Raw genomic sequence first — 288,358 nt, 5'->3', positions numbered from 1 at the left:
AATCTGCGCTAAAGCGTGCATTGACCATAAACCACATCTCCCACAATGCATTTCGATTATGTTACCGCGAAATGACGGAGTCCCGCCAGGAGAGTGCAGCATAATCCACAGCTGTATTTACTACAGTGACTACAGGTTGAGTCTGTAGAATTGCATAGACTGTAAATAAAAAAGTAGAAGTGCATACAAATGACCCCAAAATGTCCAGGAAGAGAAAAGTTGACTCAGAAGGCAGTTTCATGAGGCAGTTTCAAGACAGATTCGGAAGGGGAGTTCATGTTTGTGCTTCAAGGTGAAAAACCGGTGTGTCTTTTGTGTCACGAGGCATTGTGGTTGTCAAAGAGTACAATCTACATCGGCATTTTGTCTTACGGTTACAACCAGTGTTCATTTTGTTGACAAAATTATGGCAATAAATGTTCGTAAACGACTCATTTTTTTCATGATGAAAACGAAATTATGACAAGCTAAAGTGCTTCACTGATAATAAAACTAAGACAAACGTACGTTTAGTTTATGTTGACGAGACGATGACGAGACAAAACGTTAGTGACGAACCGCCGGACATTTCAAATCTATGTTTTCCCCCCGCTGTGCGTTTTTAAAGATAAAAGTGATGCGTTCCTGTGACAGGCTGAGTTATTATTTGAGGGACACAGCTTGGTCACTACCTGCAGCAGGTGTGCTTTATGAACCAGCTCTCCCCACCTCCATGCATCTGTCTCATCTTCATTGATGATTTTTACCCCCGATGTGTGTTAGTGACAAAGACACAACCGGGGGACGTCTGTTTACTATTTGAGGTTTGACGTTGTTGCCGCTATTACCATAAAAAGCTCCGCGTCTAGAGCTTGATTTATTCCAGTTTGGTGAAACATCACACACATTTAGTAAGTTATGATAAACTCCTAGTTGAAAGATGCAGATGCATTACAGAGTGCTGTGAACCGACTGTCCAGTGCCTCTGTGGCTGCATGGTGCATTCAAGGACCGTTGTAAATGTGCAATACAGTCTTTTTGGCCTTTTTCTGTGAATCAAGAGAATCAAAATACAGTCACAGTGGTCACATCAAGAATGTTTTCTTTTTCTTTTTTTTTTGTAGGGACAGGCTGAATTATTAAAGTTATGATATTACACAAGCAAAAAGTGTTAAAGGACTGAAATGTTTTGAGTTCCGCCGACTAAAACTAGACTAAAACTATAAAGGGCTGAAATGACTAAAACAGGCATTTTCATCTAAAGACTAAGACTAAGACTAAATCTAAAATAGCTGCCAAAATTAACACTGGTTACAACTGGCACTTTGAGGGCAACCATAATGCTGATGTGGCCCTCGGTGAAATGAGTTTGACACCCCTGCATTAGAGGGAGAGCAAAATAAAAGATTAAATAAAAGATAACAAAAAAGATGAGTTGTTTCTTTTATTGCATAATATAGAGACATTAAACAGAGTCAACCTCACTGTCATTTATCTAGCCTGTTATTTGATATGAAACTGTGGAATCAAAAAGTTCCTGAGTCTAAAGGGGAGAGGAAAGCTCAGAGAAGAACAATGTTCTACTGTGTTGAATTATTTCCATCCTCCTGTTGTTTCTTTATTTTAGATATTTCAAGCATCTTTCATGTTATTGTGTCATTTGCACTGTCATTAGCGGGCGAGTCACTTCCTGTGTATGTCTAAGTGAAATTTTTATTTGCGCAGTGTAAACAATGTTACCTATAACATTTTTGCAGCCCTGATACAGTTCCTCACTTCCAGAAATAAATGTTAGATGATTGAATAGATGTGAGGAAGTCTAGTTCTGATGCGTTCATAATTATCTTGTTTGCTCCGTACAGCAACTTAGACATATCCGCTACGAATAACTGCATGAAAAACTAACCAGATGTAAGGTGTTGGCCTTGTCTGTGGTCCTTCAGTTTTGCATATCATTTAGAAATGTAGCTCTGTGCCATTTGCCCTCATTATAAGCAAACTATGCATTCAAAGTTTAATATCACAACTGACAGTGCTTTTGGTGTCTTCAATTCTAAACTGAGCTTTTCAGTGCCACAGCCTGTGAATTACTTCAGGGATCAGCGTAGTGTACAGGAAATATGCTTCAAAGTTCAAGAGTTTAGCAAGTAAACTGAGGAACTGAGAACTGAGGAGGCTAACAGCCAAAAGATCCCTTAGGAAAAGAAACTTAGGAAAGAGCTTATGAAAGCCAATCATTTGAAGATGAAGAGAAAGAAATCAATTTATCTGGTTGGTACTCAGAACATCCAAGCTCATTTTCATCTGTGTTTATCTGTTTGTTTTCTCAAAACAAAAATAGAAACAGATGAGGAAGCTAAACTTGTTCATTTTCTATATGACACTACCATCTTTGTAGCAGCTTCCTCTAAAAAGAGGTCTTTGAGCAGAGCTGTCCAAGGTCCTGAATCTGCTGGGCTAAGGGGGTATTATGTATGCAGCTTTACAAACAGTTTCAGATGTTTCTAAGACAATTTAGGATCGTATTGACTTTCTTTTTTTTTTCTTCTTTTTTTTTAAAAAGGGCTCTCGAATGATTGTTTATATACATCTATTGTTATGCATTAAATAATGTTTATCAAGCAGATAATTATTCACAGTTCTACATATTTATAATGTAAAAACCAACTTGACTATAAACATGAGATGAAATTTTTGGTTTGATTCAGTATTAATTCCTTAAGATTTATTTGTAAAACGTGTTAAACACTTCATAGAAGTAATTGCAACAATTATGCCACCATAGTATTAAACAATTACTCCCAGAAAAATTTTTTTTCAGGTCAAGTCTCCTGGGAATTGGGCAAGCGGAAACCCCGGTCCAAAAATATGAATCCAATGCGAAAGTCCTAGAAACTGCAGTTTCCAGAAATCACATACACACCAATTCAAAAAAGCCAATCTTAACAGCAGAAATAAACATGTTTACAGCCTGGTACAAAAGACGAGTGTAGTCTGGATAGCTCATTTCTCGATTGGCGTACACTGCACGGGTGGTGAATTTTTTTCTAACGCGGTAATTTCAAAGATATTGAGATTACGAGTCTCCCAATAAGAGGCACAGCTGACTTGACTACAACAGAGAATGCCTGCTAAGTGCCCTCACGTCTGCTTTGGAAAGTATGTCACCATTCCAAGAGCAATGGCTGGGATTAAATCCCACACGGCTCTGCTGATTGATGGTTGTGATCGCACAGAGGCAAATTAATAGGTGTCTATAAGGTGTCACACAAGAACCCAGAGAACTAGAGCAGTTAGTCAATGTAAGATATCCCATTGTGCCTTGGGGCAGAATGCTAAATGTTGTCCTAAATGCCATCAAGTGTAGCAGGAATCATTTTATCTGGCATTGTGTAACTGAAAATGATTTCAGTGTCAGTTGAATCAAAATGTGGTATTCTCCCCAGATATCTCTGCCCACAGAGGCCTTACATGACAATGCCTTGGCTTGCCCACATAGATTGGTATCTGCTAAAGTGACATCTGTTGAGTCTTGGTGCGACACCCCGTAGGAGAGGAATGAGAAGCTAAAAAAAAAAAAAAAAAAATCCTGCACATCGTCCAACTTGCATAGGTATTTAATAGCAAACGGGATTTTTGTGTGTCCAGATGCCTTCCAGGTGCAGTTCATCCTTTCAGCTGTTTCAGTATTAGGTGGGTTATCATATTTTTTATTTTTGACATATAAGCAGCAACTCTTTAAATCAAATTCTTCCAACATTTGATAGAATCACTGGATGCTTGCTTACTATTAAGTCACGATGTTACCTGGACAGCAGTTACACAAGGTTGTTTGTAGCATGTTTTTCTGTTATGCAGTGTAACAGCAGGTTTCTAGCAAGGTGAGCTGTAATTGTAACTAAGAAAAAAAAACTACCCTAGCAAAATGATTAAAGGACTATTTATAATTCACTTCCTCTAGTCCCCTGACCACTCAAAGAGCTTTAACATTATGCATCACATTAACACATTTACACCACATTCACAAACTTATGGTGGAGGCTGCTATAATGCAAATCAGTATTGACTAATCACATTCACACATCTATAACTGAGCTACAGGGGCCAGTTATGGGTTAAATGTGTTATACCAAGGAAAAATTCAACACCAGCGAGATCGGGATGATTATAGGAGACCGACTCGACCACTGAGCCAATATTTTACACAGCTATTAAAGAAATAATTTATTTAAATAATTTTGATTCTTGTGGTAAGAAAATAGTCCCTTATAGTTCAGGCGGTAGCGAGCTGTAATAAACCACCTCATGAGTCCCCTACAGCTTCATTAACTTCTGTGTAATTCAGTATTCTGCATCACTATTCTTTCTTTCTCTAATGCTATTGTGTTGCGTCTTGTTTTTGATGAATAAAGAGCATAACTCCTGACTATACTCAACATGATCCCTTCCATTATCAACACATCTGAGCGTACTCTCCCCTCTTTTAAACAAAAGTTGATTATTGCAGTGCTTGCACTCACCACAACAATCAAGGGGGAAAAAAAGTGTGTGTGTCCAGGTGTGTGGCTTTTTTGGATGGGCGTTGTATGAGGTTACGCAACTTCTGGAGCCAGCCTCTAGTGGACACCCAATGAACTGCAGTTTATAACACTTCTGCAGTGGCTTCAATTCTTGCGGCTGGAGATTGCCGCTTGTGTGTTCTTCGACCATGTGCTGTTCACATTCAGTGACATCTTTGTCACATAACCTTTACTTCAGCACTGGGAAGATGGTTATCTGACTATCTAAGCAATGGTGACTTTAACAGAACGGTGGAAGATGTGCTCTTGAAAAGACAGTGAAAACATCACAAGTACAATAGCTGTAATGTTTAGAACCAAATTTACATGCAGCATCTTGTTCATTGCTGTCAATCAAAACCCACACAATGAAATAGCATTTACACAGAACAACAATAACAGACAGTCCTTGCCAAGGTGTGAGAGCAATGCATTATAGCAAGAACACAGTGGAGGGACTTGAGCTTCCTAAGCAGCAGACTATTTATCATTCATCCAGTGTGGCATCTTTCCTGTGGAGCCTGCGTAAAGCCACTTTATGTTGTTTGGTTTGTGTTTGAAGTCCCCATTTTTGAGAATGGTTCATTAAAAGTAGTTTGATGGAGGGATTTCTCACCACGTTTGGTGTAAAGGTATTAGCCTAAGTTGTCTGGCAGCTCACTGGTATGATTAAGGTAGGATGATGAAGGTATTTGCAAACAGAAAGAGGTGGTACTATGCTTGTTTTCAAGCTTATGTTTTCCTCCCAAGAGCCTTTTAGTTCTTTTTCATAAGCAATATTCTTTAATTTATCTCAGGCTCTTTGAAAAATCTCATTTCAGCCTCCGTCTGATACGCTTCATTCCAGCTGCGTCTTTTTAAGCCCCCTTGAGTACTCCAGAGCCCGGCACTGTGGAAGCCTCCTCCAACTGTTGCCATGCTACAAAGCTGTGTTTCTTTATCTAAAATGACAAAATATGAAATATGGTCGTATGTTTTGGACCCTGAAGCTGACCTAGAAAGTTTGGAAAGGAACAAATAATCCCCAGCAAACAAAGAACACATTGGGATGTTTCTGTTTGGTAAGGGTTACAGTTATATGCTCTGTTTGGGAGATTTGCTGATAGCTGAAGTCATTAATTTGAGCAAATCTCATGTAGCTGCTGCTGTCATGTGACTTTTTGATCAAGCCGTTCGAAAAGCAGCTTTCTGTCTCACCTGGGATTACTCCACCTAAGTTTACCTCACAACTCAAACTGTGACTTTGTTTAATTTTGACATCCAGCTATTTAACTTAAGTATAAAACCAAAGCCCTCTTTTTATATGTTTCAAATATAAGATGCTGCTTGATTGGAAAAATGACAAAGTCTAATCTGACAGGGAGTCACAGAATTAACCAGATTAAAAGTCAGTCTACAATGATGTGCGGGACATTCAAAAGTTGTACTATGTTACTTATCAAAACATTTCATACTTATGCATGGTCTGCAAATGTATGTGGTGTGTGTTTGAGTGTGTGTGTGTGTGTGTGTGGAGGCCCCCTCTCACACCACAGAGCTTTCAATAAAAAGAGGGTACACACCACTTTTCATAATTACAGCACTTTGACATCACAGCTGCAATTCAAATACAATGTCCAAGGAAACAAAGTATTCATCTCGAATTGTGTGACACTGGACTTTTCATCTCTATCTATAGGACAAGATGCTCAAAACTTGATGTTAAATGGTATCCCCTATGATAGGCTAAGGGAAATGGGGGGGGGGGGGGGGGGGGGGGGGGGGGGGGGGGGGGCTGCAGTCTTGAACCTGTTGCAGGAGAGCCTGGGTTTGAGTGAGCTTCTCTCTTTAAATGTTTTTAAAAGCAGACTGAAGGCTTTTGAGGAAGATGATTAAGTTTATAAAAGCTTCGACTGATGACTTTTGTTCTTAAACCCATGATATGTTGTAATGTTTTAGAATTGTGTGTTGTAGCTGACTCCCTTTTTCTGTCTACTTAACCATGCTCCAGACAATTTCTTGGACTCAGACACTACATCTCTGTTGACAATTCTTTTGTTTCTGGCTAAAAAATGTATTTGCTGCAGTGGTGTACTCCCCAGGCTCGTACAGTTGACATGTGGCTATCACAGATCTCTGCTCTTATTCCTCGTGAGAAGTTGACTCATGACCTTAATCAACAACCAGACAAGTTCTGGAGGATCTGGGAACCACTGCACTCCTTGCTGAAGACATAACTTATCATCTGTGCCTGGAAGATGAGGACTGTTTGCCCCTTTCATTTATTTCTTGTATGTGCTCTTTGTTTACATGTCTCCTGTCATCTTTTCATTTACTTATTTTTCTTGTGTATATACGATACGATTCGATGTACTTTATTGTCCCTGTAGGGAAATTTGTCTTTGACATCAGTGCTGCACGTTACCTGCTCCGACAAAAATCTCCACAATGACACAAGAACACATAAATAAAAAAGAAAGGTACAATAACTAATACACATTCATACAACACACAGCATACTCTTAAAGAAGAGCACCATGACACTGTCCCAACCATAACAGCGCAGCTCTCTCTGTAAGTTTGGGGTGGGACTTTTTATGTTTTCTATGTGTTTTGTTTTATTTTGCTCTAATGTTTGTGTTTATACAATTGAAAAATCAATAATAAAGAGTATTAAAAAAAAAAAAAAAACTGTGTGTTGTTAGTAATTTTCTGGAATGTGCTGCTGCTGATTTTGGCCAGGACACACTTGAAAAAGAGATTTTTAATCTCAATATGGTTTTCCTGGCTAAATACAATAAAATTAAAATAAATAGAACAAATAACTTCCAGAGCAGCATTAATACAGAACGATAACTCAAATCAATGTGCTACATCCTCCAGCCTGTTTACAAGAGAGCGATGTCTGAACTTTTTATTAAACACACTTTTAACAGGCGTCAGCATTTTAAACCGGATTTAAATTTTTACTTTAAAAAATAATTTTTTATGTATCAAACTTTAGTTGTCATGATCTTTTTGAGAAAGTTCAAGCGAACAGTCATTTTACAGGTGTGTGAACGCATCGTTATTCAGCGCACTGGGAGAGACAGGTTATAGGTTACAGACCACAAAGCCAAAAACACATTCAGCAGTCAGTGAGACACAAAGACGCTTTTTACCCAAGTTTTCTTCCTCCCTTTACATTAATGTAACAGTGAGCAAGGACGTACCTCAGGTGTCGACGGACTTTAACTTCCCAGTGTCAGGCGTCGACTGATGATAATAAAAGAAATTAAAAAAAAGACAGGTGCTCCGCGTCGTTCGAGGATGTCACAATACTCGACCGGTGTACACAAGACCAACAAGATGTTGGTTTAAGTCATTCTGTATAGTTACAGATAATCCCGAATCTACTGAGACAGAGGCGATCCGCTCCTGAAGAGATCTCACTCAGACTGACTGAGCGTCGTGGGGGAGACCGGGCACAGACGTTCCATTCAGTGTTGCAGCTTTATGTACTCTGACATTTAAAAGAGATGATGAAAGGGCGTGTCTAAAGAGAAAAGGTGTTTTTAAACCATTAACAGGGCTCAGGGACACAGGATAGCCAAACTCTAAAGCAGGGGTGTCAAACATGCGCCCGTGGGCCAACATTGGCCCGCCAGAGGTTCCAAACCGGCCCGCGGAACGACTTTGTAGAGAGAAAAAATTACAGTGAATACATTAACTGCAATTTTTCAATAAAAGTAACTACTGTTTCAAATTTGTCCTCTGGTGGTTGCATAAAGTCAGTGCTGACGGAGCGCACCTGAACGATGCTTGTTTTTCTGGACTTTTTTTCTCAAGTGAGAAAATAGATTACTTGCTGTTTGCATAATCCGGTTGAGATTCATAAAGACTTTTTAGAGCACTATAAGATGATCCACTAACTACTAACACTAGCACTACACCCCTGCATACAACACTGTTCCTGCTGGAGCTGAGGGGTCTAATAATCAACTTTACCTTCTTCATCATTTAATCTATCTGTTCTTTTGCAGTAAACATTACACTCTGTGCCAGGTGATTAGTACACCTGTGTGTTTGGTGTGTTCGCAGCAGGTTTCAGTGATAATGATCATATTTGGCTCTACTATGAGACTCATCATGGAGAAAAACAACAGCTGTTTTTGTAGAAAGATAGTTCATTAAATATGAACACTTTCAGAATGTACATGTACTTTTTTGTGCTAAAACAAAGGGAAACATTAGAGTTGTCGTTATTATAGGTTATTATGTTATGATTTTACTGGTCAGGCCCACTTCAGATCAACTTGGGCTGTGTGTGGCCCCTGAACTGAACTGAGTTTGACGCCCCTGCTCTAAAGGGATGGATGGACAATACAATGGACGTGCAATATGGAAAAGACTACTGCACTTGTTAATCACAGGTCAGAGCAATTCACTGCTAACTTGAGGAAATGGGTTAATTTTGTAACTCTCCATAGACTAGATATCATTTTCAATGCTTATTATTTTTATTGTATATCTTAAGTAAAGAAAAGATTACTCCCTTGTTACATAATTATGGGGCGCCGTTTGTAAAGTTGTGCACACCGAAAATAACAGTAACATTTCTCCACATTTCAAGATTCAAAGGTTTTTATTGTCAATTTTCACTGTATATACGAGACATACAGGAAAAACGAGATGCTGTTTCTCTCTTCCAGCTTTTAAATATCTAAAATTTAAATATAGAATACAATAAAATAAAAAGTACTTAAAGTAGTTAAAGTATTTAACTCCAAAACTTCATAAAAATGTAGAGTGATTTTTTAAAAGTCACTTTTTTATCACATTTAGAGAAATATTTGTGATCTTCACATTTAATTTTGTTGTGGAAAATATATTAAGTTAAAATAATTGATAAATCCAAATGCTAAATCCAAATCTAATGTTAAATATAAATCTAAATGTTAAATATAAATCTAAATGCTAAAAATAAATCTAAATGTTAATATAAATCTAAATGCTAAATCTAAATCTAAATGTTAAATGTTAAATCTAAATGTTGCTCTGCCTAAATATTTAGCTGATATGCAGATTCACACTGCCGCACAGCGGAAATACCAAAATAAAAGCTTCATAGAGCGATACAGACTTAGCAATAGCAACTTAGCTTGTTCGTACCATAGACTGTGTCAGTTCTGTCTCTGAGCGTTGAGAAATCCCTTTATAGCCTCCAAAACTGCATATGCAGCATTTTTATGGTGGGCAGTCCGGCTAGTAACCCGTAGGAGTCATACTGACAGACTATGATTGGGATATCTGTATCGCTTTATGAAGCTTTTATTTTGGTACTTCCGCTGGGTGACAGTGTGAATTTTTATTGGGCGCTGTTAGTACCAAAATAAAAGCTTCATAAAGCGATACAGACATCCCAACCATGGTCTGTCAGTATGACATGAATTATAGCTGGACTGCCTGCTGTAAAAATGCTGGTTAGGCCGTTCTGGAGGCCACAAAGGGATTTCACAACGCTCAGAGACAGAACTGACCCAGTCTATGGTACGGACAAGCTAAGTTGCTATTGCTTTTATGGACAGGATGATTAGTCAAGTGGAGCCAGGTGTGCCTCGTCTGCTGCTGAGTGGAGAAGCCTACCACACCCCCTGCCACTCACTTACCTGGAGGAGAAGGAAAACAGAAACGGGAAGGGGAGAAGAAGAACAAAAGCAAAAACCCTTACAACAAAACTAAACTGTCTACACTAAAGTGTAAGTCTAGTCAAATACACCACTGAATGGTAACTTTATTTCATATAGCACATACTCTTGAGTAGATTTCATGGTACACGTTATCCATTCACACCAGATTCTTACGGCCAAATTCCACAAGATCTGGCCGGCCCTTCTCCGATCCGTCACGGCACCAGATCTGATAGGTTTCTATTCTAGTCAATGTGTTAACTTCCACTGGATCGGCTACGTTGCTTTCCAGCTGCCCCCATATCTGGCATGCTGGTGCACTCCGGATTAGATACGCAAGACTTCTATTTTTCAATCTGCACAGAGCAGATCGAGTGGGACAGAAAGTCAGGCATCCAAAGAAAATGAAAACATCCGATTAATTTACAGAATAAAATACTGTGAGCCTGATCTACTAAGATCCCAAATAACAAGCGCTAATCTGTGTGTGTAAACTATAATTTTGCACGTGCTATAAGTGGGCGTGTTGCGGGTGTCTACTAGGATTGCGTGCACAATTGATAACCTGTGCAAAAGTGGTGTGGACTGCCCTATATTTTATTTTATTTTTAAGTTATATATTTGGCATTTTTGCTTTTATTTTATAGGACAGCTGTAGAGAGAGGAAATGTGGGGAGTAGAGAGCGGGGGAAGACATGCAAAGAAATGAATCGACCGGATGGGAATTGTCCCAGCGACCCCTGTGACGAGGACTATAGCCTATGTATGTTGGGCGCTTAGACCGCTAGGCCGCCTTAAGAGAGGAGTCAGAGAATTGTTGATTCAGTGATGACCACGGAAAAAACTTTTTGATCACATGACTCCAGTTGTCCAGCGGTCCTGCTCCGTTGCTGCGTTCCGAAAACGCAACCCGTGAGTGCTGACGATGAGAGAGCAGGGAGGGGACTGCAGCAGAATCTGGTGGAAATCCTGTGTTACACTGATGGCAGAGGCTGCTTGTAAACCGTTATCACTATTTACTCATCGTTTCCAAACTAAGGAGTGATCTAGGGGATCAGGTGTGGACAGCAGAACTGGGATCTAACTCCAAACATTCGAACTGAAGAGAATCACCGTCTCTACCACTGACCCACATTTGCTGCGCAGTTGTTTGAAGTGTTCTCCATTATGACCTCAAGCTGAAACTATTGAAGTGACCTATCAAAGCCGCTAGTACCATTGAGCTTTAACTAAAGGAAAATCCAGCAAGCCAATTATTAACATGAAATGATGAGGAAGGAACTACTGAATAATAATAATAATAATAATACATTTTATTTATACAGCGCTTTTCTGAAAACTCAAAGACGCTGCACAAAGGAAAAAACATCATATAAAACAACAGAATAATAAAAACATGAATAAAATACATTTAAAAGCAATCATACGTTAAAAGCAATTCTAAACAGGTGGGTTTTGGTGAGTGATTTAAAGGTGGACAGGTTGGGGCAGTTTCGAATGTTAAGTGGTAAGGCGTTCCAGAGGGTGGGGGCGGCGACAGAGAAAGCTCTGTCCCCCAGGTTCGGTGCTTGGTGTCAGGTGGTAGGGAGAGGAGGTGGGCGTTGGAGGATCGGAGGTTACGGGAGGGGGTGTGGTGATGGAGCAGGTCGGTGAGGTAAGAGGGGGCCTGGTTATGGAGGGCTTTGTGGGTGAGAAGGAGGATTTTGAAATGTATGCGCTGTTCGATAGGGAACCACTGGAGGTTTTGGAGGACAGGGGTGATATGGTCACGGGAGCGGGTGTGGGTGAGCAGGCGGGCGGCAGAGTTCTGGATGTATTGTAGTTTGTTGAGTTGTTTTGAAGGAAGGCCCATAGAAGATGCTGATACAGTAGTCGAGTCTGGAAGTGATAAAGGCGTGGATCAGGGTTTCAGCGGTGGAAAAGGAGAGAGATGGATGGAGACGGGCGATATTTTTAAGGTGGAAGAAGGCGGTTTTGGTGATGTGCTTGATGTGCTGTTCCAGAGTGAGATGGGAGTCCAAAATGAATGGCATTAATCGTCACGGCCAAGTTATTCAAAGCCTTCGAAGGTACATGAAGGAGCTGCATGTGTTAAAAGAGCTGTCAATCATACCTTCACTCCCAGTTTTGTGGCATCAAATAACTAATTAAGACTAAACTCATTGGGAAAATGTAAACTTGGACTATTTATAACAACAGAAACCATGTGAGAGAAAACATGATGTACTGTGTAATATGAGGTTAAAGTTTGACCAATGTCCAATCTGTTTACATGGAAAATGTAGGTTTATGACCAAAACTGCAGCCTGTCACAAGGATAAGAGGATCCGTCAGGGTCTAGAGAGTTTCAGCAGATACTGGGAGTGGCTCACATTACCAGATGCCTTTAAACACGTTTCATAGAAAAGTACTGTATCTGTTAGCAAGGTAAAGTGCCATCTTGCTTTGGATAAAAGAACTGTACCTTTAAGAAAGTTTTTTATTCAAACAAATTAGATTCTGAATAAGTTAGATACAATGATGTAGTAGTAGAGAGGATGGCTTAAGGCTGAACATTATCACTAACCCCTGACTCACTGTTTGTTTTTTTTGTCATGAAGCCACCTCTAAGTTTCCCTTTAAGGCTGCCTGGCAGAGAAAAAGGTAGAGTGCATTCTGCTGTTGCTCCTTACTCGGTCTGCCAGAGAGAAACCCACAGACTGAGAGAACATCTCATTTACTGCACCTGCAATAAAGAGGAAGATGTATGTGTGAGTTTGGGTTTTTCTGAGACTTTTGAATATAATGCCATCATGAATTTGCAAGAAACCAGTGTTCCAACCTTTGTTTAATTTAGCATAGAGATTCTGAATCTAATGTCTGTATAATCGTAGCAGAGGATATAGATCCATTTTTTGATATGTTTGCTGTTTGGGGCCAACATTTTGAAGGATTTTAAACTTCTTTGTGTGGATTTATAAAAGGAAGTATCACTGCAGAGAACAGAGCAGGAAAATAGGGGTTGTTTTCTTAAGAGCTTAAGAGCATGAATGTATAAAAGGTACATACCTTTTATACATTCATGTTTCAGCCATCTTCTTTGGAGTGGTCTGCTGGGGAAGCAGCATCTCTGCTGCTGACAGGAAGAAGCTGAACAGACTGGTGAAGAAGGCCACCTCTGTCCTGGGTTGCCCGCTGGACCCTGTGGAGGTGGTGGCTGACAGGAGGATGATAGCAAAGCTATCTTCTCTGATGGACAACACGTCACATCCCCTCCAGGAGACCATAACAACACTAAGTAGCTCGTTCAGTGACAGACTTCTTCACCCACGGTGTCTCACGGAGGTCTTTTCTTCCTGCAGTGGTCAGACTCTATAACCAATAATATATATATATATATATATATATATATATATATATATATATATATATATATATATATATATTTATTTATTTATTGTAAGATATGCTTATTTTTACTTCTTTAATTTTAATTGCTAATAACTTTTTAATAATTTATATTTTATAGGCTCTTGTTTGCTTTATATTTTTTGCACTGTCTACTTTGCTACTGTGACACACTTGAATTTCCTGATTGTGGGACGAGGTAAAGGACTATTTTATCTTATCTCTTACTTTTAAGGCTTTTCAAGACCCAGATGATAAAGGTTTTGTTCTTTTATTTTTTTATCCCCCTAGCACTTCACTTTGAGGTGAATGCTTGGCATAAGCCACTTAGATTGCTTTAAATTTATAAAGATGGATAATTCTCCGTCTCTGATCCTTTTATCCGGATTACCAAGAATTCTTCCTTATTGTTTCGTGAGGGCCCTTAGTTTTTAACAATTCTTAGAGAAAGTTTGAACTTTTGTGCCTAAAGACAGGGACAGGCTTAAGAAGGTTTAGTTTGGGATTCTGAGGCAGACAAAAAGCCTTGTTAATGGCTCTCCTGAGTCCGCTCTCATCATAAACTATCTGTAAGAGGAGTGAGACCTTTCAGTGCACTGGGATCTGAATTTTATCTTATGAGAGATGAGAGATAAAAAAAAAGTAAACACTCTACTCGACCTTATTCAAGCTCCTTGAACAATCGTACAACTTTCGATACATGTTGCTGTTTATCATACAGACATGATTACATGAAGAATAGAGAGGAGGAGATGAAATACACGGCCGATGTGCGGCCGATGTCCAGGATCCCGGAAGTGTTGTAAATGCAGGAAAGACAAAGCCGCCGAGTAGACCAATCACAGAGCTTGCGGTCCGCGTCAGCTCTACGGGGAGTTACATTTTGGAGGAGGTGCACGTCAGCTACGTGCGTAGGCCACTGCGTAGGTACGGGAGCTACGCGGACCCCCGGCATAGGGTACGCCGTTGATTCAACGCAGAAGTATAAATCAGCCTTTACTGTACTCTGGCCAGCGTAAATGAAGTCCCCTACAAAGAAGACAAGTTCAAACATGACAAGGTAAAACAATGCTGATGTTGGCTATCACCATAAAGCTTACTGTAAACGGAGGGTGCAGTGTCTTCACTAGACATCCATCCCAGCATCAGATATAAATGCTGTGAGTAGTTCAAAAGGCACTCCACAACAAAGGATTGTAAAAACATCATAAAACATGAAGTAGACAGTGTGGATTAGAAGGTGTTGAGACAGAAATCATTCAAAGTGATGTCTTAAAGGTAAGACATTTTACAAGAGAAAATAAGGGATAGGCTTATCAAGGAACTGTGGGAACTCTGTTCATTGAAAATAGTACAAAGACAACATAAAACATGTCAAAACTGAAACATGTAGTTGTTCTATGACACATTTATGCTTAATTTAGATTTGATGCAGTTAACACTTACACGCTAAGAAGCTGTGAAAGGGGCAACAAAACACTGACAAAACTGTAGGTTAATCAGAAAAAACATTTCTCAACAATTTAATTAAAAGTTTCAGAGACTGTGGAGAAAAAAAAAGCAAAGGCTGAAAACCAGTACTTGAAGGCCATTATCTTCTTGCCCTCAAACAGCAGTGCATTAAAGATATACTGTACATAAGAAACACTCTCTGTATATGAGGGAAACAACTGTGTGGTATATAAAACATTATTCATTTGGAATCAATTAGACATAAAATGCATTGTGCTGCCTGTCACAGGGAGCAGGCATCGACAGGACCTCTGCGCAGGGAACAGGCGCTGGGATTAGTCGGCGTGGGAGCCAATCGAGGATCAGGCACAGATGCTGGCGGCAGGCATTGCTTTGTCAGGCTGGGTAGCTAGGTCACTGGGGAGCTAGGCAGCTGAGAAAGAATCATTTACCAAAATGTCCTGCATATATCTGATTTTCTTTTTTAAATCGAATCCCTAAATCGGGTCTCCTGGGTCCATGTTGGTTGGTTCCTTCTGTTACGGTTTGGAGAAACGAGGAGGAGGAACCAAGTGCAGATTAAAATAAAATGTTTTAATAAACATATATAAAAAAATAACATACTTAATCAAAGTCCACAGAATCCACAAAATAAAACACAAGGCTGTCATGGGGAGCAGGAGAAGGCAAAGTCACAGGGAACACGACACAACATAACATAATACAAAACAAGGAAAACACAAAGGAAACGAAAGCAACTCAGCTATAGTAACAATAAAGTGTTCTGTATTCAGCCGTGTACTTAAACCATCATTATGTATAAAATATCTGGGCTGCCTTCATCTTTTTACCTTTTTACTCTCTGAACTCGTACTCAGAGAGAGAGAGACAGAGATGAGAGAGAGAGAGGAGAGAGAGAGAGAGGAGAGAGAGAGAGAGAGAGAGAGAGAGAGAGAGAGAGAGAGGGAGATCAGGAATGTACGGTGCTGAAATGACATCATTCAGAGTACGACAGCGTATTTGGGCCATTGTAAAAAAAAAATTCATTCTTCAAATCATTTTTTATATTATAAAATAGCACATTTGTGAGATTATAAAGTACCAAGTGTGAGTAAGTAAGAATAGTACCAGAGAGAGAGAGCTGCAAGCGTTGTCAGGAGCAGTGAAAACCTGCTAACCTACCCTGATGCATACTTGTAGGTGTGGTACTGTTTCAGCAGGCTGAGGATAGTTTACCTATTCAGTCTGCTTAAATCACACCTCAGCAAAACTGCATGACGGAGCCAAGCTCTAGGCACTCTGCAGTCTGTCCGTCCCACACTGCAGTTATTTGCCCATGGGACATTTCTCCAAAGGTTGGGTGATAAATGGTACATGGACTGTGTTTATAAAGTGCTTTCTCTGGTCTTCTGAACACTCAAAGCTCATTTACATTACATTGCATCCACTCATTCACACCACATTCAGACACTTATGGCAGAGGCTGCTTTATAAAGAGCACATTAGTATTATCTAAACCCATTCACATACCGATGGACACCGGGGATACTTCAGGGTTAAGCCTCTTGCCCAAGGACAATTTGCAATGTGGAGAGCGGGACCTGGGATCCTTCAATTGAGAGAAGACTGACTCACACCACTGAGGCACAGCCCCTCATGATGATGCTGAAAGTCTTACAAGGCAAGTGCTAGGAGATACAGAGGGTAAACCTTGTACTCAAAGAAAGCATTTTTGTCACCTTCTCTGGCCACGAGAACACAGGTGAGCAGGGGGGCTCTGTATGCAGTTGTATTATTACCTTAAACCTGTATCAACCAGTCATAGTTATGCCACATAATCCTAAATGAATGCTCTGCCAAGCAAAATGTGTCATAACATTAATTTCACTCTCCATACCCACTGAGGATTTTCAGTAGAGCAGTGTGATTTATAACACCGAGCGCAAAATGACGAGGCTCTGTACATTACTTGGAGATCTTTGGAGCATCCACACAGTGGACTGCACAAGGCTCAAGAATGTTATTTCTACCAAAGGGCTTTCAGTTTTAAGATGTATTGGCTTAAATAAAATCCAATGAGAGGAAAGTGTGGGTGTCATCTTGAAAGTCATATCAGGCACTCCACTTAAGTACATGAGGAGGGGAATTTGGGTATTCATGGTTGTGGAAACCAGCAGATAAATGATGTCTCCCTGCACACACACACGTTTCCTCTGCAGCTTCTCCTTGTTGCTGCTCAGCATTATATAACATTGTAGACTTCTCACTACTCTAGAAGATCATTTCATATTTCATTTGACTTGTTGTTTCATATGCGGTTAGCTTCTAAGATAGCTTCTGTTCAGATGCAACGATGACAAATGAATATCTATATAAGTCGAGGGTTACTAAGTCAGTGGGGTTAACAGTCAAGCCCTTACTTCAGGGCTTCCTACAGTGCAAAAAGTGACTAGTGCATAGAGCTGGGCGATACTGAAAAAGATGTTATCATAATAACATTTTTCATACCAGTCAATATCGATAATTATCACGTTAATATTAAATTATTATTTCATTTAAATTTAAAGGCAGCTTTTTGGTCTTCAGTGAAAGTTGAACCGTTCTTTTGCTTGTGTCTGGATTTAGTTCTCTAATAAACTTCTTGAATCCCTCATTTTTCACGGTGCTAACAGGAAGAAGGTCTTTTGTGTAAGATGATATTTTTGTGAAGTTTAAGTTTGTAGATTCTTTTTTTTAATGTTGGGTGGCAACTAGTGTTTAGGGTACATTAGCGCCCCCTCTCTTTCCAGTGGTTGGGGGGGGGGGGGGTAATTACAGGTTTGAATATATACATTTTTTATAGATCATTTGTTATGGAATTTTCATAGTCTTATATATATGTATGTAAGATAGTTTATCTGTTGTATTCTTTCAGTCTAAGTGCCAGGGGCAGAGTAACTTTATTCCTATGTCAGGGGTGATAGGTAAGTGTAGTAATCAAGGTCTCTCTCCCTGCTCCTCTCTTTATCTGTGTGTTGTGACCAACTTACTGTCTCCAGAACTAGAGCACAGGTCTTCTTCCCAATGTTTGTGTTCCTACTGTCCAAATATGGTTATCTAACTTTAGTGTCGTCTTTGGGGGAATAAATAAATGTCTTTTTGCTTTAGCTTGCTTTGCAGTATTGCCATGCTAACACAAAATGACCCAAAAGTGCAACATTCTGGATTTATTTTCATCTGAATCAGAACAAAGGGAATGAGCCATGAAAACAGCCCTAGACTCAATTGAAAACACCAAACCTCTCAGCAGGCTGTTATCAGCAATCATTTCCCCTCCAGTTGATGTCTGTTTGCTCCTTTGTCTTTTGGTGTCACCCTGATTGGAAAAATAATCAATGCTCCACACTGACATACAGAGGTGGCCTCACTAGACCTAATCACCCTGCTGTCGGGATGCAGACTGTGTAAAAAAGACCCTTTTTCGGAGGACAACTAAATCTACGTGTGCTCTGTTGACTTTAAGACATCTTTTCCTTTACCTTGTGGGTAAGGTTAGAGATGTCAGGGCTAGCATAATTTGCTCTTCCACTCCATATTCCGATTTTCCAACTCGTCCAACAACCATGAGCTCCTTCACCCATTATTTCCCTGCAAGACCTCGCTGACTTGGTGGATAGCATGAGCACTTCATCAAGCCCATTAGATATTGTTCCAACTTCCCTGCTTAAAAATGTACTTGGCCCTGTTGGTCCATGCTTGGTCGCTGTTGCAATAGCTCCCTGAGTTCCGGTTGTGTCCCAGCCTACTTTAAACAAGCTGTTGTTCAGCCTTTACTGAAAAAAAAAACCTTGATCCTTCTCTACCCAACAATAACAGGCCCATATCCAAGTTGCCTTTTGTTTATAAATTTTTGAGAAAGTTGTTGCCAAACAGCTCACTGCTGTCTTGACTTCACACAACATTTAAATAAATTTCAATCTGGTTTCCGCCAGAAGCATTCTACCGAAACGGCTCTTCTGAGAGTGTCCAATGATATTATGATGTTCTCTGATGTTGGTGAATGCTCCGTTTTAGTGCTGCTGGATCTCAGTGCGGCCTTTGATCCGCCTGATCACTGTAACCTGACTGAGAGGCTGAGGCAGTGGGTGGGTGTCTCTGGGAGCACCTTGGATTGGTTCTCCTCCTATATCTCTCACAGGAGTTTTTCAGTGTCACTTCCTCCATACATGTCTGAAACTGCTGCCCTCTCCTGTGGTGTCCCTCAGGGTTCTGTATTGGGCCCTATATTATTTGCCTTGTATTTGCTGCCCTTGAGTCACATTATCAGTAAATTCAAAGGTATTTCTTATCACTGTTACGCTGATGATATCCAGCTGTATGTGTCATTTAGACCTGATGACACAGACTAACTGATTGTTTTGCTTGATTGTCTGACTGCTATCAAGGACTGGATGGCTATTTAGATTCATATTTAACATTTATATTTATATTTAACATTTATATTTATATTTAGCATTTATATTTAACATTTATATTTAGCATTTAGATTTAGATTTAGCATTTGGATTTAACAATGATTTAACTTAAAATATTTTTCACAACAAAATTAAATTTGAAGAAGATCACAAATATTCCTCTAAATGTGATTAAAAAAGTGACTTTTAAAAATCCACTCTACATTTTTATGACATTTTGGAGCTAAATGTGGAGAAACGCTGCTGTTATTTCCTGTGTGCCCAACTTTACAAACAGTGCATGTATTACAGCAGCATAGCTCTATAATAGAAGAGTCTGGATGTCAAACTGGCCTCCCTGCACTCTTGAATTTTTTGGCAGCCCTACATTTATTGCAAGATTTTATCATAGTTTTTTTTTGTAATAACTAAGAAAAGTCAACAAGTTAAACTCCCAAAAATTGAAGAAGCAGTTTTTCTTTGGCAGAGCATCATTATATGTGTTATGATGTAAAACAGATCTTGTACCCTGATTATATTATTTGATCTATTTTGCTTTCTACAATGTGCTAAAGACTCTATTGGGCTTTTGGGGATACAGCTCGGACCTTAGTAGGGGTGTCTAAGGGGTTTGCCCCAGGATTTTACTTTTAATAAAAAGCTCTATTTTTCTGCTATTTGATGCACTCATTTACGTCATTGGAAATGTTTGCCTCTAATTAACTCTACAACAACTTTCATTTAACATGTAAAGCTTTAAGTTGGGATTTTTTTCATCAGCCACCATTGTTTTATTCTAATATTAGTGTCATATTTTTGTAGCATTATCATGAATCTTACTTTTTCTGGTCATTTTTTTTATTCAAAGACATTCAAAATAAACATTATGAGATTCAGTGCATGCAGTGGAGTACTGCACCGTTTACCTAACTGCCTCTGCCTCTACTTCATCTCCTTCTTCATCATGCTCTGCTCTCTTTGTTCTTTTTTTATCACATGCTGTTGTCTGTCTGCATACAGGAATGCAGTGAGATCAGGCCACATTGGCTCGCTAATTAAACAATTGAACCATAAGACCAAAAGTCAAAAGTCATCCTTTCATGTTCCTACTAAAGGTAACCTCTCACTCTCCTCTTTATTACTCCTGTACTTAATCACTCTTCATGTTGCCTCCAGTTGTAAGCCTTGTCGGGCGCTTTGTAAAGAGTGAGTGGGAGAACAGCTGAGAGAGAGGGAGCCCTAAGCGAGGCAGAGCAAAGACACCATACTGGCAGCATGCCTGTATTTCAATCAGGAGAGAGGTTAAGGAAGTAAAGATAACATTTATTTTACAGAGATTGAGTGATATTGAATTATTGTCAGACTCATCAAACTCTTCATGGAGACAGGGTGATCTAAGTATGTCTGCCCTGAGTGGCAGCAAAGCCTGCCCCCACATGGAGTTCAGACGCTGGTGGTGACACTAGAAGATGTCTGAGGCTGATGAAATACAGATGCTGATCGAAACTATAAAGACCAGGCTGCGATCTGGGGATGGTTGAAGATGTCGTCTACGGCTGATGAAGCTGTGAAATCTGGGCATTGATGGGGAGGTGGAGGGATGCTGGCATCAAATGAATGAACTAACTGAAGGAAGAGAGCGGCATATTTAAAATGGGCAGCAGCAAAATGAATGGATGATGGTCTGTAGCAGTGCTATTGGATATATATGACCTGGTGATAAGGAAAGCCGATGACTACAGGAAAAGAAGTGAGCAGGTTGCCTATGGTTGCATGGCCTATTTGGTGCATCATGAAACAAAAAATACAACAAAGGAGACCCCGAGCTGTCGAGCAGATGAAATCCTTCATCAGGCAAGAATGAGACTTCCTCAGTTTCCAAACATTTACAAAGTGTTGTAAAACAAGAGGTGATGCAGCACAATGGTGAAAATGTCTCTATCCAAACTGTTCTGACATGGGTTTCAAGAGTTTAACTTAAGATTGTCACAGTTTAGAGAAATGAGGAGGAGGACCCAAGATGCAGACTTAAAATAAAAGGTTTTAATAAAAAGAAGACATAAACAAACTTAGTTAAATCAAAGGCCACGAGAAACAAGAATGTCCATCAAATCCGTGTCTGTGAAGGTTCTCAGTCATCCGGGTCATGGTAATCCAAAGCTTGATCCATGAGGCAACTGGACTGGTAGAAATTCTTGAAGACGATTCGCCTCTCCCCCGAAAGGCTTCAACAGTTCTGAACAGACTGGGGAAGAGCTAGAAAATATAAGCCTCTAACAGTCGTAGGTGTGTCCAGGTAGTCACTCAGGGTCCTAAGTAGGGTTGTTAGTCTAGTTAAGGCTAAGGCTAAGGTGATTCTTGAGCCTGGTGGGACAGCTCAGGGTATTTTAACCCTTTTCTGTCCATTGTGTATCTGTGGTGGAAGAAGGAGGAGGGAGGCAGAAACTCAAGAGGTTAGTCTAGTTCCTGTCAGTTGTTCTCCTATCACCTGACAGTCGTTCAGTACCTCCTGGTAGTCGTTAGCCTAGTTCCTGACAGGCGTTAGGGTCTAACGACCCCCAGCTGACCCATCACCCTAACGACTGTCAGGAATGTCCATCAAAGAAAACACACTGGCTTCCAGTTGCAGCTCGCATCAGATACAAAACTCTAATCATGACTTACAAAGCAGTAACTAAAACCGCTCCACTTTACCTGGAACCCCTCATCCAGGTCTACTGCCCTTCTCGCCCGCTACGCTCAGCCTCTTAAAAGTGCCTAATGCTTCCAGCACACAAGGCTTCAAAATCAGTAGCTCGACTCTTCTCTTCTGTTGCCCCTAAATGGTGGAATGAATTGGCCAACTCCATTCGATCTGCAGAGTCCCTCTCTACTTTCAAAAGACAGCTAAAGACCCAGCTCTTTAAGAAGCACTATGCACTTAGCTAGACTATTCTCCACTGTTGTCCCCAGTGACAGACCATTTCTTCCAGCTACAATTGGCTCGCACTTTCCTGCTCTACTCTGGGAATCTGTGTTCAGCTCTTGAGTGACCCAGCACTTGGTACTTTGGTCATTATTGTGGTGATGTTAATTGTTGATGATGATAATGGAAGGTCTTAAATGGTTTGGTTGCCTCATTGTAGATGTTCCTTATTTAAAAAAAAAAAAATCCTTATTTACTTTTGTGCATTGCCTTTACACTGCTGGGCAGTACCTGCACCCAAATTGACTTGAAGCACTTTGTTACTCGTACTGATCTTGTTTCCTCTTGTCTAAATCTTTGCTTGTGTTGTTCTTGTTCCCGTATGTACGTCGCTCTAAATGACATTGTAACATTGTAACATTGTAACAAGGGTACCAGAGGGAGCAGGAGAAGCTAACATCACAGGAAACACAACATAACATAATTAACTGATACATAGGGAAGAAACACAGAGACTAAACACTGACAGGGCCAATCAGACACAGGTGAGACAATGAGGAACAGGTGGGACAATGAGGCACAGGTGGGACAATGAGGCACAGGTGGAACCACTAATCAGACAATCATTGCACGCATTGGTCCATCTCCTTTGGAATCATCTACCAGTCAGGGTCCAGAGGCAGACACCCTCTCTACTTTTAAGAGTAGGCTTAGAACTTCCCTTTTTGATAAAGCTTATCGTTAAGGCTGGTTCAGGTTTGGACCAGCTCTTAGTTATGCTGCTATAGGCTTTGACTGCTGGGGGAACTGACACACTTGGATCCTATCTCTCTCCTCTGTCTGCCTGTCTCTTACTTGAACTCTCCCTGTCCCATTGAAGTTACTTACCATAGGCCTTTCTGGTGTCCCTGAGCTCTCTTGTCTCACAGGTTGATCCTATTCATTAACATTTTACACATCATCCCAATGTTCATGATAATGGGTTTGTAGTTACGTGTAAAATATAGGAAGTACCAACCTTCTTCAAAAAATAACTGATCAAGCTGAATGAAAACCTTTAACTGACCAACACAGACAAACAGCAACCCTGTCCCTTCTGTAATATCTGCTCTCTTTTGTCCGGCTGTGCAGTGGGCAGATCATCATCTAGTTAAGTCAGGTCATCCATCTTCTCAAAGATATTAACTTTGATAAAGCAGAGGTTATTTAAACATGTGCAGAAAGCAATGATATCAGGGGTAAAGTAGGAGTTAACCTCAAGACCTTTGAATAGTGCTGCTCTTCAGCAGCTTTTCAACACTTCATAAGCTAATTCAACAACTGAACAAGCCCTGAAATGATACAGGGTACCTTTGCTGGACCTGGCCTTGCTGAGGGTGCTTGTAGGACATAATGATGCTAATTGGTGTTTCCATGCAAGGATAACCACTGTATAAAACGAGGTGAGGCTCATTCGAAGGTAGAGGGCCTGGTGGAATACAAGACCCTTAAACTATTTACCAAGTCTTGATATCCTGAAAACACATCAAAAAATATGCCTGGCCTGCATTTGTATGACAAGAATATGCCTGTAGTTGATGAAATGGTGCAGTAAGGGTTCCCTGAAACTTTCACAGGAATGTGGTTTTTATCTATGGAACCAGCACAATGTGAAAATGCAGGACTCTGTGCAAGCCTAGGCGGTCATTCAACAATGGCTGGCAGTTCTGTATGGTTGGGAGTGAGATTGCAAATGGCGATTTGACCTTTGTGTCACTGCTGACTTGGCCTGTCCTTTTTGTAATCCCAAGTGTAGAACCCACCGCTGAGAGCCACGGTCTGTGCGTCAAGATAGAAAGAGAAGAACAGAACACCAACTTTATGCAGATCTCTCAGAGAGAGGGGTGGTGGCATTCAGTTACATGATCCTCTGTTCATCTAAAAAATAAATCAGTAGATATATATTTTAATAATATTACCTTACAGACAATAAGAGAACACATTAAGTCATACACTCTAGCTGAGTGCAAAAGGCTCATTTAACTTCTGCCTGTTGATTCACGATTAGAGCTGCAGTAAATGTCGGTGCCTTCCGCATGGTCTCCTTCACCAATAACCAGGACATAATGATAACTGCTGACACTCCTGAAAAAATGTGGAAGAGAAACTATGGTTACGATCAGGTCCGTTCTCTGCTCCTCCCCCATCTCATGCAGCTGAAGAGAGAAGGGAAGAAAAACAACTCACTGTTGCATTTATCTCCACCTTGATAAAAGGTACTTCAGATTTCCCTCCATGATGAAGGATAAGGCGACCACATACATTTGTTTTATTGCATCAAGGCTTTTTGTCTTTGTCAGGAACCTCCATTTCAAAAAAATAAAACTTTTTTTTTCACTAAATCTCTCTCTCTCTCTAAATGCTCTGGTTGAAATTATAGCCTTTGTGTTGTTAGGGTCAGTTTTGACCCAGTTTTAAAAATAAGATTAAAAAGCAATAATTAGAGCCAAAACTGAAATCCTAAGTGCACTGTCAGTTAACACACTGACATCCAGCTCCTTTCCCAATCATGTGAGCTTTAGGGGATTCTCATTTTGCATTGTTTTCCAGTATACCTGCACAAAAACAAAACAAACAAGACGGGCATCTCCAGACATGTGACGTCAATTCACTCATTTGAGTGGTCATTTTGGGGAGCTTGCCTATGTTCCCACAGTCCTATGTTCCCACATTTAGGCATCTATAAGCTCTGCTTCAGCTGAAACCCTTTTTGATCAGCCTATTTTATTTTTTCTTGTAATGATTGAGATTGTGAGGATTTCTGCTGCTGCTGCTGAACAAAACATCTTGTGGTAGGATGGGCTTCAATTGAAGGGAAATATTTATTTTATTGTTGCTATGTGATGTGGAGAAAAATCCTTTCTTTTTTACCTTTCCTCTCCACACTACCATCAGGAGTGGGGCCTCTGCTGGATGCTTGATCTGTACATTGAAAATTCCTTCACATCAGTACTGGCTAAAGATGTATATGTATAAGATGTATGACGGTTTATGAACAAGTGGGACTAAGTAGGCGTTCATGTGACATGGATTCAAGGGGGGCCCTGCTGAATACCACTTTAAAAACACACAATTACCATCACATTGTCAGTTTACACATGGCAGCTATAAGCAATTGCATACAAGCTATAATAAATTAAAACTCATGATAATGGGGATAATTAAAATCATTGCGTCATGTGAGCTGGCTCGTTGCTGTTTATCATACAGACATGATTACATGAAGAATAGAGAAGAGGAGAGGAAATACACGGTTGATGTGTGGCCGATGTGCAGGATCCCTGAAGTGCTGCAAATGCGGGAAAGACAATGCCGCCGAGCGGACCAATCACAGGGCTTGCGGCCCGCGTCGATTCCTACATGTAGTTACATTTTGGAGGAGGTGCACGTCAGCTATGTGCGTAGGCCTCTGCGTAGGCACGGGAGCTACACAGACCCCCGTTGATTCGACGCAGAAGTATAAATCAGCCATTAGAAGTACCCAAATGGGGGGGGGGGGCATGGCTATGGCACGAACTAGACACGCGTACTTTCTGAGAGCTCCTGGCGATTTTCGAACAAATCCCTGTATATTATCCTTTTAAAAGCATTTGTACCAACTGTAATAGTTGCACATACTGTGCAGTGTACATGGCACCAGTCATGCCGCTCAAAAGATCGAAGAACACAACTAAATCGTGCTTGCTCCCGGTCGAAGAGGACGTCGAGACGGGTGCTAACAGTGATACTAGCATATATGCTAGCTCGTCAGGTAATAGCCCTGTCCAAAATGAGGGCACGTCTAATACCGATGACGTTCCAAGTTTGGATGTGATGCAAAAACTGGACTTGATGAGAAATCCGAGCAATCCGAGATGTTAAGAGAGACGTGCATGATTTTTCGGGTCGCATGGATGAGGCTGAAGAGCCATTAGTAATGTGGAGGACACCGTCAACTCAGTGAAAGGCAAGACCGATACGCTTGTTAAGCAGGTTGCTCTCCTTACAAACAAGCTTGATGAGCTCAAAAAACACTCACGCAGATCTAACCTCAGACTCGTTTATTTGCCTGAAAAGGTAGAGAAAGATAACGCAGCAGCTTTCCTCGAGAAGTGGCTACCTGAAGTGCTGGGTCCCGGAATTTTTCCCTCTCCACCAATCATTGAGAGAACGCACAGGCTCACCGACCGCGCACAATCCAGCCAGTCCTCTGCACCGAGAGTCATCATAATGAAGTTTCTAAACTACCAGGATCAGGTTTGTGTATTAAGTGCCGCCAGGACCAAAGGCAAGGCACTGTACGAGGATCAAGAAGTCAAGTTTTTTCCTGACCTATCTGCGAAGCTGCATAGACAGAGGAGACGTTACGTCGGCGTGAAACAGCAGCTGAGATCCCTGAATATTCACTATGGACTGGTTTATCCTGCGAAGCTGCGTCTGACGGTGGATGGTCGGGTACGGGAGTTTGCATCCCCAGCAGACGCTGAGGGAATGATCATGAACACTTGGCTACTCACAAGTTTAACATCTCGGTGACGGTCATCGTTATCGCTGGGACTAGTAGAATTCCTTAAACGCGACACGGTAACGTTTTTCCTCTGTTTATATTTTGTTGTTCTACATGGATCTGTTTGACAGGTAAAATGTTATGATGGTGTTCTAATGATAGGAGGCATCCGTTCTTTGTTTCTAACAAGATTATTAAAGGATGATGTCTCCTCCCTAATATTCTTAATGGTGCTGCATACTGTCATATTCCTTTTTTTTTTTTGATAGCTTTTGTAAAAATAAGAATTATTTATTCTTATTATTTTTTATTATTTATTATGTTATGGTTCTAATTAGTTTTTCTCCTGAGCAGTTAACAAAACATGATGGTTCTAATAGGTAAAACGTTATCATGAAAGGCTGCTGGATTGTGTGATATCATATGTTATTTTTTGGTCTTAAAATGCTTTTTCTTCAAGGTTTGTTTTTCACTGGGAGTCTGTGTTTGGTGGCTAGGTTTAGTTTTAACTGCTCCCTTGCTTGCTTTGGATCAGTAAGTGCTATTGCTACGCCCTTACAGAGGGGGGTAGAGGGAAGACAGGAAATGAAGGCCAAGGCCTTCGGGCAAACTTTCCAGGGGTTTATTTGTTGGCAGGATATTTTTTGTCTTTGTGTATTTCCTTATGTCTCATATTGTAAACATTTCCGATGGCGCTCTGATAAAATAGCTCTCACACATAGATATCTGATCTTCCTACAGTGTGCGCTTGATTGTCCACTTCACAGTCTTGTTTATTACCAGCATTATAACTATGGTTAAGAAAATTAAACTGACCTCCTGGAATGTACGAGGTCTGGTCAAAACGATTAAAATGAAACAGGTTCTCACTAGGCTTAAGCAACTTGACTCTTCAATAGTTTTCATCCAGGAGAGCCATTTAATTAGAGAGGATTTACTGAAAGTACGTACAATATGGCCTGGTCAAGTGCTGGCATCGTGTTTCTACGGTGGCCCTGAAGTGCAAATCACAATAGCAAATCAGAAAACACAACGGCAAATCAAAAAACACTACAGCAAATCAGAAAACACAACGGCAAATCAGAAAACACAACGGCAAATCAGAAAACACAACGGCAAATCAAAAAACACTATGGCAAATCAAAAAACACTACAGCATTAACCAAAAAACACTACAGCAAATCAGAAAACGCTACGGCATTAACCAAACCGGAAGAAGTAGGTTCCCTCAGGGGACGTGACTCGTTTGCTGACAGTAGTTGGCGGTATACTCCCCCATTAAACACGAAGAAGAAGAAGGACAACACTGCCAGACAAAGAGAAGCAAGGGAGCACGCCGCATTGTATTGCCAAAATTGTGGCAAAGAGTTTGATGAAAAACCAAACTTCTGAAGCGAGTGTGGTAAATGGCTGAAAGAAGACGGTGACAATTTAAAACATATTTGGGAGATCATTTTTGTGATTAACCTGCCCTAAACGTGTGTGGGTTTTTTACATCGGCCTACCAGTACTAAACACGTATTTCTACTAAATTATGTCTTTACTACAGGTATTTGAACCACACCACAAAAGCAGTCCTGTACACAAAGGGCCTGATCTACTAAGATCCCAAATAACGAGCACTAATTTGCGTGTGCAAATAATAATTTTGCACGTGCTATTTCTGGGCGTGTTGCGGGTGATCTACTAAGACTGCGTGCGCAAATGATAACGAGTGCAAAAGTGGTGTGGACCGCCCTATTTTACGAGGATTTTGCATGTGCTATCGGCTGTCACCATGGAGAGTTTGAGAGAACAGAGTGGCCTTAAGCGATAAATGAAGTTTGATGACATGGAGTTGGAGGTTTTAGTGGAGGAGGGAAATAAACACATCGGTGAACTCCAGCAGAGACATCTCAGCAGTAGAAACGCGATTTGGGAGGCCATCTGTGAAAAGGTGAATGATGTGAGAAAAAACAGAAGATCTGCCGATGAAATAAACGCATCTACTCTACTCCAAAACGCAATCAGTGTTTTGATGGAGTTTGGAGAGCGATTTGATGAGGCTATGTCTGCCACTCTTGCTCTAGAAAAGTTAGGCGTCACTTGGATGAAGACAGTCGCCTCACTGTCCCAGGGAGCAACTTTCGGGTGAACGTTTTCAATGCCTGATATCATCATCCAGCAGCTTTCCCAAAGATTCACCAGCTTAAATGGAACTGGGAACATGTTTGAGTCAATTCACCCCAACACACTGCTGCAAGCACGAGATGAGGAGTTACGCAGAGCTTAAGGCTCGTCCAGACAGTGGTGAGTAGGCCGAGTACTTCATATTGATTTTTTGTTTGTATGTGAACATGTGGGCCGCTGTGTTGTCAATGTTTTAGTCAATCAAACCAAGAGAACAAAATAATAATAATAAAACAACACAAATTCAAAGCAGTTTAGCACCACGGATAGCGACCACATCATTCTGACACCCACTTTAACTTTTTCAACTAATGAGAGCACAGTAGGTCACTGTATCAACAGCTATAAAGTTTAGTCAAATTGGCACAGCAGCCCACATGTTCACATACAAACAAAAAATCAATATGAAGTACTCCGCCTACTCACCACTGTCTGGACGAGCCTTAAGCTCCACGGACTTGTCCACGATGCACTGTATGTCCATTTTCTTTGATCTGTCATTCTCAATAAATAACATGACATGTCCACTCAGTCTATTCTGTCCCATCGTGCTCATCAAGGGGTTTTTAGTTAGTTTTAACTTGGAGAATGAGCGCTCACTGAGCTGCGCCAGGCAGCTCTGTGTAACTCCTCATCTCGTGCTTGCAGCATTGTGTTGGGGTGAATTGACTCAAACATGTTCCCAGTTCCATTTAAGCTGGTGAATCTTTGGGACAGTTGCTGGATGATGATATCAGGCATTGAAAATGTTCACACGAAAGTTGCTCCCTGGGACAGTGAGGCGACTGTCTTCATCCAAGTGACGCCTAACTTTTCTAGAGCAAGAGTGGCAGACTAAGCCTCATCAAATCGCTCTCTAAACTCCATCAAAACACTGATTGCGTTTTGGAGTAGAGTAGATGCGTTTATTTTATCTGCAGATCTTCTGTTTTTTCTCACATCGTTCACCTTTTCACAGATGGCCTCCCAAATCGCGTTTCTACTGCTGAGATGTCTCTGCTGGAGTTCACCGATGTGTTTATTTCCCTCCTCCACTAAAACCTCCAACTCCATGTCATCAAACTTCATTTATCGCTTAAGGCCACTCTGTTCTCTCAAACTCTCCATGGTGACAGCCGATAGCACATGCAAAATCCTCGTAAAATAGGGCGCAATCTTAGTAGATCACCCGCAACACGCCCAGAAATAGCACGTGCAAAATTATTATTTGCACACGCAAATTAGCGCTCATTACTTCTTACCATTAAAAGTAAACAGGGAAAGGTGAATGTGAAGGTATGTCCACTGACGTCATCTCTTTGCATTTAGAAGCTAATCTTAAATATCTCGCCTCCTAAAAGGGATAGTTGAATATTTGGGCAAATTTGCTTATTGAATTAACCCCTATAGTCATAAGCAGGTACCTTCCCTTTAATTATCAGTGCCTGTTCTTGAGAGCTGTGAGGCAGAGATGTGCGCTGCTTTGTGGACACAACTTGTCCCTGTACCGTCCACCCCCATTGTGTTCAGAGAGCAGCGCGCATCTCTGCCTTACGGATCTTAAAACAACAGGCACTGGGAATAGCTACTCCTATGACTATAGGGATTATTGCAATAGGAAAATTTGCCAAAAATGTTGAACTATCCCTTTACAGTATTCCATTGAGGTAGTTACATAATTATGTTGTCATTTTATTGAATATTTAGTCAATTTCTACATTTCTTAATTTTCAGACTATAAACTTGGATGAGGGGCATACTTATCTAGGTCCCTCTGGATGTCTTGACGTCAAGAGCTCCTGTTACAGGTGTGTTTTGTCTTATGTGTAATTATATATAGAGTGGTGCACAAATGATCAAATATGCAACATTTTTTAAAGGGTAAGCACATTTGTCTCCTGACAAAGATGAGATGTTGTTGAGTTTAAGCTGGAACAGCGGGTCAACCATTTGATTGGGCAAATTTGTGTTAATCTACTTAGCGTTTATGCATTTATGTGGGTTTATTTTCATATTGTGTGTACATAATGTCTTCATTTTGCAGAAACTACACCAACCTCTTTGCACCTATCGTCATTGACGACGATGATGAGGATGAAGTTCCCATTCCTGAGGAAACAAATGACATGCCCTCAGAAGAATCCGAGTGAGTCATATAGACATAAGTAGAAAATTATCCAGCTCTCTATTCTGTCCATAATCAAATTATACAAAAGTAAGAAGTCACTAAGATTAACACCAATCTGACTTTCTCTGCCTGTAACTGCTTGGATCAGGTCCAGTTGTTGAGATGTGTGTTTGAAGAGAGTCCATTCGAATTAAGTTAATAAGAATAAAAAGTTGCTCATTGTTTTAGAGACTGACTCATCATTGTATCTCGTGTCAATGAAGTGTCAGGATGTAGTTTATGAATACGGAATGAAAGATTTTTGTTTAGTAATGTAGCTACTATGCTTTTAGTAGATTTTTAAAGTCTGAAGTAAGTTTCTCACTTTTCTCTAGACCCACAATGGTGCAGGCACCTGAAATAATTGCAAATTTGGCACTTGCAATTGACCGCAAGAAAGTCAGCAGGTTCAATATTTCGAGATCTGATGTATGGGATGGAGCTGTGAGAGGATTCCGATGCATCTCATACTCCGATAACAGCGACATCTTCGTTAAGTTTACTGACGATGCAGGGTCCTTTGAAGAAGGGTTGGACACAGGTGGGCCGAGGCGAGAATTCCTCACACTTCTCATTAATCACCTGAGAAATCTTCGATGGACCTCCAGAAAGACGATATCTTGTGTACAATCGCACAGGTGGGTTTTTTTGTCGTCATTTTAAAATCTGAAGTTTTAAATCATTTTGATATTTATTTATTTTACACTGATGTAGATGGTAATTATCCATAATAATTCTGTACTTTCTGTAACAGCTGTTAGGGAAGATGAGTACTTTCGTGCAGGCAAGATGATTGCTGTGTCTATCGTACACAGGGAACCAGCACCACATTTTCTCTCAAAGGACCTTGTCAACCACATAATAGGGAAGAAAAGTTTCAACGCCACTGTGGAAGATGTAACAGATGAGGAGATAGGGAAAGCTCTATGTCAGGTAGAAATTATCTTGACTAAAGGGATAAATTTACTAAGAGGACACCTGGAAATTATTTCTGTAATTGAGAGTAAGACTACACTCGAGATGATAAGTTTTATTTTTTTAAAGGGACAGATTTCCTCTTATTTCAACAAGAATTAAAAGTCATTTTATCTTTTTTTTTTTTTCAACGATTTGTATTAATGAAGGAGAAGAGTAGTCAAGCATGGATGTTTTTGGGTTGGCCTTACAATAAATGTCTTGTAAATAGGTCCAGGAAGCAGAAACGGAGGAGTCTTTGCAAAATCTAATTTTGCAAAACCGCACAATGTTCCAAACAGATGGATGCCTCCGACATGTCAAAGCTTGTGAGAAGCACACACTCGTGGAGGAGTACCTCAGATGGTACATTGTAGACCGCAACCACATTGCCATTCAACGGTAATATTATTTGAAACTCTTTTTTTGCCAACAATCATCATAAAATGTAATATTTTGGTTCAGTCAGTATTGCCAATGGCATATCACCACAGCCACTGACACATTGTGAGATAGTGGAATCAGGTACTGTATTTCTGAAATAGCAGGATTGAGGGGCATCCTTACAATAAATCATTCAGTATAGTCTGACACTGAGTAAACTTTGTTAAAGAGAAATATTTAACTTTTGCATTTGCATGTCCACTGGATTCAATTGAAAGTTCTGTCTTTTGTACCTTTTGACATGGCGAAACATATCTGAGCTCCACTGGTTTATTTCTATTCATTATCCACAATTACCCAGAGTAACCAGCTGGTACTACTGACAATAATCAGCTGTTTGAAACCATAAGGGTTCAGTAATTAGCAGCTCAGGTTATGCTCCATTTCACCCTCAAATACCATCCAGCTTGTACTTCTAATTTTCCTTGGTGAACTTAGTTCTCAAAGAAATGATTGTGCTTTATTTAGCACACTTCTGTTTCTTGCAATTTGAGAGCAAGATTTTTAGGGGAGAAGTCCAAATCATGATGATCTCTCCTTTTTTGACATCACTGTCCATTTCTGTGCACTATGAAATGTTTTCTGTATGCTCCTATATAAATGACTTTTTGATCAACTTTATCTGTAGACATGACATTATACAATCAGAATTTATTTCAGAAAACATTACATTAAAAATCTGGTCTGTAAGTATATTTGCAAACATTGTTGCTATATGTTTGGTAGTATTTTTTTTCTGTCAGACCTGATAAACCACACGTATGTCTTACACAAAAATTGTCCTTGATAGATTCAAAGATGGACTGGCAAGTCTGCAGTTTTTGACTGCACTGCAGCAGCATTCTGGTGTGCTGGTTCCTGTCCTATACCATTCTTCCAAGGCCCTGACTGCAGCAGAAATGGAAAGCATGTTCAGTTCAGACCTCAGCCCAAGAGGAAGCAACAGGCAGCAGAAGGAGGTCAAAATAATTGGATTTTGGGCTGATTTTCTTCTCGATTGTGAAGGTTTGTCAAGGCTGTTTTGTTAGATATATATAAATTGTGTAGTGCAGTTACATTTGTAAATCTTAGTTTCTGTAATGAATATAAGAGTAATTATTCACTTTATGTTTTTAGATAATGCAGAGTTAAACAATGCACTAAAATGTTGACTTTTTCTTTTTAGAAAAAGTGACGGCTGTGTCTCTTGAGGATGTGCTGATGTTTGCCACTGGTCTAGCAGCAGTTCCAACAGCAGGAATGACACCCCCTCCAAAGCATTGAGTTTTTATCTGATTCACCTTTTCCAATGACAAGCACATGTACAAACAAAGTGAAGCTACCGCTCTTAGAGTCTTTAAGACAAACATGGAGTTTGGGATCCAGAATGCTCTAGGATTTGGATGTTTTTAGATGTGAAAGGGACTTTTATGCATAAAAGTGATTCTGCTCACCTGTGTGAGGGCTTGAATCCATTTGAATCTGTGCAGTTAGCTACTTATATTTTTTTTTTTGCCTTTTTTTTTCTCAACAACTTCCTGGTCAGAATAATGCCGAAGTACAAGTTCATGTTTGCTCGTTTGCATCAGTTACTGTGTCTTGTTAAAAGGAAATTTGGGACTTGTTATGTATCAAAGTGATTGTTTACCCGTGTGTCTATACATTGTTTGAATCTGTGCAGTGAGCTACTTGCAGGTCTTACCCATGAATATTTCAGAGCTGTGTCCTGATTTCCGTTTATTATTGGACCGTTTCCTGTTTTCACAGCTGAATATTTATTTTAAAATGCAACTTCAAATCAAAACAAATGTCTTTTGCTATTAATTGATGTTTACATAAACATTGAATCAGAAAATGAATAAACTTCAATTTGAATACGTCTCCCCTTCAGCCCCAGAGTTCACGTTGCCAAACCTGAATACTCAAAAGAACCACATTTGAGACTTTTGGGATCATAACCTTTTATTTATCCATTACAGAAATTTGTAAATGTGATCTAACATTTATGAATGGTAAGTGTTTTTAATATGTCAGGCATGTATAGTCCACCAATCATTAATTGAAGCATTAAGATGCATTAAAGCAAACACTGAATCAGGAAAATATTGCCTTAAGTCCATGTTAATGTGGGATACAATAGAATAGAATTACTGTAGTGATCCCAAACTGGGAAATTGTGGTGTTACAGCAGCAATTGTCATAGCAAGTAAAAACAAGAAGGATACATAAGAAGGGTAGGAACAGGGATTTACAATAGTCTGTGTCTATAGCTCAGCTATTTCCTTCAGAGCAATGTAAAGTTCTGAGGCTGTCTTCCAGTCTTGTGGATGTTGTTGTCCGTTTCGGTCCACAGCCTGTTGTAGGTATTCCTCAATGTCTGGATCACCGCATAAATCAATCACTTGCCTTGCCTCAGAAAACACATCCAGTTCCCTGTGTTCAACAGTGAATCCGCAGTCCCTTGAACCAAATCTGCAAAATTAGATGATATAAAACGACAAGGTTTGAAATTGTCATTGTTAGATTCCTTTGCTTGTTAATATACAGGAATTTATAAACAATAGTAGAGACAGATAGCTTCTAAATTCAAGAATTGATTATACCAACATTTACAATTGTTTGAATATATTCCAGTTTAGGCTATACCATAACACCTTGCATTTTTTGTGATGTATATGATCATTACTACCTGTAAGGCAAGGGATACAGTTCATTCGGAATCCCTCCTGGACACGATGCAAGTCTGCTTGGTCGGAAATCCGGTGCTTGTTCCACAGGTCCATACATTCATCCAGGTCTTGCTGCAGAACATTGCTGAAGCTAAATCTCAGTAAGCACTGGTGTTCATGGCTGCCGTTGAAGAGTCCAGAGTCTCTCAGGTCTCCAAACAAGTCCATCCAAAACTTAGACCTGGGGATACATTAGATGCAAAGTGGCTTATTTCACACGAGAGGAAAAAATTAATAACCACAAGTCACGTTTAGAATGGACTGGTGGAAACATCTTAACAAAAGCATCACAGAGAAATCAGAATGTAAACCATATGATTATCACAATAGTAATCAATATCACAATAGTAATCAACTGCTGATGTGACTCATTAACTTTGGGAAAGAATGATTCTTATGGATTCTTATGTTCATTATTATCACTTAGTGTTGGAGTGGTCTGCTTTAGAATTAAACAGTTGAAGAACACTAATAAAAATCAAAATGACAAACAAGGAAGGGAATTTTAATAATTAGCATTTCTCAGTTTAAAAGAGACCGAGGTGTGCACTATAGCACAGCTTCCACAGTACTTTTTCCCTGTGGATGAGCCGTAGCTGTGGCTAGACGAGCCTGCATAGTGGTGCATATGCACATGGCGGAGGGTGCTTTGTATTGCTGCCATAGTCCCATTTTCTGTCCCGAGGTCAGTTCTTAGTCTCATTGGAACCACACCAACACTCTTGGCACAGTTAATATAATTGTGAGCGATGACAGATGGATTATTGTTTGTTGGTCCACAAACAAGCCACATTATCTTTTCTTGAAAATCCATCTATACATCCTGAGAGGGCAAGTCCAAATGGTTTGAGTTTGTCATATCCATCCACATGCCATATGTAGTTTGGACCCATGGAGTGATACGTGCGTCTTGTAAACCTTCTGCGTGTTCTCAAAGCCGTTCCTCATGGATTCAGTTGTTTCAACAGCCTCATTACTACATCACGTTTAACCCGAAGCCTGTGTTTTTGTTGGAGAACTTGCCACATTGTCCGATAACCGAAGAGTTGCCCTGGTCCTCCCAGCTCAATCAGGATTGCACGCTTCACCTCGGGGAGATGGGAATAGTTGAGTCTTCTGTGTAACCCTGCTTCTTTTAAACACGTCTTCAGCGTACGCAGACTCATGTTTATGTTGTGGAATGTCGAAAGCATATCCAGTATCACGTCGTATCCATGTCCTGCATCAAAGTATTCTTTAATAGCAGCATGTACGTTGTCACTGGAGGCACTCATGTTTGGAAAACATATTAACAATGTTCTTCCGGGTCAAAGGTTAGACCAGTCCAATCAGCGACGAGTCATGGGGTCATGGGGTCATGTCCCCCGAAGTTACTTACTTCTTCCGGTTTGGTTAATGCCGTTGTGTTTTGTGATTTGCCGTTGTGTTTTGTGATTTGCCGTTGTGTTTTCATATTTGCCGTTGTGTTTTGTGATTTGCCGTAGTGTTTTCATATTTGCCGTTGTGTTTTCTGATTTGCCGTAGTGTTTTGCACTTCAGGGCTACCGTATCACCGTATGTTTCTCATCCCACTCGAGAGGAGTTATGATGTTGATCCACAAGTCTGTGCCATTTCAGGTGAATAATATAATTTCGGATACATCGGGTAGATATTTGGTGGTAGAGGGAACTCTTCTGAAGGAAAGCATTATCCTGGTCAATGTGTATGACAATGATGACAACCCCTTATTTTTTGAAAATGTATTTTTACTGATAGCCTCCCTTCCAGGCAAAGTAATAATGGCAGGCGATTTTAACTGCCCATTAGACCCACTACTAGATGGGTCATCAGGGATAGACAACTCTCATCCTCATAGTGGGAAGAAAATTCTACAGTTCATTAAGGACCTTAACCTTTGTGACCCATGGAGGACTCATCATAACCCGTCAAAAAAGGAATTCTCTTGTTATTCATCTTCATTTAAGTCCTATTCTAGGATTGATTATTTCTTGGTTTCTGTAGCTTTGCTTCCTAATGTTGCCAGTTGTTTTTATTATAGCATCGTTTTGTCAGATCACTCCCCTATCTCATTACTATACAGCGATGCACTTTTAGTTGAAGGTTCTCTTAAATGGAGACTCCATCCAAAATAGCTGCGAGATTTGGACTTCATAAAATTTGTAGGTGAGCATATTGATATTTACTTTTTGTTGAACACTGATCAAACATCTGCTTCTACTGGATGGGAGGCTTTTAAAGCATATATTAGAGGCCAGATAATCAGTTTCACTAGTTCCAATTCTAACAAATTTAAACTGAAAATGAATGAATGGATGCTAGAATTAGAAGATTGGAAAGAGAGGCTAGTGGTGTTTATTCAGCACAAACAAATCAAGAACTTTTTGCACTTAAAGCTGAATATGAGGGATTGTCAACTATGAAAGCTGAAAACAGTTTAATAAGGCTTAATGACCAAGGTGAAGAACCTGGTAAATTATTATCCTGGCAAATTAAGAAAATTAACTCAGAAAAAGCCATTAATGCAATTAAAAATGTACAGGGTATAGTCACAACTGATCCACTGGAAATTAACCATGTTTTTTCTGCTTATTACAAAGCCCTTTATCAATCAGAATACCCCAAGACTCATGAAAATCATACAAAGTTTCTTGATAGGCTAGTCATTCCCTGTATCCACAATGAAGCCATACCGGAGTTGGAAAAGGAACTGGATTTAGGAGACATTTCTAATGCTGTAGTTAGCATGAAAGGGAGCAAAGCAGCAGGCCCTGATGGGCTCCCAATATATATTTACAAGCTTTTTATAGACAAATTAATGGGCCCTTTGTTGGATATGTATGTGGAATCCTTCAATCAAGGCTCTCTACCCCCTTCATTACAAAAAGCCTTGATAACACTGATTTTGAAATTGGATAAGCCTCCGACAGAGTGTGGATCCTATAGGCTGATCTCATTGTAAAATAACGATGCTAAGATTATTGTAAAAGCTCTGGCTGTGAGGCTTGAGAAAGTTCTGCCCTCTATAATTCATGCTGACCAGAATGGCTTTGTTAAAAATCGACATGGGTTTCATAATATTAGGTGCGTACTTAATCTGGTACATGCTTGTGAGGATTTCCCCAATACTGCCTTCTTATCTCTTAATGCTGAGAAGGCATTCGACCGTGTTGAATGGCCCTATCTTCTGGAAGTACTTAAATGATTTGGGTTTGGGGATAATTTTCGCAGGTGGGTTCAAATTTTGTTTGTTGACTCATTTGCTGAAGTCAATACGAATATGTTGATTTCACAACCATTCAAGCTTTTTCGTGGTTCTAGGCAAGGATCACCAATTTCCCTTTTGTTATTTTTAATCGCAATGGAACCTTTGGCAATAGCCATAAGATCAAACCCTTTAATTAGTGGTATCAGGACAGGAGACCTGGAGCATCGTATTGCACTATATGCGGATGATAACATATTGTTTCTTACTGATCTTGGAAAATCTATACCATCCCTTTTAGATCTAATTAGTCAATTCAGCTCCTTTTCAGGTTTTAAGGTGAATGAAACCAAATCAGCTATCATGTTTTTAAATGAATAAGAGAGAAATAATCCAATAATTCAGCATCCATTTCTAATGCTAATGCAGGTTTTAGATATCTAGGTATTATGATAAAGCCTAACATAAGCAATATCAGCTCTTTTAACTATGATCCTCTTCTTACAAAGGTGACAGAAGATGTGGCAAGGTGGGCAACACTACCTGTATCTTTAATTGGGAGAATTAATATAATTAAGATGAATATACTGCCCAAATTTCTGTATCTCTTTCAATCTATACCCTTGTCTCCACCTCTTACTTTTTTCTCCAAACTCAGAAAGCTGCTTGCAAACTTTATTTGGAACAACAGGAATCCTAGACTTATGTTACATCCACACCAAACGCGATTTTGTCGCGTTGCGAAAGCAACTTCCATGGAAAGACAATGTGTAGACACAAATTTGTGCGGGGCGACGCGTTTCAAGCGTCAGTGACTAGATTGATGCGAATTTCGTGTGTATCGTGTCTTTGCGCAAGTTCAAAATATTCAACTACAGCGACAAATGCGCGTGATGCTGTGGCGCGTTGGCCAACCAGCATCGGGAGAAGACGCTGACGAGGATTACGCTGGAAAGAGGGACTGGACTTCTTTCGACAGTCTGCTTGTCAACTCGGTTTGTTGACGTGCAGGACTCTAGCCATGGAGTAGATGAACTTTATGAAAGTCATTAAAATGCTGGAATATCTGGTAAGTTCTGCTGATTTTTGTGTGCTACTTATTTCTAGAGATCGATTTTACTAGTGTGAGTTAGCTAATGTAACCGCAGTTTGCACAATTGTCTCTAGTTAACGGTGTATTCATCGGCTTACTATCAGTCATTTACTGTTTGTTTTACCAGGGGAATAACGACGAATAAAAGGGAAAAGTCTCCGGGACACGTACATGAGGGAGAGAGGGAGATCGAGCCAGAGAAAGAGTCTGCAGCTGGTTGGATAAATAACGTGACTCCCGTCTCTTCCTCATCCCTCCGTAAACAGAGAGAGGCGAGCAGTGAAGCCAGGAGAGCGGAAGGCCGCCGATGACAGATCAGGACCAGGGGAAGAACGGACCCCAGGGGACAGAGCAGGACGAGCGGAGGACCAGAGAACAGATACAGAAAGCATTTGGAACCTCACAGTCTATCACAGGTGAGTTTACAGGTGAGGAGTCAAACTTAAAAGCTGCAAACTCGAGTAGAAAGTATTTGTTTTTATGAATGGATAGCTCATTGTTTTTCACATTTCTTCACGACAGTACCAAGCCTAAACTACTTTCTATGACTGCATGATAAATTAACTTGAATTAAAGGAACAGTCAAATAAGAACATGTTCACATCTTCATGCTTACATTCTTTAAAGAGCCATTGCATTAATGTGCTCCCTGAGATAAATCAGTATTTCTGGTAAAGTCTGGGATGACTTTGTATATAAGAGCAGGCTGAAGTCCATGTTAAAGGGAAAAACAAATGCTGGATGATATCATGGCTGTATGATGAAGTACTGGGGGTAACATGTAATATTTTTGATTGCTGTAAACAGCTGGAATTAGCTGGAATCAGCTCACACCAGTTTTTGAATGTCCAGGAATGACATTTAGCTTCTAATGATGCTGCAGAACAAGAGCCTGTGTGTTTATCATAATGATGAGTTGTGTATTTATTTCTTTTTATGTTGAGTAATTTTAATATTTTAACTAAACTAATTCTACTACTTTTGACGTTGTGTAAAAAAGTGGTTTCACACCATGTTCCTTTTTTTCAGGGTGACAGATGACAAGGAAACCCACCAGAGAGGTGATGCTGCCTCTGCAAGCTTTGAGGCCTCATCTGCTAGCCACCTAGCTTTTTGTCAGACACCCTGGTCCTCCCATGCAAAGGCTGCTACTTAATGTGGAAACATTTGAACAAGGTAACTGGGGCAACAGTCTTTGTAGAGACTGAGTCAGGTTTCCCATCATCTATTTTATATCTTTCCCCCAAACACAGACACATCTCATATCCTCATCATTCCAATTGTGTTGGTCAACAGTTCAAAGGTGTCTTTGTTTTTTATAAAGTCTGCAAAATAAAGGCACTGAATGTTGTTCAAAATAACTTGCATATTGTTTTTTTGACAGCAAGGTTTGGCTTGGTGTTTATACTTGCAGTCACATAATATGTACTGCATAATATATTAAGTGAACTATACAACAGTCAGATGTTGAGACTACAATGCTGTGATTAAGTGATTGCTACAATAAAACAGACATGGCATTATTGTTGTCAAAATTAAGACACGTATGTAGAATTAAGTGTTAAAAAATAACAGTTCTAGATGGTATCATACTTCTTTATTTGCCATCAGTTTAACGTGAGATACTTCATACTTTCTGAAATGGATGTCATTTCTGTCTTTATGATTCTTGTTATTTTAACAGAAATCACATCATTTTAATGTCAAACAGCAATATTCCAGGAGCTGTTCCTCATAGTATGGATAGGTGGTTCTTAAAAGAGCCTCTTTAAATATGTTTGTGCACTACATCATCTCCTGCCTTGGGACACATCATCCAATGGAGGAGGAGGAGGAGGAGGATGCTAAGGTCTTCCAGCATGGATGGCTTTCTTTGCTGAAGTGTTGGCTGCAGGTTGTCCCAGGCCAGGCAGAGGCTCCACCTCACCTCACTGCTTGCCACAGTGAAGACCTCAATACATGAGCTGTTAACCAGACTCCCGTATGAATCACCTGTGGTACCTGCAGCACAGGAAACATTCAACCTGAGTGACTGATGGAGAAGACAGTTTTTATTGTACCCAGTATCTGTTGGGTTGGTAGTGAGTTGGTAGTATAATATTACATCTACACAGTAGTGGATTATAAACTTAAAAAAATTACACTGTTTGGATTTAATTATGCATAACTTTTACTTTCGTTTATTCGTCATCCTAAATTTGAGTATTGATAAGGCTGCTACAATATAAACAGACCCAATGGATCTGAAATTAATTTACTGTATAAAAAAGAACATGTAAACAAAGGGACGTTTATAATCATGTGGGCAGAAATAAAAAGCGTTAGTTCAGGATAACATACCTACACAGTGAGATATTTTTCAGCATCATTATGACAGAAACCATGTGTGTTTTAGGGTCCCTGTTGTAAATTACGGTTTGACTCCCGGAGCAACCCGGTGTGACTCACCTGAGATAGGTAGACAGGCACGCCGCAGTCGGGATGGTCCCGAGCTCGTCAAGCTGGAACAACGTTAGCCTCAAGAAGCTCTGGAAGCGTCTCAACCTCCTCCAGTGTTTTGTTGCTGTAGTGGGATTTATTTTGTCTGATGGTCTGTTTGTACTGTTTCAGGTGTTCAGAGTATTCATGTAATAGTGTTGGGTCATGTTGGTTTCTGTGTTTCTGGTTTGATAGCTGTCTTAAGTGTTTTCTCATTTCTTTACATTCCTTATCAAACCATTGTTTTTCTGTTTTTCAAAGGGTTTTTGATTACAGTGCTGATGGTGGGGTTTGCTACCTCCGGAGGAAGGCAGTGACGGTTGTGACAGCAAACATGACAGCGTTTGGATCTGCGGTGTCTTTGAGACTTCCACAATAGATTAAACAGCAGCTAACGAGTTGCTTCAGTCATCCTGATGACAGCACTACAAGGCACAAACAAACGCTGCTGGTATCTAGGAGACAGACCCCTCCTCCCGCTTTTGTTGCTTCCGTGTTCAGAGGAGCGAATATTCGCTTCACAAAAGGACAGATGCGAAGACATTCGCGCGACTTTGCGACGCAAATTTTTTTCTCGCGTTTGGTGTGAACATACCATTAGACTGTCGCTTTTATATTTGCCATATGACAGGGGAGGGTTACAATGTTCTGGTTTTCCAAAGACACTGCTCTGTCCTGGATGCAGATCGAATTGTTATCTTTTAAGGGTTTAACGCTGAATAGCTTGCAATACTCAGCGCCTTTGAAGACATTAAGAAAAAATGTAGTTAATCCATTTGTGAAGAATACTATTGTTGTTTGGCATGAAGTACAGAAACATCTGGGTGATTGTCCAGTACTGTCATGTTTTACACCAATATGGGGTAATGAACAATTTGCCCCTGCAAGAAATGACATGGGCTTAAAAATATGGTCAAGAAAGGGCTTAAGTATGTTGCAAGATCTTTATAATGATAACAAGCTAATTTAATTTGAAGAGCTCAGAGTAAAATATGACTTGTCACAGAAACACTTTTTTAAGTATTTACAACTTAGAAGTTTTATTTTGGCAATTTTAAATAATTCTACGCAGCAACCTCCTTTAACTCCTATTTATTTATTTATTTTTACAGTTTCTGTATGTGCTTTATATGTGTAATTTTCTGCCAATATGGGGGGGTGGGGGGTTGTTATGTGTCTTCTGTAAATTTTGATACATTCTGTAGAAACCCTTAAAAAATATGAAAATCAATAAAACATATGTTTATAATAAGTAGAGCTGAAGATATTTGTCCAAACCCGAACCCGACCCGACCCGGGTTCGGTCCTAATTTCAATCATTTTAAACGGGCTCGGCTTGCGCAGTAAACGAGCGGTCAGGTGATGCGTTAGATTAGCGCGAGAAGGATGCATAGATGGATTCTGAGGAGGTGAATCGCGGTCTAGCCTCTGGCCTTTACGCATTGGTTCCACCCAATAACAAGTTAAAGTCTGAGGTGTGGAAAAGTTTTGAACATGTGCATAATGGGGCTGATGAGCCAGTGGGTTATGTTAGATGCACAAAATGCGGAGTTCTGTTAAAGTATGACAGCAAAACAACAGGGAATTCGTCCCTGAAGATTTCTCTAATCTAAATTTTACGTCACTTCTCGTTTTATGTTGTTAATGCCAAATACCTCTCTGAGTTTGGAATTTATTCTGGTTTTATTTGTTCAGAAAGATTCATTTAAAAGACCAGCCTTAGATGAATAAATCATGTTCAAAAAATGTATAAACGACTCATTCTTGACAAAATGCAAAAGAGTGTGTGCATGCGCATATTTTAATAATGTCGGGGCAGTCGGGCTGTAAACGGGTTTGGGCTTTTAAAAAATCTAGGTCATTCGGGTTTCGAATGGGTTCGGGCGGAATTCTGTCGGGCTCGGGTCGGGTCTAACTTTTAAGGCCCGACTACAGCTCTAATAAGAAGTACCTAAATGAATAAAGTTTATTTAGTAATTCTGAAATGTGTGATCAGTCTTACATGACAGGGATAACGTTTTAATGATACGCGCAACTAACTTCGAGCAATTGTTTGGCCTGCATGGTGGAGCGTCTCCCCCTGCTGCGCTTCCTGGTGAAGCATCGGTGACAGAGGGGGAGCGCTCGTTTCCGCACCTATTTATAGCCTTCTCCTACAGCACCGCACTAACCAGCCTTACACAAGCACAGGTAAAAGCACAAGGGAGGAAAAGAGACAGTTTACATTCATTACACATGAGCAGGGATTCAAGTGGTGGTCATTATAGCAGAGATATTTCTTCCTTTTACTTCTGTTGTTTGGTTGAATAGAGGTGTACATACATGGAAGCTGCAGATGGAGGATTTTGCAGTTGAGGGTGCATTGCCTGTTTCCCACAGAGAAAATACCTTGGCAGCCAGCCAATGTTTAATTAGCAAACCGTTTTAGCATTTCTCTCATCTAAGATCACAATCCTCTTTAATTAACTGACTGTTGATCCTTCTCACTCTTCACACCTTGTGTAGGTAAGAAAAAAAAAATGAGAGAGAGAGTCTTAAGACTTAAAGTCTTAAAGGAATTGATATTTTGATTTTGTTGGAAACGTGGTGTCGATCCAATACAGTGACTCAGTGTCCCCCAGGCTACGATGAAGTCATAGTGCCTTCAGTTAAGATGAAAGCAGTACACCATGGTAGAGACTCAGGAGGAATAATAATTTGGCTCAAAGTTAATATTACCAAACACATCACAATCAATAAACAAAGCAAAAACCACATTTGACTAAAAATGAATAAACACATAGACATTTGCGAGGTAGATTTATATCTATGTGCAATATACGCCCCTCGTCACCATACCATGAAGAGTTCCTCAGCTCCCTACACACAGAGATATGCCACCTTCAAGCCCAAGGGAAAATACTCCTGTGTGGGGACTTTAATGCACAAACAGGTACTGATTCTGACTGTATAGACCACACAGGAGATAAATATATATTCAAAGAGTCCCCTTTGACCCCCACACCTACAGCAATGAGGAACAACCCTGACAAAACCATGAACAAAAATGGGAAAGAGTTAATGAACCTCTGCAGGGCCTCCGGCCTGTATATGTTAAATGGTAGGATCAGAGACAGATTGGGACATTTTACTTATAGTTCAGCTCTTGGGACAAGTGTTGTTGACTATGCCATCTCAGACATGGATCCCTCTTCATTCAGTGCTTTCACTGTTCAAACAAAAACCCCCCTTTCAGATCACAGCCAGATTAATATATACCTGAAAAAACACACAAGATATAGTATTAAGGAACAACCCAGTAAGCTGTACAATCTGAACCAATCATACAGATGGGCTCCAAATAGTGCTGAACAATTTGCATAAGCTTTGAATTCAATTGAAATAAGACATGCAATAAACACATTAAACTGTTCACACTACCACAGTAACGCTGAAGGTGTCAACAAAGCCACGGAAGTAATTAATGATATCTTCCAAAAAGCTGCATTAGATGCATAGCTTGAAAAAAGTAAGAAACCCCACCATCAGCACTGTAATCAAAAACCCTCTGAAAAACAATGGTTTGATAAGGAATGTAAAGAAATGAGAAAACACTTAAGACAGCTATCAAAACAGAAACACAGAAACCAACATGACCCAACACTATTACATGAATACTCTGAACACCTGAAACAGTACAAACAGACCATCAGACAAAATAAATCCCACTACAGCAACAAAACACTGGAGGAGGTTGAAAATGCAGTAAACCAGGGTCAGTTCTGGAACATTTTGAACAGTTTAGAGACCACAAAGCCTCAACAATTAGCAATACAAGATGGAGATATCTGGGGAAAACATTTTCACGACCTCTAAAAAAGTATCCCACCTGAAGATCTAAACATTAATCAAACTGAAATTAAAACAAAATTTGACAACCTTTAATCAGCCATCAAGAATAACCAAAACCCATTAGATTACCCAATTACACAGAAAGAGTTAACAGACAAACTGAAAACTCTTCAGTCCAAAAAGGCTTATGGCACAGATTGCATCAAGAATGAGATGCTGAAGAACAGTACTCCTGAATTTCAAACTGCAATTATTAAACTGTTCAACATGGTACTGACTGCGGCCTGCTTTCCTGTTGTCTGGAACCAGGGGCTGATCACCCTGATCTATAAAGATGGTAACAAAATAGACCCCAATGACTACAGAGGGATCTGTGTCAAATGCAACCTGGGAAAAATATTTTGTAGTATCCTAAACTCCAGGATACAAGCTTTTGTTGAAGAAAAAAATTTCCTCAGTAAATGTCAAATTGGCTTTCTTCCAAATCACCGAACATCTGATCATATATACACCTTACACACTTTAATTAATAAACATGTTCACCGAAAAAAGGGGGGGGAAATATTTGCTTGCTTCATCGACTTTAAAAAAGCCTTCCATTCCATTTGGCATGAAGGACTTTTCTTCTAAATCCTTCTAAGTGGAATAGGTGTTATGGTTTATGATCTCATTAAATACACTGTATGTACGAGCACAACCAGTGTGCCGTGAAAATCAACAATCAAAGAAAAGAATATTTCACTCAAGGGCGCGGTGTGAAGCAAGGATGCTGTTTAAGTCCAACATTATTCAATCTGTATATAAATTAACTTGCAGAACAGCTGGATGGTTCAGCAGCTCCGGGCCTCACACTCTTAGACACATAGGTTAGATACCTGCTTTATGCAGATGACCTTATTCTGTTGTCTCCAACCAGAGATGGTCTCCAACATAACCTGACCATCCTGGAACAATACTGCCAGAACTGGGCATTGGAGGTCAATTTTAAGAAGACACAAATAATGATCTTTCAAAAAAAGCCCAGATGTCTTGAAAATAAATATATTTTTACTCTGAATAAAACTCAAATTAAACACACAAAGAATTATACTTACCTTGGTCTGAACATATCTGCATCAGGAAATTTTAACATGGCAATAAATGCACTTAAAGAAAAAGCACAGTGGGCAATCTATGCATTAAAAACCAAATTATTCAAGATTAACATTCCAATTAGAATCTGGACAAAAATATTTGTCCAGATTTTTTGCCCCACTGTATATACCCTTGGTTTTCAGTTTCAGTGCTCTCTGTCTCACCTTCAGATATAGTGAGAGCTTCTCTCCGTGTGTTTGTGTACCTTCAATGTCTGTGTCTACATTAACCCCAATATTACCCCTTTAGTGTTTCCATAAGACTGTAGTTGGTTAATGTTGGGCCTATTTTCACCCGAGCCTTTTCTGTTCACCCTTAAAGACTCTTGGGCCGTTTTTTAGTTTCCAGTAAAGGAGTTTGTGTGATGGTGCTCTGCTGCATGGGGTTAGTTCCGTTAAGGAGCCTGGTTGTGTTGGGCTCCATATTATTTTTGTATTTCCCCCTCTCCCTTGTCATCTTTGCCATATGTTCTGGGTGCGTACACCCAGGAGTCAGCCTTGGGTAGGCCAAGAGCTTGCTGGAGGGATGATATATTCCATCAGCATCTGGCCTGGGAACTGATCCCAGGTAAGCAGATAAGGTTGGATGGATATCAGGCTTAGGGGGGAGTGGGATGCTTAAGGCTTTCTCAAAGGAATAACACTGGAGGAAGAGTTTGAAGTGAATTTGTTGGGGGAGTTCTTCCTGCTTCCACTTGGTCATTAAAAAAAGGATGAGTTCTAACTTTGAAATGGTTCTGATCTGAAGGAAGCTATATTTAGCTGAGGCCGGCCACTCATTGTATCTGTGATCGTATTATTTCAGTCAACTCATGACCACAAGCAGTGGTGGACAAAGTACACAGCTTCATTACTTAAGTCAAAGTATAGATACTTCAGGTCAAATATTACTCCAATACAAGTGAAATTTGTTCCGTCAAATTATTACTTGAGTTAAAGTACTGAAGTTCTTTCTTTTAAAAATACTTAAGTATTCAAAGGACTTCTTAAAAAATCTCCAAACGTTGTATTTTCACAATACATAAATGCAGTTAAAACTACATAGGAGTACATTCGGTTATAGTATGAGTGTAGAGTGCAGACACTTTTCTGCTTGCTCTCTGAGCTCTCTTTGAGCTCTCATCGAGTTTCCACGGGAGTTTGTCTGACATCAGGAGGATCCAGCGAGCCCCAGGATCTTAAATGATGCACTATGGTCTCCCAAATCTCGGAAAATGCTCAACCGAGTCTTCACGCAAGAACTGTTGGAAATTCTTACAAGAAATTGCTGTCCTCAAGACAAGGATTTTTACTCTTGAAGCTGAAAAAAGGCTTCATGAAACACTTCCAATAACAGCCAGGGGTGAGATAGGTAAGTCTGGAGCTAACCAGAACACAAAAAACACCACTCATCAGGGCAAAGTTAACCATAGTGCAACTGCTGAGAACCTAAACCTGGATGATACAGTGTCTTTTCCGAAACTTTCTAAAGAACAGACTGATTCCACCTGGCATACACTTGGTGCCAAGCCAAAATGTCCGACAACAAGAAAAATGATGTGGACCTCTCCCAACTGTTGACAGAAGGATAAACAAATTCAGCCGCCTGCTTTCACTGAATACATGTATTTGATATGACGTTGGACAATAGAAGTAACTTCAATGACTCAAGTGTAGACCACAACCACTGTAGCAGGTCATCAGAGATAAATATAATTACAGGAAAGTATCCACATTCCCACTAATGTCCAACTTTACCATGGTAAAATATTTGATGACATCTCTCAAAGGCCTTTCTGAGCACACAGATAGTGAGTCCTTATCAATAGTTTGCCTATGAAAATCTGAAATCTGTAGTGACTGTCCATGATCAGCAACATGAAGTGTGTGTGACATGCTGCTTTCACTGTTACCTCCAAAGGATTCAGGGTCTTGGTGGGTGGTGGCAGCAAAATGAATTAATCCCCATCAGCAGAGGAAAAAAAAGGCTCTTATAATGTCTCATTAAAGGCCAAGTAGCCTACTTCAAGGATTGAGTAATTGACATCTGCTTACCCTGTAGAAATTTGGTCCGTTGAGAGCTGCCACTTCCACCGGGGTCTGATGACATGCCCCCGTCCATCAAGAGAGGGCCTGCGTTGTTGCTGAGGGCCAGCTCCTCAGCAGGAGTACAGTTCTGTGTGGGAGGACCCCCTCCTGTCTTTCTCATCCCATTCTTTTTCCAGCTGGCTGCAGGCAAAGCTGTCATTGTATCCCCTGATTTAAATCCAAAGACTGAGAGATTGGTCAGTGTAACCTTCTCACTGCTTTGAGTGGTGTTTTTGTATTTGTTCTTTACTTGTTTCCAAAGACGTTTTACACCTCCTGGGTTGTATCTTTAGTAACGGGTTAAAAATGCCATATAAGACAAAACATTGCATGTGTTGAACATATTTAATTGTAAGTCATTTGAATGTTCAAATTATGGAGTGGTGATTGTATAAACATTAACATACACATTAACACAGTCTGCAACTTTCCGCCAACACTCCTTCCTGCATTTTGTGGCTGGGTTGATTTTTGCTTGGATCACCTGTTTAAATTCCTACTCCTATTTTTTCAATATATTGTCTGCTCATCACCTGTAACGTCAGTCGCTCTACTCCCATTGAGTATTTCCATGTGATTGCTCACCAACTGCACACCTCTTTCCTTTATGTGAACATGTTTGTGGCTTGATGAGCCAAACCTGGATTGAGCTTCTGAGTTGATAACCATTGTGTGACCATTTAGCAGCATTGCCTTTGCTAGGCTAACATCAGACTTCCACCAGATCTGCATCCGGTCTGTCACTGCGCTCCTTTGGCGTCAACACCTACCAGTTGCATTTTCAGAACACAGCATTGAGCAGGACCGCCGGACAGCTGAAGTCTTGATCAAGGATTTCCCATGGTAGTTATTGCAATACTGAATATCTGACTCCTCTCCTCATCCATGTTGTCTTTATGGTCGTCTGAAAACCTCTGAACTGTTGACTCCAGGCCTGGCTCTGCTCATCATGACGGTTTATTGTTGTAGTTAAGTGAAATACAATCTGGTGATAACAGAGTGTTTTATTTTGATATTAAGCTGATGTTTTAATTTGTTTTGGTGCCCGACTTCCTGCCCAGCTCCATCTGCTCTGTTGAGATTGATGGGTCGTGCTCCAGCAACCTGCAAAAATAGAAGTAGAATAGAAGTTCCTACAGAAAAGAGCAATCAGAATAGTTCACAATGCTGATTTCTGTGAATACACAAATTCATTGTTCCTCAAATCAAAAATATTGAAATTATTTGACCGTTTAGATTTTAAAACTGCACAAATTGTGTACAAGGCAAGGAAAAATCTCCTTCCAGGAAATATTCAAATATTATTCTTTGAAAGAGAGGAGGGGTTATAGCTTAAGAGGGAAGTTAAGATTCAAGATGGTGAGTGTTCGGAAGATAAGAAGTTTTTGTATTTCAGTCTGTGGTGTAAAACTATGGAACAGACTCAATTTGGAGCTAGAGCAATGTCTGAACATAATTCAGTTCAAGAAGAGGTACAAAGAAATGATTTTCATGAGATACAAGGAGAAAGACAAGTGTTGAGAATCACAAGGGGTTTACTTTTGTTTGTCTGCGTAATTTTGAAGATACTATATGGAGATTTGACTTGTGGGAATGCCCTCATATAATGGCAGAAAATAGTGAATGAAGGGGTAGGATTAGATAAGTTTGAATTTCTTCCTACTCCTTTTCATACATGTAAAAGGAAAATGTTGTAGTGCTTGCTAATATTGATTTTGTTTCTTTTGTATAACTGTTTCTTTTTTTGTATGTTTATATAACTATTTCTTCTTTTCTACTTGTATGCTTTTTTTTGTATTTTTACATGTTCGAAATAAAGACATCAAATCAAACATTATTTTGTTCTATGGTACCTTATGTGTCATGGGTTGATGCAAAAAGAATTGGCAAAGTAAATTGCTCAACTGAGCCTGCAAAATGGATAGATGCTTGGAGTGTTCTCATCCTATAGCTGTAGCCAGCGGCACCAAAAGACTGCCCTGTCAGTAAGAGGGGACTGGATCGTATCCCGTTTTGATGTTGGGACTTTGCAGCTTCTCAGGCAGCGAGGTGCGCCGAGCCGCCGTGTGGAGCAACAGGCTGGAAACAGATGAGGAGCAGGCAAATCTCTTGGAGAAGGCTGAGGTAGTTACCAGGGCAGAAACGAGGAAGGAAGGTCTGGTACAGGCAGGGTCGAAACCGGGAGTTCAATCCGAGGAAGAGTGCTAGAGAGTCTTGCATAGCAGAGAACAATCTGGAACTGAGTGAGCTGAGATCGGGGCTTAAATAATGGCAGCAGGTAATGAGAAACAGGTGATTTGTGTTGGCCTAATGAGGAGAGTGTGGTTCAGGTAAAAGAAGGGAAACTGAAGGGGAGTGGAAATGTACTGGGCTGAGAGGCTGAGCAGGTAGCTTCACAGTAGCTCTCTGAAACTGGAAACATTAGACCTCCTTGTAGAGCTCATGCCAGAAAAGGCAGATGCTGTACGTTGGAATATTTTCTTTTTGGAGCTCTCACCTCTCCTTGTCATCAGCTGAGGTGACTCATCATTTGAATTGCACCAGCTGGGTATTTTGCTGGATAATTACCAGTGGCAGCAGGTCATTGATACACCAGCTGAGGCACTGAACTGTGATTATGTGTTTGGCAACATTGACTGTGTAATTTATAACAGATTATCATTAACACAATTCAAACCACCTCTATTCACAAAGTTACTATCTCAGCGTTGTGTAAGTGGGTATTGTGTGGCAATCAATAACGCAAGCCAAAAGCCTAAATAAGCATGAAATCAACATTGATCCCCATATATGTTATCTTGTTTAATGTATATTAAACAAGGATTAAAATCAACAACAGTACTTCAATAATTGTTATATGTATATGGGTTAACATCAACAGTAGAGGCCTCATGTTCTGTAGATGTTCATTGGTGAATAAAGCTAATAAATGATGTCACCATGAAAGTAGGCTTTTTTAATGATTCCATTTTTTCTCCTCTGTCCTTGCATCTCTTCTCACAACTCCTGTCAATTTCTCACTGTGATTCAATTTCTCACTGTGAGGTGTTAAGATACAAGCAAGAGATTAAGGTGAGAGAAACTTCTGCCCAAGTGTTGTCTAACTTTTCATGTTCTTGTTTTTGATAAAAGATGTATTAGTAGTTCATGGCAAATTTATGAATTGCCCCATGAAATAACCAGTGTTATAGTTTTCAATGCCATTCAAAGAACGGAAAGAAAATTCACACACGTAACAGAGTAATGTGCTACATTAAAATTTAGCCTTCATTTTATGCCAACCTCTTTTAAACACGATAAAAATAATTTGAGAATGGTGAAATTCTTTTTTGTATGGTTATTTTGAGACTTTACTTATTCACGTTGGAGCTACTGAAAACACTGTTTTATCAGCAAGAAGATATAACTGGAGAACCTCCTGACTGTTTTATCCTGTCTCATGTTTTCAGTTATATTGGTATGACTCAGTAAAGAAAACAGGTTTTCAACAGAAGTCCGTTTGTCTCTCCTGAGACATGTTACGGACTTCCCTAAGTAGGGGCATGAGTGAAACTAACAAAGCCCTAACATAAACAGTGATATTAAACAAGAGCGAAGGACTGTACTGGAAACTGAAAAGGGTCAGCTTACCTGGGCGAGCCCAAGCTTCGTCTATGAGTTCAATAGTTATTTTTGTTTTGTTGGGATAATTTGAAAAGTGCTGTTGGTTCTCCAAGGATTTGTGGACGTCTCTATGGATGTGTCTCGTGGTAATCTGCCGGCGTCCTCTTTGCATCCCAGTTTGCGGCTCATCACCTCAATCAGGTGACGCCATACAAACAGGACCAAGCACCTTTCATGGGTGGTACCTCAGGAACAGTGTTGGACAAACCAGTGACAACCAAAACCAACCCCAATTTCACACATGAGAACCATTCAAAGTAAAATAAAGAAAAGCAAATAAGAGGAGGCTTAAGGTGTTTCTTTGGTCCTAACACATGACACAGTTAAACATCCGCAAAAGTAGACAGAGCTTTCTCTATTTTCATTCTGGCCTTTGCAAAAATAACAGTTGATCTGTTTCTGATGCAATGCAAGAGTTTCAACTGGAGCATAAAGTCAAGTTTAACTCTTCTTTGATCATAAAAATTAAACTTATGTAATAGTGCACTGCATGACTGGTGCAAAGAGCATCATCCAGTGAGAACTTCCTGTCACATTTGTGTCTTAGCTACAGCCATAAGTATGTAGTCTTAAGTGGTACAGCCAGTGTGAACTTTATATTCATGGACACAAGTTCAGAGGCAGATACTGTCAGCGTACTTGTTTAATTGAAGGCATGTGAATAGTGTAGCACAGATTTTAACCTCACATTATTAGTTAAATAGAAGAAGTATTTAATTGCACATTGTTCAGAAAATGGCGTGATTCAAATGTAGAGGATAATGGGTAAGAGTAACTCAATTTATTCACCATACCTAAAAATAGAATTGAAACAAAAAATTAAAAATGCAAAGAGCAATATTTACATCAATTACATCCACATAAAAGTTATGACAACAAAACAGTGCATAATAAATGTCAAATTCTGTCAGTGGCATGCAACACAGTGGCAAAGCAATGATAATTTACATGAACCAAAGACGCATAAACATCAGAATAAAACCTGAAATTATGAATACACAACAAACTTTAAGAGCTGTGTTTGTTCATGGTGGACTCCACATCAAACGGCTGTGCAGTTTAGCTGCTCGAATCAGGAACACTTTATAATATTTGCAAGTCTACAACCTTCAGTTTTCAATAATGGACATGTCTCTGTATCTCTCTGGTTTTCGAAGACTTTTTGCACCAAAGAGATGAAACAGAAAACATGAAGGGAAATTTGTAGTAAGAAAGTATATTCTATAGGGACAGATAAACACTTGAAAACACTTTTGCCTGATCTACTAAGATCTCAAATAACGAGTGCTAAATTGTGTGTGCAAATTAAAACATTGCACACACAATTTCTGGGCGTGTTGCGGGTGATCTACTATGATTGCGTGCGCAATTGATAACAGGTGCAAAAGTACTGCGGACCGCCCTATTTAAATGAGGATTTTGCGTGGGCTGTCACTATGGAGAGTTCGGGAGAGCAGACTGGCCGTAAGCAGAAAATGAAGTTTGAAGCCATGCAGTTGGAGGTTCTAGTGGAGGAGGCAAATAAACACATTGGTGAACTCCAGCAGAGAGATCTGAGCGTTGGCAGAAGAAACGCGATTTGGGAGGCCGTTTGTGAAAAGGTGAATGCTGTGAGCAAAATTAAAAGATCTGCCGATGAAATAAAAAGAAGATGGCAGGATATCCGCCAAAGAACAAAGGAAAAAATTTATCCCATAATAAAACCTCTGCAAACAAAACAGGTGGGGGACTGGCAGAAGTGATACCTCTCTCTGCAATTGAGCTGCAGATTGAGGTCACATTCTGCGATGAGCAGATTGTTGGAATCGAGGGATATGATTCCCTTGACACAAATATTGTAAACCAAGGTAGGCCCATGATGACACAGACACGCATTTATTATAGTGGACACATTTAATTAATTCAAAATGAATGTGCTTAGTGTGTTTCATTACATATAGAATGGAACAAATGTGATATCATGTTTTGAATTGTGTGTTTGTGAGTTGTCCGTCATGACCGTAAAAATAACGTTATCCTTTTTCTTAAATGGAGAATCTTCATCAGATATCAGACAAACCCAGGTTCAGGTTTGATAAATCACATTGCGGGTGCTAAATGATTACATTTGCATCTCCTCCTCCCAGTATTTTGTGCGTTCTGATGATCTACATGTATTCTGCATATTCATGAAGGCAAACATGCTAAATGGTTTGCGAGTGCTATTTTGCTCATTTCAAAGACGCAAACCTTGGTGCTCCTAGTTAGTGCACGCAAAGCTGACGTACTATCAAGTTTGCACGTGTTTTAATACACGCAAACCTTGAGTAGAACGGGCCCTTACTCCCTTATAAAGCACCACTAGAAAGCTTTGAACAACAAGCCCCAAAGACCTGTCCAGGGTATGCTTTTCTTTGGCATCCTGAATCTTTATGTTCGTAATTTCACAGGTTTGATCTTGGATCTTATTCGGCAACCTGTGGAGAGAAAGTTGGCAATCTTGGCTTACTTACTGGAAAACAAAGGGAAAAGTCTAATGAATATCAGAAAGGCAATGGTTTTTAAAATAAGTTGATGAACAAATCAAAAACCATATGACTTGCAATAGGGAAGATTGGCTTCCTTTCAGAATTTCACAACATGTTCTAATTTGTTTGAATGGTCCATCTTTGATGGTGAGAAACTAGCCATATTCTGTGAAAGAAAAGCAAAAATGTCACTTAAACCTCTTCGCTGTTACAATAACTATAAAAGGCCACATGAAATTAGAAGTGAGATTGAAAAAGGCCTTCAGTGTTGTGCTGTGTTATATGTAATACATATATTGAAAAAAACTCACCAAGACAATCAGTCCTTTAAAATAAAGTGCTGCTTATTTTTATTTCTTTCACTATAAGGGTACATGCAGGCATCTGTGGCTATGCCTTTGTGTGGACCTGGATATAGATTTCTATGTATGCAGGCTGATGGGTGATACGATACGATACAATGTACTTTATTGTACATCGTATCGTGTGAGTGCGGGTATGTGTATGGGTCCGTGAAAGTATGTACAATTATACCTTTTCATTTCAACATTAGGTACACTGTTGTGTTTGTATATAATTTGAATACTCATATGTAGGTGTGTATGTATATGTATGTAAGTATACAGCTCTCTTAATGTCTTCATTATGAAAGAATAGGACTGAGATGGGGGGGGGGGTTCAATTTTTTCTGACTGTGAATTTGTAATACACCACTCTCTTTTTCTGAAAATAAAAAAGTTGAAACATAAAATAAAGTGCTGCAGTAGCTAATCTTTTGTGCTATGTTCCCACCGTGGTTGACCTAGCTGTCTCTTTGCAGAATAGGATACACTGTAGGAAAGTGTTAGTGTTTAAGGGGTTTTGGTGGGTGTGGTCAGTCACTGGCTCAAAAGAAGTAACGTATCAGGTGAAAAAAAAAAAAAAAAAAAAAAGGTTGTGACGCTGCATGTAATGTGATTTGAAGTGTTTTAAATAATTGTAAAGCTCTTGTTAAAAAGGTAGAGCTGAAACAAGGCTTGTGAGGGGCACTCAGTTAGGTCACTCTCTGACTTTGATGAGGTAATAATCTCAGTGCTGGGTCAGGTGTGTGTGCCTGATCATCCCAAATCTGGTGCAGGTGTGTAAAGTTTATTATATACTCTGGGCTCCAGTTCCCTGCACTGACTCATTACTGTCTGAGGTTTTACTGTGTGAGGTTGCTCTTGTGTTCTTAACATAGTGGGTGTCTGCATAATCATCATGTTCATCTACAGTCTCCCCGCAATTCCAGTTGCGAAGAACCCCTTTCTTTGCAATTGTGTTCCACTTTCACCTGAATAATCAGTTTAGAATTGCTTTGAGCAGTCTCTTTTTTGAGATTTTTGTGCTTTTACCATGGATAAGTAGTCTATACAAAATTGCTTTTATTAATGCACTGTAATCTACGGGGCCCCTGAAGTCCCCCCTAAAAAACATTATTTGATAACTTGTGCGCACAAGTTAACTAACTCATGGGCACGAGACAATTAACTTGTGCGCACAAGTTAACTAACTCATGGGCACGAGACAATTAACTTGTGCGCACAAGATGATTATATTGCTAAAATATGTCTATTTTATCTATGATATTAGGCATATGACTATTTTCTCATGGTGAATCTGAAATAAACAGATACGCCCATACAACTCAGGAGTAATCCTGTTATGTTGATTTTATGATTATGCTTTTATGTTTAGTATATAGTGCTTGAATCTCACATCAAACACTTTTTAATCTCAGCTCATCACGTACCCCCTGTTTATAAAATGACTTCTGTTTGTCATCTTAGGGACTGTTTTAAGGTCCGTCTTTTCGCCGTTATATACAAGTTGCTTTTTGAGCTGTGTAGATAAAAACAAACAACAAAATCAACTCAGTCAGGACAGGACAGGATGGTTTGAGACATTTTATTTAACCTTTATTTAACCAGGTAAAAGACCCATTGAGATCGAAACCTCTTTCGCAAAGGTGACCTGGCCAAGAGAGGCAGCAACATACGTCATAGTAAACAAAACAGACAGATAACGACAACAAACATTAAAATATAAAATACAAGCAATTTGATAAAATAAAGTGAAGAAGTTATTTTACAGTTACAATTTAAGAACACAGGCACTGCTCGAAGGATTTCCGTTGTCGTTTTCTTAAGATAGAGCGGAAAGCTTCCAATGAAACAAATGCTGACAGTTTCAGTTCAGATTGGAGGGCATTCCAAGCAGAGGGGGCAGAGAAACTGAATGCTTTTTTTCCCGTTTCAGTTCGAACACGAGGAGTAGAAAGATGCAAAATGTCATTTGATCGTAGGGCATAACGGCTTCCAGTTCTCTGAAGAAAAGTGCATAAATAAGTAGGAGCCAAGCCAAGAAGAGCCTTATAAACCAGAGTCATCCAGTGTGTATATCTCCTTACATTTAAGGAAGGCATGCCAGCTTTAGCGTACAATTCGCAGTGGTGGGTGAGGCGGCTACAACCAGTGATAAACCTCAGAGCACAGTGGTAGACCGGAACCAAGGTCTGTAGGCAGCTGGATGAAGCACACATATACACAACATCGCCATAATCAAGTACAGGCAAGAAAGTAGCTGACATCAGGAGCTTCCGAGCTCTAAGGGAGAAACATGACTTGTTTCTGTAATAGAAACCGAGCTTCACCCTTAATTTAGAGATCAGGTTTTTGACATGCACTTTGAATGAAAGGTCTCCATCAATAATTAGTCCCAGGTACTTGTAACTGGTGACCAGCTCTAAAGTTTTACCCTGGACAGTTCTAATTGAGGGGATACCCTCCGAAGGAACAGATGCATTTGAAAAAAGCATTAGTTTGGATTTATCCGCATTTAAAACCATTTTCAATGTTTCCAGTCGATTTTGCACTGCATCAAAGGCGGATTGCAAGAATTTAAAAGCCTGTGCAATCGAGTGTGAACAGCAGTAAATTACAGTCATCTGCATAAAGATGGTATGAGGCATTTGGCAAGTTTGCACATTAAAGACCTCCCTGCAGACAAATTTGAAATCTTTTGTAAATATCTAGGTGTTTTTGTGGGGGTTTTTTTTTTTTACTTTGTGGGTGCTTTGTTTTTTGTTTTTTTTGTCTGTAATGTTGCAAAGACTTAAAACAGTGTGAGGCAAATAACTGGTAATTACAAGCCAGCCTCCCACGGTAGACTTTATTTTGACAGTATTTTCCAGAAACCTTTATAACTAATCAAAGCAAATTAATTGGAGTTAATTTCTACTTTTAAGACCATAATAATAATAATAATAATGGTAATAATACATTTTATTTATAAAGCCTTTTTCTAAAAAATTCAAAGACCCTGAATGTAATTAATTGTACAATCTCAAGTAACAAAACAAAAACATTGTTAAATAACATTTAACTTTAACTTTAATTAAAATACTTAATTTATTCTTTTTTTTAAATTATTATTTATGTTTAATTTTGTATTAAATAACAATTCACAGTCCTCCAATGCCATGCCATTTTACCATTGTTAATACATTTTTCCAAATGGATAACTTCATATTTCTCTTTACACTTACATCACTGTGCATGATACTCACCATTCACTTTCAAAACACCAGGTATGGTGTTTCAAGCCATTTCTTTCCTTACACTGTCCTTGTAAAAAAAGGATGTTTCGGATTGTAAATCATTCTGTGGTTTTCCATCTCAATGATGAGCTTTTCCTCATCCATGTTGTTGTTGGCCCCTGATAACCCCTGATAACCCCCCTGATAACCCCCTTGATAACCCCTGACCTTTTGACTCCGGGCCTGGATCCAACCATTATGACGTTTTGTTGATAAAGTCGAGTAAAATTGCGATCCGATGTCGACACGGACTGTTTTATTCTGAAATTCTACTGGACTGTTTTAATGTTGTTTTGGTGCCTGACATCCTGTCCCGCTCCATCTGCTCTGTGGTGAATTGATGCGTCGTGCTCCAGCATCCGGCAAAAATATAAGTCTTGCGTATCCGAGCCAGAGGGCTCTGACCTGCCGGATCAGAGACGCAGCCGGAACACAGCAGAGCAGATCCAGTGGGGGTTAACGCGTTGACTAGAATAGAAACCTATCAGATCCGGTTTCGTGATGGATCAGAGATGGACTGGACACGGATCTGGTGGAATTTGGCCTTAGGCAGTCACTGGTGAAGAGGGGATATGGCCTGGCTATTAAATTGGTTGCCCCCAGGCTAAATCCAGCCTGCAGGCAACCTCTAAGTGACCCCAACCCCTCCTGCATATATGAAAAAATAATAGAACAGCACAGTGTGCACCAAGGTAGGTTTCAAGTGACTCATTTCACTTAATTCATATCTTTGTCAAGAGTTGCACATGCACTGAAGTAGTCGTATTGAAAACATTCTGACCATGCTGGGTAGCCTAGCTTACAATATTGTTGTCCACACTAAATAAAACAAATAGCTATAAATAGACAGCTAAAACTGGCAGTATAACCCTGCCTGCACAGCAAAGTGTTTATTTATTTACTGCCAACTACAAACACAAAACCAACATGAAATATTTGCAACCATTGCGTTGCTGTAATCAAAGAATGTTATGTTTGGAGGCATCACTTTGTACTCTTGTGATCCCTCAGGAAAGCTAGTCCAGGGTTTTTCAAAGTTTATCAATAGCTTGAAAATACGGACGTATAACCCAAGGCTCTCATTTATAAAAGTTTCGTGCACGCAAAACATGGCCTGAAATTGGCATACACCACTTTACACACAAGTTATCTAAAACAACACACTGGACAGGAAAAGGTGTTAATTTGTGAGCAAACCCTGACTCATGGGTACCTACATTTATGAGGCTGGGTAAGATTTCAATAATAGATTATACATACCAATTTTATGCATTTAAATGAGCATGACAAAGCATTTCTGAGACCATAAAAGGTTTAATCAGTTTGTCTCACCTTCACAATTCTCCAAAGCGCAGAAGAGAAAACAGGATTGCATCCTACCTTTATGCTCTGTGTAAAAATCCAAAGTAAATAGCAAAAAGCATCAAATAATTTAAAAGCACATTGGCAGTCATTTTATCAATATCTTCTAGTTCTGTATAATATTAACAAGTGCAATCATTCTAATGAAGATCAATGTGCAGCACAAAGAGACATGGCGACAGCTGCTTCACAGTCTTCCTTCCTCACTTTATCACTCTCAAGTATTGATTGTGTTATTGTGTGCAGGGCTCTCAAGTCTCAACCTATGGTCTCAACCTATGGTCTCAACTCAACCTGTTCACACGCTCACACGCCACACTTCGTATTTCTCACGCACAATAATTAATAGGACAACAGCCTATTCACCGATTCATGTTTTTTTTCTCTTGTTTTCGTTGTGTTTCACACAGATTCAAGGGGACAAGCGCAGAACTTGCGTGCAATCTGCAAATATCGCATGACGTAAAGATTTGTCCACGCTGCCTTCACGTGAGTGGCTCTACCCTCAGTAATAACGGACTCAGGAAGAGCAGGCTCAGAGTACGGTACACCTTGTTCTTCTATCTGTTCAGGTTAAATTTCTTGTATTACTGCCACCTACTGGACTTTGGTGTGAAGTGGCGGATTGGAAGCCCCAGCCTTTGTAGCTACTCTATTATTTCAAGTAGGCCTTACTTAAAGGAACAGTAAAACAGCTTTCTTCATTATGTTATTAAAGGTTACTTAAAAAAATGTAGTAAGAAGCGCATATTTTGATAACTGAGTAATGGTAACTCATATATTTTTGTCAAGATAGCTATTAGGTTTTACAGTGTAGCAAAGAGGTTGGCACTATGATTGAGCAGTCACTAAACAGACACCACCATAACTTTACATTTTTAATAACGCACAGTGGCAAAATAACAGTGAATGTGCACTTTGGCTAACGTTATCTAGCATAAATATTGTGATCAATAATTATGATAGACATTTCAAAGGCGTCAAATAAGGCTCTTTAACGAAAGACTCACCTTGCATGCTAAAGTTACGTTTTACCTCATAAGTATTTAACAAAGGTTAAATGTGAGTTGCTAGTTCGTGTTAAGGCTACCGATAACTCTAAACTTGTAGCACTGGGAATGGTGATTTGTACTAACGTGATTTAATCATCTGTAATTGTTGCAATTATAATATTTGTATTTTTGTACGACAAATACAGAATTTGTTAAAGTTTTATATTTAGGTTGTATTTGTGTGTATAATGCACATGTATTATAACTAGTTTACTTTGAAGTAAGTGCTTTTATTTTTAAATGAAATGTGGGTGAAGGGCTTCTGACGTGCATGCTTCACAACACGGGAGCACGGAGCATGAACAAGCTTGAATACCGTTACCTTCTGTATATAGCATGCAGCCAACGTGTTTTCACAGTGTATTTGCAAACAAAGCTGCAAATAAATCAGTAAAAAGAAAGCCACTTGTGTCTGTTGTGCTTGGAGGGAATTACATTATCAATCACATTTCTCACACCATAAGTGTGTGAAGATGGCTTTTGAATTTGTGAAGAGGACCATTTTTATTTTACAAGGAATGCACTCACTTCCTCAATTCCGACACTATGGGCCCGATCTACAAAAGGTTTGCGTGTATAAAAACAGGTGCAAACTTGATAGCGCACGCAAAGCTGACGTACTAACCGCGAGCACTGAGGAGTGCGTCTTTCAAATGAGCAAAATAGCACTCGCAAATCATTTAGCGTGTTTGCCTTCATGAATATGCAGAATACATGTAGATCATCAGGACGCGCAAAATACTGTGAGGAGGAGATGCAAATGTAATCATGTAGCACACGCAATGTGATTTATCAAACCCTGAAGCAGATAGCAAGCGCTGTTTTTGCGACTATATTTAGCACGTTTGAAAGGCAGGTGCAAACTGGCACAGCATTACGCACACATGGCTGCGGTCACTGTTAAGCTCATCATAACATCGCTTTACAACATGCCCGCAAAAGCTGGGCTTACAAGCATTACTACAGTTTTTAGTCAATCAAACCAAGAAAACAAAATAATAATAATAAAACTACACAAATTCAAAGCAGTTCAGCACCACGGATAGCGACCGCATCATTCTGACACCCACTTTTACTTTTTCATATAATGAGAGCACAGTAGGTCACTGTATCAACAGATATACAGTTAAGTCAAATTGGCACAGCGGCCCACATGTTCACATGCAAACACAAAATCAATATGAAGTACTCGGCCTACTCACCACTGTTTGGACGAGCCTTAAGCTCCGCGGACTTGTCCACGATGCGCTGTACGTCCATTTTCTTTGATCTGTCATTCTCAATAGATAACATGACATGTCCACTCAGTCTATTCTGTCGCATCGTGCTCATCAAGGGGTTTTTAGTTAGTCTTAACTTGGAGAATGAGCGCTCACTGAGCTGCGCCAGGCAGCTCTGCGTAACTCCTCATCTCGTGCTTGCAGCAGTGTGTTGGGGTGAATTGACTCAAACATGTTCCCAGTTCCATTTAAGCTGGTGAATCTTTGGGACAGTTGCTGGATGATGATATCAGGCATTAAAAACGTTCACCCGAAAGTTGCTCTCTGCGTCAGTGAGGCGACTGTCTTCATCTAAGTGACGCCTAACTTTTCTAGAGCAAGAGTGGCAGACTAAGGCTCATCAAATCATTTTCTAAACTCCATCAAAACACTGATTGCGTTTTGGAGTAGAGTAGATGCGTTTATTTCATCGGCAGATCTTCTGTTTTTTCTCACAGCATTCACCTTTTCACAGATGGCCTCCAAAATCGCGTTTCTAACGCTGAGATGTCTCTGCTGGAGTTCACCGATGTGTTTATTTCCCTCCTCCACAAAGATCTCCAACTCCATGGCTTCAAACTTCATTTATCACTTAAGGCCACTCTGCTCTCTCAAACTCTCCATGGTGACAGCCGATAGCACACGCAAAATCCTAGTAAAATAGGGCGGTCCACACCACTTTTGCACTCGTTATCATTTGCGCACGCAGTCTTAGTAGATCACCCGCAACACGCCCAGAAATAGCACGTGCAAAATTATTATTTGCACATGCAAATTAGCGCTCGTTATTTTGGATCTTAGTAGATCAGGCCCTTTGGGCGCTGTCATTAATGTCCTTGTATCATATAAACCTTATGAGATAAAATGTAACTTCAATATGCAAGGAGTCTTTCGTTATAGAGCCTTATTTGATGCCCTTGAAATGTCTATCAGAATTGGCCAAAGTGTGCATTCACTGTTATTTTTCCACTGTACACTATTGAAAATGTAAAGTTACTGTGGTGTCTAGCTGTTTATTAAAAATGTAGCTTTTGGAATAAACATGTTCATATAAACCTGCCCCAGGTTGTTGAGCCATTCATAGTTTTCAGTCATTTGACCACCGCAGCAGCCTGGAGGGCAAAGTATTAACATGAAGGCTTTCATTCATTCAGACTATAAAACCGTCTCTCCCTCCCAAAAGTTCACCATCAAGCCTCAACACTAAATATGAACCTTCTCCTTAATTTAACCAAGAACACTTTATCACCACACTTTCAGGATAAAAGTGTCTGGCTGTGTACAGACGCTATTACTAAGCTGGTTTGCTAGCGGTGTCAACAAGTTATAACTGCAGAGTTGTTTACACCAGTCCATGCACAATGACCGTGTCAGGGGTACTACCGTGACTGAACATGCAATAAATAACTCTGTGTTTACTTCAATTTACCTTTAATGAAATGTTCAAAGCTCAGACAGGTGGACTTTTATTGTTTTGTTCCCTCATCAGGGACAGCAGAGTGTCTAATAGAATTAATCCACATCTCCTCCTCTCAGGGTTTTATTTCTCAGATGGGATGCTTACATGGATTTTTCAGTGTTTTTGAAGTGGGGTTGCATGAGTTTTGTGTCACTAGTAATTGTACTAGCCATAACGGAGAAACAGCATCAAGCTAGGCTACAGTTTCTGCTGTCAGTCCTGCAGACCGGGTCAGTCCTACCAGGTAATTCAGCTCATTTTGAAAGACTCTGATCAGAGCACTCATCTCGGTTTGGGTGTACGATCCACTTGGGATTCATTGGCACTTCACTTTGACATCGGAGAGCCTGTTTGTTTTGCATTATTTGTGGACACAACGCAGACGTGCTCCTCCTTCTTCACTGATCAGCTGTTCAGGTCTGAAGCTTCAAAGTCACAAAAATACAACCAAACTTAATAATGAGGGATTCTGACAGTGCCGATGTCATGCCGTTTACTCTGGACACCTTTATGAGCCAGAGTTTACAGAGGAAAATGTGATTCAATGCACCGGAGGAAAAAGTACAGGTGTGTAAACTGTGAGCTAATGTTTACAGTTTACACACCTGTACCACCAGGTAACGTGAAATGAACCGAGAAAACTTCATGCTTTCACAAGCAAGACTTAGCAACAGTCCCTCTAGACCTTTGGGAATTAAGATTTACCAGCAGATCACAAACTAGTGTGGCTAGTATCTATCGGTAACATAAAACTCATACAATCCCACTTCAAAAACAATGAAATATCCCTGTAAGATGCAGAACCAGGGCTTGTCTCCTCATCATATGCTGTATCTCACAAAAGTAAGTACACCCCTCGCATTTCTTCTAAAGATGGTGCACAAGAAAGCCTGCAAATGGTTTACTAAAGACAAGCAGAATAAGAACATGGATTACTGGAACCATGTCTTGTGGTCTGATGAGACCAAGATAAACTTATTTGGTTCAGATGGTGTCAAGCGTGTCTGGTGGCAACCAGGTGAGGATTACCAAAGACAAGTGTGTCTTGTCTACAGTCAAGCATGGTGATGGGAGTGTCATGGTCTGGGGCTGCATGATTGCTGCCAGCACTGGGAGCTAGAGTTCATTGGGGGAACCATGAATGCCTACTGTGACACACTGAAGCTGATCATGATCCCCTCCCTTCTTTCTTCCTTTGAGGAGAAGAAAATATTTCTTTGACCTCTGATCTTGACTTACACATGTTGTGCTCTTGAGCTGGTTTCTATAGAGTAAATACACTGTAACCCTTTCAGTAATTCTGTATAGAACTGTAAAACTCAGACACACAAAATGTACTGCCACTGTTTATTATTGACTTTCGCCCTGCCTTAGTTCATAGTGCCCTTTTACTATTCAGTTCAAGATCTAAGGACTGGCTTACTTAAGGTCCCTGATGGTTAAATACATGAACTTTAAATGACTTGAAAGACTCTTCTTTTGCCACACTGCCGCTGACCCAATGATGACGGCTGATAGCACTTCCATGACAACAGCATCCTCATCACCCGTTTCAGGGGTCAAATTAACATTAAACAAAACATTTTCATCCACAGTAAAGTCTACACATTAGCATTTTTCACAGATGCATGAAATAACAGAAGCACCTGTGTAAGATCCTCTTTTCCATAACATTTCTGTTAGCATTTGCTGCTCACTTAACTAGTCCTATAACATTTTCATACCTTGTTATGGTTTGTATTTGCTATGTGTCTGACTTTAACTTGGTCTGCATCTCTTTGCTCACTCAGACTCCGTTGCTTGGTTTAAAAGTTGGACAATTCATTACATTAAAGGCAGAGATATGTCTAATAATTTCAGTCCTGATAGCCATGTAACTGGCAACAGAGTGAGTTTGGCTCAGGGGTGCAGCTCGCTCGGCTGGAAGTGAAGCTTCGACCAAAGCGTCTGCCCCCTGGTGGCTGGCTGCAGTATAGGTCAAAAACTCTGTCTCCCCCATTCATTTGAATGGGGCTGCAGTCAAACTTAAAACAATAAATACACGTGGTACGAATGTTTCTCACATCCGTATGCTGTAGTGATATGTAGTTATTATTTGACTGTTTTGTGTTCGAGGCCTTTTTTTCTGAAAAGTTTATTTTTCGTTATTTAATAGAGGTTAAAAAACAGGGTTTTACTTCCTGGTTTGCTTTGATTGACAGCTGCTTTAGAGGGAAACTCCATAGGATCTTGTGATGCTATGCTGTAGTGCGGAGCTCGTTACCATGGCAACACATAAATTACAGTGGCAACCACAGAAATTCTCTACAGCGCATACTCTGGCTGCATAATGGCTGCTCTTTGGAGCAGGGTTTTTTGGCTTCAAAACCGTACAACGGGAAAAGGCGGAGCACGCTGTCCATTTTATATAGTCTATGGTTGTCCCCTCAGAATTTTGACAGATGCATAGAATGACTTTAGCACCTGGTTAAGCTCCTCTGTCCCATAATTTAAGTTTGTCGGCATCTTCTTTTTCTCCAACCAGTCTTTCACTACAGCCTAAGCCCATATCGTGCTACGTCTGGTGCTACTTCCATGTGTCTCCGCTTCAATCCTGTCAACGTCCGCTTCATCAAGCTACCTGTGTCTTTTAACTTCCCTCGCTGTCTCTGCGTGTTTTCCTCTCTTCCTCTTTACTTTTGTGGTGAAGCAGAAGTGAAATGTGCCGGAACTCTTTTCCGTGTATTGATTTGACATGACGTGTGATCAGTTTGCCTCTGGTGTTGCTCATGTTACTGAAAGTTAATCACCGTCATCAATTTGTTTTGACCAATCAAAATCAAAATCAATCATCTTACACAACCGGAAGATCAGTCAGAAAGCCAGGTAATAAAGTGCAATAATGTAAGATTCTTTCTCAGTCATGGTACACAGTGAACTCTTGGTGAAATAGAGGAACTGAGGTTTTCACCAGCTTTGACAAGACAACTGAAAAATCTCCTCAACTTGTTTCTTTGTTGCTGAATAATCCATATTGTTTGTTCTAAAGACAGCTGAAGTAATAAGCAACATTGGATTTGTATGAGAACATTGCTAGGACTAAGAAAGAAGGATGTTTCTCATTATCTTTTTTTTATATGTAGTCTCCGGGCTTCATTCTATATTCCTGCACATGGATTGTCTGAACAAAGAGAGGCATAGAGAGATATATGCAGACAGACTGACAAACAGACAGGGAAACAAATCTGCTCCAACACAAACAACATAACAAGGGGACAACAATGACCCAGGAGATGAGTGAGGGGGAGTCTGATGGTGGGTAATTATCTGACATCAGTGATGTGGACTAGAGTGTAGAAGAGAAAAGTTCAGACTCTGAACCTGAACTCATAAGGCACAAACTAAAGAACAAGTTTCTGCCAGCTGACTCATCTATTGCCACTTGAACCCAAGGGAGGCATTGTAATTAAATCATTTCATTATATTTCCAAGTATTGACAACACTAAAGTTAGCTTTGTGCTGGCTAACTTTAGCGCAGCTGTTTGACCAGCTGTGAATAAGCAACATTTAGAGGAATATTTGTGATATTCTTCACATTTAATTGTGTTGTGAAAAATATATATATATATATTAAAATCATTGTTAAATCCAAATGCTAAATATAAATTTAAGTGTTAAATATAAATCTAAATATTAAATATGGGTAACATGGATTGATGGGTAAACTGGGTAAGTTATGTCTCTGAGCATTGCGAAATTTCTTACTGGCCTCCAAAACTGCCTTTAAACATTTACTGTGTGCTGTCCGGCTAGAAACCCGTAGGAGTCAGTACTGACCGACTATCGTTAGGATATCTGTATCCCTTATGAAGCTCTTATTTTGTTAACGGCGCCCAATACAAATTCACACTGCCGCCTAGCGGAAGTACTAAAATAAAAGCATCATAAAGTGATATAGATATCCCAATCATAGTCTGTCAGACTCCTACGGGTTATAGCCGAACTGTCCACCGAAAAAATGCTGGATAGGAGTTTTGAAGGCCACAAAAGAGATTTCACAATGCTCAGAGACAGAACTGATCCAGTCTATGGTACGGACAAGCTAAATTGCTATTGCTAAGTCTGTATCGCTCTATGAAGCTTTTATTTTGGTATTTCCGCTTGGCCACACTGTGAATTTGCATATCAGCGAAATATTTAGCATCGTGGAGCAACATTTATATTTATGTTTAACATATTATGCTTCTAACATTCTAACATTTACTAAAACACAAATCATACTCGTTTTACTCTTAGATAGATTTAGATACAATTTTTGTTATACTGGTTAAAATGATCTTTATGTCCCGATGGAAATCAATACATAATGTGTTCTTAAAAAAGAACGAAAAAAGCTGCTATCTACAGCTGGAGTAAACCTGGGAAAACACCAACCAATCCCTGCCTTTAGGGTCCAATTTATTAAACCAATCAAATCCCGTCCTGCCATTCTGCCCACCTCCTGCGGGTACATTTCCCCGGCATGCACTCCCCGTCTCCTGCCTCTGCTTCCCCTGACTCTATTTACTGCCCCTCTCGCTCGACCTCGGGACTGTCCTTTCTGACCCGATGAGGTGCTTTGCTCAGGACTGTAGTCCGGATCAGAGTCTAGAAAGCTCTCACCCCGGGGGCTCTGACAAGCAGAAGAATTAATGACATTTAGTAAGTCCTCCAGAAATTTACTTTGTAGCGTCCGTCCGGTTGCTGTAGGGATGACGAGCCGATTCGTGAACACGTTGAGCTTTAATAATCGGTCACTGTCGGCTGTGACCACGCCAACCAACAAAACAACAATCAATGTTTGAATAAATGAAGAACTTCTCCTCTTGTCTCTCTTCTCTCCTGCTCACACTCTACACCTCATTCTACTGATGCCTTCACTAACCATCAACACTGTAGGAATTAAGAACATCTACACTGAACAGTAGGGCTGTTACAGTATTATATGTGTTATAACTTTTCTCCTGATATCGTGTCACCAGTACAACTGGATAATGCTAGCATGACAGTTGTGAGTATAAACAGCAGCCATGTTTGTTTGTGTTTTTAACTTTCACTATGATAATGTTTTGGTGAGGACCGGTTTTGAATCAGTCACGATCATATGGTCGTGGGGGCATCGTTTAGAAAGAGCTCTGAGGGGGGGGGGGGTTAGACGGAGTCCTGAGGCAATGTTACATTCGAACTCATGCTAGTTTTCTGTGACTACCAACCCTAGGTTTAAAACAAAAGGTTTTCAGTCTACTAGATTGAGACTGAGTAGTGACGAAGACCAAGGAAGGGCAAGACCGAGACAAGACCAAGACCAAGACCATATATCAATGAAAAATCATCATGAAAGTTATCAAAATAAAAGACGTCTGTTTATTTTATTTAGGTTTGCTTTAAACACAATTGACAGCAACAAGCAAGGTTTGTTTTTTGTCTTTGTTGCCCTTCTTTTGACGCGCTGTGAGAGCATTCTGACTCCTTAAGTTTCGTTTTGGCCGTTGTTAGTTTAACTTTCACTTTAAATTAGAGTTAAAACTGTGTTTTAAGACCCTTCTCAAGTACTACAACACTAGTCTTGGCACAGGATCGCTCATCATATCAGGGGACAGTGCATTTGCAGTAAGGGGTCCGACACTCGGGAACCTTCTGCCCGAGGAGATCATGTCTGCTGAGTCAGTGAGCTCTTTTAAATCTCTTCTTAAAACGTACTTTTATCGCAGAGCCTTCCCGGATTTTATCTGAATTTTATTTGACTTTATTTTATTTTAACCATCTTAAGAAATATATTTTGAAGGAATTTTATTCCTTTAGAGTTCTTTTAAGGGAATTGTATGTCTTTTCAAATATGTTTTATTTCTTTATCTTGACTTATGTGTTTTTATGATCTGCCTGTTTTATTTGGCTGCCCATGTAAAGCACTTTGTAACCTGGTTTTGAAAGGTGCTCTACAAATAAATTATTATTATTATTATTATTATTATTATTATTATATGGGACTTGTAGCAGTAACTTGCTGTGATGGAGCCCAGATGAGTAGCTTACAGGCCCTCAGTCCTGTGTAGAACATGCCACGCTACATTTGCACCCCCTCCACCATACATCTGACTTCTGATCAGATCCTCCAGAGACTCTTCACTCCTGGGGAAAGGGCATTTGATATGCAGCAGCTCCTCTGAACTTAGAATTCCACCAGGACTTGTTGATATCCAGGCTCGCTTGCATGTACGACTCTGCCTCTACAGCTGAATGCAAACCCACAATCCAAGTGTTGAGTGTGTAAATGAACATGCTTTTCAGAAGTTGGACATTTCTATATCAAAATCCTTTTTTAAAATAATTCTTAGAAAAAATATTCCAAGAACTTGAGATACTAGATTTCTGATGGGTGATCATCAAGATTTAAACAAAGAAAGGCTACAAAAATATTTTAATTTAAATGTCAAAAATAAAAAATACATGTTTTGTTCTTTGCTTTTTAGAGAGAAAATACATAAATAAAAAAAGAACATTTTATTTTCTCTTTTTTGACTTCACCAACAGTCTACAATGCATTGACTCTGACGATATTATACATCAGGTTCCAAAGATCAGGGCAGAGGGTGGTTGTAAGGTTTTGGCCTATCTGATCCTGGATATGGACATGATTTGATCTCTTCTCACTACATGATAAAATGAACCAAGTTGCTGCGGCTGACAGCTGGTACCCATGGAAACTATCTTCGTTCAGATCAGGTAGTCTTTACAAGGACCAATATGAAAAAACAAGTACTGAGAGTTCAGATGATTGTCATGCTTTACAGTACAAGTAATTAACCACAGTTCATGCAAGGTTCAAAGTAAACTCTTTTATTATAACAGTTGATATCATTTCATGCTTTCAGCGTAACGTGTGAATGGATCGAACAGATTCCATTACAATAATTTCTGCCTGAAGACATAATAAAAAACACTGCTGCTAATAGATATTGATTCTCTTCAATATCCCTATGGGTGAATATACCAATAAACTAAGAGTGCTTTCATCATTTGGAGAAGTTTTTAAAATGGGCCATTTCCCTTCATGGCAGGATCATTTGGACATGTGTGTTCACAGCAATTGCACTCAGATGTGGAACAGCATAAGCAAGTCAAGACTGCCTACAGAGGTGATCTTAACTCACTTCCAATCAAACCCTGGAGCGGTTCATTTGCTGTGACAACGCAATCAGATGGAACAAATAGCTGCTTGACTCATCACCCTCCACAGTCATGGTGAAGTGGTTGGCACGAAAATAGAAATTAGGCCAACGTTATTGTCTCCATCCAATACAACATCAGGACAAGACTCGACAACACTGACTGGTTCAACAACTAGTTTAGTTCAGAGAGTTCCATTCAGCTAACCAGGGGGATTTGTCCTTTTCCACACTTGGACTTCAGCTTTAGCTGAGCAGGTCACAAACCTTTACACACTGCTGTCAGTTTTGCAGCCTTCACTCAACACTGCTCAGCAGGGCAGTTTCAGCCTCTCTCGTTCATGCACTGATGTACAGCTTTGTAACCTTCTGTGCTTATGTGAGTTATGTCTAGGGTTGCCACCCATCCTGACACCCAGGCAGCATGAAAATGTTCTTTTTGGCGTTTTGGAAATTGCAATCCTTAATTTGCTTTGTGGTTTGGCCTTCTCTGTAAACAAACAATTGATTGAAGGAAGTACATATTTTTGGATAACAATCTGTGTTTTTTGTGCAAATGATGTGAGCAATAGTCTCATCACATTGTTTATCTCATTGGCAGACTGCTGTGATTCAAAGTCACAGGATAATTGGTGAGATTTTTTCCTCTCAATAATGCACTGTAGAAAGAGCTCTGAACAGCCTCAGGAGAAGAGTGGTATAGATGGTTAAGGCTTTACTAAGGGGACTTGAGACTCATCTGGTTGTTAAGGACCTGGATAGTTTGGAAAGGCAACAAGTACGGCCAGGAGTCAGTACAGGAAGAGATGTGTAATGATAAGAATTTGATATGACTGGTGATGGTTCAATGAATGAAGATTTGGCCTTATCTCTGATACATTGGGCTGTCAACTGTGGCATCTCTTTTATTGCTTTGTCTGCCCTGCTGGTGATACTTACAGTGCACTCTGGTACCTGCCAGAGCTTTCATCAATGCAACAAAGACTCACACTGGGTACTCTGGCTGAAGTAAATGCACTGAAACTGGCTTGTATGTGAGAAACCGAAGGACCTTTCCTGAAAATAATGCCCCCCCCCCCCCCCAAGGACAGACCTCCTTTCAAACGAATGGCAGATGAAGACCATCACACTGGAAAAAAAAACCTCTGATGGAGACACCAATTGATATGGTTGGGGCTTTCCCTTGTGACTACATGCACCTTGTGTGTCTTATTTCAGGGCCACTACACGTTCCTCTCTCTTCCAGACAGAGTCGACAGATGTCACATTTATTGATTGGATTGAAGGCCATTGCTCCTTTTTATTCTGCACAAAAGCCAAAAACACCAGATGAAAGACTGAAGTGGACAGGCACTGAGCTGTGGCAGGTCTTATTATATACTGGCCCTGTGGTACTTTACAATTTCCTGGCTTCACCAGTATACAGTAATTTCATGCTTTTGAAACATTAGTCACTTGCATGTTACATGGATTAGAGTATATCTGGGATGTGCATATATCATTAACACAACAGAGGGTGACAACTGTATGAACGTACAAAACAGTATTGCTATTGTTGTGAATATCATACTTTATAGAGGAAAAATACACCTGACCTACAAGGAATAAAGACACAAAGGCCCATTCTTTGACTAGCTAATGAATTCATGTGACTTGGGAATTTTTATAGTGAGTGTTCACTGATGACTTGAACACCACAGTGTTAGGTGAACGGTGGTAAGTTTATTGTTGTACCGTTATTACATTACACATTATAAGTTCATGATGACATCGAAGACTGAATACGAGAGAGGTTGTGAAAGACAAATCTGGAAATAGAGCTGTTAAGTATCATATATCACATTTGTTTGCTTTCTTTTCACAGTATATACCCAAATGCGTGTGATTTCTTTGAGAGTCTATATGATTACAAGATCAGGTGAGGACAGGTGATCAGATAGGGCAAATAAGTAGGTATATGCAATATCTCAACCTGACATATTGGTCTTGGAACATGATGAACAGGAGGCTGCCAAAGGGCTGTCAGGAAGCTGCCTACTTCCAACAAAGTGATTCCTATGCTATCAGGTATATTTTGATTCCCAAAGGTCCTGAAGTACTGCTATCATGAAAGCAAATAGTTTTCTGTGGGCATTAGCTCGCAGTTTACACACCTGCACCACCAGGTAACTTGGGATTTCTCCTCATGAAGGCTCATATAGTTGTCCACGTGTGTCCGCAATAATCGGCATATCATCAGCGTTGTCAGGATCACTCATTATTTAGTTTTTTTGTATTTTTGCCTGCAGACCTGAACAGCTTATTAGTGTGCATGCATGTTGCGTCAACAAATAGTGCACAAACAAATGAGCTTTCTGATGGCAAAGAGATGAAAAAATTCTTAGTAGAGTGAACACCTAAACCAAATGAGCGCATGGGTTGGAGTCTCTCAAAATTAGCTAATTTACGAGGCAGACTCGGCCCTGTTTGCAGAAAACTATAGTCTAGCTAGCAAGCTGTCCGGTAAATAAGAATGGCTTATGAGAGGAAAATGTAATGTAATAAATAAATGTAGGATATCTATATATTTCATATCAGCATCAAAATAAATTCTTAACTGTGTGAAGTGTTTTTATTTTTGCCCATTATGTTAATCTTTCCCCGCCAAAGATGGGATATGGTGTAGTTTTGGACAAGATACTTCCCCACCATTGACGAGATAATCCGTCAATCCCTATTTTCACTATGATAGGTGGTGCTGTGACATATCATGGACTAGTATAACATTGTCAGGTCCATAAACAAGCAAGGGGTGTTCCCCTGGTGACACAGGTGCAGGTGACGATGAGAGAGCTATTGCTGACGCGCGAAAATGCGATTCCAAATGATGCATCTTCCAACTGTGTTTTGAGTCTTGCTTTGTATCCCTCGAAGCTTTTTTAAGAAATATACTGCATCAGATTTCCCTGAATTATACTGACGTCACGGAAGAGGATGTTTTCGACGGCGCAAGTAGCCTACTACAAATTTTGATGGACTCTGATTCAAAAATTGACCCTGATCAGGAATCTGAACTTGAAAGAGGGAAAGATGTGAGTTAAAGATCTCCAACCCCACCTGCCAGCGGTTCAAGAGGTAAGATGTCATATATTTGAACACAGTTTATTTGGTACAAACGAAAACAGAAGGAAAAGTTAGCAGCGATAGAATTTTGACACCCAGGTGAGAATATAGGCTACAGCAGATCTATATGTATTATTTGTACGGCACAGCTGCGTGCAAGTCCGACACACACACGGACTCCCTGCAGTGAAGCTGTCGACAGAAATACGCTTTTTTTCCTCCTATTTTTTATACGATGCAAAGACCTGGAATTAATTCTGTAGGCTAACTATTGATCACTATAAGCAAATTATGAAAACAGCGTTGAGAGTTGAAAAATAGGAACTCCAGACATATGGTGTGACGTACGGACCAGCAGAGATTAATTAATCTGGAATATATGGGACACATTGATTATATCTCTGTGCGAGATAAAGTTGTCTGAATCTGAATCTGTATATCTGTGTGCTCAGGCTGCTTGCCCTCAGGTTCTTACAGGCTCTGATGTATTTTGCTCCTTTCAGATCCCCTGAACTCCCTTTCTATTGGTGTCCCACAAGGGAGTCTATTTGGTCCTATGCTTTTCGATATTTAGGATAATAACATTGCCCTTGCAGCAGGTGACTCTCATGTCTATCTATATGCAGAGGACACCATAATTTACACATCTCGTTCCTCCCTGACTACAGCACTGTCCTCATTACAGGCCGGTTTCAATAGCGTCCAACATGTTTTCAAAACCATACATTTAGTTTTAAACTCTAATAAAACTAAATGCATGGTTTTGAACAGAAACCCACCATTGGCTAACAGTTCCCTCAGAATCTCCTCCCTGGATGGTTCAGAGATTGAGTTTGTTGACAGCTACACATCTTGGAATCTGGCTTGACAGCAAACTTTCTTTTGAAACATACATAAACACACTGCTCACTAAGGTCAAATCTCATATTGGTTTTCTCTATCGTAACAAATCCTCTTTCACACACACACTGCTAAACAGCTTCTGGTTAAGATGACAGTACTCCCAAAACTTGACTACAGTCTCAAAACACCCTTTCTAAAAGCGCTCTGTTTTTGGTGTGTGTCTCTTTAAATCCAAATGAGCTTGTTTTCTCCTCCGCGAGGTGTGCCAACTTGAAAAGAGTGTAAAGAGTGTCATGTTACCACAGCAACTCGTGAGCGTGTGTCAAAACATAGCTGCAGGAGACAGCACAGCCTGGCCTTATGTTTGAACAGGAGTCAGATGTAAATGCAGAATTCACACACGTTAGTCCAGCATATAGAGATATCACCTGCCAAATGTCTGGTGAAAAGATACCAAATTCAAATAATCACATTGGTCTACACTTCTTCATATCAATATTTGTTCATAACCGTGATGTGGATCTTTTTTGCTTTCACCCAAAAGCCTCATGTCACATTTGATTGGCAGCGGCAGAGAGAAACAGTGAAACCTAACTCCTCATCAAGACATCAGGGAAACGCTTCTCCACTGATTTTAAAAGAATAAGCGGATACATAGTCTAACTTCAACTTAAATCTGAGGAAGACGGTAAATAAGGAGACTCCCATACAGTAGGGAGGAGCATCAACGATCAACCAGACTGTAACCGGTGTTTTGAATCCACGTTGCACCGCATCGATCAGTATTACAGTCTTCACAGGTTTATCTGGATGAAATCCAGAGAAATCTACACCATACTGAGTGACAGAAGGACTCTGCTGCTTGCGCTGACTTACATATACACTTCTAAAATATGCCCAATAATCTATCAGCACATATGATTGCATGAAAGAGTTGTAATATGATCTACTGACATGTATTTTCTGCAATGAAGTCAAGGATTTGCACTCTGTTGCATTCTGTCTGTAAGGAAATGTCTACTACCCCTTAGTCTCCAGTAATGTTCTCAAGTTCGGCCTTAACGTATGTTATATAAGTATATACAAACAACTATCCAAATGAGCAAATATCCAAATAAAGGCAGGCTTAAACAGCCAAAATGCAAATACTGGGTGTGTACAGGGCATAATGTTTCCCTTATCAACTACAATCAGCACATATATCTGGTGTTGTGTTCTTTGCTCTAAAACGTACCTCAATGTTAATTCTACAAAACATTCACCTTGATATAAAATCATATCTCCATCAAGACAATAACGATCAAAATATATTCAATATTAAGAAATTGCATCCTGTAAAACTGGCAGCTGTGTTGTAACTGGTAATACCCCCTGGTAGGGTTTCCCTAAGCAAATTTGTCCAAGAGAAGGGTCAGACCAAACCCACCCCCCTGTAAAATTGGTATTTGTAGTGGAGCACCCAGAATTAGGAGACTGAGGCAACTCCCTGGAGCCAGATCTGAGGGGGATGCTCACTGGCTAGGTTGCCTGGATTTAATAAATGGGGCCTGGTGATGCCTTGAAATCCCCCCAAGGGTGAGCTAGAAAGCATTGCTGGGAAGTGGGATGTTTGGGGCAACTTGCTTAGCCTGCTGCCACCACAACCTGGCTCCAGTTAAGTGGAAGAAATGGATGGATGGATGGAGAAAGGAGCACCCCTAAAGTCCCATGCACAAGTGATCATATAATCAAGACAAGAAATCACAAAATCAAGCTACATTTGTCCCAGTTAAGGGTGGTTATCATCATGAGTTGTGATATACTGGAAACACTAATCCACAGGAAAACGTATGAAAAGCCTGTATTTCCATATGAAAATGAGGTATAAAGGAAAAGGTCACCTTTTGATTTTCTTATCTTACAGTTTTTTTTGACTGCATAAACACGATTTTGAAAACAGGGCCCATTTTGTCAAAACACTACACACAATTCACACAACCACACACACAAGTAGCATAGCACCTCAGATCCTATGTAAAATGAAACACTCTTGTAAAAACTATACACTAATTTATCAAAACCATATTTTGTTACCATATGAAACACACATTTCATATGACTTAATTCTGTTTGGACCAGTTACACACTGCTGTTCCTAACCTAAAACACTTTTAGTAATTCTACTTCTCAGTGATAAGAGTAGTGTAAGTGAAGTACACAGAGAAAGGGCAAATATACAATAAATTCATCAAACACTACACAAGACCAACGCTGCAGACTGATGAAATATAATTTATTTCTCTCTATATACCCAAAGCAGTCAACATGTCAACATGGAGAATCACAACCAAACATGTCACCGTTTTCATGCTACTACAGTAGTGTGCATAACACTCAGCTCAGCAAATATTAGACGAACATGAAATACTGTATCCAGTTGAAGACAGGTGATCTCCCCTGCTGCATTGTTGTAGAGCTTAAACCTGATTGGTGTGTCTAAAATTAAGCAATCATGTGTTTGCACACCTGATGGCTGTGTTTAACCTATTGGCTCATAGGTGTGGTATTTTGACAGTCAGTACTTTGGGATTGTAAGGAAGTGACATCATGATATAGTACTGTGTCTAATGCATAAAAGTGTGTTTAGTGTTTTGTAAATCACTGTGTGTATTGTTGTGCAAGAAGCGTGAGGCTGACATTGTGCTTATAGTGGTGACAATCTGGGCCGATGTTTTGTTTTTGGGTGTGAGGTTTTGATAATTGTGTAACACTTTTGATTTTAGTGTTTATGCAGTCGAAAAAAAATGTAATAAGACTGTGAAATGTCCGGCACTGTCTTTAAAATTCACCACGTATTTGAATGTCTGTAGTGGAAAACTTTGTTGCCATTCACTTTGTAAAAAATCATTTACTTAGTTTGCAATGGTTGGTTTTCAATATCTGAATCACAAGAATGAAATAGCAGATTGTAAGAAGCAAGACTACAGCTGACAAGAAAGAAAAAGTAAGGCCATAGAATCAACATTAAGCAAAGTCAAATTAATATAAAACACTTTACCATTGGTTGCTGTCAGCATATGTAAGTTGTTGTGATTGTACGACCCTATCTCATATTACAGGTTTTCTCAAATGCTAAAACACATTTCACTAACTTTTCCTCCATTTTCCCCAATATCTAAATACAACACACTTTTCTGAAGCTACATAAACACAACCACACCTTCTCACTTCAAAACTCAAACTTTCACACCAAAAGAGCAGCTCGAAGCTTTCAAAAATGTAAACGCTATACACATCATTACACACTACAGCAAAACAATTGAAAACACAATGTTCAATTTGTGAGAAGGTTCTTTGTTTCATAACTGCCAATGCATATTTTTAGAAACTTTAACGGATCTTCTTAGAATAGATCTCAGTAGAGGATTGGGCATTTAGATTTGTGAGTTTCATATGAAGAGTATAAATCTATAGAAAATACTGTATGTACACTACTGTACTGTAACACAAGTTACACAACTCAATGCAACAACAGAATCTATTGCACACAACAGTACTCATTGAAAACATGTTCAGGGTGTGAAGTTTTTTTTTTATTTACTTTATTCACACCATACACGCACCACGATCACTGTGCGGCATCATGACGCTGAGCTGCATCGGGCCACATCACCTCATCCACATCACAGGCTATATTCTCCTTTGCCAGGCCTTCCATCTCCATGATGAGAAGAACTCCTCTATAGGGTTCAGGAAAGGGGCGTAGGGTGGCAGACAGACGTTTAGAAAGTGGTTACTGTTGGTGGTGAACCACTCTCTGATTTGGTTTGTTCTGTGGAAGCGGACATTGTCCCAAATGATCACATAAATGGGATGTGCAGGCCTAGGATGGTGTTGTTTGCGGTCCAGGAGGATGTCTCTTAGCTCCTCAAGGAAGGTGAGGAGACGTTGGGTGTTGTAAGACCCAAGGACAGCATGCCGGTGGACAAGCCCCTTCGAACCCATGGCCGCACAAAGAGTAATATTACCCCCCCGTTGGCCAGGAACCTCAGTGATGGCTCTTTGGCCAATGATGTTACGGCCTCTTCGCCTTCGTTTCTGCAGGTTGAACCCAGCCTCATCCAGGAAGAGGTACTCATGAGGTCTGGCCATCGCATCCAACTGGAATATCCTCTGCGAAAATGTGAAAGTGCACAGGTGTTCAGAACAACAGTCAATCAGGTAGCACAGTATTGTCCAGAAGTACTGTAGGCCACTGAGCAACACAGTATGTCCACCAACTGTACTGTGAACATGGATGTATACTTACTTGCACATACTCGTAACGTAGGTCTTTGTTTCGCGCAGAGTTGCGCTCAAAGGGAACCCTATAGACCTGTTTCATCCACATCTTTTGGCGCCGGAGAACTCGGTCTATTGTGGCCAAGCTGACATCAATGTTCTCAAAGTTGACATTATCGGCAATGACTTTGTCTCTGATCTCCCGGAGTGTGATGAGGTTGTTCTCACGAACCATATCCACAATGAGGGTTTGTTGTGCTGCTGTAAATATGGCAACCCTCCGACCTCTATGTGGCATTCTTTCAACTCTAAAGAAAGAAAGTAACATGTGTTGTCAATTGACATATTTTGCCATAGCAACTGAGATAAAACCAATAGACTACTTTCACAGGCTTGTAAAACTGTATTGTGACAAAGAAAGCAATAGAGTAAAATACCTGTTGTGTTGTCTGAATGCCCTGATAATGGTGGCCACTGTGAACCTACTCAGGTTTGGATGGACTCTTAGTCCTGCTTCAGCCATTGTCATGCCATGGACAATGACATGGTCAATGACTGTTGCTCGCATCTCGTCCGTAATGATGGTGTGAGGTTGTCTTGCTCTTCCTCCTGGACCTTCTCCTCTCCCTCGTTGGCCTCCTCCTCTTCCTCGTTGGCCTGCTCCTCTTCCTCCTCTGATTCGAACTCCTCTTCCTCGTTGGCCAGCTCCTCTCCCTCCTCTGACTCGAATTCCTCTTCCCCTGACTCTGCCTTCATCCATTGTGTTTGTTTGGAATCTTCAGCAAACTGTGCACTCTGAACTTGCTTTTATAGGTGTGGTCACATCATTAGCAACAAGTGTCTTCAATTTCGAGTCGTTGTGTGTAATGAATGACGCCAGGTGTGTTCATTGTGGTCAAATATTGCTGACTGTGGCAAGCATTTTGGATCACATGAGCTTTCATTTGAGAATATGAGCAGAGTTCTTTTGCAACTTGTGTTTTAGCAAGGCAAAATGTGTTTAGATTTATGAGAACGGAGAATTGTGTTTTGTGAATTGTGTCTTCATGTGAAATGTGTTTATGATATTGGCAAATGAGGGCGAGATTTATTAAATGTGTTTAGACAACTGGTCATTTGGTTTAGAGGATTGGCTTTTGTGTTTTAGCATTTGAGAAAAACTGTAATCACTGAAGTGAAGCTATGCTCTTTTTTATTGTAAAGTGCGTTACAGGGAACCCTGTTAAGCGGCTGAAAGCCTATATTAGGCAAGAATGGGAAAACACTTCACTTTCAAACCGCCAGGTCTCCTCGGTTTCTGAACATTTAAAGAGTGTTGTTAAAAGAAGAGGTGGTGCAAATCAATGCCCCTGTCCCCATTTTTCTGAAACATGTTGCTTGCATCAAATATAAAATGAGCACATATTTCTCATTAAAAAAAAAAGTTTTTATGCTAACTAGAAACTACTACCAATTAAAAACACTGTTTAAATGATTTGCAAACCATCAGTCAGTTTTAAATCAATAGTTTTACACGACATCCCCATGTTTTTTTTTAAGAAATTTAAGTTGCAATTAAAATATTGATGCAGCATCCGACCAAAGACTGTACACATGAAGCTTAAATAAACACTGTGACATAAGTCATTAATGTGTGTACCCCTTTCTCATGCACATGAAGTATAAAAAGCAATCAGTTATATTTTAAATTTTGACATTTACATAAACAGGCAGTGAAGCACCTTCTGCAGACACAATGTGATTCATCTGCAGTAGAGCTTTCAGTGCACAGACTGACAGGAAAACTGGATGAACTTTTACCTGTTGTAGGAGCTGGGTGTTATAGCAGGATCTGAAAGGTCAGCATCAGTATGAATCTTCATCTTCAAGATTGTTCTCTGTAAAGGGACTGGACACAATGCAACAACAAACATGTGACAACAAAATGAAGAGAGAATTATTTTTTGACTGGAAACAAAAACAAGTTTTCATAAAAGTATTTTTTTTTTCTTACCTTGTTCACACCAGAAGGAGTACTTATTTGTACAGAGCTCGTCCCCCCACATGTGATCCACATCAGTGAATGCACAGTACTGGTCATTTAGCAGGTTATTGGGCTGATGGTCTTTCCAGTTTCTGTAGGAGCTTTCTCTGTTGTTAGACCACTTCCATGCGTTCCGGTACAAGCAAATCCATACATATTTGCCACCCTTAACCAACATCAGCGCAGCGTCTTCCTCAGCATTCTCGATCATAGCCAGGTCTGTGTAGTGAGTTCTGCAGTAAGTCTGGGCATTTGTCCAGTTCTTTGGTGTCTCATTTACGACATATGTATTCTGGCTTTCAGGATTTGAAGCTAAAACACAAAAAAGTGAAAGTATGAGAAGATGATAGTGATGTGAAGTATGAGAGCTAAGAAATGTATAGGTTATGGAAATGGCTAACGGTTTTGTTGTTCTTGGTCTAAACTAGTTCTCATAACATGATCAAATGTGGAGTTTAAGGGAAAGTTAAACAACTAGAGGAACATGGATTGGGATGGTAGGAATCTTTTATTTCCTGATAATTACACCTTGAATAGCTTAAGGAGTAGTTTAGTTTTGCCACTTTATAAGTAGCATGCAGTGGTTTAGTACTCAAGTCCAGGACTAGGACTCAAGTCCAAAAATGTCTCAACCACTTGGTCCTGGGTGTTTGTTTACTTAAAGTTCTTATGAATAGTGTGTGGGCACCTGGTGTGACCCCACCGCAGCAGAATCAACGAGAGGGTCTCCCTGTTGCACGGCTCCAGATTAATTAAGTCATGTTATTTAATTCCCTCATGTTTCTTGTCTTGTGTTTTCTTTTTATTTTGATACTCGCCTTTGTCTCTTGTTACAGGTCTTTTGACTTCCTGCTCCCTTGTGTTTCCCGCTCCCTTGATTAGCTCAATGTGTTGCACCTGTGTCTTGTTATCCTTACTCCCTGTGTGTATTTAAGCTCAGTCTTCCCTCCTTTCTTTTACAGTTCGTCTTGTTCCGTGTCTCAGCTGTCCAGCCTTGTTTTTTCCTCACGTGTGCCCTACAGTTTTGACTAGTTTTGTACGTTTGGCTTCAGCTGTGCTTTGTGATTTGGATATTTGTCTGTGCTGTTTCTGACCTCTTGTATATTGAAACAGATTTGAACTTTGGAAGTGTTGAATTTTGCTTTTATGTCCAATTTAGTAGTTCAGTGTCACAGAAAAGCACAGTGGGCATTTAAAGGTGACATATCACGTTTTTTTCATCAATATATATTGGTCTAAGAGGTCCCCAAAACATGTCTTTAAAGTTTATGCTCAAAAAAACACTTTGAAATCAGATTTTGACATGCCTGAAAAACCCTCTTCTTCAGTCCTCCTCAGAACACTCTGTTTTCTCTCTGACCACGCCCCCTCAGGAAGTGGATGTGGTCTCGGCTCTCCAGCACGTTGATCTAATGTTTACATGTTGGCTGAATATACACGGCTGCTCAGAGATCACGTTACTTCAACCCTCTGAATCTGATCCTGACGGAGAGGCGCCTGTAGCAGGACCTTTCTGAAGGATTGGTCACAGATTTAGTGTTTCTTGTTGTTTTATTTATCAGTATGTTGACGTGTGTCTTGGTACACAGCTACGAACATGTAGCTATGTGGCTATGCTAACTAGCGCTAGCACGTATCCATGATAAATAAAAATCATCCACTAGATCTTCAAATCTGCAGACGTGGGGAGTAAAACCGACCTCTGCCAGAAAGGCAGCAGGACCTTTCTGAAGGATTGGTCACAGATTTAGTGTTTCTTGTTGTTTTATTTGTCAGTATGTCAACGTGTGTCTTGGTACACAGCTACAGCTATGAACATGTAGCTATGTGGCTATGCTAACTAGCACTAGCACTTATCCATGATAAATAAAAATCATCCCCTAGATCTTCAAATCTGCAGACATGGGGAGTAAAACCGACCTTTGCCAGAAAGGCAGCGGGACCTTTCTGAAGGATTGGTCACAGATTTAGTGTTTCTTGTTGTTGTATTTGTCAGTGTGTAGACGTGTGTCTTGGTACACAGCTACACCTATGAACACGTAGCTATGCTAACTAGCGCTAGCACTTATCCATGAAAAATAAAAATCATCCACTAGATCTTCAAATCTGCAGACGTGGGGAGTAAAACCGACCTTTGTGTTTATTAAGACAGCCTACAACTAGCATGCCTCCCTCCTAAGCTCCTTGTTAGCACACATTTGTGCAGGTAATGAAAAACGGATGGGGGATTCAGTATTATTTTATACAGTCTATGGACTGAACAAGCTCCGAGCTCTGACTCCGTGACAGACCGGATATTGTTGTTACATAACAAAAACACGGAAGTCTGAAACGGCTCGTTTTAGACACATTTACAGAAAGGTGTAGAAATCAAAACAGGGGCAGAATGGATTATTTTCATTCTTGGGGGGTTTGTAGACATGCCAGGGAAACATATTTCAGGTAGAGAACCATTAAAAAGTCAATTTTGCATGATATGTCACCTTTAAGCACGGTACACAGTGCTGCAACTTTATCGCTAATTTAAATTTCCAAACACGTCAACAAGATCAGTCAGAATCTGATGTTAATAAATTAAATGTGTTTTCTTCAAATCCAAAAGGCCCACTACAGTCTGTCCAGGTTCATAGAGTGAATATATTTGAGTGAAACATCAGGTCTTATCATAATAAATGATAATATTTATGATGAGTACCTGACTCAGACTCAGGTAATGGGGACTTAACTGGAATAGTTCTTTGACTTGGACTCAGCTTGTACTTGTGCATGAATTGCTTTTCAGCTGTTTAGAAGTAATTCTTAAAATTATCAAATGCCAAATGTATCTTACCGTAACAAATGAAATGCATCAACTTGTTACAATTTTCATCAGCCCATGTTTCATCGCCAGTGGATTTTACACAAGACTCTTGTGCATACAAGTTATTGGGTTGATTTCTTTGCCAGTGTTGATAACCGCTTTCACTAGTTTCACCGGTACTTGACCATCTCCAGGAGTTTCTGTCTTTGCCCATGGTATTCCTCCAGGACACTGGGTCATCATTCAGTCCATTCCAAGCATTTGAGATGTCAGCGCTGCTTTCGATGGTAGCCAGGTCGGTGGAATTGACTCAGCAGTACGTTTGAGCGTCAGCCCAGGTCATTTTCAAGTCGATGTAGTGAAACAGACGATGATCATAATGGGAGGGTGTGCAAAATCCTGTGGGACGAGATCAGGGGCATATAAGGCAAAACTTTGCGTGGAACTGTTAGTTTGAATCATTTACAAAAGAAACATTTATAGAAAATACAGCGTTCTCGGGAGAAAGATACTAACAAATATTAATTGTGTCATTGTACATAATTAAAATGCACAATTTCCCATTTCCCTGAAATGATGTATACCATGAAATTCAGAATATAAACCCACCAATATATAACAGCAACAATCATAAAAAAATCCTGCGAAATCCTGGAGGGACTGATATAAGCTGTTTCATGGGGTCTCTATGAGGGAGGAAGTTTTGAAATGTCTTCCCGCTCAACAATTCCCATTGCATTCGGTAAAGTCCGCAATGCGTGGAGCTGTCTAGCTTGCTCCAGAACTATCTGTTTTGTCCTGCTAGTTATGGTTTGATAAATGAGCTCTGCTTACAGTAATAAATGTGAGGCACTGTTCATAATTAGTTCACCTGGAGTCTCAACACCCAGCTCCTCTGGTCACTTGTTGACTTGAATTGAGGAGACTTTACCAGTCCAAATGGAACAAAGTACAATTGATTTTAGATTTTTATCACAACATGGTTATTATGCTAACGCTGACAGCCCAAGTTTAAAGTCCTAGACTTCTGTTAGCCTATATATATTGCCATGCAAGTGTTTCTCTCTTATCAGTTATTGAAATAAAGATCAGTGATAGATTACTGGACCAGAAACTGGAATCCAAAAAAACAATATCAATCATGGCTCTGACTTAGGATAATGTGACTAAAGATAAAGATGGAGAAAAGCAAAGGCAGTCTGTAATCCATTTCTGATTTCACTGAATTAAAAAAAAGAAAAAAAAGGAAAGAAATTAAACCTTGACATAAAGTGAACTAACATAATTATATTGATCAAATTTTAAAAAAATCACATTTGATAATTACATAACTAAAAAATACTTTCAGTCCTAAGGCTTAAATCAGTATTCATTAGGTGATTCTGATTTTGAGGATATAAACATTTCTAATCATACAAGTGAATTCTTTTGGATTTTAGAAATGCATTCTTAAAGAAACATCTGTAAGCTATGCTGTTTGGATAAATCAAAACCTGATGATCATCTTTGTTCGCCCTCGTTCCTATAGGCATGCAGGGACCTGAAGGCGTTGTAGCCTTTTATCCTTTTTTTTAAATTCCCCTCCAAAACCAAATCTGAAATGCTTTGTTCTCTGCATAGGCCCAAAGTCTTTGTTTGATGCACGTGGTGATCCCAACACTATCAGAAAGTTGCATGAAAAACGAATCTTGTTGGAAAAAAGGCCAAAAAAAACTTCTAGATCAAAATGTGGAAAAACATTATTAGGTGTGTGAAATGTATTACAGTTTTTCTCAAATGCTAAAACACAAAAGCCAATCCTCTAAATCAAATGACCAGTTGTCTAAACACATTTAATAAATCTCGCCCTCATTTGCCAATATCATAAACACATTTCACATGAAGACACAATTCACAAAACACATTCCTCCGTTCTCATAAATCTAAACACATTTTGCCTTGCTAAAACACAAGTTGCAAAAGAACTCTGCTCATATTCTCAAATGAAAGCTCATGTGATCCAAAATGCTTGCCACAGTCAGCAATATTTGACCACAATGAACACACCTGGCGTCATTCATTACAGACAACGACTCGAAATTGAAGACACTTGTTGCTAATGATGTGACCACACCTATAAAAGCAAGTTCAGAGTGCACAGTTTGCTGAAGATTCCAAACAAACACAATGGATGAAGGCAGAGTCAGGGGAAGAGGAATTGGAGTCAGAGGAGGGAGAGGAGCTGGCCATGGAGGAAGAGGAGCAGGCCAACGAGGAAGAGGAGTTCGAATCAGAGGAGGAAGAGGAGCAGGCCAACGAGGAAGAGGAGGAAGCCAACGAGGGAGAGGAGATGGTCCAGGAGGAAGAGCAAGACAACCTCGACCATCATTACGGACGAGATGCGAGCAACAGTCATTGACCATGTCATTGTCCATGGCATGAAAATGGCTGAAGCAGGACTAAGAGTCCATCCAAACCTGAGTAGGTTCACAGTGGCCACCATTATCAGGGCATTCAGACAACACAACAGGTATTTTACTCTATTGCTTTCTTTGTCACAATACAGTTTTACAAGCCTGTGAAAGTAGTCTATTGTTTTTATCTCAGTTGCTATGGCAAAATATGTCAATTGACAACACATGTTACTTTCTTTCTTTAGAGTTGAAAGAATGCCACATAGAGGTCGGAGGGTTGCCATATTTACAGCGGCACAACAAACCCACATTGTGGATATGGTTCGTGAGAACAACCTCATCACACTCCGGGAGATAGAGACAAAGTCATTGCCGATAATGTCAACTTTGAGAACATTGATGTCAGCTTGGCCACAATAGACCCGAGTTCTCCGGCGCTAAAAGATGCGGATGAAACAGGTCTATAGGGTTCCCTTTGAGCGCAACTCTGCGCGAAACTAAGACCTACGTTACGAGTATGTGCAAGTAAGTATACATCCATGTTCACAGTACAGTTGGTGGACATACTGTGTTGCTCAGTGGCCTACAGTACTTGTGGACAATACTGTGCTACCTGATTGACTGTTGTTCTGAACACCTGTGCACTTTCACATTTTCACAGAGGATATTCCAGTTGGATGCGATGGCCAGACCTCATGAGTACCTCTTCCTGGATGAGACTGGGTTCAACCTGCAGAAACGAAGGTGAGTCATTTCTAATAAGCTGTCATTAAAAGATAAAAGCTTGTCTTAAAGTTCATCAAATATTTAATCAGCTTTGTCTCACCGTCACATTTCTCCAAAGTGTAGAGGAACAAAACGGGCCATATCCTAATGTGTTCGTCAGGAGGTAACAGCAAAGAAACATCAGAAGACGTAAAACATCCATGGAGCAAAGTGACAGTCAAGTTTTCAATGTTTCTAACGCTGTGCAGAGTCACGGAGTGTAGTTATACTTTTAATAAAAACTGTAGTACGACGCACGAGGAGCACAGAGACACAGCCCCGGCTGCCTCACACACTGATCACATCTGTGTTAATGAGATAAGTGTGGATTAATTCCACCTTGATTGGGATGTACAAAGGAAATGTGCTTGGATTCATGCGTGCGCAACGTTTCAGTAGGAAATCCACGCAAGTCTTTGTACATGAGGCCCCTGGTGCCTTCAAGGTGACCTCAAATCCCACATTTTCATATTAAAATATATCAGGGTTCCCACGCGTCCTGGAAAACCTGGAAAACCTGGAAAACAGTTGACCAGTTTTCCAGTACTGGAAAACACCTGGAAAATGGGAGAAAAAGTAAAATGTCCTGGAAAATCACATATAGTCCTGGAAAATTATTCCAATATGGCTGCGTTTGACCTGACCCTATTAACAAAACACATCCCCATTCATTGAAAGTTGAGTGCACGCTGTGCTGGAAAAGACAGCGACACTGCACAACTTTTTTCACATCTTTTCTCCTTCACTTCATAATCATGCATTCACAGAAAACGGGGGTATATTGTTTATGTTTTATGGTACACTTGGATCAATTACCGTACTCTAGCTCAGTTGTTCTCAAAGTGGGGTCCTGGGACCCCTGGGGGTCTGCGAACCATAGCGTGGGGGTCCGTGAAATAATTTGAATACATTTCTAGTAAATCATAAAATTGTGCTGTGTCATTAAAAACAGCATACACCATTGTTGTGATACCATTTGGTGACTCAAAGGGATATGTGAGTCTTGCTACTGTTAATTTTCTGAAAGCGTTTAAGATCAATTACTTGAAAAGTATAAATGTTGTCATGTTGAGTCCACAAGGAATGAAATGACCCTCTGTTTTAAAGTATACAAGTGGTATTTACTTGATTCAAATTGAAGTGTTATCTGTTTATCACTATGGTACAGGTCTGAAGTATTTACATTGATACGTTTTACAATACAAATAGTTCCAAGGGCAACTAAGAGTGCAAATGGTAGTAAGCATGTGCTTTAGTGATGGGAAGTTGGGCTCTTTTCAGAGAGCCGGCACTTTTGACTCGGCCCCAAAGAAGAGGCGGCTCTTTCAACTCCCGAACGGCTCTTAATTTAGGATCCTTTGAAGCCGTATATTTTACCTTAACTTTGCAAAAAAACAAAGGTTTGTGTGTTGAAACCTTTTACGTCCGGTGTTTTTATGAGAAGCTTTATAATTGCCCAATTGTGTGCATTTCTTCTGTTACAAAATCATTCTCACCCTGATCCTAGGGTTATGATTAGGGTTAGGGTTGTGATTAAGGTTAAGGTTATGATTAGGGTTAGGGTTGTGATTAGGGTTAGGGTTGTGATTAAGGTTAAGGTTATGATTAGGGTTAGGGTTGTGATTAGGGTTAAGGTTGTGATTAGGGTTAAGGTTATGATTAGGGTTAGGGTTGTGATTAGGGTTAGGGTTGTGATTAGGGATAGGGTTAGGGTTGTGATTAGGGTTAAGGTTATGATTAGGGTTAGGGTTGTGATTAGGGTTAGGGTTGTGATTAGGGTTAGGGTTGTGATTAGGGTTAGGAATAGGGTTATGATTAGGGTTAGGGTTGTGATTAGGGTTAGGGTAGTGATTAGGGTTAGGGTTGCGATTAGGGTTAGGGTTGTGATTGGGTTAAGGTTATGATTGGGGTTAGGGTTGTGATTAGGGTTAGGGATAGGGTTGTGATTAGGGTTAAGGTTATGATTAGGGTTAGGGTTGTGATTAGGGATAGGGTTAGGGTTGTGATTAGGGTTAGGGATAGGGTTATGATTAGGGTTGCGGTTAGGGTTGTGATTAGGGTTGTGAATAGGGTTAGGGTTGTGATTAGGGTTAGGGTTGTGGTTAGGGTTAGAATCAGAACCAAACTCATGCAAACACAACCAGAATCAAACTCAACCAGAACCGAACCAGAACCAAACCAGAACCGAACCAGAACCAAACCAGACCCGAACCAGAACCCTACCAGAACTGAACCAGAACCGAACAAGAACGGAACCAGAACCGAACCAGAACCCTACCAGAGCTGAACCAGAACCGAACAAGAACCGAATCAGAACCGAACCAGAACCGAACCAGACCGGAACCAGAACCGCACCAGAACTGAACCAGAACCGAATCTGAACCGAACCGAACCAGAACCTTACCAGCACCAAACCAGACATGAACCAGAACCAAACCAGAACCGTACCAGAACTGAACCAGAACCGAACTGGAACCGAACCTGAACCATACCAGAACAGAACCAGAATAGGGTTGTGATAAGGGTTAGGGTTGTGATTAGGGTTAGGGTGAGGGTTGTGATTAGGATTAGGGTTAGGGATAGGGTTATGATTAGGGTTAGGGTTGTGATTAGAGTTAAGGTTATGATTAGGGTTAGGGTTGTGATTAGAGTTAAGGTTATGATTAGGGTTAGGGTTGTGATAAGGGTTAGGGTTGCGATTAGGGTTAGGGTTGTCATTAGGGTTAAGGTTATGATTAGGGTTAGGGATAGGGTTATGATTAGGGTTAGGGTTAAGGTTATGATTAGGGTTAGGGATAGGGTCATGATTAGGGTTAGGGTTGTGATTAGGGTTAAGGTTATGATTAGGGTTAGGGTTGTGATTAGGGTTAGGGTTATGATTAGGGTTAGGGTTGTGATTAGGGTTAGGATTAGGGTTAGGGTTAGGTTTAGAACCAGGACTAAACTTAAGCATACAGAACCAGAACCAAACTCATGCAAACAGAACCAGAATCAAACTCAACCAGAACCGAACCAGAACCAAACCAGAACCGAACCAGACCCGAACCAGAACCCTACCAGAACTGAACCAGAACCGAACAAGAACGGAACCAGAACCGAACCAGAACCGTACCAGAACTGAACCAGAACCGAATCTGAACCGAACCGAACCAGAACCGCACCAGCACCAAACCAGACTTGAACCAGAACCAAACCAGAACCGAACCAGAACTGAACCAGAACCGAACTGGAACCGAACCAGAACCATACCAGAACCGAACCAGAACCATACCAGAACTGTACCAGAACCGAACCAGAACCGAACCAGGCGTGAACCAGAATCAAACCAGAATAGAATCGAACCAGAACCATACCAGAACAGAACCAGAACAGAACCAGAACTGAACTCAAGCAAACTGAACCAGAACCAACTGAGGTGAACAGAAACAGAACCAACTCAAGCAAACAGAACCAGAACCAAACTCAAGCTAACAGAACCAGAACCAAACTCAAGTAAACATTATTAACGTCCTCAGGTTGGTATTGAGAAAAATCAGATGCCTCAGCTTGGATGGGCTGATCCGATTTCTCCTCTCAGTGAGTATTTGCCCGGTCTTTAAGAAGACTCTCTCTGAAGGAACAGATGAAGCCAGGATACACAGCCTCCCCTCCATCACCTGTATCCTATATCCTCAAATATGATTGGCCACATGGCCGCCATGCTGACCAATCAAAACAAAGTTCTGCTGTGAGCAGAGCTGGGGCTGAGCACTGTGAGAGCTAAGCAGCAAAAGGAACAAACTGGGAGCCGGCTCTCTCTTGATGCGAGCCGGTTCTTCTGATTCACTATAAAGCATCGACTCTCAGAGCCGCAGCTTTTGATCATGACACATCACTAATGTGTTTAATCTGTGTTACAATTATGAGGGGGTCATGGACAATTTTCTCACCTGTAAGGGGTCCCTGGCTCCAAAATGTTTGAGATCCCCTGCTCTAGCTAGTAGGAGTGCAAACTCCCGATAGTGAAAACAAACAGAATAAAAAGAGCGACACAGCTGCACAGAAACTCCACGTTGTAGACATCGCTGATCATAATAAACATCGCCATGCAGGAAGACAGTTTACATTTTTTAAATCTCTGAGAGATCTTCAAATACAGAGTGCATCTTTACACCGGTGCGATTTTCTCAGAGTTTACAGTAACTCAAATAAAAAAACGTGACATTTGCTTTGTTTTATATCGACCACTTAGCAGGATGAATATCATGATTAAGCAGGTATATTTTGAGTCTGAGTTGAGTTGAGAAACATTTGTGGCCATTTTTGTCATTCAGTTCTATTTAGGTCATTAAAGCACTGATCCTCTGATCATTATTATTATTTAATTATTTCAGTAAGGCAGCTTCCTGATTCCTTTGCAGGCTCTTTTGTTTTTTTCTTAGCTCATTTTATATTTTTTGAGAAAAAAGAAAGCTGAGATGTTGCCCATCATTTTTACTTGGTTGCACCAATAAAGTGAAGTGCTGTACATCTGTGGTTGCATTATTCTATTATCAATTTGCCATCATTTTTAAGTACGTAAGAGATGATTTCATTGATAGCCATAGACTACATTGAAAGACTACATGTCTTTCAATGTAGACTTCCACTGAGAGGAACATATTAGACTATTTAGGAACTAAATTAGGAACTAAATTTAGACGGTCATACCAGCTTGATCATCACTGAAAATGTCCTGGAAAATGATCTCTGGAAAAGAGTGGGAACCCTGTATATGCAAACTAGCCACTGTATGAGATGTTTTACAGACAAGTCCTTCAAACAAGTACTGGCAGGTTAGTAATAAAATCGTTTGGTTACTAGAGTAATCCTGTTTCTCTGAAAACTGAGTGAGGTGTCTCACTATGGGAAGTGCTCTCTGGCATGACCAATCACGGAAGTTCTACTACCACCACGTTTGTCGTGGGACAGACCAGTCATCTACACTGTAGGGGCCAGCCCGTCCCCCTCTATAATGGGACCCTGGCACCAACTTGCCCATTCTCAAATATATTTCCTCCATGTAGAATGCAAGAAGGGCAGTGTGGTGAGATACCTCACTCAGCTTTCCAGAGAACCGGGGTTACACTAGTAACCAAACATTTGGCCCTTTTCCATGACACAGTTCCAGCCCTACTCGACTCGGTTTGGGTACCTTTTGACAAGGATCGGCACACAGGACCCAAACACACGACTCTGAGGTTGGCAAAAAAGGTTTCTTTAATAAAGTTGTGAAATAAAAAAGATTTGGTAAGGGCACATTGACGACTGACAAAAAGAGAAGATGATCTGGCACAGCACAGGGGAAGACGCAGACTTTTAAACAGGAGGTAATGGGGGCACAGGTGGAAACAATGAGGGGCGGGGATGACAATCACAGGGAGAACATCAGGACAGGAAGTGAAGGTGCCTGAAACGAGAGGAAAGGCATGACTACAAAGCAAAAGCGGACATGACAAACATGAAAGACAAGACTGAAGTAAGGAGTGCAACTTAACATAGCTGACGAGACATGGCACCTTTTCCACCAGCCCGAATACCAACTCGTGGTGGGCGGGGTCGTCATAACACAGCTGCGCAAAACTGTGTTCACGTCATTTTGAACGCGACACAAACACAACAGCCACAAACAATGGAGGACATGGAGGCAATGGTGTACTTGCTGCCTGGTCTGTGGCTTTTTGTCGCAGGCCAAGCGAGAGAGGAGAAACCACGGAGAAACTTTGCGTGCAGATATTGTACAGTTCTGATGTCGTTTTTTAAATGGCGGGTTTGATTCCTGTGTTGGGCGTCGCGCTCATGACTCTTCTGTGACGACATTCCCTGACCAATCAGTGGCCGGCAGTCCGTCGACGTCAGCTTTTAGTATCGCAGCTCGCAGTATTCTCAGCTCGCTTAGAACTAAAAACTGGTGTCTGACACGAGGTACCCCGCCCCAAGGAAACGCAACACAAACCGAATAGAGTTGGGTCAAGTCTAGTAGAGTAGAGTAGGGCTAAGACTGGCCGGTGGAAAAGGGCCAATTCTCTATCGTACTTCGCTCTGTATCTCACTATGGGAGATATGGCCCACTCCCGCATTGCATGTGTAACAGAGTTGGAAATACTCTTTATGTTGAATTTCTATAAAATGTATGTGCCACCTGGTGGTTTGAGCAGCGCAACTGTAGCTTTAAGGCTCCTAGCTGGTTGCCATGGGCACCTCAGCAAAGGAAACGTCTCCTGAGCTGCAGGTAGGTGCGTGTGTGTGATGCTCCGTTCAATGTTTTGATGTTTAGTGATCTATAAATGTCCTAGAAACTGTCAGCAATGTGGATTCTAACTATGAACATGTACACTACCGTTCAAAAGTTTGGGGTCACCCAGACAATTGTGTGTTTTTGATGAAAACTCACACTTTTATTTATCAAATGAGTTACAAAATGAATAGAAAACATTGTCAAGACATTGAGAATGTTAGAAATAATGATTTTTAGTTGAAATAATAATTTTGTCCTTCAAACTTTGCTTTCATCAAAGAATGCTCCCTTTGCAGCAATTACAGCATTGCAGTCCTTTGGCATTCTAACTGTTAATTTGTTGAGGGAATTTGAAGAAATTTCACCCCACGCTTCCTGAAGCACCTCCCACAAGTTGGATTGGCTTGATGGACACTTCTTGCGTACCATACGGTCAAGCTGCTCCCACAACAGCTCAATGGGGTTGAGATCTGGTGACTGCGCTGTCCACTGCATCACAGATAGAATACCAGCTGCCTGCTTCTTCCCTAAATAGTTCTTGCATATTCTGGAAGTGTGCTTTGGGTCATTGTCCTGTTGTAGGAGGAAATTGGCTCCAATCAAGCGCTGTCCACAGGGTATGGCATGGCGTTGCAAAATTGAGTGATAGCCTTCCTTATTCAAAATCCCTTTTATTTTTTTACAATTCTCCCACTTTACCTGCACCAAAGCAGCCCCAGACCATCACATTACCTCCACCATGCTTAATTAATAGATGGTGTCAGGCACTCTTCCAGCATCTTTTCACTTGTTCTGCATCTCACTAATCTTCTTCTGTGTGATCCAAACACCTCAAACTTCAATTTGTCTGTCCAGAACACTTTTTTCCAATCTTCCTCTGTCCAATGTCTGTGTTCTTTTGCCCATATTAATCTTTTCCTTTTATTGGCCAGTCTCAGATATGGCCTTTTCTTTGCCACTCTGCCTAGAAGGCCAGCATCCCGGAGTCGCCTCTTCACTGTAGACTTTGACACTGGCGTTTTGCGGGTACCATTTAATGAAGCTGCCAGTTCAGGACCTGTGAGGCGTCTATTTCTCAAACTAGAGACTCTACTGTACTTGTCTTCTTGTTCAGTTGTGCACCGGGGCCTCCCACTTCTCTTTCTACTCTGGTTAGAGCCTGTTTGTGCTGTTCTCTGAAGGGAGTAGTACACATCGTTGTAGGAAATGTCCAGTTTCTTGGAAATTTCTCGCATGGAATAGCCTTCATTTCTAAGAACAAGAATAGACTGTCGAGTTTCATATGAAAGTTTACTTTTTCTGGCCATTTTTAGAGTATAATCGAACCCACAAATGTGATGCTCCAGATACTCAGCTAGCTCAAAGAAAGGCCAGTTTTACAGCTTCTCTAACCAGCAAAACCTTTTTCAGCTGTGCTAACGTAACTGCACAAGGGTTTTCAAGATGTTTCTAATCATCCATTAGCTTTCTAACGCGATTAGCAAACACAATGTACCATTAGAACACTGGAGTGATGGTTGCTGGAAATGGGCCTCTATACACCTATGTAGATATTCCATTAAAAACCAGACATTTGCAGCTAGAATAGTCATTTACCACATTAACAATGTATAGAGTGTATTTCTGATTAATTTAATGTTATCTTCATTGAAAAAAAACAGTGCTTTTCTTTCAAAAATAAGGAAATTTCTAAGTGACCCCAAACTTTTGAACGGTAGTGTATATAACTTCTAGTGAAAGTTACAGACGTTTAGGCGTAGAAATGGCAACTTTATGCCTGAGTTTTACTTTGCTAACACGACAAACTAATGTTAACTAGCTTCCGATGTGTCAGTTGCTCCCTTCATGACAGTATTCTCAACGGTTACTGACCGTTATCTTCTGTTTTGTATTAAACAGATGGGAGCCTCGCAGTGCGCATGCAGCACAATGACTGTGTAATTTAGATGTAATCACCAGGTAGGCACTGTTAATGTTTGCTTGTTTACATATGATGTTACACTTATATTTGTATATTGTAAACTCCTGCTGTAAGCAGTAACTAAAAATGCTGTATGACAGTCAAGACAGTTTTTGTACTGTCCTCCTAATGGTGTAGCTTAACCAAAATTAGACAGCCAGCCGAAGTCCCTGAATATACAACACAAGAGTCAGGATGTAGCGTTCTAGCTCCATTTTTAATTCGGACTCTTGATGAGCATGTTGGCAAACACAGGAGTAAAACTGTAGACAATAAAAAAGGACACTGGGTTACAAGTTAAGACCAGTAAAGTACACAAATGTTTTTCTTAAACATATACAATATCCAAAATCACACAATAAACACTGCTAAGACATGATGCATTTAACATTTAAAAATAAAATCATCTATCAGCCATAAACTAGCATTGATTCTAAAAACAAACATAAAAACATCCCATCTTCAACAAATATTAATCGATTCTGTGAGATACACATTCAAACAACTAAAAAATACTTACAGGCAATGCTTGCGATGGGCTACTTCAAAGGATTGCAACTGATTGTCCAGCAATACTGAGATCAATTGATCCTGCTCCCAAACTCTCAGCTGCAATATTCTGTCGATCGGTGGGCGGAGCTAACCCAGCAGCATGAACTGTTTGCAGGGCAGAACAGTTTTCCTCTCTTTAAAAAGATTGTTAGTGTTTTTGGTATTTTAAATATATACAAAACTTGATTAATATGCTGTTAAAGTCTATACGATCGCTTTGCTGAGATATGTTACAGATGTTAATTCAGGTTGTTATATTGTAACATTGTTGTTAAAAAAGGAAACTTCTCCTGAGCTGCAGATGTGAGCCTCGCAGCTGTGCATGCAGCACAATGACTGTGTCATTTTGATGTAATCACCAGTAAATACGAATCAGATGAAGAGCAACTTCTGTGTAGTTGTGGCGTCCCTTCCTGCAACTTAGGCACCAGGGTCACAGAGAGATACATCCAGGGTAGTCCAGCCAGAAAAACACAACAGGTTACACATGCTCCGATGCCCAAGAAGGTCCCCTGGGCCAGCATGCGATTAAGTTAGACCAGCACCAAGGACAGAGTGTGCCATAGTAGGCTCTGTCACATCAAGGCGGTAAAAGCGATAAATATGTAAGGGGATGCCCAACTGGCATCAACACAAATATGACTAGCAGAAATGCCCCTACACAGGGCCCTGCAGGGGGTGGCAGACCCCGGCTCTCATCTGCCAAAGTTATTGGCAGATGATCTGCTTCAGGTAATGGCTGATCATAGGCATAAATCAAGATCTCACAGAAGCTTACTTGTTCAAACATAATTTCAGAAGACAAACAAACATGGAGGACGATCAACGTCACCAGTTGTCCATCTTAGTGTGCAGCGAAAAACAAAAACCATGAAAAAGAATATGGATGAAATCCCGGCTGAGAAAACCATATAGGCGGGGCTTATATGCTTTGCAAGCCGAGCTTGAGGTAAGTTGGAAGTTATTTTTTATTAGCAAACTGGCTACATGAGAGTAGAGTACATCTTTCATTCCATTACAACTCCTGTCCTCCCATCTCTACAGCAATACCATTTCATCTATACCCCTCTACAATCACTTCACTAGGCTTATATGAAGGTGAACTACAATAGATTTACTTTCCTGTCATAATTTGTTTGATCTTGTTTTTATTATTGTGGTGGCAGGTAGAGAACAGGATCTGTTGAGAATGACAGCAGCAGAATTTGAGATCCTGCTCTCACAGTGACACCTCCGATCAGTGCATACTCAGGCTGTTTGAGGGGCAGAGGCGAAAACAAATTTGAGCATCTAACACATAATTCCCTGCATCATTGGGCAATTTTTTGTTACCAATTGCGGAAGATATTGAATTATTGAAAGGAACACACATTTATTGACGTATTTCTACATTACTGATTATAATTAGCACAACATAATTAACTAAAATCCAGAGGGCACGTTTTTGCATTTTCTCCCCACAGTGGCAACTAGAGCACCCATTTTTAATTTAAGTTTAATAGAAGGGAATGACGTTTTCCCATGACATTCCATTAAAGGGCATTCACACAGCACTTTTCATGTTATTTACTGTAAAAGTAATGCAGAGGGCACTTGCAAAAAAAATGTAATTCACTGGAGGGGCATCAAAAGGGCACCTTTGTGCATTCAATTAAATGGAGAGGACATCAGAGGGCACTTTTCCACATTGAGTTCATTAGAAGGGCAACCAAAGGCAGTCCCTCCAGGATTTTGCGGGATTTTTTTGTGATTGTTGCGGCCCAAAAAGCCTGAATTTGTGACAGCTTTTTGAAAAAAATGCGGTGAAAGTTGCGATTATTATTTTTTTGCTTTTTTCCCCCCAATAACATCATTACGATGGTCCCTGAATGCACCTTGCAGCGACTGATGCACAGTCAGTTCACGGCACTCTGAAATTAATCTGCATCTTTGATGACAAGGAGTTGATCAAAACTTACTAAATGTGTCTGATGTTTCACCAAACTGGATTAAATCAAGCTGTAGATGCAGAGCTTTTTACGGTAACCACGGCAACAACGTCAAACATCAAATGGTAAACAGATGTCCCCCGGTTGTGTCTTTGTCACTAACGCACACCGGGGGTAAAAATCATCAATGAAGATGAGACAGATGCATGGAGGAGGGAGAGCTGGTTCATAAAGCACACCTGCTGCAGGTAGAGACCAAGTGAACACTGAGCCCCTCAATCTATAAATAATAACGTTGTCATCATCACTTGTCCTGCCTGCTGTCCTCTCTTTTCACCCGTTCTCTGTGCGTGTTTTGTTGTTGAAAAGTGCCGATCAAGGGAGGACTTATGTTTATGTTCCAAGGAAGTCAAATTGATGACAAAACCGATGACGTACAGGGGCTGAGGTTAAGGTAATTGGTCAAATTTGAGGGAAAGTTGCGGTGATTGTATAAAATTGCAAGGCCGCAAAAAAATTGCGCTGATAGGTTGAATTTGCGTTGACAGTTGCGATCGCGAAATCGCAACTTCCTGGAGGGACTGCAAAGGGCCCTACTTTATGTGTTTTCCTCTTAAAGAGCACCAGAGAATCAATCAATCAATCAAGCTTTATTTATATAGCACCTTTCATACAAATCAAATGCAACCCAAAGTGCTTTACAGTGATTGAAAAACAAGAAAGGAGCAGCAATGAAACAATGTCAAGACATATTAGGGGAAGATAATAGTAATAATAAAAAGAATAATACAAAAACTTTTAAATAATAAGAATAACATCAAATAAAATAGACACTAATGCACACCAAAAATTAAATATGTGTATAATAAGTTAAAGCATCAAAATTAAGAATAAAAATAGTTAAAAGAAGAGAGGAGAAGTCAATTTTTAATGTTTTATCTACCACAGCAGAATCAAGAGGGCACTTCAGCACAGTAAGTAGTTGCTGGTCCTTTTTTAAAACATTTAAAAAAAAATTATTAAACTGAAAAATGTATGAATTAATGGTATCTATAGCTGCATTTAATTGTACAACACCATATGCTGAAGTGCATACAAGGAATTGTGGAGTCTCATTTGAAGCTTAATCTGGGCAAGTATAATTGGATAGTATGTAGATAACTGTGTACGGTGTGAGTGACATATATGAAGACCTTATGAGCCCTGAAGTCTTGTGACTTAATTCCTTTTTGGCACAGGAGTCTCTCTTCCTCATCCGATAAGTTAATTAATTCTGATGATGGATTTCCCCTTGAGCAAGTCAGTGTGTTCCAATATTTACGACTCTGGATCTACCCTGAGCTCTCCTTTTAGCCACATATTGATTTTATTTCCAAAAGAAAGAGTTTGTGGCTGTCTTAGCACTGTATGGTTCAATGAAGGTAAGGTTCAGCCACATAATCTCCTTTCAGCCAATCTCCTTTTTGGTTCTGGTTCTGTTTGCTTGAGTTTGGTTCTGGTTCTCTTTGCTTAACCCTAACCCTAACCCTGACCCAAACCCTAACCATAATTTTAACCCTTATCCTAATCGTAACCCTAATCATAACCCCAACCCTAATCCTGACCCTACCCCTAATCCTGACCCTACCCCTAATCCTAATCCTCAGCCTAACCCTAATGCTAACCCCAACCCTAATCACAACCCTTCCCTATCCCTAACCATAAAGGCTGATTTATACTTCTGCATCGATCAACGGCGTAGCCTACACCGGGGGTCTGTGTAGCTCCCGTGCCTACGCAGAGGCCTACGTATGTAGCTGACGTGCACTTCCTCCAAAATGTAACTACCCGTAGGATCGACGCGGGCCGCAAGCCCTGTGATTGGTCCACTCAGCAGCATTGTGTTACCCGCATTTACAGGACTTCTGGGATCCCGGACATCGGCCACACATTGGCCGTGTATTTCCTCTCCTCCTCTCAATTCTTCATGTAATCATGTCTGTATGATAAACAGCAACATGTATCAGCTGTAGATTAACATAACACGCTCTGAATCACCACGGAAAAGTAAACAGAGATCGTAGCGGGGCCGGAAGCAGGCGACTGGCTACCAGAGAAACCGCACTGCCCTCAAGCGTTTTGCCGGAGAATGGCTGCGTGACACGGACACATCGACGCACAAGTATGTGGTGCTCATGTCCGCGTCAGCCCCTGCCGTGTAGGGGCGACGCAGAAGTATAAGTCAACCTTAACCCTAACCCTATCACAACCCTAACCCTAATCACAACCCTTACCCTTACCCTAACCCTAATCACTACCCTCACCCTAACTCTAATCATAACCCCTGGTTTTCCTTCTGTGGATATCTTTGCAGTTTTTTGTTAATTTGTGCAATAAAAAAAAAAGTTTGATTAAAATACTAAAAAACGGTAAGAATGGTTGTGTAACAGAAAAAATTCACAAAGTTGGGCAATTATAAGGCTTCTCAAAAAAACACTGTACGTAAAAGGGTTTTCAACACACAAATCATTATTTTTTGCAAAATTAGGGTCAAACATGTGGCTACAAAAGATCCTAAATTAAGGTCAGTTGGGAGTCGAAAGAGCCGGCTCTTCTTTGGGAGCCAAGTCAAAAGAGCTGGCTATTTATATTGTAAAACGTATCAATGTAAATACTTCAGACCTGTACCATAGTGATAAACAGATAACACTTCAATTTGAATCAAGTAAATACCACTTGTATACTTTAAAACAGCCAATTTTATAATTTATTAGAAATGTATTCAAATTATTTCACGGACCCCAACACTATGGTTTACAGACCCCCAGGGGTCCCAGGACCCCACTTTGAGAACAACTGCTCTAGGGTCCACAGGGCATGCTGTGGCTGCTGCTCTGTCTCGGGAGTATGCCCCCGCACTGCTCCACCAGAGATACGCTTCAAGTCTATTTTCGACGGAGTCCGCTCCCAGCACGCGTCAATATGCACAGAAAAGAACGACCTTGACAGGAAGTCAGGCACGAGGATTGCATGCAACATCTGCCAATCTCAAAATAAAACATCATATACGGACTCCATACTGTTTAAAGAATGTATGGATCAGAAATACTTATGGATTATGGATGTAAGCTACAAACAGCCACAGATCAGTGATCCAGGTCGACTACAACAGGACTTTAAGATGATAACTGTCTCAGAAGGTAATAGGACAACAAAATAGAGCCAAATTTTTCATATTAAACTTATCTAAACCTGCAAAAACGAAACTGTACAGTTATGCAGCACACTCAGTGATGATAAAAGCACAAAAGTTATGGAATACTATCCAAATGAGCAGACATTCAATCACAGAAAGGCTCTGTAACCTGTTGTGGTTCTATCTATGCTGGATCCAGCTGATCCTGCCTGCTTTGAGCTGATGAGGGGAGCGTGAACATCAGTTTATTGACCGGAGAAGAAGGCAGCGAGCTGTCAGACAGCAGTGATGCTTAGACAAGAGGAGTTTAATCACATTTTGTGATGTATCATTACATGACTCTTTTGCAATATAAAGATTATCACAGTATTTCTGTATCATGATATCATCGTCATTGCGTTGCATATCGTGAGTCATCCAACGATTCTCGTCTCAAATGAAGAACACTGGACACAGACACAGACTCAGGAGATACATTCAGTGAAGTGACATCAGGTAAGGGAAACACATAGAAACGTAAAACACAAAAGGTAATCAACATACAGGTGTGACCCAGGTGAAACTAATGAGGGTAATCAAACAGGAGGGAAACACACGAGGGCATGAAGTAAAACTAAACCAGACAAGCAGGCTGTTTTCGAAACCGCCTGCTACATACTACCTACGAATTTATTATGTAGCACGTACTGCATTATACATACTGCGTGCAATAGTAGCATGTAGTATGCCTGCCAGTCATTTTGTAGTATGCTGGACCCAGTCTGGTCAATGTCCAGTCTGGAATGCGGAAGAAAACAATAGCCCAGCTGGTGACACAGCTATGCCGCAGCATACACTTAAGGTCTGAGAAAAAAAATGACAAGTGTTACATTTAGACTTTCATAAGTGTCAAAGGGATGAAAATGAAACTGTGAAATGTGCAATGTCTCTAAGGAATTAAATTAGGCGGTGTTTGATTCGCATCACAGCACTTTCTATGTAAGGGAGTTGGAAATTGTTTCCCAACATTAATTTGGCTTTGCTCACATTACGTTATCCTTGTTATCCTACCTTAATCAAAGTATGTTCCTTTTCTTAAATGTTTATGTTTTAATCTATTTGTGTGTTGTTTGGTGTTGTTGTCATTACTTCCCCTGTAATGATTGCCACATAATTTAAATAAAAATAGTCACGAATGTTGTCGTCTTCTGTCATTTTTTCCAACAACCTGAGTTGTTATTCACTTGTTAATGTGGTGTACATTTCTCTTGAACCATTACAGGCAATCTTTTACTTAGCTTTGAATGCTATAGTAATAATTCAATAGGGACCCAACTGATTGCAGATGACTGACCAACTGTATGATGTGAATTAAGAGAACAGCAATACTTACACTTTGGAAGTACAACTTATTTAATTATAAATGAAGCACTAATCAGAGCAATAGTCCCTACTCTTGCAGCATGGGTTAAGAGGATCATATCAACATTTGTATCGTTACAGTGCTTTTGTCTGCCTCTACCATGGCAATGGGGATCTGAAAAATAATTTCTGCATGTCAAGGCAGACAGTGAATGCCTTGGTGAGCTGTCTGGGGTACACCAAGGACCATGGCTGGGGGAAAGACTTGGAGTTGGGGATATATTTATTTTAGCTGGCCAGTGCCACCTAAGATCGGGTGGTGTCAGAGGCCTTTGATGTCCCAACCACCACAGTGCATGATGTTGTTCATAAAAAAAAGTGAAATCTGACATTGCTTTGAACATTGAACATTATGTAACACAACTTTTTTTCTTTCATTACATGTTAACAATTTATTTTAGAACTCTCTCTAGGAGAGCCATCCATTCTCTCTGCCTTCTGTCCTCCCTTTCCACATTCTCCTTCCCTCCTCTCTAACCACTCTCTCAACTCTCTCTCTCTCTCTCTCTCTCTCTCTCTCTTCTCCTCTCTGTCAAACGCTCTTGCTCCCTCTTCTCCTCTCTCTCTAGCTGCTTCTTCTCCTTCCTCTCCTCTCCCGCCTTTGCTCCCTCTTCGTAAAGATCCTCTCCCTCTCTTCATCTCTCTCAGTCACCTGCCTCGAAATCTTCACCCACTTTGGCTCCACTTTCTTCTTTTTCGCCTCGTCTGCTGAAGTGGAGGGAGGAGTGACCACCACTACATCCTGGTTGGCAGAGTCAATGGTGACTGGAAATGTGATAATTGGCTGATGGCCGAGTACCTCATCCATGAGTGTATCCAGGATACAGCAGTGGCCTCTCCTCCCTCCGTACTGACACCAGTCCTGGGGGCCTTCAGTTGCTATATGACACATCCACGTCCCTGAAATAGCTTGTTGAGCTATCAATGTAAAATGTACGGCATGGTAATGGGCTAACAACTTTAGAGGGTAACTACATCTACTTTGCTATACTTACCTTGTATTTTTGTTTCGGGTTTTCCCACTTCCTCCTCACCTTGGTTGGGTCCATTCTCCCAACTATATATTGTATTGTATGTATGTATCTATATGAACGCATATATGTATACATGTTTGTATATGTGTGTGTGTGTGTGTGTGTGTGTGTTTTTCTACATAACTTATCTCACCTAACAGAGAAGCTATCTTTTCACCAGTAATAACACTGACATTAACTTACTCGAAAGCTTGTTGACTTGCATTACGGCGACCACTGAATAAACATTTGTTGGCAGTCCGCCAACGATTGAAGGCCTCACTGTCTAGAATTCATGTAACGTTAATTGAACTGGGATATTGATTGAAGTGTAAACTTGATTAATGACAGTTGGTTAACGCAGCTGTTGTAATATCTAGCGGCATATTCAATGTCGGCTTTACAGTCGTTTCCGTCCTCCGCCATTTCTACCTGTCAACTAGCGCTGTGCATTGTGGAAAAGAGTATGCGACAGTATGCAAGGGAGACTGGTCCGCTGCATACTGAGAAATTTTCCCAAATCAGTACGACATCAGGGTAGTTTTGGCATACTGCAGATTTTGCTCTTGTTCTAATACTACATACTGAATTTTGGCCAAATGCAGCTAAAATGTCCTTTTAAGGACATCCTTGAATTCATTGTGTGCTCTGTTCTGAAGGCTATAAATATATGAATGTTACTCCAGTAAAGAAGTCTCAGACTTGCAACCAGTCTCTGTGTCATTTTGTTCATACATCAGCTACAACGTGATAGGCGTGGCCAGCCAGCTTGGTGCAAAGTGATGCTACAGACAGATTGAGGCTGCACACAAACCATGGCCACGGAATAAGAGGCAAGAGCTTTCCTTTTCAATAAAACTATTATTGTGATGAATAGACAACACCTTGGAGCTAGTGAGGTATGTCTGTTTCTCTCCAAGACAAAGATCCTAGAATCTGTTTTATAAACTCAAACTGTACTAAAAGAACAAACCCTTGCAGAGTAGCTAAAATCAGAGGTTTGTTTTGTGAGACTCCACTCACCCACTATATCGCCCCCCTTTACCAGGAGGGGGTCAAAAATAGTGGTTCCACAACCAAAGTGAGTGGTAATTGGAGAATCATAAAGTAAGGAGTTAAGCTTAAACTTGGGTTAGTTAAGGGAAGGTTACCTAAAGTAGAGAAGGAACTGTACAACAATATTTCTGCTGCCTAGAGAAACAGAGAATCTGAGGATAAGACTAGACTGCAACAAGCTATTGAGATACAGAGTTATAGACTTATGGCATATAATGCTGGCAGCTAGAGCAACATAAAAGTTAAAACAAAGAGCTCTTAAAAGCAAAGAGTGCTTTTCTGTAAAAGGTAAAGTTGCAGTCTTTATGAGAGGACATCCTAACATATAAACTATCATTTGATACTTGAGAAGAGGAAGTGCACTATAATATTTCTCTCTGTATATTGTCCTTCACATTGTAATTAAGCCACTATGGCACCAATTGTCCGACATACTGAAGAGTCTACTCAAAAAAAGAAATGCATTGACAGACAGGCTCAATGCGGTTTTCTCAATAACAACAGACTATGCTGATCAGTGAGCTACTTTACAAAAAGAGAAAAGACGCAGCATGAACCAGCCAGGACAATAATAGCAGGCCCTATTCAGCTCCCCTCACCATGGTCCTATTCTTTCTTTTACAGCGGCCTTGGTTCGAAAGTCATCCTTCAAAACAGAAAGCAGGCTGGAAGAAATCTTCACACAGGGAATAATACCTTATCTATCCAACATGGGAATCGCTGCACAAAGATCCTAAATTAAGGTCAGTTGGGAGTCGAAAGAGCCGGCTCTTCTTTGGGGGCTGAGTCAAAAGAGCTGGCTCTCTGAAAAGATCCGAACATCCCATCACTAAAGCACATGCTTACTCCCATTTGCACTCATAGATGCCCTTTGAACTTTCACGGACCCCAACACTATGGTTTGCAGACCCCCAGGGGTCCCAGGACCCCACTTTGAGAACAACTGCTCTAGGGTCCACAGGGCATGCTGTGGCTGCTGCTCTGTCTCGGGAGTATGCCCCCGCACTGCTCCACCAGAGATACGCTTCAAGTCTATTTTCGACGGAGTCCGCTCCCAGCACGCGTCAATATGCACAGAAAAGAACGACCTTGACAGGAAGTCAGGCACGAGGATTGCATGCAACATCTGCCAATCTCAAAATAAAACATCATATACGGACTCCATACTGTTTAAAGAATGTATGGATCAGAAATACTTATGGATTATGGATGTAAGCTACAAACAGCCACAGATCAGTGATCCAGGTCGACTACAACAGGACTTTAAGATGATAACTGTCTCAGAAGGTAATAGGACAACAAAATAGAGACAAATTTTTCATATTAAACTTATCTAAACCTGCAAAAACGAAACTGTACAGTTATGCAGCACACTCAGTGATGATAAAAGCACAAAAGTTATGGAATACTATCCAAATGAGCAGACATTCAATCACAGAAAGGCTCTGTAACCTGTTGTGGTTCTATCTATGCTGGATCCAGCTGATCCTGCCTGCTTTGAGCTGATGAGGGGAGCGTGAACATCAGTTTATTGACCGGAGAAGAAGGCAGCGAGCTGTCAGACAGCAGTGATGCTTAGACAAGAGGAGTTTAATCACATTTTGTGATGTATCATTACATGACTCTTTTGCAATATATAGATTATCACAGTATTTCTGAATCATGATATCATCGTCATTGCGTTGCATATCGTGAGTCATCCAACGATTCTCGTCTCAAATGAAGAACACTGGACACAGACACAGACTCAGGAGATACATTCAGTGAAGTGACACCAGAGAAACAGAGAATCTGAGGATAAGACTAGACTGCAACAAGCTATTGAGATACAGAGTTATAGACTTATGGCATATAATGCTGGCAGCTAGAGCAACATAAAAGTTAAAACAAAGAGCTCTTAAAAGCAAAGAGTGCTTTTCTGTAAAAGGTAAAGTTGCAGTCTTTATGAGAGGAAATCCTAACATATAAACTATCATTTGATACTTGAGAAGAGGAAGTGCACTATAATATTTCTCTCTGTATATTGTCCTTCACATTGTAATTAAGCCACTATGGCACCAATTGTCCGACATACTGAAGAGTCTACTCAAAAAAAGAAATGCATTGACAGACAGGCTCAATGCGGTTTTCTCAATAACAACAGACTGTGCTGATCAGTGAGCTACTTTACAAAAAGAGAAAAGACGCAGCATGAACCAGCCAGGACAATAATAGCAGGCCCTATTCAGCTCCCCTCACCATGGTCCTATTCTTTCTTTTACAGCGGCCTTGGTTCGAAAGTCATCCTTCTAAACAGAAAGCAGGCTGGAAGAAATCTTCACACAGGAAATAATACCTTATCTATCCAACATGGGAATCGCTGCACTACCATTGTCAATGTTTACATAAAGCTCTATTGACATCAGGATCCTCCAGCAGTCTTTTTTTAGTGATCCACCTGCTTGTTTATTTTGCATTAACGTGAAACAAAGTTATCCCAAGTCTTCATGTCAAATCATTTTGAATGGTTATAGCCAAGACAGTTTATTCTTTCTCCACATCTTCTACAGCCATGTCCCATTTTACCTTGATGTTGCCTCTGTATGCAAGCACTGAAGGTCTCCTACCTCTGAAACACTACATTTGGAGGACCATTTTTGAAAGTAAAATGACCACTACCACTCAAACCCTAAAGAAACAGGTCACTTTACCCTCCAGGTGAACGCGTGAAATGGTGGATTTAGTCTAACTGGAAGGACCAAGTGCTAGACTTGGCATGCAGACAGTGACTCAAGCTCTTTCTTCAGTGCATCAGCTTTATTTGGATGAGAACCTGCAAGAGCAGCTTGTCAGACAAAGGCCAGATCTGAGTCTCCACAAAGCTGCAGGGTTAGCACCTTGAGACTTAAGAGGCAGTGTCTTGTTTGCTGGAAATGCTTTAAACATAAGACTACAGGCTTTATATTTTAGGTAAACAAAGCCTCATCAAAATTCCTGTAAAGTGATACTCTGCCTGAAGGCTGTTATATATTGTCACAAGTCTTGTTTATGTTGGCACTGCTAGCACTGAATGGTGCTAGAGAAACTACACTCTGCCTGCTCTCGACCGTCCCACTTAGCCTGACCACTTGGCTCTGCCCCTCCATTTATAGCTCCCATGGAGGGTTGGGAGTCACATTTTACTTTGGGATCAAACTCTTGTGGTTATCTAACCATGCTAACAAAACTTGTAGTTGAAGAGTTTTCTGACACAGACTCAAAGGAGGAATACCCTTTCCTCAGGAGAGATTTGAGCTCCTGAAACTTGTCATTCTCATCTGAAAGACCAGTACAGTTCAAGGCCCTTGCAAATGCCAAGGGCCATGTGGATGTGAATGAGATTTAGCATTTTCCCCTCAACGTCAGAGTCAACATTCTGGTATTAAAAAAAACTAAAGAATGAAATTCTGATAACTAATAATTTAATGTATGCATGTGTGGCAGAGCAGACTTGTAGCTAAGGTGTAAACAAAAAAAGATAACCGGAAACGCCACCGGGGACATGCGCCCCAGGAACTATAGAGCAACTTGATTTTAATTAAATAAGGTCACACAGGTAAGTACTGACATAAGGCAGAGACAGGGTGTCAAAATACGTTCAGAGTGTATTAACTCAAAAGGAAAGAATGGCAAAACTTGATAATTTATCCGAGAGAGGATAAAGAAAGAGATACAATTATACAATTAATTAACAAAAACATAATGAGGGTTACTATTAAAACCTACACTGAACCCCCAACATTAACTAACCAACCAAATCAAACTAAACAAGATCAACTAAATGTAAGCTGAGGCCACCATAAGGGAGGCAGACTACACAGAGGAAAGTGCAGGGGGTGCTACCACATACTTACCTTGGTGAAGCACAGCACACACACACACACACACACACACACACACACACACACACACACACACACACACACACACACACACACACACACACCACAATCCTTACTACCATCCAGTGCAGCCTATGGTGACCCAGTGTCAAACTCGCGGAGGGCTCTCACCCAGGGTGCCTAGCCTCCTGAACTAAAGGGCTCAACTCGAAAGGAACGAAATAATTAAACAACAAGAAAACAATAAGCAAACCCAGTTGGTGAATAAGCTAAATCACTAATTAGAGAACTGAAGAAAACTAAGGAAACTAATTAAACAATTCAAGGATTCAAGGTTTTTTTTATTGTCATACCAATACAAGCTGTTGCATATGGGACGAAATTTTGTTTCTCAGGTCCCATATGAAGCCACAAAGAACACACAATTAAAGGAAGACATTACTAATAAATAAAAACATATAAATACAAATATAAATATTGTGCATGGACTGATTTAGTTATTTATGTCATAGTTCAATTGAATGTGCAAATGTACAGTGTGCAAGTTTTGAGGTAGTCCTTTTTATTGTACTGTTCATGTCAGAGTCAGTATGGCTGGGAGCGGCCAAGACTACAGAGCACCACCAGAGTTCAGCAGTCTTACAGCCTCAGGAAAGAAGCTGTTCCTCATTCTGGTGGTTCTGCTTTTGATGCTGCGCAGCCTCCTGCCTGAGGGGAGAGGAGCAAACAGAGTGTGTGCAGGGTGGGAGGTGTCCTTCATGATGCCAGAGGCCCTTTTTCTGCATCTGTGTAAATGTCAGTGGTTGGTGGTAAGTTGTTCCCTACTACCCTTGATACCACCTTCACCATCCTCTGCAGAGTCTTCTTCTCTGCAGCAGAGAAGCTGCCATGCCACAGTGATGCAGGAGCACAGGATGCTCTCCATCACAAATCTATAGAAAGAGTTCAGAGCTGAGCTCCCAAGTCCTGCGCGCCTCAGCTTCCTAAGAAAGTAGAGGCGCATGGTCGGCCTTCTTTACCAGACAGGATGTGTTCATTCTCCAGGTGAGGTCCTCAGCAAGATGTATTCCCAGGTACCTGAAGCTGGGGACCACTTCCACAGCTGCTCCTCTGATGTGCAGGGGAGGGGGTTGGTGTCTGCCCTTCCTGAAATCCACGATCATCCCCTTTGTCTTTTTGGAGTTGATGCAGAGGTTGTTCTCCCTGCACCAACCCTCCAGATGTTCCACGTCCTGTCTGTACTGGGACTTGTCGTTGTTGGTGATGTGTCCCACCACAGCTGTGTCATCCGCAAACTTAACAAAATGACAGCTTGGGTGTTTTGTTGAGCAGTCATATGTCAGTAGGGTGAACAGGAGGGGGCTCAGCACGCAGCCCTGGGGGGAGCCAGTGCTGAGGGTGACAGAGGAGGAGATGTCGTGGATTTTAACAGACTGCTTCCTGTTCGAGAGAAAATCCAGGACCCAGTTTCAGATGTGGGGGTTCAGTCTGAGAGTTGAGAGTTTTTGTACCAGAGTCTGTGGTATTATCGTGTTGAAGGTGGATGTGAAGTCTAGGAAGAGCAGTCGAACATAGGAGTCTTTGCTCTCCAGGTGGGTGTGGGCCATGTGCACCACAGACGAGATGGCGTCATCAGTGGAGTGATTTTTCCTGAATGCGCTCTTTATGTGGGCCATAATCAGTCTCTCGAAGCACTTCATGACTATTGTGGTGAGGGCTACTGGTCGATAGTCGTTCAGGCCTGTCACTGTGGAGCTTTTGGGTATGGGGATGATGGTGGCAGTCTTTAGGAAGATAGGTACCTCTGCCTGTGAAAGTCAGTAATGCTAGCCTAAGTGTCTATATTGTGACCATCACCCTTTTGTTTGTGTATTTATTTGATGTGTTTCAGACCACTCTCATACCTATTCCTCTGTGGCCTCATTGGGTCTACTGTACTGTTGTGCTGTACAAGGAGAATATTCACTAAACGGTTAAAGCTCCCTCCTGTCTCCTGTCCAGTGTTTTCTGACCAACACCCCAGGAGGAGTACTATCCTAAAGAGTATCTACCAGTATTCCCTATTTTTCAGGATATGTAGTTTTTGTTTGTTTTCTCCCAGTTTCACTTCAGTTGGTGCAGTCGCACAAGCAAGCACGAGTCCACACTTTACCTGCTAGCAGAGCGTTAATGGCAGCGAAAGTCGGGAGAAAGCGGCAGAGACCCATTTGGGATTACTTTGAATATGACTGTCTCTCTGAATAGGAGGCAGTGCCTTGCAGTGGAAGGTGATAAAATAAGTGGACCATTTCTCAAAAGACTAAAACTAATACTGAAACTAATAAAAACTAAGCATTTTCAAAAAATAAAAATTAAACTAAACTAGCAAAACTGCTTCAAAAATTAATTAAAACTAAACTGAAATTGAAATAAAAAGTCAAAACGAAATAAAAATAAAAACTAATGAAAAATGCAACTATAATAACCTTGGTGCACAGTCTTTCAGTACCCACCAGGTGATGTTGTCGGGCCCTGTAATCTTAAGTAAAGCAACTACTAACAAAACAATATCAAGGGGGGGCAAAAACAGCAGCAGGTCTATATCACCTTGGAGCTTTAGCCAAGTGTAGGAACACTAAGGGGATCCCAACAGGGCAGAGCTTCACACAGACAGCAGCAGTAGCAAGAGATCTACAGAAGGCTCCAGCTGCATTTCATAAGGTGCCTGTTAAGAGGAGGGAGGGGTAGAGAGGGAAAGAGGGAGCTGCATTCAAGAGCAGCACCTGAACTAAAGGTGCTGCCTGTCACATACAGTTGGTACAGAAAGTATTCAGACCCCTTCACTTTTTATACTTGTGTTATGTATGTACTGTTATGTTCATCTAATATTTTAATGCTTTTATTTAGCCATGTTAAAAAGCCAAGAAAACATTACTGCATGTCCCATTTATGAAGGCCCTATTTTCCTGCTCATTGGGGAGGAGGGCAGGCGAGTAAGTCAGAAGTTAGAGGCGCTGAACACCGATCAATATCCATTCTATAAACAATAGTTCTGTGAAGCAGGAAAAAAGGCCCTCAGGGAGTCTACTGATGGGGGAGGATAAAGGTGAAAATTACAGAGGTAATGTGCAAAGAGAATCTATAATTCATCTGCTGCTGTTATGTTATAACTTGCTTTGTATGGATGATTGTCCTGTTCATACACTTTCTCTTTTGTCAAGTACTATATTATGTATGGCTTTTTCTTGACATCTTTGAGCACTTACATAACACCATGTTATTTCTGGAACAAAGAATTATTCCTCCTCCGATCAGTCTCCTCGCTCATCGCTTCTCTCTCCTCCAGCAGTTAAGAGCTTTGGGACGCAAGTTAAAATGGCGCGTCAGTAACTACTTCTGGTTCGGCAGAGCAGCGAGGAGACTGTAGTTTAGAGCTTTGAAATGCACCCCTGGTCTCCAGTACCCTGTGCTGACTCTTTAGCTCTCTTTGAGTTAGTGAGAGGAGTGCCTCTGTATTCTCTGTATTGTGTAGTTTGCCTAAGCACCACAAAACCTTTCCTTTGCCCTCTGTGTCAGCATCTCAATAAGAAAATACTTAGGTTGAAGTTGTACAGGTCTTTACCACGGTATTTTTTTGTTATCTACTGGGCCTCTCTAGTAGCTATTGAATTTTGTGGTTTTCCTGGATCTCCCTCACACCTTGGTTTCCTGTCAGATGGTTTAGTTTCTCCCTTGTCATTGTAAAGCTTTGTTTATGTATTGGAGTCTCTTTGTGTTAGCCTTATTTATTTTGTCTTCCCTCTCTATTTGATCACTTGCGATTTTAGTAGTTATCCCTTTATCCCTAACTTTAAGAACCCTCGTGGTCTGCATTTCCATCCCACTCTCTCTCTCATCCTGACGAGGCCTGTACTGTGCAGGAGGGCAATGCGACTTTCTTTACCTCTCCTGAGGGCATACAATTAGTGGTTTTCAAGACGTTAGTCACGTTTACACAGACAATATTTCTTCATTCTGATTAAAATCCATCAAGAGGAAGATGAGAAACACCTGAAACAAAACTACAGACGAGCCGATGGCTGCTATCAAAGCAAACTCAGTAACACCTCAGCAGAGCTAAAGGTGAAGGAGTCCAGACAAGTTCTGAGTGCATAAGTAAGTTGAACATCTCTATATTTTAATTTCACTTTTGATTGATCCGATTGTGGCAACTCGAGGGCCAACCTGCAGCCTTAGATCCTCAGGTGGGAACTTACTGGCTGTTCCAAAGTCTAGGATTGAAACTAAAGTGGACAGAGCCTTTTAATCAGGGCCCTTAGAACTCTGAAAAACTTGCTCGAGGAGGAGCTATTGCTCACATAATCTGTAACATCATTTAAATCACTTATTAAAAATTACTTTTATAGACTTGCGTTTATGTGATGCCGTCTTCTTACTGCCTTTATCATCATTAGCAGTACCTACTGCATACTACTGTACATTTGTAGGTAGTATGTAGCAGGTAGTTTCGAAAAAAGACCTTGCGTTTTCCCCTCAGCAGGTCTGACCAGTGATTTTGGCTTAGTTGTTTCTGTTGAGTTGGATACCTCTGCCTGTACTGTTTTGCCTTCCTGTGTACTGGACCCATATTACACAAACAACAATAAGAGACTGTCGGCTCTCAGCAACTGAAAAGGATAGAAGGGAATTAGTGGGTTTGCACTCAAGAAAAATAACAGAACAATACCAACACCATATAATATCAAGTTACACTAAGCAATATGGATGGCAGCCACCAAATAATGTACTGTAGGCAGATCGGACATATGTTGCCAAAACACACAACCCTTAAAAGAACAAAATAGAATAAAGCAAAACCAATAACTGATACAAAAAATAAGATGTTTTTTTAACTAACCCATGGAAAATAATTAAAAAACAAAAAGAATAATTATCTAACTCGAGAGAAATGAAGATGGTAAAGAAATATGAAATTATTCAAAGGCAATTAATAGAAACGATATTTAACCCAAAACATGTTTCCCCATGAACTCAAAGCAAACGAAACAAAAGAAAAGAAAATAACCAAATGAACTAATAGACAAAATTAGCCCCACAGTTAACTGTCATTCATTGAAATCAGTCTATTAAAGGCAGGCTGATAGGATTTCAGCACACATATAGATAGTCCAGTCCGGCCAGTCATGCAGGCCTATTACAATCTATTCCTCGCTCAAGTCCCTCTGTACAGCCACATTCAGCACTGTCAGAGCAAGGACAGCAGAAAAGACCAGCAAGGTAGAACACCAGAGGCTTTACGGCCACACTTCAGCTAAAGCAGGCAGCGAAGAGAAGCAACGCAGGTGAAAACAGAGGCTTAACAGGAGCAAAGCAGTGTCAACACAGCGTCAAGCCGTGATTTCCTTACAGTAATTTTGGCACCGCTGGAGCTCCCCAGAACGACACCCGGCTCACACAGCCCCTCTCACAAATAAAATGAACTCTTGTTAACTTTGGAGGAGCAGAGGGATGAAAGTACAGGCTTGTCATTAAGCATACATACCTATCAGGCTGCGTGAGAGATCACCCAATAGAGAAAGGAGCAAGATGAGCACGTATTACGTCTGCTTATGACGACAGCGATCCTTACACTGCACCGGTCGTGACAGCCAGCAACCACTACGTTGCATCTAAAAGAAATGAGCCGAATCAAAGGGAAATCAGCACGATAAATGACCATTTAGCATTGGTCTCTGCTAATCTACATTCAGCGGTAACAGCTTGAGGAGAGAGGCGAGGCGAAGGCCAGAGCAAGAGGGAGGGGTGGGCTGCCACTACTCCCTTTTATGAATGATGGAGCTTTTATACAGTGCTGCTCAAAAGTTTGTGAACCTCTTGAACATTTTGGAATTTTCTATTGTTTAAACCTGATTTCCTTATTAAATCAGAGCCGTTCTTTTTATATGAAATAACAGGTATAGGTTTATCAATTCAATATACTTTCTTTTTTTGTAAATCAATTGTGTTGTCAAGACTAAATTAAAGAGTTTTTGATCAACTGATGTAGGTGCAAAAGTTAGTGAACCCTGAGCTGCATTGCTTCAAACAAGCAGTTAAGTAGAACCAGGTGGGACAAATTAGTGGCTTAAATTAACCACTGAAATGGACCAATGAAGTGAGAGATGTTTAGGGAAGAAATTGCACATCACTGATTTAGACAGAGATAAAACCAGGTCACTTTAGTCTTACCAGGTGAACCCATACAGGTCAATCATGCCGAGAGGAAGAGAGATCTCTGAGGACCTAGGGAAGAGGGTAGTGACAGCACATTTGTCTAGAGAAAGCTTTAAAGTCATCTCAAAAAAAGTTGGTTGAGGTTATCTCTGGGAAAGGAGGTGCAATATCCTTTAAACTGAAGGGGTTCACATACTTTTGCACCCATGATTTCTGAGTTTTTCTTAGATCAACCACTTTTGTCAAATAAAGAATGACAGTATAACCATTTATTTTGTTTGAGTCCATTATTTGGAATGTCAGTATTGTGGATTGAGGTATTACTTAACATTTAATAAGGCTATTTCGGTATTTTTTTACAAAAAATCTGACCATCGCTGTAGGGTTCACAAACTTTTGAGCAGCACTGTATAAGGGTGTTATGATTATACTGAATGAAATGTAGAAACGCTTTGGCATTTTTCTTTTTGTTTGACAGATAACATTTAAGTGAAATAGCTGGCAACACTTTATGAATTGTTCACAACAGGTGACAGTTAAGAATCTTTTAGAGTGTTAAGGCTGATTTATACTTCTGCGTCGAATCGACGACATACCCTACGCTGGGGGTCCGTGTAGCTCCCGTACCTACGCAGAGGCATACGTACGTAACTGACATGCACCTCCTGTAACGGGTGTGAGGGTGAACCCAAAAGCAGCACACTGGAGCCCGGAGGAAACGGCAGGTAACAGTATTGACTAACCAGGTAACACAATGTCTGTTGAGATGCTGGATCTCCTCAGCAGGAATGCTGTTCAGCTTCTCAGGCGGCGAGGTAGCGAAGGCGTGCTGAGTCGCTGTGTGGCGGATCAAGCTGGAAACAGACGAGGAGCAGGCAAATCTCTTGGTCGGGGACAGAAGGCTGAGGTAGTAACCATGGCAGAAACGAGGAAGGAAGGTTGGGGACAGGCAGGGCCGAAACCGGGAGATCAGTCCGAGGAAAAGTGCTGGAGAGTCTTGCATTGCAGAGAACAATCTGGCACTGAGTGAGCTGAGTATTTCATCTCCTCCTCTCTATTCTTCATGTAATCATGTCTGTATGATAAACAGCAACATGTATCAGCTGTAGATTAACATAACACGATCTGAACCGCTGTGGGAAAGTAAACAGAGATCGTAGCGAGGCCAGAAGCAGGCGACTGGCTGTCAGAGAGACCACACTGCCCTCAAGCTTTTCAGCGGAGAATTGCTGCGTGACATGGACACATCAACGCACAAGTATGTTGTGCTCATGACAGATTCAGCCCCTGCTGCATAGGGGAGACGCAGAAGTATAAATCAGCCTTTAGGCTTTACTTCTTCATATTGTCAGAGATAATGAAGTCATAGCTTTAGAATGTATTGATTTGTCAGGAATTTATTCAGAAAATGGGAACATTTGCTCATTGCGGAGAAGAAGTGCAGAAAATAATGGATATTGGTTCTCGTCTTACTCACAAACAGCAGTACAGACAGCTCACTTACAGACAAACGGACAACCATTAATGCTTTAAAAGTAGCCATTGTTCCTTTAACCTTGTGCAGCACAAATAGCTCTATCTGGCGCAAAGCCACATTCTGTTGAAAACATTGAACTTTGAATGAACCTTTTTAAAATAAGTTTTTCAAACCCTGTCTTTGTGAGCATCCTCTCTGCATTCGCTCTCCAACTCACCGTCTTCCTTTTAGCCCGGTTAAGTCTAGTAAGAAATGATCCTGATTTAGAAAAGACTGTTATTCCATCCATGATCGGGTAATCTTTTACTTTGGTCAACCCAGTGTTTTTTATTTAAAAAGACCCTTCATGTGATTGATAAACGTGGATCACATGATCTGGATCTCATTGGGACTTCTATTGTTATTTATGAATATTTCATGATTGATATTAGCAGTCAATTGGCTAGTTATTCTTGCGAAATTATAAAAAGATGTCTAAAGTAGAGACTACAATTTATATATGTTCTTCAGTTCGACTAACCAAAAGGATTCATAAAATCTGGTCTGAATCCAGCTCTCTGCGGTCCTAATCCTAACCAAATGTTTTGAAAAACTCAGTTATCCAGATACAAACCAAGACTGATTGACCTAGTCTTCCTAACTAGATTAAACTTTTACAGGATTTGATCCAATCTGAAAGCATTAATAGTCAGAGTACAATTACAATAATAGTCGGCCCCAGAAGTTTCTCAGCCTTAAACTCAGGGTTCTCTCTTTCTGACGCTGCATTCTTCCAGGCTTTTGATTCTGGATCTTTGTCCTCAGAGGGGTGCAGCATTTCTTCGTGTCTCTCCATCTGGTCAGCCGGAGATGAAGACTAGGGCTGATTTGAATCACTAAATGACTCTTGTTTGAGCCCTTGGTCAGAAAATGTTTATGCTGGATCATCAGGCAATATGATGTTTTTTACAGATATGATGCTGAGCCTCTTGAAATACTTGCAGATTAATCTGAGCTGTTTTGACAATTTTGTAAAGTGTTGATATCTTAGGAAGAGGGGAGTGTAAAGCTGCTGACGGTTTTTCAGGAAATGGTAAACCATTAAAAAGATGGTAGATATGACTGACCCCAGACAGTGAAGCCAAAACATCTCAAAGGTGACTGACATAAGCTGGCCACACACCAGGGGTCTCATTTATAAAAGAGTGCGTAGAATCCCTACTAAAAGAGTACGTACTCCGAAAACCCGGAAATGGCGTGTGCCAAAAATAATTCTGATTTATAAAACCGCTCGCACGCAAACTTTATGCAATGTTCCGTTTATAAATCACAAACCACCTGGAGATATGCGCACGTAGTTCAGCCTCTTATTCTGCCCTTTTCACGCCCACATTCAACCATATACGGTCAATGCAAAGCACCTTATGAATGAACATGCATACAAATGAGCCGGAAGATTAAAGGTTCTCATGGTGAACCAAGGCAACAACAGAGAGAAAGACGGAGAGGATAAAGTTTCTGACACACAAACCGTGGTCCTCGTGAATGAAGCGGAGGTCAGAGAGCACTTGTTGTTTGTTTCTTACAGAAGGAGGGACACAAAAGAAATACAAATAAAAATAATAATATGGAGGGACTCCACGTCGCTGCAGCATTCATGTATCCGTCAGCAGAGCATCCATCATTCATCATTACGCACGGGTCTCACTGCAGTGTTTCATGTTTACAGGACACACACTTTTTATTTCACATTACAGAGAGCTCATGTCCTTCAGAGATCTCCTCTCTGATATTATCTGACAGAAGTTTGATCCGTGAATATAAGTTTTAATGTGTTGGTTTCATCACGGGCAGCTTGGTCTGCGCTTTGACTGATTATGATGATATGTAAGATAATAACTGTGAGAACTGGGAATGGCTTTACTCCACACTTCTCTCATTAACACAGTAAACACATGCAGGTGAGGAAGATGTGATCAGTGTGTGAGGCAGCCAGGGCCGTGTCTCTGCGCTCCGTGTGCGTCTTACAGCAGTCTTTATTAAAAGTATAACTACACTCAGTGACTCTGCACAGCGTTAGAATCATTGAAAACATGACTGTCACTTTGCCCCGTGGCTTATTTGCGTCTTCTGATGTTACTTTGGTTTTACCTACTGACGAACACATTAGGATACGGCCCGTTTTGTTCCTCAACACTTAGGTGAAATGTGACGGTGAGACAAAGCTGATGAAATATTTGATGAACTTTAAGACAGGCTTTTATCTTTTAATGACAGCTTATTGGAAACAACTCACCACAGACACACATTCAAATAGAATATGTAGATTTTAGTGATTATGGTGATGCTGGTCTGTTAATGTTGTTATTCAATGAATGAAATGTGTAAAAGGCATCAAAATATAATCTGACTTCAGTCCTCCCTCTCACCAACTGCGTCGCCAATTTCCCCCTGCCTCTAAAATGTACGTACGCCTGGGTCAGAGTTTGCTTACCGGTAGTCACATTTTCACGTCAAGTTTGTTTTTTATAAATCACAAACTTTGCGTGAAAAATGGCGTACGTCAGTTTCAGGCCCCGTTTTGTGCATAAGCAACCTTTATAAATGAGACCCCAGACCACTTTCAGATCTGAACTGATTTAAAAACCAGGGGGGACCACAGACATCGAGACAATTCTGACACTCTCCTGAACACACACTGGTTGATTTCTCAGGACTGCTACACCTCACAATTAACGTTTGTGGTAACTATTCCACAGACATGACATCTCACAGAAACTTGTGAGATTAAACGTGACCTCAGAGGATAAACAAGGCGGGCGACCAATGACGTCAGCTGTCCTGGCGTGAGTTCTGGTTTTCCAGCAAAAATTTAAAAAATGACAAGATTAAGAGTAAATAATTACACAGGCTGCTCTTCTTTTTCAATATTCCACTTTGCCTCGGGGTTCAGTTGTGTTTACGTTCGCTGTCATGCTTATAAAGTGTAAAAGTATGCAACACTAAGTTTGTGCTGCTTCCCAGTCTGCTCCTCTCATTGGTTATTGCAGTTTTTCTGTCAGAGGCAGTCCAACCTAGAAGCATAAATACTGAACATGTTTCATATTTATGATCAATGCCTGGGGGCGGTAAAATAATTGTACTGACCCCACAAACTTCTAATCACAAATCATCGGGAAGGACGAGCCTGGAGATATTAGAGGTGGCAAATTTGGCCCTAAATCTGGCCTAAAATCACCAACTGTGTGGCCACACAGTGAAAAAACAGACGAGTCCTGGAAAGGTTTTTTGTTTGGTTCAGCTCTCTAACAACAGCTCTAACAGGAGGAAGAGAGACAACAGTGTTTTTCCCCCTTGGCTCCATACATCCTGATACTGCTCTTGGTATGGCATTGTTGCCAGGAAACAAGGACACCATCACTGCTATCTTCTCACAGACCTGCTGCACTTCAGGCTGTAGTTTTTGGGCTATGCAGGGCTGAGACGTGCCGAAGCTCTCTGTGACCTCTTGAACTAAGGTAGTAACCAAAAGTTGAGCGTGTAGACTGAAAAACTGAACGGTAGAGTTAGTGAATGGAGCATGGCATGGTAATCGCTAACAGGTGTTTTGTTGAGTTGTACCAGGTTCCACAAAAACAGAGTTTTGTGAACAGTAAAGTTAGAGTGTTAACGTACAGCATATTCATGTCATTGATACAAACATCACTGATATTGACCTGGGCAGACACAGCAGGGTGCTTCATTTTTAGGGGTCTTTTCAAATTCATCATGTCTTCTATGCCTCCAATCTTCTATCCACAAACACTCCACTCTCATTTGGAACAATACGCTCAGTCCTTGGTTTGATATGAATAAAACACAAATGTGTCCATAGGCTGACACTTTCTTTTTATCCCTCTGAACAGGCTGCTGGTTTTAATTAGGTGCTAAGTTTTTTAAGATGCCATCATTACCTGTTGCCCTCATGTCTGAAAAAAAGAATTGCATAAGTGTCCTTGATGTAGAAAAAGCAGAAGAATGTAGAATGCCTCATTATGTTTAAATGAACCTTACATTGTGATTATCAGGGGTTTGAGAAACTATTTCCATTCTATAACATCCAGCCGACTATCACGCTGAACTCAGGAATGAGACCCAAATTCAAGACTCTAGACAGGATCAAGGTTCAAAGTCAAAGTGTAATATGGGTCCAGTACACAGGAAGGCGAAACAGTGCAGGCAGAGGTATCAAACTCAACAGACACAGCTAAGCCAAAATCACTGGTCAGACCTGCTGAGGGGAAAACGCAAGGGCTGTTTATGAAACTGCCTGCTGCATACTGCCTACGAATGTAGTATGCAGTAGGTACTGCTAATGATGAAAAAGGCAGTAAGAAGACGGCATCACATAAACGCAAGTCTATAAAAGTGATTTTTAATAAGGGATTTAAATGATGTTACAGATTGTGTGTATAACCTGACCAGGATCCTTAGGTCAGCAGGTGGAGGTCTTTTAAATGTACCCAGGGTCAAATCTAGGTCTGGTGAAGGGGCTTTTAGTTACTGTGGTCCATCTTTTTGGAACAAACTGCTTGCTGACCTCAGGTCCATAACAACTGTCTCCACTTTTTAAAAAAACTCAAAACATATTTATTTTCTCAAGCATATGAATGATTTGATGACTGTTGTGACTAGATGCATGTGCAGCAACACTTGATGTTTGTTTGATTGCTGTGTCTGATGTATGTTTGGTGTATCTATTGTTTTTCTGTTTTTATTTATTCTATTTGGAAAAATGTCTTTATGTTTTTAACTCTCCATGTAAAGCACAATGAATTTACGTGTAATGAAATGTGCTTATAAATAAAATTGCTATTGCTATTGCTGTGTGAGCAATGTCTCCTCCTCGAGCAGGTCATTCTCAAGTCTAACGGCCCTGATTGAAAAAGCTCGGTCCACTTTAGTTTCAAGCCTAGACTTTGGAACAGCCAGTAGGTTCCCACCTGAGGATTTAAGGCTGTAGGTTGGTTCGTAGGGTGTTTAAAGATTTATCTTCTTGACTTCTTTCTATCAGAATTTGACATTTCAATCCAATTATTTAAAATTCAATCATTTATGCAATCTCAATCGTCTGCTCTGCTGTTTGATCAAACCAGAAAACATACTCAAAACTTCCTAAGAGGTCTGAACTCTCTCACTTTGTATCTTGGCTTTTAAAGCATTTCCAGACCACATAACATTCCTGCTGTGAGCCACAGTCGTGTTGTCTCTGTTAATGTGTTTCCCAAAGGATGAACAGAAATCAAGGTGTTTCAGGGTCCTTCTGCTTTGGACATATACCATCTTTTAGGATTGATTTTAAGATTGTTTTACTCACTTTTAAAGCGCAACATGGACTTGCCCCTCTATAGATCTCTGAGCTTTTATCCCCCTACAAACCTGGACGCAGTCTGAGATCCTCTGGCAGTGCTCTTTTATCTGTTCCAAGGACCCGACTGAAAACCAAAGGGGACAGGGCTTTTTCAGTCAGGGCTCCTACACTCTGGAACAGCCTGCCAGAGGAGATCAGACTTGCAGAATCAGTCCCTTGTTTTATGTCATTACTCAAGACACATTTTTACAGAAAAGCTTTTATTGTGATTTTATTTAATTTTAACTCTGTTTTTAAGGGTCTGTTTTATAAGCTTGCATGCTTTTTAGTTTTTATTTCATTTTATTTTGTATTGCTCCATTTTGCTTTGCACTTCTTCTTGCATTTATTGCCCACTGTGAAGCACTTTGTTACCTGTATTGAAAAGTGCTATATAAATAATAAATAAAGTATTATTATCTCTTTGAAAACTCTTGGGAAATTTGATAAAGCAATCACAGGAAATACTGACCTGACCCAGCTTAGAATAATTGCCCAGGGGTCAGCACAGACAGCCTCTGGAGATTATAGAAGCCTTAAGAACATATTATCTTAAAAGAAAATTACCTCTTCTTTCTCTTGGCAGTTCAGTACTTGTATTATTGATGATTTTCTTACAAGCAGGGACATTAGTGGGGCAAGGGTGGGGTCAGTTTTACTTCAGAACATGAAAGTCTAAGAGGAATGAGCTCTGGGCACTTTTCATGCAGGTTTTGCAGCATGTTTAGAACATTTCTATATCAAGAGTGATAGAGGACCACCTGTTCCTTGAGTTAATTTCATTACTCAAGACACATTTTTACGAGAAAGCTTTTATTGTGTGATTTTATTTAATTCTAACTCTGATTTTGCGGGTCTGTTTTATAATTCTGTATGTTTTTATTACCCACTGTGAAGCACTTTGTTACCTGTATTGAAAATTATTATCATTAAAGTTTTATTATTCAATCTACATATTATTGACCCAATTCTTTATCAACTAATCAATCTTTATCTGTATAGCGCCAAATCACAAGAAATGTTAACTCAAGACGCTTTTACAAACATCCCAGGTCTAGTACTATACAAGCTAATGCAAGTAAAAACTTCCCTTTAACAGGCAGAAACCTCGAGCAGAACCAGACTCATGTTGGACAGACATCTGCCTCGACCAAGTTGGGGTTGGAAAGAGGGATTAGAGGAGATTAAGAGAGAGACAGAGATGACTGATTATCAATTCTCTCATCAATTTGATTTTACACAGCAGCCTGCATGCTTTATGTTAATGTTTACATAGGATACCCCCCACCAATCAGTGCTGTAGGCTCTAAGAGCCTGTAGCTCGCCATGTTGACCATCATTTTACACGTGTGTTGACGACAGCTTGACAAAAAAAGGATCACTGCACAAACCATATATCACTTCAATGTCTTTATTTATCGCGCAACATAAAACAATATTGTGGGGTTTTTACCACATACACTATGTATTCACATAATACACCATACAGCTACAAAGAGAGAGAGAGAGACTGAACAAAAACACTTTTTTACATACTGCATCCTTGACATGAAAATAAAGAACCAAGAACAATCCTAAAACTCAAAAAGGAATGTAGCTGCCAGTTGTGTAGGTTCATTTTCATTTTTTTGTATGGGCCAGGGTCGAAGTCTTCATCCTAAATTTAAAGTGTTCACTAAAGAAGGTGTTTTAAATGTGGGCCATACACTGTGAGATGCAATGTGTATCTATGTGTATGTTTGTGTGAGACAAAATATACAAAGTGAGAAGAGAAAAGGGGATGAGTAAAGGAAGTGCATGTGTGGGGAGAGGAAGAGGGAGGCAGTACACGACTTTCTATTCTTGTATTGTTCAAATATCTTAGCCTTCAGTTACCATGAACATATACAACAGACTCATATATCATAAGCCTGTGGTACTTGTTTTGTACCAAACAGCCCAGATAACAGTCTCCATGTTATATGATTCTTTATCTCGCCCTAGTTTTAACGAGTTCAAGTCTGTGGAATGAATATCACTATAAAACGTAATGATCTGTTTGAGCGCCCCCCGCCCTCAGAGAGAGATGACGTTTTTTGTTTAGCGTTGTAACAAAAGACTTTTCCTAAAGTCAGCACCAAGGCAGCTTCCCATCCTGTGAAACTGCTCAAATCTGAAGTATAGATCTCTTGACATTCGAAGAGCTCAGAAAAATATTTGTGGTTATTATTCATCCCTCACATTTTTTTTTACACAGTGAATTTGAAGGTGTAGCTTCATAGCACCAGCTGAACGACCTCCCTTCTCGTGCTCGGGAGGTGTCGCTTTTCATGAGAACCATCCACCAAACTTGTGAGACATTTAGAAATGTACAAAGTTATTAAGATATCGCATACACTATATCCTCAGCACCCGTTGTTGGACATGTGAATGTGTGTGTGTCTCTGTGTGTGTGTTTAATGTGGGGCCTGCATAATGGTTTTAAATAAAACGGGCCCAGTCAAACAGCTGTTGACCCTGATGGGTGAATCAAATGATTATTACAAACCTAACACCTTGTGTCGTCCACTGGGGTGTTACGATCTTAGACCAAGTGCATACTAACTATTCTGAGAACTAGAGCAGATAATAATGAGAGATACATTTAAACAAGCTGGGAGGCAATCTCTTACCTGATAGTCTAACACAACTGACAAAGTAAGCTGGGCTGTTACTCGCTAAAACGTTGCTCACTGATAAACTCTAGACCAACAACCAGTGTACCCTAAACAATACCTTCCCTCCCCTTCCCTTTGGATTTGGGCCCCACTCATGGTCTTTTAAATTTAACAAGAGCAACTCTAGTGACATTTAAGGGAACATTTTGGGACTTATGTTTGTACATGTGAGGCAGGGACAGCACTCTGTTAGCTTTGTTTATCTAAAAGCTCACACAGAGCAGAGCTGTGACCAAAATAAGTCAACTCTTGGGGGCAAATGAGGATTAATAAAATGTTAAACTCCCTTCAAACAACAAAGGTTTGAGGCTACCTTTCAGATTTGTCTTTAGCTTAGTGGTAGATTTAGTTGTTGAGTACCGTACAATAAAACTTTTGGTCAAGCTCAAGCATAAATTCAAATTTGATATTCCAATCAAGTTTTTTCCTGATTTGTTGAAACTTGCTGTGAATGTCAGCTTTTGTTAAACTGTAAAAGTCACACTTCCTGTGATGTGGGGTGAAACCTATCATCTGAATTCATCATGACAGATATCAGTGAGTATGTCCGGTGTAGTTTTATGTTACATAACTGGGCAAATAGATTTGATTTTATAAAGTGACAGGTCTCCGTCAGTTCTGTACTGACAAAGGCTACAGTACTCAATAAAAGCAAAACAGCAGTGTAACTAAGCACACAATTACACACAACACATCGGGATCAAGTGTTGTTTACTGTTGTCGAGGGCTGTCAAAGTCTTTAAAATACCCCATTGTCATTCATGGTTTAGTTACTATCCTCACCAGTTAAATAATCTTACCTAAATATTTTAATATTTACATTTCTTATCTCTCTCTTGAGAAAAAAACAAACAAAAAACAAAAACCTAAGCTTCAAGTTGTCAATAATCGGCTCTTTCTTTTTGTCATTAAAATCAAGATTAAAAGTGCTTTTATAAATCTTTTCTTCTCTATGTACAATTTGTATTAGCTATTTAAAAAAGATGAAAAAAAAACCATCAAAGACAATCATCATCATCACCATGTAGTAATAAATAAGAGTAAAAAAAGCAGGTTAAAATGAGTGTGGAGATCAAGAGCACACAAAAGGACAAATGCATGATTCTCTGCCCTCAGTAGCAAGTTGTGATCGTGACCAGTGTCTCTACAGCGTGAGGTAGAGAGCTGGAGACCCTCAGAAGAGGTAACAGGGTCTTTCACAGATGACCAGGGCCTAACCCAAACAACCAGTATCCAGGAGGGAGCCTTGGTGAGTTCCAGTAGTAACCCACTTTTATTTTCAGCACATGTTGCAACAAACCATGAGACCATCTGAGCTGGAATGATCAAACAGTCACATGGTTGACGGAGCAGAAATAAAAGTGATCCACAAAACTCTGTCCAGGCTATCAAGTAGTCTCTCTCTTTGGATCTTCTCTTTCATGCACCCATACACATGCAGACACACACACACACACACACACACACACACACACACACACACACACACTCACGCACACACAAAGTGAGAGACTTCATGATTGAATGCATCTGCATTTGGCACCAACGCCCAGGATAAGTAATTCCTCAAGGTCTCCCTTTGACTCTCAGTACTTGATTTTTTTCAGTGAATGGGCTTGAAATGTACTAAATGACTGTGCTTTCTCTGCCCCAAACAGTGGGAGGCAGAATGCATTTGTCACAAAAAAACTGCAAAAGCACCTCAAATGGAACCAGTTCTTGATCCGATGAGCTTCAACCACAGGGCAGCCACTTACTGGCTCTGTGGTGACAAGGTGTCTGCAGAAGGACACATCTCTCCCTGCTTGAGGATGACAGCACCATGCAGAGGAAGCAGTGGGCCCTTCACCAGTAATCAAGTGTAGTAGTACAGCACCAGAGTGTGTGTAGGAGCACCAAACACTGTTTCTGTTTGCTCTAACCGAGGACAGGTTCCCTAAAGCAGACTTCATTCACATTTGAGCCACAGTGAGACAAAGTTGAACTTTGCCTTGAGCCACTTTGGTGTGTCCCATCCACGGTGAGCAGATGGAGTCAGAGACCCCCCTCTACTGGCCATGTATGGTTAAAACAGCAAGGTAAGGCTCCACTGGCTTCAGAATGGATCTGAAGTGCTTGCAGGTTTGTTGAAACAGCAGTCAATGCTGCCCTCTAGAGTTTACACTGGGGAAGTGCTCATCCCTACTTGTATGTTAAAGGAAGATAAAGTTGCCATCTGTTTCAACTCTGTGTGGTATTTGCAGCCCTGGGTCAAATGACATTTGCAAATAGTATCACTTATTTTAACTTCTGTAAAGTACCAGACATGTACAGTTTTCCAAATAGGGAAACATGGCAAAGAAGAGCATTCATACCATAATTCATTATACATTTCTTTGAATGAGAAATGGCCCGCACGGTGTCTTGATGAAGCAAAAATCCAATTATCACCATCAGGTACTCCACCTCAGTCAAAACAAAGATATATACTTGCTAATACTAGTTGAGCCAGGTTTTAGTTAGAGCACCTAAGTACAGCATCAAGTGCCATGAAAAGAAGCAGAATGAGAATCATTCAGGGCTGGAAGTTGAGCACCGGTCGAAAGGTGGAGGGGTGCAGAACTGGAGGAGGCGCATCGTCTTCAGACAAGAGAGAAAGCAATATTTTCTCACAGTATTCTTCAAAAGGCAATTACAGTTATTTTAAAGCCAGACATCACATTCCTGTCATTTTGATCTTGATGATTGTGTTTGTTCATGACTTTAGAGCTCTGTTGACTTGACAAAGTCACTGAACAAATACACAAAAGCAGAAACTCAGCTCTGCTCTTCAGCTGTACTCACACAGAAGTCATGTTATGTGTTCTGTGTTCCATCTCTTACAGTAGCTGCCTCAGAAAGGTAAAGTCACACTGTTTCTGTAAGGGAAGAAAACAACTGATGTTCCTCTCTTACTCTACACCGGCTTTTGGTAAAAATATAATATGACAGTCTCTGTACCAGACTCACAAAGGTATAAAACCAGTGTTAACTGGTTCCAGTACTGTCTTTGGTGTATTAGACCGCAGTGCTGCTGGTCAACTAAATTCATGTCTAACTTAGCAGTGACGTTTTGAAACAAATTTCATAAAGGCCATGACTTGAAAATAAGAGCCCAGGAGAAAAATGATTGTAATTTGCCCTCATGAAGGCCTACTTTTAAAAAATTCAAAGACACATCTTTATATTGTCAGTATAGAGACATGTATCTAAGACAAGACCGTTTTTCTCACTGTGCATACATATGATTACTGAAATATTGATTTGCTGTTTTGCCTGATGGACGATTGCTCCTCCTCTAAGTTAAGCTGGAAGATTGACAAGAACAAATCAAATCGAACAGAAGAAGGGTAGACATTTTCCAAACATGGAAAAAGCAGAACATGTCTGAGTCTGACTGACACAGACTGATTGATTTAAAAAAATATATAACCAAAAACAATCACATCATTAATAATAACATTAATGAAAACAGCAATAATAAAAAACAAACAAGTCTTCATTATAATAATACCTGTAATAACAACATTGACAGTAACAATAGCAATCATAATAATATTGATAATAATAGCAATAATTAGAATCATTAAAATTCTATAAACAAGAAAAAGCAATGGAGTTCCTCTCCAGGCAAAAGAGAGGAAGAGCACCACAGGCAGTGTGTTTGAAGCCCAAACCACTGCCTGACATGAGGTAAAAACAATAAAAATGTCCCCTCCTCTGAGTGGACTGCGGAGGGGGCAGAATGGAGAGATGCCAGACTGCGGGATGGCTGAGAGACATTCATCCTGCTCATCGCTCTCTCCAGCCCTCCACTACACCACCCTGTAGCTTTCAGTCTGTTTGTGTCCGTCTGACCTCAGACAAAGTGGCTGTAGGGCCCAGTGAGGCGGGTGAAGGCATAGGGAGACACAGTAACTATAGAGGTGGTTTGGAAAGTGGAGGCTAATCGTGTCGATGGACCCTCCCTCTTGTCTTTAGATTGCCCAGGCCCTGGACTGGCACCTGCCACATTAGCCCCCCACTTGCGTTTCTTCCCGAGGGCCTTGATGTCTTCTTGGGAGAGGCCAAGGAGAGCGGCTTCCTGCTGCCTCTGCAGTGCTCGCTCTGCCAATAGCTTCATCTTGGCCTCCCACAGAGCCAGGCCATGCATGGGCTGGTTGAGGTTCTTGTGCTGGTAGAAGACCAGGGAGATGCGGGTAGGATGAGAGCGATCCGGCTTTTTAAGTGGAGTGGTAGCGTGTAGTTCCCTTCGGGCACATTCAATCAGGATGGAGCCATGGGCTGGTGCTACAGCTACACCCCCTATATTGGGATCCAAGAAGTTGTGCTCGCTGTCAGACCACACCTCATCGTCATCTATGTCTGACCCCTTCGTGCTCTCAGCATTATCCTCAGCTCGGCCAGGGTTCCAGCAGGCCTGATCTGACTGCTGCAAGGAGTCAGGGAAGAGCCGACCCTCCGGGGCAGGGGATGGGGTACTGCCTGCCACGGAACCCCCACACGACTTCCACGCCTTCTCTTGGAGCCCGAGAGGAGTAGAACAACGACTTTCCCCGGTCTTGGACCAGATCTTGTCCGGGTAGGCTCCTGCAGGATGGCTGTGCTTCATACCAGGACTATATAGCACAGGCCCCATGGGCCACGCATTCGGCTGAGGACTGGGAGCAGGACTGGCCCAGTGCCTTGGAGTGCCTGGGCCAGGGGTGCCTGGGCCTGGGGTGCCCGGCTGTGGTGTAACTGGGTGAGGGGTGCTTGGACGTGGGGTGGTAGGGCGTGGGGACCCTTGGTGTATGTTACCAGGGTGCGCTGTGCCTAGGTGAGGGGATGGACATGGAGAGGAAGGTACTTGTAGTGGTGATGGTGACGGGGCAGGGGAGGCCATCATGGCATTGGAGCCAGGGTAAGATGTCCACTGCTGGGGGTAAGACGAGGGCTGCCTCTGTTGGGGATGCTGGTGAAACTGCTGCTTGTCTGGATTCAACATCAAGGCCTCAGGACTTGGTTTGGGGTTCAAATGACCTTCCCAGTTGGTGGGAACCATATTTCCATTAAGCTTGTTCCCTGGCCAGGCCACAGGCTGGGGGGTAGTGCTCGGTGTGTTGGGACCAGATGGGTTCGGCATTTTGCCTTCATAAAGTTGGAGATCCATCGGCTCCTGTTTGATGACTGGAGTGCCTCTATTGGAGGGTTCAGATGAGACTGAAGAAGGACGGGACTGGGTGTAGTCTGCATGCATGGAATAAGCACTGTGGTTAAGCTGGTTGGCTTGCTCTGGATGATTTGGGTAGGACTGGGCCAGTCTGGCTTGAAGGCTCTGAATATCAGGCTTCATGTCCACCTGTTCAGTCTTGCAGCCTGCTTTGAGCACAGAACCGTTTCGACCCTCGTAGGTCCTCAGCTTTGGGGGAAAAAGTGCATTGGGAGGGTAGTTGTAGTAGCCATAGTGCAGATTGTGGTGGTAACCGTTAACTGGATCTGGTGCAGAGGGCTGGCCAGCCTGGGGATGGCCTCCCCTTGCATAGTAGGCAGGATGTGGATAGATGTTATTGAAAGGGTCTGCAGCCTGCACAGGGTATCCATCTATTGATCCATTGAAGGGCTCTTTCTTGATGTTGGGCTTCATTTCTTGTTTGATAATTGCTGAATGTTTGAAACAAAGGAAATATTATATCAAATGAAAGTTAAATACATCTTAGTACTTAATACGGCTTTAGATATAAGGTCTGAAACAAAGTGGCTGAGGGTTCAAACTGTTAAGTTAAGGCCTAAGTTATTTTATAGTAACATACCCAACAGTCCTGCTATCTTTGGACTACAGCAAAAGTAGAATATAGACAAGAGCAACATTAAATTTACCTTTATTGCCTTGAGGTTGAGGGGAACCAGTGATGCAGGCCTCAGCTTTGACAACAGTTTTTTCTGGCGTCTCCCCTGCCTGCTGCATGAGTTTGATTTTCTTCTTTTCCATGGTTGCCTTCTTGGCCTCCAGTCGGCGCTGTCTGCAAGACTTGGCAGGTTCAGGCAATTTGCGTACCTCACGCCGGAAAGCTTGAAGCACCTGGATTGCTCCTGTCTTCATCTTCATGCGCTGGGCCTCCTCGCTGCCAAACTCATCAGTCAAAGATACCTTGTATAGAGGCAAAACATGGAGTTGCTCATCCTCAGGGATCTCCTTCACTTTCCGGTTGTCCTCCTTAGTTAAAGTGCACACCTAACAGATAACAGATAACAACAGCATATCTTACTTCAGTTAAGTGAACTCTTTTACAGCAAAAAAAAACTCCATGCCATTTATTTGCATAAAAATTTCAGCAACACACAAGTTTAAGAGTACGGTGAGTTATCTTACCACCGTGCAGCCATTGTAGAGATTATGTTGATCCTTATGAGCGTGGGCACAAAAATCCATGCAAGCAGTGACTCCAGAGAACGGGCGTCCTTCTTTCAAGCCAAGCCTGCAGTCTGGAGCTTTCGCCTCTGTCTGGCACTGATGAAGAGGACATAACTTTATTTACTTAGATTCTTTTGAGATAGAAACACATTAAATGAAGACATTTCCCCTTTCTTTAAGTCATGCACTTAACATGTTATTTTTTATCCTTGTATGACAAACCTGGTTACTGTAAGCCTGTGGGGCCAGTCGCTTGTACAAAGGAGCCACGTCAGTTGCCAGAAGCTGTAAGTTATCCCTGAGTTTGTCCTCCTAAGAAGCAAAAACACAGTTCACAGATCAGGACAAAACACAGAGCTTTAAAATAGCCTCTCAAAATAACAGTTATGATGAATTATTTAACATTTCATTACATATTCTGTTTGAATGCTATAAAACTGGTCTCTCTGACATAACAAGTACCTCTTCAGGGCGATCTCCTTGAAGCCTGAACTTGCGTGGTGTTTTACTACGGGCGTACTTGCAGCCGTTAAAGTACATGCTCCAGGAGCAGCCAAAGGAGAAGGAAGCACCACAATATTCAGGATTTTTTCCTTGGCATGCACAGGTACGACTGCAGGGGGAGAAAATGAGCAGACTCTGAGTTGAATGGAGAAATGATGTGTAACCTGCACACGCTTCATAATACACACTATCTATGCTGTGTGCTATATCACAATGCACCAGAGAGAAATACCGATGAGGAGATTAGGATAAGGACGGAGCACATTGTGTTAGACGGTTAGACATATGCATACATTTAGCAAAGACAGACAGGTTGCTCACACCACTGTTTGTGTTCATAGAAGTGTAACTACAGTGAAGTTGCTAGGAAGAGGGAAAAACGTATTTCTTTTCTTACCAAGATTAAACAAAATTGTGTCAACACACAAATAGTAAACTGAAATGATGTTAGGTATCACAAAGACAGTGTTATGTTTAAATATGTATACATATTTTTTTTGTGCAAACACACTCTTTGGCTTTGATTTGGTTCCTATCCATTGTGCAGATACTTACATGAGAACTAAATTAGGACATGGACCGTGACCTAATTACATTTTGGATAATAAACCGAACACATTTTAGTCTACTTTCATTTGTGTCAAAATTCTCTCAGAAAGTTCTGATGAAGAAGGCTCTAGATGAAATAGTGCAGCATATACTCTACTATGAACATACAGGCTCAGTGAAGAGACTCTCATGTACATGTAGTGCTGACATATTGACAACCTGCCTGCCTAATGAGTGTCTATAAACCTGCATGTAGGAAAACAAAGGTCAAAGGGTATCGGTCAGACACTCACTCGTCATTGAGGCCACAGCGTCTGCTGGTGGGGTTGCCAAATTTGGTGAGGGTGTCGCTAAGCTCTTGATACAGCTTGTCAGCCATGCCCTTTGGGACACCTTCCCAGGCCATAATCAGGATGATGATGACAGCGTTTGCACAGTGGTGGCCAGCACGGTGACGCACCAGACACAGCAGCTTTTCTGCATCACTACCGCGACGGATCACCTGGAAGGAAATCAGACTTATTTTAGCTATTACACAAACACAAGAGCAACAACTTGGATCTTAATCTCTTTTTAGACCCTTAAATTCCACAACTCTGATTTTGACATAGGGTCTGATGGAAAACCAACAGAAACTCCACAGAATGCTGTAAGGTGTATTTACTGAATGTAAAGATGTATGTTTGTATATATTTTTATAGAATGGGATCATTCTTATACTATAAATAGACACAAGTGGACAAAACATCAGATTTATCAAGAGTTTGTTTTTTGTTGTTGTGTGGAAGCCTGACCCCTCTCCCTTTTCTAACAACACCTCTCTGTCTCCAGCAAACACACACACACACGCACGCACCGACACACACACACACACAGCACCCAGCACCCACACTCTCCCTCCCTGAGCAGAATGACCATTTTGGATCCATAAAGTCATTAGCAGGATCCGTCAGGGGTGGCCCAGGAGGGGAGACTGGGTAGTTGTTAAAGATTTGGACCTCCTACTGATTCGCTCACTGTAGGTGACAAACTTGGCCTGAAGTAGCTGCAGGACCCCTCATTACACACACAGGCACAGACAAACACACATGCATGCACACATGGCATAAATCTGTTGCTGATTTGCTGTTGTATTTTTCATGTGGTATACATCTCTGTATTTCTTCTTCTCTCAGTTTAAATAGAACCAGGCTTCCTCTAACTTCTTCACTGGCTTAAAAATCATTTGACAGACTGAGTCAGATTCTCTAAGCTGTTGTTGCTCTTTGTCCCACTGCAGTCACTTATATTAAAACAAAAGCATTTCAAGGATCTTTCAAAACTTCACCCACATGACAAATGTGATGTAATGTGAAACCACTTACCCATTTAGCAATAGGACATCCTCGTGAGCTCTTTCCCTCTCTGCCTGTGTACACCACCTTCTCAATCCGAACGGCATTGCCTTTCTCTCCATACCTACAAAAAGAAGGGGGAAAATTAGTTTTCTCATGTTTATCCACGTGAGCAGTGAGCGTTTGAGGCAGAATAGTGTCTCCTCAAATTAAAAAGCGGAAATAAATGCATGTCTTTAGGGCTGTGAATCACCAAGCTAAAATGTGACTAGACTAAAGTTAAACACACATATTAAAACACACACTCCTGTGTGTCAGAGCCAACAAGACGACCTCAAAGAAAAGGCGCCAAAAGAAGCTGACTGGTCAAACTTGTTGCATCATTCCTCTGGGACTCACATGTTTCGTTCTAAGTTACACTTGGACACATCACTGAGACTCCAGCTGACAGCCAGCTGGACGTGTGCTCTGTGCCAATATTCACTACAAAAACATCAGAGAAGCCCAGCAAAGTAAGCATGCATTTTTAAGTTGTGAATCTGTTTGATGTGGCTTACACCAAAAATAAACACAGGAAAAGGAAAACCTCCTATTTGACTAAGCCTTAAGATCTGACAGCCCAAATTAAATGTGCTCAGATGTCCAAATGGTCAACTAGTGCCAATGGTCCTCACTGGAAAAAACTCTTGGCAATACATGATCAATTAAAAGAGTCCAACAGCAGCTCAGCAGCTGCTGATTGCTGGATTGGTGCATCAGAAATATAACAGAAGACAAAATCCAGCAGGTCAGAAGTTAGTCAATGATTTCCTTTTTAGACATCCCTCATCAAGAAACCCAACCATTGCATGAGTCTCTTTTGTCCTTAAACGGTTTCATTATCTGTGCCAAAAGTAGTCTATGTTAAGTGTTTTACTGTGTGGCAACTAGGACTAAGACAGACCCACATCAGCAGTACTGGCTGATGAGGAGTGTTCACAAGGCTCTGCTGAGATTCACACAGGTATGGTAGAGTAAACAAGAACCCACTAGCCTCTCCATGATGCCAACAGAAGGGCCTTTCCTTTGGAATATGAGCTAGTGTTTGTGTCCACATGTGCATGCACAAGCTTATTTTGGGTAAACACATATCTGTTTGTTTTGGGTGTTTTTCGTGTACGTGTCTGTGAACACCTGCTTTGGCAAATAGTGCAGAGTTTGGTTTGATTATTTCTTAGTAGTCCTAATGGTCCGTGTGTATGTTTCTGCAGCTCTGTTGGAGTGGTGGGTGTATAAGAGAATAATGGAGGTTGAAGGTTGCACTGTTCTCGGGACAGGTCAGTGGAACCTGTCAGATGCCCACTCACAGCTCATATCACGTCTCCTGCCTGCCATTGTGAAAAAGTCAGGCCTGAGTAGATCCTGCTTGACGGTGAATACAAGGAGCTCTGGCTGAATGGGAATCACCCTGAGGTGGATGGGAGAGTGAGAAGGGAGTAGGCTCTGTCACCACGGGGGTGGCCTGTCCAGGTCAGGGGTGGGTCAAAGGTCAGCTGGGGACATTGTGGCCTTAACTCTTGCATCATCTCTCTGACAACAAAGAGTGGTGGTCAAACGTCCCCCTCACTCAGCCTGTGCTCTTCAGAGACTAATGAGAAGTTATCAAGCTTCTCTGTGAACAACAGCCTAATGCGTGCTTCAGTTCAGTGATCATTGAGAGGTGCACATCGAGCACACTGCCTTTGTATTCATCGTTAAGTTGTGTAATCCGAGTTTCAAAAAACATGGCCTCCGTTTTTCATCAAAACCAACAATAGATCACCTCGAGTCAGTGTTTGTTTTGAAACAATCTTTCAGCAGCCTCTTTCAGATCTGAAACTGCACTTTAGTTATCCAAGTTACCGTGTGGAGATCTTTTTGTTGGGAAATTCATGCACTGAGTAAATACTATCAAGTATATTCTACATACTATGAAGCTTTAAGCTGAGTTTGATTTGTCTTTTCATCACCAGGTTTTTGATTCATTGCAGACAAAGAGGCAAAAACATTGCATTGTTTTGATATGGCAGTCCAGTTGTTAGCATATTAGTGACATGGATTTAATTATTCTTGATAGCTACTGCTATTTATTTAGATGATTTAATTTAACTGAGGATTTAAACAGAGCAAATTTCTTTTTGTATGAGGTTTTTGACAACAACATTGTCCTCTGTTATTAACACTAGAGAAATGTTACATAATACAAACTGAACTTGGTTTTTGTGCACAAAATGCAGCATTTCTATCTTACTTCCAACTAAAGACTGTATTCCTCTCCTCTTCCCTCCCTTCCACCTGTCTTCTTTTCTATCTCTTTGTGGTTTTATTTGTATTTTCCTCTCTTCAATAATCCCTTTCATTCTCAGCTTTCATCTGCTGCTTCTCCTATGCTCCTCGCTCTGACTCTGATATGCTGATGATGCTGATACTTCCTGTTCCTCCTACTGGATTCTGGGTCACAGATTCCCTAAGGACATGATGTGAGGAGGAGGGAAGTTGGAGAGAGAGGAGGAGGAGGAAGAGGAGGAGGGAAGAGAGGCAGAAAAATCAAGAGCATGTAGGAGGAAGAGAAAAAAAGGAAAGGACAGAGAGAAAGACTCACCTCGTCTCCATTAGGTCTCTTATGGAAGCAACAGTAGGTCCAGATCCCAGGTGGTTATAGTAGGGCCCTTCATCCTTCTCGAGGATTTGTTCTAGAAAAAACACAACAGGACAGGGTGAGAAGCAGGACTCAAGTGTACCTTACAATGTATTGTGATACATTTTAACATAGAAATGTACATCAGGGTAAACTATAAAAAAATTATACTGTATTTATTTCTTGGTGTGTTTGAATGATGACTAATATGGATATTGTGATATTGCTATTATTTAGTCTTTTTCTCTATTTTAAAATTAATATCTGTGTTCATTCAACACTTACGACAACATGAACCTAAATACAAAGGGATAAGTGAACCAATTTGTCTCCCTTCACCACTGAGTGTTTTGTAGCTTGACTGCAACCTCACTCTGACATCTCTCCATTCATGCATGCTCATATTGTCCTGTTTGTGCATGTGTGTATATTTCAGCCTGTATAAGCATCAACAGCTTAGGGAATAAAATGCATTTACTCTTGGGGTTCAATAAAATACATCTTCTTCTTTAAAACATGGAAATTGAAAATAAGACAGGAGCAGGGACTGTGATCACAGATACTTTGGTGTTCTGTGCCTGCTGAATGTGTTCCCTTAAAATAGCTCCTCGATTTGGAGAACACTGACACAGAAGACATGATTCAAAACATTTGCTTTCAAATCCAGTATCTCTTTTGACTGTACCTGACTTGACATCATGTTTGGGCAGTGTCAAATGATTCCTCTTTACAAATCTAACCAAGATGTTTTGAATGTTTTTGCACATCACCTCAGATCCTAACTTTCTATCAGCATAGAGTCCTTCTCAACGCTAAGGTTTTTGGCCCAGTGGAACTCATTCAAATGTGTATCTGTAAAAGTTATTGACTTCCCTTCATATGCAAAAAATGTAATTGTCTTTTTGATATTAAGAAAGGATTGCAGCTGCTAATAACAAAAATGGAACATTATGTGCCTCACTATCTGCTCCGTCTCAAGGTCTAACTCACAATGCAAATTCTGCTGATGACATTTAAGTGCAAAATGCCAACAAAGTTCTGCAGCTCTGTGCACTCTGTTATTTTGAGTATTTTAAACACTGTAGATTAATACTGAAGACATCAAAACTATGAAAGAGCATATATGGAATTATTTAATTAACAAAAAAGCGTTAAAAGAAGCAGAGTATGTTTTATATTTTAGATTCTGTAAAGTAGCCCCCTTTTTCCTTCATGACAGCTTTGCACACTCTTGGTATTTTCTCAGTCTGCATCATGAAGTGGTCTCCTGGAATGGTTTCTAATTAACATGAGCCTTGTCAAGAGTTCATTTGTAGAATGGCTTGCCTTCTTAATGTGTTTGAGACCATCAGTTGTGTTGTTCAGATGTAGGGTTAGTACACAATGGATGGCCCTATTTGACTACTGTTGTAATCCAGATTATGGCAGAACCAGATTATTTCATAGATTTGATGTCTTCAGTATTAATCTACAATGTTGAAAATAGTTCAAATAAATAAAAACCATTGAATGAGAAGGTGTGTCCAAACTTGTGACTGGTAGTGTATATGACAAGCTAAATGGAGAGGGAAAGTTTTATTGTGGAGTGGTTTTATGATGTATGCAGCACAAATTTCACATTTTATACACAGCTTACTTCCTAGAGCGAGCTAGCATAAAGCAGCATGAAATAAAAAAAAGGAACCCTCTGTCGTGTGTATGTGCAGGAGCTGAACCACAGCTAGCCTCAGGTTGATTTAGGTCCTGGTTTTATAAAGGTAGTAATGTCAAAGTCATTTATATATATGGATATATTATTTCTAGGTCATCTAGTGATGGCATTGTTTACTTGATCACTAAAGAGTTTGAACGTGACAACAATTTAAAAAAACTGCTGCACATTTACCATCAGCTCTTAGCAGGCGGTAAAAAGAGCGTGGCTGTTAGCATCAGTGTTTGTGAATTTATAAATGTGTTTTTTTTTTGTTTTTTACAAATGAGGCTCATTTGCATAGCAAGGGGCATACTTTTCTCCACATGAATGCATAATGGCTCATTTAACTGTATGCAAACATCCCCTGCACACAGAGATGCTCTTTGCTCTGCAGTACAGTTTGTAGTGCATGTAACCCATTGCGCGCCCTTTGTGAATTAGACAATGTCTCTTTGGCTTGTTTGTGGCAAAATCTTTTTGAGAACCAGGCCCTCAGTTCTTTTAGAGCTTTGAAAATCAAACACATTTTATGTTAAGCATTTTTGGACAAACTCAAAGAACATCCTCTTTGAAGCTGAAGCCAAGTCATAATTACAAAAGCATGAGAATGTATTACTCATTACAACCTCCAGTCTACATAAACACACATGAACTCTCATACCCTTGCATCACGCAGACAGCAGACTGAGATTGTGGGTGTGTTGCTTGTGTAGAAACACTTTTGAAGCAGAGGCATTTTGAGGCAGTGAAGACAGATTACGTTTATGTCAATGTAAAGAGGAGGATGGTTTGTCTGTGTGAGCTTTGTGTACATTTTTTATTTTTATTTTTATTTAACCTTTATTTAAGCAGATGAGTCCCATTGAGATCAAGACCTCATTTACAAGGGCGGCCTGGCCAAGAGGTCAGCAGCACACGTCAAAATAAAGAGCACAACTCTACTAAACTAATGTTTACTTGTTGCATAAGTGTGTGTTCAAGTGAGTAAGTGTATTTGATCTCTGTCCTGCGTGTGCCTGTGGTTGATATTACTACAGTGCTTATTACAGTTGATGGACTTTGCATTGTCTGGGTCTGTAACAGCTTATTATGTATTTTGAAACAGGATTGTATGGAACATTAAACTGAGTTGCCCTGGCCTCTGTGCATGACATTACTTTACCATGGAGTAGAAACCACTCTGGATAACAACATTAGCTAAATGCTCTGAATGTTAATGCTCCACACTATCAGCTACTAATCTAAAATGTGGACACACACCCAGTGGTGTGTGTGTATCTCTGGTTCAGAGGTAATATGAGGTCACATTCCCTGTTAATGCAGGGAGGCACCGGGGCGGGGCTCAAGGCAGGAAGTGGAGGAGTCTCACAGAATTCTTGTGTGGAAACTGGTTTAGTGTGCATGTGTCTCATAGTGAGGGTGTATACTGTATGAATGCATGTGTGTGTGTGTGTAGGAGTCTCATTCCTTTGCAGCTATGCTATGGGGAGTTGACAGGGAAGTGTGTGACCAAGTCCCACAACAGGGTCTTGTTGTCTGCCTGTTGTTACTGTTAGTAACAGTAACAAGTGTTTCACTGCAGCTGCTCTCCCCCTGCTGTGAAATTATTTCAACATTTAGGGACAGTAAGGGTCCATTTCCCAAGCCCCTTCACAGTATCACTGCTGAACAGCCAACACTGCAGGTAATCTGGTCGTAATATATCTTCGTTTCTTCTCTTGCAACAAAACTGTTATTATTCGTCTGTTGCTGCAAGTAAATGAAGTGTTTTTGAACAGATCTTTTTTAAATAATGAAGTCAACCATTAAAACTAGAATAATTTTGGTGTATGAAATGGTAAAAGCACCATGACTAACTTATGTAGCTGTAATTTACAATGGTTAAATACATTAAGAAAAGCACAAACATTGACACCTTTATGGGTTTGGCTCCTCAGGTAAACTAACATATGAACTTTTTTAGATTTTTAAATAGTCTTACTTTAAAGTCTTCCCTCAAACATAGCAAGCTTTCTTACTGCTGTAAGGGATACAAAAATGAATGTATTGTTGCTTCCTAATACTCAAGTTGACTTACAGAGTAAATAAAGTTGTCTCAGCTGACAGCTGATTGGATATTGTTTGGAGTGGTTGATTAGAACTTAATTGCATACCTAAAACTGCTAATGCATCATGTTAAGGTACAGTCAGAGGCGGGGACATACACCCTATTTCCCTGCATGCACACAAATAAAGACACTGACATACAGACTTACCAACACAGGTACAGGTGGGGAACTCTGCTTGGAGATCCTTGGATGGTGTATCCAGCAGGGTCTTTGTGGGGCTGTCCAGATAGCGAAGAGGAGACTCTAAGAACCCTCTGAGAGACGGAGAGCAAGGTAGACCGTCCTTCGTTGGTGTGTCATCCCCGGAGAAGCACGTGGTGGAAAGAACTGCTATATCTCCCGAGGTTTCAATCTTCATGCGTTTAGGCAGTGGAGAGCCTGGTATGCTGAACTTATCCTCAAACACACCCGTCTGCTGCTGCTGCTGCTGCTTATCGAGAATGGTGTCATGATTTAGAGAGAGATGTTGGGCACACACATGCTGCTTCTCCAGTGGATTTTCAGTGGATGCCTGGTTCAAGGTTGTTTCAGTGGGAGTCTCATCCTTACCGACTTCCATCTCATGATCATTTGGTTGACATATGGAGCTGGCTTTAGCGGTGAGAAAAGAAGGAGCCGACTGGGGGTTCGATGTTGTTGCAGGACTGAAGTTTTCGGGACCTGTCAGGGACTGATGCCCCCGCAGAGGAGCTGCAGCAGTCTCCTCCATAGGCTGACTGGCAGCTGCGTCAGGGGCTGAGTCCCCAAATTCAGCCTCAAACTGGCGAATCAGATCTTCATACTTCGGATCTATGTTGATGAGACTTGGTAATTGTGAAGTGCTAGATGGAGATGTGGAGGTCTGAGGTGTGGTGGTGCTGGTGTTACTGGAGACCAGGCTGCCTGTTTCGTCTGACTTTGCATGGGCTACAGGGGCCCCGGGTGGGGGCAGATGGCAAACAATGGATGAGGGAGTTATTGAGGAGTTGGAAATAGATACCTGAGATTGGGCTGGGGCAGAGAGGCCTGCAGCAGCAGCCTGAGTGGAGTCACTGTGGAGGGGCAAAAGGGGAGGACAACCTGGTTGCAGGCTGGTCAGGGCCGGGGCTCTGTCCATCATGAGGACTGATGGTTTTTGTACTGTGATCTGAGACTGAGGCAGGAAGGTTGGCAACGAGGCTTTCTGCTTTGTCTTCTTGATGATTATCTGTTTGGGTTTGGGCATGGGAGGGACTGAAAGCATCCCACTCATAGCTTTTATTACAGGAGATCCTTGGCTGCTTTTTTTCTTTTTGGGTTCCTTAGGTTCCTGTTTGATGGCGAGATGTGGCAATCCTTCTGCCTCCATCTGTGGCCACCATTTTTTCAAGTTTTGGCATGCCAAAGGTGTACAGGGGCCTGGTGAGCCAACGCCAGAGGAGTGGTTAGAGAAGAGGTTTCTCTTGTAGTGAAGGTGCTGTTGCAGAGCTGCCTGAGTGGAGTGGCTTATGGCTGCTTGGCCAGGAGACAGAGGAGTGCCGGAATAGTGCTGACTCTGCTGCTGACAATTAGCCATGCCGTAATGTCCCATGGAGGCAGTGTGGTGATAGTGGTCACCAGAGTCTGGCTCTTGTTTTATCCGGGCCAATGCTGGGTTGTCCTGTAGCTGGATACCTCCGTTCTGGCTCATTCTGAGCTGCTGTGTGACTGGAAGCTTGAAAGGAGCATTGCTGAACTTGCCACTGGTGTCACCAAGTAGCTGTTTGAGCTCTGACATAGGGTCTGAGTTACTTTGAGGTGCAGCTGCAGAGTGAGACTGGAGCTCAGACTTCATACACATCCATGGGTTTTTCTGTGCAGACCCTCTGCCTGAGCTCTGCTGCCACTGCTGTGGATTAGAGTTGAAGCCTGGATGTTTTCCCTGACCTGGGAAGGGAGAGGTAGAAGATGGGAGAGGGGAAACATGGGGTGGCTGGCCCTGGGATTGGGGCCTGTTGTGCTCACAGGACACTGAGGCCTGCTGGCTAGTATGTGCTCCTGGAGGGACGGATTGAGAGCGGGAAGATGAATGAGGGCTGGGGTAGGATGAAATCAAGTTAGTGCCATTGGGGGGCTGAGATTGGAGGCTCTGGGTGTGTTGGTGGTGATGGAGGTTACTGTTGTATGGGGACTGACTTGGAGAGCTTGAGGCTTGAGGGCCGGTAGCAGATAACTGAGTCAGGGCTTCTATGGCGATGGCTGTCTGCAGACTTATGTTCTTTTCCTTGGCTATAGAAAGCACCTGGGGAGAGCAGGGAATTGGAGGTTTGGAGCAGGGCACTTGATTTGTATGAGAGCCTTGAATTCTCTGTTGTTGCTGGGGGAGTGATGTAGAGAAATGATGGCCACCATTCACTTGGGGGTAGGGCTGAGGATGATGTTGTAAATGTGGTTTAGGTGGATGAGGCTGCAATTGTGGAGGAGCATCAACCATCTTGCAGGAACCTTGATCCTCAGTGGCTGCCAACTTGATCTTCTTCTCTAGCCACTCAAGGTAGTCTGGACAGTCAGGCCCATCACAGTTGCAGTTCGGGGGCTTATGTCCATGTTTGGCTTGGCTCAGTGCTGTTTCTAGGGTGTTCAGGTCTTCCGGAGGTTGACAGCTACCCCTAGGAGTCCCTGATGGGACTCTGGCCTGAGCCCCCTCAGCACCCATCTCCTGGGTGAACTTCTCATAAAGCTGGGCTGTGTTCGGCAGCACAAGGCAGGAAGAGGAGGAAGAAGGAGGCAGGGAGCCAGCAATAGCAGAAAAAGCCACAAGATTGTGGGCATCCTCCATGTTTGCGTGGTGGACAGGCTCACCAGTGGTTGTACTGCTGCTGCTGCTGCCGTTCCAACATGGTTGTTGGGTGTCACTGACCTTGCCATGTCCTGACACCCACTGTCTTGGGGGCACACTTCCAGCCCTCTGTTGCTCTGTTTCCATGGAAGTCTCTTCATTGTTTGGGTATGGATTCCCCCCATTGGCCAATTCCAGGCTCAGCACGCCTTCCTGGAGGCGGTCATGTGACCCAATTTCCATCTGGCCTCCACTTCTGGGGCCATCCACTGAAGTGACTTCACAAACAGTCTGAAAGACAAACAAGGAGACGGGTCGTGAGGTTACTGGGATTAAATGAATGCAGTACTGATAGGCAAAGCAGGATCACACACAGTACAGAGTGCCAGAATAATTCCAGAGAATCATAAAGAATCATGACAACAATTCCTCATTCAGAGCTTATTTCCGGGGTTTCTATATCACCTCTTACAAATACACAGTATACATGTCTGCAGGGTCAGGTCAGCAGAGCAAAGGAAAACTGAATTAACTTTGTATCTGTGGAGTGATTTCAAAACAGGCAGGTGTTTTACAAGACACAGGTCGTGTGGCAAAGTTCCACTGCTGTTCAAAGATGGATACACTGTTCCAGATCAGTTGGACTATGCAAAGCAGGCAGTTGGAAATATAACATGTCTCTGTGTGACAGATGTGAGATATAAAATGGCAACTGAGAGGCAAAGAAAACTACATACAAACATTAAATTACAATGCAGACTCAATTACTGATATTATTTCAAACTAAAGTATACTTTTGAGAGCTGAAAAAAGCTTCAAGTCAGCTGTGCAACTCCCATTGGCTGAAAAGATTATCTCAAACCCAAGAAAGTACTCAGCCAAAACATACCTTAAAAGGCAAACATGGAATTCTGAATATCTGAAGACCAGGAGGTACAAAAATAACACAAATCTGTTACAGACTGGGCTTAAGACCACACTGCCCTGGTTACTAAAAGCACAGTCAAAAATTAGGCAGAGATAACGGTTGGTAGGAAAGAGCTAGAAATACTTAAAGTCAATGTTTAAGAAGAGCCTATACTGGTGTTTGATTATTACAGACTGTCAACAGAACAGGTTAAAGTTTGGCAGTGATGTTTTCAAACTAAACAGTTTCCTGGGAGAGCCCGGTGCACACAACATTTGATGAACCTGAACAAATATTTTACGAGGCATTCAAAAGTGAATTATATAAATGCAAATAAAGGGAGGGTCTGTTAAGGGGAAGTGGGGTCCTGTCAATAATATTATAAAGAGTTGAATCTTTCTCATAATTAATGACACTGTCTAGTATTGATGACATGTACGGTTTGTACATCATGTTTCTGGCAAAATAACTTCCAAGCCTAACTGAATTAGTACAAGGCTGCTGATATAAAGCCCTCTTGCAATTAAAGAATTGGCCTGATACAACATCAGTGAAATATGTGTTTGAATGATGCTTGCATTTAATTTTCCTGACAAGTCTCTCCTTTCAGAGATCAATATGGTAAATAAAAGTTACAAATGGCCTCTTCAGATATTTGGCAAACCTCAAATCACCTGCTCTATCACTGAATCTACTTTTTAACAGGAAACGTAACAAGTTCATTTCATCTGTATTTGTAATGGACTGTTTTCACAGTAGGTTATTTCCAAACAGCAGCGTGAACAGGTTAAAGACCTTCTCTAACACTTGGTCACACTAATCAGGGGCTGATCAGAGCAGCCACATATCTCACTTCCTCCCTCTATGTCGAAATTAGGACAATTACAACATTAGTGGTTACACTGAAAACTGAGAAAACATCACCTTCTTCCACTTGCGTCAGGTGACATTTGAAACAGTCTGTTAGCTTTAATAAACTTGAGCATGAAGGGGGTGTTTGGCAGAATAAAAAGGAAAAAGTGTAGAAAATAAAAAAGGTAGTTTTGCTGCATTTGCCAGAATGAGAAATGATACCACAAACCAAAGCATGCCATGATGTTTACAGAGTTTTAAAGCCAGGTGAATGCCCTGTACTATATAATCAAATAAGTCTGGAGCAAAACAGCATACAAAGATGATCCAAGGGCAGGCTCAGGAATCATTGACAGAGTTGTGACTGAAGAGTGTATTCTCACAGATTGAACGGCCACTTTGAGGAAAAAAAACTCACTATGTTGATACAATTTTTGTGTCAGCCTCTTAAAGAGAAGCCAAAGCATTTAATTTATAACACTATAAGTCTTAGACCTCTGTGTTTACAAACAGACAAGATACCCTGAACAAGCAGCCAGCTTTACAGCAGCTTTAACTGCAAAAGCACTTCTGTAAAAAGATGATGCAAGCAAAATATTTTACTGACTGAGGACGCAATAAAAACTGAGCTCAGGTACAATTATGTAGGTATGTTACCTTACCCACAAAGTGACCTCAAGCTGTCCTCTCAGCTCCCACCCCAATGTGTTAAACCGTGGTTATTAAGTAGAAATAAAAAAGAAAAGGCCTCTGTTTGTAGTTTCTTCAGTAAGTGACAGTTGAAGTCAGCCTGATGTCCAGCTTCCCCATCATTTGAATATTATTGAAATTAGCCTTTGAAGTTGCTAATTACTGGAGAGGCAGTATGTTCAGTTCTTTTAAATCATCTACCTTCTGCGGCGTAAGTCTGTTGGGGGTCCCAGGGGGTGGCGGCGGTGTTGGTAAGATGTGATGTGGGGTTTGAGGGGAGGGGGTCAGGGGGGGTGGCAGTGAACAGCCGGCATGCAATGCGTGAGAGGCCCCATGTCTGCACTATCAGTGGCATCACAGGGAAGAGGAAAGGAGGAGGGGGGGGGGGGGGGACACGGCAGTTATGAGAACTGCAGTATGTTGAAACAGAAACTGCAACACTGCACAATCAGACAACCCACAATCACACACTATCAGTCACACAGAAACTCTCTTTTCCTCTTCTTCTTACAGGCAAACAGACACGTTAGTTTAAAGCACCTTAAGCTTAGCGCTCACAGACACGCTCAGCTCTGCTAGTGCAGATTACAAATACCACGCCACAAAAACATAAGCGCTCTTTGAGTGCTTCTATAAAATTAACTTTCAGTGACACGTTTAAAGGGATGAAAGTTGTAAATCTTGATGAACTCCAGGATTGAAATTCTGTGCTCACACCTGCAGCGCTTTGCACCTATCTGGCTGCACAGACCACGTGCTTTGACAAATATTTACACCAGGACAGAGGCTAATGCTCTTTTCAGGAGCCTATCTCTGCCCTATTTCTGTGTCAATCTGCTTCAGACATAGCAACACACTTCTGTACGACCCTGACACATAATTAAAGCATCAACACACATCTAACCTGGGGAGATTGTTGCAGAACCTGTTTGACACTTGAGTCTCTGAGCCCTTTAAACAGCAGAGCAAATCAGGGGCTGTTTAATACTGACACTGTTTAAAAACAGGGAGGAGACAAAATGTGTAGATACTAAGGAGGTGAGGAGGCTACAGTCAATCTGAACTTGTGAGCAAACAGCTGAACCTAAATCTCAGATGTACCCACTCCCCTCTTCCCCCCACACAAAAAAAAAGAAAGAAAGAAAAAAACCTGGCTGTTTTCCTTCTCCTATATCCCCCACCCCTTCCTTTGCTGCTGTGCCAGGCAGGAACATGAGGTAGATTCCCTGACAATATGAAGCCGGCTGAAGGCAGAGCTGGAGGGGCAGCGACGCATACTTACGTGGTCCTGAATGTCCAGATGAGACTGCCGGTCAGAGAGCACAGAGGAGAAAAGGAGACGGAGAGGAGCATGAGACTCGCTTGCCGGCACAGCAGCTTACAAGCAATCCGGTCTTGTTGGGTTGTATTCCTTTTAATGTCTCTCAGTCTGTGCGGCACACAGACGGAACGAGCGCCGGAGTACACATGCATGCATTCACGCACGCACACACAGCCAGCCACACAAACACAACACACCTCCCCCCAACGCAGCACGCTCGTTTCTCATTCTCTTGCCTCTTCTTATGACCGACGCTTTCTGTTTTCTCCTTTTTCCTTTCTCATTATCTCTGTCTGCTCCTCCCTTCCCTTTTTCAATATCCTCTTTCTTTCTCTCGAGTACACATGCAGTCGGCTTCTCTTTGCAGCCCCCACCTTCCCCCTTCCCTCTCTCTCTCCCTCTCCCTCCCTCCTTCCCCTCCCTTTCGCGCAGCCTCTCCCTCCATCTCCTCTCTCTCTTCAGTGTGTAGAGCGAGAGGCCATTATCTGAGCCACAGCGGGCACGTACGATGGAATGGAGGAGTGTGCAGTGAGCAGAAACAGAGAGAGCTGTGAGGGATAGTCGCTAGTAGCGGCAGCCTAGGAAACAGCACAGCGCAGCAGAGCTATTACCAATGAGAAACCCTCTCTCTGTCTCCACGCCCTTAAACACTACTTGCTTTATTGTATTAGATTATCTACCACATAAGGCTTTGTTGTATTTGTTTATCCACTAATGCCCAGTGCAGGCAATTTTAGCCATGACAGTGAATCTCTGTGCAGAGGCGAACCAGCGGCTTCCAAGCGAAAACACAATCTCAACTCAGGACGGATTCTTAAGGAAAAAGAGACAGGAGCAATAAGCAGCAATGTTGCGTTGCTCGTTTTTCCCTTCTGCACATGGATCTGGTCTTCCTTAAGGAGATTGTGTTACGTTTGCGCATCTCGATTCGGTTCAACCCTGGGCCGAAGCAGACGACACCGATAACTGTTTTTTGAATTCTATTTCTTTCCGTACATATTCACCACCGTGGCCGATGCCTTGCTGTAAACAAAAAAGCTTCAGTGTTTAAAGAGTAGATCCTCCAGCAAGGCTGCGTGCACAGTACAGAGGTAGGTTGGGTTAATGAAGAGGGGGCTGGCTTGCTGGTGCTCTTGCTGGCCCTTCCTCCCAGATGCAAAGGATACAGCTGTGATGGAAGGTGTCTGCCTGAAGGAAGCAGAGGGTGACAGGCGTTTGCAACTCTCCATGTCTGCTCGCTAACCTACAAGAGTAGAAGATTGGAAGAGCACTGGCTACATGATATCAATATAGAGGGAGCATCTAATGACACTTGGAAATCAGGCAGCAGGAGGAAGGGAAGGGACTGAACGAAGAGATGGAAAAGCGGGAAGGCAACAAGAAAAAGCCGACAGCTAAACGAAGGAGAGTCCCTCTATCTTTCATGTGACTGAAACAGTCACGGCTGTGAAGAAGATGTAGAAGAGGGCAGGAACGGAAAGAGGCTCGGCAGGTCGATGTCACACGTAGAGAGCAAGTTATCAACTCAAACCAGTTCGATAGGAACAGGACTATGATCCTCTCCTGTCCGCCAGCCTATAGTCATTTTGTTATTCGCTCCTCACCAGCGCTTTTCCTTAGCATCATTGTCATTATCATCATCAGTGTCTTCATGATCCCTGGATGCTCCCACTCGCCCACTTGCTGGCTGACTGGCCTTGTGGTGTCTCCTCTCTTCTCTCCAACATTGCTGGAGTTTTGGAGCAAATTTAAACAGGAGGAGGAGCAGAAAAACATGGCCGTCTCCCCTGTGCAGATCGTTGTCAGCTCTTGCGTAGTATTTTTCTCCTATGTTACTGTGCCGGCTACACGGCGCTGTGGCTGGATCAACTTCAGTAGCCTTCCCCTGCCTCCCTTACTTTGACTTTCCTCTGTTTCTCCTTCTCTCTCTTGATCTCTCATTTTCTCTGGCTTTGTCAAACTGCCTCTGCCTCCCTCTCTCGGTTCGTCTCTGTTTTGTTTCCTAAGCTTTCCCCTCTTCTAGCATAGCTTATTGCATTACCGCTCCAACACAGTCTGACGCAGCCGCTCTCCGGCCCTGTAAATTGAACACTGTCCGTCTCTCTGTTGCCACACATATTCGTATACACACAGATGAGCGTCAATCCCAAAGAGAAACACAGCGCAGCCTAAGCTGTCTAAGGGAAGGAGAGGAGAAGTAGAGCATTAGGTCATGTGACCGGGGATTGCCAATGAGCAAGAGGGAGAGCAAGAGAGGTAGGAAACACATGTGGCGGTGACGTAGCTGCATCGTCATCATCAACATCACCATCATAAGTGTCTCCCACCAGGTTGTTTGCCTTCACCGCTCGGTCGGATGACACAATGTGCCCACTCTCTGCTCTCGCCAACACCACACACCAACGGACACTCCAAAACACGCTCTTTCATTTCCCGACTCACTTCTCCTCGCTTCCTCCCCCGGCTGCAATGACACAGCATTCGAGCTCGAGCCCTGACTTAACCCCTGAATCACATGTTCTCCACACACAGTTCTTTAGAGAGAGAGAGAGAGAGAGAGAGAGAGAGAGAGAGAGAGAGAGAGAGAGAGAGAGAGAGAGAGAGCTGCTGAACACAACAGGCTTTCTCTTTCCTCTAACACTGCCTCTTTCATAATGTGATTCCTAAAGTTATACAGGCTGCGATGCACAAACTGACATCAATGTTGTTAAAAACTCAGAGTACAGCCCGCAGCCATCACTAACAGAGCATAAACAAGAGACATCACAAGACTGATTCAAAGCGTTGTTTTAGATGAGAAGAAGCCGTACTTGTGACGTAAAATAACAGCAGATAACTCACTGTGGTAAAAGCACAAGCTGAGTGAGCTCGTCCTCGTACTCCTCTGAGTGAAACAAGAAGTATGATGTGACCCAAGCTTGAAAAAAGGAACCTCCACAACAGTCGATTCAGAAGCAGAAGTTGAACCCTTTGAAAGTGAAGGTACAGGCGAGTAAAAGACGGAACATTTGATTCAAACGCACGTGCCCCTTGATGACTCAAAACATGGAGCACAAAGCAAGTGTCACCTCATGTAAAACTATGCTCTATGTAACTTCTGACTCCATCAATAATCTGCCTGAATAGAAGAAAGAGATTTACTAGAGAGTTAAGGTTGAAAAACACTCATGTCTCTGTCTCTGTCATGAAGTAGAAGATATACACAGTCAGCTCCACAGTGCTGAGAGCTGTCCTGAGATCACCTCCTGAACTCAAAGGGTTACTTTTCAACTAGATAACACACCAATGTGATGGATTACATTATAACTGGAAGGCAGCCAGTGCCCCTTTAGATCCTCTGTGTTCCTTTCACATAACACTACCTCAAGACGCTGGAAAGTACAACAACAGAAACCTTTCAGTGATGAGATGAAATGAAACATGAATCAGTCCGGTGCACACTTACGGTAAACCTGCTGTAACCCGGCATTGAGAGAATGAGGCTCGTACAACAGAGGCTCCTAATCTCACATTGATCGCTATGTCTCTAATCGAGTCAAATTATCCTTCAAATGAGTTGTTTCACGCCCTCCTCTCTCTCTCTCTCTCTCTCTCTATCCATCCCTCTCACTTTTCTGTCTCTCGCACTCTGTTTCTCAGCAGCACAGAGGAAAGGTCTCGGTTGTAGGAGGGATGACTGACAACAAAAGTCCGTTCCTCAGCGTTGTGTGTTGGGTTAGCTTGCATGACTAAGCCTGAGTCATCTTTCTCTCATCTTTTCAACAAAGTCCTGACATGAAACCCTCACACGCTGAAATGAGCTTTTAAACATTTTCCGGCACATCAATAGTGGGAGGTTTGTGTGTTTGAGGTACAAAGATGTCAATAAAGAACAATTTGTTCTTTTGCAAGGGCACCACGGGAGAAAGGGCTTTCAAAGAAATCATTCAGCTGTTTCTACACCTACATTGCCTCAAAGCCGGGAGGATTCAGGGTTAAGAGCACACATGAGCATCAGGGTCATGACGTGAGGATCTTTCCCCCTCCTACCGTCTCTTTCTGTCAGTCGACTCCACCTCCCTCCACCACTGCTCCCTCCATCTACCTCCACTGCACCCCCAACCCATATAGCCCTGCAGTCTAATAGCATCAAGGTCATCCGATCTGACACACTCTGTGACTCCCTCCTTCCCCCTCTCCCTCTTTCTTCTCTCCCTGTCCCTTTATCTTAACTGTCTTTCACTTTTCCTGCCCACCCAACCCCTCCTCACACACACACACGCCACCATCAAACACGCCTGTTTCTCATCACATGCACACACCGGCAACAAATGCAGAGGCACGCTTTAAAGATTTTTTCCCCCCCCCACACACATGCATGCTAGTATGCATACAGTATTGGATTGTTCTCTGGGGTCACTGGGTTTATTGGTGGGCAGGGCGAAAGGCTGGAGAACTGCACTGAGCAAAGAGAGGCAACACAAAGTGCTTCAGCCTGGTTAAACATAAAAATGGTTATTTCTCTCTGGAAGCTGTTATTATGAGGATTAGTTTATGATTACTTTTGACTCGTGTTGTCTTTTTAGGAACAGAGCAGCCACAGAGCGTTATTTGTTTTACAAATCATTAATATCAGGAAAAGATAAAGGCTTTGAACTGACTGATTGTGCTGCACACTCTCTGTGAAGCCTGCAGAACACACTTCTATTTGTGTATGCACTGTAGGTTTCCTTCTTGGTGCATAATTAACAGACAGTTAACATATTTGTCATATTTAAGGCATCAACTTGTCATTGCATCTGTCTGTTTTTGGTTGGTTTCCTCTCTTTGTCTTTGTTTTCAGTGCCACCCCCCCCACCCCACCCCCCTTACCAATATGCTCCCAGGCAGGATGGTGTTATGTTCAGGGTGTGTTTGGGTGTAGAACGTAGTACTGAGTATAGAGTAACCAGCCTGACTCATACCTCCTGACTTTCGGCACGTGCAGGTCGGCACGAATAGCCCAGCTGGTGAAGGCCTACCCCCCACAACCCCTCCTCACCATTCCTCACAAAGAGAAAGGGAGGAGAGGTTTTGGAGGGAGGAGAGAGAGAGAGGGGGGGAAAAAAAGAAAGGTGGGGATGGGTGGGGGGCTGCTGGGCAGGGTGGAGTCACAAAAAAATAATGAGGAGGAGGAAAGTGGGGGGGGGGGCGCTGTTTTTAAGAGGCAGCTCTTTGTGCACAAGGTCTGGGACATGAAAGAAGGAGAGGGACGTAATCAATGAACAGAATATGTTCAGTGTGAGGTGTGAGGGGACAATAGAGGGGAGATGATGAAACACAAGCAACATGAAAGTGGTTCAAAAATAATGAAAGAATACTGTGTAGTCCGAGCAGCCAGACTAATGTCAGCCAAGTCGTAAAAAAGAGCTGAGCCATCAAATCCGATTGGACAATGATGTAATCTGAATGCAGTCATTTCAGGCACAAGAGAAATGTATTCATTTGAGAGACGTGACAGTCTCAGTGTTTCTGTGAGACAACATCAGGCAGTGGATTCTGAAACTCAGAGAAAACATAAAGAGAAAGAAGAAAAGCCTTTCTTAGCACTGCACGGTGGCTGGTTGCCAGCGTTGTCTCTCACAGGACTTGGGCTAAGATTAGCTTCCCATATGTTCAAGTCAGGCATGGTCGGGCTTAAAGGGCCAGTACACGGTTGCGCACCATGAAAGCATGTCACCATGAAATCATCAAGGATACAGCCCAGGTGAAAATCTATCATCACTTAGATAAAAGGGAATAATCCAAAAGATAACGCAGGGCAGTGTTTGTCTTTTTACTGAGATGTTTTGTAGGAAGCAGTACTTTTCATGCATTTTGGAGACACTACAAGGGAAGATCCTTTTCCTTGTCTTGGCCATCTTTTGGACAGATCAACCTTAAATAATATCACATCATTATATTACCCTTATTTCAGGAATCAATACTTTAATGTGTTTGATTCAACAGCCTGATGAAAACTCCAACTGCTGTGGTGCTGCATTACATAAAACCTGGCAGCGTCGGGCAGCAGTGGGATTCAGGATTGTATAAACTGCTTGCCCAGTGGGAGCAGTGGAGCAGCCGCCAGAGAGGTGAGAGTTAAAGAGCTCGAGCAACAGCTGAGGGCTCCTCCCCCTTCTCTCTCCATTCATTTTTTATTAACTGCGGCACCAGGCGGCTGACAACCTCCCTCCGACATGAGACACAGATACCACCAACGATGCCAACCAGCCACCAGGCACAGCTCCTCGTGCCATGCAGGGTATCGATCCAGCTCAGGACTCAGAGCAGACTGAGTTAGGCCACATTCACTGCAGGACTGTGAGCAGTGCAGCAGGACGGAGAGAGCAGATACTAAATCTGATAACTGCCAGTAGAGTGAGACGGGTCATGACAACAGAGCTTATCAAAAATATATGACTGCCTGGATGTTTGGCAATCTTTAGTGACTATAAACATTAAAATGTCACATGGAATCCAATGAGGATTTACAAGGTGCAATGTTTTTATAAACAAAGTCCCATGGCTTTCTGTGTGAGAAAAAAGTAATGTCACCCCGAGGCATGGGCAGGTACAGATGTCAAGGTTTGAAAAAGTCACAGTTTCAAAACCACTAATATTTGCTGTCAGTGCAGTACAATATGGAAATTTAAAAACAGCAGTTCCTCAAGTGTCCACCTGGGGCTGGCTCCAGAAGCACTTTAGTTTTCCAAAAAACGAAATATTTACAGCCAAAATAATCCTCCCAACAGCCTGGTTTAAAAATGATTTTAGTCTGAATAGCTCATGTCTCAATCGGCACACACTGTACAGGGGTGAATACTTTTATTATTCCTGAGTTTAGAGGATATAGAGGATACAAGTTTTGCTATATTAGAGGCACAGCTGACTTGACTGACAGGTGGGCACACAGTTGCTGTAAGTTAAGAGGCTTAAGGCTTGCCTCAACTCTAGCTCTTCGACCAAAGTCAGGCTTCTCCAACATGGCGTGCTTTGATGATAGGCTTCAAAACTCTGCTTCAGAAACCAACAGGTGACATCACTTAAGCTATATCCATGTATTAAACAAGCGGAAACCTCCGGTCTCCAAATATGAAGCCCATGCGTAAGTGTTATAAACTGCAATTCATCGAGAACCCACTTGAGGCTAGCTGCAAAAACACCGGAAACCACATACACACCAATTCAAAAAAGACGATCTTTGCAGCATTAATAAACATGTTTACAGCCGCGTTCAAAAAACGGCTTCGGTCTAAGTTGCTAATTTCTCTATCAGCACACACTGTACGGTGGGTGAATATTTTTCTAATGCGACGGTTCAGAAGATATTAAGATTATGAGTTTTCCCCAAATAAGGACATGACTGACTTGACTGACAGGCGGGAACACATAGCTGTTGGCTAGGAGGCTCAAGCACAGCCTCTTTATGTCACTATGCCTGGTTGAGTTCAGCATTTCCAATATGGCTGCCGCAGACAATTCACTTCAAAACAGCGCTCAGGAACAGATGGGTGACGTCACGAATACTACGTCCATTATTCATACAGTCTATGGTATTAAACTGTCTATTGGACCCCATTTGGACTGTTCAACAAGGTGCTGGTATTGCAGCTTCAGCAAACTAATCATAAACTAGATGGGTCGGGACTTATCACTCAGGTAGCCAGGAAAATAGATGCCTGTCAGATGACAATCAAAGAGACAGAGAGACCAGTTTTTGGTACTCTTCTTTGTGCTTCAACATTGATTAACAGCGTTGAAATAAAATGATTTATGGTAGTATTAATAGTGTGTGAGTTTCTCAATAAAATCTGTTCATCAATTGTATTATTTACAATTAACAGACATGTTGACTAATGTTCCAAATATGTTGTTTGTAAATAGAATGAATTGTGATCAATGGAAAAGAAGGTGCTTTTTACTCCCAGTGACACATTTTAGAGCTGTGATTGCAAAACCGCGATATAGTGAAACCAGGGTATTTTAGCTAAAGGTTATGACGCCGTCAGAATCTCACCCACACACCTTGAAAGAAATCCTGAGTCACTTCTACACATTATGAACTGTAGATAAAGCAGTCGACTCTACCAGGGTTTGCATGCAGGGATGCAGAAACTTCAAACAGGCAAACGTGGTGAGTCACCTTTTAGTCGCACACAATGGTTCACCTTGAGCTTAATTCCTATGATCATTACTTTAAAGCTAACGGGGCAGTATGTAAATAATACCCAGTTCACAGCTAGGAGCACATGTTGGGTCGTCTAGACTGTTAAATATTTGTTCAGTCATGTCTAGTTTTTACTTTTGGTGGTGTTGTATTTCAGATTGGGGAAAACACAAAGATGTGTAGTGACAGAAAGAAAACGTTATAGCGAGATATGCTTTGAAACAAATGTAAACACACCACTGGTAACAGATCACATTATATTGTGTTGTTTGATTCCGCAAGAGATCTTCAATCTTGAATCCTTATTCATTATTAAAGGAGAGTAGGATGTGTCTTTAATTCTTAATATGTGAGTTGAAGTGAAGAACAAAGCGAGACAAAGACAGCATGACTTGAACATCTAGACCCTGAACCATTGCATCATTACAGTAGTTGTGTTCACATGAGAGACAGAGCCGCTGAGTGGAAACCTCAGAGCGGTAAATTCATAGTAATCCGACCCTGAGTGGAAGAGGTGATGTCAAACCCTCCACCTCCTGACTCCTCACTATACATCACACCACCTACTACTCATATACACACACACACATGGTGCAGGCTACTAGATCACATGACCAGCTCTGGATGCCGGACTTGAGCTAAATTTAAAGCAATGATGTCATCAGACATTCAGTGTTGCCACGGAAACTAGGTCAGAGTTAACCCTTTGCAAACCAGACTTGGGATTCCACACGAGGCTAAACATATGATTAACTAATGTTCCATCTGCTGTCACGCACTCAGCGGTTTGAGTGCTTCTCGTCTGCTTTGACTCTTTTTTCCCACCACTGTGCTGCATGAACCTCTTCTCGTTTATAAAGAGGAAATCCTGTATGGGCGTGGAAAAACCGAATCACGCGAGTGCTGTCTGTCTCTCTTGTAACCTGCTGTGGTAAACTCTTGGTTCAGTCCTGCTTCCTGAATAGCAAAGTAAACTGCAAAACAAACTCGGTGCTGTAAAACTGAAATAAATGATTCAGCATGCCGCCCGACTTTCTTTTAACCACGTCTCCTGTTGCATGGTGTTTTTATGTTCCAATATCCTGTTTTTGTCTTCTTGTGGGTCCTCAAAATACCTCACCATGCTGCATAACTGCTTATTTAACTCCACAGAAATAGTGCCCTCAGCTTGTTGGGTGTAGACTGTGTTGTCTTTGTGTAACCAGGGAAATGTTTGACAAGGAAACAAGATCATAGTGAGATAAACACTCCACCAAGGACACACACAGTAACCATGACCCTTTACAAACAGGATCCCGGGAGAGCCACAGAGGCAGACTTTTTCAACAGTCGTCTCACAACAGACAGCTCGCAAGTGTTCTCCCTGCAGAGCAGATGGTCACATATACCTTGCAGATAAAGAGACTGTCTACGCATGGATGAGGATTACAGCAGGTTTAGGGTTAAGCTGGAATATGTCTGTAGAGCCCATTCATGACATTTGAAACTCATTGACTAACCTATATTTCAAATCACAGCAGTGACGCAAGTTTCTGCCATGAGTCATGACTTTCCATGCTTTCACACTGCACGTTCACAACACCACGCTTCACCGTGTGTTTGACGGCTGCTAAATCAAAGAGATCTTCCCGACACTGTGAGGTAACATCGCTTATTCTAAAAACTCCTCCAACAGCTCGCTCGGTGCTCAATAAATCCTTCCTCCAGGAAGCCTCTCTGCTCTGACTTCCTTTCCACATAAACCCACAAGCGTGCCCCGACTCGGATTGTTGTAGAACAGCAGCTCTCAGCGGCCAGACGCCACAGGTTACTACGCCGACAATCAAACACGTACGCATGCGTGACCCACTAACTTTTACTCCCTTTACCTCATTTGACTCCAGAACCTAGGAGAAGAAGGACGGCCCCCCTCTGGCTCCTGAGCCAGTGCGTAGAGTTCCTCCTCCCTTCTCCTCCCTCCTCCTCTCCTTGGTCTCTTGTATCTACACATGCTGGCTCTGGCACCAATCAGCGGGCAGCGTGGGACGCTTTAAACTGAGGACGCCGCCACTTCATCTCTGAGGCGCATAGCTCACTGCAGCTCGAGAAAAGTGGTAGCGATTGAAAATAATCAGCATCCGAGCATGGCGACTCGAAAGGCAGGTTGGATGTTTAAAGGTGTCTAAAACACCCTCATTCCACCCCGCGGTGATATCGTGGAAAATGAAATGAGCTCAAGTTTTTGAAAGGAAGAGCAGCAAACAGTCAAATGACATCCCAGCGACACAGCTGAGATGAGGACAAGCCTTTCTGGTGTAAGAGTTGCCAACTCCCAAAACCACTTACACACACACATACATACACACATATACAGGTAAGACTAACAGTGTGTTTTCATTTGGGACAACACGTGTGGACTGACACACCTAAAGAATGGAAGAACAGGTCGCATTGTTTAACAACCACCTTATTTACTCCATTTAAGAGCATCCCAATGTTTGTACCAACAGCTGCAACATGAACAGAGATTAGGCCAGATGACAGAGATGACACACATACACACCACAGCTGGCCAACATAAACCCACTGCCCTCTCTTACCTCAGCTGCCACTTCACTGTCTCCCAAGCAGCCTCGACTGTAGTCTTCAAAATATTCCACCTTTACAGCCATTCAACAGAACAAGAGAGGGGGGAGTGAGAAGGAGACGGAGAGAGAGAGAGATGGGAGGGGGGGAGAATAACAATCAATAGAATAATGCGACAACGGCGCGCTCAGAAACACTTGTCATGAGGGACAGTAAGACTACCTGGTCCAACATGCATTTCTTTTCACACTCAATCTCCTCATCTTTGCTGTCATCCTCTGAAAACGATAAAAGGCTGACGAGCAACACGCATCCCTATTCTTTGATTTGTGCTCTAAGAGCGAGCCGGCACTTCCCTCTACTGCTGGGACAGAGAATCAGAGACAGCCAGCCAGATTCAATTTCAATTATAGAATTATGTAATGTCTGTATCCCAACATGACACATCCTAATGAATACATGCATTTGACTATTCTGCACAGCCCAGCAGGTAGAGAGGTGAATATGATGAAGGTGCACGAGTGTCAGATTGCAGAGATTAAGATGGAATAATCTGAACCGCTTCATCAAAGTAGGGCTTATGGTTTTGAAATAACAGCATCTTCTTTCTTGGCACAGCCTGCTCCCCTTGTCTACATAGTGTTGGGTGTCTCTGTGTTAAATTGTGTGTTTTGTCTCGAGCTGTTCCCCAGTCCCGCCAACCTCATCCCCCCCAAACCCCCCCAAACCTGCCCACCTATCAATTCTAAAATAGTCTGGAGTGATGAATATTTACCCTCCAAGCCTCTGGGCTGCCTTAGTTTGAACTCCTTCGTCCACTGGCCGAATCCCCATCAGAAGACTCGGTCTCCCTCTCGTCTTCACCTCTATCCCTCTATTCCTTTCTTCTCTCTTTCTCTCTCTCTACCTCTCCACTCTTCTTCTTTCTCGGTCTCTCTCTCTCTCTCTCTCTCTCTCTCTCTCTCTCTCTCTCTCTCTCTCTCTCTCTCGTCTGTGTTCCAGCAGCCCATTCAGGAAGCCATCTTGTGTTTTTAATCTGGTTTTACATGAGCCCTCGTACGCACGTTCTCTCTCCCTCCCTCCCTCTCTCTCTCTCTCTCTCTCTCTCTCTCTCTGTCGCTTGTGCTCTTGCTCTACCCTCCTCCCTCTCTCTCTTTCTCTACAGCTAGTATGCCAATAGGTTTACCGCACACACACTCAAACACACACACATACACATACACACGCGAGAGGGATTTTTTTTGTCTCTGTGATCGCTATCACTCCTTCCACACACTCTTTTTTTTCCTTCTCCTTCTGCACACATGATGTGGGAGCCCCCTCAGCCACCCCTCCCCCTCTCTCTCTCTTTAAACATACACACTCATGAGCAAATGTACACACGCACACAAACACACACACACATCTTGCCAGAGAGACGTCACGCTACAGATAGCACACAAAGGCAGTCCGTCCACCAATCAGAGGCCGGGCTGGGCTCTGCTGCTAGGGTGAAATTGAAGGAGAGCAAGTGAGGGCGGTGTGTGCATGTGTGTGTGTGAGAGAGAGTGAGAGAGAGAGAGAGAGAGAGAGAGAGAGAGAGAGAGAGAGAGAGAGAGAGAGAGAAAAGGAGAGAGAGAGCTAGTGTAAAGAGGAGGTTAAAATAATAAGAGAAAGGGTCTGTGAGTGTGTGTTTGTGCATGTGTGTGCAGCAGAATCAAAAGCTGACATAAAGAGACAGAGTGAAGGTGGATGGGAGGTGTGTGTGTGTGTGTGTGTGTGTGTGTGTGTCAAGGCGGGGGGATGGGTCCTCTATATGCCTGTCAATTATCTCCTCGAACTCGCCTTCCCTAAACAATGCCTCTGGTATGTGGTATCGCTGAGCACCATCTGTGTCAGGGCTGCCTGCAATAAATGGACTGGACTGCAGTGCGTGCACACATAGACCCTCTCAAGCTGCCTCACAACCCCCCATCTGACAGGCAAAATGCACAATTACACAGCAAAGCCCAACATGCTGACTCAAAGCAAGTGAAGACTCTGAAAACAAGCACGTTGCTACTGATACTGTGATTATATAAGAGAGGTGCCCGACAACAAAACTATCATGCTGATAACAAATCATCAGCGGTCACTGAGTTCAGCTACAAGAATAGGTTAGCTATTAAAGTCGCACAAAGGCGAACAAAGGTGTGTAAGAGAAAGCTGCCGTTTTCTTTACACACAGAGTGCAAGTGTGACAAACCAAACATATATATGGAGCCTGAGCTCATGATGTTTACACTCTGAGAGTGAAAGATCACCTCCAGCTCGTATCTTTTTAAACAGACACCTGCGCACACTCACGCCAGAGTGCTGAACACAACCACGAAAGACAGGAGGAAATAAGCTTCGTCCAAATGAGCAGCCGAGTATCGCTGACTCCATGCATTTCTCTTTCAAAACCGTCTCTGATCAACTTTTGAAAATTGACAAAACACACCCAAAACATCTAGTCCTGCACTGAAGTCTGCCAAGTCAGATATGAAAAACAGTTAAAACGTGCCAGAGAGGGAAAAGGGCTGCTGGATTAGTAACCGCCAGAAGACGAGACAAAGTCAGCGAAAGTTCAGGCAGGCTGGCGAAGACACTGCGGATTCAGACGAAAGGGACAGACAGCGAGAAGCAGACGGAGACACAGAGAGAGAATCGAGAAGGGAGAGGGAGCTGTGGCGTTGTGAAGTGAGGCAGCCACACAGTGACACAGCATTTGTAGAGTTGGTCTGACGCTCTTATAAGGCTTGGGAAATCCCCTCTCCTGACGTCAGACAGGCCACGTGCGTTTCTACGAGAGTATGTGTGTGTGTGTGTGTTTATGTGTGAGAAGAGGCGTGTTTGTGGTAAGCTGGACAGCAAGAACCACTGCTTGGCATGGATGTGGATTGTAACAGGTGAACCGGTAGACGTAGTGCTAAAAGCCGCAGTCTCCGGTACATTGTTGTCACAGGGCAAGCGTTTGATTTAAAGCTGCAGTAAGAGTTAGAGAGACTGTAGCGACATCTGGTTCAAAAACTGGAACAAGAACACGCTCAATACTCAGAACTTCTTATTATAGGCAGAAGTATAACAGGTTGATGACTGCAGAGGGAGTGGTAATGGTAGGACAAGAATCTGTGCCTATCTCATTTCTCAGGCTGATTCACAGACCAGACATTGTGTGCCACGGGAGGTTTGTTGGAAACATCTAATGCAAAATAATCTGATGTGGAATTGGAGGGAAGCTGTAACCTCACACATCTCTCATTCCGTAAAAACCTTTGCTCCTCTTCAAGCCGGGCAGACACTAATCACACAGACGCAAATCCTATCTACCACTAGACAGCGTCATAATCCCAACACACACACATGCTTTCAGTCAACCTCATTTCATTCACAAATGTCTCGTCTGTTGTGGTTCCCTGCACTTATTTTGTTGGACATTCAGAAGATCTCAAACTGGCAACAACTAGACAAACCATGTACGCAATCACAGATGAAGGAAGCTGCAAAAAGTTTTCGTAGTTTGCAGTCAGTGGGACCTGTGACGATTCGGTCATTGGTGCAGTTTGATTGACATTAGATGGATCAGGCTAATTAATGATTCTAATTAAGGAAGCGTGTCCTCCTTTTTACACTGACTGAAGCAAAGCACATCACTCTGACACCTACTCTCCCCTGTAACACATTCATGGACACTTAAGAACCCTGTCCTCAGGTGTGTAGCTGAAAAGGAAACTCTTCAAGCACATGAATCAATCACTTATTGATTGTGCTGATCTCTGATGTAAAGGCGTACTATACATGTTGTAGCCTTTTTTATTTCTGTGATTTTGTACATGTCAGATTGCATTCAATCTGACAGTAGTGTTTACTCTGAACTGGTTCTAACATCCTCTTATAATATTATTGTATCATTGCACAGCACTGAGCTAAAGAGCAGTTGTCGCAGGAGAAGATGGAGGAAGTGGTTGCCAGGCAATAAGGAACTCAGCTGCTACATCCACACAGAGGTCAGAGGGCGGAGATGAAGGGATGTGGGGGAGGGATATTGATCAATGGATGGATGCTTGCTTAAGAGCTGTTTATGGAGGAAAGCTTCATGGAGTTCTTGTTTTTCTTGTGCTTGACTGATTGTTCTCACCACTCTTACCGTAGAGATCGGTTCCCAGCAGTCATTTATGGAAAAGAAGCTAGATATGATTCTGTGATATCAAACACCTGATAAATCACTGACATTGCCATGGGTAGGAGGTTTGGACTCTATGTCCCATGCTGCCGGTGATGCAGCTGCAAGAGCTGAGCACGTGCACATGAATAGCGGCATTTGCTAACACAATAACTGTTGTATGTTTAAAAAGATTCAGTGGTGGACAGTAATAAAGTAAATTTACTTGAGTACTGTACTTAAGTACAATTTTTGAGTATCTGTACTTTACTTGAGTATTATTTTGGGGGGTACTTATTACTTTTACTCCTCTACATTCAGGAGACAATTATTGCACTTTTTACTCCACTACATTTCTATCAGTGCTCTAGTTACTCACTTCTTTTGCTTTGAAGTCAGCTCATGAATTTCCTTCTCTTTTCTGAAATCTGATCCCAAAGACAGTAAACTGTGTTTGTGTAGTTCTGTTTGTCTCAGTGGTTTAGTCGTACCTGTATATCGTGCGTCTCCACGGTTGAACGTGGAGCAAACACAGAGCAAATTTCACACAGATCAGGCAGTTCATTTAGAGGTGGTAATGATGACTATATTCCTCTACCTGAGCACCCATGGCCATTTCTTCAGCCCGTGTTAGAGGTTTTTGAAATGAAGAATGATACGTATTGTTTGAAATGTTCTCCGTTTCCCACTACTGTCCAACCTGAGAAAGTGTGATGAGCTACGTAACATATGTTTCATTCCACATCAACATTTCAAACTAAGTTGTCTGTGCTTGGAGTAACTTAGTTTCAGCTTTTATTCCATGGTATAGATTTTAGAGATTTAAAGTAATGTTTTCTAAATAAAATAATGTAACTGAATATACTCCTATGTATTCTTGACTGCCATCATGCTTTGTGAAAATACAAAGTTTTGAGATATTTTAAAAAGTACTTTGAATACTTAAGTATTTTTAAAAGCAAATACTCCATTACTTTAACTCAAGTAATAATTTGACTGAACAACTTTCACTTGTATTGGAGTAAAATTTGACCTGGAATATCAATACTTTGACTTAAGTAATGGATCTGTGTACTTTGTCAGAATCAGAATCGGAATCAGACTCAGCTTTATTGGCCCGGTATGCTTGAACAAACAAGGAATTTGACTTTGGTAAACTGTGCTCTCTTTGTAAAAGGCATAAGAATAAGACATACAAAATAAAAAAAATAAAAAATGTAATAACATTTGTCCATCACTGAAAAGACTAAGGTACTGTGTATGTACTTATAGAGCACTTTTCTTGTCTTTCCAACCAACCAAATGAGGATGCCATAAATGAAGACCAACCAGTATTAATCCCATTCATACGCATTCACACACTGCTTACAATGTGACTTGCAGCAATTTGGGTTCAGTGTCTTGCCCAAAGACAATTTGAAAGACAGCCCTCTCTACCGCTAAGCCACAGCTGCCCCAAATCCCAACACTACATCTTAATTTTGTATAACCCAGCCTGTGGTAAACCACAAACGTCAAAGAGAAGATGATCAAACTGAAACAACTTCAGAAGGTAATACACAAAGTAACTGATAGTGGGTGTGACACCAGTGTGGCTGTAATAAAGCAAGCCTGGATTCAAAGTCTCAGAGTCTACGGTTACAGATGTGGCTATTGAGGTTCTGCTAGTTAATAAATACCAGTGTCCTCAACACTATGACACAACAGATACATCAATCAGCCGTGTGAATGTGAATGTCATTGACTATCTTTTTACCTGTCAGTGGGTAGGATGTGTCTGGCAGTAAGTGAACATTTTGTCCTCTAAGTTGATGCATTGGAAGCAAGAAAATGGGGAAGTGTGAGGATGTGAGTGACTTTGACAGGAGCCAAACTGTTGATTGGATGATGAGGTCAGAGCAAATCCAAAACTGCAGCTCTTGTGCGAGGTTCCTGATCTACTGTGGTCAGTACTAGACTTAGATATCGAGAACCAGTTCCAAATGTCTGTGATTTGTGGATTGATAAGACATGTGCATTTCAGATCTGCAGCTAACTGGCAACAGGGTCATGGGGGGCCGACTTTCTTTGCAAATAGCTGGCCTTCTTTGGTGGTCTGATCCCACAGAAGAGCTACTGTAGCTCACACTGCTGAAAAGTAAATGCTTGTTCTGACAGAAAAAAATCAGCATGCTTTTTGTTGTGTTTGGGGGTATGTATCTGCAAACCAGTCAGAGTGCTCATGCTGACCCCTGTTTACTGCCAAAAGATCCTGCAAAGGGCTTCAGACATGGACGATGGGGCAGTGGATGAAGGTGGCCTGAATAATCACAACAATGTTGACTTGACCTTCCCAGATCTCAATCCAAAGCTGCACCTCTGAATGTGCTGGACAACCAATTATGGCCCTGAGAGGGGGACCTACGAAATATTAGGCGTGTTGTCAGTGGGTGATGATATTTAGCTGGTAAAGTGATCCTACTGTCTCATCTTAGTTATGCAGGTTCATGTCAAGTCATGAACCTGTTTCTCTTAGCTATCATGTCAACAAGTCAGAGGGCCATGCCCTTCGAGGATGAACTTAAAGGACCACCAATGTATGTAGATTCCATGGCAGTCCATTTAATTCATGTCTGAGTGAATGCTGACATACTGCTGTCCGAAAAGGGAAATGTAGCTGCTCAAAATAGTCACGATCATTATCTAGGCCCCATAAATACTCATTAAAACTTGTTGCCGTGAAGTGAGAGCTGCTGTCTAAATGTTGGTCATTAAAACTATCAATCAAGAACACCATATGTAAACTCACAACTCAGTATCTGTGTGTTTTATAGCAAGCATTACAGGAGCAAAAGCGGTAAACTTTACAGTCTCAAAGGCTCTTTGGTTTTTATTTGTCCAAAGGTTTCAGAGATGCTGTCTTCTCTCAAGAACTTATTTGTCCATGCATAGTCAACAAAAAAAAACAACCACAGTGACGAAAATTAATAAAAATTGCAAACTGCCATAAGAGCGAGGATCATGACAGACTGTGTGGATGGTTGAAAATGAACATGTTCAGTGGAAAAGGAGCCGAGTTCCCCCCGAGGTCAGGAGGTTTTGAAATACGTAGGTCGTAAACTTCTATTATCCCTGGACAACAAGGGTCCTGTTGAAAACCACAATGGTTGTAATTAGGAAAGCTCTGGAAACAAGCTGGTTTCTGTACCAGCTGCAGAAGTCTCATGACAAAGACATGATCCTTAAATTTCAATTCATGTCCACTGTTTGCCAAAATATTAATGAATATTCTTAAGGGATTTGTTGCACGACAGCCTAAGAGATAAGCAAAATTCCTTTATGTCTCTCTTTTCTTAAATTATTTATAGTAAACTATACTTAGTAATACATTACTAAGACAATTATTCATTTACAGATCATTTGCTTTCCTAATTATTCTCATTTAAAAAATATTAAGATGTTGTTGCAGCCACTAAAGAAACCTTTCATCAGACATGAAAGGACAGGATGAGACTATGTTTGATTTAGACCCTGATATCCTGTTGTTGGCAGAACAAAATGGTGCCACTTCCTTTCAATTTTACTCTTTACTTCAGCAACAACATGTAACATCCTCCGATATACACCTGTGGATATGTCAGTGGTGGATTGGATCCACAAAGCAACATCTCAATAACCCAACAGCAATAATAATTCCAAAGAAAGATCTGACTTTGAAAATGATCTCGATGGTGAGTCAGGAAGGACCTGGCAGTTTATTAGAGATATATTCATCACTCAGGAAACTCTTTTCCAAACAGTAATGGATCAGTGGCCTGTTGCACCAGCTCTTTAAAAGTTGTGTAGTAAGTTAGGGAGCAAAATCCACACTAAACCTACATGGTTGCTTTAAAGTAGTAAAGCACTATGTCCTAAATTAACCAAAATACTGTTGCAGGAATGATGTTTTCTTTCCAGTTTTCTTTTTAGCCAAACAGTGAAAATATTTTTCTTAATAGGATGTTTGTTTTATGTGCTGACTCTCATGCCTGATGCGTCTAAACAGGCTGATACTTCCCACTACTGGACCAACAGCATGCAAAGGTATGTAAAATAAGGCAAAGCATTATGAAAAGTTGATAATTAATCTGATACTAGTGTAGAATAACAACAGTGACATCAAGTGGTGGCTACTACTCGTTAATGTAGCCGTAGACAAACTCTGTTATTGTGCAGATGAAATTATCTTTGCCCATGGAAAACAAATGATGGAGTACAAATGAAAGTCATCATTTATTTTGATTTGGTGCCACTTCCTGTTAATTTTCCCAAATGACATTTTGCATCTTTCTACTCCTCGTGTTCGAACTGAAACGGGAAAAAAAGCATTCAGTTTCTCTGCCCCCTCTGCTTGGAATGCCGTCCAATCTGAACTGAAACTGTCAGCATTTGTTTCATTGGAAGCTTTCCGCTCTATCTTAAGAAAACGACAACAGAAATCCTTCGAGCAGTGCCTGTGTTCTTAAATTGTAACTGTAAAATAACTTCTGCACTTTATTTTATCAAATTGCTTGTATTTTATATTTTAATGTTTGTTGTCGTTGTTATCTGTCTGTTTTGTTTACTATGGCGTATGTTGCTGCCTCTCTTGGCCAGGTCACCCTTGCGAAAGAGGTTTCGATCTCAATGGGTCTTTTATCTGGTTAAATAAAGGTTAAATAAAAATAAATTTTACTCCTTACTTCAGCAACAGCATGTAACATCCTGGTTGACCTTTCAACCCCACTTTGTAACTGTTTTAGCTAGGTTTACCTCTGCATATTTATTGTATAACTTTAATCAACAGTCCCGTCCTATTTTAGTGCATTTTATAGTGAATTCCCTGAAAACTGACTCGATATCATTGTAAATGAGGGTTGCCCCTCAATGATCTCTAGAGTATAAATAAAGGTTGATATGATATGATATATTCTAAATGGATGCAATCTAACACAAAGAACATGTCACCAACATAAAACAACAGGTGAAACTCTCTCCTCCTCATCCTTTGAAAACAAAACGCCATGACAGCTGGTATTTGACAGAACTTTACAGCTTGGTGCAAAATTAAGTTGTAGGGTGTATTGGCCACCTGTTGTTTTTAGGATTGACATTCAGATTATTCTCATCACATTGAGGCACAACATGGACTCGTCCCTCACTATATTTCTAAACTTTTATCCCCATATAAGCCAGGATGCAGTCTGAGATCCTCTGGTAGTGCTCTGCTCTGCTCGCTGTTCCAAGGACTGAAAACTATAAGTTACAGGGCTTTTTCTGTCTGAGCTCCTAGACTTTGTAACAGCCTGCTGAAGGAGATCAGACATGCAGAGTCAGTGCCTCATTTTCATGTCACTACTTAACGCACACCTTTATGAAGAAGCTTTTAATCTGTGATTTTATTCAGATTTTTAATACTTAATCTCTATTTGATTTGTTTATTGGTTTTATTGCCGGATTGCTTTTACTGCCTTTCTGCTTTTATTGTCTGTTTTTATTGTTTCTGTGAAACACTTTATTACCTGTGTTGAAAGCGCTGTACAAATAAAAGCATCATGATAATGACAATTATTACTCGAGTTGGAGCTATTTGAGCTGGTGTAATACCTTAAATGTTAGTAGAGTGTAATCTCCATCCTAAATGAAAAATTACGTTCAAACCACGCAACGTTTGAATTTATGCAAAGCTGGTGCAACACAGTGCAGAGGTCTACAGAGAATACTGATCCCTGCTATCAGTTGAGCAGCACCAATCTGTCAGGAGCCACAGTAACCTTAAGTTATTTAGGAAGTGCAAAGAAAATTAGATTATCACTATTAATGTTTCTACTAGTATTTGAATGTCTTCTTAAATGTCAATTTTTGGAGCATGGAAATAGCTTTGGTTTGGAAATTCTTATCGTGTGTTCACACAAAACGCAAATACAATCATTCACGTGAATGAATTACATGTAAAGTCAATGTAGAGACGTGAGTAGACGCGAGTAGTGGTCGCGCGAATTGGGCGACGCGAATAGCCCACATTCGCTCAAATGATTCTATGAGTTGAAATATCTGAACTCCAGCGAATCCATCGCGCTGCGATAGCAAATCAGCATGCAGATCCCCCGGTGACGTGTGTTGCGTGACATATGGACCAGCGGAGATTCCCTGATCTGGAATATATGAGACACTTTGATTATATTTCTGCATGTTTGACTTCTTTTTATGGGATCAGGAATAAACAGGAGCTCACTGTGAGGACAGAGAGTGAGGAGGATTATCTGGGGAGTTATGAAAACTTTGTCTCTGCACTGCTTTAGGTTGTAGTAGGAAGTTCGCTCTGCCCCTTTAGCATAACCGGCTTCCCCAATCAATGTCCGCGAGCTCAACCTTGTTTGATGACAACAGACTGCTGTGGTGTGGGAGCCCCCTCCACCCTCTCGCTAATATTTGCATCTTGGGCACTTTGTATACGCGATTTTGGTGCACAAATTGAGCGAGTCATTCGCAAGAATAAAGCGAGTAAACACAAAACATTCTCGCGTCTGTATTCGCGGGAATAGCGCAATCGTGCACGTCTGTGGTGAACGCACCATTAGAGTTAAACAAATCAGCTCAATTAGAACAATACTATTGGTAATGCTTGCATTCAAAGACACTTGCAAGATTATCTAAGCATTCCAGATTTTTCTTGTTCATGACATTTACCACACTGTCAAACACTCTTTCATACCTTCGCTGTATAAAGGTGTCATATTACGCTCTTTTTCATCAAAATATATTGGTCTATGAGGTCCCCAAAACATGTCTTTAAAGTTTATGCTCCAAAAAAACACTTTGAAATCAGATTTTGGTCTGCCTGTAAACCCCTCTTTTTCAGTCCTGCTCAGAACAGGCTGTTTTCTGTGTCTGTGCCTTTAAATGAGAATGAACTCTCTGACCACGCCCCCTCAGGAAGTGGATGTGGCCTCGGCTCTCCAGCACGTTGATCTAATGTTTACAAGTTGGCTGAATATACATGTCTGCTCACAGACCCGCGTTACTTCAACCCTCTGAATCTGATCCAGAATCTGATCCTGACGGAGAGGCGCCTGCAACAGGACCTTTCTGAACGATTGGTCACAGATTTAGTGTTTCTTGTTGTTTTATTTGTCAGTATGTCGATGTGTGTCTTAGTACACAGCTACAAACATGTAGCTATGTAGCTATGCTAACTAGCGCTAGCACTTTTCCATGAAAAATAAAAATCCTCCACTAGATCTTCAAATCTGCAGACGTGGGGAGTAAAACCAACCTTTGTGTTTATTAAGACAGCCTACAACTAGCATGCCTCCCTCCTAAGCTCCTTGTTAGCACATGTGTGCAGGTAATGAAAAACGGAGGAGGGGTTGAGTTGTATTTTATACAGTCTATGGGCTGAACAAGCTCCAAGCTCTGACTTCAGTTATAGACCGGATGGCGTTGTGACGTATGAAAAACACTGAAAACTGAAACACTCATTTCAGCACACATTTACAGAAAGGTGGAGAAATCAGAACAGGGTCAGAATGGATCTTTTTCATTTTCGGGGGGTTTGTAGACATGCCAGGGACACATATTTCATGTAGAGAACCATTAAAAAGTCGATTTTGCTTGATATGTCACCTTTTAGGTTTAAAGAATGAGAAGGTTAGTTACAGAAACATTGGTGGTGTGCTTCTTTCGCTCTCTGCTTGCTCTTTTAAGAAGCAGATCTAAGTTGAGAAAAAGTCCATCAGTTGGTCTGGCTCTCTTGGAGTCTTGTGTGGTTTTTCCTGCTCTTCTTCTACAATAATGCTGACCGTTTACTGCATCTTCCTTCCACCTCCTGCTTGACTTTACAGCCCTTCCCCCCCTTTAAGATGCTGATGAATGTACAAACAGAGCCACACAAACATGCACTTCCATTAGCAAAGAAGCGCACACTTTAAAAACATCCACTCTGTTTCTTTCTTCACACACCCACACACACAAACACAGTGGCATAAGGTTAACCCCCATCCTCATTCGCAGCCTCAAGGGTCAGAGGACAAAGCCCAGGCAACTGCAGGAATTCTCCACTGCTGCTGTTTGGTAGCACTCAATCTCCCAGCATTGCAAACACACTCACACACTGTCTGTGAAAACACATGTACAACAAGAGACCTCAACAATATGCTCACACCTTTTCAAACATGTAAAGAAGACCCGCTTGGGGGCCCATGTGTTTTTACTTAGAGTAGAAATAAAGTTTGTTGGGACAGATTCTCTTTCTGCCTCATGATGTAACTTCAGCTATGTTTGGGACGTCCTGATTGGATGCAGCAGTTTAAAAACCTTCAGATCTACAGATCAGGGAGAGCAGCCACAGAAAGTCATGTGTAAATAAAAGTGAAATACTGATGTCTGACTGAAATCATCACATGTAAGCAACAGTTTTAGTCATTTGCATCCAAACACAGATTTAATCAATAAAGTGAACTCCCTTTGTTCTGTCCAAAAATTTTTTAACTAAGCTGCAGACCAGAAGAAAAGTAACGATTACATTTTAAAAAATATAAATGTAGCTTCATTTCTAAAAAAAAAACACTGAGGTAGTGATGACTCTCCTTTGTCTGTGTGGTGTTTATAATGATGTTGAAAATGTCTCTGGCTCAGTCTGTTACACCCTCATGCCTCAAGGAGCCCGCCTATATACTTGTTCTCAGAAAAAACACAAGACCAGCCGGTCTATACTAACACCAAACTGAATCCATCACTGGTCTGATGCTTTGATTGGCTGGTCATTGATCATATCTGTCCCTGACTAAACAGCACGCTGGATCAAATTAATTTTAACTGCTGTTCAAACTATAAAACTACAAACTATTGAATCTAAAAAACAATAAACAGAAGATATCATTTGGGCAAATAACCTCTACCCCACCTGACCTCGCCTGGATAAGAAAGGGAGTCTTCTGAAAACACTGAGTATCTCATACCAGAGTTCCCTCCAGGTGAGTCATAAAGCTTCAGGATCTGGGTCCAACACCTCACTGTAAATGTGGATCCATTAACTCTAGCAGGAATTGCAGGTGATAAAGCCAGGAGGACGCCTGATTCTGGAGAACCACAGGACCAGGCCCTGTTCCTCCTGCTGTACAGCCTGTACACAAACAACTGTGAACCCACTTTCCACTTCTTTGTTTGAGTATTCTTTGAGATTTCTGCAAAGATCATTTTGGTATGCTTGATAAAAGTTTTCCTACCTGAAGCAAAGATAGAACCTGACCCACTTCAGTCAGAATGATATCCTACTCTTGAACATCATGACGAGAAAGAGGAGGTGACAGTATCATTTAGAAGCATGATGGGAACTGTGCCTCTCATTGAAAGGGGAGACAACCCTCCATGGCACCTTGGTGACCACATTGCAGAGGGACGGATTCGGTGACAGCACACTGACTCAGTCATGAGAACAGAGAGACGAAGATCACTTCACCTCAGCTCGGCGGACTTTTCTCTTTATCTGATGGGACACCTCATAGTGTCCCATCAGATAAAGAGAAAAGTCCGCCGATGTGCTATCAAGAGAGTCCTGAATGTTAACACGTGAAACAGAGAGCATGGTTTGTTTGACTGAACACACAGTAGGCTGTGTTCAACTAAAAGGAAGAATGAGGAAAGGAGAATAATTAGGAACACCAACATCTGGATAATATCCTCTCTCACCTTTCCAGTCAGTGACAGCACAGGTGAAACACCAGGCCAGCACTCAGGAGAGGTTTATACCTAGGATCCTAAACGAGGTCATAACCTCAAGCCTGGTTTATAGTCGTGCTTTGAAATAATAATGCTATGTTTTAGTCTACAACAATGACCAAGCTGTTTTTCATTCTGTCTCAGAAGCATCATTCTTTGTTACTTGTACTGTTTTAGTGCATTTCTTTGAAGTCTGTGGTGAGAATCATCAGATTTATAAAGTCTAAGGGATTAAATGTCTGCAGGTTAATGCTCAGAATGATTGAACAGCAGAGAAGTTGCAACATAAGAGTCACTAGTCTCCACCAGTGACTGTTTGGTCCGAGCAGAGGGCCGACTGGGATCGTTCTGACTCCTGATAGTGATCCTGCATTGTTCTCTGCACAACCATACTTCACTACGGGCTTCTATACTTGTACTTTTGATATGTGGTAGACATAGCCCAGTCATTTTTGGATTGGTGTGCAGTTGCAGCAAATTAATGTAGAACAGCAGCTCTGACTCAGAGTACAGCACTGAGGAATAACTATTCTCACTTTGCCCAGAGGTACAAGCACCAAGCTAAGTGCTCTTTGTATATTGCTGCAAATCCACAAAGCAAACTGATCACAGATGTTAGTCTGCTTTCCTGCTGCCTGTGGTTACATTTCTAGGGAGGTGCATGAGCGGCTTGTGCTTAGGGACCAAGGTTACCATAAAGAAGGTCAAATATTAAACTCTTATTCCTAAAGGTGAGTTCTGGACTTCCATTACAGCTTCCACATCTGTCTGCATCACATCTGTCTGATGTTTTGGTAAATGCTTCAATGTATCTTTTGCATACATAGCATGCTGTCCTAAAAAGAGCCTAAGGAGAAGCATGCCTAGGCTTGACGTAATAGGAATGCTTATAGCAGTGACAGCAGCTACAAAGCCTGATGCTACTTGTCTCAGTGGACAAACAAGATGTCTGGGATGTTTTTAAGGGTCTGAATGAAAATATTTCCCCTGCTTCCATCTTCCAATCCAACATTAAACATTAGCTGTCCCGTCACCATGTATTTATCTGTGGTAGTCACACATCCCTTTAGAATCAACATTTCAATAAGGAACGTATCAGTGTGTCACTCACCTCCCACTCATTCTGTTTCTTCTTCAGATGTTCACATTTACGCAGCTTGCAGATCTGCTTGCCTGTCTTGCGGTTCAAACAGTTTGCGCAGGTCCCACAGTTCTCTTTGCGCAGGCAGGGAGTGCAGGCCCCACATTTCTTCCTTCTCTTTTTCTGGAAGTCTGGATTGGCGTCCAGAGAATCGTCATAAGGAGACATAGAGAAGAGCCCTGCTTGCTGATGTTCAGTCTCAATATATTTGCTGAGAGGGGAAAACTTCTCTAAGGATTTATTGAGCAAGAGGCAGGACCCCTCCTCCTCCTCTTCCTCTGCGTCCAAGGAGAATCCATTAATGTCCTCTGGAGGTGGACCAGGCCCTGTTCTTGGCCTAGGCATGGTGTCTGTCCTGACTTATGCCAAGTCTGTCTCTAAATAAAGAGAATTGAAAGGGCAGGTAATCACAGTTAATTGAAAAATGTAGAACATGAATTCAACATCGGGTTCGTGAGTATCTGGTTTCTCTGGTCTCAACGACACTTTTGTCTTTACAATGACAAACTTTATCAGTCTGGATATCCAAACAGCGATAATATCCTTAATTCTGTGGACGGGTACAAAAAATCATCTTGATGATCATCATGTCTTGTAGTCTGAGCCCTCCAGGGATACAGTGCTCATTGTATCGTGTTGTTGGTCACCCAGGTGGCCCTGGAGAATCCAGGCAGTAAAGTCTGTGGAGTCCATCTCTCCCAGCTAGCCTGATGGATGGTTTGTGGTTCACCTTGGTCTGCGTAGTAATGCTGCCTCCTCTGAAGTCATGGCAGTGTCTCACCAGCCATGGTACTTCCTGGAAGTGTGGAGAGAGAGCAAAGACAAAGAAAGAGAAGAAAAAGAAATGTCACAAATGATCAAATACTGAAAACATTATTAAGCCCGAATTCTTGAGTATGTCTGTCCACATCTTCTCGTAAGAAACTAAATCATTGCAGAAAAAATAAATGTAGTGAGAATTTAAAGAAAGTGACCCTAATGTTTCTTGACAAGCTGAAAGGCATATACCGTAGCTGTCATGTTGTTATTGAAGAGGAATTACCATATTAGCATCTAACAGACCAAAGTACTATCGACATTCAATGTGTTACAGCTGAGCAGCTGGCTTTCTGCTAACTTACTTTAACCTGCTGCTTTCACACATCTGACTTACATGAGGCATGATACTTCACACAAAGAGCTTGTGTAAAGTCTGCTCCTCAAAATGTCACATCAGAGTTTGCTGTTTACTGAATAACCTAAAATCAGCAACAATGGCTGCTAATTGTGAATTCCAAACATTGTCTTACTGATGTCATTTCATATCCTCTCATGCGCTGGTATATCTGGTAAAACTGGTTATGTAGCATTTGTTAACACTGAACTCCTTACCCTATGTTGGAGTTCAGTCTGACACCCCATGACTGCAGTCTGGACCCTGTCTAGTTTTCAGACCCAGCTGTCAGTGATGTGAATCTAGTTGGCTCTAAGCCAAACAGGCCTACGTGAGCAGTTTGAGAAGATACTGTTTTAACAGCAGACCTAACGTGGACCGGGGGGCTCAGGAGTCCCTGAATAAGAGTCGGGGGCTGAGAAGTTGAAGCCAGCGACAGCTCTCTTTGTCTTGTAGTCACACGCTCCAGTCAACGTCAATAATGTGAACTGTGTAGAGAAAACCTTAAGTTGCTTTCTCCTGCTGGATTCACAGCCGGCTCTGGACATGGTTTTAAAAAGTTTACAGCAAAGCAGTGGGTTAAATCTCCTGTGAAGAGATTTTAGATGGTTTACTAAACTGACTGGAATTAATATGGAAGGATCTACTAAAGCAGAAAGTTCTAAGCATGGTTGTTTCTCGGTGCTGTCTTTATGAATCCTGAAACTGCTGCTGCAGGTAGGTTTAACAGCCATTTCTTGGATTTTCCACAGCAAAGTTTCTTGATAAGAGCTACATTTGACTGTCAAAAGAAAGCAGGATAAGATGTGGGGAGGGGGGTAAAAACATGAGGGACAGCTTTGTCTACAGGAGGCACCAAGACCAACACAATCGCAAGGTTCCTCACTGGAGCTTTAAAGTAATTAGAACAATTTAAAATAAAAGAAAGATATTTTACATTAGCCAACTCCTGACGTTGCTAATTGGCTTAATTGAACTCAAGTTAAGACCTTACAAGCTACCAACTTTTCAAATTGGCTCCCAATGCTGCCCAATTAATTGTTGCTCGTGTTAAAGGTTGTTTTGCTTTCTGGCTGTTAGTCACTAAATGAAACTAAAACTTTGCATGATTGAGTACAAGAAACATGGTCAATGAAATGGTTACACAGCCATAGACTGTATAGAATATGGATGTATATCCGTGACGTCACCCATCTGTTTCTGAAGCGCTGTAGGAAACTAATTATAATGTACAATACAAGATCAGGCTGAGTTTACTGTCGGTGGGTGTGTTGTAGCTGTAGCTAAAGCCCTGCCAACTCCACCTCACTAGCTGTTGCTAGAGTCAGCATTTTCAATATGGCGACCACTATCTGTTGGCTTCACAACACTTCTTCAGAAATCAATGGGAGTCATCATTGAGATTACATCATAGACTGTATAAAATATGGACATAGTATCCGTGACGTCACCCATGTGTTTCTGAAGTGCTGTTTTGAGGCCATATTGCTGTTGTCGAGCGATTGTGACGTAAAGAGGCGGGCTTTGAGCCTCCTAACCAACAGCTACAGTGTTTCCACCTGCGAATCAAGTCAGCTGTGCCTCTCATTGGAAGACTCGGAATCTCAATGTCTTTGAAATTGCCGCGTTAGAAAAAAATCCACCTCGTATAGTGTCTGCCGATCGAGAAATAAGCTATCAAGACTCCACTCATCTTTTGTACCAGGCTGTAAACATGTTTATTTCTGCTGTAAAGATCGTCTTTTTTGAATTGGTGTGTATGTTGTCTCTGGTACTTCCAGAGCCAGCCTCAAGCGGACCCTTGATGAACTGCAGTTTTTAACACTTCCGCATTGGACTCATATTTTTAGACCGGAGGTTGGCACATGGTGTTTGCTTTACATCAACTCATGTCTCACTCAGCGGTAAGAAAACACCAAAACATTATCATAGTGAAAGTTCAAAACACAAACAAACATGAAAGGTTCGCACAGGAGGCAATCGAACAGCAGGGCAGGATTTGATTGGTTTCATAATTTGGCTCCTGATGGCAGGGATTGGTTGGTGTTTTCCCAGGTTTACTCTGGCTGTAGATAACAGCTTTTTCCCGCTCTTTTTTAAGAACACATTATGTATTGATTGCCATCGGGACATAAAGATCATTTTAACCAGTATAACAAAAAGTGTATCTAAATCTGACTACCAACCCCAGCTTTAGATGTTGTTTTGCTCTCTGGCTGTTAGCCACTAAATGAAACAAAAACTTTGCATAATGAAGTACAAGAAACGTCATCAATGAAATGGTTACACAGCCTATATTGAATTTGTTGCTCGATTCAAATACAACACCAGTGTTACAATTTAAAGTCACCAGGCTCTACTTTAGCTTGCTTTGAAATAACTAAGCTAACTTACAGCTCAGAATACTGGTCATAGTTCATTTGCAAAAACAGGTAACTCCGTTTTTATACATTTTCAAAAAGCATATTCCTTTTTGATATAAATTCCTAATAAAGTTACATTTTCAAGATACCTCTGATTAGTTAAGTCATTTTGACCTAGTCAAAGCCACCCAACCTCCTCAGTTGATTGATAATACCAAAAGCAAGTAATAGAAAAAAATAATTGAAACACTTTTTTAGTTTTGCAAAAGTGAGTTAACTGTTTTTGCAAATGAACTCTTCGATTTTTCAACAAGCATAATCTAGGTAAACACACTCTTACTCAGTTTGTATAAGAACCTTACCAAACATGACTCCATGCTGTAGTTTAGCGCTCCAGTTTGCAGACAGCTGCCATGAGGTAATGGCCACACTTTACATGTAACAGGTAAATTACGCATTTTACCTGATATTACCTGAGAGGAGGAATATTTTCTATGAAAACAAGGGACTAAACGTGAATTGGTAACACTTCATACCGACAGAGATTATTGACACCTCAACCTGTTGGAGCAACCTGCGCACGTGGTTCAATCAGCAATGGTGTCGCGCGTTATTTGGCGCGGTGGAGTGTAGGCGCGCGCTGTGACTTCCCCCCCTCCCCTCGCCTCTGTTGTTACTGTTACTGTATGCCCACGTGGGGACTGACAGGGAACTACATAAACACCTATAGGTGAGCCCAGCAGCCAGCCCACTGCGATCAAAGCAATCAGATAAACACTAACAGATTTCCAAAGACGACAACGCTCATTACCTCCAGCGGAATACACAAAAAAACACATCAGAGCCGTGATCGGGGACAATGGGGTGATTACATGATGATTATATGAGGTGACAAAAGTCACTTTCACTGTGTGTGAACACGTTTTGATTTACATGCACGCGACGGTCAAGTCTGATTCTGCTGCAGAGAATAACCCACCTGCTGCAGGCTTGTAGTTTATCATGAACATCAGAAGTTTTCTAATTAAAATATTTTAGTTCTAACTCAGTAAAAGCGCATGTGATGTTATTCAAAGATACAAAATATAGTACTTTTTTGGAAGGCTGTGATAACTACAGCCAAACAATGCCGCTCAAATTTTACAACCAAACCCTTAAAATTACTTTTTAAACACAATAAAGTTGCTTCTCCATCTTAAATAAAAGAACATGCAAAAGAGATGCTGCAGGAAAAACAATGATAATATTCACAATAAGGGGTCAACATACCGCCTGAGATGAATGGGTCTTTAAAAGCGTCGATTCTCCTCCTTAAGTCCAGTCCTTTAAATCGTTTGAAAAAAAAAAATCAATGTATAGTTTCACCAAAGTACTTAATCAGCGAAATGAAAAAGAAAAATGTTCCTTATAAGCCTAAACATGAACTTTTCCATGTAAAGGAACACTTCTGCACAGCAATAAGAGCAAGGGAGGAAAAAGTTAGAGCCTAATGACATAACTCTGACTTCAGGCTGGTGTCTGGTCGATGGTGCCAGAGGTGAAAGAGAGAGAGAGGGAGAGAGAGACAGAGGTTGTATCCTGAGGAAGGGTTAAAGTCATCAGTAAATTATGGAGTGGAGTCCTGCCAGCTGGAGCAAGAGGGGTGACGTCACACAACGGGGATGTAGGGGTTAAATCCCCCTCCTCGTGGGGGCCCCTGTGATGCTGAGTTTAAGTGTTAGTGCTGAGATCAGAACATGATGTCAATCTGACCTTCTTATCTTAATGAACGCTTAACAGATCAGTTAAAGCAATGCACATATTTGATCACCTTTAAGGCCTTAAACGTGACTTTTTTTAATTAAGAATATGACATTACATGAAAAATAGTCATGTCATGAAAATCATTGTTGTTGTAAGTTATCACCAAATGTTAGCCTGTGTTGATCCAAATTTAGAAATGTTTTTCAATTTATTATGCAGTAGATTATATATTTTTTTAATGTTTGTTTAGGTTTTTTTTTATACCATGCATTTCCGCTCTCTGGAGCTTTAACTAGTGGTGATTAAAGAGTTAGTTATAATATTAGTGAATATTCAGAGAGTGTGACAACCAGTTGAATTTGTGTCATGTGTGACATCAGGAGGAGAGGGGACTTTTTAGGAGCTGGGCCCTTTCTGAGACTGAGACTTGCTGAGGTGAGATGAAGGGGAGCTACACCCACTGGTGAAAGTTTTGGTACCTCAGCTGTTTTTTAATCACAGGTTAGGGTCAGTCTAATGATGCATACAGTCCTCAGCAAGAAAGAAGGAGTTATGTGCAGCTGTGGTGGTGCAAATAGGATATACACTACCAGTCAAAAGTTTGGACACACCTTCTCATTCAATGTTTTTTATTTATTTAAATAATTTTCAACATTGTAGATTAATACTAAAAACATCAAAACTATGAAATAATCTGGTTTTGCCATAATATGGATTACAACAGTAGTCAAATAGGGCTATCCATAGTGTACTAACCCTACCTCTTAACAACACAACTGATGGTCTCAAACACATTAAGAAGGCAAGTCATTCTACAAATGAACTCTTGACAAGGCTCATATTAATTAGAAACCATTCTAGGAGACCACTTCATGAAGCGGACTGAGAGAATACCAAGAGTGTGCAAAGCTGTCATGAAGGAAAAAGGGGGCTACTTTACAGAATCTAAAATATAAAACATATTCTGCTTTGTTTAACACTTTTTTGTTAATGACATAATTCCATATATGTTCTTTCATAGTTTTGATGTCTTCAGTATTAATCTACAGTGTTTCAAACAATTAAAATAAATACAAACCCTTGAATGGGAAGGTGTTTCAAACTTTTGACTGGCAGTGTATGTATACATATTAAAGAAGGTGTGATTAATAATCTCAAATTTGATATTGCTCCTCTTTGTCCTAAAATGACTACATTAACAGAGCTTTAGAGGCTAAAGTAAAAAACATAATAATGATTTTATGCAGCCAAACATCTGATGTTGCTTCAGCTGAGCTCTACAGCCTCTGTGATATATTGTGTATAAAGCTAAATGAGTCAGAACACAAGAGAAACAGCTTCTGTGGTTTCAACCTTCCTCAAGTCACAACTAGCCTGTTGTATTATAAGTCCATGAATGAGGGCCCTTTGACCACACTGTTATTTAACTGAGGGTTTGTAGCGCAAATCAAATGTGTATCTATTTCAGTTCTCTTACCCAAAAAAGGAGAACAAAAACAACTCTGTTTTATCCATAAAGCACTCCTCACCATGACTGCATGTATTTACATGAAGCTTTTATAAATCATAAGTGGCATACGACAGAAACAAGATCTCCTTAAAATGTTAAACAGCGCATTACAGCGGTGTAGAGAAAATAAAATAATAGTGTATCTTCAGAGTTGTTTATATGACGTCTGGAGGACTGCAAACATCACATCATCACAACACACACTCAATAAACAGTCTGACTACTCAGTTACAACACATCAGATTTTTATTTTAACCATTGTAAGACTCCATTGGAGGCTGTTTAACAAACACAACCTTCAACACTTCTTCTGAGGTGCCCGGCCATTTATCCGTTTCTATGATGAGATGTTTGAAAGACATTAGAAAGCACGAAGCAGTTTCTCTGAATATAAAGACGGTGAAGCAGACATAAGCTGTAGTCATTTGGGTTACAGTGTTAGAGCACCAAACGGACTCATTAAAAATCTGTTTCATGGCCACGGTTATTTTTTTATGCTGAGAACAAAAACAGGTTGGGGAAACTGCTCATGCTGTTTGGTCAAAGTTCAACTCAATAAAAAAACCTCTGTAAAATTAAAGCTTTCAAGAATGTCTCAAACATGTGCAGAAAGGGGAAACATAAAATACAAGACATCTGTTTTGTTTAATAAATAATCACACAAGATGAATAAAACAGGCAAACACGAACCTGAAGTTCATCTTAAGAAACACAGTATCTCAAACAGCTTCAGCAACTCCAAATCCAGTACAAAGAATAACATCCAAAAGAAATGTAAAGTACCAGCAGATGTCAAAGTGCATGATTGAGGACGGCTCCAGTGTCACATTCTTGTATGCCAGTGTGCTGACTCCAGTGCTGCGGACAACTTTGTCAAGTCATTGTAACAAAAGGAAAGAGGAAAACAAAACAGAAAACAAAACACTGTTTAAAGATTAAAAATAAAGGACTGCATCAAGGGGGGTACATCAGGTTTTTCCAAGTGTATGTTACAAGGAATAAAAAAAAAAAAAACAGTATTTTTGATTTAACATGTTCGGAGGTGGAAAAAAGATGCTGCTCATGTTTTCCTTCGTTTTATTTTTGACAACAGAGGGTAACCTGTTCCTCTGGTTTATACATTTAAACTCAGGCTGTTACAGAATATCCACCTGCCCTATTTGTATTTTGATCAAGCAGCAACTTCTGGTCTTGAGAAAGGAAGCCAATGTGGAAGTGCTAAAAGCTGCAGAGCTGCAGAGCTTTGAGCGGCTGGCTGCAAAAGCCCCGAAAGCCACATTCACACCCACTCTAACAGCAGAAATGTTTACAGCCTGGTACAAAAACTGGTCTCAGTCTAAAGAGCTCATTCCTCTGTCATACACACTCTACTGGGGGTAGTTTAGTTTTGAAGATATCAGAGTTAGGATTTTTGCATAATTAGGGGCACGGCTGACTTGGCTGAAAGGTGGGGACACTGTAGTTGTTAGTGAGGAGGCTAAAGGCTCACCTTAACTCAACGTCTGCAGGCTTCAAAACTCTGTGTCAGAGACCTATGGATGACGTCACTGAGACTACATTCATGTTTTATACAGTCTATGAGTCTGATCCAACTTTTTTAGGGAAATACTGAATTCCAGTCTGTCTTTATGACTCATGATATCGTAATCTACACTGAGGAACGCCATTGGTCTGATATATCTTGTTTAAGCACACATCATCCCAGACAAACATGCCACAGATGAAAAACCGTGTGGGAGCGCTGATCATTGTCAACCCTTCAACTGTACAGCATCACACTGGGGCTTGTTCTTTGCCTGAATCAATGCATGGTTCGAAATAATCACAGCTAAAAGTAAACATCAGGAGAAAAACCTCTTGCTTTAGGATTTGTTGGGTTCAGCCTGTGGATATGTTTTATACACTTGTTTCAAAGCTCTAACCGGTTTACTGGACATCTGATTCATTAACGTCAATGTGCAATGGTCCATTCTTAACTGCTACAAGAAGAAGCCTTCAATATTCGTAGGTAAATCCTGAAATGCATATACACAGGGAATGTACCAACTTCCCTTCCCCACTCACATCACCCCCCATCAGTCTCATGGTGGTTTGGTCCGCTGGTTACAGAGTGGCAGTCTTTATGTCCGCACCTGGAACTTGCCAGCCTTTGTCATATACTTGATGCCTTTGAAGGGTTTGTATTTCTCACCGTACATGTCCAGCCGGTTCACCTTCAGCCCTGTTGGACAACAAGAAAAAACAAAGACATAGATTGTTACGTGAACTTAACCCTCCTATTATCCTTGGGGTCAATTGGACCCCATTCAATGTTTAATGTCTCTAAATTAATGATTAACATCTTTTTTTTGGCTTCATATTTCATAACTTTTCCTAATTTAACGGGGACAACTGGGAAAACATCAAATTGAAATGTTGATATGGTCCAATTTCCTGAAAAAAAAAAAAGACGCATCAGTGTTCCTTGGGGTCAATTTGACCCTAGGCTGTTTGTTTTGGGTGTTTTGGATGATATTGAGGTCACTATAACCAAGGACACTTCTGTATGTGACTGCAGGAGCTGGGATCAAACTGTCAACCTTTAGATTGAGATATAATATTTCCAGCCACCATGTCTCTAAAGAAATTCAATGATGTGTCCTGTGTCATACGTTTTGATAACATAGAAACAAGGCAGGGGGGACGAGAGCGTGACAAACTCGCAGCAGTTTGATGTTCTGTTTTAAAAATAAAGTCCTTCTGAATGCTTTAAATTGTGTTTATGCTTGAAATATATTTTATTTAAAGGGCTGTTTAGGTAGTCAACAAAGAAACACAAAGTACCTTACATATAAACCTAGGAAACAATCAGTTTCTGGAGGTTTAAATTGCTGGGGTCAAATTGACCCCCAAGTAAAAAAGATGTTAATAAATTTGAGGGTAACAGGAGGGGTAACTTGTTTTAAGACATGACTCTGATATGGGTTTGGTGAGGATTATATGGACCTCCAAGAAAGACCTGATCGGGCAGCAACTGCAGAGATGTCTGCATTAGGTTTCTACTCCACATCTCTGTTTTCACTCTCTACTCACATTTACTGTCAACCCTCAGTCACCACTGCTCAGACAGGTTTTCCACAATCTCCAGAGACTCTTAAACTTGGCAATAAAAATCTGTCCAGCCCTCTGTATAGTAAAACATTTCTGACTAGTTTTTGTCCAACAACGATGGCAGACAAATGAAAAATGTTCATATTTAGTCTGTACAACCTGAAACTATTTCACTTTGGCTTGTGCAAGGACATGTAAGTTATTTCATAAGACATGTCTTGAGAAGTACTTTCACAAATCGAGAAAAAGGGTTGACTAATGTGACTACAATGTTGACTTTGGTGTCAATCAGATGTTACATCTTTGGCCAGATAGAGAGAGAAAGAGTCTTCTAAGATTCATCAAGTTTCTCCAAAAACAGCTATAAAGTAAAATTCTGGGTTTAAAAAAATGACAAGGTTTATTTTCTTAGGAGTTAATATCTTTTGGTTCATGAAAGGCACAAACTGAGGGTAAACACATATGTGCTCTATAAAATTACAGTTTTAAAAGAAGACAAATAAACTCTATTCTAATGGGAATAAATGTGTGCAAGCATTGTAGGAAGTATTGCTCTGCACACTATTTGATATATTGTATAGAATAGTAATCCCAAGCAAGGGGAGATAACTTCACTTGATATAATAATATATAATTTAGTATAATAATACAAGTAAAATCATCAATTTAACAACAATGTATCTAAAGGTCAAAGTTACAATAACAGCTGAAGTTGTGAATTTCTTAAACTCAGTCTACAGATAATATTCTGATGTCATCTGAAGTGCATCTGTTGCATTCGGCACCATCTAGTGGTCACTGTGTGAACAAGCTCACAGATCAGTCACAGTCAGGTGATGGTCAGCTGAGCAGCCCATGAGATGAAAGCTCCTCTTGTTTGAGGGAGCCGAGTTCAAATGACTCTCCATTCATACCACACAGTGTACATGACATACGTGATGGTGAACGTGACTCACTGACACAGAGTGGTTGTTGTTTGCATGTAAATTAAATGGACTGTATTATGTAGCCTTTTCTCTATTCGCATACATTCACACACTGCTGACTATGAAACCAGGAGCAATTTGGGGTTCAACGTGTTGCCCAAGGACGCTTCCATGTTGGACTACGGGAGATGGGATCGAACTGCCAACTTTCTGATTGAAAGGCAACCCACTGTACCACTGGGATACAGCTGCTACAAAATAAACTAAATTATTTCTAAAGGAAATGAAGGAATTCCAGGAGGGAAATACTGTCTGCATGGGGGTGAATGACAATAATGGTGAGGGTACCTGTGTGTGTGCGTTTGTGGGTTTGTGTGTGTGTACCTGAGATGGCCATCTGTTGGATCTTGAGCTGGATGTTGATGGTGGGGTTCTCGTCAGGTTTGGAGGCTCCGGCCTGCAGACTCATTGTGCCTTTCAGACTGGGAAGCTTCTGAGGGTTGATCTTACCAACGTCCCAAGACAACATCTGAGCACAAAAGACATCAGGACAGAAATATGAGATGACTTAAACTCATTAAAAAAAAAGGTTATACTAAAGCAAACATCAACATATTTCACCCTGTTTATAATTTCAGGGTACCTTAGTGACGGGGTCAAAGGTGTATGTTCCCTGTGAGGGGTTGAGGTTGGCGTTCAGGACTCCCCTGGGCAGCTGGCTGCTGACAAGCACTGACTCCACAGCCTTCCCCATCGTCTGTTTTGGTCCCAGCGTCAGGTCAAAGCGTCCCTGGGAGCTTCCCTCCCTGAAGGTGATGTTGTGTTTCACGTAAACTGGAATCGCAACCAGGCTGGAGGAGGAGCAGGGCAAAGAGAAACAGGGTTCAGTCGTACAAAGAAAACACTGATGTTACTGTTTGATTACTCTGTTGTTGGATGATTACACTCTCAGTGCACTATCTGAGGGTAAAGTGTTAACAGGTTAAAGTGGTAATGCCTGAATGAAAACACATGGTGGTAACGCCTGAATGAAAACACATGCTGAATTATTTTTCATCACTAAGTATCTTTGCCACAAAGTCACATTTGAGACAAACACTGACTTCTGAGAGCTGACGTGGTACGAGAGCAACCGGAAGTTTCCATCAGGGGGGATGAAGGAGAGGATCCGCTCGGCTTCCCAGCGCTTGAACCGAACACACGGGTGGAAGCTGACGTCATCCAGCAGCCGAGGATTCTGGGAGACAGAGGCAGCAGGATAAGGTGGTTTGAGATGAGTTCAATAAAATGTAAATGTGAATGTTGATGGCTACCTTCAATTCAATCTGTGCATTTTGTCTTAAACATGCTGAGAGGAGTCATTGCAATTTACAAAAACTAAATAAGAGGAGTTTCATGCAGGAAGAAAGTTTATGAGAAGATGCATCAAACACTGTGACACATGTTATACTCTAATGAACACATAGAGGTTAGGGATTATGATAAAATTAGACATTAAGCTCCTAATAGAAAAGAGTAAACTCACCATAAATGAGAGAGTGAGGTCAGGCATGCCCGTCAGTTTCACACAGGCGTCAATGACTCCCTGAATCTCTGCTGTGATGGTGGAGCCTGAGGAGAGGGGTCAGAGGTCGATGGAAGACATGGAGAGAAAGACAAAAAAAAACTAGTAACTGCAAAACTGATTTAAAGGCAGACAGTAATAACTGTTGCTAACATCTATGATCTTCTTTACAGAATCAAATAGAATAAATAAAGAGTATAAAAATGAGTCGACACACACCTGATTTATCGATGATAGCATCGATCTCCTCCACCACGTCAAAGTAGGCCTCATTGTTGGTGTATTTGACTCCGGTGCGTCTCCATGGCACCACTGACAGCTGGCCTGTAGGAAGCTGTTCACCCACATTGGTGCTGCCTGGAGAGCAGACATGAATTGGAGGTGAAACAGCAGGCACATTACACAGTTCAGCCACACATACATACAGATATCTGCTGTTGTTATAAGAACTCCTCATGTTACTCACACCAAGGAGAATAATTACACATTATAAAGTATTTAGAGATGCAGACTCAGCTCTCCATCAGTAAAGGAAACATTTACATAATGGTACTAGATTTGAACTCATGCGGTCTCATGTATACTTTTTTCTACTGAGCGATAGCCACATGAGTTCCCACATCAAACCCTGACCACACTTTTCAACAACGCACCAACAGAATAAACATGATTGAGTTTAAACACTTGAATTCAACCTACAGTGAATGATATCAATGTAAGTAAGACCCATATCTATATATTCCTTTTAACTTATTGTACTAAATGATTTTGTTTTTGGTTTAAAATTTTAGTTTTGATGTTTTCTTTGAGTCTTGATTTAACCAGTAAAGACACTCTGGTATGTTAAATCATCTGATATTACCACTTCAAGACCCTGCACATCACCTACAAAGCCCTCATTAACCTCATTAACCTTGCCCCCTAGTACCTGACCGACCTCCTCAAACACCACTCCCCATCTCGCCACCTCAGGTCAGTAGATGCTAAACTCCTGTCCCCATCACCAAGACCAAGCACCGCACCTTGGTGGACAGAGCCTTTGCCATCACTGCACCAACTCTCTGAAACTCTCTCCCTCCAAACATCCACGACTCTGACTCTCTTCTCTTGTTTAAAAATCACCTCAAGACCTACCTCTTCAAAAAAACTACTCCTTGCCGTTCTCTGAACTTTCCTCCTGTATCCTAAACCTTTATCAGTTTTGCATTGCATGTGAAGCATCTTTGAATAATTAGAAAAGTGCTATATAAGTCTTATCAATTATCATTATTGTTAGCATAATTTGTACTTTTTGGCACATTTTAAATCAGGAAACTTACACATCTGTCCTCTGACATAGATGTGTAAACTCCCTCACACTGTCTAGCTTGCAGAGATACATTTTGGTATCAAGCTTTGCCTGATAAAAGTCTGGTATCAAAACGTTGACGCTCTATATATTCTTTCAAGTCAGGCAGAGTGAGGGAGTTTACATTGTTCACTGACTCTACTGTGACTGTCCCAGGCCGTGTGGTCATGAAAACGCTTGTACCTGTGATGGTGTTGACCATTGTGCGGAGGATTGTGGGAGGTTTAATGAGCTCTTTAAGGATGTTGGACTCTGTGGCCAATGGGAAGCCGTTGTCCAGCATCTCCTCCAGTAGTTCATAGACCACTACCACATTGTCCTTAATGGCAGCCTCTGTACACACTCCAAAATAGTCCTAAGAGGAACAAAAGAAAGGTATCAATAATAAGGTACATGAATCATTACTACTTCATCAAACATGCTACACAGTATAACTGAAAAACAAATGAACCTGGAACGTGTCGACGACTCTGTGCAGGAACTCGATGACGAACAGCGGAGGCACCTCGCTCTGGATGACTGCGACAAAGTAGATGCGATGCCTGAGCACACTGATAAGGTAGTGATGCGGTGTGGGGATCACCGGAGGGACGTTCTCCGGCTCAGTGGCCCTCTCCTGAGCTTCAAAGAAGTAGTCACACACGGAGCGGCTGACCACGCTTTTCCAGTGCTTCTCCAGGAAAATGTCCCCTGAGGCATTTACGAGGAAGAGGCTGTGGATCATTCTGGCTGGAGGCTGAGAGGCTACCAATGAAAAAGAAGATCAAAGTATTTTACATCAAAATCTGTTGATATATACAAAGTAATAATTCAATCATTTACTGATAAAATAACATAATGATGCTTTCGCACCATTCTGATGCAGTTTAGTGGAGAAATAAAACCTGCTTTGGGGAATAGTTTTGTATTAGTATGTATCACATACATGTGCAATACTTTGATTTCTGGTGCAATACCTCAATAACCACGTGCAAAATTGTAATTTATTCCATAACATATTTTATTATTATATTCATTTACTACATGTGCACTCTGGCTTAGGCTAATTTAACATATTTCATGTCTTTAAAAGTACTTCTTTACCTTTCTTTGTACAGATTGTATTTTTATTTATATTCGGAATTTCTAGGTTTGTGTTTAGGTTAAATATTTATTGTCCTTACTGTCTTGTTGTTAAGTACCAGTGTCGTGTGTGCAAGCTCACTTGGCAATAAAGCTTTCTTGAATCTTGAATCTTGAATCTTGAGTTAGGTAATTAAGTTGTGGGTCAAACTGACCCTTTTTGAAGTCTATTTTAGGCAGTATATGCCTTCCAAACCAGCTAAATGCAGCATAAAAATCTGGACAGCATGTGACAGAAGAGGTGTTGCATTAATTTATCAACATCACTTCATTAAAAAAATAAAGAATTGAAAATGTAAAATAAAATAAACAAAAATCAATGTCATGTAACACTATTGTATTTATATTTAGGGCTTTCCAATGTTCATTAAAAAAGTTTTAACATTAATTTGAACCATGATCTGTGAGAATTAAAGAACACCAATGGACTAAATCTTGATTTAAATGGTTAGTAATGGAGTTAAAAATTAGATTTGAAAAAAATGTGCATTGGGATTTTTTAGGGTTCTGACAATTTGGGATAATTGAATATGCCCTGGGTCAAACTGACCCAGGAACATTACTGCTGTTCCAGAGAAACGAACATAACAGGAGGGTTAAGTAGGGACATGTTGCAAACACATGATTTTTTTAAAGCATGTAGAACAGGTAAACAAGAAACCAGAGTTAAAGCTGACAAGCACCCTTTCATATTTGTATAAATTAATTGCACCCTACATATGTTCCCCATATAGGCCTAATCCTTATCAACACTTGCATTTCTAAATCATAAATAAATCCCAAAGCTTGTAGAAAGTTGTTCACAGGTCTTTCCCACTGAAGACTACCTCTCATCTCTCTCAATCTTGATCCTGCTTCGTTTCACTGACAGACTTATTTGTGTAACTTGCTCTGGCTGTGAAATATGACACCGGAATATTCATTAAATATGCTGCAAAGAGATCAAGTTCGGACCGAGCCCAGCAGGACTCTGCAAGGAGCCCATGAATTACACATTAACACGACTGCAGAACTTAAAACAGAGTCATTATGAATCTATTTCAGCGTTAAATCAGATTGCTTTTGAAGGCCTAGTTCTCCATACGAGATGCTACATCAGTCCCTCCTCCTGCCTCTCAGTCTCATGACAGAGGAGCAGCCTGTCATCCGGTGCAAAGAAGACAAATACACCAGAAACACTCGAGCTGTTCTCACTGTACAATCATAATTCACCACCTGAGATATTCGTGACCCACACTCGACTCACCGAGGACAAATTGTTGTATTTTCGTGTCGCCTTTCACCCTTTTTCCCAATGAAAGATTAAAACTGCCGTCGTTGCTTCCCGTTAGGTGGAGCAGAGTCTGACGAGAGAAAGGATGGGGGAGCACAGCGAGCCAATCAGAATGCGCAAACGCTATTAAGTCCCGCCTACCTTGTAGAGTGATTGGTCAATATTACGGAAGCTGTTTGCTCGTGACTTGGCTGTGATTGGCCAATAGGAAGAGGGCTTCAGTAAACACCAGTAACACTACCCGCTGATTGGCTTTCAGATGTAGCCGGTCTGACATTTTGTTTCCAGTATCAGATTTCATCTTGTGGAGTTTGTCTCCATTCAAACAAGTCGAAGGAAGGAGGGACATGGCTTAATATTACAGTCAACAATGCAACTACACTCAGGCTGTGTCCCCATTTATTCTGCAGCATAAAACCCATAATATTTCATAGTTTCTAATGTAAAATGCATTTCTTATCTTGCATTTACTAAAAAAGCCAATAATAAAATCCTTAGAATAAAAATTAAACTTGCAAGGTATAGTATAATCATATTTTTTGTTTCAGTCATCCTTTTATTATTTTAACTACATGCAAAGGGTCTTTTCATGGTGACCACTATTGATTATTTTATGATATTTGGGCAAAAGGTACAAAAAACACAGATGCAAAAATAGGCTTATTCACAATTCTGTTTTCTAAAAGTGGCCTTTGTATTGACTTACAATCACTCTAATAAAAATGTTACATATCAGAATCAGAATCAGAAATACTTAATTTATCCCAGGGGGAAAATTCAGTTTTTACAGAATGCTCTTATACACAGTATGAAAAAGTCAAAATAGTAATAGAAAGAAGGAATAAAATAAGATATATAAATACCAATGAAATAATATAAGTTGGATTAATAACATACAGAAACGCAGAAGAGTTACAGTTCGCTATGTACAAAAGTGCTGGGAATGAGGTATTATATACAGGATGTTGAAGTGGCGGGGATATTGCACAGTGTATTGCACATTATTGCACAGAATACAAAATATAGTTCAGTCATCAGAGGGATGAGTTCTACAGTCTGATGGCCACAGGCAGGAATGACTTATTGTGGCTTTCTGTGGTGCACTTAGGGGGGATGAGTCTTGCGCTGAATGTGCTCCTGTGATTCACCAGCATGTTGTAGAGAGGGTGGTGGATGTTGTCCATAATGCTGTGGAGCTTTGACAGAGTCCTCCTCCTCTCTGTCACCACTGTCAGAGAGTCAAGCTCCAACCCGACAACATCACTGGCCTTGCGGATCATCATAAACCACTATTATACATAATACAAAGGATAAACAAGAAATTACACGAATGTCTTTTGCAGTTAACTACCTGTAAATATGGCCATTTACTTCAAACATGTTAGGCGGAGGGATTTCGGATCAGAAGAAAATTTTGCGGTGGACTTCCATTGAACTTTAGAGGGTATAGCAAGCAGGATCTAAAGACAAATGAAAACAAGATGCACAGTTAATTCTTTGTCTTAAAATGATGGTGCCTGGAAGATGAGTGTGTGCAGCTCCACCCTCTCTTCAAACTCACACCCTCAAGTTTAAGTTTCAGCCCAAGTGTAAATATGGAGGTTTTGAGAAAGCTTACTCTCAATGTCAACCAGTTTAATCCTTACAGAGAAACAGGTTGCAGTTTTTCCAGGTAACAGCCTCGTCCATGTGTTTCTATGATGGGAGCATTGTGATGCAGAAAAAGCTAGATCTCTCTCACCTAGTTTTAATCGTGAAACTACCTCAACACTTCAATACATTTTAAGTAAGCATTTCATGTTATGAACTGATAATAAGGAATGAAGATGTGGGCAGATACAGCAGGTAATAAGTTTTGGAATCCATTATTCAGAACCAATAAGGATTTTTTCAGTAGTCTAGTTATTATCCGTCATAATAAATGTAACTGTAAGTCAGTGCGTGAATCAGGACAATTAAATGTTTTTGGCTTTTTAAATTCAGTCGATGAAGAATTGAAGCTTCACTCAACAACCAATGAAAACCTTCTGACATCAGGACCTGATCAGAAGGATGACTTTGGAAGTTGTAATTCATGTTTATGGATACAGTGATACATTCAAAGTGAGATGGTTAAGAAAAAATAGTAAATGAGTAAGTAGATAAATGAATAATAATAAGGTAGGAAAAGTCTTAAAATGGGCAATGAGATCTAACTCTTGTTCTCACAGCAGTGCTCACTCACATGTAAAAATACAACAGCAACATCTAGTGGCCACAAGGGATCAAGACAGCTCCACAAGTGCAAGACGAATGATTTCAAGTACATTTCCAGTGTTTGCTTACTAAGAAGGGTTAAATTGATTAAATGAGTCATCTAGTAATGCTCTATGTCCTGTAAGGATTAGTTTAACAGAACTTCTTCTGATTCGTTGAGTACATATCAGGTTAAATTACACCTTTTCAAACAAGAGCATGGGAAGACACACACTGGTCCTCAAAGGTAATATAGGAAGTCTAATTGCCCTGCACATAAGGACTATTTAAACAAGATGGGGCTGAAGCTGTCTTCATAACTAATATCTACTGAAGTGTCAACCTATTATAAGTATGTGGGGTAAAGATCATTAAAAGAGCTTTAACTTGCTGATTCTCACTTTACAATACTATTACACTGCTCTGTAGCTGGAGCAGTGTTTGTCGTTTAACACAGGAGCTTTCTGGTTGTTGTTGTCTGTCTTCTCTTTTCTCTGTGGTTTGAAGAGGGGCGGATTTGGAGAAACTTCTTCTGCATTAAGGGCCCTTGATCAAAATTGTGGGCCCTGTACACAGACATGTTGAATCGGTCTCTAGCAGCAGCACTAGCAGTTCAATATTTAATCTTCATGGGCCCTTCTCAGCTGAGTGTCCTGTTAACTTAACCCCTTTCCTCCCAGCCTGAGCCTCTGGCTTCACTCATCTATGCACCAATCAGAGTGAAGAGCATTTGAATTTGAAATTGTAAATAAATAGAGGGCTCTTTGTTTGCAGCACTGTCAGTAAATTAGATCAGATCTTACCTTGATATATTGTCCATTTAGGGTTTACCTTTAACAGTACACCTAACTATATGTAAGTTTACTCTAACTCCTCTCTCTCCCTCTGTCTGTGTGTATGTGAGCATATGTGTGTATAAGTGAGTGTATGTCTGTTAGTGAATCAACCAATAATAACACGTTTCAGAGTAAAATGAAGCATAATCAATATTTCCCACATTCGTATGATTGATTATCTATCGAGCATAGGCAATTGAAATGAAGAGTGCTCAGTCACTCAGAATCCTCCTGGTTGGTGAGAAGATTCTGCAGGAACAGCTCCACAGCAAGTTATAGGCTAGTCCGGGTCATCACGGATTACATGTGAATTTGTTGGTATAGCTACTAGACCTGTGCCTGTGCAAGATGGTGTCATTCAGTGCTTAAAGCACCGCCTCTGGCTGTCAGGGAGGATGAAATAGTACACAAGTTTATCTGTGAGGGATTAACATTAACTGTAAGAGCAATAATCACTCACAGATAAAGAATACAATAAGAGAAGTGTTTTCTATTCTTATCCGGGCAGTGTATTCGTCAGTATACATACATTTAATGTCTGATTATGAAAGCTGTGAAAATATTATTCTTAAACAAGAATTTTACAGATCTTCCTTAAAACTATTCTGTAAAATAAACTCCTCCCAACATCCACACTTGACCTTGTGACCAGCTTCCTTGTTCCATACAAATGGTTTCTACATTTTTTAATTCTGGCTGAAGTCACATGATCTGATCACTTGACCAAACCAGCCTTCAGTGTTTCTCATGGGACTCAGTGGACCCACTTAACGCCCCTCTCCCCACAGCCCATCAGATCAGTAAAACCATTTTGGGCTAAAACTCTGAATAAATTACAAATGAGGTTTTAACGCCATTTGATTGAAAGTTAATTTGTTTAGCTGCACCGGTATCTGACTCCACCATGCAGTGTACAGTCTGCTGTGTTCACAGTAACTTACAATACTCCTTCCTCCTGATCAAACACATTTCAAGTTACTGAATATGTATCGTCTCATGAGTCTGGTCCTGCTGGAGGCTTCTACCTGTTAAAGGAAGTTTGTCCTTGCCACTGTAACTTGCTAAATGCCGCAAAGTGCTCTGCTCATGGTGGATTAAGATGAGATCAGACTGAGTCCTGTCTTTAAAATGGGACTGGATCTTATCCTGTCTTGATGTGGGGTCTTTGTTAATAATAGAACATAGAGTACGGTCTACACCTGCTGTGTTTGTAAAGAGTCTGCAGATAACATTAGTTGTGATTTGGTGCTATATAAAGATTGATTGATTGCCAAATCAAGGTGTGGATTAAGAGAAGGGATGTATGAAATTACACATTTGTATCATAAATATCATGTTTTGTGATACTATACAAATCTTCAAAATTGGTACTTTGATGTTGCACAATGCACTTTTCTGTTTCAATCGATTTAAACCTTGACTCAGACTTTAAGCACTGATGATGAGATCTATAATCTATGACAGTGTTGCCAAACTTGGTTTTAACTATCTCAACACTACGGAAAAGGATTAGGGCCACTGAAAAAAATAAAAAATAAGGTCCAATATATTTTTTTAATGATTTTGTTAGTCAGAATTCTGACTTTATTCTCAGAATAATAATAATAAAATATATTGCCCTTAATTTTTTTTCAGCAGATTAACGTCAGAATTCTCAGAAGAAAAATCTGAATTCTGACTTTTTTCTTGGGATAATAAAAAATATGTAATTTTGTTTTTAGTAGCCTTAATCCTCTTCCATACAATACACTTCATGCTTACAGGATGAAGCATTACTGACTTCTAATCCTTAATCATGATCATCACAGCCTTCATGAGATTGTTAAAAGGACTGCTTTATCTTAAAAGTAACTGTGATGAATGTTTAAAGAAGCTTCAGGAAAACATGAATGGCTCAACATAATTTATTTTCATTTTATGTTAAAATGTACAGAGTTCTTTGAAAGTACTTGCTAAGAAAGAAAGAAAAAATAACAGAATAAATGGAAATACATACAGGGAGAGAGTAGATAGTTGAGGCCGCTGAGCGCAAGTCAACCTTCACTGTGTGCCCAGCTGTCACTCCTCTCTTTATTTTGCGCTCTCTCTTAGCATACAACGCAACATGTACAATTACAAAGAATACAAAAAGGGAAGCGATATAAACAGACAGAAATATACTGAGCTCCTTTTTACATGCCTCTTAAATGTAAGGAAGTCATCCTATACACACACAAGTAAAAAAAAAAAAAAAAAAAAAGAAAAGAATGCCAAGTGACCTTTAGATATTTGTAGTCCTTTTTGTTTAAAATAGCATTAATATACTACACAAAGATAGAAAAACTCTAGAGATGAGATGGAATGGAGAGGTTAAAGGCATCTTAAAGTCACTAAAAGTGAGTGGTAATTTTTTTAAATTTTGAATTTCTTAGTAATTATTACCCAAGAGGCGAGCTAAAAAAATATGTATTGTTTTTTTTTCCTGAAACAGAAGTGAAAAAAATGACAGTACCAATATCAATGTAAGAGTTTCCTTTTATATTATAGAAAAAACATTTTCTCTACAATAAGTTTTCTAAAGTCAAAAAGAGTCAGCTTGTGTCATAAAAGAAAGCTGCCCAGTCTGATAAAATTCAGAAAGAAAACACAACGAAAAAGAAGAACAGAACAGAACGATACACACGAAGAAAGTATGCAATGTTAGGTCTGTAAGAAAATCTAGACTCCTCTTCTCACTTTCAATACATGGAGCAACAAGGTCACCCGTTTCTCTCCAACGCTCCAACACTGATCTCTGACCCTGCTTTCATATGCGCGTGCCTCCGTGTGAGGGCCAGACCTCGCACTAGATCAGGCATTCAGGCACACCTTTCACAAAGCCTCGCCGTCTCCTGCCGTGTTTCTAGCCAATGGGAGTGCAGAAAAGAAAATTACAACTTAAAAAAAAAAAGGTTTGAACAGAATACACTACTCAGAAGCGGACTCCTCGACCTCTTTGGGTCTCTAACACTTATGAGGGGAGGTCAGCCATCGCTAACTGACGCTCCTTAAAGCAGTTAAATGGAAATACCACTGTTTGTTCTGTGTTCCCTAAACTGCTAAAAAAAAAAAAGTACATCGTCTGTCAGTGGAGTGTGGACAACAACAACTCAATGTTGTACTTTCCTGAGCTAGCCACCAAATGGCGACAGCTAGCCAGAGCATGTGTGTGTGTGTTTGTGTGTGTGTGCTGGATATTGGGAAGTACCAGAATATTTACATCTAAACATTTCAGAGTGGCAGCAAAATGGAAAATAATGCTACTTTTTTTCATTTTATGGACATATAATAAGACAACAATGGGCTCGTCTCGTCTGTGTTTTTGCTGTTTTTGGTACAACATCGTCCATCCGGGAAGACAGGGACTCAGGAAACAGCTCGACCCCCTCAAACACCGGAGGGGACAACTCCTCTGCTTTTCTGGAGCGAGGTGAAAAGCCGTGTGTTTGGGTGTGTGTGTTTCTGAGAGAGAGCGAGAAGGTGGATCACCATTTTTGAATGCCACACATATAAAGACCAAAGCATATAAGAGGTCAGACTGCACACAAGAGTTTCAAAAAACAATCAACAAAAACAAAGACAACAAAAATAAGATTCAACATTTTCTTTAACAAAAACAAGAGTCCGCCTACAATGCTTCATCGTCTCTTTTTTTCAAGGTAAGGCTTCCTATATCAATAAAAGATTGTGTGCATGGTTGAATATATTCAGTTTTCATCTCAGTCTGAAGAAGCGAGGTTCTCCTGTATTGTCTCTGTCTGTGTATCTCTCTCGTCATTCTCCTCCACCTCTTCTGCTCCCCTCTTTCCCGAGGAGGAGGAGGCTCTTGGGCCTTGTGTGAAACCACATTACAGAGGACTGTGTAAGCCTGGCCTGAAGCAGCACGGCACAGCTGAGGTCCACGTACACGTCCCAACCCCCCAGATTCCTGCTGACCTGCTCCTGCACACGGCCAGCCGGGGGGGAAGGGGAGCCCAAAAAAAAGGGACGAAATGACAACATAGAAAAACAGGAAAGCCAAAGACCCTCTGTGACTCCTCCACCTCCGCTCACGTGCGCCTGTCGGGCACCGGAGAGGGTGAACAGGAGTAATGGACATTTAGAGTACAGCGAGTTTCAGCTCTGGCCCCCGTCGTGTCTCCTTTTTCAGTTCTCTGCTGCTCATCTGCTCATGTACGGTGACTGTTTAGGGACACCAGCATAGCTGTGATGGGAGGGGCCAGTGTACATCATGTTACTGTGGTGATTGGGCTGCATAGGCTGCTGCGGGTAACCCTGCCCTCCCATCATGCCCATCTGCATCTGCATGGGGTACTGGGCAGGCTGGTTCATGTAAGGAGGGTTCCCGTGATAACCACTGTTCATCATGGGCTGGGGCATTCGGTAGCCGGCCGACATGGCGTTGAGGGGCATGTTCATGGAGTTGTACGGCGCCGGCGTGGGCATAAGGTTTGGCATCATACCCCGCTGCACGGCCAGGGTGCGCGGCGTGCCCTGCATGGCCACGGCCCCTGAGCTGCGGCCGTAGAGCTGCTGCTGGTGCGGGGCGGGGGCCAGCTGCTGGGTGGCTTTGGAGCGGATGGAGATGTGTCCCTTTACTGTCGCCATCTGACCCTGTAGCCGCTGCGTGTGCGGCGGCGGTCCCAGGCCGATGTTGGCGGTGGGCATATTGCATTGTAGCTGCAGGGAGCCCAGGTTCATGGAGCCGGAGCTCAGGTTAGGAGGGGGGGTCATGGTGGGCTGGCCTTGAGAGAGGGGAGTGTGTGGTGAAGGGGCGAGCCCGGGGTTGGACAGAGAAACACTGGTGGCGTAGGAGGTGACGGAGGCCGAGTGAGAGTAGGGCATGGCGTGGGGGTCCATGATGGTGTTGGTGAGCTGCTGGAGTTTGGCCAGGCTGAAGGTGGCTGAGGGCTGCGGGTAGCCGCCCGTGCCAAAGTCCTGACCCATGCGCTCGTACAAGGTGCGGCCCCCTCCTCCACCCCCGCTCTCAGGGATCTCCATGATCATAGGTGTGGTGGCAAAGCCGTTGCCCATGCTACACTGAGACAGAGCCTGCTGTTGCTGCTGCTGTGGGGGCGGTGGTGGAGCTGACGGAGGAGGCTGAGGGTTGGGGGCTTGCTGCTGCTGCTGAGGAGGCTGCTGAGGAACCTTCTTTTGGGATTGCTGCTGCTGCTGCTGGTTGGTGCTGGGAGGCCTCTCGATCACCCCACAGCTCTGGGGAGACTTGATGCCACAGTTGGGGGTGTTGGACGGGGGCGGGGGCGGAGGTGGCTGTGGCACAGCACTGCCTACATTACCGGCACCTGGTCCACTGTTGGGTCCTGGTCCGGTCTGCTGGATTAGGCTGCAGCTGCCAAGTGGGAGCTGTGATCCTGCAGTTCCAGTGGAAGATGTGAGGCTGGGGGCGGGGACAAAGGAGCAGCTGTTGGACTGGGTGGAGGACGGGGTCACAGAGCTAGACGAGGATGAGACTGATGAAGAGGAAACTGTGGAAGCTCCTGCGACTACAGCAGTGGGCATTCCTCCGCCGTTCCCACCGTTACCGGTCCCGTTGCCTCCTCCACCCATCGTGGAGTCGTAGCTGCTGGGGTTGTCGTAGTTCTCCGTGGTGCTCTCGATGCTGCCGAGGTCGCTGAAGCCGCTGTCCACTACCTGCTGCGAGTGGTCCGACACGGATGGCACATCCATCATCGGCGATGTTTCCATGTTCTGCTGGGAGGGGGCAGACAGAGAACTGGGATGCTCTGGTGTGATCTGGTTGTAGCCTCCTCCAGCACCTCCACCACTGCCTCCTGCTCCAGTGGGGCCAGGTGTCCCTCCCCTCTGACTGGCTGGCGTTGTATCCATGATGCCTGGGGTTAACCCCGGACTGTTCACAGAGCGCACAGACTGACTTGGCAGGGGGGGGACTGGAGGATTAGGGAGGGGGCTGCTGTGTTGAGAGGTCCCACAATCCTCCACCAAGGCCAGAGCCTCCTCCTCCGCCTCTCCTGTGTGGCTGTAGCTCTGCAGGGTCCGGCAGGCGGCCAGGGTCTCCTCGCAGTCTTGGTAGGCCCCGTGATGTGGCTGGGATTCTGTCTCCTCGTCCTGGGCCTCGCCCTGCGTCAGAGACTGGACGGCTTGCATCGTCTCCAGGTCCAGCTCGTTGGAGTGATGGTGCGGGTGGTGCGAGTGATGGTGGCCCAGCTCCTCTTTGAAGTCTGGGTGCTGGTGCGAGTGGGAGTGCGGGTGTGTGTGTTGGGGTTCAATCAACAGCGTGACGTCTTTGTCGTCGGGGTGCAGAGGCTGCAGCTCCATGGGCTCCGAGGGAACAGACATGGCCGTTACTGTCTCCACTGCTGCAGCTGCTGCAGCGGACTCCTCCTGCTCTCTGCGCCTCCTCTCCTCCTGTTGTGGGTCAGCAGAGGAGGGCCGGCACTTGGCTTCCTGCACCTCCTGCTCAGCCTCCTCCTCCTCCTCTTCTTCCTCCTCCTGCTTGCTGACATAGTCCCGGGCCACGCTGTTCTCCATGTCTAAAAAAGCCTCTCCACCTTGAGGTTCTTCTTTGACCGGAGGAGAACTTGCACGGGAGGCCTGCTCCTCCTCTTCATCTTCATCATCGTCTTCCTCCTCAGAGTCCTGACTTTTTCTCTTTTTACTGTTGTTGCTGCTGTTGCTCTTATCCTCCAAGTGTCCGTCACCTTCGTCATCTGCATCATGGTCTTCACTGCGCCTGCTTCCTGAACCTGGTGTGACTGCCGGTCGCCTGTTAATACTGCCGCCTCCGCTTCCTGTGCTGCCACGATCCTCCTCCTCCCTCTCCTCATCATCATCATCATCCTCTTCTCTGTCACCCATATCTGTGTCCTGAGGCCGGGACTGTGGGGCCCGGGGCCCTGAGGTGGAGGAAGACGACGAAGGGGAGAGCAGGGTACGAGATGGTGGACGGCTGGGTTTTTCTTCCTCCCACGCTCCTTGATTATCTTCCTCCTCATCCTCTTCCTCATCTGGCTCAGAGGTGGGAGGTGGTTTGGGGGCAGGCTGTGGGGGTTGGAGGGCAGCGCGGTTCTTGGGCGGTCTCCCTCGCCTCCTCGGTACTTTCTGCTCAGCAGGTTTAGGGAGATAGTCGTCCTCCTCGTCGGAGTCTTTCTGTTTGTTGTCTCTGTCGGTGTTGGTTCTGCAGACTCGCTTGTTGCGATCGTCTGTCTGAAGCAGCTTGGGATCTTTGTCGCGCTGCTGCTCCGACAGTCTTTGTCTTTCCTGCTCCTGCCTCTCTGCCTCCTCCTGCGCCCGCTGCAGGTACCAGCTCCGGGGCTTGCGGCCAGGTTTCATCTTGATTTTGGGCGGTGGAGGATCCCCACTTTGAGCCTGGCTGTCTGCACCAGGTGGTTTTCCAGGTCCCCGTTTCTTCCAATGCAGGGGTTTGCGGCTCTTTCCCTTAGGCCAGCCTTTCTTCTTCTTGACTGGGACCTCAGGGTTGGCTGTTAGAGTCTCTGATGGCGTAGCTGTCAATGCCGCCACAGGCTTCAGCACAGGTGTAAACTCTGAGAAGAGGGAAAAAAGACAAACCGGCGTTAGATAAAGTGTTATCCGTATGAACACCAATGATCACTACATCCTGCCAGATACAGAAGCATTTCATCTCACCGTCTTCCTCTGAATCTGTGAGGTTGGAGTGCCGGCCTCTTTTGGGTGCTGGGTCAGATAACCTCAGGGTGGAGCGAGCTGGAGGGTAACGGTGCATCGGGTGTCCCATGGGAGTCTCCTCCTCTAGCCTCGGCATGGGTCTCTCTGAGTCCGAGTCCACGAAGGACTCATCCAGCACCTCGGTGGTCTCAGAAATGGTCTCTGTCACCACACTGCTGTGAGGGTGGCTGCGCTGACGAAAGCGACGCTTTCTCAGTGGCTTCTGGGTAAAAAAGAATAGAGGATTAGCTGTGAAATGTTATTTAACGTGACAGACTGACAGGCTCAGATCAAGAAGATTATGATAAAGGTCATCAAATGGGCAAATGTTCAGTTCTGGATTGAGCCAAACGCTCAGTTATTCAGATTGTTGGAGCTCCTGGAAGTTTGCCTGAGGGACAATCAATCTAACTCCAGAGACTTCACCATCAATTATGTATCAGTTATTCTAAAGCCTGTTGGCCCCTTACCTTGCATTTGAGCCCCATCGCAGGCTTGGTGAGAATAGGAGGAGAGCATGCTCTTCTCTCCTCATCCTCTTCATCATCGTCCTCCTCCTCCTCTTCACTGCTTTCACTAAAGCAGCTCTTCCTGATGGGCGGAGACTCGTTCAACCTGGACACCACAGGCAGCTGGGTCAGTCCCTCTCCAGATCCCTCTGTAGGTCTAGGCTTGGGGCCCCTCTTTTTCCTGGGCGGCCGGCCTCGTCGTGTGGGGGTTATGGAGGGGTGCCGGGCCATGTCGAGTGAGTGAAAGGTTGTGGACTCGGCTTGTCTGTCCAGGGAGAAAAGGGAAGGGGGGCTGCTCGCAGAGCCTGTTGTTTTTCCTCCTTCTGTTCTCTCCTCATCTTCATCATCCTCATCCTCTGCTGGGCGGATCTTAGGCTGCGGTCCTACCCTTGCGCTGTCTTTCACCTTTCCCCAAGGCCAGTTTTTTGGCGGGCGCCCCCGTGGTCTGCGTTCACCGTTTGTGGGTGGAGGGGGTCGTGGTGGTTCTGGGAGAGGGGGAGGACAGCGTGCAGGTGGGGAGGTCGGAGAGCTTTGGCTAATCGGAAACCCCAGAAAGCCCTTTCTCTCCACTTCTTCATCTTCCTCCTCTTCTTCTTCTTCTTCCTCCTCCTCTCTCTTCTTCCCTTGGCGCATGTGCCAGGATATTGGAGGGACCTTGTGACTTGGTTTGATCTGTTAACAGACGTGACAGGATGAGAATGTTTAGCAACATTAACATAATTTCTATTTTTTAAAACAAGCACCAATCCGAAGTATATACTGTACCTCTTTGCGTTTGTCGTCTTCTGGTTCTTCATCCTCCTCCTCATCGTCATCTTCTCCTTCCGCATCAGAGACCACAGTGTTGGTTACAATGACGGGGGTCCAACGGAGACACTCGGGGTCGACCTCCAGCCGCCTCGGCCGGGCTTTGAGGCGAGACATGTGGTTTGACACAAGCTTCTCCCTGCGCAACAGGACCAATCTGGAACACCACAGAGAAGACAAAAACAAGCGTTATTACTGAGTGGAGAGAGAGTGGTCAGTATTGACATGTATGGATACATGTGTGTGTGTGCATCCACATATCTAGCAGTGCCAAGAATATGTGTGGTTACCTATGTGCATGCTGTGTGTAGATCACCAGACATTCACACTGACAGGATATGATTATTGTGATTTGTCACCGAAATGAGGTGTTGGTATTTTATTATGTGACTAAGGATATTAATGGGAGCAAGTTTTACCAAGGTCCTTAATTTGAGTTTTCACAACACCTTTATGTTTAAAAGTTTCATAAAAAGAACTCAAAAGTAAATGAATGAAGGCAGGAGCTCATATACTATCATTAAATCATTTTTTTTAAATTTAATTTTATTTGAGAATTGTGTTACATTTTATTTTATTATGTTATTATTAATTGTTTTAACTGATTTGTTTCATTTATTATTTTAATGTTCATAATTTATCCTTTTCACTTTTTCTAATTTTCTTGATGTGATGTCATCCTCTCATTCTGAAAACCTCTTTTATTGTCCTTTTAATGCTTTTATTTACTTATCTATTTTTATTTATTTATTTTATTTATTAATTTATCTTTGAAAAACCTCTTAAGCAATGATTGATTGGTCACGTCACCCCACTTCATTCTGTTAATTCACGTGTTTTCTTTTTAACCCCACTGTCTTATTTGAACCATGCTTTGTTTGTCAAAGCACTTCGTTTTTAAAGGTGTTATATAAATATATCTTATCATTATTAAAGGAACTCTGTGAAGTTGATCCTATTGGAGTTTCCTCTGGAGGATGGCTTTGTTTACATGCATGCTGTAACCTGGCTGAGCGCCACATCGTGTTACATTCAGGTTAAGCTTCACAGTAGCCTTTAATACTTTGTGACTGGGTATTTCCTGCCAACCTGATCCTCCTACAGTCCCTTGTTGCTCTATAGTAAATTGGATTGTATGTGAGTATTCTATGAGGGTAAACAGGGATTAAAATAACAAAACTAAGTTTAGCACATAGAGAATGTGATTGACTATCTGGAGGGGTTATCAACCCTGCAAGTGAGAAGCAGTGAAGTGCATTCTTGACCCATTAAAAAAGGAGTAAATCTGTGGTTAATTCTCTGAATGCAAGCAGGTCCCGTCTCTGACCTTTCTCCTCGAGGCTCCAGCATGGTGAGGCTGTGCAGGGTGCTGGTGATGTCCTGCGGGCAGATCCCAGTCAGTTTGCTGAGTTGTCGTATGGTGATCTGTCGGTCCCGGACCTCGTGGAGACACTCCAGCACCACACTGCGCCAGTAGGCCATGTATGAGAGCCGCCCGAGGTCAGAGAGAGGCTTCTCTGGAGATCCGGGCTGGCCCTCCCGCTTAGACAACAAGTAACCTGCAGGGAGGAAGTGAAGAACATGCTGTATGAGCTACAAAAGACGAATACAACATTCCCCTTGTTTGTCATTGTGTGTGTGAGAGTGTGTGTTTGAAGCCTGAAGCCTTACTGAAGTCAATGAGAAAGCGTCCGTAGCCCTGGCGCTGGTACTGTGGAAGAATCATGATGCATGACACGTTGTACTTCTGTTGACAGTGTTTCTCCTGGTGAAGAGAGGAAGAGAGAGACACATTCCAGCATTAGAACAAACACGATGGAGACTACATCACAGAGCAGGACTGTGTTGGTGTGCAGCAGGGGTCTGATGGTTCTGCCTTCGCTCACTAACTGCTGTGTTTTGGCAGTGAAGCGGCATGTTAATGGGAGCACCTGCGCCTATAAACTCCACGGTGGGACTACAGAGCTTGCAGCACCCAGTGTTTATGTGAGACGCAGCCGGAGCATGTGTATGTTTGTAGGAATGTGTCAGTGTGAGGGGATGCTGATGAGTTTCATTTTATTAGAATAGAGTTTTCTCTTCATTTGGTTTATGTCGTTGTTTCGGCAGAGGTGGTGTGGACACGGAGAATTAAAACTAAGACAAAGGCTGTTTTCAAAACCGCCTACTATACTAGCAGTACGTACTGATTTTGCCAAAATTCAGTATGTAGTAGGTGAAGAAGAGTAAAATCTGCAGTATGCCAAAACTACCCGGATGTCGTACTGGTTCAGGAAAATTTCTCAGTATGCATCAGACCAGCCTCCCTCACGTACCGTTTCAGCACTCATTCTGTTTTTTCTTCTTTTTTGACGGGGTGGGGGAGAGAAACGATTCAATTCCATAAACCCCTTCTTAACTTTTTAAATAATAAATGGACGCTAAATAAGCAGTTTCTCTATCAGCTGGGCCGCTGTTTACTTCTGCTTTCTGAAACCGGAAATCCAGTGACGCCTGGCTCAGCATACTGCAGATCAGATCCAACAGAGCAGTCATACTACATACTACTAGGGTTGCAAAGGGGTGGAAAATTTTCGGTAAATTTCCATGGGAAGTTAAGCTGGGGAATTTTGGAAATATTTCAAATTGGAAACTTTCCATGGGAATTATGGTAATTTAATGGAAAGGTATCATATCCAAGCATAAATATTTGTTTTGTTATAAGCAGACATCCATCCAAAATAGAAATCATCTGTGCATGTGATGGAGGAATCACAGTGCATGTAGGGGGCGTGGTCTCAATAGCCCTGCAGTAAGCAGTGTGCTATGTGCATGTGATTGAGGAATAGCACAGATATTCAACTGTACTTGCATGAAATCGGGTTGTTTTAGTTTAGACTTCAATATATTGGTTTATTCCTGTTTATTCCCACAAATTCCAGTTAATTCCCATGGAAAGTTTCTAACTTTGAAAATTCCCGGTATTTTTTCAACCCTACATACTACCTTCAGACACAGCATGTAGTGTGCAGGACCTACTGCCTACTACATTCGTAAGTAGTATGTAGCAGGCCGTTTCCTAAACAGCCTAATTATAGGCACATGATGACCGTGGGAGCGTCAGGGCTTTACCTTGGAGAAGTAGCCTACAAGGTGGCAGCCTTTGCTGTCGTTCTGTGTCAGGACGTAGAAAAGGAAGGGCTCCACGTCGTAGTAGAGGGTCTTGTGGTCCAGGAACAGCTTGGCCAGCAGACACAGGTTCTGACAGTAGATTGTGCTCACATTCCCATCGACCTGTAGTTGGATTAGTGAAGAAAACACATCAGGACAACACAATGACAGAAAGCTTCCTAAATGACCACGGCTCGGTTCCAGACACACTGCTGCTCGGCAGTGCAGCTCCGGGCTCTGTTCGGGAGCGGTGGAACAAAGTGAAGGTGAATGGAGCAGTGAAGTTAGTGTCGGGCAATGATCTCAGCCCGGTCTCTGGAGACCCTGACAGACAGAGAGTGTGGAGGAGAGAAACAAAGAGCTGGGAAGAGACAGAGAGGAGGGAGGGAGGGAGGTTCAGGTTGGCAGCTCGCCAGGTGTCTCTGCTCTCCTCCGAGTGAGGATGGACTGCAGAGCGAGGAAACAGGAGCTGCAGTGGCAATTGCCTGCGGACAACTATACTCTGAACTAATCTGCTGCTGCATGATGAGACCCAGAAGAACGGCTTTTCTGTAAATAGTAATTATGAATTCTGCTAATAATTATAATTACAGAAAGTTCCCGCGCTAACATAACAGACATATCCTCAAAGGTTGGTCTGGATGTCTTTTAATCATCATGAGGACTGTGATAGATCAACATGCTGTATATTGATAAAGTTGGTGACAGTACTGGTGCACTATGAATATGATTAATCAATGACCGTGTGACCTGAACAACACGAGGGGAGAGCATTAAATATAACGTTTGTAGTTTGAGGGGATAACAAGGCTCTGACGTAGAAGACTAGTAATTAATGTACAGATGAAGAGAAGAGCAGAAGACAGGCTCCTGTGCTTGTGGCTGCAGTAGATTAAACAGAGGCCTGATCATTACAGGGTCAGAGCTACAGCACACACACACGCACTCACAGTTTTTGATCTTTCTTTTGGTCTTCTCGTTCAATAACTACCACAATTAATCCGTCTACCACCCTGATCAGATTCCTCACCTCAAACACAGAGACTTCGTCCTTCCTGTAGATCTCGTTAGCAGGAGGATGGAACCAGCTGCACTTCTTCATGTGCTGGTAGAGGATGCTGCGGCTCTTCATGTAGCGCAGGCAAAACTCACACAAGTAGAGCTTGGGTAATCTGGAGAGAAAAAGAGAGTAGAAAGTGAGAAACGGTTTCTAAAGTCATTCGTGTAGCAGAGAGAAAGAGAAAAGTAGAGCTAAAATGTGTTTCTTTTGAATAATCAGATGAATTGTTTAGAGAAAAAACATCTGGCACTCTCACTCTGGGCGTTCAGTATTCTCTTTTTTTGGACATCTAATGTCCCTAATGAAAGCACATTTCTTAAAAACAGCATGGCAGATTTTATTCTCCAGCTACATTGATGAAAATAAAACACCCTCAGAAAATGTGAATATAATTAGCTCCCCTGCTCTGGCTGGTTACCTGCCAAAGTAGGTGGTACTGTAAACGATATTATAATTGAGCTCCATCATACTGGTGCTAATTTCTACGCCTACAAGCAAAGCTGAGAGCTAAGAGCATTATTCTAGTGTGCTTCATTATGATGCATTCCTTACCTGCTGTACTCCTGAGGGTAGGGAGAGGAATACCACGTCTGGATTTCAAACTTGCCGAACTCTATGACTGACGGGCAGCGCATCTGAGGGTCTGGTGGACCCGTCACTCCTACTTTCTGTTTGTGAGCAACATAGATAAAGGAAGGAGGGAGAGAAGGAAATGAAAGGTCAAAAGGGGTTTACAACAGGAGTGAGTTGAGTGAGTGAATTCAAACTACATTCACCAAACCTCTGACTCTTCCTGCAAAACCAAACCATGTTGTCAGATCATAACCCAAGTCAATCAAAATTAAAAACAATACTAAGCAGTCATTACACACTACTAGGGATGTACACAATTAATCGATTAACTGATTGTTAGGAAGTTACTCGAAACACGCTTTTTTGTTTTCAATTCTCTGTCACGTGGAACAAACATCATGTGGTCTCATATTATACTCAGCTATTATCAGGGAGGTGTTTTAAGTTTAAAGCATGTTTCGATGTGATTCAGCTGTTAAAAGGTGTTGCACATAGAGACGCTCAGCTAGGGGCTGCGGCTGTGTGTCAGGTCTCCTCGTGTGCTTTTTAAAAAGAGGATCAATACGCAACTAATGCCAACAAGAACACGGACACAAAGGTTAACAACTTTAAACAGGACATTTCCAACCTTTGGGTACAAAGCTAACAGACTGGTGGGAATTGCTAGTACGCTATGTTTGCAGACCAGCAACATCAGAGCCGTCTGAGTGGGTTTTCTGCTGCTGGACTGATTATGACCCGGTTTGCGCTCCTGGCTGACAGCTGATCGCATACACATGTTTATTTTCCTGAATCAGAGCCAGTAGGCAGAAAACTGGACACTGTGAGTCTGAATTAAGTTTCTGTTAGTATTATGAGCCTTCACTTTATAAGACTATGTCCGAGGAGAATATTTTCATGAGCCTGGTTGTTGATAATCAGTGTTAACATGTACCGGTATTCAATACCGTCAGTTATATGCATTTTGTTGCTGTAGAAAATATAATTTAGGGGGAAAAACGTATTTGGCCTTGTTTTTCACATAAGAATAATAATGTTTTTTTGTATTTATTTATCTATCGATAATTGATCGTTAACATTTCCAAAAATCGATCATGAGAAATACTTTCAATGTACATCCCTACACACTACATAAAAAAAATGAAAACAACGCTCAGGACATGAAGCTGTAGAAATAATATTTACTGTTCACAGTAAGCTAAATGAATTTTGCCAAATATCAATAAAAATCCTCTTTGAATGTAGCTGCTGTATCCAGTAAAAACACAGGAAATACAAATATAAATGAGAAGAACATGGTCTATCACAGTAGCTCGAATTCATCAGAAGTTACTGTTCTTTGTCTTTCTCGATTTCTCTCCCCTCCTCTTCCTCTTTGACCACCTTCTACACGCACTCTTCCTCTACCTCTCAGATTATTTCTGTCCATTGTATAACCTTCAACAACCAGTGCTCTCTGAACTGGCTTATATTGGTTTCCTTACATCATGAGCCACAAGTAGGGATGGGTACCTTTCACATTTGAACCGATACGGTACCAATATCCGGTACCTGGGAATCGGTACTCAACGGTAACAGTTACTTTTGTGTTTATGTGGTAATAATTGTTAATTAAAAAAAATAAATCTCAAATTTGTTTAATCTAACATATTTATTTAATTTGAAATGAAATGAACAGAAACAGGATTATATAGGTGATTAGATATATTAGCTGACACGTGCTTGTGGCGTCTAATTTTAGTTTATCAATGAACACAAGTGAATGCCCGCGGACGGCAAAAAGTCAGTTCTCCGTTTCTTTATGATAACAGGACACACAACTTTCTTGTTGGGCATTCACACACACAGAAACGGTTATAAACAGGGCAGGTAGTCGGGGCGAGAGAGTCCGTCTCAACCATAGACTGTATAAAATAAATTGAATCCTCCTGCAGCTCTGCCTTGCGGTGAGTGCGCACCCGTCAGCTGCAGGCTCCGTTTGGTGTGCTCCCGTGCAGATGCAGAGAGCAGAGAGCAGAGACGTCCACCCGATCAGTCTCTGACTTTATTACAGGGTGAAAGTATGGAAACTCGCCTTCTCTTCCACTCCCTCACAGTCACAGGGATGCGTTCAGGTACCGAAACATGGTACCGTTTGATTTTACGTGAGTCGTTACTCGGTAGTACCGACGGAATTCGGTCGGTCACAGTGCAAAATGTGTTTTAGTGAGTGAGAATGTGTTTGCACGTTGTGTCTAACCAGGTAACGTCTTTATCATAAAAGGGGAAAAAAAAAAATTATCCATAAAGTCTGCAGTGCTTAAATCCAATGAGTTATTTCCTAGTATGGATACAATCGATTAATTAACATTTAAAACAATGTTAGATCCATATATGTCGTCCAGAAGGCCAACTTGCCGAGCACAGATCGATGTAGTCGGATCATAGGAATATAATTAGATACATTGATGTAGTAGATGAATCGTTACACCCCTAACTTATATTGAGAAAAATTATATCAGGATAATTATTTTTATCTAATTATCGCCCAGCTCTATTTGGAGGTAAGACGGCAACTATCTGAGCCGGTCACAGGACTGCTTATCTTTGACAGATCAGACGCACAGTGGGGGAAAATATCATCGATTTTAAATGTCTGATTGTCCCCAACTAACATTTTAGTCTCATAATGGCGTCATTGATGAAAAATTTAACCTTTGTTCATCACAGTTTTTATTATCGATGATGTATTTTGAGCATGTCGTCGTCTTGTCTTCATAGAAAAAAATTTTGTCGTCGAACATTTATCCTCATAACTCTTATAATTATTAACATTGCCTTTCATTCATGCTGAATCTTATCTCTGTTCTCGACCCCATGTGCCCTAAATCTGTGATAATGTCGGATTTTTACACACATGCTGAATATAGCAGCTGTTCTGTGGCACATTAAATCCTTTCACTACTGAACCACAACTCTCGCTCTCCTCAGCTCACTGGCTCCTCCACCCACAGACATGCCTACACAGACTGTGACTTCCTCTTGTACAACCTGCCTGCCTGCTGACTCTCCTTTCCTTCCATCATTTCATCACCATCGAAATCCAGCTCTCCACACACTGTGGGTTTAAATAACACCACATTCAATCACTCCATCGGGTCTCAGCCTCAGTCACACAAGCTCATCACCCCAGGGTTCTTTTTCTGGTGCGGTCTCACTTTCACACAGTCTGGCCCCTCTTTAAGCTCTTTATTTGCATCTTTGTTCACATACAGAATGATTCAGACACTTGGTCTTTCTTACCTGTAGTGCCAGCTCCTGGATATGTCTGAACAGTTCGATGTCTTTTTCCGTCAAGTTTTCGTGTCCCGGCAGTTTTTCGTCCTCGTCACGCCAGTCACTGCCGTCTTGATTGTCTGTGGATTGAAATATGGAGCCAACATTAATGACAATCTAGAGACAAGCTTGCTACACGCAGAGGCAATGCGTCAGCTTGATTACTTTGGTGCTTCTGTAAAAGCTGGCAGACATGGAAGCACTGCTTAACAGTTCTCTTTAAAGAAACAGAGGTAAATTCACATTTTTCTATTCCTTATCTGAAGCACATGCTCTTCTTTGCTTTTATTAAACAGTGAGTGATAACTCGGGATGTTAACAATTAATAATTAATTATCGATTCATTGATTGTTAAGAGCCCTGTGATAGGTTGGCGACCTGTCCAGGGTGTACCCTGCATTCCGCCCGAAGCCAGCTGGGATAGGCTCCAGCCCCCCGTGACCCCTAACGGGATAAGCGGTCAAGATAATGGATGGATGGATGGATGATTGTTAAGAACGTCCTGAAACTTTTTTATTGTTTTTCTTTGGAACAAACATCATGTGGTCTCATATTTCAGTCAGCTATCAGGGAGTTGTTTTACGTTTAAAGCATGTTTCCATGTGATCAGCTGGCTAAAGGTGGATGCTCAGCTGGGGGATAGGGCTGTGTGACAGGTCTCCACAAGCGTTTATTTTCTCTGCTGATTATGACCCGGTTGCACTCCCGACTGACACCTGACCACGTAGGCTACATGCTTATTTGTCTCAATAAGAATGAGGAGACAGAAAACTGGACACTGTGAGTCTGTAATACACTACCAGTCAAAAGTAATAATTATATATAATTGTAATTATTTGAAACACTGTAGATTAATACCGAAGAAATTAAAACTATGACAGAACATATATGGAATCATCGAATTGAAAAGTGTTAAACAAAGCAGAATATGTTTTATATTTTAGATTCTGTAAAGTAGCCCCCTTTTTCCTTCATGACAGCTTTGCACACTCTTGGTATTCTCTCAGTCTGCTTCATGAAGTGGTCTCCTAGAATGGTTTCTAATTAACATGAGCCTTGTCAAGAGTTCATTTGTAGAATGACTTTCTTTCTTAATGTGTTTGAGACCATCAGTTGTGTTGTTCAGAGGTAGCGTTAGTACACAATGGATAGCCCTATTTGACTACTGTTGTAATCTAGATTATGGCAGAACCAGATTATTTCATAGTTTTGATGTCTTCAGTATTAATCTACAATGTGTAAAATACTTGAAATAAATAAAAACCATTGAATAAGAAGGTGTGTCCAAACTTTTGACTGGTAGTGTACGTCTCTGTTCATTTCTCTTGTGTCAGTAAATCCACATGTTGTAGTCTGAGCCTTCACTTTATATGACGATGTGTCCCCGGAGATTAAATTCATGAGCCTCCTCCACATGTTGATATTCAGCTTGTTTAACATTTTGTACACCTCAATATGATCCATAGCTGTTTAATACTGTCAGTTATATACATTGTGTCCTTAAGGAGAATCTGATTTAGGGGGAAAAAAACGCATTTGGCATTGTATGTGACATGGAAAACTTGAAAGTTTATTTGTAATTATTACTCGATAATTGATCGTTAACATTCCAAAGATCAATCATGGAGAATACTCAAAATTGACATCCCTAGTGATAACACAGTTAGCTCAAAGTTGGGTTGAAGTCCTCATAGAAGGAGTCTCACTTCTCTTAGACTCTCATGCTGACCTTTGACACGTGTCCTTATTCTGCTGAATGCAAACCAGTCCACAAACTAAGCACATCATAAAAAGCTACAAATAAGTCCCATCATACAGGATTTAGAACAACAAACGATTACTAACATGTTGTATATGACCCTTTAAACATATGCAGGATTTAAAAGATGACTTTTCTTTTCAAATCTCTACATTTGTGAAAAAAACCCTGCTCATCCATTATTCAACAAACCCGTCTAACTGGGTCAAAACGCAGACACTGGTGCCAGAGAAACCTGAAGTAAATGCTCTCAAATTCTCTGTCACAGTCCTCCTTTTTTTTATTGTTCTGTACTTAAGACTCTGTGTGTGTTTTTGGCTTCAGAAAGCTCAGTGGAAATAGAACTGCAGGTGGCCACTTCACACTACAAAGCAATTTCTTTTGATGCAAAAGCAATAATTTTACTGAGGCAGAGAATCACAAATAAACTCAACGCTGTTGTTACACTTGGTCTATCATTTCCAAATACAAATCATGAAGTCTGGATCTTTTTATTATGGGACGAATAACATAATAATAATGCTGATGCTTTAATCAAGTGTGACTTAAGTAATAATGTGAAGGTATTCTTCTGGATGTCAGCTTTCATTGCCTTCCTGCCGAGATCAAATCTATTGAATGCTTTCTGAGGAGGAGCAGTGTCACTTGAAATTGGGCGTCTTCAATCATAAACACATCTTATAAGGTCCTTCAAGCTCTTAGACATAGCAGCAGGCTTTTTAAGAAGCAGCAAAGGTAGTTTCAAAGGTAGATTTAACTTTGTCTGCTCTGATATTTGATTCTTTTATGTCTTTCTTTTTGTGTTATTGCCTCAGATTAACTTACTGTAAATATCGATTTGTCATTTGAGATGTATAGATTTGCACACGTTATCTAATAGGGAAACATTTACTATCATACTATATTCTTTAAATGGCCTACTTCTCATGCACTTCATTGATAATTACAGTCCTGTGCTCCTGCAAATGAGCTTAAAGTCTTTTTCTCTTAACACAACAGAGTGCATTCACTTTACTCAATGTACCGTAAAACCCAGAATATAAGTCACACTGGTTTATAAGACAGTCCTTTTAGAGGTCCATGACCAATTCGCCAAGACTTGTACCAGCCCCCCTACGGCAAATTCTTGCCTTAATCTGAAGAGCCATTCAATCAAACCAGCATTCTATTAAGTGTGGAGTCTAACTTGTTATGTACCCAGCATGCTTTGCAAGCTGAAGCAGCCCCTTGCCTATTTGAGCACTATTTCCAGTGTAAATAGGATTTTTGGATTTGGATTTTATGCTGGTATATTGATTGCACATAACCCACTTTTTATAATCACAAAAAAAGGTAATAAAAGTGTGTCTTATACGCCACAGTTTATGATGTAAATTTTTCTTTAACTACAGTTCTAAAGCTACTTCTGGTAATCATATCTAATTCATGGATTAAAGGCTATTAATATTTTAATTTGTAATGTACACAATCATCTGCTCGTCTTATTAATTTCTGTAGTGGCTGAATTTTTGTTGCAGTTTTGTTTCTACAGTACAGTAAAAGATTAACCACCACCAGGGGCGCTAGCGGTTTAAGCACTCAATATACAGAGACTCAGTCCTCATCCCCGGTTCAAAACCCAGCCCGCAACCATTTCCTGCATTTCTTTCCCCACTCTCTACTCCCCATGTTTCCTGTCTCTCTTCAGTGGTCTTATCTAATAAAGGCAAAAGCCAGAAAATATAACTTTAAAAAAATCAAACACCTGGCAGAACTAAACTAATATGTGCAACTCATTCTTACCCCCTCTGTCATCTCCATCTCCTTTACGACTGGATTTCTTTCGGATGCGACACTGCTGTGAGTAGTCCACCACTTCCTGTCGAGCCTTTCGGCCCTCAGGCGACGGCGTGAAGAACTTTGTGAGCGCGTCGATGAGGCCCTTGGTCTTGTTGTTGAAGCGCAGGCCGCTCTGCGACAGGTCGTCGTCGTCCCGCAGTGAAAACAGCAGCCTGTCGTCCCCCGGGTAACCTTCGCATGATGAGCTGGAGGACGAGTTGGCCGACGCTGAGCGCTTCCGCCGACCTCGGCCGCCCAGCTTTTTGAAGGGCCGCCCCGGCCTGCAGAGAAAGAGGAGTTTAGTTAAGACGGGTGATCCGGCATGATGAGTCCAGATCCATGTGTATGGGACTGTATTTATATCTACTGCATGACAACTGAACCCTCCACCACGTTAAAAAAGTAGAGCAGGAGTTACAGCCATTAGCTGCTCTGCACTTTGTTGAAACAGGTACATGACATCTCGCTGCGACTCTGCACAGCGCTGACACTGTGCCATTAGCAGAAGGCATTTCTTCACCTGTTCTTGGGCCGCCCCAGCGGTGCGTTGTAGCGCCGTTTGATTTGTGCTGCCTTTTCGTGTAAAAGCTTCTTTCCCTTTTTCCTGGGTTGGCAGATTTGACAAATCCACATGCCTGGGAGAAGAGCAGGAAGAAAAAGCACAGGCTCACGTGTACTGAAGTGGATTAGACAAGACAGGCTTCAGCGCAGATACCAGCACGCTCTGGGACGTGTTGCATACATTAGCACTCACTGGTTAGGGTGCTTCATTAGAGTTAGAGACAACAACTGAAGCAATCATTTAGAATGACTCTGTAATCGTATGAGTGGTTATTTATTGCCTTCGTTGAGGCAGAGCAGATACTCACTGAGTTACTACAAGGCTTTGAATACGTAATGAAGAGGTGAGTTATAAAAGCATTCACCTTTTGGCATCCGTGTGAGGGGAGGATCACAGCACTCCATGTGGAAGCCCCGATCGCAGGAGTCACAGAACAGCATGTTGTCCTGTAACACACACATGCACACACACAGACTTATATAAATATCACTGACAGACAAAATCTTTGAATGTAATTCAGGCCGAGTCTAAGTGACCCTTTCCAGTAGTGGATATTATACATAATAAAGTAACATGGAGCCTAGAACTGTATATTTACAAGAATAATTCCTTGTCTCTAAGATTTATTTCTTGAAGTTGAATCATCTCAGGATAGCTCAAACAGAATATGTTCGAGGAACATCTGTTTTTACCTCAATGCTCCTTTTACTGTTGGATTTTATCATCATGCATCTTCTGCAGTTAAACCTCCCTACAACCGTCAGAATAACAATGATTCCTCACTTGACAAACAGGAGAAAAAAGTGAGATCATGCTGAGGCGGACTAAAATAGCTCAATCCCAGGACCACAGATACATCTATTAGCATCTCAATCTGGCACTTAAGCAGAAGGGGGATGTTCACAGACACTGTCAGGCTGCCGGTCTCCCATATTTGCTCATCCACTCACCGCATTCTTTCCTTGATCCTGACAACTGCTGCAAGTCTTGCATTCGATGCACTGCCACCACAGTGCCTTGACTCGCGCTGTGAGCTCCGGGGAGAACTTGAGACAGGACGGGTGGCCTGCAGGTAGACACACATGAAAACACAAACAAGTGAGTCAACGCCACAGACTTTTGCTGCTGCTGCTTGACTGACAGCTGTGACCCACTTGCATCATTTGAGGAGGGGAAAAAAAAGGCTCCTTTCGGAATTGAAAGCCCTCACTAAATCAAACCTGGCTGCATAAAGATTGTTCAAACATAAATGACAATCTGTCAGAGCGGTGCTTTTGCTCTGTTTGAAGAGCAGCAAACAAGAACGCCGTGTCTGGGACAGAAACCAAGGGAGGGAAGAGGAGGAACACAATCTTCTCTGCTCCTCTGCTTAGCAATGTGAGTGAGATATTGCAGCTCCTGGTAGAGAAACAGAACCTTTGAGGGGGAAAACTACATCACAGTTGTCTGAAACATAGAGAGTGTTGTTTTCAATTATGCAATTTGTCTTATGTCTTATCAAGTTTAGCATCCTTACCAAAAAGACGGTAGAAATTTTAAGAAAAAGTTGAGAAAGAAAACATCTAGATGGAATTATAAAAGTATCCTTGTCTTAAAGAAAATACAACACACTAATAACTTTTTAAAAATTAGATTATTAATTTCATCACGCACTGAGAGACAGTCAATGTCAACCTGCTGCACTTAGAGAGAGAGAGAGAGAGAGAGAGTGAGAGTGAGAGTGAGAGTGAGAGAGAGAGAGAATCTTGTTAATGTATTCATTCACCAGTGTTTGTGGAGCTGTCTAAACATTGTAACGCATGTTTGATTTGTTGTCATGACTCATGTTAAACCACATAATGTCCTCGGAGTGACGGAGGAAAGACGTTCTTTTAATTAGTGTTTCAACATTTATTTCCATCTTTAAAGCAGCAGAGTCATCCCCGTCCCTCCTGTCCCTCAGTGTGATGTAAAATGTGTCGACCTCACCCTGATCAACCTGTGGGATACTGTAACACTGATGGATGCTGTGTTTGTGCATGGTGGATGCATTCACAACATAGACTGTATAAATAATAGACGTAGTATCCGTGACATTACCCATCTGTTCCTGAGCGCTGTTTTGAAGCCAATCAAACTCAACCAAGCTTAGTGTGAGGTAAAGAGGCGGGGTTTGAACCTCCAAGCGAACAGTCATGTGTTCCCGCCTGTCAGTCAAGTCAGTCATGTCTAGGGATGGGTACCTTTCACATTTGAACCGATACGGTACCGATACCCGGTACCTGGGAACCGGTACCGGTACTCAACGGTACCAATTTTCGGTACTTTTGTGTGTTTATGTGGTAATAAATGTTAATTTAAAAAAAAATATTTCACATTTGTTTAATTTAACATATTTATTTAATTTAACATGAAATGAACAGAAACAGGATTATAGAGGTGATTATATATATTAGCTGACACGTGCTCATGGCGTCTAATTGCTCTTTCGGGAGTTTATCAATTAACACAAGTGAATGCCTGCGGACGGGAAAAAGTCAGTTCTCCGTCTCTTTATAATAACAGGACACACAACTTACTTGTTGGGCATTCACGCACACAGGAACCGTTATAAACAGGGCAGGTAGTCGGATGGAGAGGGTCCATCTCAACCATAGACTGTAGAAAATAAACGTAATCCTCCTGCTGCTCTGCTTCACAGTGAGTGCGCGCGCCCGTCAGCTGCAGGCTCCGTTTGGCGCGCTCCCGCGCAGATGCAGAGAGCAGAGACGTTCACCCGATCAGTTTCAAACTTTATTGCAGGGCTAAAGTATGGAAAATATCCTACTCTTCTACTCCCTCACAGTCACAGGGATGCGTTCAGGTACAGTTTGATGTTATGTTAGTCGGTACTCGGTAGTACCGACGCAATTCGGTCGGTGCCTATAAAAGTGCCGAATTCGGTACCCATCCCTAGTCATGTCCTTATTTGGGCAAAAACTCGTAAACTTAATATCTTCTGAACCAGGCTGTAAACATGTTTATTAATGCTGCAAAGATTTCTGAATTGGTGTGTATGTGGTTTCCGGTGTTTCAGCAGCCAGCCTCAAGCAGATCCTCGACGAACTGCAGTTTATAACACTTCTGCAAGGGCTTCACATATTTTGAGACTGGATGTTGCCGCTTGATTCGCACGCATCATGCAGTGAAACCTCCTCCTCTCTTTTACATATAACGGTCTTCCTTGGACAGAAGCTGAAGTTCAGCTATGTTTCCTCTCATTCTTTTAATATAAACAGTTCTGTTTTTTTCTTGATGCTTTTGTCGAGCAAACCTGACACCAATCAGGCCCTACTGTTATCACTGAGATTCTGTGGGGATCAGTACATATAAGTGTGGCATTAAAGTAGAAAAAAATGAGGTGCTTCTCTGCACTGTGTTGGCATGTTAACATGTACACTCTGAATGATATGATATATTTGTCTGTCAAACAACTGTAGTGAAAGCAGCCAAAGCCAGGGGATAACGGCTGATATAAACCCTGCTCACTGGTTAAAACTGGGTCTTTACTCTTGAAGCTGAAGTGCATACCTCCAAACACTGTGGTGTGTTTATCCGATGCCTTTAATTCTATTTTTACAAGCAGACACAAACTGCATTAGATATTAATATGCGTGATTAGAGCAATGTCAGGTCAGGTGAAGTGTAAATGCTAGAAAATATAGAGAGTTGTTGATGAAGTTGTAAGTTAACGAAGAGGTGTCACAGGCGGTTGAAGTGTGTGCACTGAAGGCAGTTAAGTGTCAAAGTGTTAAATCAATCTTTCCAGCTTCAGGGTGTGTGCTCATGTGTGCATTTAAGTCTTCAGATTGTATACCACACATTAACTGCCTTCAATATTCACACTTATAGAGATGGTTGATTAGAGCGTAGTTCTTTGTGGTTGTTCTGTACAATAAATCCAAGAGCTATGGTCTGTTCACAAAGCAGCACTCACCGCTGTTTCCACAGTCAGCACAGGAGATGAGCTCCTCTGGCCTCTTATCGCGGTTCTGCTCCTTGGTGCCCAAACAGAAGCTGCAGATGGGGATTGGCTCTGCCACCGGCTGGCAGAAGGACAGATCAGGAGGGAAAGGATGAAGGCGAGGAGGCACAAGGGAGAGAGAGGAGAAAGTTTAGACTGTCAGTCAACTTAACAGCTTAATTGTACAATGAACACAACAAAGTGGCCTTGTGTGTGCTGCCTCAGTGGATGAGTGGAGCTGTGTGTATTAACAAGGACAAGAGCAGACTGGAAACTACAATGACACCATAGAGCATGTGGATCTGTGAGCAGACAATTTAGGATAATGAAGAGCATAATGGCCACAGTGATGAGTGGGACTGCATAATTTATGTGACATGTCATGTTAGAAGTTAACATCCAGTGTCAGGGTCTCCGCTGACTCCTGTGTAGCTTGATCAGAGGCTGTAACTCGCTCCCTATGGCTGTGCTTTGCAAGGAGTTTAATTCCAGTGCAATGTGTCCCCTTTTTACACTTCCTCTGAAATATGCCATCCAACTTCCACCTCTGAGTCTGTGTTAATAATTCAGGATGCCAAAACGCACCCATCACGTCAGGAGGTGTGCAGCAAGACGCATCCTCTGATACACATACAAGCCCAAAACTGAGCCAGGTTTGTCTCCAGGAAAACACTTAACGTCTTACTCAACATCAAACAGAACTGTGTGTCCAATAAAGCTGAAGAATCACATCCCTACAGCACTGCAGGTGCACTTCACACAGGAAAAAGACAAGGGGGGGTGGCAGGGCTGACTCTCCTTGAAAGTTTCTGGAGCCTGGAAGCCCTGAGGGGAAGAAGTGGCTTACTGCTACTTCAGAGTTTACCACAAGTTATTTTCAGCAACACTTTCTGTTTACTGCTTCGCACCAGTTACCTACACAGAGAGGCATAAGCAATTTATTTTACAGACAAGACTGAGCTTTAAAAATATTCAAACGGTGGCTGATATATTCACAAATCATTTGAATTTTGCCAGGATGCCAGGACGGGTTTTGTATTGTGATTTCAATCTTATGTTTTAGTGGCGTATAGGGACTGGATTCCAGTGATCCTCCTTTGACTATTCTCAACTGGGATTTTCTGACAGGTATCTAACCATGCCTGGTTGTCATACGGTGTTCCAGCCAGGCGCCGTCTATAGAGCATCTTAAAGCTGTTTGCTGATCACATTAAATAACAGAAGAAGAAGAATGCTAACTGCATTAAATAGCAAAAGAAGGGGAAAAAATTAGTAACAGTAGGTGATTTTCTCTGTTTCTGAATCTCACTACTCCACAAGTATTTCCAGAGACCGAGCATGGCTGTGAAATGTAAACACAAACGCCACGTCACAGAAACACAGACGTAACGATCAAGACCAACACTGTCAGTGCCCGCTACTAGCAGCATCTCTTCCTGCTGTTAATGGGACAGGTGTGTGTGTGTGGGTGGGGGGGGTCATTCAAATAATGGTCGAATAGATACCAATGATTATCCAATATTATTTTGGCTTGAAATGCCCATCCCTAGCAGCTAGTAGTATTTAGAAGTCATGGAGTGGGTGTAGTGAAGTCGAACACATGGGCAAATAGTTCTATCTTTTCAGAAAACTCAATAAGGAATCGATGCCTGTGACCATCCGATGGTATTTATTTACATTTATTGAAGTTCTCATCCCTTCTCAAAATCACTTCCCAAAATCAATCACGGTCTGTGGACACAGATAGTCTCTGCGTAAACAAATGCACCATGTACCATGGCATGCAAAGAGGAAACCATATATAGACATAATGATCCAGACATGCCAACAACTTCTCTGAGTCCAAGCATGTTTAAGATGAACTGAGGACTGACTGAGACCGTCCTCTAGTCTGACAAATTAAAATTTGACATTCTTTTTGGATATCATGGACGCTGCAGCCGCCTACACCTTCAAGATGAGAGGGACCACTCGGCTTGCCATCGTCACGATGCTCAAAAGCCAGCATCCATGATGGTGTGGGGATGCAGAAATATCCATAAATACACGTTTGGGAAATGCAGCATTAAAGGTGACATATCACGTTTTTTTCATCAATATATATTGGTCTAAGAGGTCCCCAAAACATGTCTTTAAAGTTTATGCTCAAAAAAACACTTTGAAATCAGATTTTGGCATGCCTGAAAAGCCCTCTTCTTCAGTCCTCCTCAGAACACTCTGTTTTCTCTCTGACCACGCTCCCTCAGGAAGTGGATGTGCCTCGGCTGTCCAGCACGTTGATCTAATGTTTACATGTTGGCTGAATATACACGGCTGCTCAGAGATCGCGTTACTTCAACTTTCTGAATCTGATCCTGACGGAGAGGCGCCTGTAGCAGGACCTTTCTGAAGGATTGGTCACAGATTTTGTGTTTCTTGTTGTTTTATTTGTCAGTATGTCGACGTGTGTCTTGGTACACAGCTACAGCTACAGCTATGAACATGTAGCTATGTGGCTATGCTAATTAGCGCTAGCACTTATCCATGACAAATAAAAATCATCCACTAGATCTTCAAATCTGCAGACGTGGGGAGTAAAACAGACCTTTGTTTATTAAGACAGCCTACAACTAGCATGCCTCCCTCCTAAGCTCCTTGTTACCACACATTTGTGCAGGTAATGAAAAACGGAGGGGGGATTCAGTATTATTTTATACAGTCTATGGGCTGAACAAGCTCCGAGCTCTGACTCCGTGATAGACCGGATATTGTTGTTACGTAACAATAACCCGGAAGTCTGAAACGGCTCGTTTCACACACATAACAGAAAGATGTAGAAATCAAAACAGGGGCAGAATGGATTTTTTTCATTCTCTGGGGGTTTGTAGACATGCCAGGGAAACATATTTCAGGTAGAGAACCATTAAAAAGTCCATTTTGCATGATATGTCACCTTTAATGCTGAACAAACTGTTTTGGAGCGATATAAGCTATCATCCAAATAATGGCCTTTTCAGAGAAGACCTACTTCAGCAATTCAATGCCAAACCAAAGAAACGAAAGGACGTATATGATAAAGGAGCCCCCTAAATGTTGAGCACCTAAAACCCAATATCATGTTGTTTGTTTGATGTGTATAAAAATAAAAGATATAATTCAGTCCTACTAACAGGTTCAATGAGTTTGTTTCCTCGCTGCTTCCTCATTCACATCTTTATGCTTGAGCAGCCCCTGTTAATCTATCACATGACATCTGGGCAGATGTTTGCCAGCAGGCACGTGGGTTCAAATGTTAAAGAGGCCTCTATGACCTGATCAGACTGTTGGCCTATAATACTAAGCTCTTATGCCTAGTTTTGTTCCCACACTTTATGTTGGCGGCCAACTTCAAACAGTTACATTGTAATTTGGGTATATCACCATGAAAGAACTCACACATGGGAGAAAATGACCAAACATAAAGCAAACAACAACGACCTGAAGCATTCAAGTCAGAATGGCATTCAAGTCAGAATGCAAAAGTTAGTCTGAATCAGGACTTGTGGCAGGACTTTGAAAATCACTCCTCACTCCCAGTCTAGCCTGAAGCGTGACACAACTTGCCCAATGACACAGCTCTCAGAACCGACTTGTGGAAAAACACTGAACAGATTTAGTATTTTACCTCCTGCATAATTTGAATCATTGCACGGATCTGGTTTCATTTTTAAAAGTTAATTCTGTACAGAAGTAGTAATTAAATAGCAGGAAGCAAACAGCAGGTTAATGTTTCACCAGCCACAACACCGCCAAATCTTACACTGTGCAGAAGTCACGCCAACAGCATCTAATAAAGTGACTTTCTTCTGCCAGGTTCAAGTGTCATGGTAAGAGATGTAACAGATTTGCATACTAAGTTTATAACTGTGTTTACAAAGCGTGTAATGAAGCTGCGTTACCCAGATGTTGATTTAGGAAGTTAATTCATAAGGCTGAAGATCAGAGGTGAAAAGATGATTGATTACTAAACTGTTAGTTTGCCTACAACTTGATAAAATGTGTTAAGTTTAAAGATACTTACTACGAATATCACAAGGTAAATACATGTACATATCAGGGCTGTCAGCGTTAACGTGAACATCATGACAGGATAAAGATCGAAAATTGACGCCCAATCTTTTTCTTATCACAGGTTACTTTACTTCCTTCTCGAAACACGGTAATCAAGCCACAGCTGTGTCTACCTTCTTCCTGCTGCTGCCACGACAGAAAACTTTGACCCCGCTGCGCTTTTGAACATCACATTTCCCTTCACACCCCCAAGATAGCTCAGCAAACAAGTCATAATCATAAAATGCACGTTGTGTCAGACAGGACTAAATGTCAACAAAGAACTTCCAGGTTGAACTTCTGGAGTGTGTAAATCACCACAGACCTGTGGATGAAACTCAAAGAAGTTGAACTACAGCACATGCTAAATGGGTGACAATGAACTGCAGGCCAGCCAACACTGTGGGAAACTCAAGTCTCAACATGCAGGCCGGCTCATCCTACCTGAAGTCTCTAAAAGTAGTATGGGAAGTAGAGCCTTCAGTTATCAGGCCCCTCTCCTTTGGAATAATCTACCAGTCAGGGTCCGGGAGGCAGACACCCTCTCTACTTTTAAGATTAGGCTTCAAACTTTCCTTTTTGATAAAGCTTATAGTGAGAGCTGGGTCAGGCTTGGACCAGCTCTTAGTTATAGGCTTAGACTGCCGGGGGAACTGACACACTGGGATCCTATCTCACCCACAGTCACTTACTTTAGCTCTCCCTGTCCCACTGAAAGTTACTAACCAGACCTTTCTGGAGTCCCTGAGCTCCCTTGTCTCGTGGGTTCCTCTGAGTCGCTGCCATAGAAATCCTCCAGCTGTGGACGTTCCAGACTCCAGTCGATCAGACGTGCTGGCCTCCAGCTGCAACAGCTACTACTACTACTATTCGCCTCATCACTATCATTGCTCTCTCTCTCTCTTCATCTCCTCTATCCCTCTTTCCAACCCCAACACGGTCTAAGCAGATGTGTGTCTAACATGAGTCTGCTCAAAGTTTCTGCCTGTTAAAGGAAGTTTTTCCTCACCGCTGTAACTTGCTATATACTGCAAGGTGCAATGCTCATGGTGGATTAAGATGAGATCAGACTGAGTCTTATCCTGTCTTGATGTAGACCTGCTCTGTTTGTGTTGTCTTGCGATAACGTTTGTTGTGATTTGGCGCAATACAAATAATGATTGATGGATTGATTGTCTAAGACAGTGGTTTTCAAAGTGGGGTCCACGAGGGGGTACTAGGGGTGCCTCAGAAAATTGGAGGGAAGAGAAAAAATAGAATCCAATTAACATGTTTGTTAATAATTTCCTATGCTAAACATATGTCATAATTATTGAAAAGTGAATAAAAGTAACAAAATACATTCAAAAAGTTGATGTTTCTTTACATATTTTGAAGCGTTGACTGCGGGTTAGCAAAGGGGGTACCCAACCAGAAGCTAAAGCTGTTTTGGGGGCCTTGGCCTGGTAAAGTTTAGGAACCCCTGGTCTAAGAGACGTCCTCAGGTTGGCGTGTTAGCTGTCATGCCTGACTGTTAAAGGGAACAATAGTCTCACACGCACAGGATGTGTTTGAAGGAGAGAAAGCAACCAAACTGGAACTCCTGAAAAGTGCAAACTCTGGTGCATTAACTGGGGATCATGAACTTCAAAATGATCTTGGAACAGCTGTACTGAATTAACACCAATTGGACATTTTGAACTCCTGCATATTTCTTAATGTGTAACAGAGCTATCCTTTAAAATATATAAACACTGTATTTTCTAATGATTAAGCACTCTGAAGCTGTCTCCTCCTTCAAAGTCATAGTTTCAGAGCACACTGATGAAGCAGTGCTGCATTGATTTAGACAATAAATCTAAAAGTCAAGACCTTGAAGTTCATTTCATTGCATTCATTTGATCTCCAAATTAAGACACTGGAAAGAATAGCTTTATATGATAAAAACTACTTGGAAATTACACTTAAAAATTGAATTAATCGCGACTTACTTTTGCAATTCTGTACGACGTACAACGAATGCTATTCTACAACGTTACCCCCATGTAAACTCAATGTTCATTTCTTATTGCGTCTCATTATTTTAAGTACCAAGTAGCAGCCAAAATAATGAACACATTAAAAAGAGGAGATTCCCAATCACCTTCCTGGTTCCTCGCCAAGATAACACCATGAATAACACACTGATCTGCAGGTTTACATTAACATGCAATGGGAAATATGGAAAAACTGTTTTATGGGGCTCAAGTGGAAGGTCACTTAATGCCCTTCTGATGGCGGCTGAACAATTATTTATATAAAGAAGAACAACAACACGAAACAGGCACTGAGGAGGGAGTTACAAGGTTTTCTACACGACAGCGGTGTAAATGCACCAAGCTGCAGAGAGCCGGCGAGGCAGCAGGTCCTGGCAGTGAGGAGACAGGGACAAGAGCTTGATTTATTGGGTTCATTTCCTTCTGACTCAGGCTGCTTCAAACACCTCCCGCTACACCTCCACCCAGCCGCCTAACAGCACACGGACACAGAGGAGGGAGAGCGGAGGAGAAACAAAAGGTATGGAGTGAGGGCACGAGGACGGAGAGCGGTAAACAGAGAGAGGAAGGTTGTAAAGGATGAAAAGAGAAGAGAGGAGGCAGATAAGCAGAGAAATGCAGGGTGCAGGGGAAGACGTGGACAAGGTCTTCATTTGTGATTTTGTGAACTGATCACCCTTCACCATATGATCTGAATCCACATGAAAATAACTGCAAAGCAAAACCAACACTGTCCCTGAAGAAGCGAGGAATCCAGCGACAAGAAGAAAAGCTGCGAGAAGAAGAGACAGAGTGAGGACAAAAATAAGCATCCAGAGGGCAAAAGAGGGAAGGAAATGGAAAGTGTAAAGAAAGAGAGAAATCTGCAGCAGCCTGCGTGCCACCAGCACCTCAATCATTCCTGACACTTAACCCTTTCCCGGCTGGAGGAGGTCAACTGCTCCCGCTCGTTCTGTGTGCACTCGAGTAAACACGAGCTGAGAGAGCGCGAGCGGCGAGCGAGTGAGTGAGCGAGGGGCGAGCCTGCATTTCACACACAGACGGTTTGTATAGAGACACACGTTCCAGTGCAGCTTCAGTTTGCTGGCTGCCACTGTAAATTAATCCCCTACAGATACTAAAAAATGAAAAGCTAATCCTCCCTTCATGACAGGGATATTGGGACAGAGAAACACAATCCTGAAATTCCTCCTGAGAGTCCTTTTTTTCCTCCCTGTTTCCGCCGTTTCTACCTCTGCCAGCAATGGCTGCCAGGACTGCTCTCACACCAGAGCAGCACTCTAGAAATCTCTCACATCCACTGGCTGTTTGAGTTAAGTATCATGGCCGACGTTTGACTTCAGAGGTTTGCGTGTGTGTGCGTGTCTGTGGAGGCGTGCGTGTCTATTTTAAGCTGGCGTGTTCATGTTTTGGCACGTGCTCCTCTTTTTCCAACATTAAGGAGGATCCAGGAACAAAAAGCTTTTTCAGAGCCAAGACGACACGCCTTGTGGCAACTGTTAGCGACTAGCTGCATTGACCGGGTGGACGAGGAATGCCTTACAAACATGTCTTACAAGTTAAAGGTTCCTCGCCTACACACACACACACACACACACACCCATGGACTAGTAAGGGTGCCCTGGCCTGACCCAGCTGACACACCCACCCATGCTTCATAGATCACTTAGGCACAACGTTTTCAAACATGCTGCGTATCCTGTAGAGTGTTTCATCCTCAACCGGTTGAAGTTAATACCCAAGGCAGCGTGTATCGCATTGTCGGAGACCTTGTAAGCCAGATAATGGGTTTCAGAAAACAACTAGCTGTGGCCTAGTTTCCCCTTTTCTAAACTGGCTTCTGTTATCCAGAGACAGAGGACATGAGAGTGAGACAGGAAAGAGGGAACAATAGAAGAAGGGCGAGAGGGGAAGGAGAAATGGAGAAGGGGGGAGGAAAAGGGGGAGGGGAGGAGAGATCAAACGTGATGAAAAAAAAAAAGAGAAAAGGGGAAAAGTGTTGCCGTCGTCCTTGTTTGGTCTCAAGTCAAGGATCTCATTAACATGGGAGGCTGATCTCAGCATCCCCCGACTGCACTTCCTCTTCGGTTGCCCCCACCTTGAAGACACATTGATCACCGCTACAGGACACAGATCAATACATGCACTCTTGGTTACGAATCTTAATCCTCATGCTTTCATGAAAAAACATGCAAATATGAATGAATGTCCAAGAAACATCACATGACACTTGGAAGGGTCAGATTCACGTTACAAATCTGAATCCCGTGCGGTAAAGCCTCGGCCTGGAAATGCCTTGACATCACCTGGTCTACATTTCCATAAGACATCCAATATCAGCCCGAGGAGGACCCTGTGTCGTGCCAACATGCCCTCCCATCAGCAAGGCATCAACCTCCATTAAAATCGAGGTTAGCCAGGGAGCACGGAGCTAAATCACTGCATCAAACGGAGCGGGGCTGGCTGCGCTCCAGCCGTCACTTCCACAGCTGCTCAACACATTGGCTCTATTTGCGGGGCGGCAGGGTTAGCCATACGCACGGCCTCACACAGCTACACTCGCCGTGCCAAAAGCCATTCACATCATAGTCGCTGGTGAGCTCGAGGTAACTGCTCCCCCCGGGCGCTGACACTTCGACTAATGCTGTTTCTATAGACTCTTGGCGGGCTGCGGCTGCTCCTGGTTGTTCTTCTGCAGCCGGTTGGGTCAGAGAGGAACACCTGCGCTAAAAAGAGACATGACGGCCACAATTGAAGCGACACAGGCAGAGCTTTGATCTGTTTAAACACACTGCTCAGCTAAAAACTAGACCTCCCTCTGGACTGCCTTATTCAAACCTCTCCACTGATGGATGCTTGTTTTCTGTTATATAAGATATTCATATTACAACATGAATATGAAAAATGTACATATGATTATAGACATAATGGTTGCTACATCCCAAATCAGATGCCAATATCAGCTGAGCGATCAATCAACCAGAATAAGGATTTGTTTTAAAAGAGTGAAAACTCTCGTCTTCAGTCGGTGGAGTGTTGGAGACCATTTCTGGAGAGCAATTTTCACGTCAAGCTGTCAAATGTAATTTCTCACTACTTTGAGCAGCACTAATGAAATTCCATGAGATTTGGGTTTGTGGTGGAAGCTAAGCAAAGACAGTTATCACCAAAAACACAACACAAAATACAAAGAGCACCAGAGGTAGGAGAGAAAATCTCATGGTTTGACTGAAATCTCCCAAACAGATCTGCAGTTTTTCCCATACCACCGCTAAATGTCGAACAAGAAGTGGATCTGTAGTAACAGCGCAGGACAAAGTTACAGCCGGGGCCATCAGGAATTGGAACAAGCCTTTAAAATGAAGGAACCAATAATTAGTCAACTAGATCTGGGAAACAAAAAAGACACGTCAAAGAAGAAGAAGTTTCACCTCCTCCTCCTGGGTCATTCAAAATGAGATTTTCAAGACAAGCTGATGATAAAAGTCTAAAGACACAATTTCCTGACTACCCGTCTGAGTCATTCTCCCAGAATTCCTGTGGCAAAGTGGTTACTCCGGGAATTTTTGCACCCAGGCAGCAAAAACACAAAATCATCTCGTCTGACTCCACAAGTGATGGAGCAACAACATGAGGAGGAGGGATGGGCATTTCAAGCCAAAATACTCTTCGTTAATCTTTGGCATCTATTCGACGATTATTCGAATAATCAAACGTCCGTCGTAGTCATTAACGTCCCGTTTGTGTGGCAGTCACGTTAACCAGCAGCAGAACGAGGTGCTGCAAGTAGCGGGCACTGGCAGCGTCTGTCTCGATCTCTATGTCGGTGTTTCTGTGACGCAGAAGCAGTGTGGCGTGTGTGTTTACATTTTACAGCCATGCTCTGTCTCTGGAAATACTCGTGCAGTAGTGTGAGATTCAGAAACGGAGAAAATCGCGGCGACTGTCTTTAATGTTTTCTTCTTCATTTGTTATTTAATGCAGTTAGCATTCTTCTTCTTGATTCTATGAAACCTGCTTATTTTGAATACGATTTCAGTACATTCAAATATTGAGATTTATTTTATTTCTAAGTATCTCAAACCCTGAAAATGTCAGGTGGCGCAACTGTCCGAGCAAGTGAACTGACTTAAAACACTATAGCAAAATGTATTTTAATAATAATAAATTCAAATTAAAACACCATGGCATGATTTTACATATAAGAGCTTGGAAATAAATTTCATAAATATCAATAGTTTAAACGCACCTAATGTTATTTAAAAACTTTTGTCCAGCAATTTGCATGTTCTCAAATGTCAGGGTGGCACCACCGTACTCATGGAGCTTTTATTTTGAGAGTAAGTAGTTATAATGGAATTCAACATATGAACTCATTCAGAGGACCCTACTAATTGTCATGGCTTAGTAAAAAGGTTTGTAGATGTCTCTTAAATAATAATAGAAAAGCTTTTATCAACTTATAGGTGGTACAACCAACGTAAAACTGTAAAAAATTATATTTTATACCTGGCCAATAGAATGCAAAAATCCTAATATATTGTAAAAAAAAATATACTCACAAAATACAAATGTGCAAAGCACTGTAACCACTCTAAGGGATACTTCCTAAAACTTTCAGTTAGAATAAATGATAGGTAAGTACATATATTTTGACAAATATCTGGTTGCGCCATTTTTTGGGCGCTCAAGTTAAGAAAAGGGTTAAAAAAAAATACTCTGGAAATACTTTTTAAAAAACAATGACATTTTTGAGGCTTATTTGTCAACGTCCCTAATGTGGTTGGGAAACAGCTTTGAAACGCTCTATAGCTTTGGTCTGGCGGGAATACCATATTACAACCAGGTACCTGTAAAAATGAAGAAAACTTGTACTTTTGAAATGAGATAACATTTGAAGTAACTCTTCGATTGTTACAAAGTGAACAAATATTTGAATATTCAAAAAATGAGTGCCCATCCCTTATGAGGAGGGGAGGGAAGAGGGGGGGGAAAGATGAAGAAGCAGGTTGCACCCACAGTACATATTCATAATCCTCCAAGTGGTAATGCATGATGTGTTTACAATGAGCAAACTGAAGAAGAGGGGTGTGTGGGCGTGTGGCAACGGGGAGTGGGGGTCGATGGAATACACGCTGAATGACAAACACTGGATAAATATATCCATTATGGCTCAGAATAAGTGGTCTAATGTAGCAGCTCTGCAATGTCTGCCAGCATGGACGCCATCAGCGGCCGGGTGCCCGTCTGTGAAGGGGTCAGTGGGACGCTTAAGGAGGGAAACACCCCGATCTTAACACCGTGTGGCGTGTGTGCACTTTTTTCACACGTCCCCGCCGTGACACTGCACATCGACACTGAGAACTCTAGTTCACCCCGCTCCAGCTGTTGAGGAGAGGGCAACTGCAGGGCATGGTCATTGCTCTTCTCTATTATGACGGGATGAACATCATGCGCACACACAAACAACTATATACCCATACATACACACACACACACACACACACACACACACACACACACACACACACAAAAGCTCAGCGTCAAACCCATCCCACCTAATGGCCGTAGCCTCATACTGCTAACGGGCGCTCAGGGAGGCAATGAGGTTTGCCATCTATATTTCCATGACCCCTGGTTGACTTCGCTCCCCTGTCCACCTCCCCCTTCATGACCTGGCAATGGCACCCTATTAGGGTGAGAGAGGGGAGACAGAAATAGGGTCTGAGATCCCGTTTGAATGGAGCACTCTGACACAAACATGAGCATGTTGAGTACACAAATCTCCCAACAAATGGGGTCAAAGGCAGTGCTTAGCCATTTGTTTTGATTCTCCTCCCCCCCTCCACCCTTCACTTACACTCTCTCTCTCCCCCCCATGTTCCTCGGGAAGTCATAACTGTTTGCAATGATGTGGGGCAATAAGGCAATGATGCATCTGCAGATGAGGAGTGTGGAGGAGAGGGAGCGTGCATACACCAGACTGTCTCTCTCGTGCAGTTACAATCCCTTTGACGCATATGCCACTTGCACGGGCGCCGTGCTATCACATCCATCAAAAACACACCAACAGTCGAGCGGCAAAACACATATGATTGAGCAGCAATATTGGTGCATCCTCCAGAGGGATATATGAACGTAACCTCACAAGAGGAAAGGTGAAGAGGCTTGCACGAATGATGAACACAAATATCAACTTTCCCACTGCCGCAGCAGTTTCTCCATGCTCCATGGAGCTCCATGATCAGACTTACGAACCACGAAACGTCCCTAATAACGTCCATAAAGTCACCATATGTTGTGTTTGAAAAATACAAAATACATAAATTCAAGTTATAGAAGCACTGTTTTCTAAGGTATACATTATTACTGTTCTCAGACATGAACAAGTGTCCTGAAATTACCCGGTTGAGCTGCATGTGTGAACACTAACAGCTCAATTTTTCACCCTGACGTCACTCAGAATATTCCCCAACTGCTCCTAAGCATCATATCGGGGTAACGTCTGGGTGAGCTCATGTGAGAACACAACAGATACTCTTCCAGAGAACTCACTATGAACGGGAGAGTAAGCTGGGGGTGTTGATGTTTATATCATGCCACAGGTGTTCTGTGTAGTTTAGCTGCTTGGCTGAAAAAGCTCCTATAGCGTGGATCAATAGCAGAAGTGGTCAGTTTGCACTACTTGGTCCTTTCTTTAGGTCATAAACAGGGGTTAGATTACTGTAAGAAGAAGACAAAGATGTGCTGGTACTCTAATATGAATCTTTTATTTTAGATTTTTGGAGAGGTCACCAATATCCTCCATCAAATAATCCTCTATGTGCAGAATCTCTTACTACACCACTACTCTATCTATCTGCATTGTCTGAGTAGCAGGAGCCTGTTTTGATACTCTATTACAAAATCTGCCATTAAGATTTTAGATACATAGTTGGACTGATGTCCTCCATCCAATAATAACCCTACTGATGACAAGTGCAAAGGATTCTGGTTCGAATTTACGAACAGACTCGTATGCCAGGGGTTGAGAGGGAAACCAAACTGGTTAAGGAACCAATCAGTGGTTTTCATCTTGGATAGGATTGTAAAACAATACACGGTGACTGCCGCAGTGTCTATTTGATGTCACGATCAGCCTCCTGAGATCCCCCACACCCCCCCCAGTCCGACCGGGACAGCTTAACACTGTAAGGGGACAATAGTGAAAGTCTAGTCAGGTATTTTTTCCTGAGTGCACGTCTGAAAACAGCTGTCTTTGTTTTTGTGAGGCAGAGTATCTGGCTGATCTGAAGCAGAGAGAAAGAGGAGGTCGATCTCTGCTTGTCTTAAGAGGTGTGCCATCTGCAGCCAAACAGGTCACTGTGTTAGGCAGACCCCATGTGACTCCAGCCTGCTCTCTAGGCTAATCCTACTTTGTGTGTGTGTGTGTGGGTGGGTGGGTGTGTGTGTGTGCGTGTGTGTGAGAGATGGTGTCTTTACCCGGAGCTTCTGGTGCTGCATAGACTTGTACATGCACACACACCCACACACACCCACACACACACAGGGGCCAGATAAAGCCAGCAGCCAGTCAAAACAGTGTTTAGGGTCAGGCTCGTGTCTGCAAGATCAACTGTCTGTCTGATAACATGAACGATATATGACCCAATGATAGGCCGCTATGCTGGCACACGCACAGCGGTGTGTAACTCTAGCTGCTTTATTTACATGCTGGTCGTTAGAATGAATGTTTGCACGTCTGCAGTTATCTGGAGGATTCATAGCGTGCGGACTGTATGTGTGTATGTGGTCATGTGTCAGAATCCACTCTGACCGCGTGAACGTCTGTGTGTAACATTCACTGTTTGTTTTGTTGCTTGCAGTTGTATGGTTCTATGTTCTATGTGTGCGTGTCTGTGGCCCGTAGAAGCAGAGGGCAGCAGCCGGCTGCACTCTCTGATCAGGTTACAAAAGTGGGTGTGTTCCCTCTCTCCTCTGTCGCCTGCATGTCTGCCTCTCCCTCTCTCTCCTAACTCATTCTATCTCTCTCGCTTTCTTCTCCCTCCGTCTGCTCCTCTCGCCTGCTTTCTGGTTACAGAAGCCCTTGGCTTGCGTCATCCAGGCTTCTTCCTCTCTGGCACCACTACAGACCTCTCTCACTCGCTCTCTTGTCTGAGTTCCTTCCCTTTCGTCTTTTTCCTCTCTCTTCCTTTCTTCCTCCCATCTCCTGACAGCTCCTGACAGGGAGCAGCCCCGCAGCTGGTCCACACAGGAGGCTGGGAGCCATGTGACTCTCTTCCCTGACCTCTTCCTCCACCAACACTGCTGGAAAACGGGCCCACCAGACGTCCATCCAGCATCCCTCTGGTGGTGCTCCCCTGAGCCCCGGCACACTTCAACCCCGGACTTCCACTCATCAGATGTTACATAAACAAATGTTGTTTTGTACGTTCCTCCAAACATGATACCCCTTTGTCTTCTGACCACAAATTGATATCTTACACAAAGATGCACACTCCAGTTTGTGCACAGACGCATAATACACCGCCTGCCGGATCTCACCGACGTCACTCAACCCTTCTCAGTCAACTCAAAAATAACTTCAATATGTGATCTGTTGTAGGCCGTACACCATATGGTGGAAGAAGACTCACAACCATCTTTCACACTGTCAAATCCCTCACTGAGCTGCAGTAAATTACAGCCATATAGGCCATGATCAATATGAATAAGCACAGAATATGGAGAGTCCATGTCTCAGGTACTCTCAGAGGATGGATCTGGATCGTTCTGTGTGTGCTGCAGTTATGATGCCAGAGGCTTGTGTGTCGAGTCAAACGAAACAAAACAATCTGTGTTGTTTTGGTTCTCTCACTAACTTTCTCTTTTCTTTGGCTTCAAAAAGTTTTAAAACTAGAAGCAAATCCTGTTTCTTGTTGCACTTACAGTTGTGTCCTTTCAGACACAAAAACATACCCAAGTAACAAACACCCATTTCTCTTTTTACACAAGTATAGCGTCAATACTACAATAGCAGTCAGGAGCATCCACATGGTGGATGTCACACCTGTTTGACATATCAATGATGCAAATAACATGTAAACAGGTGTGTTCAATCTGATATGTTTCATCAATGTGTAATGGTCCAAGATTCTGCAGACAGTTTGAGATGTGTGTTAGGCAGGTGTGCATGTTGGTACAATACCTTATCTTTCTCATGGGGCAACAACCGAACCGGTGGCAGCGATTCGAGAGACACCGTCCCAGTCCCGTCATCCAGGGAGCTGCTGCGGCTGACGAGCTGGAACAGTGGGCCCTGCTTGACTACGCGTCCATGAGCAACAGCCCTCTTCAGGGCCACCCTCAGCTGCTGGTGGAAGAGGCCAGGCCCCATGGAGCCACTGCCCGATAAGTAGGCTGCCACATCAGCCTGGCATTTGAGAAAGCGCTCTATGTTTTTTAAGCTAGAACCACCGGGCTCATGAAGTCCCTCCAGGGCCCGTTTGATCAGCTTGTTCCAGTCCAGTCCTGGTTTCTTCCCTGAATGGGAATGGGAATGGGAATGGGAATGAGAATGAGAGCTTCCACCCCCACTGCTGCTACCTCCACCTCCGCCACCGCCACCGCCACCGCCTCCTCCACTGCTTCCTCCGCCACCACCTCCTCCAGAGCTGCCACTACTTTTGGGCTTGGGCAGAGCCAAGCGCCCAGGATTGTCTGGGTCCTTGTAGGAGTTGAGACCTTTGTTGGTAACTTTAAGGATGGTGCCATCCTTTACGCTAAGCTCTAACTGCTCCAGAACCGTTTTGCGGTCCAGGCCATGGGACATGGAGACAGCATTGCAGATGCGTTCTTCGGATGGTCGCTGCTTCTGTTTCTTCACCTTTTTAATGGCCTCTAAGATCCATTGCGTATACATTGGGTTTGCCAGTTTCACCATGGCTGTGGTGTGAGTGTGTGTGGGGGCCCGGGGGCCTCACCACAACAACCACACACAGAAATTAGGGACTGTTAGCCAAGGAAACACCTGGCCTGCGCCGTAGCGCCGCCTCCTCTTGCTCTTCGCCCTCTGCCTGCTGACTATCCTTTGTCCTGGGGTCGTACAGAGAGTCCCTCAGAAGCTGAGTGTGAGCAGCACGGTAATGAGCAGCTGACCATAGCACAAACCCAAATCAACCCTCCACCCAGTAAAATGGGGTCTACCCACCACCCACTCCCAGCCAGGTGAAGGTCCCTGGCAAGAAGCAGGGGGTTGGAGGAAGAAGCAGGTGTATGAGCAAGTTAAACTCCCACAGTACACAAGGTAGGGTACAGTATATCCTGATGAGAAGAACTTCAAAAAGAAGGTGTTCCTCACTCGGCTAATGACAAAAAACTTTGAATGCTCGATTACAAAATGTCACTGACGAACTAGCTGAGGCTCAATGTGAGTTCTGGAAGATGATCATGTCTCCAAGATATGAAATTAGTGCTTCAAAAATAAAGATGAGGGCAAAACAGTTTACGTGTGGTCAATAAATTACAGTAATCCACAAGACTTTTTTTCCTGTCTCCACGTTTTTCTCATCTTCACTTCTTCTTCCTCTCTCTCTCTCTCTCTCTCTCTCTCTGTCCTTTACTCCTCCAGTCGTCTTGGCTTTTCAGCTTTCGGGACGGAACAAACAGCTCACCCCAGAGAGCAGCCAGTGCTGATCACGCCTTTACCACTTTGGTAGATGAGGAATCCTGCACATAAATAGAGAAACAAAAGGTTAGAAAATCCTTGCAGAAAAGGTGAGAATATCTTCAGATGTAGCCTGAAACACTGATGATTTAAAGAGGGTTCATCACTATCACCGCTCCCTCTGTCTCTTATTCTCCTCTATCCCCCTTTCCAGACCCAACTCGATCAAGGCATGTTGGCTGTCTAACATGATTCTGGTTCTGCCTGAGGTTTCTGCCTGTTAAAGGAAGTTTTTCTTCACCACTGTAACTAGCTAAATATTGCGATGTGCAATGCTCATGATGGATTAAGGTAGGGTAAGACTCAGGCTGTTTTCGAAACGGCCTGCTACATACTACCCACAAATGTAGTATTCAGTGCTGCCTACTACATACTGGGTTTGAATTTAGTAGGTAATATAAGTGTTCTGTTTGATCTGTGTTGCAGTACGCTTGGGCCAGACGTCACTGAATTTCCAGTTTCAGAAAGCGGAAGTAAACAACGGCCAAGCTGATAGATAAACTGCTTCTTTACTCACTTATGATTTAAAAAGTTAGGAAGTGGTTTATATGGAATTTAAGAATTTTCACAGCACCTAAAAACTGAGTTCTCACTGTCAAAAAAAAAGAAGAACAACAAACAAAAACTGAGCGAGCGCTGTGCATTATGGGAAACAGTACGCCAGGCAGACTGGTCCGATGCATACTGAGACATTTTCCTGAATCAGTAGACATCCGGGGAGTTTTGGCATACTGCAGAGTTTTCTCTTGTTCACATACTACTTACTACATACTGAATTTAGACCAAATCATTATGTACTGCTAGTATAGTAGTCAGTTTTGAAAACAGCCTGAGTCTTAACCCTGCCTTGGTGATGGGTCTCTGTTCATAATTTGACATAGAGTGGTCTAGACCTCCTATGTTTGTAAAAGCGTCCTGAGACAACGTTTGTTGTGGTTTGGCGCCATACAAACAAAGATTGATTGATTGGTTGGTTGTGGACAATGTGTTGAAGTGATATGCAGAGAGATAGAGACGTAGTAAAACCTCTTCACAACACTAGCACGTTTACAGATGTATAAACAAAGCCATGCATGGCCTCAGCAGCCACATGAGGTTAAGCCATGCTGGAAATTATCAGACCTGATAAGCTAAACTGACACTGTCTTACAACTTGACACCCAAAATATATGTACACAAGCATGCAAGGATATCCCTGCAAACTCCTCAGCCAACACAGCACTGGGACACATTACAACCTCTAGGAAATATGATAGAAACTATACAGTATAAACAAAGCCATGCATGGCCTCGGCAGTCACATGAGGTTACTATGCCAGGCACAAAGACACACACGCTGGAAATTATCAGGACTATTATCATGTTACAACTTGACACCCAAAATCTTTGTAAACAAGCATGCATGAATATCTTTGCAAACTCCTTAGTCAACACAACACTGGGACACATTACAACCTCTATGAAATATGATAGAAACTATACAGTGTACACAGTGTAAACATAAACATCATGGATCAGTACCAGCACAGTGACCAGTGGGTTGCTAACGTAAACATGATGCAGTCAAAACACAGACTGCTAGCAAACATTAGCTCCGAGGCTAGCTTAAAATCAAAGCTAAGTCTATTCCCGCATGTCAGATTGTCTCCTGCGGTGCTGTTTACTCTCACTGATGTGTTATTAGTCACCCAAGTATCTGACAACAAGCCTTCCCGCTAACAGCTGTTGTTTAGCACGCTAACGTAACAAGCTAACCAAAGAGCTAACTCTACCATTCTCTTACTGACTCGCTGAACAGCCTGAAAGCAGAGGTTAGCCAGCGCCCCGGCTCAAACACACAACATTCCCCCTTAAGGACAATATATAAGGTAGTAGTAAATGTAGCCCCGTGAAAACACAGCAAATAATGCCATTTTGAATGTCATTTAAGATATGAACGGAAGACAGAGGCCTTGTTAGAAAGGCACAATGCAACTTGCAGACGGCCATCTCTGCTAAAGCGGGCAAGTGCAGAAAATTGAGATCTCACAGTGGCGGATTCTGCAGTCCTACACGCTTGCTGTGGGCCTCCTTTCTCAGTCTACAAGCCGTCCCCACCTCGCTGACTTCCTCCCTCCACCAGCCGCCCTCCCACGTAACGCTACAAGCCTGCGGTGCGGGGGGAAAGACAAGGCCGCTTGAGCCGAGTGGCTAGGCCTCGGCTCCCCCCTCCTCCACCCACCACCCACCTATGCGAGCACCATCCCTCCAGTCCGTACCCCTCTCTCTCCCTCTCTCGCGGTTCCCCAAGAAAAACCCCGAGCGGGTCCTGGTTCTGCTTTCCAAATGGGAATCTCGGGTAATGCAGCCCGCTTTAAAAAAAACCCTCACATATCCTTCTTCTTCCTGCTGCCGCTCCTACTCACCGGATTCTCGTGTCGAAGCCGCCGAGGAGAAGGTGCCAAAAAACCGTGCGAAAGGGAGACAACAACAAGCCTTAAAAATGCAGCCACAGACCAGGGGTTCTAGAGCCTACGCCATCTTTGAGTGAAACAGGAGCACGGCTGGTGGGGGAGGGGGGAACACTGAAACCGTCAGGCAGGGCCAAGGGACCGTCTGCATGGTGCGAGGCGAAGATCCAGGGGAAGAAAAATCCACTGCAAGGGGCGGAGGGGGGGAGGCTGTGCTGTTGCTATGAGAGGGGTGTGGATACTGCTCAAGCACATGAAATGGAAGAAAGGGACAGATGGTGGTGGTGGTGGTGCTGGAGGAGGAGGAGAAAAAAATAAAAAAAAGACAGGATAGGTGTTCTTGCATTCTCTGCTGTACTGGAGCATAGAGGGAGAATCAAGGGAGCGTCTGCATTTTGCTCAGCAGTTGTGAAGAAAAAAAAAAATCAAAGCCAATGAGCGTGCCTTAACGTTAGAGGGTATTTAAAGATCAAAGTGAGACACCCCTCCACACTGCAGTCTATTGTAGCAGCTGTTTGTGTTTTTAACCTGAAGATGGGGAAATGAGCCACACATGCATAGTCCCCAGAGATGATCAGATGTTGCATGTGTACAGTACATGATAGAGCATGTTATTATCTCTTTATGCAGAATAGTCTTCTGATGCATTGCTCCTCAGACTGAAACGCAGAATTATCCCTCCACCAAAAGGAGAATTATTATGTAAAGTGTCTGCAGCTGATCCACTTCATCGCATTTCATGAAATGACAGCTGAGTCTAACACCTTTTTCCTTATAATTTATGTTTGGTGAGCCGAGTTGTTGTATTTTTTTTTTATCATCAATTACAGCATCTGGTGACAGATGGAAGCAGCATAATATATAGGTATCAGTATCTCAGTGCTTTTGAATCTTTAATGTGCTTAATTTAAAGGTAATTTAAAATGAATATGCACAAGTTATGGATACATTAAGGTCCTGGCAGGTTATGTGTTGTGGACGATTAAAAACATTACAGGTGAGATTAGCCGTGACTCAAAACAGCAGGAGCAAATGTTTGATAAAAACGTCACATATTGCTCTGTAGTATCTAAATCTGCCTCGGGGATCTTTGGACAACTTAAGTACAGACCTCTGCTTATTCAGAAGAATAGTAATCAATAAAGAAAAACTGATTTTGCTGCTTCAGTTTCATGATCATAGTGATACAGAGGCACTTGTGTTGGAAATCTGGCAGCAATCTCCCTTTTCTATTACAAGCTAACGGTGAAAGCTCCCTGGGTGGAAATTAAATTATCTGCAGCTTTGTGTAAAATGATGTGTACAGCAGTCCTCAGAGACAGATTATAAAGTGTCTTATTGGGAGCAATTAGATGTGAGGTTTTCCCATGTTAGAGGTGTCTTGTGAGTGGGTGAACTGCTGTCGGCACAGGGGTGATCAAATAAAACCAGTAAGGTCACACTTTACTCGCTGTTTACCTTGCACTGCTTCAGGGACAAATAAATCACATTCCAACGACAAGGCACTAATTATAATTAACGGTACTGTTATTACACGGATAAATAGTGTGAAGCGTTAACACATGGACGGCTATTAGTACGCCTCCTGAGGACTCACATATTACATCAGTGTGTACAGTAGGCCAGCTAACAGATGGACAATACTCAGGAGGAGCTTGCACCACATCTATCCTTCCAGGACATGAATTAATAATGTTATGTGCCATAAGACACTGCAGAGGCCACGTTCACGAGACACAACAACAGAAACAAACTAACCAGGACTGGGTCTTCAGGGTGAGGAGTTAAGAGTCATTTAACAATTATTTTGATTAACAAAAATGAATTTACAATAATGAAACTGAGGCAGATGCAGACTTTGTACTTTATGAATAAGTGATGTCAGCCTCTGTAGTAGTTGAAGGAATGAGGTCAGGGATGTAAAGAAGGATGAATTCATTTCACTTTAATACACGCATATTTCTATTGAGTAAACCTTTTAAAGCATGATTGTTAAAGGATAACATAGCCAAACATGAATTCTCATATGCAGTATTTTCAGATGAAGTAGAGCTGAAACAAAAAGTAAATCAACTGATTGGTTGAATGAAACAAATTGATTGTAAAACTATACTATATTTAAAAAATAAAGTTTCAGATTTTTTTTACGCTCGTGTGGTTTCACTCTGAGAGCACATTCTAAAAACTGATAACATTTTCCTTTCTGAAAGGTAGGCTGAATCTAAAGCTTTAGACAGCTGTGGGATAATGTAGCTTAAAGGTACAGTGGTAGAAATGGGACCATTTAAAGAAGTGTACTATATACACTTGAGAAAAAAAAAACCTCTGTTTTCTGAGTAAACGATGTACAGTAAATATCTCAGATTTATGAGAAAAGTTTTTATGAATTCACAAAATACAGCGCCTCAGTTGATCTTATTTATAATAATAGTAATAACAATAATAATAATAATAATAATAATAATAATAATAATGATAATTATTATTATTATTATTATTATTATTATTATTATTATTATTATTATTATTATATTATATAAATATCCTGTTAATTCAGAAATTATTTTTTTGTCAAGTGAATACAATCTGTGCTATTTAACTATATCCCAGCTCTGTTCTACATTCTTCATTCAGATCCTACATTGAAATGTTCCCCTGCTCATGTCCATTTTTCATATACAGGTTATTATACACTAATTTAAACATACTTATGAATATTATATTCCATCTCTGCAGAGTATGTTCTGCTTAATGTCACTAAATACTGTACTCTGCAGCTTTTACATCAAAACTGGATACAAGTAAATCGCTAACCAGCTCTGTCCAAAGACCTATGAGTTAGCGCTCTGAGGTCTTACTTAGCTCACCTTTTAAGATGTTGGTCACTAAGTCAAATCCTACAAAATCTCGTTTAATCTGTACAGGAACAGTGTTTTCTAAGTTTTGTCTTGATTTGGAGACTCCAGGAAGTTGTCACTCTTTATTAAGAAATAAATCCTCACATAATTCCACAACTTGTAATTTTACTCCAGGTCAAAACAACCAAATATGGCATAAAATGTTTTATTTGGGAGCCTTAGAATTGCATGTTTCTTGGCTGGATTTGGTTACCCTCATAAAAAGCAATGCTAATGATTTTTCCTCTGTTTCTGGTCTCAGTGATTAGATCAGCTTATCAGCAGCTGGTAACATATCTTACTTTCTGAAAGTCAGCGGGTAAGCTTTAGCAAAATATAAAACTACTTTTTTGTGATAAATTACTGAATAAAAGCACAATTTTCAGGCTCTGGACTCTCAAATTAAGGATGTACTGATTTTCTCTTCAGGGATCAATCAATCAATCAATCAATCAATGAATCTTTATTTATATAGCGCCAAATCCCAACAAATGTTATCTGAAGACTCTTTCCAAACAGAGCAGGTCTAGACCATACTCTAAGTGATATTATTAACAAAGACCCAACATCAAGACAGGATAAGATCCAGTCCCATCTTACAGACAGGACTCAGTCTGATCTCATCTTAATCCACCATGAGCAGAGCACTTTGCAGCATTTAGCAAGTTACAGTGGCAAGGACAAACTTCCTTTAACAGGCAGAAACTTTGAGCAGAAACAGACTCATGTTAGACACACATCTGCTGAGACCGAGTTGGGATTTGAAAAAGGGATAGAGGAGAACAAGAGAGAGAGATGATAGTGTTGAGACGGATAGCAGCGGCTGGAATCTGGCACGTGATAGCATTACTTTTTGTTCTGGGAAAGAGTGAAGGATATTTTTCTGGATTTGAGGATATTTCCAGAATAAAAAGCTGATTTATTAACCTGAAATATATCATAGTTTAATCAATAACATGAAAGAGAAGCTATTTAGATCCTTTATCTGGGTTTCAATACTAAAGGCAATATTTTTTGGCAATTACTTCTGGACCTTTACACCTGCTGCTGCTAAAAGGATCAAAGAGAAATATTAAGATGTTATCATTCCTACTCTTAAGATTTGTTTCACTAATTATGAACAGTTTAACTCACTGATAAAGTTGAAACATGGTTGCAGTGGTTATAAATTCTGCTCTACACTCCACAGGAATGGATGTTTTGGTATGAGAGCCACAGCCTGTATTCTATCCTTGGTGGAGAAAAGGAGACAAGTAATCCTTAGCTTCCTTTCATCCCCTTAATCCCTTCTTTTTTTCAGATTTCTATTCTCTGAGCATCCACCTGCTAGGGGCCCAGAGCCCCCAGCAAGCGGCACCAGTGTCCACCTGCCCCCTGCACCCACTCACCCCTCTGTGACTCACTCAGACACACACATGCTGCCCACCTGATGCACGGCAGCACCTCCTGCTCTCCAGGCCTGCTGTCGGGCCTGCTGGCTCTTCCTCTGCTCCACATCTTCCTGCCTCCGGTTCAAAAGCTGGACCTTTGCCAAGCCAAATAAACTCAAGGCATCCCTTTCAGTCAAAGAAAACATTTCATGCATGTTCAATTACGCCTGTTTTGTTGTTATTGCTGATTTTATATGTGACATGGTCTGTCTCCAGTTAATTATTTTCCTCTGTTCGTTTTATTTGAAGCCTTTTGCAGATCCCTATTGTGAAATGTACTTTAAATAGGATCTGATTGATTGCCTGTTTAGGTTCAGTAAATGAGGATGTTTACGTATTGAGTCCAGCTGGGGGGACATTTTCCAAGAAAACAAGTCAACCTGACACATGACTAATATACTATTAACCCATTCTGAATCCATGGCAGCTTTAGACACTTCTGTTTGGTGTGAAAATCAGGTGTTTAAAGGGTGAAATGATGAAGAATATGATAAATCAAATGGAAGTCTGGAGTTGATTCTAAAGAGAGGAAAACAGGACTTGACCCTTGTGTCGCAGATCCTTTTTCCTTTTCTAATAAATGGCAGAAATATTCAGAATGTGTGCAGCTGTGAGTAGGTAGCAGTCACTCTGTGCCACCGCCCGTGAAGACCTTTTTCTGAGTTCCTGTTTTTATGGGTGATGACTGGAGTGCTGCGCTCAGATAGCCAGGCAGTGTCCAGGACTGCTTTTTTGTCCGTGTGAAACTAGCAAGCTTCCTGCTGTGGCTGGCTGGCTGCCAAGTCCCCAAACCCCAACCCAACCTCTCCACTCCCCCCAACCCAAACTCCAACTCCAAACCCCTCCCACCCTGAACAGAGCTGAGGCATACAACGGAAATTTCCAGGGCCTGTCCACCCAGGAGCGTGCCCCCACCCGTCCGCTGACCCCCACCACCATCCAAACCCCTCCTCCTTCCCTCCCTGCAGGCCCTGCTCCCTCCCCTGCCTCGAAATCCAAAGGGACAGAGAGCAGCTGGAAGGTGAAGTGCAGCTTGTCGGAAAGTCGAGCCAGACACCTCTTACGTTCCCTCCTGTCTGAAATCCTCCTGAAAACACCTCCTCCGTCACTTGAACCCAGGAGTGCTTAAGAGTGCCTCCGAGTGCACTTGTAGGCCAGACATAAGCGTTGTAGAGACAGTGAGGGAAATGTGGAGAACTACTCTCTTTGACAAATCAATTGTCCTGCTGTGGTTAACAGTGGTTTAAAGTGTAAGTACATTTCAAGCAGGGTCTGACAAGGCCATTAAGATGCACAAACAGCTCTGACTTTAACACTATTAAGTGCAGCGGAGGAGGAACCAGTCACAGTAATCGATAGTGCTGGAGTGAGCGAACCCCTGACATGTATATTTCTTAGTTTTAGAGTAATGATTCATAATGCTGCTTCATTAAATCAGAGGCCTGTGAACAAAACACTGTCTTTAAAGAAGAACTCTTCGGCCTGAAAACACATGCGCAAAGTTTCAATCCAGAGCTATTCAAACATAACCCTGACCCTCATCAAACTTTAAAACCTAGCTTAAGGGCAGTTTGTCATTCAACCTGTTTTAAAAGGAGCATACTAAAGAAGTGGTGTAAAAGCAAGTGTGTGCATGTTGAAGATTGAAGGTTGAAGTAGACATTAAATCATATGTTTCTGGACAAGTGAGAGAAGAGACGTGAGGCGTTCTGACAGCTTCAGCAGCGGAGCTTTATGGCTGACTAAAATGAGATGTGATTTAGTGTTCAGTGGTGATGACAAAACGTGTCACCTGCTAAGAAATGTTACACTTTGTGAGAAACAATTTCTCAAGTGATGATTGAGCGGCAGAACAAAAAACACACATTTGTGACTGCAGGAATAAAACTTCAGTGTTCAAAAGTTTGATGGTGAAAAAAGGCAGATGCTGTTTGAAGGACTTTGAGAAACTTTGTGAAACACAATGATTTTCTTTCTTGATGAGAGAAAAACAACACCAGGGGAAAAATCGGCACCACTCTCACATGTGCTGGACACAGCAGCCTGTCAGACTAGCTTACATTCTGGAAATGAGGACACTGACTTTTTACAGAGCCAGTTAATGGCTCTGTAAAGAGTTCACGTCATTGCCAAAGCTCAGTTATTAGCATGACAGCATAAAACAAATGCATTTACTGTATTCAAGGTGAAAGTGTGCTGTGATATACTTTTGGATGGCAGTAGCAGTAACTTCCTGGAGTCTCTGTGTGTTGCCTGACAGCCGGCAACTAGTCAAAAACATCAACCTCCATAAAACAGTAAATTCTTAAACCACTCCTTCACAGCTCAAACAGGTGAGGGATAATGTGCAGTTAACAAGTGATATGCAAATGAGGTTCCTAACAGAGTGAGCAGGACCCTGACACACAGCACATCTGCTCACACATCTGTGTCCGCTTACTGTCAATATGTCCTGACTCCTCAGACCAGACCGTAGGGCGGCAGTGGTGGAGTCGGTTTTCTCTCTATCGGGAAGTCAGTGTTTGATCCCCAGTCCTGCTGTCCACATGCCGAAGTGTCCTTGGGCAAGACACTGAGCCCTTTACATAGAAGCCTCTGCCATCAGTGTCTGAGTAGGTGAATGTGACATGCAATGCTAAGGCGCTTTGAGTGTTCAGAAGATGAGAGAAAATGCTATATAAACACAGTCCATTTACCAGCCTGAGACAGAACGTTTTAGCCACAGTGTCAACAGACAGAGGTGAAATGTGCTGGACTCCTTTCCACAGATCGATTTGATCTGTCATGTGATCAGGTTGTTCCTGGAATTGATTTACTATTCAGATTTACATACTGTTATTATGCAGTTTTGACCAATCAGAATCAAGTTTTAAACACAGACAGGGGATCTAAGAGAAATGTAATGTGTTGATTATTCAGGGAGGTGTTGGTAAGCAAAGATAGACTGCTTTGGCATTAGATTGAATTGGTTTTAGCTAGTCACGTCTGCGGTCTCCATATTTTCTGCTCAAATGTGAGCGTGGTGTCAGTTTTCTCAAACCTCAGACAAAAAAGTGATGAACCTCATTTTCCTAAATGATGGATTCAGCGGTTTCTGAAACCCTGGTTTGATATTTGGACGATCTTGAGTGTTTCACATTTACAAAAAACAAAATGTCAAAACTAGTTTCAACAAAGAGTCCAGGACACAATCCAGCACATCAGTGGTTGAGCTCAGAGTTAGAGCTGGGTCCCACAACTAGAAACTTGGAAATTTGTTGTCCTGCTCCTTCGCTCTGTGTGAAGGTGTAGAACCCACACCCCTGCAGACATTTTTTACATGTGTGTATGATAGTTTCCACACAGTATGCTCATCTATGTGTGTGAATAGGTGAAGATGATATGATGTGTTAAGCTTCTATACTAGGAGAGGGAGTAGAACAGAAACACACTATTTAAATGCAGTCCAAAACTCCTCTTGCTGTCTTTTAGCAGTCGGTCATATCACTCACTGTGATCTTTACTGTGACAAATGTGTCAATACATGTGTTTCTGCAGTGAGCTGTTAATGCCATCATCTGACACTGACCCCGTGACAGCAATTTAAAAATGTATGAATATAAATAAAAGATAATCAATCTTGTTGCAGTGTTGTACTTGAGTCGACAAACCTTGGGTCTGAGTCGAGTCACGAGTCCCCTCATTTTTCAAGTCCAATTCACTGCACTTCTTTAGGCATCCTGGCAGGAACTGACCACACATGCCAGTCCTTGCTCCAATCGGAATAAACTATTAGGAACTTATAACGAAACAATAAAAACAGTCATTATCAATACATAAGTTTGGGTCCTCTCAGTTCCTGGAGTCTTTGTGTAGTCAGTGCTTGAGTTAGAGTCCAAGTCTGAGTGCTCAAGTCCATGTGGAGTCACTGGTTCTGAAGATCAGAACACAAGGCAGACTCATGCTTGAGACCTGGGCCCGTATGCACATCCAGCCATTAGCGAGGAAAATGGGTCGTTTGTACTGATGGTGGAAAAAAAAATCGATTAGCGGTATGCATGAGCCAGGTTAACGCCCCAACAAAGCATTAAATTTAATGGCGGTGGACCCCCAGCATTATAGGTGCTAACGGCAGGATTAGCGGCTGTTTAAAGGATGGTGGACATCGTGCTTATGCGTTACCGTTTAAGACGAAATATGCGAAGACAAAGGATATATAGGGACAGATGGAATCCTTTGGAAAAGTATGATCTTTGACGATTGACTTGCTGATAATAGCCGTTTGTTCATTCTATATTCTTGTAATAAAATGTCCATTTCTTCTTGATCTTCTCTCGGTCACACCGGTACCGCTCGCCATGTTTATTGTTGTTTATGCATAGTAGGCATACGCGATTCGTGTTGTTGGATAAGGGTTTTCCAGGAGGTTCCCTGGACATATGACGTTTTGCACCAGCTTCACTTTCATGGCGCAATTAGTTAATTGGCCAATTATTTGCAGTCGTGCATGCGGCTAACACTACGCCCAAATGAGCCGTTCCATAACGGTACGTTAAGACTAATGGACCCATTTGTGGGCCCTGGACTCTGTTACTACAACACTGCTTGTTACTGATGCTCTAGTTTGATTTATTAGGTTACAAAGAGACGACTCTGTTAACTTTAGTCTTTTCATGAACAGTGAAGATCTTGAAATGGGCTTTTTTAGACTTCAGTTTTTATCATTTAATAAGATAAAGATAAATAGGATCCAAATGTTCTTCATTTAGCTTGAGAGGTACTGGAAATGTACCAAGCTAATTCTTATTAATCACCATTATATAGGATTAGCACTAATTAGATTAATCCAAGCTAAGCTACCTGTAATTAGCTTCAGTTTCAGGTTTTACTCACAAACAGTATAATGACATCAATCTTGTGGAGTGGAAAGTGTTTAAGATGTCATTATTTTCTTTTTGGATTTGAAGGTTAAGATTAATTTCCTTTTTCCACACCCTATATTCATCATAAATTCTCATTTGAAATCTTTTATCATCCTCACATTGCTGCTAAAATTAGCTTTACTTTGCTTTATCATTCACCAGTGCGGTGGTTGGCAGCCTAGCAGCACTAATGCTTCAGGTAATACTCCACAGCTTTACCAGCAGCTACAGGCTCTCATAAGAACCACCAAAAAACCTGACAGGTCCTGACAGTGAAGGAGAAGGATTACACACATCAAAGGTATGTGCTTAATACAGTGAAAGTGAAAAGAAAAACAACAGGAAGAAGGATTATTTGAGAAATATGTAATAGCCGGGGCTTTACCTTGAGTTTTCATAAGTTGCAGAAGGCTTAATTTAGTGTTTACTCTGCTTAAACAGCATTAGAGTGTCTTTCCTTGAGAGGAAAAGTTCATCCATAACTACACAACAGCACCACAAAGTACTGCTGTGCTGCTTTCACAAACAAACAGAAACTACAGGACATGATGTTGTGTTTGACAGTTTGGTATCCAGACCTCCCACATAACAGACTCCTTCCCAAGTCCAAGCCTCAAAGTCTCAGAGCTCTGGAGCTCTGTAGAGTTTGCAGAGCAGGATGCACCGCAGACAACAATGCAGCCTCTAGGACTCTCTCACACATACACACGCACTCACTGTCACACACACATTCCTGTGGGCCTGGTGGTGGTGGTGGTGAGGGGGAGACTTAACCTCTGGAGTTCAGCAGGCTTTGTCTACTTCTTCCCCACCTCCATGTGTCCTGACTACAGGCTACCCCCACCTTTTTACCAAGTGCTCACTTATACAACAAGCTTTTCTCACACCCCAAACTGAACATGAAAACCTTCTTTATCTATTCCATTTAGAGTCAGGAGCCACATCTATGTAACAAAGGATACGTTTGTTAATGGATCAGTGAACGCAAATGATGAGATTCCTAATTTCATCAATGTGAGCCGTGCAATATATATTAAACGGCGTTCAGTTAGCAGTCAATTATATTAATGAGAGCACTCTGAGATTACTGCGGGGTAATGGGGGCAACAAAAGTACATTCCCATGAATGATGAGCCCTCCACGGTCGTCCTAAATTGCATTAGAGAGGTAGTAATGATCAGTGTTGTTATTATGTAAACTGTGGTGAATCAGTTATTCATTCAATATGCTCCCTAATTGAATAATTAGATTTTTGTCTGTCCAAAGAGGTGCACATTTGTCTCCCCCCTGTGCTAGCAAGAGGCAACAGATGGAGTATGTTATGTAATCATATTGATGTATATTAAAATAACTGGTAATCCTGAGAGACGTGTAACACAGTGAAATGCATACATGCACATGGAGGGTGATAAATACCGTCAGCGCTTCGGGATAACAGAATCTGGACCAGGTGACAGTGACGGAGGGTTTGCTGGGTTTTTCATACAGCGAGAGACAACAGAAACTGCTGCACAGAGTGATGATAACATCACGTCTCATCCATCCAGGGTGTGCTCGAGCACATTTCCTGCCTGGAGACAGACATCTACCTGGATGCAGAGGAGAGTTAACTCGAGTCAGATTGGCTTTCAATCTATTTATATGTCTGATATGTTTGAAAGCGTTTCATCATTGTCGTTTTTTACTTAGCTGGCTGACATAGCTCTTGTCAAATGAATGTATAAATCATTTTCACTCTTACCAATGGTTATCTGCCCAGTGTTGTTTGCCTTATGACTGTTTGATACTGATTTACCCCGTATACATGCCAAGCTAATTTTCATACAAGTATTTTAATATCTGTTTGACATTTAATCCTTTTTAAATTTGAATTTCAACCCATTACAGCTCAGTGGCTCTGTGGTAAGTGGGATGTTCAGGTGTTCACAGTTCCAAGGTTATGTAACATTTGAATGGACGAACTGTCATGACTCATGCTCTCTTAGCCTTTCAACAAGCTCTCTAATCATTCACTCTGTTGAATACGATGGTTTATAGCTCAGTTGTATTCTGAGTTCAGTGCTTTTTAGAAAACATTAGCATGCTGAAATTCCAAACTAAGATGATGAACAAGCAAAATCAACACCTGCTAACCCATGTGAGCATGATAGCATGCTGCTAATCAACATTCATTTCTGCACATCAATGAATTAATCTTTATCTTCCAACTGACTGATGATGGTGATTAAACTAACTCAACACTGTCACTGACTTATTGAATTACCTCAGCAAGTTTAAACAGCAGAGCTTCTATTTGGTGTCAGAAAGTCATGCTTAAAAAGGAAATCATGGCTTGTTTTGTTTATTTATTTTACTCAAATACTTAGGATGCAAAATATTCTGTTATCATACTCGCTCACTATACATGTCTTTGCTTTTTTGATTCCAAATCTTGATCTGTCACTGTACATTTGCTATATTTCTCAATAAAAATATTAATACAAAAAAACCCAACTGAATATGGTTCTTATTCACCTTTCTCATCATCACCTCCTTGGTTTACAGATGTTTAAACTACACTACCGTTCAAAAGTTTGGGGTCACTTAGAAATGTCCTTATTTTTGAAAGAAAAGCACTGTCTTTTTTCAATGAAGATAACATTAAATTAATCAGAAATACACTCTATACATTGTTAATGTGGTAAATGACTATTCTAGCTGCAAACGTCTGGTTTTTAATGAAATATCTACAAAGGTGTATAGAGGCTCATTTCCAGCAACCATCACTCCAGTGTTCTAATGGTACATTGTGTTTGCTAATCGCTTTAGAAAGCTAATGGATGATTAGAAACATCTTGAAAACCCTTGTGCAGTTACGTTAGCACAGCTGAAAACGGTTTTGCTGGTTAGAGAAGCTATAAAACTGGCCTTTCTTTGAGCTAGTTGAGTATCTGGAGCATCACATTTGTGGGTTCAATTATACTCTCAAAATGGCCAGAAAAAGTAAACTTTCATATGAAACTCCACAGTCTATTCTTGTTCTTAGAAATGAAAGCTATTCCATGCGAGAAATTTCCAAGAAACTGGACATTTCCTACAACGATGTGTACTACTCCCTTCAGAGAACAGCACAAACAGGCTCTAACCAGAGTAGAAAGAGAAGTGGGAGGCCTGGTGCACAACTGAGCAAGAAGACACGTACGGTAGAGTCTCTAGTTTGAGAAATAGACACCTCACAGGTCCTGAACTGACAGCTTCATTAAATGGTACCCGCAAAACGCCAGTGTCAATGTCTACAGTGAAGAGGTGACTCCGGGATGCTGGCCTTCTAGGCAGAGTGACAAAGAAAAGGCCATATCTGAGACTGGCCAATAAAAGGAAAAGATTAATATGGGCAAAAGAACACAGACATTGGACAGAGGAAGATTGGAAAAAAGTACGGACAGACGAATCAAAGTTTGAGGTGTTTGGATCACACAGAAGAAGATTAGTGAGATACAGAACAAGTGGAAAGATGCTGGAAGAGTGCCTGACGCCATCTGTTAAGCATGGTGGAGGTCATGTGATGGTCTGGGGCTGCTTTGGTGCAGGTAAAGTGGGAGAATTGTAAAAAATAAAAGGGATTTTGAATAATGAAGGCTATCACTCAATTTTGCAACACCATGCCATAAGCACTGTCCTACCTGTGGACAGCGCTTGATTGGAGCCAATTTCCTCCTACAACAGGACAATGACCCAAAGCACACTTCCAGATTATGCAAGAACTATTTAGGGAAGAAGCAGGCAGCTGGTATTCTGTCTGTAATGGAGTGGACAGCGCAGTCACCAGATCTCAACCCCATTGAGCTGTTGTGGGAGCAGCTTGACCGTATGGTATGCAAGAAGTGTCCATCAAGCCAATCCAACTTGTAGGAGGTGCTTCAGGAATCGTGGAGTGAAATGTCTTTAGGATTCCCTCAACAAATAACAGCTAGAATGCCAAAGGTCAGCAATGCTGTAATTGCTGCAAAGGTAGCATTCTTTGATGAAAGCAAAGTTTGAAGGACAAAATTATTATTTCAACTAAAAATCATTATTTCTAACATTCTCAATGTCTTGACTATATTTTCTATTCATTTTGTAACTCATTTGATAAATAAAAGTGTGAGTTGTCATGAAAAACACAAAATTGTCTGGGTGACCCCAAACTTTTGAACGGTAGTGTATATTCATTCATTTTTTAAGTTTATATTTTGAAACATAAATGCATCTTTTTATTCATATAATTGCATGTGTTACAGCTGACTGAATAACAAATATAAATGTTGATATCATTTCAAATCTTTATAAACAATACTACATTTAAACAAAGGTAGAACCACAGAATAAAGGACAAATTCGGGTAAAAAAGAAAGAAAGCTGTGCTCGTCACAAAGTGGGATTCATAGTAGATTCTTTTTTATTTAAAAAGCAGGTCACAACTTTCTTCAATTTTCAGAAGTTGAATCAGAAAACTATAAAAGTCCGATTCAGAGCTTTTTTTTATTGCATAATGACTCACTCCATGGTCTGCCAGATATGTTTACCTTATAAAATACATTGTTTCAGCTATTGAAGGGAAAGACTGGTGAAATAACAAACTCTACAGACATGTATCCACCAAATAATCTTGGTGCTTACTGTAAAATGATGTCAAACTGAGAAGAAAAAATATCAAATTTTACAATATATCACTGAGCAACAGTGATGTTAACTTGTACATCATAGGCCTGATTAGCTATTCAGTGTGATAACGGCGTCACATAAGTATGTCACATCTGATAATGGTGCAAAAAGCAAATGGGCTCTCTGATGTCAAAATGAAGTGCTTATAATGTCTATCTATATCTAAATAATGTGGCAGAGTTGACCCTGTCTGCAGCAGCTGTTAGCCTCACATCCATGAAAATGATCCAGCTTCTCCACAGACCTCCGTCGTGGGTAATACATTTACTATGACAAGTCTGGCATACAATCACACTTTAAATAAGATAGAATGATTCTTAATTCATGTTTTGTTTTTGGATTGTTTTGTACTGAGCTGATGTGACCCTCTGAACCTGCAAAATTCAGATCAATAAAAGACAATCAAGAAAAGCACTTTCTTTAAATACTGATGCAGCTGACGTACTGAAGTCGTTTGAACGTCGCTGTGATTGCCTGACGTTGATAAAGTATAAAAACATGATCAGAGGCCAAGGAACTTTGATAGAGCAAAACAAATAAGCAAATCAATACATAACTTTTACCTCTTGACTTTAGCTCAAAACACTGCTGAGCAATTGTACAGAATCACACAGCTGCTCTGTACGGAAGCCCTATGCAGACACTTGTCTGTACATTTGATTTACTCAGTTTCTCATGATCTTCAGTGAATTTAGGTTATTTTCTGTCTTTTCTAAGATCTCAATGGAATAACTCAACAACTCAAAGTTGCAAAAAGAACAAAATAAAAATAAAAATGGGTGTTATTTTACCTCATTGTGTGGGATATGACAGCATGACATGTAGTGGTTTGGTTTATCACAGTGACCAGTGTATTGTTTTGTTCTCACCAACAAACTAGTTTTGCTAGCTCTTGGCAGTATGATAAACTAAACTACTCTTATGGGAAAACCAGCTGTGTATCATCTTGTGATAAAGTGATTAATAAGTCCAGGTTGTGAGGGGACGACCAGAAATGACTCCAGACAGGAATGACAGGAAAATTGAGTACATACAATCCATAAAATTATGTCCACTTGTGGCTTCCATAGCTGTGGCTGGAGAAGCTCTCTTAGACTTATTTTTTTTACATCCAGTCAATATATTGTACTTAATAATCATTTTTAGTGCAAACTACCCTTATTAATGTCAGCAGTGAGCTACAGCCAGTCCACACACAGGCAGTGAGAGAGCCTAAGTGCCAGTGAACTTCCCTCTTTGAGGTCATCAGTTTAAGTTACTCAACTTAACCTCGCCATGGCAGACTCTCCAGCCTGGCCCCCCGGGCCCTTCTGCGACCCATAGAATCACAACATCCCCTTTTACTGCAGCGGGGATCTGGAAGTCGTCACCGATACTGGCAACACACAGGGAGCTCTTAGGTCATCAATAATGACTCCATTTACTTAACACCGACCAAAACACCTGCTCATTTATCATGGCTGACGCATGTCAGCCTGGCCCATTCCTCACAGAGGGGCCAGCCAGCCTCTGCAGATCTTGATCAGGTCACCTCCGGCTCTGTGACGGCTTCACTGTGGGGATTAATACACAGAAAACACACACATATAGAATGAAGTGAAAATAGTTACACAGTCATGCTTGTATCATGGCAGGCTTTTCATTGTGAAATCATGAATGCTGCCAAATTGCATGCATGGAGGGGTAGAGAATCAATACACCATAATCCTCAGTAAATACATGATTCTGGTTGTGTTTGGCAGGGAAATTGTGCTCTGTTTATTTCAACATTTCTGCTCTATAAAAACACAACTCTTTGCCACTGTGGGTGTGAAAGTCAATTTCCATAGTGCAGAGAGTTTCTGTTTGTCATTGGTTGCTCACAGTATGACCACAGTGTGACATTTACAGGGAAACAAGAAGGAATATGTGAAGAAACATAACCGTTTCTTTGGTGATTATGATCATAATGTAAATGAAATATGCCTGATCCATCTGCATTGTAGAGCTGTAGTGTTAAATTAAACATATTATATCAACATGCTATGATAACAAAGTCAGATGCTAAATGAACAGAGACTTGTGTGTTCTGTAAACCGACAGGCAGGTTGACAACTGTTAGTTAAGCTCTGAGTACCATTCATTAAAAAGAACGCTTTACACAAAGTGTGGCTTATGATTACTTTATACCTAATACATTTTAGCATTTCAGCTTGTGATATCAACCATTCGATATTAGGATTAAAGGGTTGTTTCACATTAATTGCAACTAAAGACTTTGCCTAACTTAAGGGATTTCTTCCAGTAGAGACGCAATACTCTCGATTGCCCCCAAGGACGAGTCCATCCACAGTTTTCATCAGCGGTTTCATGCATATACTCCAACAAATCTCCACACCTTAGGGTGTTAACAGAATCATGCATAAGCTTCTTTCACACAAGCACTCATTATGAACATTTTAGGAGCTCTGAAAGAGCACTTGAAATTTTTCCAAAGTTGCTTGTTCACACATGTCCCTCACAGCGTGAAGTCTTCCCCGTAGGACCAGAGAGGTGAGCAGGGGAGTCTCTGGATGCAGAACATGACATGACAGGTCACAGTATAATGTTTACAACATGACAGCGACATGACAATGCAACAGTGACCTATGCTATGAGGACAGTTTTTGCATGAATATGAATGCAACGTGTAAACAGATGGATGTACACGCATCCTTGCTATTCTTCCTTCTTCAACCTTGCATGCTTTTATGCAACCTGTTACAGGTTTGCTCTGGTCACATGGTATAAATGCTCTCATCCCTGTCACAGTGAATGTCACAAAGATTTCCTGGGCTCATGCATTTGCTTACGCCAACAAGATTTTACCTGGGGCCTTGCAGGAAAAGTTCTGTATAGGGGCGAGTTTTGTGCATGTGTGAATACAGCTGTAGAGAAAACAGAGAAGCGTTCACAAAGCTCTAAAGATCCATCATACATCATCCAGACTAATGCTTGAGGGCTGGGAGGTTACAGACCGTCAGTCCAAGCATTTGCTTTACTTGTGCAACCAACTCAAGGGTAACATCCAGACATTTTCAGTAGTTCCCTGTGAGGGTGAAAGAAGAAACTGACTCCACTTCCTGCTCAAAATAGTTGATTTCATCCAAACTGCTCACTGAGATATGGTATTAGCTCCACAGCCATGCAAGGTTTATTGTCCATCATATTTGCTGTCAATGTTAAGCTTGTTTGCGTGATAAGATTTATTGATTAGAACAGAACACAGTGTACAGCTCAGTCTGATGTAAATATCTTTGGTTAATATTTTAACCAAAGTCTGGATCAAATTCAAAGCACTAACCCAAAACAGATGAGATACTTCAGTCAGGACTATGAGCATGAAGGGGACAGACCACTGTTACCATAGTGAAGCTAAGCATATTCATAATGATATCAGTATGTTTGTTTACCTCAGAGTTGTGTAATTGAAAGTATGTATTTGAAAAAACTGTGTGCTTTGATCTCTGCTTTATGAGGGTAACATGTTTTTCTGGAGCAGAGCTGAGTCTGAAGCACTTCTTAAGTCTCTGAGGCCTCTCGGCAGAGCAAGCAGTAGCAGCCTTCAGTGCCCTTCAGCTGGATGCTCACACAGCTGAACAGAGTTTAAGTCAGAGCTGCTCCTCAGGGATTTCTTCAAGAAGCTGCAGCAGTTCTTGTCTTCCAGTCACCATGGCAGACTGCCTTCTTCCTCTGGAGACACAATGTCGATGATGTCGGCTCACTTGACTGCTTGGCCAAGGATCGTGTGTCTTGGACTGGATTTTGATTGAGCATTTACGTTTTTAATTTTCCAATCTTTCTCCCCCCATTCCTGTTTTTCCATAATAAAGAGAAGTTGGAACTTTTTCGCTGCATGCAACAGGCAGAGGGGAGGGACACACCCTGACCAGGTCAGCAGTCCAACATAACTCAAGTACAAAAAGACACAACTCACTTTCTCAGCCAGAGGGGAGACATATTCCTGGAATGTGAGGAAAATGAGTTAAAAAGATAATTGACGTTGGGCATACATTTTAACTTCTGTTTTTTGTGCAACTTTACACATTTTATCTCTGTGGACATAAATAAATCATAATTAATGATTAAAAATGAATCATCTAAGTCTGAATCTGGCTGGAGTACTACCAAGTTTTTTCAAGTGTACAAGCAACAGAACACATGAGGCAAAGAGGGCTCCTTCTAAGTGTAGTGTATTGTATTGTGAATTGGCCTATTCGATTTTTAAATTTCTATTTTTCTATATGTTGGGTTACCTAGAAATATAAGGGAGCCATGCATCATCATCATCATCATCATCATTAGAAATAAATAAATAAAAGGGCGATTTTTCAGTTTTAATTTCATAAAGTTGTTCTCCTGATGTTCTACTTTCCCTGAATGTTAAAATCACCATCATCTTGAAGATTTCATGAAACCTTTAGTGATACATCCTAAGTTCTACAACACTTATGTTGGATGCTAATCAAACCTCTGCTCATGTTTTCAGTAGGTTGGAAGAGTTTCAATGTTTATGCAGACACTACTGCTAATGTTGAGACACACTTTCAATTGTATACATGCCCAAACATTTTAGAGACCTGTGCAGGTACTGTGTGTTACTGGGCCCTGTGTACACTATGGAGCTATCATGAAAACAGAATTTTGAACTTGGTTATGATACCAGTAAAAATCTAAACATATCAATAGCTGTGTCGATACCATGACATTTAAAATGAACTATTGGGAACCCAAAAAGGTGAACGTTGTTATTTTTTAATAACATTTGATGTATATTTTTAAAAAAAAAAGGCATTAATCAAGATATTTTTTTTAAATATTGTAAATCATCATCCATCACACCCAGAGCACGCACTATAACACTGGACCCCCAACACCCCCTCTACTCAGTCTTTACACTACTCCAATCTGGTCACAGATACAGATCCCCATACTGTAGGCGAGCCCGGTTTGGCAGAAGCTTTGTCCCGTCGACCATAGCACTGCTAAATAAAATGCCAATGTAATGTGTCCTGTGTGTTCATATGTGTACGGTGTGTTTATATGTGTCCAGTGTACATATGTGTCCTGTGTGTTCATATGTGTCCGGTGTGTATATATGTGGGATGATGTGCACCATTGTTGTGTGACTGGGTGGATGTTTATTGTTTATTTGTGTTTTTTACATGTATTCTTGAACAGACGGTGACAACAAATCTCCTTATTAAGGACAAATAAAGATCTATCTATCTAAATGCATATACGGTATCTAATCTGATTTATCATTCATGATCTAGAAGAAGTGTGTAGTAATGCGTACATCTGCAGAGAGTTTGCTCCCTGTCTGTGTTTTCTAATGTTCTTACACGTGTAGTGGTTTCATGGGTGTCAATCATGGTGCAGAGCTGTTAGGCTCCATGTCAACAGTCTGAAGAGCTGGACTAATAGAAAACATACAGAGACCAGGTCACTGTCTCTCTCCTCTGCTCTCTGGCTCTCTGTCTGTCTGTAACGGACACTTAAATATAACACGTGGGTCTTTATTAGATGCAAAAATGACCTAAGAAACAACAGTACTTGCTTAATTGTGAATGTGGAGAGTTAGCGGTGTAGTGGCTGTGATGGAGGGCAGAGCAAGAGACACACATCGGGAAGGGAGATGTTTGACTTCAGCTGCAAGCAAAAGCAAGTCTGCACATTCATACAGAGCTGTAGACCTGTTTATAAGTTCTTTAGAGAATGACCGCTGTTAAACAAATGAAAGCATCTTCAAATTTTGCTGCTGGCTGAAAATGTGAGCGGTAATCTGTTGATACTATCAGATGTAAAAAATTATACATTTTGTAGCATTTTGAAGCACAAGGTATTGACAAGTATCAGAGTATTGTAAATGTTGTATACCATACTTGCATCACACATTATACTTGCATTCACATGTACAACACACCATGTGATGTTCCTTATTAAATGCATTCCTCTGTATTCTTCTTTCCCATTATGTACCTGTGCTTTTGCTAGAAGGGCCTCTTTCTCTCAAACTTTTCTGTACACTGCCCAAGAAGCACATTGTTTATCATTGTCCTATTAAGCATGATGAATTCATAAACAATATGAACTGCAGAACAGAACAAACTCGCCTGTTTTGTCTGCAGTTCTTTCAGACAGAGTACCTTCAATGTTGATAGCGCCTGTGTCATAATAAAAAATCCTATTTATCCAAACTCCTTTGTCTTCCTGACACAAACAGGATGTTACTAGTTGTCTACTTTTCCTCCTCTGGCCTTGCTCTGCATGAGTTTACAGATAACAAAGAGGAGGAGACAGTGACAGTGCTTTGATAAACTCCGACACTGTACACACTGACACATTTACACACACACAATCGTTATAGCACAGAGAAGGCATTTCTGTAGAAGACTCCTACAGTCAGAGCAAAAGAAAGGACTATAATTGGGGAGAACGGTGTTCATCCCTGCGGTGTAGTTTCACTGATTTGTAATAAATGTCAGAAGGAGTATTAAAGCTGCTCTTTGGGCTTAAAGTGTAAAAATGCCTTTTTTTACTGGAAGGGAGAGGAAGGGGGTAACACCTTATTCAGAGACAGCGCTATATAATGCAACTCACCTCTTGACAATTTGGTCCAACACAATGGAGTGTAATGAGCTTGTGGATGATCTCAATCTAATAACCTCATAGAGCTACAAATGCTCCTGTTAGCTAACTTTACTCAAACTTAGATCTATTTGCAGAATAGGTGCTGCTACCAAACAATCACTGCTGACATCACTCGAGGAAAATAAACAGATTTACACATCTTGTTCACTGCCTGTTTCTGTAGATTGATGGTTTGACAATATATGAACAGAACCATTAATAAATGTATGTAATTTACAGTGATTTATTTCTAATAATTTAAGCTCCAGGCGCTGTTGCCTCACAGCAAGAAGGTTCCTGGTTTGAACCCTAAGCTTAGCAGGTTCCTTTCCTGTGTGGAATTTGCATGTTCTCCCCATGCCTATGTGGGTTCTCCAGGTACTCCAGCTTCCTCCCACAGTCCAAAGACATGCTCGTGAGGTTGATTGGTCACTCTAGATTGCCCGTAGGTGTGAGATTGGGAGTGAATGATTATTTGTCTATAGATGTTAGTCCTGTGATGGATTGGTGACCTGTCCATGGCGTGCTATGCATCTCACCTGATGACAGCTGGAATAAGCTCCAGCCTCGCTGCAACCCCAAACAGCAGTGAAGATAGTGGATGAATGGATGAATTTAGCTCCAAAAAACAAACTAGAGTCAATCACATCAACCATCACAAATAAGACAGCTAGAGGCTTCAATTATGGGGCTGTTTACGCCTGGTGTCAACATCTGTCCTTGGACTGGATCAACCTTAACTACGGGTGTAAACTCACATCAATGTGCCTGAGGACAGATTCAGGTCTGCACACTCAGACTGCATATGAAGGTCTGGGACACATTTGACTTTATTGGTCCAGCAGCATGTCTTTCCACTCTCCATGTGATACAACAGACCACCTGCTTATCATGACTGATTAGATATTTCTCCACTGGGGCTTATAAAAATGGTATTTTCAGATTTACTCATCACTGCATTACAGCGGCGTGTGCAAGATAATACAGATTCATAGTGTCCATATTTATCCAATGAGGGAGAGTGCTTCAAATTTAGGATATGGGATGATTCTGTACTGACGTGGAAAAAGGATGAGGCAGCCTGAGTCAGAGATGTGGTCAAAGAAAAGTTGACCGGAGTTTAAAATGATGAATCAGTGAAGATGATTTAGAGGAGACGAGCAGATTGAATGAGGATCTGTGTTTGTGATTGTCAAGCTGTGCCAACCAGGCTTCAAGCTACACGATCAGACAAAGATGTGCATCACATCATCACTTCCCTCCATGATCACCTGCTCCTCGGCCCCTCCCACTCCACATATGTGTGAAGCTATTTCCCTCAGCATCACAGGGTGCATGTTAACATCAGGTCTGAACAAGTTGCAGCTTTGTAGAATGCTAGTATGCTTTCTTTAAACTACATCATGATTCATTTTATTTCCCAATGAACTCTGTAGTCTTTTTATCATTTCATTTTACTGCCATTTTTGTATTTTTAACAGATCAACATAAAAACTAAACCTTGCACATTTCTGACTTGACTGACAGAAAAGTGATAACCAGTAATGAAGAAAGTCCTAGAATAAAATGACTATAAAGACAACACTGAAGTGGCACTTATGGTTGCGTAAGATATGCAGATGGATAATGTGAAGACTCTGAAGACAGTTTTATCCTTAAAGATAAAGATTTTAATAAGCAATCTGCCCGTGTGTCTTTAAAGTAGCCTGAATGAGGCCTCTCTGAGCACCAAAACTCCATCAAACGCCTCCCCGTCTGACTCTTGTGCTGTGCAGAGGCAGCTGTGTGAAGCAGGTCTGAGGCAGCCGCAGCAGCAGACAGACACACTGACACAGAAAAGCAAACTGAGAGTAGCTCGAGGGGTCTCTTGTTGTTGTCCTGCCTTTGTTTGTTGCCCTCCTCCTGCTGTCTTCAGCTCCACAGGAGAGGCGCGCAGAGCTCAGAGAGCGCGCCTCCAAGCATCAATAATAGAGGCTCACAGCATCGAGCTCCGACAGAACTGAGGCAGCGGGACAACTTAATACCATTCAGCTACTAATTAACTAATTGAAAGCATAAGTCTGTAAATCTGGAAGTACAAATAACTGATTATGGCTCTTTGTGTGTGTACAGAGCAAGCTCATCCGTTTTAAAATGAGCCGTAAAATCAAGTGTACAGTGAGTGTGAAATCCTGTGGCTCAGGCCCGTGTTTGTCAATGACCAATGCGCTCTTATTACTGACAGCAACAAGGGGCCCATAAAGACCCCATTTATTGTCTCTTTAACTCTTTTATTTGTCTGCGAGGCTGTAGGTGGTGAGTCAGGCCGGTGAGGTCAATCACATGAAGCTGTAAAATGAGATGTAACCCACATTCATAAGGTTCCTGAACAGAGGAGGACAGGGAGGAGAGGGGGAAAGATATAGAGCCAGGGAGCTTCAGTGCAAAGAAATAGACTCCATTTTTGTGAGTCCTCCTCTCCAGCTGTCAGCCCGCTCCCTGTCCCATGGGGGGTTGCCACGGTGACAGGAGGCCACATGTCTTGGGGGCGTCGTTTTGGTCAAAGGACTCCATTGTTCTTGTGTTAAGCCGTCTTCACTATGCCCGTCTGCCAGGGACAGGGGCTTCGGCTTCACACCCCCCCTCTCTTAGTTCTGCTCCCTCTCCACCCTCTTGTAAAGAGGTGCAGCGGTTAAGCTGTACACCCACGCGCACTAAAAACAGCACAAAGAGGCTTCCAGTTAGAAGTTTGAGAATCAGACAGTCATAATGTGGGCACATGATGAAATGAAAAAAGTAAACACACACAAATCCAGTGACTCTTGTTTAACAGCTGCATGAAACAAAACCCTCTTTGACACAAACTGGAGTGAATCCTCTCCTTTATTTCCCCTCCTGGTCATAGCATCAGCTCCTGTTACTCAGCTCTTCTCTAGATAGTAGTCTCTAAATTGACTGACTGGTAACAAGCAGCTGCAGCTCCTCAGGTCATCCACCAGGTGGCACTGCAGCCCCACTCGGTCCAGTCGGACTTGTATTAGTGGCAACATGATTTTGTCCATTTGTCTTCCAGGGGGGATACAGAGGAGACCTTGGCACACACTGGAAGCCACAGCCCTCTAGTGTCCTTCAGCCAAGTGACTGTGACTGGATGTAAAAGGAGGGAGTCAATTACCCTGTGATGGATAGATTACACTCATGCATCATTCCGGGAGCCAATTCTCTGATGTGAACTGAATTTGAAACTCAATTTGTTACAGCTCCCTCCATCGCTTTCTGACAGATGGATGGAGGTAGTGGAGAGGAGCTCATTTGAATCTGTGACTGCTGGAATCTGAGGTTAGAGGTCAATTTACTTCCAGAGATTTGGCTGTGTTCAAAATGTAGATCTGAATGGAAATTTATGTGGCGATGCAGTCAGTTATGACTAAAGGTCTTGGATTATGCGAGCGGAAAGCTGCCGTACTTGAACTGTAGTGGCCACACAGCTGGAACATCACATTTGTGGAGAAAGCGATGGTTTTGCTTTCGAAGTGGTTTAAATTATCTGGTTAAATGAGCGCAGCGTGATTAAATGAAGTGCGTTCAAATACAACCAAAGCAGGACTGAAGTTTAGAAAGGTAGAATTTAACATTTCAGGAAAGTGAGGCAGAAACAGAAAGAACAAACTCACCTATAATCTGTTTTAATGTAAAAACCATTTCAACTTGACTGGCTGTTACTATAAAACATTGACAGCATGTTAAAACCAGCCAATAAGAGCTCACACAAGGATACAGAGCACTTCTGTGTCAACAGATTGGATCACTTACTTAAAAAATAACCTTAAAACCCTCCAATAAAACTAATAAACAGACGTGTGGGAACCTATTCATTTGATTAAGATGTGTAAGACACGCTCTCTCTCAGCATTACTTTCTCCTTATCACATCCCCTCCCCGGTCCGGCCTGACAGATGGTGAATGCAGGGTGGCAATCTTCATCCATCCACAAAGAGCAGGTATTGACTGGGAGATGCTCGATCCAGTGACTTTGGAGAGAGACTGAAGATGCTCTGTGATTACCAGCTGAGTGGTGGGGTATTGATCAGGACGTGGTCGGCAGAGATGATTGGGCTCTGTGTATTGAGTGATTTGGTTAACAGAGGGAAGCTGGCTACAAATTACTGGTCAGCCCTATTAATTCACAGAGGGCAAAAACATCAATACTACAGCTTATATCACACAATCAGCCTGTTCATAGAAAATCATTCCTTTAATTTAAAAAAAAACCAACATGTTGGTGTGAATGAAGATGGAATAATTGTAGTACACGTCTCACATTAAACTCACTTCAATTATAAAGTTTACAGTCTCCCATGTGGTGATTTAAAGTGTCATTCAGCGTCTGGTGTCTCCTCAGGGACTGACTGTTGAGCAGGTTGAGCAGCACTGAGCCGGCGGCCCCGGGTCCTCCTGCGGGACTCTTTACAGGACTCAGGGGAGGTCCAGGGCAACCAGGCAAGACCTGCACTGTCGCTGCCTTGGTTCCTCAGGCTGCGTCGGACTGAACGCTGCCCTCTAGTGGCCACAGGTTTGAACACATCCTCAAAGTTAAATTCAGCCTGCCAGGGAGCCAGATCCATGCGTGTTACCTCCCCCTCCTCCTGGCTATCAGAGCTGGTCCTGCTGTTGTGTTCCTCCTGGTTAGCTGCGTGGTCTCCCTGCCCTGACTCCTGCACGTCACGGCTCATTTGGTGCTCCTCTGCTTGGTTTACCTGCTCCTCTGGGACTGGCCTGTATAAGGAGCTCCTTCTGCCTTGCTTGTATCTTCTCTGTGCTACTTCAGGTGGTGGACTTGCTGTGCAGCTGGATTCTTCAGGCAAAGATGAGCTGTCTGAAGTCAGTGCACTGAGACATTCTAGTTTACTATCAGAGTCTGTGCAGGGTGTGTCTGCAGAAATCTGGGCCTCAAGGTCAATGTCCGCTCCTCCCTGATCAGGTGCAGTGTCGCTCAGTGGTGTTTCCTCCCTTGATTTTTCAAGGTGTGTAGCAGCTTGGTCTTCACAGTGATCCTCCTTCTCTCCTCCGGTCTGGTTCCGAGTCTCCTCACTGAGACAAGGAGCCATCTCCTTAGCAGCACTGACCCTCATCTCCTTCAAACCTCTTCCTCTGACCCTTCTCCCCGACAGTCTGCCTCTCCCTTTGACGCTTTGTTTACTGGAGGCTGGGACTGAATCTTCAGAAGAATTCTCTGAGGCGTTTATCGTAGTGGGGTTACTAATTACTTGAGCGTCATCAGCCACCTCAGGGCTCAAGCATGGCTCGTCATTTTGTGCTGATGGAGGAAACGAGGGACAATCTCAGACACATTTATTCACAGAACTACATATTCTCACCACAAGGTTGACTTCTCAAGAAAGAAAGAATAGATATAGTTATTAAAAACATAAATCTCTAATTATCTATTACTATCTGTCGTACTACCTGAGGTTGGGGTCTGTTGTTCTGCTGGACACTGGCTGAGGAAGGACAACCTCTCGGTGATGGGGCTCAGAGCAGGGTTCTTTGAGGCATATGCCCGAGATCCATACAGGGAGCGATCCACGTCCTTGTTCCATCGACGAGCTGCTGTGGAGCAATTCTGTGGATTGAAAACCTGCACTGTTAGAATCTACAAGATTAGTTTGCACTTAATTTGTGTTGATCAGAGTCCACTGTGGTCCTCTTAAGTACTTTTTATGAATTACAATTTCTTATTATAGATTTCTGGAATACATTGATATAATATGTAAAAATAAAAGCAGTAAGGCAATTTATAAAACGGCTTAAAGTGACAAATGAAAGTGAGGTTACGTTCCAGGTGCTTTGAGGTAAACGTGTTGGTCTCAGCCCCCACAGAGCATCATTGTGTTCAATACATCAAGATAAAGCCTTTGAGATTTCCCATTTCCTGTCTGAGGTTCCTTCCTGTTCGACACCTCGCGCCTTGCAGAGTGATCTCAGAGAATTTTCACACACCCTGCTTTATTAAATTTCATCAGCTCAGCCAAGATTCTGCCGTGAAATATCAGAAGTGAAAGTTAATTTTCTAACCATATAACTGCCAGACACTATGAGCTCAGTACACAGAGGCTTGTTGTATAGTATTAGCTACACAACAGTCCAGACTGCAGACGGCTTCATAACAGCTTGTTTGACACATTGAGGGATGTAACATCGACTAAACACACCCGGCTGTACGGGATAAACTTACATCCCCAACAATGTGTAGTTAGCACAGCTCATGTGAACGATCATCCGTGGGTCATATGGATTATCATATGGATTATCATACTGTTGCTTCATCTGGAATAAATGAGTGGAGGAATAAATCAACATCCATTCTCTCTTATGAGAACAAACACTTTTAAAACATCAACTTCTCCAGTTACAAAATGTTTCTCATCATGAATAAGAGGTTTATCTTTACACTTCTTCAGATAGATTAAATGCTTGTTCAAACATTATTTCTTTCATGTTTGTGACACGTATTTGACTTTTTTTTTTAAAGGCAAGTTATAGTTTATATTAATGATGTTAACAATTAATCGAGTATTGATTCATTGATTGTTAAGAACTTACTCAAACACATTTTTTTGTTTACGATTGTCTATCAAGTGGAACAAACATCATGTGGTCTCATATTTCCTTCATCTATCAGTCGGTGTTGTGTCTGTGCGACAGCTCTCCATGAGTGCTTTTTTTCTCTGCTGCCGGACTGATAATGACTTGGTTGCTCTCCTGGCTGACACATGTCCTCGAACAGATGGAAATGATTTTTCTCAAAAAGAAGGAAAAGGCAGATGTTGCAGTGAATCCACATGTTGTAGCCCGAGCCTTCACTTTTATGACTGTATGTCCGCGGAGATTATCTTTATGAGCCTGCTCCACATGTTGATATTCAGCTTGTCAAACTATTTGTACGCCTCAGTATGATCCATAGCTATTCAATATCATCAATAATATGTATTGTGTAAAAAAGGAACGTTTTGATTTAGGGAAAAAATGCATTTGGCATTGTTCTTGATATGGAGAATGCCCAAGTAAAAAAAAAAAGAAAGATTAATCGATAAAAAATTGATCACAGAGAATACTTTAAATTTAAAACCCTATATATTGATAGTTATTTTGTGACTCGTTGCACATCTTGTTTTTGAGCAGTAACAGTGGGGTAGGTGAATCAGAAAGTATCAGTATTGGGGACATTCCTACATATCCTTGGTGTGTCCACCTGTTCAAAAGTATAGATGTAAATGGCAGAACTTTAACTAAAAAACTCAGTTTTCGAGGGGTTTGCTTATGCTTTTGAATGATGACTCTGGGGAGATTCTTAACCACCAAACTTAAAGACTGCTGTGGTTATGAGCATGCATTGCTGCAAAAAAACAAAAAAAAACGTGCAGTATGGAAGCTCCTTTACACTCTTTCTGTAAAGAACATTCTATAAACTTGTTCATAGAAATTTTGACAATGGAGCTTTCTGTTGCTTGGATGAATCAGGCAGGTGAGGTTAAGGATGAAAACGGAATGGAGGCATTCGACTCTGCCTGATCTATATACTGTGATTTCCTTTCTTACACCAAACCATTGTATATATGTTCAATACCTTTACTTATTTATTAATTTATTATCAAGCTGCCTTGACACAGTTCCCTGACTTACTGTAACTGTCTTGCTTGAAAGTATATTTTAGATCCAAGACCCATGGAGGAAGGTGGGGACTATAATAACTGAACATTTGTAGGTTTATGTTGTCTTTTGTTTTGCATTGTCATTATTACAATGGCATGGCTGTTTGAATTTATACTGGCAGATTTTATTAAAACAAAGTTGCACGCACCACAAACCCCGCCACCAACCCACACCCAATCTGTCTGACATCAACAACAAATTTCTCTATCTATCTATCTATCTATCTATCTATCTATCTATCTATCTATCTATCTATCTATCTATCTATCTATCTATCTATCTATCTATCTATCTATCTATCTATCTATCTATCTATCTATCTATCTATCTATCTATCTATCTATCATGTAACCCTGCAAAGTCGGTCAAAAATTAGTAAAAAAGTGACAGAAAAATAAAAGTATCACAAACAACACATTGTTGTTTTTCATCTACATGTGTTTTGCTGGAGAATATTAAACCAGTGAAAAACACAACCTCTTACCAGTATCTGTTTCAGGAGTGCACGCTCTTCTCTCGTGCACGACTTGGCAGGATTTGCTGAATTTATTTATGACTCCACAATCGAATTCCCAGTATTTGTCCCCCTGTGGTGAACATGCACTGGGGCATATAAACAAACTTGCACACTTTACCTCCTCCACTCAGCCAAAGCTGTGTGGTAACATCGTGCAGCTCTCAGCTCTACGACTGCCTCCAAGTAAGCCTTGCCTGCAGATCCTACAGTGAAGAGGTGTAAAGAGAAATCAAACGAGCGGACCCAGGCAGCTCACCTTCATCTTCCCAGAGGCTGACTTGGCAGCCGAGCGTGTCGACCTCTTCACAGGTTCGCTCTCCTCTGGCTGCTGAGGGAACACAGAGTTGGCGTGAGGATTCATTATATAGACAGTCTCTCCTCTGCACACTCCCTCACAACCATTAAGTGGATACCCTCCAACGTGATTAAGTTCACATCCAGTGGAATTAAACAGTAGATTAGATGGGAGCATGTTATGACCCCTAAATTATTAAAAAGACAATCTCATCTGGTACGTGGAGATTTCTACAAGTGAGATCAAGCTGAAAGCAGCTCGTGGTTATGGCAGACCTTTCTCTTCCGACTGGAGCGAGCAGGATCCTCACTGGAAGATTCACACGTTGGTGCTGGCTGCTGTGGAAGAGATTAAGAAGTTGAAGGTGAATGAAATAGAAATTTCACAGTGTGGGAATCTATAGAAGATAGTCATTAGCACTCAGGTAACTCACTCAATTTGTTTTACACAAAGAGTTCAACATATAGCACAATGAAAGTCAAAAAAAAAAGATGAAAGATTCAATACAAGCAAACCTTTCTCTTTCTGCTTGTAGATTCAATTTCAGCTTCTGCTTCCAGTCGCTTCTCCTCCTCTGGCAGAGCCGTCGGCTCATCAAGGGCGTCCAGCTGAGAGGCTGAGTCTGGCTCAGTCTCAAACTCTGAGGGAAAAAAGCATTATTATAAATCAAATGGAAACTTTTTGAGACATAGTTAACAGTGGATATTATCAACATGCTGAACCACTGTGAATTTCAAAGAACTTGAGAGGCTGAATCCAAATGATGATGAAGGCAAGCGTGGCAGAAATCCACCCCAATGAGCCCATCATATTTATGAGCCAGGGCTGATTGACAGACTCTGGGTCAGCTGATTGGATGTTCCACTGTCCCGCTCTGATCCGTTACAATACAATCTTAACAGATCTTGTTACTGATGAGATCATGTCCCATACTTTCACATTGCTTTCCTGTGATACCGGGGTTTCGTCAGTGACTCTTGTCATCACTTAATCACTGCTACAGCATCAACGTTTCATAAGTGACTGTGTCATAGAGTGTCATAGTTGAAAGGACAGTCCCTCCAGGAAGTTGCGATTTCGCGATCGCAACTATCAACGCAAATTCAACCAATCAGCGCGATTTTTTCGCGGCCTTGCAATTTTATACAATCACCGCAACTTTCCCGCAACTTTGACCAATTACCTTAACCTCTGCCCCTGTACGTCATCGGTTTTATCATCAATTTCACTTCCTAGGAACATCAACATAAGTCCTCACTTGATCGGCACTTTTCAGCAACAAAACACGCACAGAGAACGGGTGAAAAGAGAGGACAGCAGGCAGGACAAGTGATGATGACAACGTTGTTATTTATAGATTGAGGGGCTCAGTGTTCGCTTGGTCTCTACCTGCAGCAGGTGTGCTTTATGAACCAGCTCTCCTCACCTCCATGCATCTGTCTCATCTTCATTGATGATTTTTACCCCCCGGTGTGCGTTAGTGACAAAGACACAACCGGGGGACGTCTGTTTCCTGTTTGAGGTTTGACGTTGTTGCCGCTCTCACCGTAAAAAGCTCCGCGTCTACAGCTTGATTTAATCCAGTTTGGTGATACATCAGACACCTTCAGTAAGTTTTGATCAACTCCAAGTCATCAAAGATGCAGATTCACTTCAGAGTGCGTGAACTGCCTGTCAAGTGCCTCTGTCACTGCGAGGTACATTCAGGGACCGTCGTAAATGTGCAATACAGACCTTTCATGGCATTTTTCTGTGAATCTAGAGAATCAAAATATAGTCAGGGGCCACATCAAGAATGTTTTCTAATAACAACTGTAATTTAGTGTATTTACTTGCCCCTGAGATGTTATTGGGGGGAAAATGCAAAAAAAAAAAAAATCGCAACTTTCACCGCAATTTTTTCAAAAAGCTGTCGCAAATTCAGGCTATTTGGGCCGCAACAATAAAAAAAAATCCCCAAAATCCTGGAGGGACTGAAAGGAGCTGCCGCAAACAACTTCACTGTCGCCACTTCTGCGAGCGTTCTCACTGCACTCGAGGTGCAAACTCAAACAACGACTGTGGGGGTATTCTCTCAAGCTAGAGTGTGTTTTTAAAAGCCCCGGTTCCCAGCTAAAAAAAAGGGGGAAAACTCAACATGTAAAGAAAAGATAATCACCAGAAGAGTGGAGGTAGAATGACAGAGTATAAGAGCAGGAGGGAGAGAAAGTTCCAGCCACACACAGGTTGGATTGAATATGATGCAACTAAATATGTAGTCTTTTGACAAATCTACAAGTCACTGCTGACAAGTATGTTGGGTCCATCTTTGTGTCCAAATCTTAAAGGGGACATATCACGCTTTTTTCATCAATATATATTGGTCTAAGAGGTCCCCAAAACATGTCTTTAAAGTTTATGCTCAAAAAAACACTTTGAAATCAGATTTTGGCATGCCTGAAAAGTCCTCTTCTGCATTCCTCATCAGAACACTCTGTTTTCCCTCTGACCACGCCCCCTCAGGAAGTGGATGTGCCTCGGCTCTCCAGCACGTTGATCTAATGTTTACATGTTGGCTGAATATACACGGCTGCTCAGAGATCGCGTTACTTCAACCCTCTGAATCTGATCCCGACGGAGAGGCGCCTGTAGCAGGACCTTTCTGAAGGATTGGTCATAGATTTAGTGTTTCTTGTTGTTTTATTTATCAATATGTAGACGTGTGTCTTGGTACACAGCTACGAACATGTAGCTATGTGGCTATGCTAACTAGCGCTAGCACTTATCCATGATAAATAAAAATCATCCACTAGATCTTCAAATCTGCAGACGTGGGGAGTAAAACCGACCCCTACCAGAAAGGCAGCAGGACCTTTTATGAAGGATTGGTCACAGATTTAGTGTTTCTTGTTGTTTTATTTGTCAGTATGTCGACGTGTGTCTTGGTACACAGCTACAGCTACAGCTACAGCTACAGCTATGAACATATAGCTATGTGGCTATGCTAATTAGCGCTAGCACTTATCCATGACAAATAAAAATCATCCACTATATCTTCAAATCTGCAGACGTGGGGAGTAAAACCGACCTTTGTGTTTATTAAGACAGCCTACAACTAGCATGCCTCCCTCCTAAGCTCCTTGTTACCACACATTTGTGCAGGTAATGAAAAACAGGGGAGGGATTCAGTATTATTTTATACAGTCTATGGGCTGAACAAGCTCCGAGCTCTGACTCCGTGACAGACCGGATATTGTTGTTACGTAACAAAAACACGGAAGTCTGAAACGGCTCGTTTCACACACATTTACAGAAAGGTGTAGAAATCAAAACAGGGGCAGAATGGATTTTTTTCATTCTCGGGGGGTTTGTAGACATGCCAGGGACACATATTTCAGGTAAAGAACCATTAAAAAGTCAATTTTGCATGATATGTCACCTTTAAAGTCTGTCTAACCCTCATGTGAGCATCAACTACATGCTTTAGACTTTGTTCTGAAGTAGAATAATGTGAAGTCATTGGTAACCTTAGTGGTGAAAGTCATTTATTGGCATCAGCAAAAATGATGGATTGAAAAGCAACTAGCAAATACTATGTAAAATGACATTATCATTCAACTCTCATATTAGCTCTATAGGCAATCTGTTTTTAACACTGACATTAAGATGAGGAGTATCTGCGGTGTGAGAAACCCACAACAAAGTTAACCTTCGTTTCTGTCTAGTCTTATAGCCTGACACATCAGAGAGTGACAGGAGACAGCGGAGAACAGGAGGAATAAAGACGTGAAGTTAAGCAACAATGAAAGTAAAAATGGAGATGTGTGACGGCAGCTCACCTGACAGTATCTGAGGAAGACACTCCTCATGGAAAGCATTGTTTAAGTTCAGCGGTTGGATGTCCCATGTACACTCTGGAGAGGCAATGAATGGAAGAAGGGCTTAAAGCATTAGAAGTCTGTTCCAGTAGAGACAAAAAGCAAGAAACCCTCAAGAGTGAATAAACTGTAACCACTAACCTGTGTCAGTTATCACTGCAGAGTCGACGTCCTCTACCGAGAGGAAAACACTCTAAGAGCAGACAAGAGAAAAGAGGATTCAAAAGAACTTATTAGGTCTGTAATCATTTACATGTATGCTATGAGACACTGTGAGAAAAAAACAGTAGTAGTTTCTGGAAATTGTGGATGTTTGCAGCTGCAGGTTAAAACAACTTGTCTGTAGTCTGTACGTCATTGGTTAGAAACACGCTACTATAAAAAAAAACTACTAAAAAACTGTCATGGTACCTGGTTTACCTTTCCGTCCTCGTCTCCAGCAGTCGGGGTCCTGTGGTTACGAGGTACTGCGAGTGTCGGTGAGGCTCCAAACACAGTTGGGCTGCCGAGGTCCAGCTGAGCGTTTGCTGTTTGGGATTCCCTTCCTTGTGGCGTCTTCAGCAGCGAGCGCAGCTGTAAACTTCCACCCGGTGTTTGAGCACGGGCCGGCGTGGCTCCTCTCTGCAGTGGGGTGCTGGGGGGCAGGTTCTTATCAAAGAACTCAGGAGAGAGTGGACCTCCAAAGCGGACCCTCTTTGTCTTTTTGACTGTGGATGTTCCAGTTGATTCGACCTCACCTGAGAGAAAGAAATCTATAATTCACTGACAAACTCTCTCCTTTTCTTTCATTAGTATGTAATAAATGAAGTGAACCTTCTTTATAATCATGTCTTAGATCACACCCAGGCTTGTTAATGCCTTTTAAACATGTGAATAAACTGTCAACATCAAAACGGGCAGAAACAGACTGTACCAATGTTTTAAAAGCTCAGTATGCGTGCAGTTGCATCAAGACATATGTAATGCTTTCAGATATTTTCATGCAAATCACACAAGACCATAGTGGAGTGAGAACAGGCCTGTAGCATCATTATTGGAAAATCTGAATTTGCTGGATCAAGCACAGGTCAGGTGTTTGATACACAAGCTTTCGCTGTACGGCTGTTTATCTACGATCTGCTGACATTTCATCATAACCATTAAATAGCCCCTCTCTGCTCAAACACCCACAGTGTTCTCCTGCACAGAAAAGTCAAATGCTTTTAACGAACATGAATCTTCTCTGTACAAATAGAACACTGACAGTCTCCTGGTATGCTGCCAGGACATACTGCATCAGGCCCTGATGCCTCAAAGGCAGATTTAGGCAAAGATAAAAGGCCAGCTACTGTTGCATGACCACTGAGGGCCCCGTGTGTTTACCTGCTGGCTTCATCTCCAACAGCGAGGGGAGAGAGGGGAGAAAGGGGAAGTGGAGGATGGATGCCGGCTGGGCTTGTGGAGCGGCTGCAGGATCATCAGGTGGTGAATGACGGGGGCTTTGGAGTTCAAAGACAGCGTCCTGTTGAGAGAGAATACATGAGAGGGCTCGTTCTGCTGGTCTGTAGTTCAAGGGGCTGAACATAAGAAGAAACGTTATCACAGTTTATCATATACTGCCATACATTTTCAAACGGACAGAATCTGAAGGAGGAAATACGGGGAAATATTATTTATAGTTTGCAACATTTTTGACAAACTGCTGTCAGCACTGAGACTAAAAACTGCATTTTTAATAGCTCCCATATGATAAAAGCCTCAGAGGAAATGCTCAGTTAATAGAACGTGTAGCCTAACATGCAAAAATACAGCTTTGACAAAGCTGTTGAAAAGTGTATGAGAAAAGTCTGCAATTAAAACCAGGAGGAGGAGAGAACAGAAAAGCAAGATAATTATCAGGATAAATATCAAATCATTATTTCAAAAGTTAAAGTTTAAACTTTAAATTTAAAGGCAAATTATTGGTCCCGAGTAAAAGTTGGAGACCAGACAGTTTGTTCACTTGGATTTAGTTCTCTGATCTTCTTCAATCCTTAATTTCAGACAGTGCTAACAGAAAGCAGGTCTTTTGTGTCCTATGAGATTTTTGTGAAGTTTTAGTTTGTAGTGTAGTGAAGGCACCACGGTTATTCAGTGTTCAGTTGTACTATGGTCACGGTGTTCAAAATGCACAGCAGAAGTTGTCTCCGTGCTCTTCCTTTACCCACATCCTGAAAATACCTTGTATGAAGAGTATTAAAGGTGACATATCATGCAAAATCGACTTTTTAATGGTTCTCTACCTGAAATATGTGTCTGGCATGTCTACAAACCCCCCGAAAATGAAAAAGATCCATTCTGCCCCTGTTCTGATTTCTCCACCTTTCTGTAAATGTGTGCTAAACGAGCCGTTTCAGTTTTCAGTGTTTCTCTTACGTCACAACGCCATCCGGTCTGTAACGGAAGTCAGAGCTCGGAGCTTGTTCAGCCCATAGACTGTATAAAATACAACTCAACTCCTCCTCTGTTTTTCATTACCTGCACAGATGTGTGCTAACAAGGAGCTTAGGAGGGAGGCATGCTAGTTGTAGGCTGTCTTAACAAACACAAAGGTCGGTTTTACTCCCCACGTCTGCAGATTTGAAGATCTAGTGGAGGATTTTTATTTTTCATGGAAAAGTGCTAGCGCTAGTTAGCATATCCACATAGCTACATGTTCATCACTGTGTACCAAGACACACGTCGACATACTGACAAATAAAACAACAAGAAACACTAAATCTGTGACCAATCGTTCAGAAAGGTCCTGCTGCAGGCGCCTCTCCGTCAGGATCAGATTCTGGATCAGATTCAGAGGGTTGAAGTAACGCGGGTCTGTGAGCAGACTGTATATTCAGCCAACATATAAACATTAGATCAACGTGCTTGACACCCGAGGGCACATCCACTTCCTGGGGGGGCGGGGTCAGAGAGCTCATTCTCATTTAAAGGCACAGACACAGAAAACAGCCTGTTCTGAGCAGGGCTGAAAAAGAGGGGTTTACAGGCATGCCAAAATCTGATTTCAAAGTGTTTTTTGAGCAATAAACTTTAAAGACATGTTTTGGGGACCTCTTAGACCAATATATTTTGATGAAAAAGAGCATAATATGTCACCTTTAAGTTAATAGTTAACCCTTCCTCTTACCCTGTGAAATAATTGGCTGTTAAATGCAGTCTTCTTCTTCTGTAAATGTTGGGTGGCAACTAGTGTTTAAGGCACAATAGCGCTCCTCCCTTTCCAGTGGTTGGGGGGTGTAATTACAGCATAAATATGTTACATTTTTATCCCACATTTGTTATATTTATACTGAGAAATGTTATATCACAATAATTCTCGTTCTCGAACTATCGCACAGCCTTAGTTTTTAAGTTATATGTTTGGGGCTTTTTTGCCTTTATTGATAGTACAGCTGAAGAGGGACAGCAAATGTGGGGAGTAGAGAGCGGGGGAAGACATGCAGCAAATGGTCACGTCCAGGAGGCGAGACCGCTAGGCCACCAGCGCCCCATATGCGTGAGTTTTAAATGGCTGTGTTCCTCTGGGACTGTAGCACATGACTTCATTCAGTCAGAGGACAACCATCGATTTTGATCGCTCTAAAGCAAGGCGAGAAATATCACAGATCCACCCTGTAATCAGGTGCTGAGTGGCTGCAGCTGAAATGCATATGATTACGTCTCTGCACCACATGAAGACAGGAGTGTGTTGCACTGAGCCTGTGGGTAAGGTCATTACATGTTCTGTTACAGAAAGAAAAACAGCCTGCTTCATTTCGCTTCAGCAGTTTAGATAACTCTACTTCTGAAACTGTCTGCACTTTCGAAAGACTTCTGCTTTGTCTCAGCTGTTTTTGTCACACTGTTCCTCACAGAGAGTTAATGCAGTGGAAGCACTGAAAGTCTATATCAGTTTCTCAATGATTGACTCCTTAGTTGTGCGCACCTGTGTGTTTGTGTGTAGATTAAGACCTGACCTGTGGGTTCTTGGCAGGGGGACCAGCTCTGAGCTCAGAGTCAACATGAAGAGTCGGGGATAAAAACACAGCTTCTGCCTCGTCCACTGTGTCACGGGATGTCAGTGGTCCTTCTGTCACAATCTGCGGCTCTTGTTTTTTTTCCTCCTGTGGATATGATTAAGGAATTCCCACTGCTTTAATTCTGCTGCACAGCACCACAGCAGGAAGAGCACAACTACCACGAGTACAGAAGTTGAATAATTTATCTGCGTGCTTTTTCTTTTTTAGCTTAGAATGATCCAGAAAGCTTTAAAGTTGATGTTACACTTTAAAGGTTAAAAGTGAAAGTTCTGGGTTTAAAAACCAAAGACAAAAAAGATGAGATGTTAAATAAATAAAACCTGATACACAGCACTCAAATCAAACTTGTTTGCTAGAGAGGGCTTGTTTTTCTCTTCTCAGATGCTTGTAGTCAAAAAAAAAGAAACACCCTGTGTACCAGCGAGCTTCAGCATTCATAAAGGAGTTAAAAATAATCAACAGATTCAATGGAAGCCAAGAGGTAAAACCTTTTAGTTGAATTATTCACAGCTGTCAAGTAAGAACATGCTCAGAGTGAGTGTACCTCACGCTCCTGCAAACTGAAGTGGAGGATAGGAGTGCTGGCCTCTCTAATCTCCACCTTGCAGCTTTCTAGGGGGCCCAGGCGCCTCCTCTTCCTGGGTGTCACCATTGGTTGTTGGTTTTCTTTCTCTCCGTCATGACTGCCTCCATCTGAGAGGGAAAAAACGGCTTGCTATGTAAATATGTGGAAACAAACGGGACTTGGAGACACGTCAGGTGAATTTAAACAGACATGTGGAATGTAAAATAAACATATCAGAAAAAAACAGCTTGAAAACAACTCTTCAAAAAACTGTCCCCCTTAATGGAGCTGACCAGTCTTAAAAGCATGACGTTGCCAGAGTCAGGCTTAAACTGTGCTATGCATTAATCTGCAGCTTTTGAACACTGCCTCCAGACATCATAAAGAAATCCGACTGGCATGGATCCTTAAACAGAAATGAAACCATTAATCCTGTGGCAATGAGGCTGCCTCACCAGACAGATAATCTCTTGTCTTGATGCATCCTCCAGTGTCGCTGTCCTGCTTTGGCATTGGATCACAGCCCTCACTCTCCTCCACATCCATCAGGTTCTGGAAAGAGGCCATCTTCTGCCTCAGTGTGGAGGCGACCCGGGGAAGGAAGGGGCTACTCTTGACAAGCTGGGAGTTGAGACGGCAAAAAACAAACACATCTGCTCAGTGATGCAGCCTGACAGGTCATAGACTTCTGATGTTACTGGAGTGGTATTACTGAGAGACGGCACATCTATCTCACACAATCCAGGAGTGTCACAGTTTGCTGAGCGTTGCAATTTCTGACAGTTACATCACAACAAGTGGTGTGCTTGAGAATATCAGTCATTACATTTATATTAAGTTAAACAATACTCTCATTCAAGACGGATGATCCAACATCTACTGGTTTGGTATCAGACTCACCTGTAGACGTGAGAATGGAAAGTTTTCACGTTGGGTGAACGTACACCACGTCCACAGAAACCTCTTAAACCACCTCTGCAGCATCATGTACCTTTCCTTATGTTCTTCAAAGCATGCTGAGTTTAACCAGCATACGGCTTCCTGCATACTGTGCTTAAAAGCAGAGTCATGCTGTTGGCTTAAGTTCTTCTGCCCACCTCCTATCTGTCATTGGTCATAAACATGCTAATTTTAGATATGACAGGGAGGATAGAGGACTTTGAAAGTAGTGTATCTGAGAGCTTTATAAAACCATGTTAAAAAGATTATTAAGAGGGGTATTAGAACCTTTCTTGATCTTTATATTGATTGACATTTTGCATCATTTTTTCAATTAAGCACTAAGTATAACCTTCCAAAGTCACATTTTTTTTCAATACCTGCAAATTAGACATCTGGTTGAGGATAAATGGCCACAATTTATCCTACACACTTTTACCTCAAGGGTCTCTCGCTCCCTCCAGACTCCAGGCAGCTCATTTTAACAGGTATAACTCAAAAATCTATCAATCGACTTCAGTTAGTACAAAATTCAGCAGCAAGACTTTTGACCAAAACCAAGAAGAGAGAGCACATTACTCCTGTTTTAATGACCTTACACTGGCTGCACACTGCTTTTAGAAGAGATTTCTAGGTTTTACTATTAAAGCACTTCACGGCCTGGCCCCTGAATATATATGTGATTTGCTGTCACCCTACCAGCCCGGGCGCAGCCTCAGATCCTCAGGCAGGAGCCTCCTTAAGGTTCCCGTTGCAAACTTAAAATCTAAGGGTGACTGAGCATTTGCTGTTCAGGCTCCATGACTGTGGAATAAACTGCCTGAGGATCTCAGGCAAGCTGCATCAGTGTCTTCTTTTAAATCACAGCTGAAAATATTCTTTAATCAAAAGGCCTTCTTGTAATATTGTATTTTTAATTTACTTTTATTAATGTTTTTCTTTTATTCACTCATTGTTTTTATTTATTTTACTGATTTTAACTGTTTAATCATTTTAATTGCTTTCAGTAGTTTCTCTTTTACTCTTTTATTCAGCTGTTCCTCTTAAATTGTCTTGCTAGCTCTATGTCTCTCCCCCTCATGCTTTGTTTATCATTGTCGGTTTTAATGATGTAAAGCACTTTGTAACGTCTGTTTTGTGCTATATAAATAAACTTTATTATTGTTATTATTGTCATTATTATTGTTAAAATTTGGGAATTGCTTCACAGTTTTGGTGTCTTCAGATAAGGGAAGCTTGTGCCAGGGGTTTGAATGAGGAGGTATCTGCAGAGTTTTGGGAAGAAGCAATGTCACAGGTTCATTGTTGTTCTATCAACTCACACTACAGATGAATCAAGTACAAGGTGATGCACAAACTGTACTCTTCAAAGACAAAGCTTCATCACATCTTTCCTTCAGTGTCTTCTGAATGTGATAGTTGCTGCTCTGCCGAAGGATCTCTGGCACATCTTTTCTGGTTTTGCCCTGTACTGCACAACGTCTGGACCTCAAGTTTTCAGTTTTTCTCAAAAGCCTCTTACAGAGACATTCAGCCGGACCACAACCATCTTTGGATGCTCTGCAGAGACTTTCAAGTTGTTGTATAATATGCAGATTGCTCTGTATTTAGGGATGGTGGTTGCTAAAAAAAATGTACTCTCCTCACATGGAAGTCTACCTCACCGCCCTGCTTCTTGCATTGGCTCAAAGACATGCTGTATGTTTTGCAAATGAAAAAACTGTGTTTGCACAAACCCAACACACAGAGTCAATTTGAGAGAGTTCGGGACCTTTTTTGGCACAATGTAACATTAACCCCTAGTCATAGGTTTAGGATTTTTTAATAGGATTTGGTAAGCCTAACTTAAACCTCTTCCCCAGGTATTCATGTCACCTTACCTCATTCCTGAGTTGTTACTTTAGTGATAACAATTTTGAACACTATTTACAGGGTTCCCACTCTTTTCTAGAGATCATTTTCCAGGACATTTCCAGGACATTTTCATTGATGATCAAGCTGGTATGACGGTCTAAATTTACTTCCTAATTTAGTTCCTAAATAGTCTAATATGTTCCTCTCAGTGGAAGTCTACATTGAAAGACATGTAGTCTAGGAGTCTAGGAGTTTCTGTGCAGCTGTGTCGCTCTTTTTGTTCCGTTTGTTTTCACTATCGGGAGTTTGCACTCCTACTAGCTAGAGCAGGGGTTCTTAAAACATTTTGGAGCCAGGGACCCCTTACAGGTGAGAAAATTGTCCAAGGACCCCCTCATAATTGTAACACAGATTAAGCACATTAGTGATGTGTCATGATCAAAAGCTGCGTCTCTGAGAGCCGATGCTTTATAGTGAATCAGAAGAGCCGGCTCGCATCGAGAGAGAGCCGGCTCCCAGTTTTTTCCTATCATTTTTTTCTCACAGTGTTCAGCCCCAGCTCTGCTCACAGCAGAACTTTGTGTTGATTGGTCAGCTTGGCAGCCATGCAGCCAATCACATGTGAGGATATAGGATACAGGTGGGGAAATACATGGAGGGGAGGCTGTGTATCGTGACTTCATCTGTTCCTTCAGAGAGAGTCTTCTTGAAGACCGGGCAAATACTCACTGAGAGGAGAAATCAGATCAGCCCATCCAAGCTGACGCATCAGATTTTTCTCAATGACAACCTGAGGACATTAATAATGTTTGCTTGAGTTTGGTTCTGGTTCTGTTTGCTTGAGTTCGGTTCTGCTTCTGGTTCTGGTTTGGTTCTGGTTCAATTCTGGTTCGGTTCTGGTTCGATTCTTGTACGGTTCTGGCACGGTTCTGGTTCAGTTCGGTTCTGGTTAAGTTCTGGTTCAGTTCTGGTTTGGTTCTGGTTTGGTTCTTGTACGGTTCTGGCACGGTTCTGGTTCGGTTTGGTTCTGGTTCAGTTCTGGTTCAGTTCTGGTTCGGTTCTGGTTCGGTTCTTGTACGGTTCTGGTTCGGTTCTGGTTCGGTTCTGGTTTAGTTCTGGAACGTTCTGGTTCGGTTCTGGTTCGATTCTTGTACAGTTCTGGCACGGCTCTGGTTCGGTTCGGCTCTGGTTCTGGTTAAGTTCTGGTTCAGTTCTGGTTCGGTTCTGGTTCGGTTCTTGTACGGTTCTAGCACGGTTCTGGTTCGGTTCGGTTCTGGTTCGGGTTCAGTTCTGGTTAAGTTCTGGTTAAGTTCTGGTTCAGTTCTGGTTCGACTCTGGTTCGGTTCTTGTACGGTTCTGGTTCGGTTCGGTTCTGGTTCGGTTCTGATTTAGTTCTGGTTCGGTTCTGGTTGAGTTTGGTTCGGTTCTGGTTGAGTTTGGTTCGGTTCTGGTTCGGTTCTGGTATGGTTCTAGCATGGTTCTGGTTCGGTTCGCTTCGGTTCTGGTTCAGTTCTGGAACGTTCTGGCTCGGGTCTGGTTCGGTTCTGGTTGTGTTTGCATGAGTTTGGTTCTGGTTCTGTTTACTTAAGTTTAGTTCTGGTTCGGACCCCTGTGTCCGAACCCTAACCGTAACCCTAATCCTAACCCTTACCCTAATCCGAACCCTGACCCTAATCCGAACCCTTACCCTAACCCGAACCCTAACCCTAATCCGAACCCTAACCCTAACCAGAACCATAACCCTAATCCTAACCCTAATGCGAACCCTAACCCTAATCCGAACCCTAACCCTAATCCAAACCCTAACCCTAATCCTAACCCTAATCGGAACACTAATCCTAACCTTAATCCGAACCCTAATCCTAATCCAAACCCTAACCTGAACCCTAACCCTAATCTGAACCCTTACCCTAATCTGAACCCTAATCCTAACCCTAATCACAACTCTAACCCTAATCTGAACCCTAACCCTAATTTGAACCCTAACCCTAATCCTAACCCTAATCACAACCCTAACCCTAATCCAAACCCTAATCTGAACCCTAACCCTAATCTGAACCCTAACCCTAATCCTAACCCTAATCACAACCCTAACCCTAACCATAACCCTAACCCTAATCTGAACCCTAACCCTAACCCTAATCCTAACCCTAATCCGAACCCTAACCCTAATACGAACTCTAACCCTAACACTAATCCTAACCCTAATCCAAACCCTAACCCTAATCCGAACCCTAAACCTAACCCTAACCTTAATCACAACCCTAACCCTAATCACAACCCTAACCCTAATCTGAACCCTAACCCTAGCACTAATCCTAACCCTAATCTGAACCCTAACCCTAATCCGAACCCTAAGCCTAATCGTAACCTTAAGCCTATCCCTAACCCTAATCTGAATCCTAACCCTATTCCTAACCCTTATCACAACCCTAGCCCTAATCTGAACCCTAACCATAACTCTTACCCTAACCCTAATCGTTACCTTAAGCCTATCCCTAACCCTAATCCGAACCCTAACCCTAATCTGAACCCTAACCCTAATCCTAACCCTAATCTGAACCCTAACCCTAATCTGAACCCTAACCCTAATCACAACCCTAACCCTAATCCTAACCCTAATCACAACCCTAACCCTAATCTGAACCCTAACCCTAATCACAACCCTAATCTGAACCCTAACCCTAATCCTAACCCTTATCACAACCCTCACCCTAAGCCTAACCCTAATCACAACCCTAACCCTAATCCTATCCCTAATCACAACCCTAACCCTACACCTATCCCTAATCACAACCCTAACCCTAATCACAACCCTAACCCTAATCACAACCCTAACCCTAACCCTAGGATCAGTAACAGAAATGTACAAAATTGGGCAATTATAAAGCTTCTCATAAAAACACTGTACGTAAAAGGGTTTTCAACACACACATATTTAGTTTTTGCAAAGTTAAGGTAAAATATACGTCTACAAAAGATCCTAAATTAAGAGCCGTTCGGGAGTCGAAAGAGCCGGCTTTTCTTTGGGAGCTGAGTTAAAAGAGACGGCTCTCTGAAAAGAGCCCAACTTCCCATCACTAAAGTACATGCTTACTACCATTTGCACTCTTAGTTTCCCTTGGAACCATTTGTATTGTAAAACGTATCAATGTACTTCAGACCTGTACCATAGTGATAAACAGATAACACTTCAATTTGAATCAAGTAAATACCACTTGTATACTTTAAAACAGAGGGTCATTTCATTCCTTGTGGACTCAACATGACAGCATTTATACTTTTCAAGTAATTGATCTTAAATGCTTTCAGAAAATTAACAGTAGCAAGACTCACATATCCCTTTGAGCCACCAAATGGTATCATAACAGTGGTGTGTATGCTGTTTTGTAATGACACAGCACAATTTTATAATTATTAGAAATGTATTCAAATTATTTCACGGACTCCCACGCTATGGTTCACGGACCCCCAGGGGTCCCAGGACCCCACTTTGAGAACAACTGAGCTAGAGTATGGTAACTGAGCTCTCAGCCTGCAGAGAAAGTTGTGAGGCACAGACCCCCAAGCTCTCTGCCTGACTCCACTGGTCACACGATAACTTAAATATAAGACTCTTTGAATCAAAAGAGCACTCTACAAGGTTAATGTACCATAAAACATAAACAATATACCCCCGTTTTCTGTGAATGCATGATTATGAAGTGAAGGAGAAAAGATGTGAAAAAAGTTGTGCAGTGTTGCTGTCTTTTGCAGCACAGCGTGCACTCAACTTTCAATGAATGGGGATGTGTTTTGTTAACAGGGTCAGGTCGCACGCAGCCATGCTGGAATAATTTTCCAGGACTATATGTGCTTTTCCAGGACATTTTACTTTTTCTCCCATTTTCCAGGTGTTTTCCAGTACTGGAAAACTGGTCAACTGTTTTCCAGGTTTTCCAGGACGCGTGGGAACCCTGTATTTATATATCTCAGTGAACTGGCAACACTGTTTTTGTGGCTTTGATCCGAAGGGCTCATTTCTCTATCAGCACATACTGTATGGGGGGTGAATTATTTTCTAACACGAAGGTTCTGTTTTCAACATATTTGACTTTGAATAATCCAAAAAATATTAAAAAAAAAACTAAGAATATTACCATTCAAAATTATATTTTCAAAAACAAAGATATGAAGAGCTTCATGGTTGAACGAGTAACAAAATAATTCAAGACTGAGATAAATTACAATCAGGAAATTAAAACAACACAAAAAATGAGCTGAATAAAATCCCTGATTATAAATTAATGTCAAAGAAATTAAGAATCTACTCAGACAAATCATTTTGAAAATAAAACAGTGTGCTGGAGGTTTTTTCAAAAGACTTGTTATGAGAAGAGATTTGAAAGCTGTCCCTGACAGCCAGCGCAGCTCTGCCTCAGGGTCTGAGGATGTGCTCTGACTCAAAGAGGAGCAGCAGTTCCCTGAATCCTTTTGTCATATGGATTCAAGATAAATACTTAAACATAATTAAAAAGCAACTTATATTTATCCTTTTATGTTGATTGTGAATCTAGGCCACTCTGGTGATGTGCAGATAAACAATGCAGATGCAGAGAAAACATGATTAAGCTGCATTCAGATGCTCATTAAAGTTAGCTCAACAGAGAAGATTTCAGAGGAATGACATCAGAGAGAAACAGCAGAAAGATTAAGTTTAGGAAAAACTGGGATCTGTAATGTGCCATGGGTGTTATTATGCTGTTTATGACATGATGGAAGTTAATTCTCTTATTTAGAATACAAGTACCTCTTTTATGAGAATACCAATAACATATACAGTGGGGCAAAAAAGTATTTAGTCAGCCACTGATTTTGCAAGTTCTCCCACTTAGAAAGATGAGAGAGGTCTGTAATTTACATCAGAGGAACACTTCAACTATGAGAGACAAAATGAGAAAAAAAAATCCAGGAAATCACATTGTAGGATTTTTACAGAATTTCTTTGTAAATTATGGTGGAAAATAAGTATTTGGTCACCCACAAACAAGCAAGATTTCTGGCTCTCACAGACCTGTAACTTCTTCTTTAAGAAGCTCTTCTGTCCTCCACTCATTACCTGTATTAATGGTACCTGTTTGAACTGGTTATCTGTATAAAAGACACCTGTCCACAGCCTCAAACAGTCAGACTCCAAACTCAACCATGGCCAAGACCAAAGAGCTGTCGAAGGACACCAGGAAGAAAATTGTGGACCTGCACCAGGCTGGGAAGAGTGAATCTACAGTAGGCAAGCAGGTTGGTGTGAATAAATCAACTGTGGGAGCAATTGTAAGAAAATGGAAGACATACAAGACCATTGATAATCTCCCTCAATCTGGGGCCCCACGCAAGATCTCATCCTGTGGGGTCAAAATGATCATGAGAACGGTGAGCAAAAATCCCAGAACTACACGGAGGGACCTGATGAATGACCTGCAGAGAGCTGGGACCAAAGTAACAAAGGCTACCATCAGTAACACACTACACCGAGAGGGACTCAAATCCTGCAGCGCCAGGCGTGTCCCCCTGTTTAAGCCAGTACATGTCCAGTCCCGTCTGAAGTTTGCCTGAGAGCATATAGATGATCCAGAAGAGGATTGGGAGAATATCATGTGGTCAGATGAAACCAAAATAGAACTTTTTGGTAAAAACTCAACTCGTCGTGTTTGGAGGAAGAAGAATGCTGAGTTGCATCCCAAGAACACCATACCTACTGTGAAGCATGGGGGTGGAAACCTCAAGCCCAAGATGCGTCGCGTTACGTTACGGCTGCGCCGCGCACGTCGCAGCAAATAGGTTCCCATTCAAGTCAATGCTCTAGAGTCCACAGGGCGCGCTGCGGCGCGTCTCAGCTCCGTCTCTGGAGTGTTCCGCCGCGCCGCTCTGCCAGAGATACGCGGGGAGTCTATTTTCGCCGCTCCCCGCGCCCAGCACGCGTCAATCGACACAGAAATGATCGAACTATCCCGGAAGTCAGGCACGAGGATCGTATGCAACATCCGCTCACTTTCAAAATAAACACCATGTGCAAACACAAGATCGTAAATTTCACCACTTCTTCAACATTACGTCATAACCTGTGGCATCGGGCCAGACGTCAGTCTCAAAAGATATCCAACACCATTTACGAGGAAAAGTTTATACTGTGTTGTTCTCGCGCGTTTTGGAGTTCTGGGATCTTGAGTTTCCTGCTCCGGAGTGCGCGCCGCTCCAAACACGCATCCTATGGACCAGGGCAAAAGCCCCGGGACGGAGCAGAGCCGTGTCGCAGCCGTAACGCGGCGCACACGCATCCTGTGGATTCCCCGAGTCATGCTTTGGGGCTGTTTTTCTGCAAAGGGGACAGGACGACTGATCCGTGTTAAGGGAAGAATGAACGGGGAAATGTATCGTGAGATTTTAAGCCAAAACCTCCTTCCAGCAGTGAGAGCATTGAAGATGGAACGTGGCTGGGTCTTCCAGCATGACAATGATCCCAAACACACCGCTCGGGCAACGAAGGAGTGGCTCCGTAAAAAGCATTTCAAGGTCCTGGAGTGGCCTAGCCAGTCTCCAGACCTCAACCCCATAGAAAATTTGTGGAGGGAGTTGAAAGTCTGTGTTGCCCAGCGACAGCGCTCAAACATAACTGCTCTAGAGGAGATCTGCATGGAGGAATGGGCCAAAATACCAGCTACAGTGTGTGCAAACCTGGTGAAGACTTACAGGAAACGTTTGACCTCCGTCATTGCCAACAAAGGTTATGTTACAAAGTATTGAGTTGAACTTTGGTTATTGACCAAACACTTATTTTCCACCATAATTTACAAATAAATTCTGTAAAAATCCTAGAATGTGATTTCATGTTTTTTTTTTCTCATTTTGTCTCTCATAGTTGAAGTGTACCTCTGATGAAAATTACAGACCTCTCTCATCTTTCTAAGTGGGAGAACTTGCAAAATCAGTGACTGACTAAATACTTTTTTGCCCCACTGTACCTGCACCTTTTCAGGATTACTCAGTTAAGTGCGTCACCCTAAAATACTTTATTATTTTAGAAGAAGCAACCAATGTTTTATGTGTTCATCATGGCAGAAAAAGAAGAGTCTAGGCATTATTATACTTTCACACCAACCTAACCTTTCTGGTTTGAAGCCAATCGTCGGCGGGAGCCATATTGGAAATGCTGAACTCAACCTTACTTCTGTCAAGTTAATGTGAGGTAAAGAGGCGGGCTTTGAGCCTCCTAGCCAACTGCTACAGTGTTCCTGCCTGTCAATCAAGTCAGTCCTGTCCTTAAATAGCCAAATTCTTAACCTTAAAATCTTCTGAACTGTTTCGTTTTTAAAAAATTGACCCTTGTACAGTGTGTGCCGATAGAGAATGCCGATGAGCTCTTCAGACTGAAGCTGTTTTTTGAACCAGTCTGTAAACATGTTTATTTCTGCTGTAAAGATAATCTTTTTGAATGGGTGTTTGTGGTTTCCGGTGTTTCAGCAGCCTGCCTCAAGTGGACGCTTGATGAACTGCAGTTTATAACACTTCCGCATGGGCTTTATATTTTGAGACCAGAGGTTGTCACTTGGTTGAAACATTTCAGTCATTTAATGTATTTGTCAGTAGTACCTATGAGATAACACATTCAATAACTGAAGATGTCTCTATTAAGCGACCGTCTGATCTACCTTCATCAGAACTTGAAAGGTGACTCATAAAGTGTGTATTTAGATCGTCTTAAACACTTTCTGAACGTGTTATCATAAGATGACTTAATATCAATCAATGCCCTTGTATTTGCCAGACTTGATACTTTTCTTTAAATCAGCCAAGAAGCTGTTTTACTCCAATAGTTTTCTTTTCATCTTGCTGCTTTATATTTGCATCTTAAACTGATAAACATCTTGCAGGATATGCTATCCGATGCACTGCTCTTTCCTCGTTGATTTACATGTAGCTGGTGACTTAGCTTCTGCTTATTTTCTGCCACAAAAATCCCCACGACATAAAATAGCTGCTTTGTTTAACAGCACTTGCCAGCAGTCATTCTGTCATAGAAAACTACACTGTCGCAGCAGGAGCTCCGTGTTTTCTTGTTCTGCTCTGCTCACTTGCAGCATTAAACTAACGTTGATGCGTAAAGCTGCTGTCGCTGCTAACAGTTACTGTCTGTGCCTTGTAGGCTCATCATGGCTGAATACAGCAGCTCAGTGCTGTGATGTGTTGTCTGTGTCTGGACGGAATAACAGCAACCATACACAAGCAACTATGGGTTACATGAATCAGATGTGATAACCCGTCTGCCCGCGGGTCAGAAAAACATTCATTTTCCGGGAGCAGATGTGAAGTTTCAAAGCAGGGCCTCTGGGTGCACACAGAACAACACTCAGAGTGATCAAACATGAGATGCAGATCGGGGAATAGCCAGTGCACACTTTGCAGAGAACATCATTCACAACTCAAAAAGCTCTTGTGGATCTCACTGTGTGCCTACAATGTCAATGTGTCTTCATTTGGTTCTTGATTGAGTCTGTTAATCTGATCTTAATTGATCTGTTATCACTTATGTTGAAAGGGAGAGTGCCTGTGTGATCATGTTCAGTAAATGTGCAACACTTCTACACTAGTACAAGTCAAGCAGGCTCTTTGCTTGCAAAATCAGGACTTCATCCTGTTGGTCACAAAGAGTGCAAAGAGCCCCGGCTGTGTTCTGAAAATTGTCTCATTCTCAAGCAGCAACCTCCGGTCTAAAAATATGAGTCCAATACGGAAGTGCTAAAAACTGCAGTTCACCGAGGATCCGCTTGAGGCTGGCTCCGGAAATACCGCAGCCACAAACACATAAATTAAAAAAAGCCCATCTTTACAGCGGAGATAAACATGTTTGCAGCCTGGTTCAAAAGACGAGTGTAGTTTACTCTAGGTAGCTCATTTCTTGATCGGCACACAATGTAGGGGGGGGTAGATTTTTTTCAAACGAGGCAATTTCGAAGATATTGAGATTACGAGTCTTCCAACGAGAGGCACAGCTGACTTGATTGACAGGCCGGAACACAGTAGCTGTTGGCTAGGAGACTCAAAGCTCGCCTCTTTACGTCATAATGGCTCGACAGCAGCAATATGGCTGCCGATGACAACTGGTCTCAAAACAGCGCCTCAGAAACAGATGGGTGATGTCACGGATACTACGTCCATATTTTATACAGTCTATGCTCATTCTCCATGTCCTTTGTATCATAATGTTACAGGGTACAGGATTTGCTCAAGAGAAGCAAAGAAAAACCTCTCACCTCTGGAGTTCTGGAGACAGGTGGAGTCTTCATCCTCTGTTGTCCTATGAAGCGGATAAGGGAGTTTGTCTCTGGGGAGCCCCGGACACCAACGCTTGACTTCCGTCTGGCCTTTACTTGTGCGAGACGAGACTTATCTAAAATAGAGGAGAGAAGAATTCATGAAAAGTGCAGCATAAGGATTATTCAAACTTACCACTGATGTTATTGTATCTGCTTATTCACTGAGCTGGAAAGCATGTCTAGCTTATTTGGGGGGGCATCAGCATCTATAGTGTAGTTTTCATATTCAAACACATTTAAATTTAAATGGTTCTTAAACTAGGACGCACTGATACGCCAGCTGAGTTTCAGCATCAGCCAGTAAAATAAAAGTCTGAATGATTTTGAAATGTTCACTGATGGTTTTATAACAAAGATTAATGTTGGCCCTGGTCCAGGAGGGGAAATAATAACAACAAATTTAGCAACAATAGATTAAAAAATGATCATTTAAATTGTTTTGCTTTTAATCAGAGCTGATAATGCTCCTGATTTCTCAACAGGTGCATCCTTAGTTTAAACGCTTTTATTACTGATTCAAACAAACCCCCGCAGTATCTCTGATTGTCTTTACAAGATGAGCACTGGTAAATCAATACAAAGTAAACACTTGAGTCTCTGAGGTGCTTTGTAGATGTGACAGCAGTTCAGTGTAAAATAAAAGACCACTACTCTCACCTTTGCGGTTCGACAGAGATGCTGGAGTGAAGCTCTGTGCAGAAATACCAAACTGAAAAGGTGTGAGCTCAGAGAAATCCAGGGGGGCTGATTTGTCATCATTTGTGATTTGAGGGGACACATCCTCTGAGGGGAGAGATGTTTTCTCTTTCTGATCATCCATAGTGGCAGCCGGGTTCACCTCCACGGCAGACATCACCTCCACAGCAGCCATCTGCAGATGAAATATGAATACAGGTGTTAACTCAGGAGCAAAAACATGCACATCATCACTAGCTAATGAGAGGGTACTCAAAAGATTGGATGACAGCAGAGAGCTAACCCTTAATTAATGTTGTTCCCATGAAGATCATGCATGGAAGCATTATTTCTATGACTGAATTAAATGTTTCCAGCCACTCCCTTTATGCCAAACATTTCAAAGAGGGTTTCTCTTCTGACTCAACAGGGATGCTAACAATTTTAGCCGACTAGCCCCTGGACGGACAACACGCCAGCACTTATGTATGTTACTTTTTACTCAATATTATCACTGCGAGTGAGCTTCACACGCTTATAAGCAACAAAATATCTCATGGTAGCTCACAAAGTCTGGAGAAATATCACAGAAGTCACATGTTTACACCTGACGTTAGCGAACGTTAACCGTAGTACTAAGCAGATGAAATGATGAATATAACTCTTACCGTGTCACTTTGGGGTAAATAATGAACGTTCTACTCTTTATTAAACATAAAGACTATTGTATCATAAAAGGCTGCTACTATCTTAACACGTGTTCATATAAAAACAAACGATTAAAAAAATGTGTAGTGGACAGCGATTCAAATTTCGCTCCACAGTAGGGTCAGCGGAGGAATATAGATCCCTCCGCGAAAAGCCAAAAACACCAGTAGGCTACAAAAATGTATAAAACTGTACATGCACGCGCTGCGTGTTGTATTGTCGCATTGAGGAAATTAAAGAAAATGTTAATTAAGGCGAAGTACGTTGTTAAAAAAATGTCGATAGTAACTGCCGTGTTGTATCAAAACTAACTTCCGTATTTTGAAGAACTGGATGGGTCCGGAACGCGTTTAATATGAATGGGCCAATAGGAATGCAAGAACAGATACCACGTGATCCCCGAAAGCCAACCAGTGAATGAACTCACAATCGAGCACTAGAGTGGGGCTCTCTGACGTGAAGGAGCTGCAGTACAGGGAGAGAGAGGTTTTTTTTTTTACGTTTTATATAATACATTTTACTTTTTGTTTAATTCAATATTATCTATCATTTTTATATATATTGTTTCCACTTTTTGATCTAATTGTGATGTGATAATATATAATACTGTATTTATATGTATATATTGTTTGATGTGATTTATTATTGATGTTATCATTATTAATATTATTTTTTGCTTTGGCAATATTGTTTTTTTTTAACTTTCATGACAATAAAGTTGTTTGAATTGAATTCAATTGAGAGGGGGAGAGTGAGAGTGAAAAAAAGAGAGACAGATTGTTGTTTTCATTCTAGGTTTTAATATTTAGATATATTGAATGTACTATTTTATCTTGATTAAGCTTTTTTATTAATTGTTGTAAACTCTTATTGATTGATTTGTGATTGTATATATTGTATGATGTGATTTTGTTCATGCTTTGGCAATATTGTTTTAACTTTCATGCCAATATAGCTATTTGAATTTGAAAAAAAAAATTGACAGACAGACAGACAGACAGACAGACAGACAGACAGACAGAGGGAGTGTCAGACAGGCATACAGACGGATAGATAATTAAAATAAAAACTGACATTCTGTTGGAAAAAACTGCGAAAAACAACCTTCAAACAACAACAAAACTAGGCCTTGATTTCTTATTCATTATGTTTATTAGAAAAAATCCCTCTCCCTTACAGTTAAACTGAAACAGAGCAAACACTGATTCACAGCCCAGATGCACGAAAAGCAAGCAGAATCCATCATTTTGATGTTCTGGGGGAGAATTTAAAAAAACAACTTATTTTTTCAGCAATCCAGCTGGACTAGAACTTGCTCCCTTGACTGTACGGCCCCATCTGCTGTTGGATGTTTTGAAACCAAACAGCTGGAGCTAGACTGCAACCCTCTCACAGTCTGTTGGTTCATAGTTGACCTGATGCTCAGTTAAAAATCCCTCAATCTGTCAGCCAGACAGGTAGCTATCAGTGTTTCCTCGCTGGAGGTTATACAGGGTGACTTTGCACTTATTTCTTGAATACATATCACTAAAAAGACGGCCTTGGGCTTCAACAGCAGGTAAACATTGTACTTCATGTAGAATTGCTTTTTTAAGGTTTATGATAGTGTAGTTTAATGGAAAAGGGAAAGTTCAGTTAATTCAAACAAGCTAGAAGCATAATAAAACAAAGTGAAAACCTTTTTTGAGAGATACATCTTTGTTTTGAGACAAATTTCCATATTTTATGTGGTTTACATTTTTTAAAATAAAACTTAGAGCATTCTCTAGATGACTAAAAAGCAATAAGCCTAAACAG

At 41.7% G+C, this 288,358-nt stretch overlaps 6 protein-coding genes across 14 annotated transcripts; 1 reads left to right on the top strand and 5 right to left on the bottom strand.

The window, feature by feature from the left end:
* Positions 1-30,240: 30,240 nt before the first annotated feature.
* Positions 30,241-34,379, top strand: LOC117819272 (G2/M phase-specific E3 ubiquitin-protein ligase-like). The gene is given in 9 exon segments (XM_034692550.1): positions 30,241-30,332; positions 30,771-30,844; positions 31,081-31,182; positions 31,539-31,790; positions 31,792-31,841; positions 31,958-32,136; positions 32,390-32,559; positions 33,392-33,606; positions 33,767-34,379. Coding segments are annotated over 7 exon segments (984 nt in total). The 5' UTR covers positions 30,241-30,332; positions 30,771-30,844; positions 31,081-31,162; the 3' UTR covers positions 33,865-34,379.
* A 44,342-nt stretch (positions 34,380-78,721) lies between these two features.
* LOC117819286 lies at positions 78,722-84,424 on the bottom strand. Of its 2 annotated transcripts, XM_034692578.1 has the most exons (6): positions 84,276-84,424; positions 81,416-81,757; positions 81,223-81,310; positions 79,860-80,172; positions 79,451-79,730; positions 78,722-79,314 (listed from the first exon to the last, which is right to left on the bottom strand). In XM_034692578.1, exons 4-6 carry the CDS (start codon positions 79,988-79,990, stop codon positions 78,832-78,834), a joined length of 894 nt encoding a protein of 297 aa, XP_034548469.1. In that variant the 5' UTR covers positions 79,991-80,172; positions 81,223-81,310; positions 81,416-81,757; positions 84,276-84,424; the 3' UTR covers positions 78,722-78,831. The 2 variants fall into 2 exon arrangements, with proteins under 2 accessions (XP_034548469.1, XP_034548468.1); XM_034692577.1 differs by lacking the exons at positions 81,223-81,310; positions 81,416-81,757; positions 84,276-84,424 and having other exon boundaries at positions 79,860-80,804.
* Positions 84,425-123,038: 38,614 nt separating this feature from the next.
* tet3 (tet methylcytosine dioxygenase 3) lies at positions 123,039-175,945 on the bottom strand. 2 transcript variants are annotated; one of them, XM_034692905.1, is made up of 11 exons: positions 175,770-175,945; positions 171,862-172,687; positions 139,741-142,660; positions 135,757-135,847; positions 133,167-133,260; positions 132,096-132,304; positions 131,212-131,362; positions 130,972-131,061; positions 130,708-130,845; positions 130,215-130,569; positions 123,039-129,998 (listed from the first exon to the last, which is right to left on the bottom strand). In XM_034692905.1, exons 2-11 carry the CDS (start codon positions 172,234-172,236, stop codon positions 128,215-128,217), a joined length of 6,207 nt encoding a protein of 2,068 aa, XP_034548796.1. In that variant the 5' UTR covers positions 172,237-172,687; positions 175,770-175,945; the 3' UTR covers positions 123,039-128,214. The 2 variants fall into 2 exon arrangements, with proteins under 2 accessions (XP_034548796.1, XP_034548798.1); XM_034692907.1 differs by lacking the exons at positions 171,862-172,687; positions 175,770-175,945 and adding exons at positions 156,886-156,945; positions 157,647-157,963.
* Positions 175,946-178,888: 2,943 nt separating this feature from the next.
* ap3m2 (adaptor related protein complex 3 subunit mu 2) lies at positions 178,889-188,067 on the bottom strand. Its single transcript, XM_034692029.1, has 9 exons — positions 187,957-188,067; positions 186,040-186,332; positions 185,772-185,943; positions 184,460-184,597; positions 184,202-184,287; positions 183,780-183,913; positions 183,320-183,527; positions 183,061-183,205; positions 178,889-180,881 (listed from the first exon to the last, which is right to left on the bottom strand). The coding sequence occupies exons 2-9, from the start codon at positions 186,310-186,312 to the stop codon at positions 180,781-180,783; spliced, it is 1,257 nt and encodes a 418-aa protein (XP_034547920.1). The 5' UTR covers positions 186,313-186,332; positions 187,957-188,067; the 3' UTR covers positions 178,889-180,780.
* A 4,875-nt stretch (positions 188,068-192,942) lies between these two features.
* Positions 192,943-235,771, bottom strand: kat6a (K(lysine) acetyltransferase 6A). 2 transcript variants are annotated; one of them, XM_034691944.1, is made up of 17 exons: positions 235,466-235,771; positions 231,543-233,062; positions 216,246-216,354; positions 213,241-213,356; positions 212,655-212,736; positions 212,249-212,363; positions 211,693-212,009; positions 208,119-208,231; positions 204,816-204,931; positions 204,234-204,375; positions 203,165-203,326; positions 201,725-201,818; positions 201,381-201,612; positions 200,012-200,210; positions 199,208-199,918; positions 198,699-198,960; positions 192,943-198,595 (listed from the first exon to the last, which is right to left on the bottom strand). In XM_034691944.1, exons 2-17 carry the CDS (start codon positions 232,275-232,277, stop codon positions 195,234-195,236), a joined length of 6,867 nt encoding a protein of 2,288 aa, XP_034547835.1. In that variant the 5' UTR covers positions 232,278-233,062; positions 235,466-235,771; the 3' UTR covers positions 192,943-195,233. The 2 variants fall into 2 exon arrangements, with proteins under 2 accessions (XP_034547835.1, XP_034547836.1); XM_034691945.1 differs by having other exon boundaries at positions 198,699-198,957; positions 235,466-235,659.
* Positions 235,772-259,721: 23,950 nt separating this feature from the next.
* cdca2 (cell division cycle associated 2) lies at positions 259,722-286,902 on the bottom strand. 6 transcript variants are annotated; one of them, XM_034691701.1, is made up of 15 exons: positions 286,522-286,902; positions 285,836-286,049; positions 285,116-285,252; positions 273,491-273,656; positions 273,015-273,163; positions 272,408-272,554; positions 269,796-269,934; positions 268,845-269,170; positions 268,575-268,626; positions 268,395-268,469; positions 265,092-265,216; positions 264,852-264,911; positions 264,538-264,609; positions 261,518-261,674; positions 259,722-261,368 (listed from the first exon to the last, which is right to left on the bottom strand). In XM_034691701.1, exons 2-15 carry the CDS (start codon positions 286,047-286,049, stop codon positions 260,428-260,430), a joined length of 2,760 nt encoding a protein of 919 aa, XP_034547592.1. In that variant the 5' UTR covers positions 286,522-286,902; the 3' UTR covers positions 259,722-260,427. The 6 variants fall into 6 exon arrangements, with proteins under 6 accessions (XP_034547592.1, XP_034547594.1, XP_034547590.1 ...); XM_034691703.1 differs by having other exon boundaries at positions 264,538-264,606; XM_034691699.1 differs by having other exon boundaries at positions 264,852-264,914; positions 286,522-286,901.
* Between the last annotated feature and the right edge of the window lie 1,456 nt (positions 286,903-288,358).

The sequence above is a fragment of the Notolabrus celidotus genome, chromosome 9, assembly GCF_009762535.1.
Source record: "Notolabrus celidotus isolate fNotCel1 chromosome 9, fNotCel1.pri, whole genome shotgun sequence".
Taxonomy (NCBI): Eukaryota; Metazoa; Chordata; class Actinopteri; order Labriformes; family Labridae; genus Notolabrus; species Notolabrus celidotus.
Note: the sequence above shows the minus strand (reverse complement) of the source record. Positions and strands in the feature narration are given on the sequence as shown.

Coding starts and splice junctions, on each gene's coding strand:
- LOC117819286 (XM_034692577.1), bottom strand. CDS start 80,182: ATGGATGAAGGCAGAGTCAGGGGAAGAGGAATTCGAGTCAGAGGAGGG. Junction 79,731..79,859: donor GCATTCAGACAACACAACAG/GTATTTTACTCT, acceptor TTCTTTCTTTAG/AGTTGAAAGAATGCCACATA. Junction 79,315..79,450: donor TACGTTACGAGTATGTGCAA/GTAAGTATACAT, acceptor ACATTTTCGCAG/AGGATATTCCAGTTGGATGC.
- tet3 (XM_034692905.1), bottom strand. CDS start 172,236: ATGCCTAGGCCAAGAACAGGGCCTGGTCCACCTCCAGAGGACATTAAT. Junction 130,846..130,971: donor CACAGGCTTACAGTAACCAG/GTTTGTCATACA, acceptor CCTCTTCATCAG/TGCCAGACAGAGGCGAAAGC. Junction 129,999..130,214: donor TCAACCTCAAGGCAATAAAG/GTAAATTTAATG, acceptor TCAAACATTCAG/CAATTATCAAACAAGAAATG.
- ap3m2 (XM_034692029.1), bottom strand. CDS start 186,312: ATGATCCACAGCCTCTTCCTCGTAAATGCCTCAGGGGACATTTTCCTG. Junction 185,944..186,039: donor GAGTCGTCGACACGTTCCAG/GTTCATTTGTTT, acceptor TGTTCCTCTTAG/GACTATTTTGGAGTGTGTAC. Junction 184,288..184,459: donor TGCTATCATCGATAAATCAG/GTGTGTGTCGAC, acceptor CCCTCTCCTCAG/GCTCCACCATCACAGCAGAG.
- kat6a (XM_034691944.1), bottom strand. CDS start 232,277: ATGGTGAAACTGGCAAACCCAATGTATACGCAATGGATCTTAGAGGCC. Junction 204,932..208,118: donor TCCAGGAGCTGGCACTACAG/GTAAGAAAGACC, acceptor GCTCACAAACAG/AAAGTAGGAGTGACGGGTCC. Junction 199,919..200,011: donor AAGACGACAAACGCAAAGAG/GTACAGTATATA, acceptor GTCTGTTAACAG/ATCAAACCAAGTCACAAGGT.
- cdca2 (XM_034691699.1), bottom strand. CDS start 286,049: ATGGCTGCTGTGGAGGTGATGTCTGCCGTGGAGGTGAACCCGGCTGCC. Junction 285,253..285,835: donor ATCTCTGTCGAACCGCAAAG/GTGAGAGTAGTG, acceptor CCTCTATTTTAG/ATAAGTCTCGTCTCGCACAA. Junction 273,164..273,490: donor GACAAGAGATTATCTGTCTG/GTGAGGCAGCCT, acceptor TTTCCCTCTCAG/ATGGAGGCAGTCATGACGGA.